General features: G+C 45.9%; 1 protein-coding gene and 1 pseudogene across 2 annotated transcripts; both read left to right on the forward strand.

Annotated features, from left to right (window-relative positions):
- Positions 1-56,211: 56,211 nt before the first annotated feature.
- On the forward strand, positions 56,212-226,954 carry LOC144138732 (uncharacterized). Of its 2 annotated transcripts, XM_077671150.1 has the most exons (17): positions 56,213-56,368; positions 57,522-57,629; positions 65,684-65,841; positions 72,388-72,574; positions 81,503-81,660; positions 85,582-85,768; positions 196,702-196,830; positions 200,433-200,738; positions 202,771-203,103; positions 204,331-204,416; positions 206,578-206,652; positions 211,604-211,811; positions 213,835-214,128; positions 219,234-219,334; positions 221,781-221,991; positions 222,553-222,729; positions 226,612-226,954. In XM_077671150.1, exons 1-17 carry the CDS (start codon positions 56,260-56,262, stop codon positions 226,770-226,772), a joined length of 2,988 nt encoding a protein of 995 aa, XP_077527276.1. In that variant the 5' UTR covers positions 56,213-56,259; the 3' UTR covers positions 226,773-226,954. The 2 variants fall into 2 exon arrangements, with proteins under 2 accessions (XP_077527278.1, XP_077527276.1); XM_077671152.1 differs by lacking the exons at positions 219,234-219,334; positions 221,781-221,991 and having other exon boundaries at positions 56,212-56,368.
- On the forward strand, positions 173,453-174,042 carry LOC144138956 (uncharacterized; annotated as a pseudogene).
- Positions 226,955-240,002: the final 13,048 nt, after the last annotated feature.

The following is a 240,002-nucleotide window of genomic DNA, read 5'->3' on the forward strand; positions in this document are numbered from 1 at the left end:
GAAACGGCCTTCCCGATTAAGCACCGCTGTGGCTACAAACATGGCCGCCGCCTGATCTGCCTGCTACTGCCTACTTCACGCGCTCACTGCGCATCGCCGATATTTTCCCTGGTTTATTTTACGCTATCAGCTGGGTTCCAGTCTATTCATTCTATCAATTGTGGCTCTGAACAGTGACGTTAGTTGAGATTGGTGCGAGATTACGAGCAGTTGCGCGGCTCGTAAAAAAAGTTTTGAAATGTCGGGTTTACGACTTCGGCGTGCTTTGTCCTTGAGTGCGAAACGCGGTGCGTGCATCTATAATCGGGTTCGTGAATTTAACTTTTTGGCTCGTTGTGGTGTTATAAAATGCTGAGGTGTTGCTATGCTTCGAAGCACGATCGCGAGCCTCGGCCCGGGAGGGAACGGTCGGCACTAAAGTTGCGGGCTGCGCTGCGGCGCCGCGACCTGTCCAGGCAGCGCCCAATAGCTGCAGGAATGCATGGTTGCCATAGCACGCGACTAATAACACTTGATGTATGCGAAGTGAAATTTAATGCCCAAAACTAGGTGGCTAAACAGTAACGCTACTCAAATGATCACCGGGTGGACGTGCGCCCCACGGACTGCAACGGGTAGGCTGGTTGGGCTATGCGACCGTTAGCTCGAAGTTGCTCAACTGTTGCCGTGACTACACTCGTTCGTACAACGCACCCTGGGATTACAAAAATAATAATTTTAGCATTGAAACGGTAAAAAAACACGCCACAATTGCAGAGCCCTTAAATTTGATAATGTTAACGGCAGTTTTGTTGTCAGTGTTGCGTACAGCCACAACACAATCTCACCAGTTAGGAAAAAGGTAGTGCAGTTAGAACTTTGTGATACTCTTTAAAAATTTTTTCGCGTAAGGCTGTTTCAGTGTTCTGTGTCAAAACTGATTTGAATGTGTACTTGACCCTTCAAATTGCTGAAATTGTGATTTTTTAAGCTCATAAGGCGATGTATTAAATGTCCCTACCTGCTCCAAATCAAGCTTCTTCTGCTCCAAAATCGAAATTTTGCTGCTCCGAAAACTGCTCCCAAATCTCTTTGGGCTGTCTCACCCCTGTTAATTTAATTTTTTTATTTCAGGTAAAAAAGGAGTTTTCTGTTTTGTCTAAAGGCTTCAGCTACCTGAGGATGCAGGAAAGAAATATAGCTGGTAGTGCAAGCTGGTACGTATCTGACAAACCGCGATTTCAGTTTCTTTACCCGCCCTGTCGCCATACCCTGTGTCCACTGTAGCTTTTTCTTTTTCATATCCAGCCGCACAAAAAAGCAACAACGGTGATGTCTATTGCAAAAGGCATCCTAAATAACCCTTGCCCAGAAAACGAAGTTTTAATTTTGTTCTAAAGTCGCTAGAGGACATTTTGTGTGGTGTCGTCGAATGATGACACCAGAGTTTAAAGGGTTAAATTGTTTAATTTCTGCTGAGTAAAGCATCATCTGCGGCCGTAAAATTTCGAAAGGCGTTGTAAAATGAAATTTTTTGAATAAAACAAACTTGTGTTCTGTCTTATGGCCCTTATAGCTGGTGACGAAGAAAATATTGTAGACAGGCTAAATGACTTCCTGAGAATAGTAATCAGTCAGCAGCAGCTGTAGGAGGAGCAGCATTTAAGAAAGAACTGGCAAACACTCAGAAAACGAAGGAACGTCTTGCAAAACATAGTCCCGAAATTGTTGAGTACGGTTGATGAAATTGAATATCCGGAGTTGTCCAGGTTGATTACCAGAAGTACAGCGGATAGCATTCGTGCACACTACATTATTAATGATCAAGGAAACGCTGAAGGATGGATGACGCTTAAAAGCAACTGCGAAGAAACTAGTTGTTGGGGAAGACAGAATGTATGCGCTTAGAGTCACACAGGCCAAAATTGCCCACAGCATGGACGGGATACTACAGCAGATGTGCCAAGTTTTGCGATTTCGTCGTAAAGTGCCTGATTTTCAGCTCATTTTTACGAGTATCGTAATGACAAGTATGTTTTTACGATTTTTTGAGTTTCGTGCCGAAAACGTGGCAAAGTTGGTCCATACAATCCAATCTACTAGCTGCATCTCGCCGTTTCACGCATTCATGCTGGGCTGGCAACACTGTATCGGCTTGTATCCAGAGCCAAAGTCGAAGACTATTCGAAATGTGCTTGCTTTTCTTTGTTTCGCCGTGTGCTTCGTGTGGTGCGTTGTGTGAGTTTTTTTTTGCTGTGCTGACCAACGTTGAGTACAAGTATTCAACCACTCAGAGAGATGATAATTGGTAGAACTATTTGTTAAATTGAAATCGTGTTTTATTTTTGTTTTTTTGTTACTTATGATTACATCTGTGTTACGTGGTCCGTCCTCCATGCCTTGTAACGGCTTCCTGCGCCTTTGTCAAGCTGCTCGAGCAGCTTTTAGCCATGAAGTCGTCCAGATGCTTCTGGGAAATAAACTGAACTGAACTGAGCCTAGTAATTGGCAGCCAGACAACGCAGAGCTTGTAAAGCCTGAAGAAAGAAGCGGGGGAGGAGTTTTTTACTTCGTGACGGCAACAGAGTAGGTACATGATCTTGCAATTTCCTCTGAGGTGTGACCTGTTGAAGACTGAAGTGGCAAGGCTTGCTTCCATTGAACATGCCAGGTTTGCTGATATCAAGTATCTAGTGAACCGCTTCCCAGTGCTTGTACCAGTTCAAGAGGGGCAAGGTATCAATTCTGCTCTAGACGACAATCGGGCAGAGTGCAGTGGCGTGCGGTCTCCGATCTGCCAAAAGTGGATGGCACTTTGAAGTATGCTAAACTTGCGAAAGTTATGTTGGGGGTCTTGACACTCCCGCATAGCAATGCGGAGTGTGAAAAAAACTTTCAGCAAAGTCAGAAAGGCGCACACAGTTCCGTGCCTGCATGTCCGTAAAGACAGTTGAGCATCTTATTGTTGCAAGATGTGCCAAGGCAGCAACGCCCTCCACTTCCAAGATTTAATTTGAACATTTGGTCTGTATTTTGTGATATTTATTTTATCCTATGTCATATGTATCATATGTCCTTTCATTATATCATTATCCTATGTCCTATGTATTTATTCAAGCGAGTTTCTGAGGAATAAATAGGCATTTTAGTATTTTTGTATGCAATTTTAGTATTTCTTGGCATCTTCTGTATTACGTGGAGCAGTGTGAGGTTGGCAGGTCTGCTACAGCAAGCTCTTCAGAGCAAATCTGCTTACAACGTATTCGTATACAACACCGATTTCTAATGCTCGATTGGTCTTCGCATCTGTGCCATTGAATAAACTTTTTAATAATGCTCGGTTGGTCTTCCCATGTGGGCCATTGAATAAACTTCCTGTACTGCGGATTCTGTTGCAACATACATTCGGATATAACAGACCAATTTAAAATTGTTAGCAAGTCCATCTTTGCAACTGAACTGGACATTTCAAGTGCAGACAACCTTCCATATAATACGTTCCCGGTGTTTCTGTTTTTACTTTACGGTAGTTATCAAACAAAAAACAATTCGGAACAAATTAAAATAACGGAAGTAATAGAAGGGAATTTTTTCGCCTCCGCTTGCTGTATGCGCAAGTGTAATTTCCTGGCAGATAATTTATAGGATATAAAATTTAACAATGTTTAGTGGAAAAAATTGGACGTTTATATATGAAAGCTACCACCATTGAAAGAAAAATGTATGCCCCCATACAATATAGGTGGCTAAATCTCCAAGCTTAGCAAACGACCTTAATTACCACTTTACTTATATTCACTTTGAGAAATGGATATGAAAGTGTAGGTTGAAGAAGTGAAAGAGTAATAAAAAATGAATGAATGAAAAGATTAAGGGGTTGCCATACAACAGGAGCACAGGAAATGTAACAAGACTCATGCATGTCATTCTGTGGCATCATAGTGTCGCAACAGGACGAAACTGCTAAAAAACCCTAAGTCCTCCCGAAGAGTACAAGTAGCAACCTGTTTCACTTGTAACTGAATCTTGAGACATGACCATTATACTTTTTGTCATGATTTAGCCCCGCGTTCGTGAACCTGGGAGGGTAGGGTACCCTCCAGCCGAGTGGCGACATGCAGAGTTCTGGTGATGACTGACTGACCGCGAGCAGCCGTGCTCGGCGGTGTTTATTCTTTGGCCACAAACAAGGTTGCCCACCGAGCCTGGTGGGGCCACTGAACCTAGCGGCCAACGAATATCAGTGTTAGGGGGCGCCACACACTTGTCACACCCCTCACCCCCAAGTGTGATTGTCCACACAAACACCTAAACTCCACCTGTCACCCCGGCGAGTAGCGATCCGGCGGTCTCTGCATGCAGTCTCTGACTCCGCCTGAGCACAGGTGTCGAAGCAGTTGTGGCAGCATTGGGTGCCGCCTGTGTCACTCTCGCACCAGCTGTCAGCCTTGCATGTGTCACCGGACTTGCACGTGGCGCCACAGTGGCGCGAGTAGCACCAGCCCCTGGTACTGTGCTGGCAGCAGTCGGTGTAGTTGGATCCCCTGCCTGCTGGCTTCCTGGAGGGGCAGCTGAGGTTGCCAGGCGAGGCCTCACATGGTCAGCATGCCGGTGCCACGTGGTCCTGTCCGACGTGGGGACGAGCAGCGACGACGCACTGGCAGGAAAGACCACGTGCCCAACAGACAGGGTGGACCAGGCCGGAAGTTCCTGGCAAAGATCGGAGCCCCTGACTCCGGCAAAGGCCCAGCACGGCAACCTCTGTCAGTCGCCAGCTTCTGCTTGAGCTGCTTCAGGAGCGGTGTGGACCAGAGGTCTGGGTGCAACACATCCAATGGTGCCTTCACCATCTGGCCCAACAGGAGCTCGCAGGGTGCACGGCCCGTGACGTCGTGGGGTGTGGTCCGGTACTGGAACAGGACTCGGGCAACCTGCGTCCAGAAATCCCCAGCCTTGCTCTTCTTGAGCTTGTCTTTCACTGTTTGCACCACCCGCTCGGCAGCACCATTCGACGCAGTGTGGTACGGCGGAACCATCATTCGACGGATTCCGTTCTTCGTCAGCCAGGCCAGGTACTCCTCACTGGCGAAAGCGGGTCAGTTGTCGGACACGATGGCGTCTGGCAACCCCTGGGCTGCGAAGACTTGTCGCAACGCTGAAATGGTTGCTCCTTCCGAGGGAGGGTGACCGGCAGCACCTATACCCACTTGGAGAAGCCGTCCACCACCACCAGGAAGTAGTGGCCCTTAAAGGGTCCCCAGAAATCCACGTGCAGGCGGGACCAGGGTCTCTCCCCAAGTAACACAGAACATTAGAATAATGTTATCTGGAAGTTGCGAAGGTTTAAATAACGTTAAATGTTACGTGGCAATGTTTATGTAATGTTTAAAAAACATTCAATGTTTATGTTAAGTTAGAAACAATATTTTTACGTTGAAAACAAACATGCATGTTAACGTTTTGTTCCCAACATTTATTTAACGTTTAGGAAACAACTTAAAACCAATGTTAGAAATGCTAACGTTATTACAATGCTTATGACTCAACATTAAAGTAATGTAATAACGTTTAGAGCATGTTCACGGCAGAACATTAATGGGATGTAAAAATGTAAACATTATTATAATGTCAGGAAGCAACCGCGCAGCAACGTCATAGGTAACACCTTTATTGCAACATTATTACAATGTTGAAGGCATAACGTTGAAGTAACTTTAGAAATTTAACGTTATTAAAATTCTCGAGGTACTACTGTCAGGTAACATAATAAATCTGAACATAAGCATAACATTTAAGTTATAACGGCATAGTAATGTTATGCTTGAAGCATTAAATAAATGTTCAAACTAATTGCACAATACGACAACTGGCTTTTACCAAAGTCCTCAGGGGTACAGGGGGTCAAAACACGCCCTCCCCCCGAAATTTCTCGTGAGGGAGGTGGGGTGGGGAGGGGGGGGGGTCATCTAGGACGGGTATTTCGTGTAAACGTGAATCGCACGCGCCAGATAACGCTTCCAGGCTCCAGCGCGTACCGCTCTGTTCTTCTGGCTCCCTCTTCACCATTTTGACATACTAAAAGGATGAGGATATTTTAGGTTATATCTTATTTCACATATATGGACCTTTGCATCTCGTGCCGTCGGCGTGTCGCCACCGATTCTGCTATCTCTGCCGTGTCCTAAGCGGCCAACTTCCGGCTCGTTTGAGCAGCTCTGGCAGCTTGGGCCAATAATTCCTAATAGCATAATACCAGTCTTAAGCTGACAGACCACTGGAAGCCACATGCTCGTTCAGCCAGTCACGTATATATTTTTTGTACCAAAGAGGCCACCTTTTTATGTTCCTTTCTGCGATCGACGCGTGCCTCTCTCTATATGTTATAACCTGAAATAAGGTCCCCGCGTGTTACATTGTTAAATTGGTTGAAAGAGTATACACAATCACCTAGCTATCTCGAATTAGGCTTGAAATAAAGAAAAAGGACGCTCTAGGCGAATGAAACCAACTGTCTGTTCTTAGCAGACATCGTGACGAAGAGACAGAAAGGCAGTTTAGTGGGTAAGCTTTACGGGTGAGGGCGGGAAGGGAGGCTAACGAACACCTCCCCCCCTCCACCCCAACCCCCCCCCCCCCCCCCCCCCCGATATAAAATCCTCTCTACGCCAATGCTTTTAAAAGTCGCAGCCACATTATTTCAGTGCTTGACTGCAGTTTGACGCCGGAGATGTGCTGAGACAACGGTTGTAAGTGTGTATGCGCGCGTGTTTATTTTGTGTTATGAGCCGAGCTGCCAGCATGTTGAGGAGGATAAATTACAGCCCCATGCGGGCACCACTTGCGGTTTCTGGCCGCTGCGAGTCCGCGCTAAACATCTCCCAGTCTAGGCGATTTTCCCCTCAGTTGCCTTTGTTCCCATTTTAAAACCTTCCTTACCTTACCCCATTTCCTCACCTTACTGAAGGAGCCCTTCATGCTCCCTTACAGTGAGGCGACCTTGCAGCTCCGATCCTCATTTTTAAAGCCTCCCTCAATCTTCCTTACCAAAGGGCGCCCTTACTCCCGTCAAGGAAGCCATTCGTGCACATGGGTGCGAGGGTAGGCGCAATTTGTTCTTAAAATGTGCCTTCATTAGCCGTGATAGGCATGCAATTTGTCGTATTTATACGGGCATATATATTTAATGTTTGCCTATTGCGCAGTTCTTGAAACAAGTTGTACCGGTCGGTTACTACAGTTGCTTGTAAGCCAAATGTAGTCTGGCAACAGTCTCACGTTGATTTTTGTCAACATTGCATTTAGCGTCGAAACGTGCGAGCCAACGTTTTGTGCGAGCGTAGCGCCAGTATAACCATGCCCGGGAAAGTGGATTACACAGAAGAAAAAAAAAAGAACTTCTCCAAGAACTGGTACGCAAATACAAAAACTTTGCAGAGTGCAACAAGAGCAACGCCATGTCGCTGCAAGCGAAACCTAAGGTGTGGAAGCGACTTTGCGTCGAATACAACAGCATGCCCAACATGTGCCCGCGTGATGTAAAACAACTCCGCGTCATAAGCGTTTCCTCTTTGTTGCGTTTGGTAGCCGACGTACTTTGGGAACAGGCGCAAGCACACCGCCTGCGTAACTTCCCAGAGCCCATTGCTGACCGTGGGCTGCAAAAACGTTGACGAGGTCGCCGACCACCGTCAACCGTCAAAAGAAGTTCCAAGTGCGATATAGTAGGTGTTAGTGCGATGAAAAATTGTGCTAGGGATCGTTATCAGCGCTTATTTAAAGGCGGCGATCAGATATCTGCCTCGATGCTAACTACGCTGACCGGCCGGCGCGCAGGTTCGCTGGTCCGACCGGTCATCGCGGCGCGCGGTGCGCCGAGCGGCCGAAAGATGGCGGTACCTGCACGGAAGCATCGAAACATGCTACGGCAGATGTCTCGATCACCGATCGCTGAAACGTAAATTATACGCCTCGAGCTTCGCGATCGCTGCGCCGCCTGCCGCCGCTTCTCCGCGGCGTTGACGGGATTTGCGCTGCGTGACTGATAGGGGCTCGTGCAGTGTTTTGGTTCTGTTTCGCTTCTTATCGCCTTTCCGCGCCCTAAAAAAACCTTGTTACGATGACGTCTATAATCAAAGAGTACGTTTAGGTCACTTAAAAAGCAGCTGCGTCTTCGTAGAGTACGCAATCGCCTGCAAGAGCTACCCGGGGACGCGGTTCTGCGCGCTTCGTCGCCGCTCTTCCGGGCGTCGGCGACGGCAACAACATATCACCCATGTCACCTCCAAAACATCAGGCACAAATGAATTCTACTGACGCCTCGTTTAGACCTGATACTGGCACAATGAGAGGTTGGCTTTATTTTGCAGCGTGGACAACGAATGCGGCTTCGTTTCGCATATATACGCCGCAGAAAAATATGTTTCGGGGATGTGATTACCCAATCCCGGCCAATAACTTATGGCTTTTATAAGAATATAAACCATGCGAAAATGTAAAGTATATTCCAAGCCTGTGCGTCGTTAAATATGTGCCCACACACGCCATATGGCAAGAACCAATGAAATGAAACCACAGAAAAATAGATGCTGTGCCAATGCGGAATTTAGAAACATAACAGCTCTAACGGAAATGAAAAAAAAACAAAACAGTGCAGCTTCTGGCATGCTAAAGACGTTCGTCTAAACTTAAGCCAGGTAAGTTTCACTAGACCAACTATACGCGAAATGCACTGCTATTTCGCGAGAAATCGGTGGGGGGGGGGGGGGGGGCCGGGGAGGGGGACCCCGTGTACAAATGCGGAGCGGAATCAAGCAATGAACGTTTTAGTAATCCCACACATAAATCTCGCGTTCACTTTCCTTTTGTTTTTCTACTCCAACGAAGAGCTGATCGTACTGCGGACGCATTTTTGGAAGTATACAGGGTAGGCTGTTCAACAAGCGATGAAATGTGTCGTTGGAAGAGTGTGGTATGTGATAAGGCCCTCTGATTTCAGTTTCTGGTTTATTCAGCAGGCTCCCTGTGCCATATGACGATATTTCGAAGAAGCATTTAGTCGCGGATGCGGATTATATTGTAAGCCCGTCTCCGCGCTGCTCGCTGAGGATATATGTAGCAGACGAAGGTCTGCGGGCGCGCACCTCACGACAAGACGACTCTGTCGTGGGCTGATCCCCGAGTATAATTATGCATTGTCCATCGTACTTTTGTTGAATATTCCAGAAATTAACACAGACTGGCTTGTAAATGGTGGTGATCAATATCTGAGGTATAATATTGGCAAACGTGACTGGTGTGCTGTCACATATGAGTGCTCCGCTGATTATGTAAGCGCACAAAACCGATTTAAATCGTAGTGTATAGCCGTAGCATGAACATCTGAGGAACCGGTGGTTACGGAGACACGGCTAGTAAATTCAGGTCAGTGTAACTACAATCGGCTCCATCATACGCCGGTTCCGCGACGCTGGCCTGTGACACACACCTGGCGCTTATACACACCGAAAATACCACACTAAGATCGCGTCGGAAACATTTACACTCTCGTAAACACACCCCATTTGCGAACAGAGTGACTGCTCCACACAAACCTGAATTTCGAACGCCCACAAACGGTAAATCTCAGTCGTGAACGTGCCGCAAAAGCAGCGGCGGCACTGGGGAGCGGGGCGCGGACTCCCGCGCCTGCTTTCGAAACGGGCCGCTAGGAGGATTTCAGTGGCGCCCCTACAGGCCGCGCTCGAGGCGTATAGCTGAAATAGACGTTCACATGCGAGAAAGGGGAGGATAGTGTGGTGAAAAGTTGTGTTAGATATTGTCATTCGCAGTTGCAAAGATAGCGGCGATCAAATATCCGCCCCGATGCTAGCGGTAGCGGAATGAAAACTCGTCGTCTCTGTACAGCTCCATTGGGTAGAGGCGGTCTCGCGGCTGCCTCATCGTGAGCGACGGATATCTGTACACGTCGCCGCACATGAAGTCGTCCACCCGCAGGCAAAACAGTGCAAAGTCCGCCCAGCTGTCGTACGAAGCAATAAACTCGGACGCCATAGCCGGCGCGTTCCTCCCGCAGCACCGCCGGACGGAGCTCCCAGCGTCCCGCGCGGCCTAACGAGGCGTGTGCCGAGTGCTGCGGAGAAGTGAGCGTCCAGTTGAAAGAGCGGGGTAAGCAGGGTAAGGTCGCATCAAGGTAGCCCGCGAGCGACCTTGCAGTAAGGAGACATCAAGGGAGCGCTTCGTAAGGAAGCCTCAGTAGGGAACGTTCCAAAATTGAACTAAGGCCTCCTTGCGAGTTCTAAGGCGACCTTAGTAAGGTAAGGAAGGTTTTAAAATTTGGGCCTCAGAGTCATTGAAGGACCCTGGTTCAATTGAAGGAATAGCTCCGTCAACAACCGGTCACCATGCCCCTCCCCTCGTTTTGCAAGGCGTGTTTCATGCGGGTGCGCGCGATGGGTGGGGGCTTACTCCCCCTCTCACGACCCGCAGGGGAAGTGCGTCAAAAGCCTGTTCTAGAGTCACTAAATAAGGTTCTTGTCTGTCATCTGCACCGAGCGCAAGAAAGAGCGACAACACAGAGCAGCAGAAGGTGCTTTGCGTCATCGAGAAACACACTTGTTGCCGGGAAACAACGATTTGCAAGTAAAATGCAGGTTACTTCAAATATACACGAAAACACGCTTTTAACTATTTTCAGTAAGCATCATAAAGCTAAATTTATTTTAAAAAACAGTAATACTGGAAAAATGAATAGGAATTGATAGTTTTATGTGTAATTTTTACATCCCTGTCACGTTTGCACCGTAAAGTCTGCGATATTGAACCAGAAAACAAAAATGTGAGACCTACTTCTTATCAATGCGGTGATCGAATTAACACCCATTGGATGATCTGGTAGATTTGCAACGAACTCACACCGACAGTGAAAGCCAGAGTTGCCCTGCGCATGCAACGCGAAACTGCGACACCGCAGTTTCGCGTTATTTTGTTTCGTATTAGCCATATAAAGTACAACAGTATTGTTATGGTGCGTCAGCCATAGAGGAAGGAGACACAAACGCCTGTGCCTAGCCTGCTCGGGCATGTGCTTAATTGTAGCCAAAACAAGACGCTGGGCGCGCTCAGATCGACTCTGAGGTGTGCATGTATTGAACAGGAAGTAGACGAATTAAGCTCTGGCGTTCTTGGTCTGCGCGGGGCCTTCTGTTCTGTAAATACGCCTTGTTGGTTGATGGACTGTAGGGTTTAACGCGGCGCTGCAACGCAGGCGATGAGGCGCGCCGTAGCGGAGGGCTCCGGATTAAATTTGACCACCTCGGGATCTTTCACGTGCGCCAAAATCTCGTACGGACGGGCGTTTTTGCTTTTCGCCTCCATCAGAAAAGCGGCCGCAGCGGCCGGGAATCGAACCAGCATCCTCGTACCCAGCAGCACAACGCCTTAGCCACTGAGCCACCACAGCGGGTGGGAATACGCCTTGTAAATACATCTTCGTTTCACGTCTTCCTCTCCGTAACATGTTGTTGGCGGTTGCTAACCATACATCCGTGCTCCTGCCTCGAGCCTATACGAGCGCGTAAATGCTCACAAATGATGATACCCTACCCTCACGCTCGCGCTATAAACGGCTAGCCTCCTGGTTATAAGTTTAGTCGGGACTGCATGATGTCGATGGGCGCTGGACCCAAGGTGAAGTCAAGCACCGGAACCCGTGCGAAGAATTTTTATTCCCTTGCGAAGTATCTAACCAAGCTGTACAGCCTTCCTTTGTAGCCGCATAACTGTATTTCTAAAGTGGATTTCAACTTTTAACGTATACGTATATAAACTGCACTCCGCTGTCGCTCCAATTCCTCCCCATAGCGCTGCGCTGGCGGGCACAATTGCTGCCTAAATATTTTGATGACTGCTGCTGCGGTCTTGTTAATTTACTGCAAAAGCTATAATGTTTGACAACTGCATTACCTTTGATGAAACTTCATCAAAATATTTAGGAGACGAAATTGAAACTTTGAAAACTTTCCTTTCCGGCAGGCGTAATGAATTCGTCAATTTTGATGCAAGTCTAGGTTTATCCGCCATGTAAAAGCGCGCACCACGTTGAAATACAGAGTTACGCGCTATTTACGGGCCCATGGGCTTCGAAAATTTTCGCATATTAAAGAGTAATCATCATCATTAGGGCGCCAAGGACGCAGCAGCCCTGGGCCCCAAAGTTTTCTAATCCGGCACTGTTGGCGGCTTCTGCTTTCCCACGAAGTTTTTCAGTACATGGCAGTCCAAAGAATCAAGGTCATTTACGACTGTATTCGCAAGTGTAACTTAAGTATCAATTTTGCCTTTTGACATTCTTCGCTGCCTTAACCAAGGCAGCGAAGAAGGCAGCAGTTTCAAGGAGCAAACGTATGCTGAAAGGGCGCCTTTTCGCGAACTTGATGCTATTTAATTGCTGCACTCAAACTTTTTGAGAAGGTGCTAGCTGGGATACTGTACCGGACGACAACGTTGATCCTACTTGCCGGCGGAGACGGCACCTGAAATTGCGAGCTTGTCTTGAAAAGACAAAGCTATTCGTTTTCTAGTAGCAGAACTCATCACCAACGAACCTACACCTCAGAAAGCAGTGAAGACGCGCGACTATACACACCGACAGCTGGGCCTAGCACCTAGCCGACACCACACTCACATTGGAAACGCACGGTATAGTTTGCAGTGCGGGCAATGTTCTCTAATTTAGTGCATATCTCCAGCCAATTTTTCAGAAAAAGTGAAAAAAAGAAGGGTAAGTCTCGTGCCCCGCGCGGGGTACGAGATCTAGCCCCCTCGCGGTGGCTCCTGCCCCGCAGAAGTGACGTCAAACTAAACTAGTCACGTGACTTTCTGTGACGTCACTAATTTTTTTTGGCACATTTGAAGACATTGTTTGACGGCGTGTGTGCGCCATGTGGGATTCCGGCCATGGCTCCAACCGCAAGCCTGCGCAACGTTACGTCCTTATCGCCTTGCACAGCGGCTGCCTCGCGGCGCTTTTTTCTTGTTGGGAGGATTGTTTGTAATTATTTATGGAGTATTTTTGTGAACTTGCTGCTGCTAGACTTGGTAAGCCTAACGCAAGCTGCTTGGCCCCGCTTTTTTCCGTGCTCCTTTGTTGCCGTAAAATATGTTGCTAGCTTCATATTGTCTTGCAGTTCGCGTGCCATCGGCTTTATGCTCCTGCATTCGTTGTCTACTTGTTCCGATCGTTACTTGCATTCCAAGCCTTGTATTTTGATTCTGGCCTAAAACGTGCGGATCAGTTTTCCAGCGCTTTGCGCCGCGGCTAAGGAGGTAGCTGACTTTGATGACGTGATAATGGTGATAACGCGTGCGACGCAGTGTCAGCGGCGTCAGTGTGTGCACGAATCAAGTATCGTCAGGTAGCGCAGGGCATCGTCGAACGCAATCCGTCCTCGCATGTACACTGTTCTGCAATTTTTCTCGCGGGCACTGCAAGAAACCTTACTACCCCGCGGAAATGATCCGTGCACGCTGCATGCAGAGAGCGCAGCTCCAATTTTGTGGGTGGCCTGGTGAATGGGAGAGCCCAGCAGCCGCCCTTCCACGGGCAGCATAGGTACTCAAGCTATCGCTAAAACCAGCCGCTCACTGGCTCGCTTTCTGTGCAAGGAGGCTCAAGCTCCAAATTTGCAAGTTCGGGAAAAGTCAAGCCGATAAGATCGCCGTTTGTGCCAAGCTTGACACTTGTGTTAAATAGTGCTTTCAAGTTTGGTGTGCTCAAGTTAAACAAGTGACTCTTGTTCATCTATGTTTTTCGAATTTGTTGCTTTGAATAATTCTATTGTGCTTTCATGATATGCAAGACTTCAAATGAGCTGCCAATTCTAAGCAATCTATAGGCAGCGATTATTGAATGCACAGGAGACCTTTTGCCTACCTTGAAATTTTCTACATAGGGTACGTGGAACTGCCAGCTAGCAAGTTTAATGAAAGGTTGTTGTCTGCTCAATTATAGTAAAGAGGTAGCAAGGGATAGATAGGATAGCCCTCCCTCCTCACCAGCTGATCGTCTGGCAGTATCTCATAACTTCGTTCACAATTACCGCAGGGATTTTATTTCCCTAACCTTTGCCCCAGTGCCTTCTGCCTTCTTCAACTAGGTTAGTCAACAAAACTTCATCCTGCATCTGTTCTAATTATGTATTTTGGTACGCTAGTTTTTTGTTTACTCGTGTTTGGCTTGGAAGTCAACATAACCAACAACAATACTTTCATGCCCACTCAGTTGGATGGCCAGTAATGGTGAGAGCTTCTCTCGAAGGCTTACAGTGGATTCACGAATTCTGATTGACTGTGACATCAATGTACCCATCCGGAGCACCCCGTGGAATTCCACTTGACATTAATACTTGTGTTCACAGCTGGTAATTGTCTGCTCTGTGTTTGGGGGAGGTGGGGTGAACAGTAAAAGTTTCTAATTGCAAGGAGATATTTCCTGTTCTTTTGCTTTTTAACTCTGTGCTGTGTAAAAAACTGTTTCGGCTAATTGCTTAAGTGACTATGCTTAGTCGTAAGGGCCACAATACAGTGTCCAATATCTTGTTTGCAACGATGCATACCCAGCAGAGCCCAACTACTAGAAAGCACATTCTCGGGTGGTGGTAAATTGCTTGAAAAAAACAGGGCACTGAAACTATTTTTTAAGCTAGCAAGCCTAAAAAACAGTTAATGGAGCGCATCTACGAGGGAATGGTTCTTGTACAGCTTGGAGCCAAGGACACCTATGTGGACGTGAATGTCTTTATTGGTGTTTGTGAATATTGCAGTACAGCTGAAAGCTGTATGTATCCTGTAAGGCTTCAACAATAAAATGACTCCAATGAACGTACTTCTGCTTTGGTGTCAATGGGCAGCATGTGAGCATTGATTAGAGCTTCGCTGTTGACATTTAGGTTACACAAAAACAGGCTTGATCAGGCACTGTAGCAAGTCTTCATGAAAAAAACACGGGAAAGAAACTGGACAAAAAAGCTGCGAACACATGGACACTGTTCATCACAGCACCTTTCCTTGTACTTCAGTACTGTTATTGTCGCTGTATTTTCCCACAAAATATAAACCAACTCTCCCAGATTCACACCTTCAGACAGAAAGCAAACATGGTGTTTGTCAATGACAAGTGATTCTACCAAACTTCCGTGGCTGTGAAAAAAGTCAGTGAGTAGCTCTACTTTCTCTGCACAGTCTGTGGTGTGAAGTTCCTTTTCCTAACAAAACGCAAGGGTTTCTTGGCACAATACACAAAAAATGCCAAATAAGCAAGTGATGCCTTCTAGCACTACAGTACAGTCCTGCAGGAAAAACAAACAACCAAGTGATCTTTTTGCTTGAGTGCAAAGCTCTGCAGAGAAGCCAAGAAAGATTCATTTTTTGTTGACACCAAAGCTCTGCTGGAAAGCCAAAACATGTGGCTTCTGTCACTGCTGATTTGCTGTAAGACGGGCATGTGAATGTATTGTAGTAAGGCATTTGTTGTGTACATGTCCTTCATACCTAGATAAATATGAACCAGGCTGGCTGTGTAACAAAAACGTCAAGTGAAGTAACAACCAAATGTTTTATGTAAAATGTTAGAATACTGTTTGTTATAAACAGCAATTAATGGTTTTGACAGTAGTTAAGTGGCCTGTTGGAAATCATAGGCTAAAACTAAACGAAAGCAATGTTTCATACAGCTGCAATCGTGTGAAATAGTGAAAGAATGGTTTGGGCCCTAAATTCAGCAGGCATGTTCCAGCTGGGAATGTGTTTGTAGAGCACAACAATGATAAAGGCATGGGAAAAAAGGTTGAGCTTAGTTGAGTTACCCCCAAAGTATTGGTAGACAGTTAGAATGCTTACAAAGATTTATAAATATTTTGGACACACTGAAACAATAGGGGAAACTTCACTTGCCCTAGTTTTAGGTTTATTAGTACTGAGCTTAATGCACCCCACACAACACCATTGAAGAATGTTACACCTGCATTAACACAGCAGCATTTAAGGTATAACAAAGTTTCATTTGAGCAGAGGTAAATAAGAGAATATTCCATAATCCATTTATGCGTAAATCAGAAAAAGCAGGGTTTTTAAAGTGAAGCTCGGAAGCATGCTAAGTGAAAGGGACAAATGACGAGTTGTTACTAATCACGAATTTCAACTCAACCACCTTGCCGGAAACAAACCCCTTGCATGGGGTAGTGTGTGTAATCGCAAGATTTTTTAGAGAAAAGTTTGTGAATGCACTGTACACGTAGGCCAGAAGGTATTTTGACACCCCAGCCGAGGACTCAGAGTCGTCAGCGCTCTTTTCTGCTGTTTTGATGATCAAGGGCTGTTTGTTCAGGAATCACCCTCTCTTCTCCCTTTGGCCACCATCTTTCTCGGTCACTGCATTCATGTGCTTGCTGTAGGGGCTAGCAAACATGAGGACCACCTGTAGGCAGGGTTACCTCAGGCTCGCACAATTGCTGGACGCTAAACCATGTTTTCAAGATACCCAACTGTGAGCTTGCACTTTTTTTTTTGCGAAAAAAAAACAATGACATCTAGATAGGCCTTTGAGAGCTGTCTGAAATCACAAAAGTGAGTATTTTGTGCCCAAACTGGCCAGCTAGACCTCACTAGTTGACCCACACGTTGAACGCCTCACATAAAAATCAATGAAATCCTACGCTCTTAATAGTTACTAGAGACTGACTGCATTGGCTTATTGCATGGCATTGTCTGGGTGGGCTTCTGGTTTCCACCTATGAAGCCTGTTCGTTGTGTTACAGTGTCCAGTCCTGCTGTTAAACGTATTTTGAGACTTGCACTGCCCTGGAGTGTACCACCGTGGATTCCTTGGAATTTATGTTGGCCATGAAAAATCCTAGTAAATTGTTACAAGCCCCTGAAGCTGGCTGGCAAGTGGGCATTTGTTTAGAGACCACTGTTTAGGGGCACAGTAGGCAGGCTGTTACAGAGGCTACGGAGAAAAAATACAAGGTTCGTTCATTAAAACGACTTCTTCGCCAAAAAAAAAAAACAAATGACATCAATTTTATTGTAAACTTCAAACAAATAAGATAGTACAGAAAATGTGTAGAGCAGTGGAAGTTCCATACACACTTTCCAGCTATTTCTCTATGACATCACAGAATTTTGTTTGTGCAATTCACAGCCACCAACCTAACGCACTGCAAAAAAAGCATAACTGGGAAATTTCAGTGGGGCCTCCATTCCGTTTGATCGTATCACTTGAGTGCTAACGTACAGTTAACACAGATAACTGCATCTACAGTGCACGTCCATATGACGTCACTAGTGCCCATATTACATCAATGCAGTTTGAAATTGGGGTGTTTTTCACCATTTCTTTCGGTTTTACTTGCACCATTACAGCCTTGACCTTTGCCTATCAATTACATTTGCAGTGCGCTCGCTGCTTATACCTATGGACACAAACAATCCGCTGAGGCTCTCACGTTCCAGGCACATCTTAAGATTCTCTTTGACGTTGACTATTGAGCCTGCGTAGAACCCATGGGTTTTCATATGCTGGAGACATTATGGTCGGCCAAGTGTATACCCTTCCTGTTACCGTCTGTACAGCTTCTTCTGTGACCCTATCGGCTGGGTGTCCTGAATTAAGTCCCTTTGCATGAGGGGACTCGGTAAAATCTGGCCAACATAGCATATACCGCCACATATACAGAGACGTGAAGGTTATGCCAATGCAGCAGCTATGGCATGAAGCGCCTAGCTAGTGTACATTTTGGAGGACCCAGGTTCTAATTTATCGTAGCATCATGTCTGTGCCAATGTGAGGAGCTGAATGCATGACGGAAACTACGCAGCCACAATCTGGGCCACGGGATACGAGACTGCCAATGTTCTCACTCTTTCACAGCCTTTGAATCTGAGACGTATTTCTGCCACATTTTACTGTAGTGAAATGGCTCACCACTACAGCTGCAATAATTTCTTCTGAAAAATCTTTTCAAGCGCTGAATACCATGCATTTATGATGCAAGAAGCTCATGATCACCAGACTTTTCCGCGCACAAAACGTATTTCGGGTGAACAATTCTAAGCCACAATTCAGTCCCCTCGAAAATATATACAAAAAGCGCGACAAACTGCCGATTTCCGGGTCTTCTTTGCTAATCTCCTTAAAGGGGAAACTACTGTGCTGGGTTGTACGCGGTACATGTGTGGGGACACCAATGATTACCTTTTCTTGCTATCCGTGGTTTGCACTTGTAATGCGCACATGCGACCAGTAAAATATCAGTGGCCGCGTCTAGCCTACGTCCTGAGCACTGTACGTTCCGCGCTGCTGTCATTTTGAAAACACACCGCGATTTCAGGCCACCCATTTAGCATTCTGAACTTGCCGTGGTGCAAACTGTTGATAGCAGATGCCGCCGCGCAAACATGCCACAGCAGGCTCACATAATCACGCTCGGACGGTGTCTTTTCTTGCGTGGGACATGGGTTGTTCGAACGGGGCCACTCGGCTACGCGATGTCGTCAGGTACAGTACCATCGGCATACAGCAGGCGGTCACAGGTCAGCACTACTCGAGAGCGGATTTCGCTACCGTGTGGAAAGGCTGGCTTGGTCCCCGCATACGGCAACGTTCTCGCACTTTCTGATAGTGCTTCTAACTCTGTTAACTCTACTTTGTCTACGTTGTCGACCCAAGAAATTCCGGGCTTTCGGATACGCCATACCGCCAGCGCACATACGGCGGCAGCATCGGCGGCTTCCGCAAAAACGAACAAAAAAATTCTTTTATAAAACTTCTAGCAAATGAGTGGCTTTCTAGTTTTTTTATTAAAATGTAAAAAATGTGCTTTTTGTATTCTACTACGCAATATAATAACAATTGCTGTTAATATGACGTCACTATGACGTATTTATGACGTCACGCGGGGCAGGAGCCGTTGCGAGGGGGCTCAATCTTGTGCCCCGCGCGGGGTTCCAGACGCTGCCAAAAAAGAAATGGCTCGTCAGCGTAGCAAATTCACTACATCAAGGTGTAACTGTTGCCATGCCTTCGTTATATAAAGATCAGGTCGAAAACGCATCGTTTTCAATGGGGTTGCAATGGGGATTTGAAAAACGTTGTTAAATCCAGGAATGCGTCACATGGAAGTTCGTTACATCCTGGTTCAAATGTAATTGAAATTACTCCTTTTCTCCCATTTTGTGCCTTGGAGACATTGTGCTAACTCAAAGCCAGAATTCTTCACACAGGCCAGGACAAGACGATTAGGAAGTATTCGTTTCTGATAATCAGCCGAAGGGCAATATTTAGCCTCGAATTACGCGAACTTCGTTAAAAGTTGCATACCCATATTTTTCCCATTCTCGTGTGCGGCCCAAAGACACGAAGCCCTCGAAAAATGGGGAGGGTGGAGGAAAGAAGGCGGGAAGGTCGAGCCTTTCAGCCCCCACTTGGTTGGCGCCTATCCCATCAAGCTAATATGAAACGAATCATCCGATCACAGTGTCTCCCTGTTACTGCTGTGACCGGGTCTGGGACATTTCGGTGAAGCACGTTTCGGCGCACGGGCTTTCCGATGCACGGACTTCTCGGTTCACAGGCATTTCGAAGCGAAAACATTTTGAAGAATAGATATGGTTACTCGTAGTGTGCTCTTAACGTGCCACGATGGAAGAAGACAACGACGGTAGAAAACCACGACGAAGCGTTTGAGTACGCAAGCAGTGCACGTGCAGTTTTCTGGAAACAACGGTAATAAGACAACGCCAGCGGTGCGCTGTCTCGAGCAGGTCATGTAAAATATATTTGTTGGTACCAGCCACCGACTTCTGTCTGGTTCTTGTATGCCTTATTTGCTTTGAACGTATTGTTGTATTTTGATTTTGGTAGACTATTTACTGCACTTACTGAATTTTTTTTATTATAGCCGCGTTTCAAAAGTTTATCTTACGATTTGTGTCCATTATTATGTTTTTCTTTAATACACTTCATGCAACACCTATTATAAAGCCGATTGATTTTACTCATTGTGGCTTATTTCCTTAAGTTGTGGTTCTTTGGGAAGGGTAGAGATTGCTCTAGATTCACTCAGAAAACTTTTTAGAAAACATTAGAGAAAGAGCAGTTTCTAGCCGTGTTACGTAATATCCAGTGATTTACTGTGAAATGATATCCAATTATTTCTAGTCGTGAGACTGTAATTTCCGGAGCCATTTAACAGGGGAGGGGGGGGGGGGGGGCGGGGAAGGACTCCATGTGCGAAGGCGTTCCTGGCGAAGGCAGGATTTATCGGCGATCAGGTGAGAAATTACGTAATCGTGTTCGCTAACAGTGCTCAAGGCTGCAGGGGTAACTCGCTTGTTTAAAGCATACATGTACGAAAAAAAAACCTTTTTTGTAGTTATGTGACCACACAGCAGTAGTTATTCGGTACGCACCAGCCGGACTGGTTAAGTTGCCCAGAATTCTTTTTTCATCGAAGCATCATATTTCTGACTAGTGAATCAAAACGTTTAAGTTCTAGTTTACAAAAAAAAATGTCACTGGTGTTTTTGACAAATTTTCTCCCTACATCCCGGACTACTGTAAAACTGGACGTGCCGCCACTCGTATTTCAGGCTTGGTTATGAAGCGTTCCTTGATTCGTGCATTACGATCGATCAGTTTCGTTCAAAGTCATGCCTTATGAAATAATGTTAAATCTTGCTCGCGAGTCCTCCTCATTCTGTTCGTCGAGACGAGCAGGTAAGGCTGTCTTCACTTTGGAATGTAAAAGGCGAACCCCGTGGCGCTGTCCCCAAGGGCGGGTTGATAAGTGTCCCGTCGCATTGTGCGACGTTTCTTTGTTTAGCATCCCCAACGGCTTTTTGTTTATTCAGACAGGTTTCAGCCGCAGACAGCGGCTGCGGAAAGTTGCTTGGAGATCCACTGCCTTCTCGCCCCATATGAGAGGGAAAGAAAAAAGGGCAAGGACTCAAGGGGTCTTTTCTCGCCACTGCCGAGAGGACCCCGTGCGCACCTGCAGCTCCAGTCGTTGCACCGGATCGTTAAATAGCAGCTGGTAAAGAGTCGAAGTCACTTTCATTGCAGGCTATGGTTTTCAAGATACCCTCAAACCGGGAAAGTCGCGGAGTTCACCGACGATGAGTGCCAATCCCGAAACCGTAGAAATCGGTAAGTAAATATTGCTCAATTGTGTAAATTGCTAGCGGGTTAGCAAATCAAAATGGAAAAGCGAAATAAATCGATAACGCACAGCACAACAGGAGCTGGAATGACCAGGGCAGGTGCCACTTTCAACTAAGCCGATAAAGATCCGAAGGGGGTAATTGGGGGTAGGAGGTGTGGGAGGTACTAGGTCATGCTAGCGATCACCCACTCCCTCTAAAAGGGAGCCGTTCCGTCCAAAAGAGGTCACTCTGGATACAGAATTTTGTCTACTGCACGTACTTTATCAGAAGTTTGGAACCAACACGCTTTCATTGCGGCCGCATTGAGCATGCACAGCCGTCGTTCGCCGAAATGAAACCGACATGCTTCGGGCAAGAAGGCTAGGTCTAGTAGTAGGCTTTTACTTCCGTGGTTCCAGGCGCACTTCCCAACTTTTGAAAAATGCTGTAAATGCTCAGCAGTGATGAATAACAGGGTGCGTTTCATATGGCGAAGTAACTACGAGTGTGAAAAAACAAAAACCATGGTTAAAGTGAACGCTAACAAATTTAGTGGCTGCAGTGATGCGCATGGCTTTGACCGAAAAACTGAACCTTCCTGCATTCGTGCAAAAAAAAAGATTGCTCCGGTTGTTGTAAAATGCTCAAATTCTTCCTCAATTCTTCCCCTAGCCTGCTCCAAGCATGTATTAAAACATGCGAAACAACTTTTTTCAGTGCTGAGAAAGACTAGGATCGAAGTTGTTCGTTTATGAGTTCCCACTTCGGTTCCCTTTATTATGTAAGTAAACTTGGACCATTATACACATTCGTGTTTATTGGGTGTGTTATTTTGTGTGACCCATCTGTAATACCTGTTAGTACTTTGTGTTCTTTTTTAGGTGAAATATCTGCCGGACTGGAGGAGCAAACGTCGCATCTACAACCGAGGGAATTTTCAGATTTGTTGTTTCGATTCAGGTAGCTGTCATCTATATACAGTTGGACAGGAAGAAAAGAATAAAAAGGTCCGAGAGGCTTATAGTCCGTCCCCTAGAAGTATGTGGTGAGTGTATAAAATTTCTGAGAGCGTATTTTGATTTGTTTTAGTAGTTCAATTTATGAACTGCTATGCAGCCCATAACTAGTCGCGCCCTATGTTTCCAGCTGCTGCGGGTGTGACCCAGGCCACAGTCGATAGCGGGCCACATTTTTGGTGACTGGCTCCGCTTTGCAAATGTCGGGCTTACAGGAACCCACAAGGTAAGCAATAAACTGATATTCTCAAAATTTAATAGTGCATTTATATTTAGATGATTTTCATCCTAATCTCTGCCTCATAAAAATATATGGACCATGCAGAAGACATAAAACTCCGCAAGCAAGCAACAGTGAACTCGGGGGATTCAAGTTGGGAGTCAGGTGACCGAAAATTTTGTGCGCTTTTTTTCTTCTGGTCATATGATTAGCACGAATTGCTGAGTAGCTGCTTGTTCGTTTACTCTCCATTTAGTGTGTGCGTGTGTGCGCTCTCGTTAACTAAACAAATCCTTAGGCGGCAATTACTTTTTCGCGCAAAAACAGCCTACTGCTGCAGCGTACTGCAGTAGAAATTGTTTGGTTTTTCCACACAGACGCAGCCAGCCCCTGGATGGAGCCTCTTCCTAAGTGTGCTATCCATAGCCTCTCCTGCACAGCAGCATCAATGGAATGTAAATAAAAAAAATATATGTAACCATGCAAAATGAAATAAAATTTTATTTGAAATTTCACTTTTTCTTGTTATTTTGAAAATGTTTTAAAGGGGCCCTAAATAGGTTTCTGAAGGTCGCCATTTCAATCGCGCAATCGCTAGAGTACCCCTTCACGACAATGTATACCAAATATTACACCTCTGCGTAAAGTAGGGGCCGCGCAAACACGCAACAAAGATGCTTTCTTTCTTCCTTGCTCACCTACCGCTTCCTTGCCGCCACACTTGCGCGCTCTGACGTGCAACAGAGCGGTTGTGACGCACCCGTGTGACGCACGAAGCTCTCAACAGTACAGCTGCGCTATTGGTGGGCCCCGTTAAGTGCTGTAGCCAGTCAGCGTTCCCGGCTCTGGGAGAAACGCGGTTGCGTGCAGCGCTCCTGCACCGGCGGCACGGCGTATTCGTCCTGCACGGGTGGCATGGACGAATGTTTATCGTCGCCATCCGTTACACGAGCGTAGCTGAGTTTGTAGTCGTTTACAAGGTATTAATAACGCTGAAAAACACAGAAAATCTTTGCGGGCACAAACGGCCGCTACACGCGCAACCGCGGCAAGCATCTGCCTGCTCGGTCGGCAAGCAGCCCACTGTGCGGTGTACGCACGATAACGCATACACCGCAGCAGCTAAAACTTGTCACCGCCCGCCACTACGGTACTATTGCTGAAAATCAGTTTGCAAATACGCGAAAGGGGGTGATAGTGCAGTGAAAGATTGCGCGGGGGGTCGTCGTCGTCGCGGCCTCGCAAAGCAGTGTCTGGATGACTGCGGCGAGGCTACGCCTTTTCACCGACCTCGGTGGGACGAGTTCACCGCGAAACGCCAACGAGCCGCAAGCGAGCCGCTATAGTCGTCGGTGGCAATCTTCAATTATTGTCGTTAGCGAGCATGTTGAGTTAGGAAGCCCTCTATCTTGCCTTCAAACGCTCGTTTGCGCTCGTTTCCGCCGACGCGAGCACGGCCGCCGCGAGGAGCCGTTCGATGCGGGCCCGCCACCAACCGACCCCGCTGAGCGGTAGTAGGCGGAGCTTGGCCGTCGTCTGCTACAAGCGTGACGTACCACCGAGCGGAGCCAATGGCTGCGCGCTTCTTGACGCAACCCCGTTTCTCTAGGTGTCACCGATCAGGTCTTGCGCCTGGTCGGTGGCGTCTCCGCTTCCACAGTGCTTTGGATGAGCGGTTAAAGAGGGAGTGCGCCAGGCCTTGTTGCGGGCCCTTTTTAATGAACGATAGCTCGGCTAATACTGGACGCTTTTAAATCATTTTTGCGACAGGATGTTCTTTGGATAGTACTCCAATAATTGCGCACGTAAAATCTCAACCTTTGGAACCCTGTTTAGGGCCCCTTTAAAATATATCGTATCCGGTATACGGAGATAACAGAAACAATGCTCAACGATATACGTTCCACACTTCTGGCACAACATCACTGTAACGTTCCTGGCCCGCATTCTGAAAAGGTTTTCAAATGTTAAAATATCGTTTCAAGCGTGTTTCCTGCAACGTTAGGTAAATGTAAATCCAACAAAATTAATATGTTGTCGAAATGCTTCCTCAAGTTCCAATAATGTTTGACGAAACGTTACTGTAACGTTTTTAGTTCTTAAAATGTTTTCTAGCTTGTTTCTGCAACGTTAGGTAAACGTAACTCCAAAAGTATTTATTTGTTGTAGAAATGCTTTCTTACTGTTCGCATGACGTTTGGCGAACATTGATGTAACGTTTTCCATTGTTTTTAAACGTTTTTGAACGTTATTAGATTGTTCGCTGCAACGTTAGGGAAATGTAACGCTAACATTAATAAGATGTTGTAAAAATGTTTGTAGACGTTTAATAATGTTTTCCAAAACGTTATTGTAACGTTTTTGACAACATTAGTTAAACATTAAAAAAGATGACATTAAGAACATTGCTCTAACGTTAACACCAAACAAAAAAATTACGTTCTTCTAATGTTTTGGTGCTACTTGGGATCCGGGAACGGCCAGGGGGTGATCTCCACATGGCGGGAGGCTCGCTGGTTCTCCTGGCAGACTTGGCAGCTCTGCACTATGCGAGCAATGTCCTGGTCCAGGCCAGGCCACCAAACGTGGGACCGAGCCACCATCGTGGTCTTCTCCACGCCTGGATGACCCGCGTGCAGCAACTGCAGGACCCTGGACTGCAGGCTCTGTGGGATCACCACCCTGGAACCCCACAGCAGGCAGTCCTGCTGTGAGGCTCAGCCCGGCGGCCTTGTGGCTGTATGTACGCTCCGCCAAATCCTCCCCTCGAGACACCGCCTTGACCACCTGCGACAGGACTGGGTCCCGGCTGGTCGCCTGCAACACTGCCGATCTGGACAGCACCTCCGGGTAAGCCTGCTCCAGCATGAACACTTCGGCAGGTTCAGGAACAGCAGCAGGCACCTGCGGCAGGGGCAGTCGGCTCAGGGCGTCAGCAGGTGCAAGGTCCTTTCCCGGACGGTAGACCTGCCGGTAGTTGTAGGCCGCGAGCTTCAATGCCCAGCGCACCACTCGAGGCGATGCCTGCACTGGGACCGCCTTGTCAGGCCCCAGCAGTCCCAACAGCGGCTTGTGGTCCGTGACCGCCTCGAACTTCCGGCCCCACAGGTACTGGTGGAAGCTCTCGACACCGAACATGAGGCCAAGCCTTCCTTGTCCAGCTGGCTGTACCGTTGCTCTGCCGCATAAATCCGATGGAACGCAAGCGATACAGGGCGTTCCTGGCAATTCTCCCGGTGTGCCAGGACGGCTCCCACGCCGTATGGCGACGCATCTACGGGAGGACGACAGGCACCTCGTCGACCGTCTCCCATCCTTGTCGCCATCCTTGTGACCAGTGTCACGATTTAGCCCCGCGTTCGTGAACCTGGGAGGGTAGGGGTACCCTCCAGCCGAGTGGTGACTGTGACTGACCGCGAGCAGCTGTGCTCGGCGGTGTTTATTCTCCGGCCACATACAAGGTTGCCCACCGAGCCTGCTGGGGCCACTGAACCTAGCGGCCAACGAATATCAGGGTTAGGGGTCGCCACACACTTGTAACACTTTTATTGTTTGATTTGTATTAAAGTCGAAACGGTCAAACTCAGACTACTTATAACAGTCTTTATTCATCGTTCCATAAAAGCGTATTTGTAATATTTGGATTGTCCATAGGGAGCATTCACAAGCGGTTCAGCCGCGATGCCGCAAGGCCTTATGGGAAGGGCGACTCGGCGATCCGCCATAACGTTGGCGGTAGTTTTCTGGTGTGCTTGTTGGTTAGCAGCCTCTGGGTGGCGGTTAATAGTACTTCACTACTACGCACACTGCTGCAACACGTCGATGCGATCGAGGTGGATGTGGAAACGGTTCAGCTGGTGAGCTTCCCTTTGGAGTTTGACGCTGTGCGCAAGACGAAAGAGATGTCGAGAAAGCGTCGCGCCGAGTGCACTCGGGGTGGTTTCGTCCTGTCAACGGCGGTGGCATCAACAGGCAAGATACACACTAAAGTTTACTGCGATCATTTAGTTTCTGGTAAGTATATTTACAGCTACGCATGTGCATGCGCTGTTTTCGAGCGTGCCGAGCGAGCGCGCTGGCACTGTATCGAGCTTCTCACTTTGCTTCTCAAGGGTGATCTCGCTGGGCCTGAAAACAACATAAAAATGTAATGAACGATGCCGTCTGGTCCTAATGTTGCGTGTGCGGTAATAGGTTTCAAATGCGTCTCAGAAGGGCAGAAAGTGCCTCCGCATACTCGTTACTGCCAACGACACGCACAAACAATGCGCAGCGACAATCGTCGAGCTTAGGTGCTCGCAGTCGTGTAATCAACCGCAAATTCATCTGCCAGTACGTGTCCCCCTGACCGTAATCACCTGCCTTATCATCCGGGTTTTTCACGCGGAAAGTGCGAAGTGATGGCAGCTAGAATGTTCTATGAAAAAGCTTGAAACGTACGCTATTATGTTACCACATGCACAGTACGCGTACAGCTCGGCGCTGATTATTAAATAAAACCCCACGATGTCCTGATTGTTTCCTCTTATCGCCCCTAACAATTCTGCGTCTGCTTGCATTTTGCGGGGAAACTACCTGATAGATGACACTACCTCAGTCGAATAGCTTTGACGTACTTAGAGCCGCGTTGAGTTAGTTGCTGACTCTTTGTAGCACACGTAGGACACATGGTGTCCTGATTGTCTGCCTAGTGGTTATGAGACAAGTGCAGTACATAGTGAGGTGGATCTTCTTCCTTGTGTTTTGTTACATCCACCAGTTTATTTGCAAAAGCAGTACTGACAGCAGAAAGGCGATGTTGTGCCCTAATTACACTGTGAGGCATTGTTCTGAATGCTGCCATATTATGTTTTTGTGCATGGAAATGTGTGCTGTTGTTCCTTGGATATTTTCATTACCACTGCGTAAGATGCAGGGTGAAGAATTCTCGTACAATTGTTGCAGGCATAAATGACGGTCCATGAGAGCCGGAAAACAGAAGCACCATGGAGTTGCAGGCCCTAGCTCAGTACTGCAACCTTCCAGCACAAATCGTCCAAATAATGGCAGTGTGAATGGATGTGTCGACATCGGTGACACAGCTAGAAGTCGTAATTTATTGCAATGAAGTTTTCATGTTTGTTTTTTTCTTTCTGGCTGCCCTTTTGTTTGCAGGGTCAGAACTATGATTGCGAAAGATGTACACACATAAGAGGACGTTCAAAACAAAATGGTTTAGATTGTAGTTGCATTTGAGCACAAGACATGCAACTATGCCACTATTTACACATCCCCTCCCCTTTTCTGCAGGTCAGTCAAGCGACTCGACAAGGATTGTGGAGCGCTGGGGGCTCAATGTTTATGTACACCTGCTTACATTGCAAAGGGACCAGAACAGGGATACCTACGGCACACTGTGCCCACGTGGTTCATACGGGCATTTCAACTTTGGTGGCAGTGGCAGCATGGGTTTCGAAGTGTTTATTGACAGGCCACCTTTAGTGCAAAGACATGGTCTAGCTACAAGAATCACAATACTGCCAGGTTTCTATTTGGGATTGCCCGATAGCGAGTCATGACTTTTATTTGTGAAGGCTGGAGAGGCAAGACAAGCAACAGGAAGGTGACAGAGTACAGCATACTCGACAGCTTGCCTTGCCACCAGGTGATAACATATTATTAGCAGCTGTGGGTGGTTAAAATGAAACATGAACTCGACTGCTTTAGGAATCAGAGATCTGACAATCTCGTCTCTCTGAGACGTGTGCATACATTTGCTATTGTGTACATAGAAATTCACGTGTGTAATAAACGTCTCCCCTTTCTCATAGACCATTCTGTGGCTAAGTGGTTCTTAAAAATATTCAAATAATCACATTTTACACAAGTAAAAAGACACACTGAAGGGCTGCTTCAGTGTGCAAAACAAGATGGCAATGGAGATTTAAAACGAAATGAACACTTGCACACCCACATTTGCAAACATGAAGCGATGATAGGGAACAAAGAACGACGAGACACATTTGGGGTCCAACTTTCATGTTAACCTCTCCAGCGGCAACTCTGGGAGAAATACTGCGACTGCCTCCATACAAGAAAAGATCCTAAGCAATGTGCTCACAACATGGTGCTTCCACTAAGCAACTACTAATTGATACATCGTTACATACAGACGTCAACAAAGAATAAGCATTGAAGTGACTCGGACACATTCAGCCTCTACATCCATTCATCTGCAGCCATGGTCCCAGTGGCTCTGTCGACAGGGCCTAGGAGTTGTTCACCTGTGTATGCAAACAGCGTGGTTAAAGGGTGATGAATTATGTATTGCACACAGTGCAAACAAATGTCAACACGGTCACTGCCATCAATAACAAAGCCTGTGTGAAGGTTACTGCAGTCAATCGTTATGACATGGACTGTTGAACGTAAAAGTAGGTGGATAAGCGTCCGTGAGCAAATGAGGAAAACTATGAGCAAAATAATGCTTACGAGGGGCTCAACAAAAACTAGGGAAGGGCAAACAACTGATCTACCTGGCTGCCCTCTCCGCGCAGTTTCTTTCGCAGCGTGGTTGCAATTGTCCACAAAAAGCATTGCCCTTTCGGGGACCGAGTTGTGAGCGTTCCTGTTTCATTGCTGCTCTCGAGCTCTGCCGCGATCTGCCGAGCACGAAATGCGCCGTGCTAACACCGGCTTCGCGATAGCGCTCAATCGAGCATTTTTAGCTGCTAGCTGGAGGGCGCCCGAGTGTGAGCTTATTAGTACACCCGCCCAATTTTTTGCCAATATCACGGGACCGTCGACCGTTCGGTCGAGCAGCGCCGTACGATGGGGTGATACGACAAACTCGGCGAGAGTAACCGCATGCGCACTAAGAGAAGGCCGCTGCTGCCGTCGTCTGCTAGGCTGTTCCAACAGTCGACAGCCACCCTATACTGCTGTTACCACTCACTTTCACTTGCCCTCTTCGCCCCGTTAACGGCGGGTTGGAGGGCAGTGTGATAAGCGAATAAAAAAATCGGGGTGGTTGTCTGCTTTGGGAACAGCCCAGCAGAAGACAACAGCAGCGGCCTTTGCATAAAGGGACCCAGAAAAGCCTTTTCTTAAAGTTACAAAAGGCCTTTATTGTGGCGTAGTACCAATATAGCGATGCAATGCCGTTGGAATTATTGATCTACATTTAGTATTAGCTGCGCCAGAAGCACTTGAATGCACCTCTCCCCCCTTGCCGATCGATTCCTCCTCCCTCTCTGCCTCTTTCAAAGCAGCTGGAAACACTCGGAATAGCCATGTGACATCGCGACGCACGACTTCCGTTCTCCGCTAGCTACATTCCTGCGCCTAGGCACGCGTCAATCGCTGCAGACCCGCCTTTGCCTCGGGATCGCGCAAGAAGGAGAAAGAGGAACCGGAAGCCAATGGCAGTGACGTTGCCGGCGACCGACGATCGGCCGAATCAGGGGGGCGCCTCACCGTTGCGTCAGCCGCGGTCGTCTCGCTGCTGCGTCGCGCTCATCGCCTGAGAAAGGCGATCTTCAAAAATCGTTTACAAATTATTCATACAACGTATGGGGCTCACACTTGGCTCAAAAATCCCCGGTTATGTGTTCTACCAGCTGAATGCATTTTATTGCCACCTTCACAAAGCTTTTCTGTGTCCCTTTAATGCGTATGCGGTTACTCTCACCAGGTTTGTCGTATCTCCATCATACGGCACTGATCGACGGAACGGTCGACGCTCCCGTAATATTGGTAAAAAATTGGGCGGGTGTACGTGACATAAAGTATGATACAGAGCCAGAAAGTAGCGAAACAAACGATAATGACTAGCGCTCCGTTGTTTCTTGCTTCCTCGTCTGGCCCCGTCCTTGCGCTGTCTCGCAAGTTGCCGCAAGTGCGATCGCCAGCTTCCAACAGCGGTGTTTCTGTCGTACGAAATTATAAACACGGTCACTGCCGCTAATGCAAAGTGATACGGGCAAGGTCTTTTTAAAACGTAGCGAAAAGTGCTTACCTTCCCGCACAAAACGACGCCGCCGCCAACTTGCTTCAGCTGTGGCCGCTGAACGATCAGCCACTAGTCTAACGGTTGTGGTCACCTTGTGACTTAATGGCTTTAAAGGGTTGATGCGTCATGGAACTAATCGTGTGAACAAGGTAATAATCAATGTCCGAGCCTTCCACTGTAGGCAGAAGCACAGAGTCGGTTCTCGTGGTTCCCGAGCAGCGACGGATTGACGCACCACCTCCGCTGCCTTTTCTTCATTGTAATTTTAAGCGCCTGCACCCAAATTGAAGCGTAAGCGTTCAAACACAACCAAACAACCACCACTTGTCTGAACACTGTCAAGGCCGTGCACGATTACAACATTAACGTAACAACACCGCCTCCCAGTTCGCCCAAGCGAGTTTGATCGCCGCCACCGTTATGGCCGCCGCCTGCACGGCCAAGGTTGCCAGCATACTCTTGCGCTGCGGAGACGTCATGTGAATACTCCTTATAGTTGGTATAGTGAACCCTACCTGGCTTAAGTTTCGACGAACGTACTTAGCATGTCAGAAACTGCGCTGTTTTTTTTTTCATTTCCGTTAGAGCTATTATGTTTCTTAATTCCGCACTGGCACAGCATGTATTTTTCCGTGGTTTCGTTAACTTGCCTTGGTTCTCGCTATATTTCGTGTGTGGGCACATATTTAACGACGCACAGGCTTGGTATATACCTAACAATTTCGCATGATTTATATTCTTATAAACGGCATACGTTATTGTCGAAGATTGGGTAATCACATCCCCGAAACATATTTTTCTGCGACGTATATATTCTAAACGAAGCCGCATTCGTTGTCCACTCTGCAAAATGAAGCCAACCTCTCATTGTGCTAGCATCAGGTCTAAACGAGTCGACAGTAGAATTCATTTGTGCCTGATGTTTTGGAGGTGACATGGGTGATATTTGTCTGCGGTCGCCGATGGACGGAAGAGCGGCGACGAAGCGCGCAGAACTGCGTCCCCGGGTAGCTCTTGGAGGGGATCGCCAACTCTACGTAGACGCAGCTGCTTTTTAAGTGACCTAACTTACTGTTTGCCTATAGACGTCACCATAACGAGTTTGTTTTAGGGCGCGGAAAGGCGAAAAGAAGCGAAACAGAGCCCAAACACTGCACGAGCCCCTATCAGCCACGCAGCGCAAATCCCGTCAACGCCGCGGAGAAGCGGCGGCAGGCGGCGCAGCGATCGCGAAGCTCGAGGCGTATACTAGAAGGAAATCTGGCGCTGCAATCGCAAGCCGCCGTGGGTGGCGCCATTAGAAATAGTGACGTTCCTCGCCTACTTTGTAGCAGTAGTATAAACTCTATGCTTTATAGTGCCTAGAATATACTGTGTATTCTAGGCACTATACCTACTTGGCTTAACTAGCCATATGGCTTCTTTTTTTGTCTCGAAGCCAGAAAGGTGGCCTTTTTGGCTATGTCTCGTGCCACGCGCGTGGTACGAGACGCGCCCCTCTCGCAGTGGCTGCTGCCACGCAGAAGTGACGTCAGGCTGAAATAATCACGTTACTTCCTGTAAAGTCACAAAATAAACGTCATATTACGTCATTTGATCATGCCGCTTTTTTTGTGCTAACGACGACGGCAGCACCGTGTTCACGTCTTGTGTCCCGATGTTTTCCGCCCGTGGTTCGAATGGCAGGCCTGACGCATCGTTACGTCCTTATCTTCCTGTACAGCGGCTGCCTCGTGGCGCTTTTTTCTTGTTGGGAGGTGTGCTTGTAATCATTTAGATTGGGTATTTTTCGCGAACTTGCTGTTGCACGCCTTGGTAAGCCTAACGCATCCTTTTCTGCACGCTGCTTCGCACCGCTTTTTGCATGCTCCTAGAACTGTCGTGTTGTTTATATTTTGTAAGATTCACGTTGTCTTGCAACTCGCATGCCATCGGCTTTACGCGCCTGCATTCGTTGTCTACTTGCACCTCGCTTCTTCCATGCCAAGCCTTGTGTTCTGATTCTTGTGTGGGGGCTCAATGACAAAACGTGGGGACCAGTATTTGCCATCGCTTCGCGCCGTGGCTAACGAGGTAGCTGTCTTTGGTGACATGAAAACCCGAGCGACGCAGTGTCAGCGTGTGCACGAATCGAGTGTCGTCAGGTAGCGCATGGCATCATCGAACACAATCCGACCTCGCATGTAGCTTCTGCAATTTTTCCCGCGGGGCAGTACTGCTATCGCCGAGATGTGTATTCTGACTACTCCGCGGAAACGATCTGTGCACGCGGCGCTGCAGAATCCGGGCAGGGAGCGCAGCTTCACTACCGTGTGTGGAGCCCAACTGCCCGTACATGGACGTCTACTCAAGATACTAGTGAAACCATTCGCTGACTGGCTGGCTTCTTGTGCAAGGAGGCTCAAGCTCCGACTGTGCAAGCATGGGAGAAGGGTAGTTGATAAGATCGCCATGTGGGCCAAGTTTGGCACTTGTGGTAGTCTGGTGTGCATAAGGTTAGTGTGCATAAGTTTAACAAGTGACAGGGCAGTTATTGTTCATCTGTGTTCGAATTTGTTGCTTTGTTGCTTCGAGTACCATTGTGCTTTGAACTCGGAATGATAGGCAAGACTTAAAGTAGCTGCGAATTTTAAGCAACCTGTAATCACTCAATATTGAAAGCACACAAAACAGATTTGTAACGTTTTGTCTACCTTGAAATTATCCACAAAGGGTACGCGGAACTGCCAGCTAGCAAGTTTGATGAAAAGTTCTTATCTGCTCAAATGGATGCAAAGAAGTGGCAAAGGATGGATTGGATAGCCCTTCACCCTCGCCAGATGATTGTCTGCTAGCACCACAGGATTTTGTTCACAATTACTGCTTGGCTTTTATTTCCCTTTCCTTTGCTGCAGTGCCTTTTGCCTCCTCTAACCTGGTTAGGCAACAGAACTCCCTCCTGAATCTGCTTTGAGTATGTATTTTGATAGGCTCGTTCCTTCTTTACTCTTGTGTTTGGCTTGGTTGGAATTGAACATAACCAGCTACAATACTTTCATTCACTCTCAGCAGGATGGGCTAATGATGATGAGAGCTCATTCAGAGGCTTGCAGTCTATCCACAAATTCGAAGTGGCTGCGACATCTACATGCCCATCCCAAGCACTCTGGGGAATTCAACTTGACACTAATGCTTGTATTCGTAACTGGTGAAGCGTGCTTAAGCGTCTACTGTCCAAGCATTTGGGGTAGTGAACAGGAAGAGTTTCCAATTGTTTCACATTCTATTGCTTTTTAACTCCGCACTGTGTAAACTGTTTTGGAAAATTGCTCAAGTGAATTTACTTAGTGGTAAGGGGCATAACAAAATGTCCCACATTTCGTTCACAATGGTGCAAGTCTCGTCAGAAACCAGCTGATACAAAACAGATTCACGGGTTGTGTTGTGTGGCCATTAGCTGTTTTTTCTTCTTCAACAAAACGGGCATTTAAACAGGCTTAAAAATAGTTTATCAAGTACAACTACGGGGTAATGGTTGGTGTCGAGCTTGACTTTGCCTGCTCTCGAGAGTACTTCTTAATACCTTGTGCAAGAACTGGGGCCAAGGCCACGTGTGTGGATGTGAATGTCTGTCGGTGTTTGTTAAAGTTGCATTACAACTGGAAGGTGTATGGATCATGGGTGGCTTTAACAGTAAAATGACTGCTGAACATACTTTTGCTCTGGTATCAATGAGCATCATGTGACATTGATAAGTGCTTCACTGTTGATATTTTTGTTACACAAAAACAGGCCATGTTAAGGCCCCCTGGCAAATATTCATGAAGAACACTGGACAAAAAAGCTGCCAACACATGGAAACCATATTGATCACGGCACCTTTCCTAGTACTTCAGTACCATTTATGAGCGGTGTGTTTCTCCCCCAAATAGTAAACTATCACAGCGTTTTTACTACATTGAGTTATGTATATTTTTGTTTGCTCTCGAGAACTGTCGAGAGCAAATACACAATTGTTTTATAAATACATTAGGGTGCACGGACCCCGTGAAACCGCTTCTGTTGGCTTTTTGTCCGCGCTCCTGACATCTGAATTTATGGTCCGTACTAATATCTGTATTTCGATGTCAAATAAACTTGACTTGACTTGACTTGACTTGCACCTTAATCCAGAAATCAAACACTTGCTTGTCAATGACAAGTGATCTGCCAAACTTCCGTGGCTGTGCATAAAGTGAGTGAGTAGCTCTACTTTCTCTGCACAGTCTGTGGAGTGAAGCCCCATTTCCAAACAAAATGCCAGGGTTTTTTTGGAAGATACACAGCATTAAAATAACAAAAAAGAAATAAGCAAGTGATACTTTCTTGCACTACACTTGAGTCCTGCGGCAAAGCCAAACCAGCAAGTGCTCTTTTTGCTTCACTACAAAGCGCTGCAGAGGAGCCAAGAAAAAGATTCCCTCTTGCTGACACCAAAGCTATGCTGGAAACCAAAACGTGTGGTGTCTGTCACTGCAGATTTGCTGCAAGACGGGCATGTGAATGTATTGCAATAAGGCATTTACGTTCACGCAAGATTTATAAACCAGGGTGTTGGGGTTAAAAAAATCATTGAGTGAGGTTACAACAAAATGTGTTATGAAAAATGATAGAATGCTGTTTGCTATAAATAGCGAATAAAGTTATAAAATGGTTTCGACACTAGTTAAGTGGTCTGTTGGAAATCATTGGCAAAACCTAAACAGCAGCATTTCAGACAACTGGAATTGTGAATTAGCAAAGCATGGTTGGGGCCTGAATTCAGCAGGCATGCTCCAGCTGAGAAAGTATAATTTCAGAGCAAAACAATAATAAAGGCCTAGGGAAAAGTTGAGCTTAGTTGAGTTACCACGAAGGTATTTGGTAGAGAGAATAGTTACAGAAATGAAGAAGCAATATGGGAAGCTTTATTTTCCCTGATTTAAGTTTATCAGAACTGAGCTTCATGTTCCGCATGTCCCATTGAAGAATGTTACACCTGCATGAACTTGGCGCATCAAATTTTATGGTATAACACAGTTTACTTCGAACATAGGCAAATAAGAGAATATTGCATAAGCAGTTCATTTGTACGTGAAATAGAAACAGCAGGGGTTTTAAAAGGAAGCTCGTAAGCTTGCTGAATGAAAGCGGCAAATGATGAGTTTATGTTGTTACTAATAAGAAATTTCAACCACCTTGTCAGAAACAAACCCCTTTCATGGAGGGACTGTGTGTAATAAGATTTTTGGATAAAAGTTTGTAAATGCCTTGTACATGTATGTCAAAAGGTATTTTAACGCCCCAGCCATGGACTGCGAGTCATCGGCGCTCTTTTCTGCTGTTTAGATGATCAAGGGCTTTTTTACAGGATCCACATTCTCTTCTCACTTTGGCCACCATCGTTCTTAGTCACTGCATTCATGTGCTTGCTCAGGGAGCTAGCAAGCGAGGACGAGAGTCGGCACCAACTATCAGCCGAGTTCCTTCAGGCTTGGACAATTCTTGGAGAGGCTAAACAATGTTTTTGAGATCCCTAACTGAGCTTTCACCTTTTTTTGTAAAAGAACACCTAGGCAACCCTTTGAGAACTGTATGAAATAACAAAAATGAATATTGTGCCCTCTAAATAGTTAATCCACGCACAGTGAATGTTTTGCATGAAAATCTCCATTGGCTGTTTTATGGCACTGTGTATGTGGGCTACTGGTTTCCACCTATGGAGCCTGTGGGCCGCGCTAGCCTCCACTCCTGTCAAATGTTTTCGGGGACTAGCACTACTCTGCAGTGTATGAGCCATGGATTCCTTGCGTTGGCCAGGGGAAATTCTAGAATCGTTACAAGCCACCAAAGCAAGTGAGCATTTGTTTATCAACCACTGTTTTGTGGCCACGAAAAGTTTTGTTCAATAAAAATTAACAACTGACATTATTTTATTGCAAACTTCAAACAAATAATTGGTATTACAGAAAATGTGTAAAGCAGTCGGAGCTCCATAGCCACTTTCCAGCTATTTCCCTATATCATCACAGAACCTTGTTTGTGCGACTTACAGATACCGACCTATTCCACTGCAAAGAAACATAACTGGGCGATTGCAGTGGGGCCTGTAGTCCCGTTTGATCATATCACTTGAGTGTTTACGTACAGTTAACATACTGATGACTGTGATTATAGTGCATGTCTATATGACGTCCCTCCTGCCCATTACACATCTATGTAGTTTGAAATGGGGATGTTTTCCACCATTTCTTTTCATTAAACTCGCCCCATGACAGCCTTGACGTTTGCCTATCAATTACATTTGCAGCGTGCTCGCTGCGTATACCTGTGTACACAAACAATCTGTAGATGCTTTCACGTTCCAGGCTCATTTTAAGATTCTCTTTGACGTTGCTTTTTGAACCTGTGCAGAACCCATGGGTTTTCATATGCTGGAGTGCATGTATCTGTTATTAGACATGATGGTTGGCCTATTTTTGGTGCAATTGTTTGTAATTGTAATGCGCACATGTGCCTAGTTAAAACAGTTGGCGCCACTACCCTTTGTTCTCAGCACTGTACATTCTGATTATGTTTGGCGCTGCTAAGTTTTCTTCATTCCGAGAACACACACCGCGATTTCAGGTCGCCCCATTTAAGCATTCTGAACTTGCCATGGTGCAAAGTTTTGATAGCAGATGACGCCGCGCCGACATGCGTCGGAAGGTTCACAGAATTACGCTCGGACAGTGTCTTTTCTTGCGTGGAACGTAGCTTCTTCGAACGGGGCCAGGCGGCTGTGCGAGGTCGTCTCACGTACGTTGAAACTGTACGCAGGTACCATCGGCGTACACCAAGCATAACCAAGCGGTCACAGGTCAACATTACTCAAGAGCGGCTGTTTTGTTGCCGTCTGGAAAGGCTGGCTGGGTCCCCGCGCAATACTTAATCACAAGCAACTGTCTCACGTTTTCAGGTAGGGTTCTAACAATATGAACTCCGGTTTATCTACGTTAAAATTAAAGCTTCGTCCCGCTTTCGGATACGCGATTCCATGTATGCGATACGGCTGCAGCAGCAGCAGCAGTGCCGGCTGCTCCCGCAAGAGCAAAAATTGTTTCTTAAAAAAAAGTTGAGCAGTTGAATGGCGCGTTAATTTGTACTACAAATAAGGAAATGTGTATTTCGTACTACACCACACAAAAGAATGACAATTATTATTGTTATGACGTCAGAATGACGTCACGCGTTGCAGCAGCCACCGCGAGGGGGTGTGTCTTCTTTCAAGCGCCACCCCCTAGTTGTCAAACCACAGTTATTTAATCGTATGCGACTCCGCAATTTTATATCAGTAACATCTAAGTTTGCAAGCCTTGACTCTGCGCTGGTTGCAAAGTCGTGGTGCTGAAGTGCGATGTGTGCGGCAGCTCAGTTATGGTTTTATTTTGACGTGCTGCACGTGCACTACCGGTGCCTCTCCAACGTTAAAGCGGGATTCACACGACGGAGAAACCATCTCACGGAGGCGGAGGGATATGTGACGTCAACAGCATGTGACCGGATTATCCGGCCTGGCGGTGCATCCACACGTGCGGAACTACGCGGAGTGACTAGCAGACGACAGCGCCGAGGAACAGGTTCCATTTCCCGCCGAGGGCCACCGCCGTCGAGCGAAAACATCCGGAGGCATTTTCTTTCGCGCCACCGCGGGCGGAGCCTAAAACCGGTCACGTAAGCGGGTCCCGCGGGCCAAAAAGAGAGGGTTTCTCCGTCGTGTGAATCCCGCTTAAGGCACCTACTGTGGGACTGCCCCGGCTTTTCACCGCTGATGAACAGGCACAAGGGCGCCGGCGTACATCATTCGAAGAAAGGACAACCCTGCCCCCTCACTTGGACGCCGCGAGCACGATCCTTTCCTTGTGGGAGTTCGTGCGAGCGGCAGACATTACCGGACGACTCTGACGGCCAACCCACTCCCTTTCCCTTCTTTCCTCTTCCCCAACTAGGCTACCAAGCCTCCCGTATCGTTAATAAAGTTTCATTCATTCATTTAAGGTAACGTTCATTACTTGAGTGGCTTTCTTATCGTGCCGGTGTTGCTGTGACGCTTGGGTTGTTCCATTACGAGAGAGGAGGGGGTGACACTGCGAGACTACCTCGCGCTACGCCGCGCCAAGTTTCAGGTTTTACGGGGCTACCGTGATAAACTCCCTGCGTGATGATTTCCCTTGCTTACCCTCTTCCTAACGAGGCGCCTGGAAAGGCGTCCGGATGGCGTCGCCCCTTTCTTCTCTCTCTCCAGCATTGGTGCCAGGTGTGGTAGCGTGGTGCTAGGAAAGGAGGTGACAGCAACCGGCAATTGGCTGCCTCTCATAAGTCGGGGCCGTGGGTTAAACCAGGGCGAAAAAAAGGTATTCTCGGCGCATTGTGCCGTCGGTTGCCCTACGCTTTCTTTTTGCCTTCACGCTTGCGTTCCCGGCGACGGCGCTGCAGCGAGGCGGCGCAGCGAGAGAGAGGGAGAGTGGTGATGTTGCCGAGAGGCGGCCACAAGCAGCACTACCACGGGCAATCCCCAAAGGGGTGTGTGCCGGAGTGCCCGACTGAGAGGAAACAGTCGGATGTGTGGATCTGGAGGAAGGTCTGCGGTGGAATGTCGGTCGCTGTGAACTATCCCGGCAGGGAAGTCGCCAGAGCCGGGCGAGACGACGGGTTTCGGGACGCAGCACAACAGGCTCGGCGTCCCGATCGGCGTCCGGTGTGGGCGGGACCCTCCATTTGAGTTTGCCGACGAGGGCGACAACGGGTCCACGCAACGAACTTCGAGGCGACGCTGCTGTGCCGACAGCCCCGCTGCACTGCAAGTCCAACGTAGGACGTTTAATTTCTCCCCGTGTGTGTCTGTGTGTGCGCGCACCGTCCCGTACCCTACCGCAAATCGTCCCTTCTGTAGTATCCATGTTCGTTCGTTTGGCTTCCAAATATAGTCCCCTGCGTGTGCCTACGCCCGACTCCCTGTCTCAACACCTCTGAAAGAAACCTAACGTGGCCCACCCCTTCACAAATATTGGCGAGCCTTCCAGGATTCGTTAGGTTTCGCGAAGAGAGATTTGAGTGTCGCGGTCGTAGGCGCAAGGGTGGATCGGCATGGATTTAGACAAACTGATAGCGTCCGGAACCCAATTAGGCCTGTCAGGCGGGGAGCTCCGCGCGTGGGTAGAGAGCGAGAGAGCTTTCAGAGAGAGTTCAGGGCAGAGCGCGCAGCCGAACGTGAATCAAAGCGGGAAGCGGGCGAAAGGGAGAGACATATCCTAGAGCTCAGACTTCGTCTCCAGGAAGGGGTGTAAAATCAAGCATAGTGACAGATCCCGGTGCGGCTGCTGCTCCGGCGACACCCACAGTTAATCCCCAGACGACCTGCATGCCTACAAGCAGCGTTTTGAACGGGTGCCGCCTGGACAGGGCTGGCCGCCGGAAAATTAGCTACCACCGTGAGCATCGGCCCCACCGGAGAGGCGCTGACAGTGATTGGTCGGATAACCGCCGACGTGGCACTACACTACCATAACGTCAAAAAGGCCGTGCTACAGCGCTTCCGATTCCAGGCGCAAGGCTATCAGGAAAAGTTTAGGACGGCACGGGCTCAAGACGGCGAGATCGGAAAGCAGCTGGCCGCTTGGCTCTGGTTATTTCGACCACTGGGTGGAGATGGCCGAAGTTCTGAAGACGTACGACGGTGTCCGGGAGCATGTGATCTCCGAGCAGTTCTTACGTTGCTGCAGCTCGAAGCTCGGCGCTTCCTTAAAGGAGTGGGAGTGCAAGTCTCTCTCTACGCTAGCAACGTATACGGGTGGCTTTTTGGAAGCCTATTGTTTACCCAACCTAGGAGAAGGTGCTGATGGTGCGCGAGATCCAAGACAAGAGCCACTTGACGTACCGAAGAGATCGCCTGCAAGGTGCTTCTTGTGCGACCGAGTCGGACACCGTGCTGCGGACTGTCGGAACCCACTTACGGACTTTCCGAAATGCAAGACATGCTGAAAGTTGGGTCATGAGGCATAGAAGTGCAAGTGGGGCGATGAGAAGAACGTTGCTTGCGCGATGGCCAAACGTTTTACCGCTCCTCATAGCTGCTCAAAACCCCAGCGTTCCCGGAATTCCAGCACCCGGGCCGAGAACAAAGGCCATCATGCGAGGTGGCGCCCTCCGAGCCACCTCAAACATCTTCCCTGTATATATCAGCAATAACGTTTTTCAGACAGACAGACAGACATACGAGGCATGAAAATCTCACCTTTCCAATCGAAGGCATGCCCGTTGTCGAAGGACGGGTACCAGGGAAAAAGACAACCGTGCTAAGGTACTCGGGAAGTAATACGGCGATCGTATGATAAGCCTTGGTTTCAGGCGACTGCCTGAGCGGCATTAGTTTTGCACGACAAAACTTTCAAAAGGTGGGGATTATTGCGATGATGTGGCCGAAAGGCGAAGAGTGCAATCCCCAAGCAGCAAGACCCCTGGGCAATCCCCAACGGGGTATATGCCGGAGTACCCGAGCGAGAAAGAAGTAGGGTGTGCGGCTGGCGAAAGGACTGCTGGAACGGGTGTAGAAACAGTCTCATCAGCGAAGACGCCATGCCGGGCGAGACGACCGGTTTTGGGACAAGCACAACAGGCTCGGCATCCCGATCGGCGTCCGGTGTGGGTGTGACCCTCCATTGTGCACCGTCCCGTGCCGTATCCAAATCGTCACTTCTGTAGTATGCATGTCCGTTCGTTTGGCTTCCTAATATAATGGCCTGCGTGAGCCTATGCCCGACCCCCTGTCTCAAAACCTCTGAAATAAACCTAACGTGGCCTACCCCTGCAAACACCACCAACAAAACCAGGCTCATTTTCTATTCTTTTCAAAAGGGCTGTTGCCTTTGTTCCTGATTGGTACACTTTTCACGACGCCCAGTCCAACACCTACTGCGACTGAACTGCACAAAAGTTCCCGAAATCGTCTACGCTTAAGTTCCGGAATTTCCGAAGATCAACTGTGCGGAGCAGCGCTGCCGGCTAGCGACATGCCAAAAAGTGGCCTAACAAAAGGGCTTGACGTGCAGTTGATCGTCCGCGAAGGCACATAGTTCAGCAAACGTTGTGCCTGAAAAGAACAGTCAGAAGGTATGTATTTTTTCTGCATGTCAGTGTAAATGCGGCGATTTTGCTTCAAATTCGGCATAGTATAATGCAGTGTTTCTCAACCATGAGTGTGGCGGGGAGCCCTTTCGCGCTTGCAGAAGTGAGGGGGAACCCCACAATAAACTCTGTTGATCTGCCCCGTAATGTCAAACGATTTATTTGCACTCACAGCCCAACTACCCCAGATACTTATTCAATGTCTGCCTTTTATGTCCGACTTTTATGCTTACGCCAGTAACATTGCCAAACAATTTGGTCGTGAGGCTAAGAGTGGCCCAGCTTTTAGTGTGTCTGGCTTTTGCGCATAGCGGACATGTGCAGAAAGCCAACATTAAAACATGGACTACTCGGAGGAATTAATCGTAGAGATCGTGTAGCGCAGTCACCTTTTTGCACTTCCAGCAAGATTAATCAGAAATCAGGAATGAATGGAAGAACTTCGGGAGGAGAGGGGTAGGGAACGGGAGGGGGGGGGGGGCTTCGCAGCCCTCTAAAACTCTCTCGTGGACCACCTGCAGGCTCTGCGGACCCACATGGAAGAACTACTGGTATGATGTATATGAAAATATTTTAATAACCTGAAGCTATGTTAATTTCTTTGCTTTACCTTGCAAGACGTGCACGTGTCTCATGCCGTTACATGCGGAAGGCCCCGGTGACACGGCGCTCAAGATTGAAGCGTTCCATCAGCAAAAATATGTTGTGTACAGCACAGAAGCTGCGTTCAGCACGGCAGAAAAACCGGCGGCTGCCATCACGAGTTTGTGGCCTGAAAGATCAGCTGAAGAAGATGCAAGAGGAGAATGCCTCTCAGCCGGAGGAAGTACTTGAGGACGAGATCTCAGCCCTCGACCCTGAGCAACAAGAATGTGTGCGACAGTGTTTCTCGGCAGCGAAAAATAAGCGCTAATTGGATTTTGGAGTGCATCCTGATGAAGATGAAGAGAGAGTGCAAAATTTTATGAGCATCTTCGAAAGCGCAACATTATTTTCCTGCCTAGCAAGAGCACACTAAAACGCTACTTGCGGACTTACCGAAGTAGATTTGGCTTCAGCCACAAAGTACTTAGCCAACTGAAGAAGACACGGCACATGAGCACCTTCACGTTACGTGGCGGCCTCTTGGTGGACGAGATAAAATAATTGGAGCATCTTAATGTCTCATCCTCTAGCCGCATTGAGGGATTTGTGGATATGGGCCCCTTTGCAACTGAAGGACAGAACATCCCTTATGACCATGGGATGGTTGTGATGTTCGTGCCATTTACTGGCAAATGGACCCGAGCCATCGGCGCTTTTCCTACGCATGGAAACACCAAAGCCGAAATTCTGGAAAAATACTCGTGGAAGCCCCAATTCTTGCCCAGGCCAGTGGACTTCTAGTTGACTTTATTACGTGCGACGGTGCTTCGTGGAATCGTCGTATTTGGAACATTTTGAAGATTGGCGTCAAGACAGACAAAATCACGTGGAGCCTCGAGCACCCTGTGGACCCATCCCGACGACTCTACTTTCTGTCAGATTTCCCCTATTTATTGAAATGCCCAAGGAACACGCTTCTCAAGGTACCGCTAGAAACTCCAGATGGCGAGGTAGGTTCCTTAACATGAGAAGGGGAACTTGGGACATGGAATCTAATAACATTTGCAATGTGACACATTGAATTTGTTTCAACCAAAGTTTTCCTTTTAAACTTAATATGTTATGTATTGTTACCACTGTTTACGAATTACATCCAACTTGTAAGGCAGGCCTTCGACTTCGACTCCAGCAACCTCACTCTGAAGGCGATGCCTGGCTTGACGTCAAATCACCTGGATGCAAATGGCTTTGAAAAGATGAGGTTGACATGGGGCTTTAAACCTTTTGGAAACCGTGCAATCAAGGGCATTCATTTTTTCAGAGACAGGTTAAAATCCTCTAAGGGCGACGTAGATGCAACAATTTCATTCTTAAGGTAAAAAAAGTCTCTTGAAGCATTGCTTACGGCCTCACATGTGAGTAGTGGGGCTAACTAGCACATTGCAATATTGATTTGATTGATTGATTGATTGTTTGATTGTGGGTTTAACACGCTACACAGGTGATGAAGCGCACCGTAGTGGAGGGCTCTAGATTAATTTTAACCACCCGGGATCTTCAACGTGCGACGAAATCTCCAACACATGGGCGTTTTCGCTTTTCGCCTCTATCGAAAAAGCAGGTGGGAATCGAACGCGCGTCACATTGCAGCACTGCGACAACAGAATTCAAAGAGGGCTACTTAACATATTTGTTTTCTGTGTTTTTTTTTTCATTTTTGGTAAAGATCATGTTACTCTCTGTTTAATCTTTGATGCTGCACCGCAACAAAGGCGGAACATTGCTATTGTCGTGCACGTGCGATAAGTTCATTTTTCTTGTTTCAGGATGGTCAATTTCCTCATAAAAGACAATGACGTCCCGCTTCACAGCGCGAGCATTGCGGCCAGAGCTCGCCTAGCCCTTTCAGGTTTTTCGCTCCTAGCGGGCTCCTCGGACCGGACTCGTGCCACGAAGCTGACGTGTCTTCGGTTCCTGGCTTCGATTTTCTGCTTTCCCTTTCGGGGTTTGGCCAAGGGTGTTGTATTTCGGGTTAATTTTTACTGTGCTTTAAGTGAAATTGTCTAACGTGAAGCTTCCCCTAAATTGCAGGCTCGGGAAGCAGGCGAGCTGATGTCGTTCAGCTCTCCCGGCCAGGGGCCATCGCCCTGGTCGGCTTCCCTTTCAGAGCAGGAGCTGCCTCTTAATTTCTTCTCGAGTGGTGGCGTGAACAGTATCCCCGTGGCTCTGGTGCCAACCAATGGAGCGTCAATTCGGCTCAACCATCCCGAGGCAGTCCAGTCGGCGCTGCAGGGTGCCACGCAGTACTACCAGTCGGTGACTGAGGTCCGGCAATGTGGCAAGGGTGGCCTAGTGTGTAGATCTTCAGACCTGTCCTGCATTTCTGACCTGCTAAACTGTCGCATGTTCGGCTCCATTCCGGTGAGTGCGTTCATCCCTCATCATCTTGCGTGCTCAAAGGGCATCATTCGTGGTGTTAGCGCAGATTTGAGTGCTTCGGACGTGCTCCGCAAATTTGCAGAGGCTGGTGTTATTGCGGTGTACCGCTGTAGTCGAGAGGCTAATAACACCAAAGTCCCCACTGAGTCAGTTATTGCGACGTTTGCTGGTCTCTCTTGCCCTTCTGAAATTATGGTCTGGCCGCTGGTTTTCAGAGTTGACCGTTTAAACCCGCGTCCTCTTCAGTGCACAAGGTGTTGGCGGTTTGGTCACTCCTTGAGGGGTTGCAAATCGACTCTTCGATGTTGCTCATGCGGGGGCGCGCACACAGCTTCTGACTGCAATGGAGACGAGGTGAAGTGCTGTCTCTGTCAGCAGGGCCATCTAGCAAACTATTCTAACTGCCCCGCACGAGCTCAGGAAGTGAGTGTGCTTGAGGTCCTGGATAAGCGTCGCTGTTCACGGGCAGAAGCCACGGCCATCGTTAAAGAAAGGGCTTTTGGATACGCCGGTGTCGCCTCTCGTCAGGTCACTGCTGTGGACTCTTCCTTGCCGTCACTTGTGGATGCTGCTGTCGCGAAAGCCATACCAGCTGTGGTTGACCGCCTTTCAGGTATATTTTCAGAAGGTTTTCAGCAAATGGAAGCTCAAATTCAAGTGATGTCGTCGCAGTTCTCTCAGTTGCTCCACGCCTTTCAGGGCATGCTTGCTTTTATGCAGCAGGCAATTCCAAACTTACCTCATCCCCCATTAAGCATTCCTCAGGCCACCACTGCTCCTTTTCAGAGCTTCCCAGTTCCCCAGCCAATAAGAGCTTCTTTGGTACAGCCACCCCTTACAAACACCACGGCTAATGACACGACAGTGCTAGCGCCAGAGCCATCGCAGAATGCAGTAACGGCGCCAGCTGTGATTCCCTCCACTAGTCAGATCACCCCGAACACCCCATCTACTGAGAAGCAACTGTTGTCGAACGCTCCCCAGGATGCCTGCCAGCCACCTATTGATTGTTCCTCAGTCCCGTTTCCTCCAGATCCGTGCGATGAAACATCGACGGGGGACATGATTGTGACCTTTTGCAACAAAAGAGGCACGTCACCTCCCCCAGGCCCTTCGGCGAAGTCGAAAAACAGGAAAGCCCAGTTATGCGACAATACATACGAGGACATCCTTACCAGAGCAGTGACAGAGGCTAATATCAACTAATCATGGCTTCTATCAAGGTGTTACAATGGAATTGCCGCTCGATTCGTCTTCTTCTCCGGACCTTTATACTTTAACTGCTAAATTTTCACCTGAAATAATTCTTCTACAGGAAACATGGTTAGACTCCGGCACAATTTTTACGTTCCCTACATACAGAACCTTCCGCCTGGACCGTCAAGGTCGCGGTGGCGGCTTACTGATATTTGTATCCATTACCTTCTGCCGTAATGCGTTCAAAACTTTCGACTTTTTGTCCTCAGATTGGGAGATTCTTGGCATTGATTTACTTCTGCCGGGTTGCCGCCCTGTGTCGTTGATAAATGTGTATTTTCCCCACGGAGTTAGCGAAGTTAGAGCTTTAGATGCGGCCCTTTCGGTTAGCCAAAAAGCTGTGGTTGTGGCGGGGGACTTCAACGCGCACCACGTATCTTGGGGATATAGGACTGACACCTCAGGGAGACGTCTTTGGGAATGGGCAGGGGATAATAACCTGCACTCCCGAAATGTAGGCAATGCCACATTTATAAGTGGTCAATCTCGTTCTGTCCTAGACCTCACTTTTGCGACCTCAGGGCTTGTATCCTCGTGGTCCACAATTGACTGCGAGACTAACAGTGACCACACCCCGGTACTGTTTGACATCGTTTGCGCTGCAAAAATACCAAACCACAAAGTACATTCGTTTGTCAATGTTAATAAGTTCTCCTCGGAGCTGTGCAAAGCCATCTCAGCTTTTTCACCTATGGAGCAGACAATCAGGGCTGAAAGCGTTGTCTCTGCTATTAAGGATTCCATCCTTCGAGCAAAATTTACGGTATCCTCAGTCCATAGCACCGCTTGTAGCCCTTGGTGGAATGAGGAATGTACTAGAGACTTTCGGCGTAGAAAAGCCGCCTGGCAGCAGCTTCTCCGCAATCAAAGTCCGGCTAACTGGGTTAATTTTAAATTTCACCGCGCAAATTTTAAGCGAACTGTATCACGTGCGAAGGATACATTTAATATTGGCCGATTTTCCGCCCTATCACAACCGAATCGTAGACAAGCTTTATTCAAGTTTCTCAGGTCTAGGAAATCATCTCCCGTCTCTCCGAACACACCCTCCCTGGTTCGTACGCCAGAAGAATCCGTTGAATTCTTAGAGACCATAGCGAGTGATCTACAGCTGCGGTTTGCGACAAGGATTCCGTCGACAGGCTCTCGAAATTTTGGCACGGCTGACTTTGAAGAGGTCGCTATAGGCGAGCTAGATAGCGTAATTTCCCGTCTTCCAGCGTCTGCGCCTGGTCCAGACGGTATCACCGCAGCGATGATTAAACTGTTGTACAATGAAGCCCCGGCAGACCTGTTGAATGTGGTTAATATTTCTCTTAAAAACGCGTGGATACTTCCTGAATGGCGCTTGGCCAAGATTTTACTTTTTTTAAAGAAACCGGAGCTTGGATTTACAATTGATAATATTAGGCCAATAGCACTAACATCCACCCTTGTAAAAGTAATTGAGCGCGTTTTGCTTCTCCGTATTAATAAGTTTTTGCGTACAAGGAACATACTCAACTGCAGACAAATTGGTTTTAGGGAAGGATGCTCTATCTGGTGGGTGCATATAGACTTGGAAAGTCGCATCCACTGGGCCCGACGAAATAAGCAGATCGCAGCATTGGTCACCTTGGACATTTCGAAAGCGTACGACAGTGTGGAATATGGCATCCTTCTAGATCTCCTAGCTCGCTATTCGTTTCCGGAGTACATTACTGCGTGGGTAGCGGCTTTTCTGGAAAACAGAGAGTTTTTCTGTTCCCAAAATGGTTACGCGTCTTCCCGGTATAAGCAGACACGTGGAGTACCCCAGGGGTCTGTTATCTCCCCAGTGTTATTCAATGTGCTTTTGAGCTCCATACCCATTCACCGAGATGTGCATACATATGTCTATGCAGATGACATCGCCTTTTTCTCTTCATCGCAAGACATCCATTCCTTATTTCATTCCCTTCAATCATATTTAAATGCCCTGGAAGCGTGGTTGGATACTTTGAAATTTTCTTTAAACATTGATAAGTGTGCCATCCTCGTGTTCCCTCTTACGGACCAAATATCGATTTCGTTATCGTATCACCAACAAACCATTCGTCAGGTTGATTCGCTAAAATATCTTGGGGTCATATATGACAGAAAATTGAATTGGCGCCTACACATTGAACATATACCTGCGAAAGGCTCCCGTGCTGTGGCTCTACTGAGGGGTCTTAGCCACAAAAGAACAGGTCTGAGGGCAGATACGCTCTTGATGATTTACAGCATGTATGTTCGACCAATCTTAGAATTTGGGTGTGTTGTATTCTCTGGCGCTGCGACATATAAGCTCATGCCTTTGGTGAAGCTGGAACGACAAGCTTTGCGTTGCTGCTTAGGCCTACCCGGTTACGTCCCGATTCGGGTATTATACTTGGAGGCCGGAGTCCCAACGCTGAATTCCAGGTTTAAATATCTCACCATCAATGCATTTGCAAAGTTCCTAGAGTCACCGCTGGCCAGATCACAGGCTGTGTTTGTCCAACACGCATTTGCGTTTTTCGGCACTAATTGGTCTCGTATCCGGCGCCCGCAGGTCATTTTTGCCAATTCTTTACTTCATCCATTAAACTCCACGCTCCTATCAGTCCCCCTCTTGCAGTCTCAACACACAGTAGTGGAGGTTTCTTTTGATAAAATTTTCCCAAAACATGCTAAGTTGCTTCCAACCAACTTAATTAAAAACATTCTCCTGGCTCACCAATCCGAATACCCATCGCACGTGGTTATTGCAACCGACGCCTCTGGAAAAAATGAGAAAGTTGGGGTGGGTATCTTCTCTCCGGCATTGAATTGGTCTTTTTCATTGCGTCTACCAAATTATATTCCAATATTTTATGCAGAATTTCTGGCTATTCTTCTTGCTGTTCGGAAACTCGATTCGGCGCAATCTTTAGTGATGATACTGACGGACTCCCTCTCCGTGTGCATGGTCCTTTCTTCAGAAACTGTCAGTCCCATGCTTAAAACGTTTTACTCCTTCGTTCCCACGTATGTGCGGGAAATTAGGCTTGTCTGGCTGCCTGGCCACTGTGGATTAGCCCTTAATTGAGCCGCGGATACACTAGCGAAAATGGCATTGTCGTTATCTATTGTGGATGTGCTTCCCCCGTTTGCTTGTGTGTTGTTAGCCCGTTATCGACAATACCTGTTGGCCCAGGACGTGTCCGATCACGGGCTGCACACCTCTCCGGAACTCGAACACCTCAGGTTTCGGTGGAAAAGAAGCCTCTGCCAAACTCGCTCGTGCAAAGTTTCGCTGACTTCGTTTCGGTGTGGTGTTCCCCCACTTAACAGGTATCTTTACCGGGCAGATCTAGCAACCTCACCCTTGTGCAACTTCTGCCATGAAATTGAATCAGATGAGCATTTCTTCCTTTTTTGCCGCCGATTCTCGCATCACCGGAGAAGACTGCTGGAGGCTCCCCTGTGGCGTCTTGGAATGCCACTAACCTTGCCAGTGCTTTTGTCGTTTGGAGGCACACAGCTAGGTCACTGCCATGGGGATGTCTGTCAAGCCATTCATTCCTTCATTTCAGAGACAGCTCGTCTGCCTTGTTAAAATGATTCGGATCAGGCTCTCTCACTCCTCTTTCTCCTTCTATTTCTGTCTTCAACCTATAGTCTAAATTCTTTCTTCGACTGCACCTTTTTGCCTATCTGGTTTTTTAGTTAAAAAAATACACTCTTCTTGGCCAAACCCCCTGAGTGGATATGCGCCACTTTATGGGCCACCACCACCACCACCAGAGTCCAAGAGCGCAACAAGCATTAAGGACTTTCTACAGTTCATGTCTAACTGAGAATCGCATGCTGAAGAAGGGGAATTCTTGAGTGAATCATCCACAGCTGATGCCCTAAGGGTCACACTTTCTTGCATTTTGGCGCTATTGGAGTAACTCAGAACGCAAGGCTTCAAGTATTAAATGACGTCGCGCTTAAGCCAGGATCCATTAGAAATGTTTTTGACATTGTAAGACAGTTTTGCAGGTGCAGTGATCACCCAACAACGAGATAATTTTATATTGTTGTAGAGTGCCTGTCATTTTACAACCGGGCAAACACAGTGCGCTCAGGCAATGCCGAAAATGATGAACTGGTCAGTTTTTTGCTGGAGGCAGGTGATGGTCAAAGCTCTGAGCTTGACATCAACAAGTTCATTGAGTCGGGAAACCTGGCGTTGGCAGAGCTTAAACTACCGGGCATTCTCACCAAGCTTGGTGATTATGTCATCGAAAAGAGTGATGACCGTCCGATCCAATATATGTCAAGCCAGGTAGCGCAAGTTTGTTACACGTCGTCACTGTGTAATGTGGAAAACTGCGCTTCTGCAAGCCCCGAATAAGGAAAGACAGGACAGCGAGTTTACCGAGATTTGCGACAGAGAAGGGTGTTGGTACCCGTCCCGTGAACTGTGTTTGGTGGTACGAAAGTTGGAAAAATTCTTCACCGCTTTCTTCAGCACGCAAAAGCTGTGCAGTAACAGCATAGTCGATGTTAGGGTACTGGCTAAAGCGCAGTTTCCTGTGGGATCAGGTGCAGCCAGCACTCGGGTGAGTTAACAGCTGGCATTGTGAAGTTTTATGTTTTAACCAGGCTCCATTTCTATGTCATAGACATGAGCGAGAAGAGAGAAGGACGCAGAAAAAAGAAGCTTCATGCCAAAATAAGCCGGTGCTCCTAGTCGCTCCTGCATCGTGTACAACCACTGCGTGAAAATGTAATCTTGTACTAGTGAAATGTACTTGTAAATGAAAAGGTTGTATTGAACTTCAGCCTGACGAATGAGCTCAAACCAGCATGCCATATTCGAATAAAGCGTTTCGCCTTTTTCGCTTGATGTGCATTCAGTCATGGTCGAAGATATATTAGTAATAAGAAACTTCTAGTTTGAAGGCCTGCATAATGGCAAACAAACTATCACATAGTTGCCCCTTTTACTATGATTACCTCTTATTAAATAACTCGTGTTAAAATTTTGACAAATGGTGATCGTGGAATCATTTGTAACGTGTTGCTCGTGACTGCACCCTTAAGGTCTGCCCTAGAGGACTTGGTAAAGACGCCGGCGAACCCAGTTGTTTGTTGCGTTCACGTACGCTTCCGCTTTCTCAATGTCATATTAAGTGGATGTTACATCAGTTTAGGTGATCAGCGCATCTTCCTCACTGTCCGACCGTCTTGGTGTCCACGGCTGCAACAATTACGTGCATGCCGGCACGGTGCCTAGTCGAGACGATTCCGCAAAATCATACCATTCGCACCGCCGCACTGCTGCACGTTGTAGGTGAATACCTAGCATGTTTAAGTACATGCGCGTACCAATAGCAAAACGAAGCTGCGATATTTAAAGCACGTTCGCTCAACTGGTTTCGCTTATTACATCTCGCTGCCTCCTCGGCCTGAACGCCCGGCACCCTACAGCGCATGATTCGGTGGCGCCATCTCACGTCTTCGACATGAGGCGTATCGTCGGGCGGCGCTTCCTCAACTCACTTCCCCTTGTACACTGTATCCTGGGCAAGGCGCGGTGCGGCCCGCGTCGCTGCGTCGCAGCCGTAGGGGCCTGATAAGGTGTCGGCATCCCACGCCAGACAGTCTCGACCTCTTTTCGCCCTCCCCCCGCTCCACTAAAAACCTTATCGCATCGCATCGCGCAGCCGTAGCAGGGGCTTCTCTACACGGCTGGTATAACCGGAGTGACGTCATCACGGCGGCGCGTGGAAAAGGGTCGCGCAACTCCTAGCTCCCTGCGGAACCTAGGCTACGCTTAAGAGTACGGCCACTTCATGCACCCTAGGGGCCATTTTGTTTCTGGCTTGCAGTGTTACCATCTCTCCCAACGAAACCGCCGCCGGTTGTGAAGGGCAGAGTGTGACCGGCCGCTCTTGCGTCCGCGCAGCAGAGAGAGGAGAGAGAGAGAGAGGAGAGGCGCCCCGAAACAGAATAGGTGCGCCTAGGGTACTAAATAAAGGCTTTTAGAGTATCGGCACCGTTTTCTCTCATTGTTATGTGCCGCTAGGATTTTCGTTGGTCGGTCGGCACCACGTGATATTTGTTTACATATGGGCGCAGCCTATTTCTTTCTGTGCGCCTGTACTCTCTCTCTTTCTCTCTCTCTCTCTCTCTCTCTCTCTTTGTCTCTCTGCTGCGCGGACGCTAGAGCGGCCAGTCGCACTCTGCCCGTCACAACCGGCGGCGGTTTCGTTGTGAGAGATGGCAACACTGTGAGCCAGAAACAAAATGGCCCCCAGACGCTTCCAGGTGCACGAAGTGGCGGTACTCTTAAGCGTAGCTTATTTAGTGACGCTAGGTGTGCCCATATGTAACAAAAAAATATCACGTGGTGCCGACCGCGCCAATGAAAATCCTCGCGGAACATAACAATGAGAGCAAAGAGTGCGGATACTCTAAAAGCCTTTGTTTAGTGACGCTAGTGGGAGCTATATAGAGGAATTCTAATCTGGCCGCTAGAGAAACGCCACCTTTTGAGCACTGCTTGTCACGAGTGGGACTGCGTTTTCTGAATTGCTGAATACCAATTCGGTTGTGCTTCACCAGGTATTACAAAAGATGAATGGAGCAACTGGTTATGAAAAATAGCGATTGTAAAAGTTCCGTCAGCTTTCTCTCAATTCTCGAACTTACGAAACTATTTATTTTAAATCTGTGTAAATGGGAATCACTAAGCTCACATGCCGGGTTGTTTCGGTGTCTGCGCTTGTGTCGCGCGGTGGTGTAGCTCCGAGCTAGTACATCACGATGGCTAGGTTCCGTTGTCTCGCCCTTCGAAACACGCTCCTCTCTGTTTTCTTTCTTCCGACGCACGGCCGGGCTACAGCGGCGGCGTCCGCTGCTCGAGCCCGGCCGTGGCCGACGCTGCTGCGTTCGGGACGGCGACACCGCGAATCCCAGGTAACGACTGGCAAAATCTCTGGTTTCACTCTTTCTAGATCCACGTGTGTGAATTGAAGCGACCTGGCATGTGGAATTGTTGGGGGGTCGTTCACAGCTTTGCTTCCCACACCACTTTCACAGCGTGAATTGGAGGCAATTTTTTTGTTACACTAGTTTTAAGCCAATGTATAAGATTTTATTGCTCGTCGCAGCGTATTTGCGCTGGTCTTTAATAATAAGGCCTGGGTCTTTCTGTAATGTCAGCAGCCTAAGGTTACACTGTTTGGCCAATTTTCGGAGCAGGGATTCATAACACAGCAATGGCAAAACATGGCTGACACAGCGTAAAGTATAAGTAGAGTCAGTGTAATAAAAAAAGAAATAATTAGGGTCTGCATGGAAATGAAGTCGGGGTGAAGGGTTTTTGCAACACGAGTCAGCCATCCTCCCGCAGTACCATTAGGGTTTGAATATTTTAACGAACCAAAAGTGGACTTTCAGGAACGTGTGGTAGAGGAATACACTCAAAATTGCCTAGTAATGTCACCTTGCTTTACTCAAGAAAAGTACGTAGACGGGAGAAAAATTACCAGGCGGTTGCATTTTACTAAGGTTACGTTTACCCGTTGGTGAGAAAAGCTAAGCGCCGCTAAAAGAATCAATGGCACTCGGTTTACCATTGTTTAAAACTCCTAGAGAGCATTTAAGATGGTAGATAAATTCGTGCCATCAATATGCCATGTTCTAAAGGAGGCATAATTCCTAAGTGGGATTTAGCAAACAATTGGCTCCATGGGGAGCGGGTGCGACACGTTGGGGAATCCAATTTTATGCCCAAAATTATGTCATGCTTGCTCTAAAAACACGCGGAAAGATGTTTTGTCAGTGGATTGCGTAGATTTATGCCCCTGCATATAACAGTGGGTGAGGTGAAAATTTTAAATATGATCGTTTTAGGGGTGAAGGTTGTGCAGTCTCCATCTTTAAAAAATGAAGGAAGCTCGCAATAACGCGTAAAGCGTTTAGGTAGCGAAGCTGTACGCAACGTTCCCGACTATCACGACAGTTTAAGTCTACGATTGCAGACTATTTGCGTCTTCTTCGCTCCTGCAACCACCTTTACTATATCATTGTTCCTATAAGTGTGAGCGTCCTTTATTTTTCGTGAAGTGATGATCATTGGACATCGCTTTGGATGGGCGAACTCTATGACGTCTCTTTCGCGTCCCGGTCAAGTGTTGCCACGATTGCTGTGAATGCTGGAGTCATTCTTGTCCCGGGAAAGTGTTGCCACGATTACGGCAAATGATGAGAATTCCTTGTTTGTTTTTGTCTAATCTTGGCCAATCTCCCTTAGTGGGTATGCTTCGCTAGACAAGCGTACGCTGGCGGTCGCCGCGACGCACACCACACACGCGAGCAGTCAGCATTTTCTCAGTTTTGTTTATCACCGGGCGATCGCCGCGAGACCCGTGATCACGTGTGCGTGCTCGGAAATTTCTTTGTATTTTTAAACGCGGACACGAAAATTTACGATTCGCGAAACAGGTTTTCTGTTAAAACATATATTTGACCATACACACAAAACACTTCACTACTAATAGAATATACGAACATTTATGTACTATTACCTGTAGTTATATACGGATATTCGGTAATGGTCTGTCATTTGATTCAACCACTCTATGAAAACGTGACAAAATGTTTGGATAAGAGGTTTATATTGTAGGGCCATTTAAATTACCAGATTCAATGGCATGGGAAATACATGTTTCCTTTATTCAGCACCAAAAAGATCTTAACAGGGCTTTCGACAAGGGATGAAACACAAAACCCACAGGAAAAGTCATTTTCTGATATAAAATTAGCAATAGACGTAGATTCGTTTCAACAATCGAAAATAGAAGGCAACCTAGTGTTAGAAATGAAATGCAAGTCGCGGACATGCTAATCACATTGAGACCGAGCGGTGCAAGCACGGGAAGATTGAGCTGAACTTTTCAAACCGACATGGTGGTACGGGAAGAGCTGAAGGGGAAGGCAAGAATCTGAGTGACGAACAGCACAAAAAATACGTTTACTTCGATGTATTACAATCTATGACAATGTCGTGACAGGAGAAGAAAAGAGCCTTTCCACCACTTTTTTTGCCAACAGGATTTTGGGGTTATCGCCTTAAATGGCTCCGACTCGCCGAAGCTTTGGACTATCAGTCATTGAGCTATGATTTTGACACGGATAAAATTTGAAATTTCGGTGGCAGCGGCTTCTACTCTGTCCGTTCGAATTTGATTCCACAAGACGAGAGCTTCGCGCTTAAAAACTGTCGTTCATAGGCGATGGTGCATGGTTCTGTTTATTTGACGCGGCCATGCAACGCTCTGCAAATTCAATCTGCTTCAATGTGGTCGGAATGGCGCAATTTCATACACCTTGGCTTTATAATGCGGGTGACCAAGGTTCGATTACGACCCCCGGAATGTTTTTTTCTTTCCGTTCACCCACACTCATACGCACGTTAACGAAAGTGTTTCGATGCGACATCATATCCAGGGCTCTTGTGAATCTAAACGACGGCTGCTGCAGTCACTACAGAATAAAATCGTTGTCATCTGGATGTCGCTCCTTCTGGTACGTGTCAGCGTTAGGTAACCGCTAATACTCCGTAATTCCGTGGGTCCTGCGAGAGCTTTCGTCACTTTTTCTTCTCTTTTTAGTAAAAGACTGGACAAGTCGGGCAAAGATATGAAGAGATAAATAGCGTCACTTGGGATATCTTGCATCTCCATTCCTCCCCGGCCGGCAAGCTGACACCGAATAGATAGCGCTCACTGCGACGAACCCCGACGTGCAATGTTTCCGCCCTACACAAGGAACTAGACGGATCTATGGTGGCTTTTTACTCCTGCGCCGCTTATATTGCAAAAAAAACGGCTGTCGTTAATGTACAATTTGAAAAAAATACTGTTTATGTTTGTAAGCCGAAATATGCAGGGCGGCATTGTTGCTCATGGAATGTGTTGTTTCTACTTTATTATTTAATTACCCATAAGAAAAGGCTTTGTCCAGTGATAGTATGCAAGCGATTCCATAGAGAATGTGCGGCGAGTTATAACCAGGTTATAAAACATAACCATGTTATATGTGTACACGGTTAGGTTTTTCTAGTTGGCGTTTTTTAATGATCTGGAAGAATAAATTCAGGGCAACTGTGTCTCTTTCCTCAGGTAAAGATGTTTTGAGAATATTTTAACTTCGCAAGTTGCCACTCCATGCGCAAGAACGCATATCAGAGGGCGCCTCAAGGAGACGCTTCATGTTACTCCCTAAGATTTCCGCTTTCAGTAAGAGCAACGTCCGTGTCCTTTCAGCTTGTCCCGATTGCAGATTACGGACAAGGAACCAACTTTCTTGGAGGCGACAAAGAAGGGGACAGACTTCACTGGGCCAGGAGGCGAGCGCAGCCCAGAAGACCTTGACCATCAGATATAAAAAGGGTGATGCATTTGCTAGACGGTCGGAAGATGACCAGCAAGTTGCGAGAGCTTCAGAGCACATCGGTTAAAATGAACATTTGGTTTTTCATGACGACCGCCCTGTTCCTAATAGGTGAGCTTTTATTTTTCTCTTTAAATGATTAAGGCTGCTAACCGTCTTTTTCAATTACCCTCAGAAGTTTACTGAACGCTTGTCCTTCTATGACCTCTTCGTAATAGGTTACAAAAAGTCCAGCGCATATAGTTACAAATTTCTAAGGCGCTTCATGCATGTAACCACATACTATAGTAACGCAATATTTCCAGTGATCAGCTGAGTTGTGCTTAGCTCGGAGGGTAAAGCAATGGTAAGAATTGGGTTGTAGCGCAATATTTACTTCGACCCGAAAATCTATTTTTTGTCAATATTGCTGTACGCTTTTTGTTTTTGTCGAAGCAAACTAAAATCCGACACAGTGCGCCCAGAAGAAATTTAGGATAACGGCCGCTACTCCTACGGATGGCGCTAATTTATAGGCCTGCTTACGGACACGACCAAAACTTCATTAGAAAATCTTACTCAACTACTTTTTTTTCGGGAGTGGGATTGCAGCGCAAATGTATAAAGTATATTAATTACTGTGTGTTACAGCTTCATTAGTATAACGGGAAACGTTTGAAATAGCATGTGAGATTTCCCACCATCGCACCAGTGGCGCCAAACCCCGCTGCCTAATTTGTTTAGTAGCTTGCCATGTTAAACATGATCGTAACAGTGACTTCTCAGCAGAGTGCTCATAGACAACACGCCTGGCGTATTTCCCAGCATGCTCAGCCCGATCTTTTATGATACAAACGCCTTCGTTTGTTGTGATCTTGTACGCTATTTTTTCCATCTACTGCATCGATTAAATTTTTGTACCGGTGTACAGCACCACCATAAACTGGGTTTTCAGAGTTTATTTATTGCATTATTGGAATGTATCGTCTTTTTGACATCCTAAAGAACGAAAGATTGTAGTCACAAGGAAGAAAAAAACGCTTGCGGAAACAAACATTTTTCTAGCATCTTTGTGTATTTATGATCTGCCTTTGCGCTGTAGAAATGAAGTAGATATTTTACTTTTGTCAAGGTAACTTCGTCTGACATTTGGTACAAACGTGTAGCATACGTTCACGTTTGTACACAATTACCAAGACCATTGTATACTCTAACCAAAGTAGTTAACTGTGATCATGCATTAGTTTATTTTTTGTCACTGCTTCTGCTGTGTTCGCTTAAATAGCCACGAACGTCAGTGGACACAACGACCTACCATATCCGGAAGAAAATTCTGTAACTACTGTTATAAAGGTCGACGCTGATGAGCACCGCACGAGTCGAGTAAAGAGAGGCAAGTTATCACTGATTTTGTTCTTCGAATTGCGTGTCTTGTGGGAGATTATAACTCATGTATTTGTTTCAGCGGGAAGCTTGCCATCGATGGAAACAATCTTGAGCGCGGTTAAATACATACACGTGATGCAATCAGTTGCTGTGTTTTCACAAATAAATTGTCGGCAATTCATATTAAATCAATTCGTTCTGTTTGAACCAGATGAAATTGCTAACAAAGTAGAAGAACTGAACGCAAACGTTTGTATTAGGAGGGCTGTTGGGAGCAAACCACAATTAGAATTGTGTTTGTGTTAATGCTGTACCGCCCACGGACTGGCCCAGCCAGCACAAGATTCTAGAAGCAGTATTTTAACTGGTAAGCTTGTTTGGCAGTCCACAACCAGTAATTAGTACTGGTTGACTAAAGCTGTGTGATAGCCAGTGACGTTTACCCCGTTGTGAAAGCAGAAGGACAGCGATAACAACACCATGTTAAAACGAGTGCTCGTTTGAACCGGATGCGTTACCTTACCCTCTCGTTGTGTAATGTCAGCGTGAATGCAGCGCCTTTTAGCAATATCTTTGTTTGAATTGATTTTATCTGCGGCTAGCTTGACCAGTGGCAGGCTTAGTTCATTCGAATATATGAGACGCTAAATATTTTGTTTATTTTAATGTAGTCTGAGATCTTCAGGTGAATACCTGCGTTGTCTCAAATAGTTGCTCTACGAAACATAAAAACACAAAGTATTTCAAAACAATGATGATTGTCGAATAGAGCCAACAATGTGAGTTAATAGAAACAAATATATAACGAATTAAAGCTCAGCAGAAGGCGAACTCAAAAGAAACTTACGAATAAACAAATCTTGACTTGAAACGTGGCGAACACTTACCTTGGCCTTGATCCTCGATGCCAAAAGCAAGAAATCTGTCAAAAAGGTACCTAAAAGAGTGTTTCACAAAAAAATAAATTATGCAAACAAATAGCGCCCACCTTTTCTTTCACCCTTTTTTGGTGAATTTGTAAATGGAGGTGATGTTGTGAATGTTGGTTTTAAGGTCCATATTAAAAGCAAAGTGTTAGGCGTATGTCGTTCACATAATAGAATGAATTAGCTGCATTTTCTGATTCTTCGCGTGTTCATTAATGTAGAATAACTGTACGTACTGTATTTATTCAATTTAAATTGGCATGTAAAAGGTTTTGCACAACCTGCAAAGACGTCGTGTTTAGTGTACAATCGGCGATGATTTACACGCGAACACTGTATCATAAACTGAAACAAAAACTTTATCATATTCTTTAACGGGCGGCTATTGGTGGAATTTGTTTATACTTCGGCGGTGCTATATCTGAGCTTATTGTAGTTGCGAACCTGGTTTATAGTATATTTCCATTGCGTGGAACTACACCCCGCGAATTGGGTGTTCGTGCTCGTATTGCGTTGTGCCTTTATTTTTGCCGCTTTAATGATATGTTTAGCTTCTTGTATTTGTGAAAGAAGCATAATATTTGTTACCGCACCTAACTGCAATGCCTTCAAACGTTTTATATGATACGTTTCACGTATCAGCTGGGGAAAATTTGCGGCCACAAGTAATTAAAAATTAGGCGGCGGATTTCACCAATACTAGGATGATAAGGTTGGATTTGGCTCATAGTAAACTCAAACTCAATTTGATGCGGCACACTTATGGAATTTTTATTGACTCTAGAGAATGGTATGATGGAGTTTTGTCAGTAAAGGCGTTAAACATTTGCAAAAGGGCTTCAAGAACAGTATAAATATGCATGAAGAATAAGCGAGTCCTCTTGGCAGCATACGCTCCGCTCTTTGCATTTTTCTGCAGGATCAATTTCTTTGTCACGCCTCACGATCCTCACGAAGCCAGGAAGCTGGTTATGGTTTTCCCATGAACTTCTCAAACGCTTCACCAAAAGGCTGATGATGACGATGATGATTGTGGTGACGACCATTATGGTGATGATGATGATGGCTCAATGTTTTGGCACCTACCCACCAGGAGGATTGATTGACCAGGGCCATATCACTAATTGTAATTTGTAAGGACGTTAACATAATTTATTTTCGGAAAGAAAGAAGCTGTGAAATAAAACATCGGTATGATTAAAACTCTACATACCTAATTATCAAAATGCTGGTCATACCTTGTCCTTATTATTCACCTTATTAAAATGCCTTGTACACCCAGAGGGGGCATCAGCCAGTGCTTGTTAGGGCGGCCATTTAGTTAAAAATAAAACGGTAAACATGACACTGAAAAAACAAAAATAACAAGATCGACAAGATAGACGCCCCACCTATCATAGACAATTATGTCTGGGAAGGTTGCAACAGGACCAAAGGAATGAAGAAAGGGGGAGGTGTTGGCATGCTCATTAAACAAGGGACCGACTGGCAGAGAGTGCATGAAAGCTGTGAAGAGCATCTATGGGTTAAAGGCACCATAGAGGGGAAAAATACATGGTTAGGAGTGGTGTATCTGTGGACCGGAAGTAGTTCTAGGGAGGAAAATGAGGAAATGATAAACTGTTTGAGAATATATATAAACGAGTTCAAAGATTCGGGCGAAATAATCATAGATGGAGATAAGTGTGACGGACAAGTAACGTGGGAAAGCGGTAACAGACAGTCAAGCATAGACTACAGTTTAGTATCCGAGACAGTATACGGAAGGCTGCGGGAAATGAAAATAGATGAAAATGGAACAGATAGCTTCGGAAGCGACCACAAGCGGTTTAGCTTGCATTTTGGAGGCGCAACCCGGAGAAATGTAGAAATAGGTACACTAGGGGGAACTAATTTGAATAATGAGCAGTTAAAGATCATCGCTGATAGATAGGAAGATGAAATCAATAAATACCGAGGCAAAAATTGGGATTACGACGAAATGATTGCGTTCATAAAGGGTAAGATGAATGAAGCAAAGCAACGAAACCGATGGAAAGGGAAGAGGAAGCCGAGAAGCTGGTAGAAAAAGGAAATAAAAGAGGCGATTGACCAGCGAAGAAAGGCGTCGAGAGAACATAGAGAAGCCAAAAGAACTGGTATTGAACCGGAGGTAGTGAAGGAGAAATGGGATATCTACCGTGGAAAAAAACTAGAAGTGCAGAAAATGGTGCGAGCAAAGATCAAGCAGAAAAGCGAGGAATGAATGGCAAAAATACGGAAGAAGGACAAAAGCGCATCCAAGAAGTTTTGGAACCATGCAAAATCACTAAGCTCAAAAAACGATAACCATCAAAAATTCCTGATTGATGAGGAGGGGGAACAATTAGAAGGAGAGCACGCGTTGGCGCATATTCATCGAGTGATTAGTGAGAAGTTTAGGACAATACTGGTAGGGTAACCTGCACCGATAACATCAGCGCCACAAAAGACTGCGGAAAGGGAAATAAGTTTGAGCAACCTTGATTGGAAAAAAGCAGAGCAAAAGGTTTCCCCCCAGACAGCGGTGGGCCCGGACGGAATACCAATGCAACTGATAAACCTGCTTGGACCTAAAAGTAAGGAATCGTTTATGAGGGCAATAGATAAGGGGATAGAAACCAAACAAATACCAGAGGACTGGTTAGAAAGTAGGATGAACTTAATATATAAAGGCAGAGGAGACAAATTCAGTATTGATTCATACAGACCACTCACAGTAACGTCAGTGGTGTATAGATTCGTAATGCAGGCGATAAAATCAGAAATTCAAGCATGGATGAAAGAAAACGAAATACTTGGGGAACTGCAGAATGGATTTAGACAAGACAAGCGACTGGATGACAATCTGTTCATGATAACGCAATGCATTGAAATTGCGAAAGCACAGAATAGACCACTATGGATTACGTTCTAGGACATTAAAGGGGCATATGACAACGTAAACAGAGAACGGCTGTGGAGAATGCTGAAACTCCAGGGATTAGATGACGAGTTAGTACAGTTTCTTATAGCAATCTATAAAGGCAATAGAGTGCACCTTACTTGGGAAGGACAGAAGTGCGCCCAACAGGTCAACATCCATCGGGGACTGAAACAGGGAATCCCCTTGAGCCCAATACTGCTCATGCTTTACATGGCAGGGTTAGAAAAGAAACTGGAAGAAAGTCAAGTAGGGTTTAGCCTAATCCATATGCTGCAAGGCAAAGTGGTAAAACAACATATTCCGGGAATGTTATACGTAGATGACATTGTTCTTTTAGCTGATAACCAAACCGATATGCAGCGGCTAATAAATATTAGCGGCCAGGAAGCCACCGACCTCGGGTTAAATTTCAGTGTAGAAAAATCAGGAATAATGGTTTTCAATGATGCTACCACTCACGTAGTGTCTATCCAGCAAGGCGAATAACCTAGAGTGAAGGAATATAAATATTTGGGAGTGTGGATAAACGAAGAGGATAACTACTTAAGAACTCACGAGGAGCAACTTAAGGTTAAGGGAAACCAAAACGCAGCTATAATAAATCATAGAGCTCTGTGGGGGTATAACAAATATGAAGTAGTAAGAGGAATGTGGAAAGGATTAATGGTTCCGAGTCTCACGTTTGCGAATGCTGTACTGTGCTTAAAATCAGACGTTCTATCAGGCCTTGAAGTAAACCAGAGAACGGTAGGATGTTTGGCCTTAAGCGCGCATGGAAAAACATCTAACGAAGCAGTTCAGGGAGGTATGGGCTGGGCGTTGTTTGAAGTTAGAGAAGCGCAGAGATGAGGTTGAGGGCAATGGATCAACGAAGGTGGGCAGCTAAGGTTTTTAGGTACCTATACTTGAAAAGCGTGGACACGCAATGGTTAAGAAAGACTAGAAGGCTAACGATGAAATACGGAAAGAACAATGGAGAATCCAAAACAGCCAAGGTAACCAAAAAAGAGGCAAAGCTGATTGAAACGAATAAATGGAGGGAAAAAATGGAAGCTAAAACGTCGTTAGAGATGTACAGGGCTGAGAAATTGAACATCAAAAAGGAAAATTTCTACGATAATTCCCAGGGCAGTACTTTGCTTTTTGAGGCTAGAGCAGGTTGCCTGCGAACTAAGAGTTTTCTGTGGAAGTATTCACAAAATGATGGGGTATGCGTGGTCTGCGGAAAAGAAACAGAAACTATGCGGTACAAAGCGTTAGAATGTGAGGGTACCCATCCAAATCTACATGAAGGGAATATTGGGCTTCCAGAAGCCCTAGTATTTAAGGGTACCAGAGAGGAAGTTAACTTCAAGGCTGTCGAGGGGACTTAAAGAAGATTAGAATGCTGGTGGACGAAAAGCAGAGAGGGGAATATTGCCTAGGACAGTTACCACCTGTAACAGGGGAAAAAAAGGTATTTCGGGCCTAATAAGCTTTAGTGCCTGCCCTAAGCAGCGCTAGTATTAAACCAAAAGAGTAAGACATGGTTATATTAGTCGTTTTTGGTAAGATGACATGTCATTACCCCGCTTGAAAGGGGAAACCAATAGCAATCATCATCAGGAGCGGGAAAGACGGGATTAAAAGATGATGATGTCCTCAAATATGTTGGCAGGTACGCGCAAGGGGCAATTGGCCAGGGCTGAATCGGTTGCTGAAATACGTGGGGACCTCAAAATACTAAGTGAGTTCCGGAAAGAGGACGTAAAAGGAAACTTATTTATGAATGAAACCCGAATGAACCATTATTAGCACCCTTCAGCAATTCCAACGATCTGAATGAGTAAGAAAATTTTGAATATATATACCTTTTTGCAAACCACTATTTTGATGCACCAACAGATAATATTAGTTGAATCGACTAAGTCAACCACAAACGCTCAATTAGGTCCTTCAAAAGTAGTTGTGTAGCTGTTGAGAAACCGCGGCAGACGAGAAAAAAATGTTCGATTGTTTCAGGGACCTGGCACCGCACCCATAGTTTCGTTGGTGAATGTCCTGATCTGAACAGATAGAAATTAGGCCTTGGAATCCTGCAGCGCAGCTCGGCGAAGGTCACTTCGCATTGCCGAGCACCACAAAAATGAACATTCCACCCTAACTTTAAATGTTGATACTCTTCAAATGATAAAAGTGAGCCTGAACGAGTAGCGTCTAAATGTCAATACCGTCTTATCTTTAAGATGCCAAAAGAACCAGATTAGGTATGCCGAATTGAACGGGAGCTGACACAGCGAGATTAGCTAAATGGTCCGCTAGCTCGTTGCCCCTGATATCCGTATGGCCAGGGACCAAAGAAAAGCGTACCTCCTTCACGTGCCTTGGAACAAACAATAATAGCGTGCGGTACAATGGAGAGCCGGACGAGGAAGTTAATGTCGATATAACTGCCATCGAATCGGATAATACGATGATTTTTGAGTATTCCAAATTTCATAGTTTCATTTCTTTCACTTCTTTTTTTCACAATGTCGTCGACGTCTGGGGACCGATCTTTCGCCCATCTCTCAATTGCTGCCAGAATTTATATTTAGCCAGCTTCAAAAAGCAAAAGAACTTCCGAAAACATGCACGAAACCATCCAAACAGTCACGGCAAAAGCAAACTTCCATTGGGCAAAGGAATTGGGCTCATTCTGATCCCGTGCCCCAGCGGGATCTTGCTCATTGTCGAGGCGAAATATGATCTGCGTACACTTTTGATGGGCATTATCTAACCTATTCTGTGGCAATATATCTTCTCGGAGAAATCTGGCGAGTTTTTGTTGCAACTGAAGTTTTATCTGACTAACTAGTTCCGGTTTGTTGTTATTGCTAATTTTGAAAAAAGAACTCGTGTTGTTAACAAAAACGAGAGAATTTTTTTTAAAACCTATGTCTGGCCGTGTTCTGTGGAGTGTTAAAAATACTGTGGAGTGTTCAGAGGGTACTTCAATGTTCAAAGTGTTTAATGAAGCAAACTCTTGTGGATTGGTGAAAAGAAATAGGTTCATGTGCTACCGGAAAGATTTTATCGGGTAAAGCTTAGACGCGACTAAGCCTCTAGAAAGCGAAAATTATTACACGTGGGTGGCCCTTTTGCAAATAATTGCCATTAATAGTTTCTCTAAATAGTTATGTAGCAGAAACCTATTTGTTTGAACGCAAAATACATGGTAGGTGGCAGATTTACTGCACTCAGCTTATTTGTTAGAAATGTTCACACAAATCCACGCATTTGTTTTTCTAGCAATGACGTCAGCAAACCTTAGAAAGCGAGTTAATACATTTCCGTCGTCTGGATAAGATGGATGCTGCGCCAACTTGAAATGTAATTTTTCATTATCGTCTTCGGAATGAGGTCAGCATGCATTGCCCATTTTCTTTTGCACTCTTCATAAAATGCTACGTTTTCGTCATTCGCTCATTTGAGAAGAGCTGTTGAAAATTCTATCCTTACTCATGGCGCAGGGGAAAAAGTAGCTTTCAGGGCATATTTTATATCCTATAGTAACCTTATCTTTTCTAACTGAAAAATTTCTTTCCACTGCTACATGACATATAACAAAGGATCACGACATTTTTAATAATACACACCACACATTGTTGAATTGTACAATATTACAATAAAAACCCCAGCCGAATAAATGTTAGTAAAAATGACATTCGGATCCCACACGGCTGGTTAAAGATTTGTACACTTTTGTTATACCCCTAGCGGTAAAATAAACCTGTACGTTTTCACAAAAGTGCAACCCTTGAGGAAAGTGCTTTTTCGAACGTTCGCTCGAACCGGGGTTACGGCGTCCTGCCTGAAAGTATCCTGACATTGGCTTTGTTACTGAAACATTTCCCACTGTCCTTCACCTTTCACAATATGCGGCATTGTGGAGCACCGTGTGGCTTTAATTTTTTTTAGTAACACTGCGCTTGCTTCGTAAATACCGCGATTTTTCCCAATACCGGGGTGTGCAGGGTAATTCAGGTGCGTATCTCTACGTTTCGTTGTGTCGTCCTTAACTGTAGAGTTGTTGAGGGCGCTAAAGTTAAGGCTTAGCCACATTTTTTCTTTTCCAGGTATACAACACTGTTAGTGAATTTTTGGAATGTTTTATTTCTCTTAGCAGCGTGCTCTGTTTTGATGCAAATTTTCATTTTTTGCCTTGTGCAGGTGTTTGTGGAGGTAATATGCACTCGACAACTGGAGTGATAACAAGTCCATCGTTTCCAGAAAAGTACAAAGCCAACACCCTCTGCCGCTGGAATATATCTGTTGCTGAAACGGAGCAAATTGAGGTGTCCTTCAGCAGCTTAGACCTCGAAAGTTGTGTACGTAAAAAAATTACACGATCTTCCCGTGGGGAACCATTATGAGGATGTGAAGCATCATGGGGGTTCCATGAAGGTTTTATTGTGTTACCGTTATGTGTGTTTCATTTATCGGAGCAGGAATTGGAACGTAGTGTGAACACCCATGTAGAGACAGAGAAATGTAGAGAAATGAAGATACAGCGAAGAGACCGACACCCACGTTACCTGATGGAACACCTCCTGGTTCTCGTCTTTCTTTATTGCGTGGTCATGCTCCTACCCCGCTGCCCGCCCTCTTCGTCCTCTTCTCTTGTTGAGCTGGAAAACGCGTGGCGCTCCCCGCCACAGCTTTCCCGCTGGAAATTCCACACCCTCCTCTAAAGTTTTCAGTTCGTCGTTTCCGTTGACGTTCAGCTTCGCGTGCCTTCGTTGTATTAGTAGCTTCTTCACGTAGTTTTAATGAGTGAAGGACATAAGGCGCGTTCGTAGCACATGCTCCCGTCTCGCTTTGTAACGCAGTGGGAAGAGCGCCACGTACCTCCCGTTTAGGGCAGAGAGCCGTGGGATCGAAACCGGGCGCCGCCTAACTATTTCTTTTTATAGTGGACAGCGCTCACGTCAGCCCAAACGCTAACAGGACTAAAGATACGCGCATGCGCAGTAGAGTGCGGACGGCAGACAACAACGACAACAAGGAAGGGACGGACACAGCCCCGATCATGAGATGCTTCGCATCTAAGAGGAATCACTGATACCCCAATGAGAAATAATAGCATATTTTAAAGTTCGAAAAGCGTAATGAGATAAAAACTATTCTCATATTTTGTTACTTCATGCCAACAAGTTAAAACCATTTCTAACGTTTTCTCAGTTCAAGTTATGACTTTTCTCCGCGTGTGCGTTCAAAGTCCACACGTTTTATGAAAGGTTTGGATAATTGAACTACTGTTTCTTAAAGCAAGGGGCATCCACAACCGCGCTGAGAACACCTCAAGCGACAATGGCGGCCAGGTGCGGTGGCGGTGCTGGCCAAGCAGCCTCCATGTGGTAATCGTGAACAGCGGCCGCAGGCTGCGCTTCACTGTTTATCCGTGTGTGCGGAGGGCATGGGCCTGGATTTTAACATTATGATATATTTAGCTACACATTGTTGCCAAAAAGGTAGGAAAACTTGCGAACTGAATATACACACCCACTGGACTTTATGCAGACAAGGAAATCCACTACCTTCCAGTGTCTCAAATAAACGTTGGCTAGGGAATGCCCTTTTAGAGCTGCCGAACGTGCCGGACTCGGCTGTGTGGTCTTCTACGGTGTCTTTTTTGATATGCAATCCCTGGCCACAAAGCTTTCTCCCAATCATCCCCATCGATTTGTTATCCCAGGAATTCACGAGAAGCGACCGCGCAAGACAGATTTTGTTTTGATTGTACTGACCGTCGAAATTGGGTCTACTGATGACCAATCAACTCAAGATTTGTATAGAATTGGTGAAACATTTTAGTCAAATTTTGGTCTTGAAAGTTGTATCCATTGGTAACTAATATACTCTAAATTCATATTAGAGAAATGCGATTTGTTTCTTTAAGGCTTAAATCACTCTTTCAATGGCTAATGACTTGCGGTGACCACTTTCTAACAGCACATACACCACGCTTTGCCTTAACAACGCGCCTTATTAGGCACGCGGCACGTGCCACACTGCGTCATACATGGGCAGATACAGACAGCTCCGAAATGAGCAGCTTATTTGTTTGATTTTGTGGTTGGGTCTTTGGCTATCAGTTTTCAGTAAAGAGTTCTCGCCCCAGCGTAATTGGCGATATGTATTTGCTTGTTCCAAAGGCTTGGCATCCTCAATATGGTTTGGGAGATTGCGTTGTTCTTCCAGCACATGCCCTACAATCACAGACCCTAGGTAGACAAGCACCGCGCAGAAGTAAACATGTGCACCGTGCCTTTTTTTTCGGGGTCGTCTAAATCGCGCCAGCTGCTCCGCACGTCACGAGCACTTTGATATAAAGATATAAAGTGAAGGTATAAAATTTTGGTAGCAAACCGGCGCTCACGGTCCTGTTCATCAGCTCGAGCCAGCCCGTTTACAGAAGAAAAATTTATTGCACTGTCCCTCAAATCGATTTTGTTAATCAGCACACAGTGTTTTGCTATATATATATATATATTGTAGTGAACGCGATTAGATATGTTCTCCAAAAGCACTGGAGTCGTCCTTACCCGCAATAGGTCGTGTTGTCCAGTGTGAGCAGCGGCATCATCAGTATAAAGTCAGTCAGGAATCCACATCGCCATCGTCTAGAGCTACGGGGTTCGCTCAGACTTTTTCGGTCTGCTCATGGCTGCTTCACTAACCGCGTAGAGCAGTGTTGGAGAGCATATGTGGCACTGCACACGAGACCAGAAACTACCTACAACGAAATTACTCAGGCCTATCGACTTACCCGACGCACGCTCCCGCCGCCCTGCAAAAGATTGAGCAGGGAGCAAGCGGTCATGTATAGGCAACTACAAACAAAGACGGTCCCGACCCCCTACCTTAAGCCCAAGATGTAGCCGGAGACATACCCTGATTCCACCTGTCGGGTGTGTCGCAAAGCCCCAGCAAGACTCGAGCATATCGTCTGGGATTGCCTCGCATACCCGGACGAATCAAACACAAGAAGCTTGCCGCCTGCCTTCCAGGAGGCGGTGCGGACCAAAATCTGCGGACCAGTGCGGATCAAAATCTTCAACTCCAGGCTGTCCAGCGAGTTATCGTGGCGCTGGCCAGGCAGGGTGACCCCTGTGACTCACCGGAGGGCGGAGGGCCCCTAGCCGGTTTGGGTACGTCTGCGGTGACGACTCCGGCCAAATCATGAAGATCTAGCAAAATGATCTTATTCGCAGACCCCAATGCAGTTTTCGCAATCCAATTCCTCATCCGCAATGTTTAACCTCTCGCCTGCAGGAAGACCTTTGGGCAATAAATCATCGTTCAAGTGGTTGAGGAGCCGGGGTCACGCCTTAATCCTGGAACACCGTAGCCGGAAGTTACCCTTGGCCATGAACAACCAACCGAACCAGAGTGCTACGCCCTCATCGGCGACGGTGATGCGCTACGGTGCCATGCAGCCAGATTCTCCATTCTTCAACGGAACTCATAATAACGACGCCGAGGATTGGCTCTCCGTGAAAGAACGCGTGAGCACGCCTAACCGATGTGACGGCGCCATCAAACTGAATAACTACGGCTTCTCACTGAATGGTGTCGCCGTGTTCGCTGATATTGAAACCACCAGCGTGACTGCCGGACGCGCTCTGAGTTCAAGGTAAAATTCGTTGTGGTCTTTGCCCGACCAGTGGTTCGCAAGCTTCGAGTGGAGCAGCGCCTGCGCGTCTGCTTGTCCGAGCACAGCAGGCTGGTGAAAGCTTAACTAGCTTTATTGAAGACATCGTCCACATATGTAAGTCCGTTGACCCATTGGCGGAAGCTCACAAAGTCAAGCACATTTTAAAAGGCATAGATGATGACGCCTCCCAAATGCTTTTGCCCAAGAACTTACGCACGGTTGCCAATGTTGTCAACTTGTGCTTAAGCTTTGATGAGCTTCGGAAGCAACTGGCCCTCACTCGAGGATCTCCTGCACGAGGTGACTGTGGGTTGAGCTTGGCGGCAATTCCTAGAGATTCCGCGTTACTGACGCAAATTAAAGAATTCATGCGTGAGGAAATGGCTCGACAGTTGTCCCTCCTACCCCCCACGACGCAGTCTGTGTCCACGCTAGAGCCTGCCCTCAGAAAGTTCATCCGGGGTCAAACAGCTGAAGTACTCTTGCCGCCGTCCCCGCTGTACGTGCACGTAGCTTCGCCAGTAACTTACGCCGAAGTCACCCCCAGATCATTGCCGCAGTCTGCCGTGACGTTCCAGCCGGCGTTTCTTCGACCTCGGGATATGCCGTCGGTCGTTCCCTAATCTCAGTTTGCGCCGAACACACGAAGCTCATGGCGTACCCCGGACAACCGTCCTATCTGCTTTGCGTGTAGGATGTCTGGGCAGGTTGCTCGCTATGGCCGCCGTTATCTGCCGTCAACGTGGGACTCTGCGCCTGCAGACTTTCATCCATCGCCTCAACTCCATGTTCCGCCACGTTCGCCGTTCCCACCTCGCTCTTCGGATCGCGCCATCTATACTGACGACCGTTCGCCGTCACAACGCCGTCGCTTGCTCTACCGGATACGGTGCCGTCCCGATTCCACAGATATGGCAAACTAGCCGCCACAGTTCCTGAGGCGCGAACTGTGTCCATGTAGAAAGGTCCAAGGCTTCATCTCCTTCCATCTTCTACCAATGTCATCGAAGTAAATGTTCAAGGCGTTCACACATTGGCTCTGGTGGACACAGGAGCCGCTGTTTGCGTTATTCACGCTGATCTCATGCGTTCTCTACGCAAAGTAAAGGCGCCCATGGATGGACTATCGCTCCGAACCGCACGTGCACAAGCCGTCGAGGCAATGGCAGTATGCATGGCTCGAGTCGTTATTCAGCACGTCGTGTACCATATTGAGTTCAAAGCGCTTCCAGCTTGCTGCCACGAAGTAATTTTAGGAAATAATACCCTTGACAAGGTAGCGGCCTCAGATGTCTTCTATCTGGTGACCATCATCATAGCCCCATTCTTTCCTATATATATATATATATATATATATATATATATATATATATATATATATATATATATATATATATATATATATATATATATATATATAAATATATATATATATATCAAAGTTGCAGTCCTCATTGCCAGTGCTGTTTGGCGTTTTTAGCAGTGTTTTATAGTGCCGAATGAGGTATGATTGCCTTTTTTTTATGCAGAAATAAATAATTGAAAATTCAAGTCGAGAAAAAATGCGCCGTTTTTTCCGGAAGCGGGAATCGAACCCACAACCTCCGCATAACGCGTGCGGTGCTCTACCATTGAGCTAGTTCCGCTAGTTGACCGGGCTCTGAGCAGTCGTAAATACAAAACCCCGCGGTATAGTCGAGAGAGGAGTCGCCGCGGAACTAGCTCAATGGTAGAGCACCGCACGCGTTATGCGGAGGTTGTGGGTTCGATTCCCGCTTCCGGAAAAAACGGCGCATTTTTTCTCGACTTGAATTTTCAATTATTTATTCCTGCATAAAAAAAAAGGCAATCATACCTCATTCGGCACTATAAAACACTGCTAAAAACGCCAAACAGCACTGGCAATGAGGACTGCAACTTTCATATTAGTCCTTACGGAATACCTCGTCCCGTACGTCTCTGTTCTACAATATATATATATATATATATATATATATATATATATATATATATATATATATATATATATATAGGCTGTGCAGTCAAGAAAACCTCGGAAAGCAATAGGGAGGTTGTGTTCGGTCATAGAAATAGATGAATAATTTTTTGATTCAGAAGGAAAGTGGTGAAAAAATGCTCGCCGGGTGGGATCCGAACCCACGACCTCCAGAATACCGGTCTGGTGCGATAACCACTACGCTACCGGCGGGGCTGTTTCCCCACCACTTTCTCGGGTATTTATGTTAAGGTATTTTTGTTTCCTGCACTTTGGGGTGGTAGCCAGCGCCACTCGGACTACTGGGGGTGAAGGGGACCTTCTTTTTAACCCCCGGGCCTTGACTCGAGTGTCTACGACATGTCGAGAGTGGTCGACCAGCGTTGAACCCTCTTATGCTACCTTTGGCAGACTGCCAGTACAGAGTCCCTCGCTAAGCATGTAGCGAATCAGAAATGGGAAATGAGGGGCTCGGTGAAATAAGGGTTGGCAGTCAAGAAAACCTCGGAAAGCAAAGGGGAGGTTGTGTTGGGTCATAGAAATAGATGAAGAATTTTTTGAGTCAGGAATAAAGCGCTGAAAAATCGCACCAGACCGGTATTCTTTAGGTCCTGGGTTTGGATCCCACCCGGAGGGCATTTTCCACCACTTTCTTTGTGACTCAAAAAATTCTTCATCTATTTCTATGACCCAAGACAACCTCCCCTTTGCTTTCCGAGGTTTTCTTGACTGCCAACCCTTATTTTCTGTCTTATTTCACCGAGCCCCTCATTTCCCTTTTCTGATTCGCTATATATATATATATATATATATATATATATATTGTGTGTGGTTAGCAAAATAAATGGCAAGGAAGGAACGCCGGCAGTCAGCAACGCTGAGGGAGGCATTGAACCAGGATCGTTACCCCCTTTTTTACTGTGATTTGTAAGGTTCACTGTCCAACCTTATGTAGGCGAAAAAGTGAAGATCAACAGGCGTCCTCAGTGCAGGCTAAACCCCCGTGTTCGAAATAGATCTCGGATGCCTTTCCAAGATGAAATTCTTATCAGTAGCAGGCATTCAAACAGGAAGTCCTGGTGCTAAAGAAAAGTGCGCACGCGAAGCTCCTGCAGATATCGTATTTCCAATTACGACCATAAATTGTTACTAGCAAAAAGTTTTCTACCTCTGCTTTCGGGACAGTGGAGAGTTCCAAAGCGTTTATTCTTTTTGTTGCAGACAAACTGCTCTTGCGACTACGTCCGGACATACGCCAGATATACCGATGACCTGATATGGTATAATGGGCTATTCTGCGGTAAAGCTCCGCCCAGTGCCTACACTTCGTATGAGAACCACCTTGTACTGGAATTTAAAACAGACAGCGGTTTACAGGGCTCGGGATTCTCCGCCGCCTACACAAAAAGTGAGTTGAATTATTCTTTCCCGCTTGATGGCAGAGCGGTTTTTGTAGAAGTACTTATTGTCCACTCACAAAGAAAAAAAAGCACACGTACTTGCGTATGTACCCCATACGCATGTACCCCATACGTACTTGCGTATGTACTTGTGTATGTACCCCAAGACGTCGCTGATTGTCACCCTGGCGAAAACAAAAACGTCGAACTTCGTTTACATCCCGCGTTAATTGGTGTATTTTCCCACAATTTGCCTCTAATAAGGGTAAAGACAGAACTGCAGGGACCTCCCAATTTCAATGCCTACAGCCCTGGAATCCCAATTACAGCATATATCTGAATATTGCATCAGATTACGTTTGACGCAGAAATACAGCGTACGCGCAGAAACTAGAACACGGTAGGTGAGTGAGTGAGTGAGTGAGTGAGTGAGTGAGTGAGTGAGTGAGTGAGTGAGTGAGTGAGTGAGTGAGTGAGTGAGTGAGTGAATAAACTTTATTTAGACGGGTTTCAGGCGCTTATGGTTGGGCGCCCGCCCGGTTTAGGGCCTCCTCTAGTCCGAGAAGCCCTGGTCGGCGCTAGCTGCCCTGGCACTCTTCACCAGGCTACCATGGAGCTGCAGAAGCACGGTGGTATGTGACGCTGAAAAAAACCGGTTTATTCCAACCAGCCGCGTTTCTTGTCATTTAGGGAGCAGTGGAATATTTTGGGGAAAACGAAAAGCAATGGAAAAACACCAAGAGGAGCACAGCAACGCGAGAAAGGTGTTGAAAACCAGTGAATAACTCTAGAACACGGCCCCTGCAGTCTGATCTCTAGAAATGCTTGCGGGAGGGCACACGTCCTCAACATAGCCCACACTCATGACAATTGTCCTGCACTTCACCAAAACGTCATGGTCGTTCGCAGTATTGCAGCGACGTGATCGACGCAGATGCTGGAAAATATTACTCTTTAAAGGGACGATTTGTATGCCTCGGTTATGGTGTTCAGTGTCACGCCAAAACGCCCTGCTGGAAAAGCCAATTTACACGATGAGTTTCATAAAACTATGGTAACGGCAATTGAAGGTACATCAAGCAACTGTCCGGTTACGCTTTTCCGACACAGTCGAAGCAGCTTCGTGTTTTGCCATTTTTTCTTGAGAAAGGGTCTTTGATTTCGATGCGGCATGGATAGAATATTACGAATAGCTGCCCACGAGTGAAGACGATATTAGAGAGTTTTAGCTGACCGTTTTTGACGCTCCGCTATGCTCTCGACGTCCCGCTCAGCACAACCGAAGCGTCAGCAGCGGAAAGGCTTTTAGCTAAGCGATAACCGTATCTTCCTCAACCGGGAATGATTCGCGTGACTGGTCGTTTCGCGTGCGCTTGTAAACCAGAACTTCATCCTCAAGGAAACATAAGAATTGGTATTTGACAGCCCAAACAAAGAAAAATACCGTGTTTGTTGGCCTCATTTAACCTTTGTTTTATAATGTTCTCGCTGACGTAGTATGATTTTTATTAAATTACAATAAAGAAGCCGATAAACCTTGGAATAGCCAAGCCAAGGCTGCATTTCTCGGCGCTGCATAGAAGCAGCTCCGCGCTTCGGTCGCCGTTTTTCGCTTCCGTTCTAAAGATCTTTGAGGTGTGTGGCACCATCGCCTATTCGGAAGCGCTTTCGCGGCTTCGTCGCTCGTGTTTCAAATGAAGAAACGAAGTTCGCTGTAGCGTGCTCGCACCGCGGGGGCAGCCATGTTAAAATTCCGCACGGTAGCGTAAGCTGCCGCGACGGTCCGCTAAGAGGCCCCGGTTAGCGGAGCGGGGCCACGCTCCGGTATCTCCAGTAGCGCGCTAGCGCGCCACGCATGCGCAATGGCGGTCCCGCTTGCTATCGGAGCGGAGCGGACCGTCAGAAACGGTCAGCTAAAACTCTCTATTGTCACGAAGCAAGGACGACGCAGTTGTCTTGAAGGAGAAACAAGTTTATTGGAGCGAACTTGTGCTCCCCTAACAACTCAAAAGAATACAGAGGCGGCGAAGCAGCGGTCAACAAAGTGACTTGCGTCGGCGAGCGTCGCAAAATCGAATGCCGCGGCGTATGCTGTGCAGGCTTTTATCTTTTGGCACGAGAGTTTCTGGAACCGTCGATTCCCATCCAGAACATTGTAGATCACAGAAGATTATTCTGGGCTAGCGGCGTTAGGGCGAAACACTCTGCTTATCTGGATGACATAGCCCGTGCGGCATAAAAATAAAGAATGGAACACGCGCTTCGCATGGGACACAGATAACAGAGCCGGGCGCGGCCGCGCAATAAAAACAAACAATAAATAAACAAACCCGTACATGGTTCGCGGTAATATTGTTTATATGTAATGCAAGTGACTGTCCTAAAGCAAGTTCATCGTGACCAAGAATTTAACATTTAGAACACTACTTAGCACCGGCCACGTTGTATGTGAAGTCATCAGCTAATCAAAACGAGTCCATATTATAATTTCACCAATTTTTGGGTGTGTTAGGGTATTTTAGTGTCAATATGTTGTACCTCTGATAAAGCTACATCTGCATCCATCCAAAACCAGATCCAGATACAGTGGAACCCCGGTGATACGTCCCCCGGACTTACGACGACCCGCTTTTTACGACGGATCACCGCAGTTCTTGGAAACTCCCATTGAAACAATGCATTAAAATCCCGATGATATGACGCTCGGGTGCACCCGTTCCGCGTCATACGACGGACCCTCGTGCTGATAAACCGGTGCTTTTCCCGTATTTTACACCGCTTCGCCGCCTCGTCCCGACCTTCTGTATTCTTAACCGCCATTTGACGCTGCTTTATGTGTAAAGTTCCGCAGGCGGGCCAGACCATTTACTGAACATACGCAAGCAATCAGGCGGGTAGTCGTCAGCGGGATTTAACTTGCGACGGCCCCCGGGGCTGCAGTACGCCAACGCGCCAACCGCTACAAGTCGAGGTTAACGTGGCTGGGGGACGGTGTATTTGAAACTACCGCCAAGCCGCCGACGAACGCGAAAACACATAGGACGCAACCCCACGGCGATGACCGAACAGCCGCTTTCCCCGCCCAGTCGATCCAAGTTTCTTCCTTTGACGATGGTCTTTCTCACTCTATCTCTGCTCGTTGCTTATCAGAGTGTTTGAAACCCGCGTTGTGATTCCGATTTTTTCTTTGCTAGAGCGCCTAAATTCACTCGCGTCCGCCGTAAGGGTGTAGACACGCACCCGTTGGCCCCGCCATTGAGGGTCACTCGTTGGCCACCGCAGCAAGTAACTGTAGCAAAGCCGCGTCGTAATTTTTGGCCGCAACACGGTTTACTCGTTAAGTTTGAATCACCTTACCTATTTCACGCGTCTGGGTCTTGTGAGAAACAAAAGAACTGCAGTCAAACCCGATTATAATCAACCCAGATAGAGCGAATTATGCTATATATCGAACAAAAAAAGATCAGTTACGAGAATACACGAGGAACATATTCCTTATAACGAAGTTCACATCTGATATATCGAACTTGGCGCGCCTAGAATTGCCGCCAAAATGCATGGTCTCGGAGCGGCGATCGAGGGGTGGATTGGCTGCAACGAAGATTTTGAACCTCCTATAGAGCGACGTGACTCCCGGCACTTTCCCTAACTGTTGAAGACGCGACTCACTCACGATTAAACCCTCCCAGTCAGTGAGTCCGGACCTTGATAGAAGCATTGGATAACTGTAAGAAGAGGCCGCCAAAAGTGTCCTTCGAGGATTGACTCAGTGTCTACGACGACGTTGCCCTCAATGAGCCCCTCGGACGCCGACATCGTCGCCGATGTCATGGCTGCTGGCGCTGCTGGAAGCACCGAAGGGGCGAGGGATGTCGCGAGCGGAAGCAGTCCGATGCTTAATGAAGCGGTTTCGGCAGTCAATGTGCTCCACCAGTAATGCTTCGGTATTGAAGGACACGAACTGCAACTGATAGAAATGATGTCTTATATAGAGAATGCTGTGCTAGTTGACGCCACCAAAACGAAAGTGAAAACAAGAATCACCCCTTTTGGGGAAAGTAGGCAGTTACAGTGGAAAGTAGCTTTATTGCTTGCAACAAAGATAATTTTCTGTATGGTAATGAGACATTTTATTATGTTCGTTTCTACATGCGGGGATGGCAGAGGGAGGGGGGTGGGGGTAAGGTGGTTTCGCGTACTGTGAACTAGTAACGAAAAAAAATTCCCCCGCACCTCCCCGAGGGGGATTGTGAGGATGCAGAAATGCGAAGGTCGAACGCAGCGTCCTCGGGTACCATGCGAGGAAGGCACCGCACAACCTTCGATACGTCGATGGCCACGTTCACCGCCTGTCCCTTGATTCCAAACTGCCCGTTGCCTCGAGTCAGCCGCCTAATGCTCTTGAAAGGGAGTCGAGGCGCGATGAGGCGCTCTTCGACCGGGTTCAAATCGGGAAGATGCGCCGGCCGAGGAGGATAACGGTAGCCGAAACTCACGCAGCCCTCCTCTTCTCAGCTTTGTCTTCTTCTCCTTCTTCTTCTTCAGCGGTTCCCCTACGGGAAGATGACGATGGTGGTTGAACGCGAAGCTATCTCGTGATGGATTGTTTGGTTGGCCAATCCCTAGAGGCATCATGCCACAATCATCATCAGACGCGCTGCGCCGCTCTTCGACCGGGTTCAGATCGGGAAGATGCGCTGGCCGAGGAGGATAACCGTAGCCAAAACTCACGCAGCCCTCCTCTTCGCAGTTTTGTCTTCTTCTCCTTCTTCTTCTTCAGCGGTTCCCCTACGGGAAGATGACGATGGTGGTTGAACGCGAAGCTATCTCGTGATGGATTGTTTGGTTGGCCAATCCCTAGGGGCATCATGCGACAATCATCATCAGACGCGCTGCGCACGCGTGCCAAGGGACGCCCGACAACCCCCGACTATAATGCATTTCTGAATAAAACTCGTTATTGGCGGTTTTGGATATTTCGAACTATTGGATATACCGAACTAATCGTGACGCATATTGCTGTTCGCTGTAACCGGGTTTCACTGTATGTGTTAAGAGCTATGACTCAATACCGACGCCACGGGACCGTTTAAAGGGCTATCCACCATGTACGGCAATGCCATTTTGTTCATTTCCGCCTTCTACGATCGTTCGTTTCGCTTGGCCTTGGCATTTTCACACTCGGCTTTTCCCCTGTCAATTTTCTCGACCATGTCGGCCTTATCTTGTGCGCGCAAGCGGCGCTGATAGCGGCATTGGCGGGCTATAATAGCGCCGAACGGCACGTGTGTCGCGTAGCGCGTGGCGCTTGGCTTGCGGGGCAGCTGGACGCCATGAGGGGAGGGGGCGCAACATATGCGTTGTTATTTTTTTACTTTGGCTTTCAGCTAAAGGTTCACAAACCACACGAGAACGCGCCAAATATAGTAGTTTAATTAAGTTATTTGCCCACCCGCCGCGTGAGACCGTCTGCTAGGCCGGCCTTTGCCCGCACACCCGTCGTACGACACCCCGGTCATACGACAGTTTCTCCCGGTCCCTTGAAAGTCGAATTATCGGGGTCCCACTGTAGTAAATGCTTTTTAATAAACACATTTGAAGGGGCTTCAAGCCTGCTCCCGCAAAAAATCATGGAAAGAGAATCAGCAAACAAGGGAAGCCCGGTAGGAAAGAACGCGAGTAAGTATCCAGCACAACGGGCCTTTTTAACACGCCCCGTAGTTAGTGCTTTGGACATATTGGCATGTATGCTTGAGATTCCTTGAGAGCCCCTTATCCTCGTGCTGCGTTGTGTTTTTTGTTTTCGAGTGGGAAACGCTTTTTTTACGCGAATCATCTTTACACTTAAGTGAAATTACTCAAAACAGGTCTATAAAACCAGTTCACCTGTTTCACGTAAATGTTCAGGAAGAAAATAAAGGGTGACATGGAATCTACTGTGCCACCCAGCTCTGCCAAACAAATAATGAGAAGACAAACCAAACCATGCCAGAAGAAAGTTTTGCATGTCACCGACACTACCAAAACCTCTCGGGCGAGAGCAATCGGGGGAACCCCAGACTAGAACGGCGGAGGGGTTGTAAGGCAAGCGTTGCTCATCGGCAAGGAAACACTTCGTCTCCTCCTGCTCTCGGTCAAAATATGATGGTGGGAGTGTGGCTTGGGTACACCTCACAAGTGTACGGTGCTTACGTTACAGAAAGAAGTTGGGTGGACCTTATTGGCAAATACCTGGATCATGTACCTCCGGGAGATGTCTGCAGCTGAATCTGAAGTTGCAGAAGCTAGGATAAGTCCAATAAAGGGGCCCAGATTCTAAGCTTTTCACAACGGGCAATCTAGCGACGACAGCCTTTGTGTTCCGAATGTTTCCAGTTAGATGCCAGTGAACTAAACATGGGGTTGATCTCGCAGTAAGCGTGATTTGGATCAGCTTGATGGGCTTCAACATCACGCAACGGCTCTTGGTTTCCTGCGCACGTTTTGTGCATGCGAAGTCTTCAAAATTCCGTTGCGCAATGGAGACACGCCCTTACTCACCACACGCTTTTATGCCTTACCAACAAAGGAAGTCCCCAGCTAAGAATTGATTTTGCATATCACTTCTCACGTTGTGCTTTAAAAAATGGCTGAAGGAGTGTCCGTTCAATTCCGTGTATATTATCCTAAGAAAGACAAAAAAAAAACAATTTTCGAACGATTAGTATCAATCGTCCTTTAAATACTTTTTTATCCAGAAACAACAAATGCGGTTTGATGACCCAATAAAATTTCAATGACGGTGTGCAACGACGTAAAACCTACAGCCAGCAGTGCGAAATTAGCTGAATAGCGTCCAAATATTTCCAGGTACATTTTGTAGCGCTAGTTGCTTTCCCGTAAAGAAAAGGAGTTAATGTTTTCTGTTTACTGCTATAAAGGTGGATAATTCTATCGCTACAAAAACCTGCCACAAGCATTGCCCAGCCTGCCCCTAGAGACAGCGTGATTTTCAGCGTGTTCCAGATTTACGTTCTAGCGCATCGCACACCAAGAGAACATCGAATTCTAACACTGGCTTGATACCAATGCTTCTGCGCACGGCTTGTTTTGGTTTTCGGAGCACTGCTCGTTCTATTCCGCGTTCGATGTAACCGGTTTGCCGTCCGGCGTCTGTCAGGGTCCACTTTTAGCTGGGATAATAATCAGACAAGCACTAATCGCGGGACTCCTGCGCCGCTCCGTTTTCCGCAATGGGGGGACATGCTGTCTCCAGGGTAAATTTGAAAATGTGCGCCACTAATTGCACACTTTCAAACAGGTAGCATTCCAATCTTCGACAGCCTCTCCACCTTTTGCTTCTCGTTCGGTATAGTCTATGGCAAGTGTTTTCTTAACAAAATAAAATAATTGCGCAAAAAATGGGGAAACACGGACGAAGTGGGGACAGACACACACGCGCAAACTTCCAACTAGATATAATTGTGCTACTGTGCCAACCTTGAAAACTTTACAAAGGAGGATCGCGCCTGCGTAAGCATAAAGAGGGATTAAACGCCCGTCGATGCGGCCACCAAGAAAACCAATCCTTTTTCGGTGAGAGCAAGCGACGGTGTGCTGTCACATCTATCTCCGAGCCTTGCTATCGCCTAAGCTTCCGTGATTTCTCGCAAACTTTGCGTCCTGAGGTCGCTTAGTTGCTGTTATCTTCCTTTGGGAATTTCCTACAGGAAACTAGTTCTTCTGTTTGTTTGCAGCCCTTCGGAGTACCGTAATTACCCTATTCTAACGCGCACCTTTTTTCCGGAAAAATTGGTCGAAAAATCGCATACGCCTTAGAATCGGATACGAAACCGAAACTGCCGAAACAACGGAAATTTCGTCTCGCCCATCGCCATCACAAGATGGCGCCAAAGCTTTCAGCAACAATGTTTCGGACGCAGGAAGCATAAGCGCCCAGTCTTTTCTATCGGCGTTCACACAAATCGTCAAATCGTTCCACTTGCGCGCTTGATAATAGCAATGGCAGCAGCGGCTCTCGCGCGTTCAAAACGAGTGGTCGGCTGAAGCGTGCGCCTCTGGAGAAGTTCGCAGGGTGGGCGTGCGAGGCGTGGGCCACGATCCAATCGACCATGGTTGAACGTTAGTTCAGAAGTGTGGCATCGCGAACGCGCTTGACGGCACCAAGGACGAGATGTTGTGGTCAGCGAAGAGCGACGAAGAGGGAGATGGGTGAGATTACTTCGAGAAATAGCTCGCCCGCTTATCTCGCATTCGTTTTTCTTGCTCACAAAGTTTCGTGCGCGTTACAACCGGAAGTGCAAGTTTTTTCGGTTTTTTTTTGCCAGGAAAATAAAGTTCGCGTTAGAATTGGGGGCGCGTTAGAATCGGGTAATTACGGTAATATATCTTTAGTAGTGTTTCTTCGTGTACCAGCAAAAGTTTCACTTGGATGCTAAAATTTTGTTACCTTTGATCACTTCACTGAAAAAAACGTATCTACTGTGCTTTTTTTATGTTGAATACAAAGTACATTAGTATAAACCTGAAATCGGTTCACAAAGCTGCCGGAGGTTCCTAAAAATGTTTTCCTAAGCAAGAAAATGAACGCCGCGAAATACACAAAACTCTCGTCACATATCTTCCTTGAAAATAAAGCATACCGTCGGACCTTCGCGACTTCCACATGATCGGTTGTGACAAGAGCGAATACAAGTGGATCATCCGGGTAACACAAAAGGTACCGCAAAATTATTCGGTTTTCTGTTTGGGTAACATCGTCCTTGACGGAAAGCGGTAAATTTTCCCGGCCTTTCTATTGTACACGGATGATGCAGCAACAGTGCAGTTTAGTTTATCAAAGCGGCTTTTGTTTTCCAGACAAAGGAAATAGGAAGAGCATGTGGACATGAATGTATACTGACCACGTTTTTATTCCTGTGCTTGGAATTCTGCAGAACCCTGTGGAGGCGTATTCTCGGATATGAAAGGAACCGTCAAAAGCCCGCGTCACCCTAACTATTATCCACGGAACAAGAGGTGCACCTACGAAATTGTTGCTGCTCCCCGACACTGCATCATTCTCAACTTCACACGTTTCGAACTCAAGTATAAGGTATGTTCATGATACAAAAAAACACCGCTTTAAGAACATCACAAGTGTGGCTTTTCGTTTGCTGCATTCATTGCCTGTAATTATGAAACCAGACCTCGGTTTTCGGCACACATATTAGGTATAGGGCGTTCAGCGTTTTTTAACCAGAATTCCAGTCCCTTGGCAGGTGGTTTCCGAGAGGTGAAATTAAATTAAGCCATCTATGTAGGTTCTTGCATAGCTTGCGTCGGACGCAGATGTGACATAAGAGAATTTCGTTCAACGTCTTACGTTTACGCCAAAGTAGATATACAGCCTGTCCTCAATAACCTTGATCAGGCGTTTGATTAGTGCGTTCATTGAGAGGTACAAAGTTTTTCTACCGTAATCCGTGCTGCGGTCACCTATGACTTCTTGCCCATGTTTTGCAGTGATGTCCGTTCGCGTTCCGCGATTGGGACTAGGTAACTTGGACCAACATAACTTGGTGGACAAACAATTTTGCTAGTTCTAGTCCACTTGTGTTGTCTTGTATAGTTCTTGTCCATTATTATACACTTCTTTGATTGCTACTTATGGCACGGGCTTCCAAACTTCATTCTGGCCTGTTGTAACGCTTTGAATGGTATGGCGAAGAGGTGCCAAGGGGGGCGGGGTACGTTTCACTAGCGGTGTCCTCTGCAACTTGTAAAGAAGGGGCTAGTTGTATTTTTATATTACCTAGTGTGCATGTTGCGTCGAAATATCATGAACAATGGTCGTGGTCGTCATGAGCGGGTTCTAAAATGTCTTCGCTTTTGCTAGCGCGAACGACCGTAAGGTAAATTTTTGTCGTTCCGTTGTTTAACTTTTTTACCAGTGCACAGTTTCTCAGGCTAAGGCAGGCAAGTTTTGCTGAGAGTGTCCTGAAAGGGGGAGGTTGCGTCTTAGAATGAGCCAATCGTGAAGCTCAAAAAGGCATCGACGGGCTCCTGTGTCGCAACCCGCTTTCTGGAATGATTGAAAAACAAAGCGCTATTTTCACCACCGTCTTGAGGAGGTGGGTCCATGGATGCGCTTGTTATGTAGTCAGCATGTGAATGTTGACTTGGGGATTGCAGCGCACTTTTATCCCCTAACACGTGGCGTTGCAGACTCGATCTCTCGATACAGACATCGGGCTCCTAAAATTGGCAAGCCAACAAACTTCATGATGCAGAGTGGTACCCTTCAACATTTTGTTAAGCATATATTTGTCGGATTTAAATACGACCATTGTGAGTAATTTCTTAGACAGTTTTCAGGTCAACAACCCCCAAGCCTGTATAACAGGTGTGTGTGTGTGGGCGGGTGTTTGTGTGTGTGTGTGTGTTTGTGTGTTTGTGTGTATGTGTGTGTGTGTGTGTGTGTGTGTGTGTGTGTGTGTGTGTGTGTGTGTGTGTGTGTGTGTGTGTGTGTGTGTGTGTGTGTGTGCGTGTGTGTGTGTGTGCGTGTACAGTTTTGTTTAGGCGTTTTCGTGAAATGATGGAGCACAGGTTGTTTTTGCATGCGCTGGGGTAACTCGAGAAATGGTTCTTATTTGGCTTGTACCACCAGAAAAGCATGGTGTCTTCCATAAAGCGCCGGAGTATGTATGCTTTTCGGGCGAAGTTGGCTAGGCAGCGCCAGTAGTACGTGCACAGACCGAGTAATCAGCGCACACCCTTCCCGTCCTTTGGCCGAGGAATACTTCTAGGGCTGAAGTTTCCAGTGCGCCAGAAGGAAGCCCTCCTGCATTACCGAGGGGCCTCCGAAATGTCAGGTCCTCGTATGCGAGGTGGTGTATTTCAAGCTTAAGCGATAGCCCTGAGAAACGACTCCCTTAAGTACAAGCTCTCAGCATGTAAGGTACTTGCCTGAATTCCTTGAGAATACAATAATTTACGAGAGACAGGTGAGACAGGTGTATGACTTCAAGCCGGCGAGCGTATTGTTCATGATTAAACGTTTCTGCTGCAATGCGCAGCAAAAACGTAATGATTAACCCGAACATTCCACAGGGGGTAAATAACAGTGTTCTCTCGGTGTCTCTTGTCGACAAAAACTTCCAAGGTTGTCTTTAGATCCATCAAACAAAAAATGAATGAATGAATGTATGAATGAATGATACAATCTTAAAAAAAAGGTGCTGTTGTGTGGCACCCGAGGGGGTATTGAGTTGGGCATGCTATGGCTTTTGCCGGCCCGCAGGTCCTGTTCCACAGGTCCTGAATGGCCATCGGCCTTTCCATCTGATGGCTGGAGATTATAAAGATGAGTTGTAGATGGGCGTTTACTGGCAGTACCTCATAGTGTAAAGTGTCGAGTGAGGGACTGTAGGTACAGGTGACTTGATACCCCATTGGATATGTAGTCAGGAGGAGAGAGCGGTTGTATAGGGTGATGCTTCCCAGTAGTCTGAAGTGGGTAACTTCACCTCTTGTTGGTGGCGCGTGTTAATCCGCCCATTCTGCCGTTTGAGCTGATAATCCTCTAAAATGCCAGTGTTTCGTAGGCGAGGTTTTTCATTAACTTCGACGGGCCCTTCCTCAAGAGAAACAACCTGGTTCGTATAATCGCTGTTACTGGCGTGCTCCACCCGAAGGATTCGTGAACGAGAACACTTTCTATTGCGGCTTGTTAGGCGGTATCAATCTCTGCGCTCTTGACTGTGCTTGATGGGATTACCTGTCGTTGTCTCTTACCTGGCAAAGGCGACAGGGGCGGGATGGTGTGGATAGGAAGGTTATTTCACATGTACGGTATTTCGCTCGTCCTTGTATTTTGTGGACATTGCTCTAGCTCGATAAATTCTTCATGCCTGGTTTTAAGCGGGTGAATATTCCGCGGAATATAACCCACGCCTATTGAGTAGTGCATTTTGAGAGGTATACTTTTCTAATAATGTTTAAACGCTTGTAAAATATAAAATACTACACTATAATGTCAGATATTAAGGCTGTGTGAGCAAGCTTGAATACGACAAAGAGGTTTACTGCATGAATGATCGCCCCCAGAGAGCACGCGATCTTAGCTTGTCCAAAGGAAGCATGCTGTCAGCCCACCGGGCCTCTAGCGGCTGCACCTTCACTCCAGTGAAGTTGCCACCCTCACTGCCTGCCCTGACTGATGAGAGAGGGGTATCTTGGTAGCTTTCGTAACCAACCAACCTCACTTGACAATTTTTCAATTAATCGTCACGTCCCGAATGAAACGTTGTCGGGGACTTTCAGATGTTTTTATAAAATTTTCTGTAACATTTTACTTTGCATTTTATGTATGCTTTTTGTGCCATTAAATGTGCAATATGTTTGTGGCGTTGGAGATTGCTTCAATTAAATTCGGATTGTGATAGTATTACTCAAGAGAATTTCGCTGATCTTCGTGGAATCGTATGTATGTGTGTAACAGGCCATATTAAGTACGCGAGAGCATAGAGATGTCGATAGGTCGGGGTATGAATAAAGTACCGTCTACTAGTCCTGAGTTCCAGTGCATTGTCACAGAGTTCCGCTTGCTGTCACATTTTCGCATTCGAAGACTTAATAGTCAACGGTGTGGTGTAGACAAGCATTTATTTCAGCATGAGTTGTCATGTCTACACCCAGGGACAATGCACCTAAGGTAGAAGCGAGCGAGGAAGACTAGCGGCTGCGCACCTTAATCGAATTTTCCGACAGAAAATGCCGCACCATAGTCGTCCCCTCCCACCTGATGAGGCTCGACAGTGAACACTCCCATCTCGTAGTTCGCCCTTCAGGAACGCTTCAGTGTTAGTGGAGGCGTCGTTAGTTCCTGGCTGCTAGCATTTTTGGAGGTCTTGAACGGTGGAAACTCTGGAATAGTGGAAAGGCACAGACGCAAAATTGAACTTTTGGACAACAAGTGCCGACATATTTCTCGATACGAATAATCGATTCTTTCGTGCTCTCTTTTTTTTCGCAGTTTGACTGCTCTGATGACAGCCTCCAGGTCTACAGCACCACGTTCAGTGGCACCGTGAATAATTATGGACGAAGTTGCGGTACCAGAGCCCCAAGCAACATCACTTGCGAAGGAACCAAAGTTCGTATGGAGCTTAAATCGGGAAGCCAGGGAGAGCATACCGGTTTCTTCCTCGACTATCAACAGGGTAAGCTATTTGTTATGCATTTATCCGTTCAAGTTGAGTGCTATTTTTATCGCCATCTAGACCTTGAAAACGTTTCCAGTATGGCGAGTGACAAAATTGTCACGAGATGACCAGGGGAATATTATGCTCTGGTGTTGACTCATGAAGTCATGAAGAAGTTATGCAGATGTCATATTTTTATAAAGAGTAAAGTGTAAATATTAAGTACAGGGATGAATCATTGCGCACTAACTTTTGTTAATTAATGCATTGATAAATACCAAAGCTGCAAACTTCTTTATTGTGGCAGGAAAGTCATGTCTTTTTCCATCAGAAAAATCGGCCGATGTTTCAAATACAAAACCGTAGTTTTATATATCTGAATGTGTGCCAACAAGCATACACAGACTAACATTAACTTACGTTGTTTATTTTAAATAGTTGGGCACATTGATATTCGTACTGTAACTGAACCTGGGTCACCAAAGTACTAGGCGGGTTATTTTCACCACCCATCATCAGCATGTCGACAGCGGCACAAGAGGTAGCGTAGTGCGTGCAGCGATGACTTTGCAACGGGTGATATGTCACCATTACGCATGTGAGTAGAACAGCATAACCCAGCCAGACAAAACATGGTTCTTTGGTAGCTGACACTTCCACTTTCGTCAGTTTTCTTTCTGAACTTTTTCCCATCGAAAAACAAAACAATCAGACAAAGGAAAGAAAGCAAAGACTGATTTATAAGTAAAGAAATCTTGGCTTAGTACCACCAAGCAAGGTATATTTAAGAAAACAATAACCTGGCGTTAAGCAGACGTGGATGAAGAAAACAAGAAACGTCAGGTAGAGGAGTCAACATCCAATTTTCAAGTTTTGTAAAAGATATATTGATTTTGTCTTCTGAGAACGCAAGCAGTACTTAACCTTCTGAAGATTTGATAAAAAAATGAGATTACGCAATGAGCTAAACCAACCGCAAGAATCTAAAGAGGTCTTAAGAAGTGTAGGCCCGCATAAAACAAAAATTGAGGCATCGAAAAAGTATGGGCCAGGATTCTGACAGCGTCACCAGACGTGTGAGAACATCATGTTAAGAGTAATGAAAATTACGTCAAAGAATTGGCTGATGATTTCTATACTTCCTAATGCAGAATTTGTGCGCAGCGTGAACTGTAGTGTTTTCGGTGACGGCCAATAGCTTCTGCGTCTCAGAAATTCATCGCGTGATCAACAAGGGCATGGCTAGTCTTCCACTATCCCGCAGCTCATTGCTGCCGCCGAGCACGTTGTTGTAAATAGTGCTTTAACCTCTCTCACAAATGTCACAGGGTTGGAATGAGCTACGCAACGAGGGGGACTCCAAAGGACCGATATGCGTACAGCACGCAGCGTGTTCTGGGCTTTTGTGGCGCGGTCTCGGCAGTGCTCTCCCCCTTACACTTTCGGCAGATTTTCACCCTCCGCTTTTTTGAGAGCTTCTGATAAGATCAGATAACAGCAGACCTCTTAAAGGATGGCGGGAAAATTGTACAAGCAAACCTGGCAAACCTGTACACGCAATGCCTAATGACCGCGAGTGTACCGTAATCTTGCAAGAGCGGGAACATCGTCTAAATCCATAAGAAAGACGACATGAAGGACTTGAAAATTGCAGGCCGATCAGCTTACTTTCAGTCGTGTACAAGGTACTTACCAAGGCAATCGCTAACAGAATTTCGGCCCGTTAGATTTCAGTCAACCGAAAGAACCATCAGGGTTTCGTAAAGGCTAGTCAAGAATGAACCATAGTCATACGATGAATCAGGTGATGGAGGCGTGCGCGGAGTATACTAGACCCGTATATATATATATATATATATATATATATATATATATATATATATATATATATATATATATATATATATATATATATATATATATATATATATATATATATATATATATATATATCTAGAGAAAGATCAAACTCACAAAGCGCGCAGAAATAGTATAAGTAAAGAGTAACAGAGTAGATCTCTAGAGAAGGCAAGCGTGGAAGCGGGCGGCAGAAAGTTAGATGGCCAGACGACATCAAGAAGTTTGCGAGGATAAATTGGTCGCAATTAGCGCAGGACCGGGATAATTGGGGAATAATGGGAGGGGCCTTTCCCTGTAGTGGGTGTAGATAGGCTGATGATGAGGATGTTTAATCTGGTGTTAATTTTTTTGTGCTTCTTTTTCTGCAGTATATACCGAGTGCGCGGTTAACAACGGTGGCTGCAAGCACGTATGCGAACCAAATATACCAGGAAACCATACTTGCACCTGCCGCACAGGATATTTGCTTCACCCAGATGATCGCGATTGTAAGCCTGGTAAGTTAAAATAAACAATATTTATAAACAACATGGCTATCGTTGCGTTAAGTAAGCGATAATTTATCTTTGTATTTCTGTCGAACAGTATGTTTCAGTCCAACAGTATTCTTGCTGACTCACTGGTAGTTTGTGGACTGCTAGTGGTCCATCTACATGACGATTTAGTCACCCTGGCCTGAAAACGCATGGGTGTGTTTTATATCACCCACTGGCGGCTCTTCTAGTAATAACACGGGACTTTCTAGCAAAAAGACTCACGGGAGTACTAGTTGTCACAAGCCAGTTTTTCACTCCCCGATCGGGTGACCTATAGTTGGGTCATGATTTATTTATGAAGAAGAAAGGGGTTACGGCATAGGAGAAGAGAGAGAAACAAACTTTTAATGGTGGATAAGCCAAAGGTGAAGATTTCATCGGAGAGTAGAAAGAAATGAACGTGAGGAAACCAACCATGTTCTCAGCTGGATGCCAGTGACACGAATTGTGTAAAATGGGAAAGAAGGTTTTATGAACAGAAAAAAAGTGGCAGAGGAGGGCAAGAATAAAAACGGAGAAAAGAGGCAGAAATGGGCTTAGCAAGGGTGGTATGTCAGTAAAAAGAAAGGAGAATGAGAGAAAGGTAAAGGGGAGGGGAGAAGATGAAAAGAAGAAGAAAATTGGAGGGATTAGAGCGATGGAAGAAGTTTAAAAAGACTTAGGGGGAATAGAAGAAGGAAAATCAGGGCAACAGGTCAGAAAAAATCGGGTCGGATCATTTGAGGGGTGGCAGAATGGTAAAGAAGCGGCGGGTACAGAACAACACTTTCATCTTTCGGGCTTATTTGTTGTGTCGCACATGTACGAGTTAAAATTGTAATTTCGCGCGCTAGCGCACAATCAGAAGAAATCAAAACAGCGCTGAGAAAGGGCAAAAGGAAAGAAAACACAACGTATGGGGTGCCTTTTTCCGAGCCCGGCGACAAAATACTAAAGCAAGACAAGAAAATCGTGCACCCCTCCGTCTAACGCCACGATGGTTGAACGCGAAGCTTTCTTGTGAGCAATTTCTTGATTGTCGTCTGAGCTTGGACTGAGTTCCAATAACGTCGAAATGCAGCAATAGGGTGGACGCGGGCAATATAACGTGAGGGACCAGGGTTCGATACCGGACTACGAGGGCGTTTCTTAACTTTACGTTGCCCACGATCATTCATCATCATCTTCAGAGAGAGACGGCTTTTAGCAGGCTGTTTCCGCGTTACAGACGCCGTCAGCGAGAACACATAAGCCTCGCTTTAAAAGGAAGATGAAAAGAGACCACGATAAGCAAAAGTAATTACGAAATACAAACATAAAGGAACAATACAAGTGGTAATGAACACGCAGTAAGCACTTTACATACAACAAAACTGCCAAACACGTAGAAAATATACCAGTAGGGAAGCAAGGCCAGTAACGGCTTCTACAGCTTCGTTTTCAAGAATCCAGAGAAAGCACCTGTTCGCTTACTAAGGTTAAAGACACATGCTTACGCAAGCATTTTGTGCCTTAGAAATTACCTACGGAAATGAAGCAAAAAACAATTTTTATATACGATTAGTGAATTTCAGGCTCACGCTGCCTCTGATTAGTGTTTGCAAACCTACCAGCTCATGACAGCCCTGGAATACTTTAGCCGCGGTGGAGCCGCACGGAAGCTGCAGCGTACGGTAGCTCCGAAATTTTTCATACCAGCCGTTTTAAATGCAGAGCATTTCAGTAACTCACGATGTCACCCGCGTTGACGTCCGTAGTCGTAGTCCGCATCGCTGCCACTACACTATATAAAAAAATAATACTCACCGGCGCCAGGTTTCGACCCCACGACTCTGCGGGCGGAACGCAAGGTACATGGTGCTCTACCCACTGGGCCACAAAGCCGACACATAACGGAAGGTTACGAACGCGCCTTATATCCTTGACTGATTCAACCGTCGGCCACAGGTGCGCCCTCTCCCCCGCGTCCTCCTCACCTTCTCTCCGCTCGCAACACCCTCTCTCGCCACGTTCGGTTCAGGCGCACAACAGTGGGGACGTGCGCTACACCCTCTCTCGCCGCGTTGGGTTCGCGCTGAGCAACAGTCGGTTCGCGCGCAAGAACAGGTGGGGGCGCTGGCATCGCGCTTAAACCACATATGTCGTTCGCGCGCGCTCCGGTTGCTAACATCTGTGGCGTGATCAATTCACGTCAACATCACGCGTTCGTGTGGTGGTGCGATTTCGGCGCTATAACACTCTCTCGCGAGGGGCATTGGATTGGATTCGATTGGATTGGCTTGGATTGGCTTGGTTTGGCTTGGATTGGATTGGTTTGGATTTGGATTGGATTGGATTAAAGTGGATATTGTTGGATTGTTTTGCGTCACAGCCGCGACACGTTGCGTCATAGCAACGGCAGGGGGTTCACGTCACGTTTCACCATCGACTTCATCGACAATGTCTACGCTGGAAGACAACAATTACAACAACAACAACCAATACGTAATCCATACGACTTGCAGGCGCGCCCCCCCCCCCCCCCCCGCGGAAATGCTCTGCATTTGATCGTGCCCCTCGCGAGGGGGATGTTTCTTTTTGTTTAATTTTTCAGAGAATGGCGTAAGCCTTTTCCCCTGTTGGTCTTTGGTTACACAGTGTTGGTGCTGGAATCAATTCCTGTGGGAAAAACGCGGCGGTGGCTCAGTGGGCAAGGCACTGTGCTGCTGTGCCGTAGCAGCACTCGGGTTCGATTCCCAGTCGTGGCGGCTGCTTTCCTTATGTAAGAAAAAATAACCGGCCATGTGTAGAGATTTTGGCACACGTTAAAGGTACCCAGGTGTCGAAATTATTCCTCAGCCCTTCACTGCTGCGCGCTTCATAGCCTACGGCGGCGACGGCAATTTGTTCATTGAAAATTCGAACTTTTTTCTACGTGGTAATTGTCTTTTGTTTAAATGGTTACAATAACAAGTGTTTCTTCTCGGCCTTCGAACAAGGTCCCGCAAGCTGTTGGCAAGGGCTAGCTATGGTGTAGAGGTCTTGAAATATGTCCTCAAACTCGCTGTTTGTACGCACTAAAGGTACAACGGCTTCACCCCCCTTGGATCCTTTGGTTCTCAAATAAGGTATGCATAAAACATGATATACATCAGCGAAAAGTAGCTCTCAGCGATATAGGGTAAATACTGAAGTTGCATCATAAAATGATATACAGCCTTCATAATGTTGTAAATCCGATAATAGCAGACTAAAATGGCACCGGTGTAGTTTGCCTTTGCAAACACAGTCGTGTAGCTGCCCAGTGCTAGTTGGGCGTCATGTACACCTGGTGCGTATTACGACCAAGACATTTTCATAGGTCTTGGTCGGTTTCTTTGCTTACAGCTGTGTATTCAAGGAGGGACTCTTGGTTAGGTTCTTGGCAAGAGTGCTTTGTTCAAAGGTGAACAGGCGGGCTTGCGTTCCTTCGTGGTTGGGGGCCACATAGTTTGCTCCTCAGGAAGCATAACTCGCAGCCCACAGTACAAATAGCTATATCCGTTCAAACCCGCCGCTGTGGCTCAGTGGAAAAGGTGTTGCACTGCTTAGCCCTAGGATGCCGGTACGACTCACGGCCGTGGCGCCTGCTTTTCAGAACGAAGCGAAAAGCGAAAACGTCCGTGTGTTCCAGATTTAAGACCCACATAAAGATCCCTAGGTAGTCAAAATAACTCGGAGCCGTACATTACAACGCGCCTCATCGCCTCTGTCGCGTCGGCCCGTTAAACCTCGTAATCAATCAATCTTTCTGTTTAGTTCTGTTGTGGGAAAGACGGTGGTTTCTTTGTGATCGTTATGAGGTCGGCAGAATTAGTGGACGTGGTGTTGTTTCCCACACACAATAGACAGCGCCATTATCGGGGTGCGCGGAATGTTGCGAAAGACGGTGGTTTCTTTGTGATCGTTATGAGGTCGGCAGAATTAGTGGACGTGGTGTTGTTTCCCACACACAATAGACAGCGTCATTATCGGGGTGCGCGGAATAATGCAAGCCTTCACCCACAATGCACAAGCCCGGGTACCGAAATTTGGTTCACCCTAAACAAATGTACAAAGCTGCAACTTTTCGCTAACAAACCACTATATAAAAGAACCTCTCCATGTTAGGGCCAACTAACGTAATAATGTAAAGGCGAAAACACACTAGGTTTTCACCTTTACATTTTTAGAACGTTCTAGGCATCATCATCAATTTGTTGAACTTACGGGGCTTTGAATGAAACGTTATGGTATTTTATGGTATAATACGTATTTTACGCAAGGCAATAGTATTTGTTAAAGTTTAGAATTAATACCACATTAACCCTCGTGTGTGTGGAAACAAATAGTCCACCAAACAGACTGAACGAACACTAAGGCAATCAAGTATTCTCAGTTGGAAGGCGTACACTAATAGTGTTCAAAGTTTGATCGATTGATACTAGAGTTTAACGCGCCGACGCTACACAGACGATGAGGCGTGCCGTAGTAGACAGCTCCGGATTAATTTTGACCACCTGGGGATCTCCAACGGGCGCGGAAATCTCGAACACACGGGCGTTTTTCATTTTCGCCTCCATCAGAACGCCCCCACCCCGGCCGGGAATCTAACCCACGTCCTTGTGCTCAGCAGTACAACGGCATAGCCACTAAGCCACCGCTGCGGGAATATGGTTCAAAGAGTTGAAAAAAGTTATGAAAAAGTTATGAAAAGTTGAAAAGACAAAACTCTACACTATCTGTTGAACAACCTTTCGTTTCTAGTAATGCTTTTTATCTTTTTTTGGAATTATACCCGCCATTCTTAAAACTGCGCATTCGGACGGGACAAGGAAAAGAAGACACTGGACGTGCGCAGTCCTCTCCTGTGTCTTCTTTTCCTTGTCCCGTTCACATGCGCAGTTTTAAGTATAAGTTTGAACCAACTAGCCCAACAATATGCTTTGCTGAATAACCGGCCAACGTGTCATAGAAACGTCACATAATTGCTATTGCACATTTAACATGAAGTTTTTTTCTTCCTGTGCCAGAGAACCTTCAAGGGAAGATTGTACAGCTGACGAGTGTGACCCAACAGAACACGTTGCTGGTCTTTTCTTGGAAATGGCGTGATGGCGTGGTGCCCAGCAAACTCTCGGGATATTATTTCAAGGCAGTCTCCTCTGGCCATATCTTCCAAACCACGCTACCGTCTACACTGTGCAACTACACGGCTCACGAACTTTATTTTTATACAGAGTACGAGGTCACTCTGTGGCCATACTACGGAAAAAAGGGTCAATCTTGTGAAAGGCTGGGCAAGCCTATCTCGCTTAGCGTACGGACTCCTGCTTCAGGTAAGGATATGATGAACTGAGCAATATATTGTTCAAAGAGTCCTGTCGTGTCATCTTGTGCAGCAAAGGTGTCTGGCCCACCCATGGCATGAATTTCTTGCTGTAATAGTAAAAGAGCCTCCCAATAATCCTTTACGCGCGTAAACATAATTATTTGTCTTGTAGAAAAGGGATGCGCTGATCTGTAAAGCATGTAACTGGCATTGCTACTACTATCGCTCGATAATGATGATAATGATGTTGGGATTTTAATGGCCCAAGGCCAACTAAGGGCAAAGAGCGCTTTACACAAGTCGCTTCATGAGAGGGACATAAAAAAAAAGTCAAGAATTTCAGTAAAAATAAACAAAATAAACCACAGCGTAATGAAGATGACTGGTGTAAAGGGCCAGGTTGTCAAGATTCATGATAAGAAATGAGATGTAAAATTTTTACGTCGGTATGAACCACGAAAACGCGTTTGATTGAAAACATGGGCTTGTCTCCAAAAAAGTATGGCGGGTGTTGTGGAACATGTCGTCTGTACAGTTAGGGGAAGTGTTTGCATCATGTTAGGTCTAGTGCCTTGCATTGAATGAGTATGTGGATTACGGATAGGCCCTCTTCACACCCGCTGCACATGTGTCTTCGAGACCCAGTGAGCAGGTGGGAGTGTGTTACATGTGTGTGGCCTACCCGTAACGTAGCCCGTCAACTTCTGTGTGTCTGTTGTGTGAATCGGCTGTGTATCGTCCAAAGTGTGGTTTTACAATGTGCAGTTTGTTTTCTGTCTGTTCACTCCATTGTTTTTGCCATGTTTTCCGTGGTTGTTGTTTTATGTGTTAATTGTTTTCGGTGTAGGGTAGTGTTGTTATGTGCACTGTGTTTGTGAGTGCAGCCGGGGCCATTTCATCGGCCGTCTTGTTTCCCGCTATTCCTGAGTGGCATGGGACACCACAAAAAGTCGCCTCAAGGTGTTAGCCATATGTTAACATAATCGTCCTAAGTACAATATTGATGAAGTAATTATTGGAATTCTTTCGGGATGATAACGCCCGTACAACGCTTAGTGAATCAGTGTAAATGACACATTTTGGAATATTACATTGACAATGTGATTCACAGCAAGATAGATTCCCTAAGCCCCTGCTTTGACAAACATGCTACAAGTTACACTCACGGTCCCAGAAACATTAAAATCGGTAGCGACACATTGCGGAGGCAGTTTTGGAGGCGTCGCTGGGAAATTCTGTAGACTGGTACTTTTCCTGCAGTGAGAGAAAGTGCTGCAGAATGGCATTTTTTGGTATCCCATTTTTGTCGAGTTGGATGAAAGACAAGTCACACAACACAGTGCGAAGGGTCCTAGGCGTGTTTGTTATCATTAGAGTGGTAATACTCCAGCTGAGCAACTATACCCCATACACGATGTTAATGAATTATTTTCTGCTCTCTGCATTTCAAGCATATGAATATTTTGCCAAAGTGCGGCGAACCTCCTGTAATACGTACCTGAAGCCTGCTAATAAAGGGTTGAAATATTCAAACTTTTGCTGGCAGCGTGCCGGCACAGAGGGTACTTTTGACCACTCCGTGCTTTTGACTAATGACCGAGTTTTATAAGTTCGATAATATCACTTCTCTGTAAAGTTTGCTGGAAGGGTGAAAGTACTCAAGGTAAATATTTCCAACTGGCAACAAAACCAGAAAATTGACAGAAACCAGAATGCAGCTCACGTTTTGCTCGAATGCTAGTCTATTAAAGAAAAGTCGTTGCTAAGAAACAGGACACGGCAGATATGCGCACAGGTGTAGCGCTTACTTTAGTAAAAGTGACGCGACGCGACGTGTTGCGCACAAAAAAAGAATATAGTTTTAACTTTTAATTTCGGTCCTCGCAAATTTACGAAGCGAGTTACCATGAGTGCTTCATGTTGTTTTATGTCGAGGGACAACTACTGGGTAGGAACTCATTTGGGTTGGTTGTATGCCTGTAAATATAACAAATGCTTTTCTGTGCATCAGGTAGTGTGGTTTCAAGTAGAACGATAACTTCGTCAACTGTCTCGCAGCCCCCTCAGCCCCGACTGCCGTCAAACCGTGGCCTCAGACCTCTAGCCATCTAGCCTCTCTAGCCATCTTCGGACCCAAGGCATGGAATTCGAAGCCAGACAGCTTCCGCGTGCAGTGGAAGCCGACTGACGCCGATGAAGCCATGGTGCGCATCGTAAAACTTACTGCGTCTATGGCCAGCGAACTGCGAAACAAGAACTACGTCAACATCACCTTGTCGGTTGAACCTGGACGCACGTACAACGCCTCCGTCAGCGCATGCGGTGTTGGAGACCTAAAGGAAACTCTCGTAGGACCTGAAACTGCGTCCACGTTTATAACCACTCCTTTGGGTAAGAGGTAGTTGTTAACATCGCATTGGATCTCTCACGAGATATCGTACAGTGCAACACCGGGAAAAATGTCATTGTAAAAAAAGACAACACGAAATTAAGCAAGTAAGCAAGCAAGGCGTTGCTTCTAGGCTACTTAGCACAGGTAACAAAAAATTTGCGTTATGGATAGGAACGCCGCGACTACGGTTCATTTCAGGTGATTTTGAGCACGAAGGCTCTTACATATGCTTAGCCACAAATATGTTAACTGCTGTTACAGGAAAACGAAACAACGGTAGCTCTCACGCATGGTCTTGCTAACGTTGCTAACATTATAAATCGGCTGTTACAAAGAGAAGGTTTTATTGCGAACACGTAACAGACTCAGACGACAGTTTTTGTCACAAGTACTATGACGTTCAGTAAAGCTTGATGTCGGGCTAGTTGGTGTAGCATTCTTTTGAGGGTAAGTTGCACATGTTAAGAAGACTGAGACGGACACGGGAAAAAAACGTACACTTTCACGAAAAGACGGCGCAAGTCGTGAAAGTCTACGTGAAAGTCTACGTTTTTTTCCCGTGTCCGTCTCAGGGTTCTTAACAAGCGCAACTTACCCTCAAATGAGTACTATGACGATTCGCTAAAGCAAGCACCGAGCGGAGAAGAATTGATTCAGAGCGAAGGAGAAAGATAATGCGAGATGTGAGCTCGGCACTTCGCGTTCACGCTTAGATAAACTTCTTTGGCCATATTGCGTGGCTTGGGTTAACAAACAGGCCACTGGAGTAAAAAAGATGCAAGAAAAAAAAAATCAAGTAGAAGAATAAAGGTTATAGGCGCAGCAAGAAAGGTGTGGACAAGAACAGCAAGCGAACCGGGGAAAGTGGTACTGCCCTGTGTATGAGCGGGTGTCCGGCGTCATTTCGGGATGGATAACACACGTCACACGGTTAAAAGGGTGGCACTGTTAATTTCTTGCTGAAAGTATCTGGTACTAATTGTTTCTAAACTTCAACTCTATTTTCAACATCATAACTTAGGTGGCCATCAGTTTCAGGATATAAAGCTGAGTTACGTTTATTCAATGGTGCACAGGCTTGTCAGTCTAGAGACATAGTTAAATACTACGATTGAAATAGGACTCTCAGTCTCGTCAGTCTAGAACATAGATAAATAATACGCTTGAAATAGGACTCTAAAGGCTTTCGTCTGCGTTAACATTCATTGTTCTTGCGTAGGCTCAACCCACGCTTCATTAACAAATAGAACTCATATCATATCTATTACATTACTGTGACCCAACTCAAACAATTTTGTTGTGGACGATTTCTGAGTAGAATCCGTCACTTCATTTGTAAACGCAAACGGTTGGTATACAATTTTCTCTCTAGAATGGACACACATTTTTTGCAATAACCAACTTTACTCGTGATGTATCACTGAGAATGATGTATTACTTTTCTATTACAGCACCGGTACTCCTGTCAACAAACATTATCGACCCGAACAGTGCAGTCGTGTCGTGGCAATCTACTAGCCCATCTGAAAGATATGAGGTGCGTAGTCGAAGCTGCCATCAGAGATGCCAAGATATACAACCGTGTGCCTATATTTTATTCACACTAATATGTCTAGCGCCTGTTCGTAAAAGAAATGTTTTTACAGATTTCTACAACACTGGGTCAGCTCATAACTGAGCATCTTTTAATGCACATCAAGGTGAAACACATTCCGTCCTAGCGGAAAGAGACTGCACATTTGAAATAGTCTTTTTGTTCGTATTTGTTGTTCCACAAGATGTTGCAGTCTTTAAATGCCGTAGAACCTTGCAAAAATGTTTTAGACTACAAGAAAGTATGTACTCCCGCTGAAATAACCCGAGTCTCGAGATTAACATCGGATTGTCGGGTGTTTCATGGTTAAATCTACTCATTTGTAGGTCCGTGGAGCGCGTCACAGTAAATAAGCGGAGCTCACTGCTTTATTGCTGCAGCTTGTCTGTTACAAACCATACAACAAAATTTGGCAGAAAGAGTTCTGCAATGAACGCCCCTGGACCATCTGGCATAGCAATGGCTTGTGACAGCGGCTCCTATATTGCCAATAGACACCGCGAAAACTTCAGAGAAGGCACAAAGTACAAAAGTATTGAAAATACGTCCTCTTCTGTAGAAAAAACTAAATATATAAATACCATGTTACTGGAGCCTCTATATGACTGGGAGCCACCGTCTGTGACCCTAAATCATTGCGTGTATTCCATGTATCGCAACAGATTACCTAATTGTCATGTAATAATTTTTATTGCTTGACCACGTAATTACGCGACTGATGTTTCAATTAAGTGGGCGGACGATGATCTACCGTAATCCACGGAGAACTCATCATGCTTTAGTTGAATCTCAATATATACCTCGCCTACTTATATAAGTGATTGATAACCAAGAATAACCCAGCTCGAACGAGATCTACTACTCGCATTCCTCGTACCGCAATACATTGAATTTTTTTTACTCCTAGAAAATGAGCTTGTTCACTTGATGTGTTACTAGAACACTTCCTCATCATGTTTTGCAAGCCTTTGGTCTTTAATTCTCTTAATTGATCATCGGACCAAATTTTGGCTTAGCTATGTCCTAAAAACTGAGGCAATTTGTGCGGAAACGTTTTACTGAACACACGCCCCTTTCATCACCATTAAGTTATGCTCAAGTGTCTGTTATACCAACCGGTTTTTTCCTTAGGGTGAATCCGCGTGGTTGGCGTTTATTTGCAAATATTCATGCATATATCAAGCTGGTTGTCCTAACTAGTTCACAGTAAAGGTACGACTGGTATTGCTATGTATTTAATATTGAAGATTACTACGTATTTAAGATGCAACATTCTATTGAAACCAAGTTTGGCTGATAGGTTACCGTAACCTTAAGGGAGTTGTGGTCTCCGCCGCTTTCCCCACTTCCTCGTTTTTGCAGCCTTCCCATGCCACAATAGCGATGAAACCGTGTTGTTGGTTACGATGGAGCTACCGGGGTTGTACAAAGTTGAAGTTTCGTAACTATGCCAGCGAGCTCAGTTTGCGGTTTTTTTAAATTTTTCATTCCATCTAATCGCTACGATACGATGGTTTCTATTGAGCTGAACAGATTTGCTTTCCACAGCAGGGCTTGGTACTGAAATTTTCTAGTTTCTCGGATGCTGGTGTCGATGAGGTTAAAAGTATTATGAACTGCACGGTTTAAAATTACTACACCTTAATGGTTGCCTAGATGCTTCATTCTTAATTGTTCGCCTGAACGAACACATTTTTCCGCTACCTTCTTTTTCGGTTATATCTAGCGTATTAGCCGTCACCTGAATTATAATTCGCTGTCATTCTATAGCACATATGTCTTGAAACATTCCGAACGTGACGCAATAGATTACACACATTTTTGTTACGTACAGCAATAATAGATCAATCCTATTTGACCTGCTTTTTAGAAAGGTGGACCATGCGAGGCTAAAAGAAAGAGTGCGCATCATTTTTAAGAACTGATTACCAGAAAATACAAACTATCGCCCATTGCGGAAATAAATCTTTTCTGAAGTGGAGTAGAACCATTAATTGCTTTTTTAGCGCGCATCTAAATATAACCAGCCTGGTAATAGTATATTTCCCTATGAAGTGCAATGCCATATCATGTGTCACCATAGCTGGAACAAAAATGTTTCAGGTAACCTTGACCTCTCAAAACATCGGCCGAACAGAAGATCCAAAAGACACGTTCTCACACCTTTCACTTCGTCAGGTAAGCCGAGCATGTATACGTTTTAAACATTTATTACCGTCTCTTTGGGTATGTGAGTTTTTCGGCTAGCTTAGAACTGACATGTCAAGCAGACGTAAGACAACACATACGGCATTGCGAAGGGACCACTTGCCGAGCAAACAAATTTTTCGTTTGGTTTATGCGAAGCGACTGCAGTGCAAGTAAAACAAAAAAAAGAATTCCGCGGATTTCATTCAAGCTGGGTATTCTATGTTGAGACGAAGACTTTGTGACCACACCATACCGGTTATACATTTACTGTACGTACCGCATCAGATGTTCGATTTCCACAGCGGCTTGCTATAGCCATGCCATTCAGTAGTGCATTGTGCAGCTCGAGATATATTACACGCTCCACCCACTCGTACAGGGAATAGAGATTCCGGCGTTTCAATGCCATCTCGTCTCCAACCTCAGTAGTGACTGGGGCCAAAATGCAGAGGCGTCTCATAGCCTTTCAGCGGGGCTCGTCTCTCACAATGGCGTACGCCTTGGAGCCAGAGCGTGCGGGTATGCAGACGAGAGGGTTCCAAGCGAGCAATGGAGGCTTTGAGAAGTTTGCTGAATGTGCTACAGCTCAAGTAAAGTCTCTTGCTCGAGTTTGCTTTATATTAGAGGATGCCACTTCCGGCTACATGAAATTTGTGGTCGACCGCCTCGCACTGCCCGGCGCCGCAGCTGGGCTCTCTGTTCTCTTTGCGGAGGTCATTTTTCAGATGCCTAATCCTTTTAGGTAGATTTTTAGTTACACCAATATCTGAAGAGGTGCACTGAGCGCTCGGAATTCAGTAAACCACACCGCGTGCTGTGCAATCGTCTGTAGTTTTCGAAGCCTTGTGCACGATGTGGACGCCTTCACTTTTATATACACAGCTCTTGCGTCGCTATCTCCTGGGGCATCAGGGGCCGGTAATACCTTTATAGGTACGGCAATCGGCTTTTCCAAGATAGACGCGGGGTCGGTACTTAATCGTTCTAAAACACAGTGCGGCAATTTTTTCTCTCTAAGAGTCTGTTGGCAGCTGGCGGCGTATTTAAAACCCCTCACACTCGGCTGTTCATTTCTTTAACATTTCTTTAAGGACTATGCACATGACGTTTTGGTGTGTCATGGTGTTATTGCTTTAATTTATGGTGTTATTATTTCCCGGTATCCGCATCGCAGAGAAAAATAAAGAGACAAATCCCTCTTAGGCATCGACCACCGGAACTTTGAAACATTGTGGGGGTTCGTTACGTCCTAAAATTCTGCAAAACGTCGGGCCCAGTCTTCCGCAAAGAAAGCTTGCCCATCGTCCATCAGCCTGCCACGGCTGTAGGTCACCTACTCTCCCGCCATAAAGACAGCGCGACAAGACCAAACAACCCGAGTGGTTTATCGAATTCTCTAAACCTACCTGAAAGAATGACCCAGAACAAGAACGACGTGGGCAAATCGGACATATAGGGCAAGCCTATCCCTGAGACTGAAAGGCGCTCGACGACCAAAGCTGATTTAACTGTAACGGCCATCCTGGAAAATAATGGCAGCATATCCACTCCGTGGATGTTGCGAGGGTGCGGAGTACGGCGACTCGAAATGAAATCCAAGTTGCGCCCCGAGTGACATCAGACTTGGGCTACGATCGTCATTCGATTTGAGCCGTGAGTTGCACCTTGATTATTCCCTAAATGAAACTGCAACTAACGGCTCAAATGGAATTTCGCTTGATTTTTGCTTGTTGGTGGTGTGCGCGCGGATAGACGCCGACGGACATTGGAAGGTCTTAAGGTACTCCGCACCGTACAGGTGAGGGGTAAGCCGTTGGACTCCCTGGTACTAAGTCACAGTCGTAGCCCAATGTGTAAGACGACTGACACTAATTTTCTGGTCTACCAGGAACAGTCTCGAATTCTGTCGGTGCGTGTGTGATTTTTTGCGATTGCAAATGCTATGCGCGTGGACTCAGACGGACATTGTGTGGTCCTATGGTACTCCGCACATAAAACCCAAGCTGGACGAAGAGGGTTTTGCTTGACTATGGGCACATCCAGTGATCTTAAGAAAGTCCTCTTTACTCGCTTGGCACCCTGCCGTCTGTGTCCACGCACGGACAGTGCTACGAGGTGAAGGAATTTTGAGAGAGCAGCCACACTGAATGGTTAAGGGCCGCCGCTGTAGCGTAGCCTCAGTCACCGCTCCGGAAGGAGGGGAGACGGCTTCGAGACGTCCGATTCTCCTTCTTCTGTGTGATTATATTTCTTGCTTCTAAGTTGTCAATGTGACAGATTTCTTGCAAATGCTTACTTTCGTGTTGCAGTTTGCTAGGAATATTTGGAACAACTTCTCATTCATTGCTCGGTGCATCGCTGCTTCGCACAATGTTAATTGTCTTTTTAAATATAGGCTATAAATACTATGGGCAAAGGTTGAGACATGGTAAAAGCGAGAACGAAGAAATACAAATAATCAAGGGTGAAGAATGCGCTGAGAACACATGTTTCGGATCTTGGCACTTACCATTTCGCATTTTCTACTTAATACAATGCGTTGGCGTCTCTTTGTAGCGCATCTGTTTGGAGAGGATTTGGCCCTGCGTGTAAGAATAAGAGTCAGAAATGACAAATCACTAAAAAGAGAACCCTAATATTTGATCAGCAATATGTGGGATGAGAGATGATTTTGAACAATGCCTTTTGTTTTTGAAATCGCCTTTTGCTTTTCACTACGTTTTGTTTTTTGTTCGCCTAAGAAGACTTCTTGTTTGTTCTGTGTCTCTCTTGGCTGCACTGGCACTGAAAGGACGTGGACAAAAAAATTAATTCAACAGGTTTTTTTACTTGTACGATGGGTTTCCTCCTTTTTATTTTCGTTCCTTTTGTTTTTGGGAGGACACATACACATTGCCAGCACTTGGAGTCCGGCGGTATGATTCTGTATCATTGTTGTTTTCACACCACGCCTACTGACTGTCGCACGTGACGACCCACACACAGCAGCAATGAGCGCACCAGGTTTTTGGATATTTTTTTGCTAGCTTCCTTTCCTCTAGGAGCCAGGACACACAAAATATAAACAGGAAGCCTGACTTACCGCAAGCGTGTCGAAAAGAGGTTTTCTCTTCCCGGCAGATCTTAACGGCGGTGCAAAAGTTTGGCCAAAAGTTTCCAGCCAGCAGGGTCACCCGCTGCTGCTCTTTCGCTCATCCGTACTGCTCGGCTCATCGCGCTGTTCTATCACGGCAGTTCCATCAACGGACGTGCTGGCGGTGTGTTGAAATGAGGGGGAAATTAATATTGTTATTGAATGAATGGTAGTGACAACACGGGAACAATAGCTTTAGGCTCTCTTCTATAACCCCTTAACCGACTTGCGTCGAGGAGCGCCATTGATGGACGCGTCATGATAGAGGACAGTGACTGTTCCGGGCAGGGTCTCTGCGACCTTGGAAATTTTTCTCGGCATACTCAAGGTACTTAGAAGAATAACACAAACAAAACACTGGAGAATCGCTGCTTCGCACTTTCTACAGCTGTCACGTTGATTGGGACTGTTTCGATAGTTTTTTTTTCTCGTTATGGCTGAGTGATGCTGTCACAAGTGCGAAGTGACCTTATAATTTAACAAGTGCAAAAGTATTTTTGAAAACTTTTATTTGCATACCTATTCCCTGTTCCCACTATCCCCCATCCCCCCAAGGGCTTATGACCTCATTAAATAAACAGGCGATCAATAAATCTCCTCGATATTCCCGCTCCGATGCACGTCGCACTTAGAGGAAATATTTCGATTCGCACGTAAATGAAAGCATCCAGCAGTATAGAATATTCTTAAAACTAAGGAAAAGCCGCCACTCAAAAATTTTCCCAACTTGGCTTTTAAATCCAAAATGCGATTGTACATGAATTCTGCAGGAATACTTGAGTGCGAACGATCACATGCAAGGAGAAATTGTGAAGAGAAAAAAAAACGTGTACATAAAAGTATACAAGGATCAGCAGAAGGAGAAACGATAATTTTTATATCCCGTACTGATGGTAAAAGTCGTACAATGGTTTTACTTTCAAAATTTTTATTGCGGCTGTCGGCCTATGAGAGTCAGTTAATCGCGAAACCATATTCCAGGACAAGTTATGGGGAGCAGCGATTGTCTTCTCAAATACCTGGGTTACTGAATCAGTACCCTGAGATCTTAGATCTCTTACATACCCATGTTTCAAAACAGTTTTAACTCTTTCGCTACCGCAGAAAATTGACCAATTTTGGGGGGTCCAAGAAAACATTTTTTTTTCTGCTAAAAAATTATTTAGGCACTAATTGCAGGAGCACAAAATGCAGATTACTTAACGGCCTTTCCAATAACACCAGTTTTTTAAAGGTTTTCATATATCATAGTTGTGAAAAAAAAATATCAAAATCAAAAGTTTTGTCAAGTTCTCGAAAAAAATGATAAAAAAGGAGTTGTGTATATCAAACCACCGGTAGTAGAAAAAAATTACAATATACATTTTGCAGGGAAACATTTCAAAAACACACCCTAAAAAAATGTCGACTTGCGCGGAACAGTTTTTCAGATATAAAAAAAAAAATGTTAGCACGCACGGTTCTCGTGTCATGCGGTGAAGCCCAACCTCTAATTCAAACTGTGCAATTTTGGGTGGTTCCTTGGAATAAATCTGGCGGTTTGACGTTATCAGAGGCACCAATTTGCCCCCACATAACGTAAAAACATCTTGTCAATGGCTGACTTTGCATTAACAGCGAGCACAATATTTGGGACAAGCACGCGATGCAGAAAAAAACATGCATGAAGTTGAAAACGGAACGCCGTGGCTGATGTTTGTTGTCGTTCACGGTCAGTTATCTCTCAAAACATAAAGCTGAGCTTTATTATCATCTTCTTACTTGCAATTGTAGCCTTGCTCGCAAAAATGAGGTACGATGAGCTAGAATCGTCCCCTGCGATCTTTGGCCGAGTAGCAGTGGCGCGCTAAAAAAGATCAGCACAACGAGCCTCCTCTATTGCAGCGCCACCTAACATTTTTCAAATGAAACAGTACAAAAACTTATCAGAGACTCCGTCCCAATAGACAGTTCAACTAAGCAGCAACATTAGACACCCGGATATACCCTCGCATGAAAACGAAACTGGAAGGCGAACAGCTGGCAGTGTAAGGCCAGTTTGAAGCGCTGTCCTCGGCGGAACAGATATCTGGCGACTGGGTGTGACCTTTTGACTTGCATCTGAAGTTCTTATCGCAGAAATCGGGTTAGGGTGGGGGGAAATGAGGAGCGGCGTGCTTTGTTCGAGGATCAGTCGCGGACGCTTCAGGCGCCATGGCAGTTGGCCTTGAAGTTGGGTAACTGCGTAGTTGCGCTAAATATGAATTTCGCGATGCAGAAACGAAACCGAAACTGTTGTAAACTGTTTGGGAATGGTCCTGGGGTAAGTAGAACTACCAGAGTACATAGGACAACTTGCGCAAAGGCAATAAAACTGCCTAAAATCATAAAGTAGCTTTGCAACCAGGCACTGCTTGACATTTTCAGCCGATTTCTGGGATTATTACTGTCAGAGCGTGAACCTGACGATTGAAAATCGTTTGCTAGTTCCCCATTCACGCCCTGATAGCAAAAAACAAGCGCTGGTGCAGAGTAATTACGAGTTGCACGCATTCTTCGTTGGTAGCCTTGAGGCGCGATGACCACGCCCCTTTTCCACAACCAGGTGATTCAAAAGCGTGTCAAAAATCACGTTTCCGTTGCAAAAATGAAAACAAAACTGATTTTGAAAGGTCATTTTTTGATCTAACTCCGAACAGCTTTACTTGTTCGAGAAACGCCTGGAACGCTATGAAAAGGCGCTCCCAAAAGTATCGATCAAATTGATCGATTTTGATAGGCGCGGTAGCGAAAGAGTTAAATAACTATGATAGCATTATTCATTGCGGAAAATTAATTTCGCACTGTACTGTTTTGTCTGGTTTTATAGCGAATGGAAACCTCCCAACTGTGTGGTCATCTTATGGTCCTTTGTGATTTCTGTTCTGGTTGACTGTTTAGTTTTTGACTTGTTGGTGTAAGTTACTTTGCTTTTTCTGAAAAAGAATCACTATTATGGTATATTATTTCCACGGTCCGAAAAATGAACTCTTTATCGCGTGTATCATTTTAGAGGGATTTCTCGGTGTGGTACAGTGTATTGACTTGTGTTGTGCGTAGTTGAGCAATTTGCTTTCGTTTGTCAATATTTTTATGCTCACAGTTAGTGCACTTTGTCTCCAGTTGTTGAATGGGCGTCGTGGCCCCCTCAGGGGTTAATTATGACTATAGCCCCGCCACCCAAGACAAACTTGTAATGACGATTGTCTTGAATAAACGAAAATGAAAAAAAAATAAAAACGTTTGTCAGTTGGTTTTACTACCGAGCCATGCATGGTTTGAACCTATAGATTACAAAGTGTTATTGAGAAGAATTGCTTATCTTTTGTGGTTTTAAGGCGATTTGCACATGCAGTAAAGCACCCCACAAAATATGTTGTTTTACCTATAACGACACGCGTGTTTGAATGACGTCACTGAAATGGCACTCCTTAAAATGCAGAGCCCCTCGTCGATGGTCTTGTGGAGAAAAACCAGAGACAATCGGAACGCAAGTGTTTGGGTTGACGGCAGCCACATGACATTGTCCTCTCACAGTCTTCCGGTGTGCGAACTGCTCCCATGCGGGACCTACGCAGTGCACATCCGTTCGTGTCTTGCCGACTCGTGCAGCGACGCTACGACCACAGTTTTCAAAACATCGCCAACAAGTAAGAACAGTTCTTGAAAACACTGAAGGACAGGTGTTGGGGACGGTTTTATATAATTTTTTATCGACGCCCTGTATACAGGGGACACCCAAAAATCTGGTGGTACTGTAACGAAGAAAATAAAAGTTGAGGCCCTGTGCGGTAGCAAAAGGGCTATTCATACGGCTAACCTGCACCCGCAACTACCTACCACCGCTAACACCAGCGTTCCGTCCACTCTTTTAGCATCACCCTGCTCGCTAGCTCATCACTCCAACTCCTTTTTGCTTCCATACCTCACAGCTGACACCAGCTGGACGTAATGGTATAACGGCGTGGCATTACTATTTCCTCTCGAAAGGGCGTCTACTCGATGCTGAAAAGAAAACTGGGATGTACAGTGCTCTTTCATCCCAAAAAAAACTGAACACACGTATAGCTGAAAACCTCATCCTGGGTATAACATCGTAGGCGGAAGAGAGAGAGAATAAACTTTATTTAATGAGAGGAGTCAAGCGGGCGGTTTCCTCAGTTCAGGACCCCGTTGGAGCGTCCAGCCGCCTCAGCTCGGTGGATCAGCCGAAGCTGCTCTTCGAGGCTAGAGCTGGCCAGCACTTCCTCCCACTGCTCAATCGAGGGATTAGATATCGGGGAAAGTGAGGGGTTAAGCTGGCACTCCCACACCATGTGATACAAGGTGCAGGGCGCGTTGCAGAATTGGCACTGTGAGTAGTATATTGTTGGCCAGAATAAGTGGAGTTTGGTCGGGTGGAAGAGCTTCAAGCAGTCCTAACGCCAACATTTAGGGTTACATTTTTCTTGCTGCTATGCGTCCCAACCATCCCAGTTATAGTAGAATGGCGCCCTAAATTGTCGACCTCCGTGTAAATATATATTTACAGCCGGGTTTATTTGTTTCGAGTTCAGTTAAAATTGAAATCCCAATTATAATAGAGAGTTTTAGCTGACCGTTTTCGACGGTCCGCTCCCGTATCGGCGGCACGGTCAGCGCAACCGGAGCCAATGCCGTTCGCGGCCAAGCGCGCCACGCATGCGCAATGGCGCTCCCGCTTGCTATCGGAGCGGAGCGGACCGTGAAAAACGGTCAGCTAAAACTCTCCAATATTTGTTTCAACCGAGTCGGCCACCATGACAAGACGGTACTTTTGACATCACTGTTCTCGTCGCACCACGGCCCGTTCGGACGATCACGCTAGATCGAGCGAGCGCTGGTGTTCCGAGTTGTATGGGACTTTATTTAAATTGTGGTGCGGAAACGGCATGCATATATAAATGAAATTATTCGTGCTATGCGGTTTGCTTTGTGCAATTCCCTAGCCAAATACATTCTTTGCCGGCTGCATATTCCTTGTGATGCCTTTCCGGTTATAGAAAGCGTTTGTTTGTTAACGATAAATTGGCACCTGCACCGTTAACACTAACAAATTATTTATTTCATCTCTAAAAGACAGGGAGCTTCAAACCATGAAGATAAATTAAGACTGAGAGAGTAAACCAAAAACTTCAGAAGTCTTTCATAGAGGCTTTGCTATTGCTTCTCAGCTATAGCAGTGCTCACCAAAAGACTACAATTTCTAAGTGAACATTTATTATGACTCACAAAGGGAGTTCAAAGCGAATTTTGGCGGGTTAGCAGTCACGCGGTTTTGCGACTTTTTACCGTAAGTTTTTCAGCTATATTAAGGATAATAAATTTTGACTTTTTTCTCCCGTTTTTTGTCATTCTTTTTTTCTTGGCTTCGGTGGTAATTAAAAATTGCAAGCTTAAAAAAACGTAAACCCAATATTTAATACGATCGCCTAGTGGCATTGAAGATGTTAATGAGAAATGCGCCCCAATACTACACTGTACTATAAGAGAGAGGTGTGTCGTTCGGTGTCAATTAGGGGGGTCCGTTTTGGGACGAAAATTTCTGCTGAGGAGCTGGTGTTGTAAGCAGCGCCCCAATCGGCCGCTGCTCAACAGCTGATTTCAGAAGTTTTGTTTTATTGAATTATTCCTTTTTTTTTCTAAAAAATAATCGTACCAGTTTATTTCAAGATACAAAATTTTGCGAAACCCGTCAAATAACTATTTAGTTCGATTTCAAAACTTATAGGTGGCGCTGGCTGCAACAGGAATTCATCGCAAAAGGAACCTGCGCTCTCCATTGGTCTTCCCCCGCACGAGACACCTCTACCTTCTAGTACACTGTACTTTACACAACCACCACAAAGTCAAGCATAGGTAACCCAACAATCTAGCACAAACACGTATCTGCTGTCAGATGGCCTCATTGTATGCTATCAGCAGCCTAAACTTCCTTCAAAAACATTACCAATCCCGTAAACAATCTAAAAAACGCAATAAATATTACACAATCACATTGGGCGTAGCGACACGATCCATCGGTCACTTTTGATGTCCACGGACAGTGTGTGCCTGTAGCACCATTTTCGCCTTGTAACATTTTTTCGCCCTTTTTATTTCAGGCATCCCCACACCATTCATCACTACAATCTTCTCAAATGACACGAGCTCTATTCATGTGGAGTGGAGCTTCCGCCGCTTCATAAAAAGGCCGGACCTTGATCCGCAGTTTGAAGTTCGGGTGGGCACGAACGGCATTTTTGAAATCATCAAAACCACGGGGATGGCACTCACAGTCACCGACCTAAGTGCCGGCACGGAATACGAAGTTGAGGTGCGGCAATCCTTAAAGGTGGCACCGGAACTGCGAAAATACGGCAACCCGGCCCGAGCGGTCGTAAGAACCTGGCCAAAAGGTAAGCGTCAGAGTGGATAATATGGCGCACGCTCGGTTCTTTTGTAAGGCAGTGCTTTCATTTTGGCGCCACTTGTGGGCCACGCTACAAAACTTACTTTCAAACACTTACTCTACAAACATTCGTGTCTTAAAGACGACAGTCTTTCTTGGGTTACCTAAACGCAGACGTTTCGGTCTGTCTGTCTGTCTGTCTGTCTGTCTATCTGTCTGTGACTCGATTAAGCAACCTGGTCAAAGTGAAATTGAATCTGCGAAATAGTCTTATATACGCAAAGCCAAATCATAACGTCTAAGTCCGGTGGCAATCTTCATACTTGCCAACATCGTTGAACAAGAACATGACATTACACAAACGGGAGGCAGAAAGAAGTGATACATGCAGTGTTTCATTATTAATAATTTTTGGAGGCTTGGTTCTTTTGATAAAAAGTGAAAAAAATTGACCGCGTATCTGCTCCTTTTGTTGCAAATACCGTCATAAGACGATAGTCATTGTCGACATTTGCAAAGAAATTTCCCCCTTTTGCTTTCCCTCTCACCTCTCATGCTGTTCCTTTACCGTCGCGCTCATTCCAAGGTAAACACACCAAGGTCTTGCTCAAGGCTATTTGGATTTACCGCGTTCCACTGCTACAGGCCGGGTTCCTAGATGCCAGCGCTGCAGTACGGCGGTCACGCGCTAGAATCCAGGCGGCCGACTTCAAAGTTTATAGAACCGCGTGGCCGTTCTCCAAGTGCGTTCCAAGCAGAACGTGGAACCTAGCTGGTGGAACAACCGATTAAGCCCTGACCAATCCCCCCTTGTGGGTGCATCCCAAAATCTTTATGGACATCATCTTCATCATCTTTCGTCGCTGTTGTCGCGTGATTTTTCATATGTCGCCTGAAAGTGGCGCAGGCAACAGCAGGCGGCATTTTCTGCAGTAGATGTAGAAGATCATTTGCTATCGAAAAACGAAGCATTCATAAATTTTTAATAAAGGAACACTGTAAATATCCCTTGTGTACTAATTCGCTGTCTTATATTTGCGTAATGTCTTGTTCTTGTTCAACAACGTTGACAAGTATGAACATATAAACGGGGCTTAGACGTATAACTTTGGCTGTGAGCACATATGACTATTGCGCAATATATACTTTGCTTTGGCCGGGAGGCTGAATCGAGTCACATACAGAAAGACCAGAATATCTGGGTTTAAGTAGCCCAAGAAAGACTATCGTCTTTATTACTACATCCGCTGCAGAAAATCGTCGCCTGCTGGTGCCCGCCCCACTATGGCTCCTGGCAGAAATTTAAGAAATCAAACGGCAACAGTAACTCAAGGTTCCACAAGATAGCTTCCACGTTGCGCTTGGAGTGCACGTGGAGCAGGGCAACGTGCTGCTATAAACATTGTAGTAGGGTGCCTTGAATCAAGGGCGTGTCCGCCGTATGGGAGCGCTTGCGTCGTGGCACCCGGCCTGGGAGCCTCTAGCGTGTTATCTTGGCAGGAACGAGACAGGGTGAGGAACAGCATGAGAGGTGAGCGGGAAAGAGAAGGGAGGCGCTTACGTGGCAGGGGCGCCAGGCAACTATCGTCTTTCGTCAAAATTTCCTACAAAAGGAGTAGATACGCGGCCATTTTTCAAATGAGTCCTTCGTGCAGTAGCTATTACACGACCTAACGTGGCTCCATATGCAATACAGACCGTAAAATTTGTGGGCCCCACGCTTAGCTCGGAATGAGCGCAAAGGGAAGCAGTGCCGATTGCGTGGATAAATGCGAGACGTAACATGACACCATCGGAGTGTTTATCGCTTTGGCGAAAACACGGTGAATCCAGCCACCACTTTTTGATGTAGCAGGGATGATGTCGAAGGAAGAGGGCTAAGACGCATGCCGTTGACCTTTTAAATGCGAATGCATTTATTAGCCGGGGGTTGTCATGCTCCGTTGGCCGGCGTGCGCCTGCATTCCTCCAGCGCGAGCGCACGTGAGCGCGCGCATCATAGTTCTGCCTTCGTCGTCGTCGTCGTCGTAAATGCGAATGTGCGCCTGCATTCCACCAGCGCGAGTGCACGTGAGCGCGCGCCTCGTAGTTCTGCCTTCGTCGTCGTCGTCGTCGTAAATGCGAATGCATTTCTTAGTCGGGGGCTCGAGACGCCGTTGCCGCGCAGCTGGACGCGGCTATTGAAAGTGTGCGCGTGCGCTCCAAACCCTCTGACCCCATAGTCTTGGTTGGCGACTTCAACGTTGACGTGCGCAAGAAGAGCTGCCGGCTTCGACACGTGCCCCACTACCATTCACAGGAGTTGCATTGATCTGGTCTTTACGCGAAACTGTGACGCGCGTATGCTTCTCAAAGACCCTTTGACCGTGCACTTTAGCGATCACAAGGCAGTGATTGTGGCCGTCAGGTACAACGATAACACAATCAGGTGCTGATGAATAAATGATTACGTTAACACTCTCGTCATTAATTACGCCATTACTCGCAACACACTCATCGGTGCACCCAATGCATTCGCATTTCTGCACGATTCCCTTCGGGGAGGTGCGGGAGAATTTTTTGTGAAGGTCACTGACCCATAGTTTGGCGATTGTTGTGTGTTGTGTTACAGCAAATTTTAGCTGGCCGTGTTTGACGGTCCGCTTCACTCCAGTAGCGAGCGGGAGCGCCGTCGTGCATGATGCATGGCGTGCTTGGCGGCGAACGGCATTGGCTCCGTTTGCGCTGTGAGCCGCTGGTGCTGAAGCAGACCGTCGAAACAGGTCAGCTAAAGCTCTTTAACTTATCTAGCGAAAACCATCAGAAGTATTGTCGGTGCTTTAGTCGAAACAGGATTTTCATCCCCTGGTGTGTCTTATGCGCGCAGTTTTCAAGCATATTTCGCACAGTGGCGATTCTACCAGGTCCATATCCGTAAAAACATGCTGGTTTTTGCAACATTCAGTCGCACCTTGTGCAGCACGCTAACTACTGTAGGGTGGACGACGAAAAGCCGAAAATGGTGTTTCAAGTCTATGTCGTGAAGAGGCCCGTACATATACAGAATATCCCGCCAAGCCGTCAGCGGGAGCTTTCATCCCTATTGAGTTTCGGCTGGTTGATATCCTTATCAAAGTACGAGAACCCTGAAGTTCATATAGGTCGTGTGATTTTCTAGGCACCTCAACAGAGACAACGTGGCCCGCGATACCGGGATGGCACGGTAGCCACTGAAGGAAAAATTTGTGCCCATCACGCACCACAGTTGGGTGTGTTTAGATGGAGTCGCACAGAGATTGGTTGTGGCAGTCAGGCTACAATTTACGCACTTACAAGACCAGCCGGAAATTCGAGAGAAATAAACGCTGCCAAACCCTGTTAAGCCTAAGCAAGGGAATGCCGCTCTGACAGGTGGTACCTCAGAGGCGGTGAAAGATGTTTTGTGAATGAGCTTCTCTTTTGTAAGTCATAGTACAGACGAACCCGTATGCAGATTGAATGAGAAACCGAAAACCATAACGTTTTTGTGTGCAATAGTGTTTCATACCGAGAACGGGTGTGAACAAGATACAGGACACAATATGGGCTATTACTTTGAAATAAATAGTGAGTGTGACTGGTTTATTATGTGTAGCTGTAGCAACCTGTTTTGTATGTTGTGTTTTTGCCGCCTGAGCATTTTCGTATGCGCAAGGAGGTTTTATTCCACTTTGTGGAAAAGTGGAGGAGCCTGATGCCGACCAATTATAAACGCAGTGCGATAACACAAATGCGACTCGGCCAGCGTATGGTTGCTATCGTAGAGGGAGCATTTTGGAAGTGTTTGTGCTGTCTTCTTCTTGTGTTACGCCTGTTTCCGCTTTTAATACTAGTCAAACCCACCCAGCTCAATTTTCTGTTCTACTGATTTCCCCTCGGTGAGTTGGGTATGCGGTGTCGTGGAGTAAACGGACCTCTCCCGGTTTTGAGTTCAATCCGAGATGTCCACAACCATTCATCAGCACGAAGTATGAGCAAGGGCTCTTTTGTTTTTGTGAACACTGCAGAAAAAGTCTAATGTAGACTACCATTAAATTTGAAAAAATTTTGTGTGAACAAAGAAATCATCTAAACACAATTGTGCTCTGGACACCGGCATGTTATAGTACAAACGGAGAACCCCCTACATAAAATTGCGTTTTGAGGTATGAAAGAAATAGTTTGGGGTTGCAACATGGATACGCCTGTTTTCTTGCACATTCAAAAACATGCTGTGTGTTCCTTTCTTCAGGAGAAGCGTATATTTCTTGCTCGCAACCGCTTTTACTGTGACTAGGCCTTACCCCAGAAAGGTCTGTTTTCACGGTCCCTGTGTTTCTCTGAACAGTTCCCCTGGCCCCAACCTTATCAACCAAGGGCTTTGAAAATGCGCCAGACGTCGTTTCTGTCTCCTGGGTTTTTGTGAACAGCTCCGTCACTGATGTTGAGGTACCGTAGACAGTTTTATGTCGTAGGCCGTTTGAGAGTGTTTGGGGCTTTTATTTGAGGGGTAAGTCCTGCTGCCCATAAAATTGGTTTAGGGGTTACAGGACATTAATTCCCACTGCTCTTGTTTATCCACGCTGAGATGTAGAGAAAGATTGTTGTTGAATTTTATGTGACTATTAATGTTTTCGCCACAGAAAAACAGCTGTCTTCTTTTCCGATTGCACTGGATGCTCTACTCAGTGTATTTCAACATTTTGCTTAAGGGTTGCTTATGTTTTTTCGTGAAAACTTGGTTATGACTACAAAGACTGCTCGCTAAGCAACGTATTATTTTGTTGAGTAACCAGAGACTCTCAGTGCAGCATTCAGTATATATTATAATGCTTCTTCGTAATTACGTAGCTTACAAAGTTGTTCCTAAATTAGCCCTTTGCGCACATACCGTCTGCAAAGAACGTAAAATAAATATCCCAGTTTCTTCTAAAGATTTGGTGCCTGGTACGAACTAGGTTCCCTTGAGCTGTTTGCAACATAATGTCTCACGTGTGAATGAAGAATTATTACAATCACAACCATTCTGATATTTCTCTGAAAAGATATCTTCCTTGCCTCAGGTTTTTATGTATTAGGCGGATATAAAACCTACTGGAACACTTAAATATTGCGAAAAGAATTCCCCAATCGAAATAAATGTAACAATAATATCGGTTTTATGTAAATAGAATTCCTGTTTTTTTTTTGCACGTCCAAGCTCTTTGTCTTCAAGGTTACTAGTACCCTGTCATATTGTAAAAAGACTATCTTTAGGCGCTTTTTGTGAATGTTGTTGACGAGTGGATGAGGGTTCGGCTGTTCGGAAATAGACTGGACAGGCCTCAACCAGAAGCGCTTCATCTCAGGCGTTGACAATGGCCCCGCGTCATAAGTCAGGGATTTAAAACATGGTTATTTTGCAATTTCCCTCTACACCTCTTTTCGACTGAAAATGCGAAGATGTTCGCCCCAAGTTCCTACATATTCGGTTTTGCTCTAGACGGCACTGTAATCTGGATCTGTTGTCGGTTATCATCTATTCCATTTCAAACCGGTAGTAAATTCTCCGCCGACACATCTGGTGTGAATTTACGGCTGAAGGTCTTTGTCGAATAATTTCAGCATGTATATAGGTTCTTGGTATTGACAGAGAAACATTACGAGTGCTACATTATTTGGTGGTAGGCAGTTTACGGCAGAATCGGCTGTTCAAAACTTTTGCGTTAATATAAAAGTGCCTTTTCTTTAATCGTTGTAACTTTATTAGCACGCATGTTTCCGGCATGGCGCTCTTTTTTGGTCATCGAATTTATTTCTGCGCAGTGGAGGTGGGGCTATGAGAGCATCAGTAAGATTCCGCCAAGAACTTTCGTATCGCTAAAATGTCTCAAGATTCTTTCAGTAGGGGGGTAGTTCATCAGCTCTGCTTGGTTCCGACCCAGGTTTATATTGAATTCAACGTAGGAGACTTCCGAGTCGCTTGTGGCAGTGCTGTTTTGTTTCTGTACCAATTTGGTAAAAAAGATAAAACTGAGGACTAGCAGAGGGAACCATAAATTAGGTCAACGTAATAATGAAGATAATAATAACATGCGCGAGAATCCGGAATCTTGTTTATAACAGTTATAGGGTGCGCAAACCCACAAAGCGACGTTCAAAATTATGATTTATGCACTTCGCATTGCTTTTTACTGGATACTCATTCCCATGTTAAAATGCTCCCATGGGGTTAAACAAGAAAAACGGTCAGGAAAATACATTATTTTGAACCTTAAGTTCGGGTCACTTGAGGGAGGTAGAGACAGCACTGAAAATTTTTTACGGTGTTTTTAAGTTACCTAGTTTTTCTTGCAAGTACCACAAGAAACTGCCGAGATTGAAAAAAAGAAAATTACCGCCACCTTATTACTACGTTCAGTCTATTTGTTCGTTTCGGATATGCCAGAAACAGACAAGATTAGAATATTTCTGCTTGGAATAGCGGGAGTTTCTGAAGAAAATAGCAGCAACGGAGGCTGAATACATGTACTGTCATGCAGCTTATATGGTTATTATCTCCGGTATTTACAAAAAAAAATATAAGAAGCTTTGTGCTACGCTGGTTAGGCGCAAAAGGATAATTGAGGGATTTGACGAAGATCTACAAAAATGGTGAAGTAAAAGGAATTAAGCTTCTTTAGGATTTGACAGCTTTCAAAAAGTCCCAAAATATTTAGGTTTGTAGACTACGATGTGTTAGCAAAAACTTTGGTTTCGATTTGCCTAACCTCGTGTGACTAGTACGTCCGTGTTAACACTGATCACTTTATTTGCATGCCTACTTACCCTAATTGTACATATACTTCCATACCGAAGCTCTCTGGAAAACTCTCAGATGCCGCCCCTACTTTGCAACGGCTAACGACGTCGATTATGTTGTGTTTTCAGGTAGGCGTGAACAGCAGCGAATTTGTCAGCTGCAAAACCATGCCGGACTGTGACATTGACGTGCTGCACGGCTCGAATTCATCGTTTAAAGCTGGCTTCATCCAACTCTCTGGGCTACGACCTTATGAAACCTACAATATTGTTTTGCGAGGTTGCAACGACCACGGGTGTGGTGACGCAACCGACGTTATCGTCACCACAACCATCTCAGGTACCATTTGATTATATCCACACAAAGCAGAGTGCTGCATCAGCCCAAACATAGCTCTTTGTTAACCTTCCTCACGAGATTCTGCTTCATAAAGTCGTCCGCTGTGTAGGAAAGGCACATGTATGCCTGGAAATTTGAAAATACAAAAGAGGGCTGGGACGAATACGAATACCAAAATCCCTGATAAGACATGCAGCACTGTGGGTGCTACATAGTTTTCAAAAAAATCACCAGGAACGTGGGTGTAGCAGACGGTGACGTGCTTGGGGCACAGATGACAAAAAAGAAAAGTAGGCTTTTGGAGTACTGAAGATAAAATTTTATCCGCACACTTCGCACATGTATACAACACCAACAAAGCTGCCTACGTGAATTGGACTTGGAACGGTATTTATGGTATGTTGACGTCACACGATTAAGAATGCGACCTTCGGCTTTCAGCCTTTATCAAAGCATTCATCGTCACTCACCAATTCTCCAGAATTGGCGCATGAGTGACTCGGCTTGAAATAAATCGCGCCAACAACGCAATGTGCAAATCAGCCGTGAGCTTCTGACAGCGACCGTGAAGTTCTAAAGCAGCTTATAGCGTGATTCGAGATAGCTTTTGGTCGTTGTTTTCAGACTGTGGTACAGTATGTTTATGTCGCAGCCAACTGAAAAACGACGATTGCCACTGTCATCGTCACTAGCTTAACTGCCCTAGGGGGCATAGTGTTAGGCTTGTATCTTAGGTCAATGGAAGGTGACCATAATGTTGTCCCAAACGGCAAGAAAACCATTACGAATCCTATTCTACATAAATAGAAGGGTCCTCATTGACAATCATGTTGTCTCAAATGACAAAAAAACACTATGAATCTTATTCTACCTAAATAGAAGGGTCCTCATTGACGATCATGTTGTCCCAAACGACAAGAAAAACATGTATTTTATTCTACATAAATATAAGGGTCCTCATTGATAACGTTATACCTCCATGCACACTCTCGTCCCTAGGGAAATATTAATTATTATAGTAATTTAGGAGTGCTGTGAGAAATTGTGGTGGGACTTTCTTCAAGGTACATATGCAATTTTTTTATTGACGGGCAGACGGTCATGTATAGCCTTCTTGCAATTTTTACTTGCAGATAAAAGCAGCACTCGTCCTTGCGAATAAATTCTTTCAGTCTCCCTGGTACAAAAATAAGGCTATACAGTCAATGGTTCTTTTAGGCCAGGAGTTTTATATAGTTGTTTTCAACATCAGCTGATATACATCGTTTATACAACGCCCAACCTAAAAAAGTAAGGTAAACGTCTAGCATAATAATGCCGGGCGAGTTTACTTTGTGAGGGACACCCGACGGTCCTTGGCGGTGTTTTAGGTAAAGAAACCAACACTTTCTCTAGAATACTTGACTAGGCATATATTTTGTTCAATCAGTTGGATTGAAGATTGAAGGGGTACAGTTTTGTTCTGCTGGGAAATAATAGACGGCCCGTTGACTTTCTGTAGAAACTATATTTTGGCAGCAGGCGAGAATTCTGTAACATTTGGAACTACACTGCTAAATGAATAATTAAGAGAAATGAAGAAATTTTAAACGTGATGTTAGAATGGTCGTAGTGGAAAATTTCATTAGTTTTTGAAGATGCTATACATTATACTATACCTCAGAATATATCAGCAACCTGAACTCCTTCACTAGAAAGCCGGCGTTGTCGCAAGTGTCACTTTATTGACGCCACATTTTTCTACATGACCTATCCCACCCGCCGTTTTCATACAAACCTAAGCTGTTGTCAACAGCTCCACAGTTATCTGCTTTTCCACATCACACTTGTTCATCACACCTTTTTTTTCGCTTTCCTATTCGTTCAAGCAGTACGATAGTCGATAAAATTCCATATAAGGCAAGCGTGGAGAATTATTTGCCAGAATAAATATCTTTCGCATTTCAGCTCGTGGTCAAACGTGGTTTTCTTCACTCTTCGTTTACTACTTCTTTTATAGTCCCAACTGAGCCCCTCAACCTCCACGTCAGCACTGTGGACAATGTGACAGCTGACCTCGACTGGGAGCCACCGGAGGAGCCAGCAGGACCGCTCACGGGCTATCTGGTTTCTTGGGAGTGTGACATTGGCCGTCCTATGGCTGCAACTACAACTGAGGGTTTTTTCGCAGTTCCGGGTGAGAACACTTATGGCATCTTGTCTTCGTGCTCAATTCCCAAAATTTGGCCACATGAAAACGGTCACCATAAAAGTGAAAGCATCGCCCAGGCTGCGTTCCTCTTCGTGGGCCTCTTGGTAGACAGCTTAGGAAGCAGTATAACACGTCCAAAGGAAAAAAAATTGCAACTGCGGAGCCGTCACCAACGCAGGACGACAACCTCATAGCAGACATGTTTACAAACTCAAGCCAAAGGTTTCGTAAATAATGTGATCGTTAATGAGATACACATTATGTAATTAAAAATAAACAAAAGTATCATTACCGCTATAAAATATACAAACTATTTCAATAAGGAACAAGTTGATTTGTAACAACATAATTTAAGCAATAATGCGGCGCTGGCGCCACTTATTATTTTAGGGAGGAAATTAAACTGCATTTGTTGCAGACTTCAATGCTGTCTCCACACACTAGTCTTCGTTGACGGAATGGTATGAATATAAATGGTGCTTAACATGTCGTACTGCCCGCGTAGGCGGCAAGGAAACCGTCTAAGGGGTGAATGAATTAGAACGCCTTCCCTCAGCCCCCCCTCCCCTAGTCTTGAGTGACCTCGATGCGATTGTCTCAAAGTCGGCATGTGCCATGGTTGTGTGAGACTGTGCGAGCACTAGCCAGACGCTAAAAAAGATGAAGATGCACCGGCAGACTGCCGAATGCACTATCCAAACGAACTTGCAGCTTCTGCCAGCAAATACCAATTAAATCATTTGTAACGCTGTGTCTAGATTGCCGGACGACAGTACGATAAGCATTCCGCTACGGTGACCTCCAATGGCGTTAGGACAAAAAAAAAGTCTCTTGCACTATCGCTCTTCCTGAAATAATGTAACGTAACTTCACCTTACAACCTAAAAAATTGAAAAACATAATTTGAAACAAAAAATTACCCTAAGATCTGCAAATATAATTTGAAATTAAAAACATAAAGATACAGAAGGCAGCAGCCGAACTCGAAAAACCGCCCTTGGTTTCAGAATACTGAAATATATTCTGTATACCACAAGGCGAGACGTTGTGCGTCGCACAGGCCTAGTAATACAAATTCCAACCTTGTCAGACGGGACTCAGGCCATGGCTCAAGCGCCGAGCAGGAGCGCCGTCAGACAGCACTCTACAAACTTAGAGTTTAAAATTAGTTTATGCTCGCTGTATACTTGTAAATAGGTTGTTTTCCAAATCAGCAACATTAATATTTGATTTGTGACCAATTAGGTTGCAAACGCCTTGAATTGAGGCCTGTCACTCTAGTGTAAGGCTGTTTATTGGGAGTGTTTAAAACCCACATCTAAAATAGCCCGTTTCTCAGTGAATATACCACATAGTGTGAGATAATTTGCTGATGTGTGGTCGTTTCGGATAGAAATTACATTCCAGTGATAATTGATCAACCCTTCCATTCTCAAAAAAAGAATGAACAGGGAAGCACGGGCATGCTTTACTTCAAACGACACGTTTCCGCATGCAATAAAACACGTTTGCTTGTAACTGAGATTAGTCAGACGTCCTAGTTATTCACGCCAATAATGATTGGAAAGAAGATTTTATTTTAGGGGACAGAAGACGGGCAGTCTGTTTGCCTCCCATGGAAGCCGACTTATTGACACCACACGCTATATTCGAAATTTCAATTGCTTCAAAGTGGACTTGAAATTTCTAAATAGTAGAGGACACTAGGTGCAAGGTTAGAGAGGTATTAGTGAATGATTCTCATATAATCTATTTCTGAAAGTTTTCAAAAACCCCAAACACAACCGTTTTCTGTAACCATACTTCCTACGTAGATCTTTACGTATTGGTACCTGACAAGAATTCTCTAACATTTTCAACTTCACTATGAACGAAATAATCATGAAAGGTAAATAAACTCGTCCCAAAGGGGGGAGTATTTTACGGGCCACTTTGGGAATATTATCTTCAATTTACCTACATTACACTCAGAGCTACTGAGTGTAATTTCGGGAATTTGATTTGTGCCGACGTTGCGCTTGGACGGACGGACATCTACCGTGTTCGGGCGGCAGCAGTACACGGCTTTATGTACCGATCCGAGTTTAATGAAAACAGGGTATACAATTGTACTCCTTTTTCAGAACCGACGTTAGTATTCCCTCATGTTGAACCGTTGCATTTCCGCAATTTTTAAGTAACCGTTTCGACACTATGGACTCTTTGTTTGATTAAGCGCCGTGTCACCCGTGCGTCCAGAGATGTCTTCAGAGCTTTTAGGTCGACCAACTGATCTGTGAAAATGGGTCAGTTTTTTTACAGGGCACCATTGGTTCCACTAAGAAAGGTATTTTTTTAAAAAAATCGCTGGTGCATATGGCTTCTACTCATAAAGTCGACAGCAAAAATTTTATTCTCCATGGAAAGCCGCTTTATGGTTCGAACTCTCGCTCACTCTTTTTGTATGCCGATAATATGCGAAAGGAAGAATTTCAACTGCCCTCAGTGTTGATACTTCCGGCATTTATTTCTCTGCTGAATGTTCGAGTCCTGTCAATAAAAAAAATGCAGTTCAAGCATAGGCGGGCTTACTAACTGCAATATCAACAACCACACGATGCACTTCAGGGGGCTACAGGACTTTTGGATCTCTCTGCTAATAAAACTTAAACCTTTTTTCTTACGCCTTTTTTCCTGTTAGGCGATTTAACGTCTCCTCATGCATACTTATGCGCCAGCGCAGCTTGGCATTTTCCTGCAGCTGATCATGTCTATGTCTTAGTCCCACTCATTTATTCGTAGGGTTGAAGCTAAGACGTTTGGGCGACGTAAAGATAACTGTTCACTGGCGCGGACAACATGTAGCCTTAAAGTGTGAAACGTTTTTTAGTGCTATGGAAACTGTTTTAGTTAAAAAGGGGTTGTTTTACTCCGGGGAAAAAAGAATACATTATCATCCACTGTCTAAACACATCTTCAGAAAAGGTGCAGCAAGAACAGTTGCCTCTCTACGCTTCCGAATCAGAATAGTTTAGCTAAGAAATAATAAATTATATGGAAGGTGTTACGAAAAACGCAAAAACCCTGTATCGAAAAGTTTTACGCTTCTCTATTTAGAATACATTTCCATCGAGAGAAGGGTACGTAGTGTTCTTCTTATTGCAGACTACCGAAGCGAGTACACTTTAAAGCCACCATACAAAGTATCTTCGTTGTCAATAGGAATAAGTTTTAGCAGGGCCAAAGGCTCTTGCGGAGATTAAAGCAAGTAAAAGTCCAGTAGTGCACGATTGTTATAGTCTTTAGCGTGGCGAATTATTACCGCTGACGAGAAGCGCTCCCTCTAGCATAGAAATGCAAGAGCCGAGCATGCTTTGCTTTTTGCAGCGCTTTAACACGTCTAGCGTGTATTTAAATATAGCAAAAACACTTTTGCTGAGCGAGGTGTTTGCAAATGTCTCAAAAACGTTTGCCAATGAAGCCCTGACAAACAGAATAGCCGAAATTGAAGCAATTGAAGCAATTAGCACGCTCCACTACACTTAGGCGGTTCGATGTTGGCTATTTAAAAAATGTGACAATTGGAGTAAAACAGTTGGTTTGCTTGTCTCTTACAAGTATGACATTTTAGGCTGAATTGCTTCAAGTGCGGATTCACATTTGTTGTTTACCCCTTTTACAGGCCTTACAACCACTCCCCAGAACTGCTCTTTCTCCGTATCTGCATACAATGTGGCTGACGACGGTGAACAGTTGTATGGAAAATCAGCAACGCTGACCGCGGAGTGGCCGCTCCGTCCGACAACCTCACCGGACTCACTTCATGGGTTAAACATCGTATGAAAAAAAAAAACTTAAAAACACGTGATAAAACCCCTTAAGAGTATTGAGCCTGCAATTTACTGGGAAAGTGTGTGAAATAAAGCATTCCTGCCACAGCCCATTCACATGCCCCACATTGGGGCACTGATATGCTCCATGCACCATGATGAAAATAAATGTTTTTGAGTAGTGTGTTCAGCCTAAACTGAATTGTGTTTGTAAAATGCCTGCAGATTGTCACGCCTCATTTGGACGCGTTGTGGGAGCTTTTCAATATAAAATGGAACAATGCCGCACTCGTTGACCTTGTTTGTACGGTCTACCGGGAAAATCCTCTTACACGCAAATGCCGTCACAGTACTAACAGATACACAATTAAACTACTCAAATGTCCGACTGTAGTCCGAAAGAGGGGAACCTAAATAAAAATTCACAATTTCCTGAGGATATTTTTTGTTCATTGAAGAAGGCGCTTGTATTTAAACAAAGCTTTGAGGAGAAACTCTTCTGCATATCGCCATATGTGTTGTATAGTTCCCAAATACGCAAAGACAATGGGAATCGTGTTTGGTGTAAACACTGTATAAAAATTTGCATCTCTTTTTGTCTACCCGAGGGAGGCGTAAAGCATGTGGTGCTTGAAAAATCACCAAGTGGCGCTAGATATAAAACTGTTCAATTGAGCTCATATTTCATACCCAAGAGTGGTCTTCAATGGCCCTTGAAGGAATAGTAATTTTTTTGTAACAAAGGGTTTCATCGCATATGGGAGTATCAACATTTTCACAAATTCTGCCGGTAATGCTACACGAATGGTCGTACGATGGTCGTACGATGCCTACAAGTACAGTTTTAACACCCAGGCTTTTTAATTACCAGCTTGGTCAGTTCGCGTTGGAAATAAATACGAAGATTATAACTGCGCTGCCTGTAAATGGTGCACCACCGAGGACAGGCTATTGTAACAGTGAAATAAGCTCAGTGAAATCAATATTGCACGCTGCTATGAAGATGTGGAATCGGCAATGGCTAAAGTAAAAAGACAGTATAACGTAGTTAGGGGAGACCTAAATGCTAAAGTAGGCAAAAATCAGGCTAGAGACAAGGAAGTTCGGAACTATGTTCTAGGCTGTAGAAATTGCAGGAGGGACCTACAAGTTTACTTCGCAGAACAGAATAGCCTACGCATCATGAATACCTTCTTCTGCAAACGGGAGAGCCGGAAGTGGACCTGGAGGAGCCCGAATGGGGAGCACAAAAATGAAATAGACTTCATATTATGCGATTACCCTGGCGTCGTGCAGGATGTGGAAGCGCTCGGAAGGGTAAGCAGTAGTGACCACCGTATGGTAAGATCTCGAATTAGCTAGATTTGAGGAGGGACCGTAACAAGCTAGTACGAAGGAAGCCGATCTATGAGCTAACAGTAAGACGTTAAGTAGAAGAATTCAGGATGGCGCTTTAGAACCGATATTCAGCTCTTACCGAAGAAGCAGAGTTTACGACACAGGAAGCCAGCGACAAATTTACACGCATTATAACGGAGTGTGCAGTAGAAGTCGGGGGCACGATGGCTAGACAGGATACTGGTAAACTTTTCCAGAAGACGAAAGATCTAATTAGAAAACGGCAAACCACGACAATCTCCACCCCAGCTGACAGAATAGAACTGGCCGAGCTTCCGAAGTTAATCAATAAGCGTAAGACCGCTGACAAATAGAAGTATAATATGGAGAGGGTCCAATACGCTGTAAAGAACGGAGGTAGCCTGAAAGCAGTGAACAGGCGTCTTGGCGTGGGGAAAAATCATATGTATGCACTTAAAAACAACCAAGGCAATGTCATCACAAATAGGGATAAAATAGTCACAGTAGCCGAGGAGCTCTATAGGGATCTGCACAGTAGCCAGGACATCCAGGATAATGCCGAAGGAGAAAATAGTTCAGAGGAGATGAACATCCAACCAGTAACGACAGAAGAAGTAAGGCAGGCTTTGAGAGAAACGAAAGGGGGCAAACCACCTGGTGAGGATCAGATAACAGCAGACCTCTTGAAGGATGGCGGATGAATTGTACTTCAAAAACTGGCAAACGTGTATACACAATGCCTAATGACCGCAAATGTACTGGAATCTTGGAAGAACACGGACATCATCATGATGATTATGATGGTTGTTATTGGTTTTGCCTTTGTAGCGGGGTGATGACATGTCATCTTACCAAGAAGGACTAATATACCTACGTTTTATACTCTTCGTTTAATACTAGCGCTGCTTAGGACAGGCACAAAAAGCTTATTAGGCACAAAATACCTTTTTTCTGTTACAGGTGGTAACTGTCCCAGGCAATATTCCCGTCTCTGTTTTTCGTCCACCAGCATTCTAATCTTCTTTTCGTCCCCTCGACAGCCTTGAAGTTAACTTCCTCTCTGCTACCCTTAAATCCTAGGGCTTCTGGAAGCCGAATATTTCCCTCATGTAGATTTTGATGGATACCCGCACATCCTGACACAATGTGCCACATAGTTTCTGCCTATTTTCCACAGACCGCGCATACCCCATTATTTTGTAAATACTTGCCAACAAAGCTCTTGATTCCCAAGCAACCTGCTCTAGCCTCAATAAGCAAATCACTGCCCTTGGAATTATCATAAAAAGTTCCCTTTCTGATGCGCAATTTCTCAGCCATGTACATGTCTGACGACGTTTTAGCTTCCATTTTTTTCTCCATTAATTCGATTCAATCTGCCTTGCCTCTTTTTTGGTTACCTTGGCTGTTTCCGATTGTCCACTGTTGTATCCTAATCCATAAGAAAGGTGACATGAACGACTTGAAAAATTCAAGGCCGATCACCTTACTGTGAGTTGCTGACAAGGTACTTACCAAAGTAATCACCAACCTAATTTCTGCAACCTTAGATTTCAGTCAACATAAAGACCTAGCAGGGTTCCGTAAAGGCTACTCAACAATGGACCATATTCAAACGATCAGTCAGGTGATAGAGACGTGCGCTGAGTATACTGAACCCGTATATATAGCCTTCATAGATTATGAGAAGGCATTTGACTCGGTCGAAATCTCAGCAGTCATTCAGGCATTACGGAACTAGGGTGTACATGAGCATTATGTAAGAATACAAGAGAATATCTGCAAAGGGTCTACACCTACCATCATCCTCCGTAAGGAGAGCAATAAAATACCTGTAAGGAAGCGCGTCAGAGAAGGAGACACAATCTCTCCAATGTTATTCACAGCATGTTTACAAGAAGTATTCAGAACGTTGGATTGGGAACAGGTGGGACTAAGGGTTAATAGAGAATACTTCAGTAACCTCAGATTTGCTAATGACGTTGCCTTGCTAATAAACATGGGGGACGCATTGCAAAGCATGCTGACCTCACTGGACAAACACTGGAGCGCCGTGGGCCTGAAAATTAATATGCAGCAAACCAAATTAATGGTCAATTACCTAGAGAGAGCACAGCGGTTTGAGATAGGTGGCGAGGCAGTGGAAGTGGTAAGCGAATATATCTACTTAGGCCAAGTTATGACCCCGGATCCCAACCATGAGGCAGAGACAATTAGAGGGATAAGAATGGGGTGGAGTGCATACGGCAGATATTCAAAGATAATGAATAGCAGCCTACTATTGTCCCTGAAGAAGAAAGTGTATGACAGCTGCATCTTACCCGTAATCACCTACGGGGCAGAAACTTGGGGGGTCACTAAGAGGGTTCAACTTAAATTAAGGACGACTCTGCCAGCAATGGAACCGAATACGAGAAGTGTAAGTGTGGGTCAGGAAACAAACGCGTGTTAAGGACATATTAGTAGAAATTAAGAGGAAGAAATGGACGTGGGCAGGGCATGAATTCGAAGGCAAGATAACCGTTGGTCATTAAGGGTAGCAGAGTGGATCCCTAGAGAAGGCAAGCGTAGTTGGTGATCATGATGATGATGATGGTAATGCATATATTCATTTTATAGAAGTGAGAATGGTGGGGTAAGCATGGAAGCTATGAAAGTACACGTAAACACTGAAGTACCAGAGCGTGCTGTTGTTGGAACTGCGCACACTTGGCTTGTCATAGCTGCAGAGCAACATGGCGCTTCTGGGTTGTCTGACACGACACAGGCCGATTAGCGTAAGCTACATTGTCTTACGTGACCCTGTTTGTCGAATATACCCTATGTTTCACAACACCAGTACTTTCTACCGTAATTAAAAGAACACAGGCGCAATAATGGTCAAAAACAAAGCAAAGGCGGGCAAACGTCAGCCGCGGTATGGTAGCGCCATCTTGGTGAACTGACTGTAAAGAAGGCTCTTTAGTCACGGCCGGACTCGACTCTCCTCCTGCTGGACTCGACTCTCCTCGTTCTGCGCTCCCCTTACCGCCTTTGCAATACCGTCTCGGCGCATGGGATTTTTTCTGACGCGTAGCTGCGGGGGCCGACAGCACGGTTGCAGCACCAGCTTACCGCAAGCTCCACGTCGCCACGTCTCGCGCGAGGCAAGAGCAAGGCAGCTTGTGCGTCGACAGCATAGCCAGCGAGTGTTCGCGGAAGCACTTCCGCATGAAACGGGGCAGTTGGTGTAACTGATATGGCCCAGATTTTTTCTCCAGGTATACAAACGGTATATACGCAAGGCAGTTGTTAACGCAATAAGATCAGATCAAAAGTTGATGGCGTTCGTACTATATTTGCTTGCAACATTCCTGACTTGAGGCGCACGGTGGCACAAAGTTTTATTTTATGCCCAATACAATTTTGGGAAAGAAGCATATCCCGAATGACTATCCAGGAATAAAAAGCAACCCAGCCCACAAGAACTGCCTAATTTAGACGTTTAAAACGCAAAAAATTACACCGAGGACGAATGAAGACGTCAGGGACAGTCGTCTAGTTGGAAGTATACTTCGAACTCGACTTTATTCGTATACTTCCAACTGGACTTTAGAAATTCGGGTTCGACTCCCGGCCACTGCGGCTGCTTTTCTGATGGAGCCGATCGAAACGCGCAAACGCCCGTGTGTTTGAGATTTCAGCGGTCGCTTAAAATACCCAGGTGGTCAAAAATTTATCGCGAGATTTCCACTAAGGTGCGCCTAATCACCTGTGCAGCGTCGGTGCATTAAATCCCATTATGAATCAATCAGCATTTATTCGTAAAAACGCTCATATATTACACAAAAAATGCGCACATCAGCGAAAATCTACATTCCGGAGCGTTTAGAGGCATGTTGCGCTAATGTTTGCCTCGCAAGCAGCAGCGCCGTTTTCTGTATCCCGGTGGTTCGGGGGGCCATTTCTTGTAGGAAAGATGTCACGCATATCGCGGGCTCGGTTCGTAGCATTCATATTACGTAAGTGTCGGCACCCTGTCCCAGACAGCAACAGCCGGGATTATCACGAGTCACGGACGGGTGCCCACACAAAGAAGGCGTCTAAGGTAACGTCATGATAACAAGGCCGAAAAGAACGAACAGTTTAAGTGGCGTAGACGAAAATACGTTAGCTGCTGGTATTGTAGCCGGCCAGTCAGATTGCAGATAATACAAATGGCAGGGAGGAACCGATGCGTTCATCACGGCCGTCTTTCTTTACACCGTGTCTCAGTGTCAACCCCATAGATCGTTGGCACGGCATGCTGCAGGCTGTGGGTGCTAACGGTTCGAGGAATCGCCACTTTTTTACCGATGCCCCAGCGTGCGCTATAGACAACTTTAGGAGGAAAAGTTCTGCGCTCACAGCGGCCTCTGTCCGTTGTAACGTGTCTTTGACCATCTGTCAGGCGACAAAATGGAAATATGTTTTGACACAGCCCGTGTTCTTAAGTGCAGTTAACAACTAGGCAACAACCCATAACTGTGTGACACGCTGTACCACACGCAGAAAAAAAATTCAGAGAAAGCAGGGTGCGGCGGTTTGGAATTATTCAGGGGCACAATACGCAAGTTATTTGGCCGGTAAACCTAATGACGGCATACGTATGCAAGTGTGAGCAAGGCGAGCCATCTAAAACTCCCCAATGGTTTCTCTTGCGAGCTGGTTTTTCTGCTTTGCTATCCCTAGAGAGGCGTGCATTCGCATTTCCGGCAATGTGCACAGAGTTGCAGTGTGCGCAGTCTTCACGTCCCGGAGATGCTCGCGCAAGCGCACGTTAAAGCATCGCGAGGTATGCCCTACGTATTTGTGACCGCGTGGTGAGTCTACGATACAATAAAAACTTTCCCAGAAGTCTGCCCTAATCTGCACAATGCATTCCATCAGGCAACTAAGTATGAGACCCCAGTCCTTAAAAAATAACCGCACAAAAAAATACAAACGCAGACTAGTACACCAGTCTGTTGCAACTATAATGATCCCATCTGTCGATTACAGAGTCAAAAAAAAATTCCCTCTGTGCTGTGTTCTATACCCCGCTGTCCGAGTTTTTTTCCGGTTGATTCCTCGGAAAAATTGGTGAGGCCTGGATATTTATATACAACTTAACAATCCTCCTTGACAAATAGGAAATCCGATTAATGGATATTAGTTCAACGATGACGCTTCGACGGACCAAATAATGCTAGCTTTTTGAAGGGAACAGCACTACTGTAGGTCTCTCGCTATGTGGATGTTGCGATTTTAGGTCCTTGAATTGAACCTGCAGAACACGAAGCCATTTCTCCACAATGCGGTCTATCTTCAGGACATCTTTACAAGGCGCCACCATTAGTTTTCGCCTTTATGAGTCCTGGCCAACGTGACAAGGTTAGATGTTGGCGGCTTACTAGACAATAGTGCATATTCATCGAAGAATGTGCAGCCATGCCCTTTCCGCGTCACAAATTGTCACACAAGGCTGTAATCGGCGCTGTCGCGCACACGCTGCGCTTTCGAACGCGCTTGGTGGCGGCGGAGCAACAGTGGGCTAGCAGCGCCACCCGCAATTTGCGGCGACAGGCAGCAATACGCCCCTATGCTAAGCCCGTAAGGGAAGCGCGGAAGAGGAGAGTCGAGTCCGGCCATGCTGTAGTTCACTAGATGCCTAGTGCCGCGTTCGCGTTCACTTCATTGCCTGCTTCTCTGACGTCATCGCGGACGACCTCAGGAAACACAGGATTTGGCGGAAGATAAAACATTTTATATAAATTGATTAATTTCTTATTGAATAAACTATCGTTTGCTGCCGGGCTAGCGCTGGGGGAATATAAAACACCAAATCTTTCGAATAAAACAAACTTGTCTTATAAATAAAAGAAATAAAACAAACTTTGTCTTAATGGCTCCTTTAACGATTGCTGTGCAGGGCGGGAAAACAAAATGTCGAGACCACTTACTGACATCTGGCAGCTAGAGAAACGCCATCTTTTGCGCACTGCTTGTCCCGAGTGGGGCTGCGTTTTCTGAATTGCTGAATACCAATTCGGCTGTGTTTTAACAGGTATTACAAAAGACGAATGGAGCAACTGGTTCTGATCAATAGCGATTGTAAAAGTTCCGTCAGCTTTCTCGCCATTCTCCAACTTATGAAACTAAAAGTAAAGTAAAAGCGCGTTAATTCGACTCTCGTTAATTCAAAAAATTGGTTAATTCCGAAACGTCATCTGGTCCCTGTAAATATACGCATCACTCTATGAGACAGGGCGCTCGTTATTTCGGACAGATTTGACCGCAAATCGGATAATTTGGCGACTTTCAGGCCGCTGGCGAGGCTCAAACACGAAAAAAGAACAATTCGGAACAAAAGTGAAGCTCAAACGCAGCATCGCCATGGACATCAATTATCGACTTGGCTTGAATTGAGACTGGTTGAACGTCTTTTCTTCGCGTGTAGGTTTGGCGGTGCCATCGGTGCAATTTTGTGGCTTTGTTCCCGTTGCTGAGCACCTTGAAGGGCTCAGAAAAATTGTGTCCTGGCGAATTTCTGCTCGAAAGCAGACAAGCATACGCGATTACTTCATAGAATAAAGGTATGTAGAAAAAAAACTTGCATTTATTGTGTTTATTTCGACCATTCGATAATACGGACATTCGGTTAATTCGGACATTTTTTCCGGTCCTTAGAAATCCGAAGTAACGAGCTTTTACTGTATTTAGTTTAAATCTGTGTAAATGGGAATAACTAAGCTCACATGCCGGATGATTTCGGTCTCTGCGCTTGTGTCGCGCGGTGGGTAGCCCTGAGCTAGCACATCAGGATGGCTAGGTTCCGCTGTCCCACCCTTCGAAACACGCTCCTCTCCTCTCCGGGCTACAGCGGCGGCGTCCGTTGCTCGAGTCCGGCCGTGGCCGACGCTGCTGCGTTCGGGACGGTGACCCCGCAAATCCCAGGTAACGACTTCTAGAATCTCCGGTTTCACTTTTAAGTGCGAATGCACTTTATAAGCGACCCCAAACCTTCCACCGCCGGCGGCGGCGGCGGCGGCGGCGGCGGCGTCTGCAGTCCTCCTCTCCCTAGCAACGGCGTGGAGCGGAGAGGAGCGTCGGTAGCAACGGCGCGGTGACGTCCCTTCACCACGTGACCGCGCTCGCTCCGCCTCCTCGCCGTGGCTGCGCGGGTGCGCGCCGCTCCCCGCACCGCTCATCGCGCCGTGACGTCATGGTATGACGTCACAGCGGGCCTCCTCTCCCCAGCAGCTGCCGCGCGCCTCTCTCTCCACCGTGACGTCACACTCTCTCCTCTCCCCCTCGCTCGTCTGCAGCTGCCGTGCGCCGCTGTCCCTCTCCACTTGCGCTCACCTCCTCTCTCAGCCACCTGGCTCGGCGCGCTCGGCGCGGCGTACCCCCCTATATATGCAGCGATAAACTGCCAGACCTCCGTGGGTCGGCTCGCGCGCGCTCACGGGCGAATGCCAACGGATTTTAACTTTACTCCCCCTCATAGCATCACCCCGTGCATTCGCACTTAACCATGTTCACCCTCGGGGAAATGCTTGGGAGTTTTTTTTCTAGAGCACGTGTGTGTATTGAACTCACGTCGCATGTGGAATTGTTTTGGGCGTTGTTCACAGCTTTGTTTCCGAACAACCTCCACAGTGTGGATCGGAGCCTGTTTTTTTGTATATCACTTGTTTTAAGCCCATGTATAACATTTTTTTACTCATCGTCGCAGCGTATTTCTGCCTGTTTGTATGGCATGGGTTTTTCTGTACAGTCGGTAGCCGAAGGGTACACTGTAAGTCTAATTTCTGGACTCGGGAGTCATAACAAAGCAATGGCAAAACATGGCGACACAGCGTAAAGTGTAAATAGAATCACTGTAATCAAAATAACAACAATTAGGGTCTGCATGCAAATGAAGTTGAGGTGAAGGTTTTTTGCAAAACGAGACAGCCATCCTCCCGCAGGGCCTATCGGGTTTGAATATTTTAACGGACCAAGAGGGGACCTTCAGGAATGTGTGCCAGACAAATACACTCAATATTTCCGAGTAATATGACCTTGAATTCCTCAAGATAAGTACCTAGACGAGAGAAAAATTCCCAGTTGATTGCATTTTACTGAGGTTACGTTAATGCGTCGGTGAAAAAAGCTAAGCGGCGCTAAAGCAATCAATTTCTCTCGGTTTTTCATTATTTAAAACTCCTGGAGAGCATTTAAGACGGTACATGAATTCGTGCCATGAATATGCAATGTTCTAAAGGCGGTGTAATTCGTAAGCGGAGTTTAGCACATATTAGCCTCCATAGGGGAGTGAAATGTTGGGGAATCCAATTTTACGCACAAAGTAATGTCATAGCTGGCTCTACAAAGAGGCGGAAAGATGTTTTGTCAGTGCGTTGAGACTATTTATGCCCCTGTATATAACACTGGGTGAGGTGAAAATTTTAAATTTGAGAGTTATCGGGGGCTACTATAACATGAGTTTTGTGCATTCTACGTCTTTAAAAAATGAATTAAGCTGACATTAACGCGTCAAACGTTAAGGTAGCGAAGCTGTACGCACCGTTCCCGACCATCATGGCAGTTTAGGTCCACAATCGCAGACTGGTTGCTTCTTCTTCACTCCCGCAAACACATTTACCCTATCATTGTTGCTATGAGTGTGAGCTCACTTTATTTTTCGGGAAATGATGATCATTGGACATCGCCTTGGATGGGCGTACTCTATGACGTGTCCTTCGCGTGCTGAGCAACTGTTGCCATGATTGCTGCGAATGCTGGAGTCCTTCTTGTCCCGGGAAAGTGTTGCCACGATTACGGCAAATGATGGAAATTCCTTGTTTGTGTTTGTGTAATCTTGGCCAATCTCCCTCAGTGGGTATGCTTGACTTGACAACGCACGCACGAGACACTTGGCGGTCGCCGCGAGGCACGCACACACGAGCACTCAGCATTTTCTTAGTTTTGTTAATCACCGGGTGGTCGCCGCGAGACCAGCGCTCACGTGTGCGTGCTCGGCAATTTCTTTGTATTTTTAACCGCGGACACGAAAATTTACGATTCCCGAAACAGCTTTGCTGTTAAAAAACATATATTTGACCATACACACAAAACACGTCACTACTGAAACAAGATAGAAAGATTTGTGTACTTTGCCTGCAGTTATATGCGGGCATTCGGTAATGGTCTATCATTCGATTCAACCACTCAGTGAAAACGTGACAAAATGTTTGTATAAGTGTTTTTAGGACGGTCGCAGGTGTACGCCGTAAGCAAGAGGCAGACCCGGGAGCTCCGCGTCACCAGTTTATTACCAGAGCGAACTGTTCTAGAAATCTCTCGCGCTGCCAGTTCACGCGCATTGCCCGCGATGTTGCTGCGGATGCCAATCGACATGGGAGGTTGACCATACAACATCTCCCTCCGAAATAAACGAGCGAGGGAGGTTCAGGCCGTATACTTCTTCGGCCGAATGACACAGCGTCCACAGCGGCTATGGCTATGTGATGTATCCTGGCATCTCGTTGCACCTTCCTCCCTAGTGGTTCCATCTTGTAGTGAAGTTCCTTGTGCTTCATGAGTTGACCCAGGGTCATCTTGAGGGAGAGGAACAAGGTGCGTTCGATTCCTACGCACAACTCCATCTTTCGTGTCGACGATGTACGATCGCGGCTCGGCTGCAGCCTGTACCACTGTCCCCTTTTTCTTAAGGTGTGCGATCCACACATCATCTCCGTCGAAAAGGTAGGGGAGGTCTCGTGTACCGTGGCGTCGATCGTACGCTTTACGCTGGCGTTCTTTATCCGCTTGTTCGAACTTTTGGACAGTTTGGACGTCGGGCAGCTCAGGAACCAGCAGCTTGGACGCCATGGGTAGCTTAGTACGCAAGCGGCGTCCCATCAGTAGTTGGGCCGGACTGTAGCCGTTTCTAAGCGGTGTTGTCCGGTAAGCCAGAAGAGTGGTGTAGACGTCTCTCGTCTTCGAAGTCGATGCCTTAATGATCTTCACGGCTGATTCTGCCATTCCATTACTCTGAGGGTAGTGAGGGCTTGAGGTGACGTGCTGAAACCCGTAGTCACGAGCAAAGGTGGCGAATTCTGACCTGGAAACTCTGGAGAACTGAGGTCCATTGTCTGTGACAACAACTTCGGGTATCCCATGGTGAGCGATGATTGACTTGCAGTGGGTTATCACCGTCGCTGCCGATAGCTGATCAAGACGTGCGATCTCCGGATATCTGGAGTAATAATCTGTGATGATCAGCCACCACTTGTTGTGTTGGAAGTAAAGATCCATTGCTATCCGCTGCCAGGGTCTTTCTGGAAATGGTGTTGGTTTGAGCGGCATTTTCCTGTTGAGGGTGGTTTCGGCGCATTTATGACAACGCTTAACGACGTCTTCGATGTCCCGTGAAATTCCAGGCCACCAGACCGTATCTGTTGCTTTTGCCAGCGTCTTCGTTATTCCGAAATGTCCCTCATGCAGTAGTCGCAGGATAGCTGGTCGGCATGAGTTAGGAACTACTACTCGGGTCCCATACCAAAGAATGTCATCTTCTTGAAACAGCTCGTGACGGAACTGGAAGAACTGCTTGGCCTCCGGACACAGGTCTCTTCTAGGTGGCCATTGTTTGCTACAAAACCTTCTTAGTTGTATGCACAAACTGTCTTCCTGTTGACACTCCTTAAGCCATTGCAGGCATGGCACTTTGATGGGCACGCTCGATGTCACGAAACGTACGAAGGTCTCGACTTCTTCCGCTAGATCCCAGGGATCTGTAGCCGTGAGCGGTGCACGTGACAATGCGTCTGCAGCAAGTTCTTTCCCTGGCACGTACGTTATGTCGTAGGAGTAGCGCATCATGCGCATTCGCAGACGCTGCAGCCTTGGCGTGAGGCCATGCAATGCTTTGGAGGTGAATATTGGAATGAGCGGCTTGTGATCGCTTTCCAAACGGAACTGTTTACCGACGAGGTAGTCTGCGAACTTCTCACAAGCCCAGACAAGCGCTAGAATTTCTTTCTCGATCTGCGCGTAGCGTCTTTCTGTGTCCGTCAACAGGCGAGAAGCGTAGGCAATAACTGCGTAGTTCCCTTTAGCCTGTCGTTGGCGAAGAACGGCTCCAACTCCAAATGAAGAAGCATCTGCTGTTACGATTGTTTCCTTGGCAGGGTCATAGACAGCGAGGACTGGGCTTGTTGTGAGAAGCTGCTTCCACATGTCAAAAGCGGTTTGTTGATATGAATCCCAGACAAACTCTTGTTTCTTGGACAGGAGCAGAGTGAGAGGTTGTAACACCTCCGCAAGGTTGGGAACAAACCGAGCTAGGTATGTTGCCATACCTAGTACTCTTTGCAACTCTGTTCTGTTCGTCGGGGCTTTCATCTCTGTGATTGCCTTGATTTTGGCTTCATCCGGTCGAATGCCTTCATGTTTTAAGGACGGTCGCAGGTGTACGCCGTAAGCAAGAGGCAGACCCGGGAGCTCCGCGTCACCAGTTTATTACCAGAGCGAACTGTTCTAGAAATCTCTCGCGCTGCCAGTTCACGCGCATTGCCCGCGATGTTGCTGCGGATGCCAATCGACATGGGAGGTTGACCATACAACATAAGGGGATTACATTGTACGGCCATATAAATCCAATGGCATAAGAAATACATGTTTCCTTTATGCAGCACCAAAAAGATCTTAATAGGGCTTTCGACAAGTTATGAAACACGAAACCCACAGGAAACGCCCTTTTGTGTTAGAAAATTAGGAATAGACATAAATTGGCTTCAACAATTGAAATTAAAAATCAACTCAGTGTTAGAAATGAAATGCAAGTCGCGGACATGCTAATCTCACTGAGGCCGAGCGGTGCGAGTACGGGAAGATTGAGCTGAACTTTTCAAACCGACATGGTGCTACGGGAAGAGCAGAAGGGGAAGACAAGAATCTGTGTGAGGAACAGGACAAAAAATACGTTTACTGCGATGTATTACAATGTATGCCAACGTAGTGGCAAGAGAACAAAATAGTCTTTTCACCGCTTTTATTTGTCAACAGGATTTTGGGGTTATCGTCTTAAATGGCTCCGACTCGCCGAAGTTTTGGACTATCACTCTTTGAGCTGTGAGCTTGACACGCATGAGATTTGAAATTTCGGTGGCAGCGGCTTCGACTTTCTCCGTTCGAATTTGATTCCACAAGGCGAGAGCTTCGCGTTTAACCACTGTCGTCCATAGATAATGGTGCATGGTTCTTCTGTGCAATTGGCGCGGCCATGCATCGATCTCCAAATTCAATCTGCTTGAATGTTGTCGGAATGGCACAATTTTATACACCTTGGCTTTATAGCGCGGGTGACCAAGGTTCGATTACGACCCCCGGAATGTTTTTTTAAATGAAGAGCATTTCTTAGGCTCGCCTGGTCCTCCGTCGTTGATGGCGGCGCCGTCCACACGCTCACTGCGCATGCGCAACTCTTCTCCTTACACCCACAGCTCCGCGATACTACACTATAAAAAAAGAAATAGTTAGCGGCGCCCGGTTTCGATCCCACTTCTCTCTGGCCGCAACGGGGGGTACGCGGTGCTCTTCCCACAACGCTACAAATCCGGGACAGGAGCAAGTGCTACGAACGCTCATTATGTCCTTGACTCATTCAAACTACGTAAAGAAGCTACTGATACAACGAAGGCACGCGAAGCTGAACGTCAACGGAAACGACGAACTGAAAACTTTAGAGGGGGATGCTGAATTTCCCGTGGGAAAGCTGTGGCGGGAAGCGCCACGCGCCTTGCAGCTCAACCAGCCCCGTCTGCAGCGCCTCTGATGCTGATCGTGGCAGGATGCCCCTAGGGATTGGCCAACCAAAGAATCCATCACGAGATAGGTTCGCGTTCAACCACCGTCGTCATCTTCCCCTAGGGGAACCGCCGAAGAAGAAGAAGAACGAGAAGACAAAGCTACGCCGGTTCTTTGTAATATCCTGTTAAGCTCGGTCCCTTTGGTTTGGTGTGTCAAGACTTATGTTTATGCCGACGATATCGCGTTTTTCGCGTCTGCTTCTGACATACACGAACTGTATGTATTAATACAGTCGTATCTGAATACTTTAGATTCCTGGCTAGACAGCATCTCTCTCACTATAAATGCCAGGAAATGCTCTGTGCTAGCTTTTCAGTCCACTTTTTCCTTTAATATCACTCTCTGTTACCCGTCAGCACATCATACCCCAGGATGATTCTTTAAAATACCTTTGGGTATTATACACCAGCCAGCTTGACTGGAGTTCACATATAGCTACGTTTAGTTTATATAGTTCACGTATAGCTACTAAAGGAGCACGTGATGTGGGCATGTTGAGGCGCCTCAGCCATAGAAAGAGGGGAATGAGCCGTGAATCTGTTTTGACGATATACCGTATGTACGTGCGGCCTATTTTAGAGTTCGGGTGTGGTCTATTCTCGGGTGCTGCTACGTATAAGATCCATCGCCTAGTTCTTCTGGAACGCCAGGCTCTTCGCTGCTGTTTAGGGCTGCCTAAAAACGCATCCAATGCGTTACTTTATTTGGAAGCCCGAGTTCCCCCTCTGATACACCGACTTCGAATACTCACTGTGGATACTTTCCTGAGAGCCTATGGCGCGGGGGTGAACAGGGCACAATTTATCTTTATAGCTGAGCCAGCTGTGTTTTTGGCGGCCCAGTGGCTAAGGTCCTATCGACCGCAAGTTACTCTAGCACAAAGCTTGGTGTCTCCATTAGGGGTTGCGCTCAATAACATACTTCCATCTCTTGATAGGGTCATACGATAATGGTCAACTTCCGGAACATCTTTCCCCAAAATGCTAAAATGCTACCTGCCCGATTGCTCAATAGTATCCTACAAGATCATTTGGCCTCAATTCAGCAAGGTACTATCATATATACAGATGCTTCTCAACGAGATGAAAAATCCGGAATAGGTATAGTTTCCCCGTCCCTAAATTGGTACTTTTCGATTCGGGTGGTGAATTATATCCCTATATTCTATGCGGAATTCTTGGCAATTGTCTTGGCACTACGTAAGCTTGACATATCGGTGTCTTCTCCACTTATAATTACAGATTCCCTATCCGTAGGCTTAGCCCTTTCTTCTCCTAAAGACTCACCTCTTCTAGGTTCATTTCGATCCCTTCTGCCGCCTCATATTACTGAAGTGGACCTTCTTTGGGTCCCTGGGCATGCAGGAATCACCTTTAATGAGACCGCAGATTCACTGGCAAGGGTAGCACTCTCCGGGCCTGTTGTCGATGTCATTGAGACAACGCCTTTATTAGCCGCCGTAAGATTCCGCAGATTGTTGAAGCTGCAAGGGCAGCACGAATCAGTCTTATTGTCAATGCGAGATTTTTCTCATCTAAAATTCTCCTGGAATCCGAATTGGTGCCCCTCACGCGACCTGGAGGCGATTGTAACGAGCCTTCGATGTCGTGTGCCCCAGTTGAATAGATACTTCCACAGGTCTCGCCTGGCGCAGTCTGCCATGTGCAGTTACTGTAATGAAGAAGAGTCTGTCGAGCATTTCCTTTTGTCATGTCGACGTTTTTCAAGCCTCAGACGTCAGCTCCTTGAAGTGCCGCTTCATCGCCTGGGGTTGGCATTATCAGTGCCGGCTCTCTTATCATTTGGGGCTTCAGAAACGGGATATTGCCGCCGGGATGTTTGTTCTGCTCTTCTGCGCTTCATAGAAAATTCCAAAAGATTTACAACCTAATTCGCATCTTATTCTGGCTCCTCACCTGAGCCCTCCAAAAGCATCCATTTCTGATTTTTTAAATTTATTTATTTATTATTATTCTCCTTCTCCTCTCCCTTTCTTCTTCTTCTTCTCCTTGTTCTTCTTATTTCTCTTTTATTTATTAATTTATTTATTTATTTATTGATTTCCTTTTTTTGTTTCAATATTGACCAAATTCCAAACTCAATTACTCCAACACAAGTAAAAAAAAAGCTTCCAAATTTTTCTAATTTTCTTTGAATCATCCACCTAAGCAGTAATCCCATTCGAATTAACGACTGATGTTTGGCCGATCCCCTGATTGGGTATCCGCCAATATCAAGGAACAACAACAACAAAGCTACGAAGAGGAGGGCGTGTACATTGCTCTCAGCCGGTGCACCAATGTCAACAACCTTTACCTCACCAAAGCTGACAGAGACTACCCATTCTACCACAGAGACAACATCGACAAGAACATGATGGACGAGTTTTGGCGCCTCGAGAACCACCGCCTTATCACCGTAACACAACAGCACTTGCGTGCCTTTGCCACCGGTGTGGACCCGGACGCGGAATTCCCTCTGGCGCTAGTAAAAACCTGATCACTCAACATAATGGCAACACAATGGAACCACACGGAACCGCCACGATGCTTCGTATCCTCATGAGGGTTCCCCACGGGAAGATGGTGTAATGGTTTCTTTCCGTTCACCCACACTCATACGCACGTTAGAGAAAGAGTTTCGAAGCGACATACTCCATCAGTGAAACATTCAAATCTTCGCTTTGCATGATCCCGCATGGTTAGAGTTTAAAAAAAACTTACTCTGCCCAGAGACTGTCTTCTTTCGGGAAAATTATGTAGAATATCCAGGGCTCTTGTGAATTTAAATGACGGCTGTTGCAGTGACTACAGAATAAAATCATCTTCATCAAGATGTGCTCCTTCTGGTACGCGTGAACTTAGGGTCACCGCTAATACTCCGTAATTTCGTAGGTCCTGGCAGAGCATTTCGTTAAGTTTTCTTCTCTTTTTAATGAAAGACTGGGCCAGTGGGGCAAAGTTATGGAGTGATGAATAGCGCCACTTGGGATATCTTGCGTCTCCGTTCCCCCCCGGCCGGCTAGCTGACACCGAACAGATAGCGCTCACTACGGTGAACCCCGACGTGCAATGTTTCCGCCTTACGCAAGGAACTAGCAGGATATATGGTGGCTTTTTACTCCTGTGTCTCTTATACTGCAAATAAATAAAATAAGTGGCTGTGGTTAATGTACAATTTGAAAAAAAAACTACAGTTTCAGTTTGTACTCGAGAATATGCAGGGCGACGTTGTTGCTCTTCGAATGTGTTGTTTCTACCTTAATATTTAATTACCCCTAATAAAAGGCTTTGCCCAGTGACAGTATGCAAGCGACACCATAGAAAATATGCTGCGAGGTATAAATAGGTTATAAAAATAAATATGTTATCGGTGTACACAGTTAGGTTCTTCTTTTTTGCGTTTTTTATGATCTGGAAGAATCAATTCAAGAAAACCGCGTATCTTTCCTAAGATAAAATTTTTCTAGAAAAATTCTAAATTCGCAAGTTGCCACTCCATGCGGCAAGAACTCATATCAGAGGGCGCCTCAAGGAGACGCTTCATGTTACACCCTAACATTTCCGCTTTCAGCAAGGGCAAGTTCTGTATCCTTTCAGCTTGTCTCGATTGTAGATTACGGACAAGGAACCAACTTTCTTGGAGGAGACAAAGAAGGGGACAGACGTCACTGGGGCGGGACGAGTGCGCAGCCCAGAAGACCTTGACCATCGGATATAAAAGGGTGATGCATTTGCTAGACGCTCGGAAGATGACGAGCAACTTGCGAGCGTTTCGGAGGACATCGTTTAAAATGAACGATTGGTTTCTCATGACGGCCCTCCTGTTCCTAATAGGTAAGTTTTCATTTTTCTCCTTAAATGATTAAGGATGTTAACCATCTTTGTGTAGTACCCTCGGAGGTTTATTCAACACTTGTCCCTCTATGACCACTTCGCAATAGGTTACGAAAAGTCCACCGTAGTTACAAGTTTCTAAGGCGCTTAATGCATTGTAAACATGTGCTATTGTAAAGCAGTATTTCCAGTGTTCAGCTGAGTTGAGCTTAGCTCAGAGGCTAAAGCAGTGGTAAGAATTCGGTTGTAGCGCAATATTTACTTCGACCGGAAAATCTATTCTCTGTCATTTTCTGTACGCTTTTTGTTTTTGTAGGAGCCAACTGAAACCCGACACAGTGCGTCGAGAAGAAATTTAGTATAACGGCCGCTACTCCTACGGATCGTTGTAATTTGTAGGCCTGCTTACGCACACAACTCCAACTTTATTACAAAATCTGACTCAACTGCTTTCTTTACGGAAATGGTATTGCAGTTCAAATGTATAAAATATAATATTTACAGTGTGTTACAACTTAATCATAATGAGAAACGTTTGAAATAACATGTTTGAAATAACCGGTCTACAGCAGCATCATAAACTGGGTTTTCAGATTGTTTAGTTAGTGCAATATTGGATGCATCGTTTTTTTGTGACGTCTTTATTTCTGCTTTGTACAGGTTATAAACCGTGCGACTGAAATGGGGGAATTCATGGTAGAGGGGGAGGGTGCCGCTGTCCACGTCTTCGAGGTGGGGTGGTCCCGGCGTCAGCTCTGCAAAGAAACGGCCGGGTCCTCTCTCGTCCTTAAAATATTGAAAAAAAGCCCTCCAGAGCCGGAGTGCATCTGGTGGTCCAACCTGCGATGGGGGATCTATCCACTTCTTGAGGGATTTTTGAAATACTAAACAGCAAAGAATTTAGTCATGAGGAAGACAAAAACGCTTGTGGAAATACACACTTTTCTAGAATTTTTTTCTATTTATATTATGCCTTCGCGTTGTAGAAAAAAGTACATATTTTACTTTTGTTAAGGTAACTTCGCTCGACAATTGGTAAATACATGTAGCACATGTTTGGGTTTGTATACTATTACTCAAAACAATTGTAAACTATAACCAAATTATTATATTGTAATGATTAGTGTTTTTGCCCTGCTTCTGGTGCGTTTGCTTGAACAGCCAGGAACGTCAGCGCACACAACGAACTACCATATCCGGAAGAAAACTCTGTAACTTCTGTTATGAAGGTCGACGCTGATCAGCACCGCACGAGCCGAGTAAAGAGAGGTAAGTTATCACTGATTTTGTTCTTTCAATTGCGTGTCTTGTGGGAGATTAGAACTAATGTCTTTGTTTCAGCGGGAAGTTTAGAATCGATGGTCACAAACTGGAACGTGGGTAAATAGATACACGCGATGCAATCAGTTGCTGCGTTTTCATGAATGAATGTCGGCTATTCTATAATAATTCACTTTGTTCTGTTTGAACCAAATGAAACTGCTTGCCGAGTAGAAGAACTGAACGCTTGTATTAAGAGGGCCGTTGAGAGCAAATTACAATTAGAAGTGTGTTTGTGTTAGTACTGTACCACCCACGGACTCACCCAGCCAGCACAAGATTCTAGAAGCAGTATTTTAACAGGTAAGCTTGTGTGGCATTCCGCAACCAGTACTGGTTGACCAAATCTGTATGATAGGCAATGAAGTTTGCCGCTTGAGAACGAAAAAGAAGGACAGTGATAACAACACTGTGTTTAAATGAGTGCTCGTTTAAAACCAGAGGCGTTACCTTACCCTCTCCTTGTTTAATGGTAGCGTGAAGGCGGCGCCTTTTAGCAATATCTTTGTTTGAATTGACTTTATCTGCGGTTGGCTTGACCAGTGAGAAGCGTAGTTCAATCGAATATCTAAGGTGCGAAGTATTTTGTTTGTTTTTATGTAGTCTTGTTTCTTCAGGTGAATACCTGTGTCGTCTCAAATACTTGCTGTACGCAACCTAAAAAACACAATTTTACTCGGCAATTCGGCAATCATGACAATGATGATTGCCGAATAGAGCCAACAATGTGAGTTCCTAGGAACAAATATATAGCAAATTAAAGCTCAGCATAAGGCAAGCTCAAAAGAAACTTACGGATTAACAAATCTTGACCTGAAACAGGGCGAACATTGACCTTGTTCTTGATCTTCGATGCAAAAAGCAAAAAATCTGTCGAAAAGGTACCTCAAAAGTATACCACAAAAATAAATTATGCAAAGGAATAGCGCCCACCTCTTTTTTCACCCTTTTTTGTTGAAGTTGTGCATAGACGTGCTGTTGGGAATGCTGGTTTTAAGGTCCACATTAAAAGCAAAGTGTCAGGCGAATATCGTTCACATAATAGAACAAATGAGCTGCGTTTTCGCGTTCTTCGCGTGTGCATTACGGCAGAATAACTGTACGTACTGTATTTAAATTAGCATGTAAAACGCCTTGTACAATCTGCAAAAACGTCGTTGCAAATGAAAATCTGCAAAAAACAATGTGCGTTGATTTACACGCGAACACTATATCATAAATTGAAACAAAAACTTTGTTATATTCTTTAACGGGCCGCTATTGGTGGAGTTTGTTTATACTTCGGCGGTGCTATATCTGAACTTATTGTAGTTGCAAAGCAAGTCTGTAGTTGCAAAGCTGGCCTGTAGTTCCAAAACTGTATCCCGCAAATTTGGTGTTCGTGCTCGTATTGCGTTTTGCCTTTATGTTTTGCACTTTAAGGGAATGTTTAGCTTCTTGCTCGTTTTGGCAATATTGCCGTATAAATCAGGGTGTCGAAGCGAAACCGGAACCGAACCCGAATTTTCGCCCGGAACCGGAACTGAACCGGAACCGTATTTTTTCCGCCATTTTGGAACTGAACCCGAACCGGAACGAATCGAAGGAACCGTTCCGAACCGGTTCCGGGGCCTCAAAAATGCGATTTCTAGTTTACCATTTCGGTACCCTACCTTGCGTCTGAAGATATTTTGCCACTCGCCAGACAGAACCATGAAATATTTTGCGCAGTCTGCAGTTCCCAAGGCCCATCATGTTCTCTTCTAATTACCGTAATTACCCGATTCTAACGCGCACTTTTTTTCCGGAAAAATAGGTGGAAAAATCGCATGCGCGTTAGAATCGGATACGAAACCGAAACTGCCGAAACAGCGGAAATTTTTTCCCACCTATCGCCATCGCCATATCAAGATGGCGCCAAAGCTACTTTTAGCAACAATTTTTCGGACGCAGGAAGGATAGGCGCCTAAGCTTTTTCTATCGGCGTTCACACAAATCGTCAAATCGTTCCACTTGCGCGCTTGGTAACAGCAATGGCAGAAGCGGCTCTCACGCGTTTAAAACGAGCGGTCGGCTGAAGCGTGCGCCTCTGGAGAAGCTCGCGGGATGGGCGTGCGAGGCGTGGGTCACGATCCCATCGACCATGGTTGAACGTTCGTTCAGAAGTCGCGAACGCGCTTGACGGCACCGAGGACAAGATGTTGTGGTCAACGGAGAGCGGCGAGGAGTGAGATGAGTGAGATTACTTCGGAAAATAAATCGCCCGTTTCTCTCGCATTCGTTTTTCTTGCTCACAAAGTTCCGTGCTCATTACAATCGGAGGTGCAAGTTTTTTAGTTGTTTTTTTTTGCCAGGAAAATCGGGTGCGCGTTAGAATCGGGTAATTACGGTATTGCCCTCAATTTAATGTAAAGTTGTCCGTATATACAATCACTTTGCGTTAGGTACTGCCCATCTCTCCCAATTATCTTTTACATTTAGCATAACTTAAGTTATAACGCATATTGCGAGGCAACATATCATGGAATATTCTTCATGGTTTCTATCTACATGGTGTTTAAAATCGTGTAAAGTTTTCAATGTGTTGTTAATTCGCAGGCATACCTGTCCGCTTGTGAAGGCCTTCAGGGACACCGTCAACAATAAATCCATATCTTCCACTTATTCTAGTTTGAATGGGCAGTTATATACAAACAGCACTGAGACACCAACACTCGCAGTTCTCAAAATTAACGTCACTTTTTCTTGTATACAGAGCCGTTGTGTCCTTTGGTTACTGCTCTAAGAGAACATGAGATATAAAAAAATGGGGAATCCTAATTTCCACTTTTAAAGTATATTTGATAGCATTTTCATGTTATCTTGAATCTGCTCAACCTTAAACTTACGAGGCGGATGGATTGAAGTCGATTAGTGTGGGTTAGCGGGTAGACTGGGGTGAATTAGGTGAGTGAATGAGCTAATGTGAATTAGTGGGACTGGTGTGTTGATTAATTTGGAATAAAGGAATTAGCGGGTCAGTTAAGGCGCATTCGACGGTCGGACCAAACATGATATCTTTGGGGTCCTTGGCATTTAGAAATTTTGCAGCGTTCTCCTTCTCGACAAATCAGGAAATTTTGTCACGCACAAAGCATCCGCAAAGTTATGTGACGACGCCTGAATGCTATAAAAGTCTTTCTTTATGCCCGTATTGCGCTATTAGGTTTTTGCTATATTAACATTGACATCTCGGAATAAAGTTACTAACTAATTGCTTAATGAATATTTTATATTCATTAAATGGTTTTCGAAACGTGTGTATATATGAGGGGAGACAGTTGGAAAGAAACTAAACTGCAAAAAAAAGGAAGGGACGATCTACTGGTTTGATGCAAAGACGCCCGATAGCATTCTTTAATACCTTCTCTTTGTGTTACCGTTCTGCAGCCTCCCACACGTGTAGCATCTCAACCCCCGAACACAGCCCCCTCTAAGCTGAGGAAGCGGCGATAGCACGTGCGCTTAGCCAAAGCGGCGCCAAAACTCTCATAACAGACTTTTAGCAGACATGGCCCAACTTTGCCAACGGTCGATTGCACGTTACAACACTTCCGATGATAAATGAGAGACCACCAACGTGACCAGTCACGACTGTATGAGCACCAGCTCATACTGGCATCCCCGGCAAACAAGATCACCAACCTCGTGGGTCGAGATTTAACTCGCTTAGCCAGCGCTGATGAAGCCCGACCCGAGTGCATGCATCCTGCAGTCATAAACCAGGAAGTTACTCAGCACTATGGCCTCTTCCATAGAACGTATTCCTCCCAGCACAAATTGCTACCGATTAACCAGGAAAGATTACTCCGCACCCTGTGGGCATACACCTTCCCACACAACACCAGACTTCACCTCTTTGACGGGACACAACTCTCTCCATTTTGTTGCTTCTGTGGAGAGCCTGGGAACATCATACACATAGTAGGCGGCTGCGACAAGTGTGCCGTAGATCCATCCAACCTCCACGTTTTCATAGAGAATTGGGAGAGAGCCATGGCCAGCTCCGGCCTGGAAGATCAGTTGCTCTTGATGGAAACGGCTGCCGATTCAGCCCCCTCGAATGAGGTCGCCTGTCTGAAACTTTGCCTCGATTGAATTAAACTTCATTCTCTCTCTCTCTCTCTCTCTCTCTACAAGTGATCATTACTGTTGCTTGTGACTTCACTTGGCTATCATCTTTCCTAGAGCCAAATTGCTGTCACCAGTCGCTGAAGGGCAATTAGCAAGTTCCTACCTCCGGTGCTTCCCTATCCAATGCCGTCCTATACACGCCGTCCAATGAGTCTTTGTATCCATTCTTTCTTTCTAACAGTTCTATTAGCAGATAAAAGAGGAGCAGAAGGAAATTTCTCTAAATGCCACCTCCCACGCTTGGCAGTCTGCGCCACATACTCGTCACACTACCATAGAAAACATTTTGCAGGTAAAGTTAAAGGAGCTCTTCAACACTTTAGATAAACTCGCCGCGGTGGCTCAGTGGCTAAGGCGTTGCTGCTGAGCACACAGACGCGATTTAGATTCCCGGCCGCGGCGGCCACTTTTCTGATGGAAGCAAAAAGCGAAAACGTTCGCGTGTCCGAAATTTCGGCGCACGTAAAGATCCCCAGGTGGTCAAAATTATTCCGGAGCCCTTCATTATGGCGCGCCTCGCCGTCGGTGTTGCGTGGGCGCGTTAAACCCAACAACAAATAAAAAAAAAATAAATAAATAAATAAATAAATAAATAAATAAATAAATAAAATGCAGTAAATAAATAAATCAACACTTTCCATAAACGCTTTCACTCTTCTTCGCATCTGGAAGCACTGTGAAAACTATAGCTATTGCCAGCACAGAGCAACAGTGCGTGATTTGCTCGTCGCTGCGGACACACCTTCCGTTTCTGCTTCGCTTTTGTGGCTTTTTTTTTAAGTGGCTATCAAATGCGCTCTGTTCTGCAACTTAAGGAAAGCCGGCAAACAGCCGCTACACCACTGTAATGACGTCATTCAGCGGTCGAAGAATGTGAAGACCGGGAAGGAGAGAAAAATATTTTGAGCAAGTTTCTAAGTTATCTGAAGAGGAGGTAGCAGTAATTTTTGGCTGAGGCACATTGCGACCCCATAATCTAATGTGTTGGCTACTTTCTGCAAGCACTCAAGATTTAGAAAAAAGTTGAAAAAAGTGTTGCAGGGTCGCATTAGTTTGGCGAAGACAAAACATTTGGACAAAAAAACCTTCATTGACTGTTTTTATGCCGACTATATAAGGAAACGAAAAACGAGCAAAAAAAAATTAACAGAAAAATCACGCCTGCTTTTTTTCTTCGAACCCGTTTGAACCCGTTTGAACCGGTTCGAACCGGTTCGAACCGGAACGGAATGGTGCTCTGGAACTGAACCCGAACCGAACCCGAAAGGCTTGAACCCGAACCCGAACCGAACCCGAAAAAAATCCGGTTCGACACCCTGGTATAAATAGAAGATAAGGAGGACGAAGCGGTGTGTGGGGTGCATAGCTTTGCTATGTGCAGTGATTATGGCTCACATACTTTAAATATATCGCTTCACCCCCACGCCACGGCTCGTCCCATTTGCGTTTCGCCACGTAACATCATATAAAACCACTTTGAACTACCTATACTTGCAATGCTTGTAGGAGCTTATAGGGGCGAAACCTACCTGCTGTGAAGAGGATTCCAGATTACCGGTAACGTAAATACAATTTACATACTTCAAGTCTTACGGCACTAATCCTGTCAGGTGTCTTGGTAAAATTAGACTATCGTTTCTTTTATTAAAGTACCTTAGTTAAGACCTTCAATATATTGCTTATAAATTTTGTGTTACCTGTTTGAGTCTTCATGCGGCGTGAAGTACGCTGAAAGGAAAATGGCAAGGGTCTGTGTACATACGACTTACATTACTCATCGGCGAGGATGCGAATTACGGAAGTTACTTCTAGGTGTTATGATATATTCAAACGCGATTGTTGTTATACATTCAACGGTATATGGGCATAGACGGGTACTTTAGTCGTCGCAATTTACCTCAGTGTTAAGCTCTGTGTATTGTTTTTCCAGCTACAAAAAAGTGATGTGGTTGCAGCAAAAGATACTTTAAAGTTAACATAGCTAAGCAATTGCAGAGACGGCATTTGGATGAGTATTCTACTTTCAATATGAGATAAAAGTCTAAGAGCTGGTCGGAAGCCGGTTTGTTTCAGGTACGTTCGTTACTTTGTCATCAGTAGTAACCATTTCCGCGAAACCGGTTTTGGCGTACCCGTCAATGTTGCCTCTGTGAACCCTGGGCGAGAAGTAGAGAGCTATAGTGTGGCACAAAGATGAAGAGAGTTGTATGTGGTATGTGTGAGGAATCATCGTCATCAATAACATCGTCAGCCTACTCAGGTCCACTTCAAGACGAAGGCCTCTCCTATTCACCTCCAACCGCTCCTTTTCGGCGCTGGTTCAGTCCACAGTAGGCCCCGAATTTCTTGATTTCATCCCTCCATAGGGTTAATGGTAAACTCGAATTCTTTCTCTGATCAAGGTAGCTCACGTCCTGTCCCTGAGTGTTATTCGTAACATTGTTTGTTCCATGGCCCGTTGAGCAGACATAAGTTTGCTTTGTAGTTGTTCATAAGGCGCCACTTTTCAGCTCTGTATGTCATCAGCGGCAGTATGCACTGCTTGTAGATTTTTCTTTTGAGTAACAGAAGTAGCTTACTTTTCTTTATTTGTGAGCGCGTGCCAAGTGCTCTTCAAGCCATAACCATTCTGCACAGGACTTATCTCTCGTGGTTGGTGGCAGCACTAACCATCTGTCCGAGGTAGTTTTATTCTTTTACTTCAAGCCTCTCGTTTCCTCAGTCAAAGGGGACGTTTTTGGAATGATTACACCTCATCACTTTAGATTTATTCATACTTACTTTTAGCCTTACGGCCGTCCTTTCTGATTGTAATTCCTCAAGCGTTGTTTGCATGTGTACTACAATCTCACTCAGCAAGACTACTTCGGCCGCAAACCCGAAATGGCTCATGTATTCCCTGTTTATCCTTAATCCTATGTTCTAGTCAAGCTTTCTAAATACCTCATGTAGACATGCTCTGAATAGTTTTGGAAAGATGGTGTCTCTCTTTCTTACTCCATTTCAGATAGTAAATTTGTCGCTTTGCTTTTGGAAGGTTACTCGGACGTGCCTTTTTTTATGTGCCTTCTGGAAGTCTTATGTAGGTTCCCTCTATTTCCTGGTCTTTTAGTGTTTCTACAACACCTGCAGTGAGTACGGAATGAATAGCTTTCTCGTAATCTATAAATGCCATGTAAATGGGTTTAGTGTTTTTTTGTGATTCTTCTATTACATGATTGACGACATGGATGTGCTCCATGGTTGAGCAACGTTTTCTAAATACAGCCTGCTGTCTGGGTTGTTGAAAACCCAGTCTTTCACCTGTCCGGAAATATATATCTCAGGTAAACCCCTTGTAAACAACTGAAAGTAGGCTAATGGGTGTGTAGGTCTTGAGGCCATTGGGATCTCCCTTCTTATGAAACAGAATAATACTGACGTTTTTACAGGATATGGGCACTTTTTGTATCTTCAAGCATTCCGAAAATAGTACAGGTAGCTGTACGAGTACAATCCCTCCTTCCTCCTTCAGAGGATTTACGGTTAGGTCACAGCCACCTGCAGTTTTTCCTATTTTGGTGTATTTGGGAGCTTTTCCAACTTCCTTTTTAGTTACTAGTGGGACATCCGCGAAAAAATGGCGGGAAGATTTGCGGGTACGCCAGCAAAATGCTACCCAAATTTCCCCCACCCGTTAAGAAAAACAAGAAATAAGCATCGCATACCCGACAACTTCTTCGCTGTGGATTATTTCCCAGCTATTGTCCTTAGACGCACGTGGGAAGCCAAAGACAGCTGGACAGTTTTTGTTGTAGCCACCAACGACGATACTGCGCCTCTAGAGTGTAGAAATATCGTGCAAATGAGCTATCTTGCCTTCCCAACTAGTTATTTTGCGTAGCATTGCCACTGTTAACCGAGAAGATATGCTCTGGAATTCAGTATCAGCGTGCGCTGCATAATAACGTGCGCTGCAACCCTCCTTAATTTCCTTGGAAGATATGCATTTTGAGGTAGAGGCAACTTTTTCCCCTGGTTCGTGGCATATGCTAATTGTTGGGTGCGAATGGTTGAGACATCGCCGCAAGTTCTGGAATGCGCTACGCTGCCCTGATGGGCACGCCTATTGATGTCCTGTGCTGTGATATCTATCTAACCCATGAACGCTTTTCTTTGATGAAGTTCATCACAGAAGTTGTGTTGTAAACTGGGATATCCCGATACGCGGTAAATTCTACGAGAATCACTTGATGTTTTTCTTTATTTTATGCAACATAAAAGTTCGAATTTGACGCTTTATGCGTTACTCCGCCCAAACCCGCACTATATGTAGGGATCACCACAGTGAAGTTTTCCGGACGACATTAGTTCCCTAAGAATCTTTTAGTCCCAAATATTTACCCAGACCAGGATATGTTTACTTGAATCTGTAGATTTCAAGCAAACTCACTGTATTTACGACCGCTCTTCGTATACAGCGTAGGCTTTAAAAAGCTGGATAATTCGCCTAAAAAAACTAACATATGGGACGCTGAGTCGGCTTTAGTGACCACGCCAAATATAAAGAAGATAACTGCAGAACCAAACTTTTGTTGTAACCACAGGAAACCAACTTAGATCAATACTAGACAATTTTGAAGCAGAAGTTGTAAATGCATGTTGGTGTACTCCAGACCAGTATTGCGAAACGCGCTGTCACTATATTTAAACATCTAGATTGAGACAAGTTGTCTTTAAGAAGCGGTCGTTTTGCAAAAACAGAATAACTGATAAACAAATAAAGAAGCCTTTAGGAAGCTTGACGTACGTTAATACCAGATCTACGAACCGGGACATCCTAAGGAATAGCTGGAGCCCTCGGTTTTGACTGAATATTGTTATAGCGGTTTCCCTTCAAACCCGTAATAGTTAGTGAAATCTCGAATCAAGAGTTCGTTGTATTCCCGCATTATGAACACTACTGAACTGCACATTGAAATTGCAATCGCGCTGAATCTGAGTTTTATTGACTTGAAAAAACAAGCGCATAAATACCACGCCACTATTTGTGGCGAACCACAGCGTTAGAACTAGCCGCAAAATATTAGCGATAGAAGGCATTGCGGTGACGAAGAGTTGTGAGGACAGAACGCTGGCAAGGGCTGCGGTGGTATTCAAGCTCAAATTTTATGTGTAACATTTTAACCAAATGCCCAGCACTCTAGTAATACAGCCCTGAGTTTATGTTATTTAACCCGCATTTAAGAGCTGTTTTTTTCTGTTGCCATTAACGGCGTTCTCGTGAGGGATTTGTTCGCTGTAGTCGGTATAGTCGAATTTTATTGCTGATGGAGCGGACTTTGCTTCGTTCGATACATTGATCTCGTCCGTCCATCAATGAAGCAAAGATTTCTTTTAAATGCAAACTGCTTTGACCGACTTGCAATGGCGCAATCATATAGACGTTAGGTTCATAACGGGAATGACCAAAGTTCGATTGCCACCGCGAGAGGAGTTTTTTTCTTGAGGCGATGATGTGCCTTCGTTTATCATCATCATCGCTTTGTAAAAGCAATGGTGTAAAGTTGCTTTTCATGCTTTGCGTTTTTATGCCGGGATGGTCCCCATCAGTAAGGCATCGAAAGCTTTGCTTTTAAACTGAGTTCACATATGGAAAATTGGAATCCCCAAATAAAGCTATGTTGTTAGCAGCGTTACATTGTCAATTCGTTAGGGAACACTAAAGGCGTGCTGTCCTAACGTGCATAGGATGATCCTCTGCTTGGCTCCTCCAATGGATCCTCCAAGAGTTTGGTTCGATGGCAACTGGTGGTGGTTTTTAACCTGCATCAGCGCGGTCTCGCTGGCTGCGCGTTTCCGTTTCGTTTTGTATTTGTCCCTCTTCGCGCGAGCACTATTCTCGAATATTGCCCATAATTCCTTCCTCCTCGGTGATGTCTGTAGCAACATCCGGTTGCGCGCGCCTCCTAGTGCCATAGTACAGTGTCACAAGCATTGCTTTGGGACGGGGCCTTTTTACTCACTAGCCTGCGTTTCGTGCGCGCCGTTTTTAAATTATCATTCTACTTAAGAATCCCAATCTCCGCTTACGACTGGATATTCGGACGGAAGGGGTGGGGCGGGATGTTTTCGCTCTCACACCACGCTGAAAGATCGCAAAAAAAAATTGGCCGCGTATCTGCAGCTTTCGTTACAAATGTCGACAAAAGACTTTTGCCAAGTAAATGCCTCCCTTCGATTTCCCGCTCACCTCTCATGTTGTTCCTCTTGCGTCGCGCTCCTCCCAAGGTAAAGAAGCCAAAGGTTTGCTTAATCATTTTAAATTTACGGCGTTCTATTGCTCCAGGCCTGTGTCTCGATGCCAACGCTGCCGTACTGCGGAGACACGCGTGAACCGAGGCGCCCTACTTCAACGTTGATACAATCACGTTGCTGTACTCCACGTGCGTTCCAAGCAGAGCATGGGACCTATCTAGTGGCACCTTTCGTAACTGTTGCCGGTTGATTTCTTAAAATGGCGCCAAAAGCTATAGTTGCGCGGGCGACAGCAAGCGACGGCTGAGTGAATTTGTTTTGTGCAGTTGATGAAGTATTTCATTTTGGAAAAATCAAGCATGTATGATCTTTTATAAATTATTACTGCAAAAAGCACTTCAGTATTAATTTGTTGTCTTATAATTGCGTAATGTCTTGTTCTTCGGTAACAATGTTGACATGTGTGAACATTATACCGGACTTAGACGGGTAGATTTTGCTGTGACTATATAAGACGGTGAAGGCCTTGTTTTACTTTTGTCGGGTGGCTGAATCGAGTCACACACTGGCATGGCGAATGGCAATCCACCCCCCGGCGCTTTTGCCAACGTAGGCTGGACAACAACCACAGTTGGGTATCTGGGAGCCCCCCTTCGGTTTTATAGGGATATCGAACCATATTGGCGAGAACAGACACAAGAAACTCGTGCGAAAGCGGACAAGTGGAAGGGGGCTTATTTGTCCATGTTTGCTAGGGCGATCGTGTGTAATTCGTTTTTAGTATGCAAACTGTGGTATGTGATGCAGGTGCTGCACTGCTCACGCACGAACGTAAAAAAGTTTCATCGAGTGTTCGCTGTTTTTGTCTGGGCCTCAAATTGGGAGAGGTGCAGTAGTAATAATCTTTTTAGGCGTGTGAAAGATGTAGAAGTGGGGCTAGCGCATTTATTTGTGTGACGGCTAGTAAATAGATTTTTTTAAAGAAGTAAGTGACCCTTTTCTTCGTACAGTGTGTCAATTAGGGCTAGGCAGGGTTCTCTCGATTTTGTTATTACGACTGAATACATGAAGGGGGGTATTTTTGGATATTTTAAGGAGCTTGTGGCCAGCGTGAAGTTTTAAAACGCGAGATTTTCAAAAGAGTATTTAAGTACGGTCACGCGTAAGAAATTTTACCATGATATTGTCGATGTTGTGTCCCCTGTTCCCATGTATAGGGCCATGTACTGTAGAAGGCCCGGTATCGATGTGCTTAAGAGGGTTAAAAGAATGCAGATTCAACTAGGGGTCAAGTCCTTTGTGTTTAAATTACATACAGGAAAATTATTAGTACGAACGTGTATGGAAGACAGGGGGTTATATGTACCGTCGGGGACAGACTGTTTTAGTTGTAAATCACCCGAAACGATAGAGCATGTATTTTTTCATTGTTGGGAGGGAGTATATTTTTAGGATGTGCTACAGAGGACATTACAGAAAAATTTTTTACTAGATCATCACGGTATACGTTTCCTTGCAATAGATAATGAGGATGGAGTGCCTTACGATTTATTCATGGCACTGGGTCTCCAAGTAAATGGCGATCACGTACAGCAAGGTTGTACAATGATGTTGATGCGCGATGTGAGAGGGAGTATTTCAAAGAGAGCATTGGTGAATTTCCTAAAGTCATTAGGTTCCACCAGGAACTACCTGATTGGCTGCCACAAATAGAGCAACTAATCGATATGAGGGCATTTTAAATTGACAAAGTCAGCACTGTAGTGGGCGGCAACTCCACCTCTTGTATGTGTACGTATTTACAATGTTGAGATGTAATCTATTGTAAATTGTCAATGGGAGGTAACAATAACAAAAAAGACAGACAGACGAACAGAGATACAGACATACCAAAATTTCTGGGTTTAAGTTGCCCAAGAAAGACTATCGTCTATAAAAAAACTACCGTGCCAGAGTCACAACTGGGACGCGGCGACATGCATTGCTACGCAAGGGTGGGTAAAATATGTGAGTGAGGGAGTGACGAATGAACTGCCTGGAAATTCGTTAGGGTGAGTGCGTACATGCTTTCCGAACCGATTTCTGTTTATATATTGCTTAATTTTATGCTCGTTCGCGCCAATGTCGGTTTTGGTCATGTTGTGGTAATGCCATATACCAGCGTACACAGGCAGTAGCATTATCCCGTTCCGTTATTAAAGACGATAGCCTTTCTTGGGCTACTTAAACGCAGAAATTTTGTGGCGTAAGCTACACTGGCCGAGGATCGGATCGAGTCGGATTGGATTGGATGGGATAAAATTGGCTTGGCTTGGTTTGGCTCTAGAGAATGGTACGATGGAGTTTTGGCGGAAAATGTGTTAAAAATATGCAACAGGGCTTCAACAAGAGTAGAATTATACATGGAGAAGAAGCGAGTCCTTTTGGCAGTATACGCTTTGCATTCTTCCGAAGGATCAATTTCTTGGTCACGCCTGATGATATTGATGAAGCAAGCAAGCTGTTTATGGTTTTCCCGTGAATTTCTAAAACGCTTCACAAAAGTGCTGATGATGGCGATGATGATAGCCATGATGGCTAGGATGATGATGATGGCATGATGATGATGATGGCCTAATGTTTGAACGTACCACAGGGAAGATAGCCAGGGCCATATAACTAATTGCAAGTTGTTAGGACGTTAACATAATTTATTTTCGGAAAGAAAGAGGCCGACAAAAGATCGCTATGACTAAAACCCTACTTAATCATTAATTCAAAAAGTCTGATCATACCTTGTCCTTATTATTCACCTTATTGAAGTGGCTTATACCCCCAGAATGGGGAGGAGACAGTGCTTGTTAGGGACAGCTATTTAGTTAAAAATAAAATGGTAAATATGAGAGTGAAAAAAGAGTAACATGATTTACTCTATAGGAGCGAAAAAGACGAGAATAAAAGATTTTTTCACATCTCGCAGTTTCATTTCTTTCACTTCTTTTATTCATTTTATCGTCGACGTCTGGGGACAGATCTTTGGCCCATCTTTCAATTGCCGCCAGAATCCATAATAAGCCAGCTTTAAAAATTTTTGCTCCGATACACCCTGTGAAGGTGGTTGGAAGCAAGGCTATAAATGACCCGCAGAACAACTCCACATGCGATATCACTTGAATTCACAGAGGCGGCTCTAGAAAGAGTGAAACCAGATATTCTGGCAGCCGTTATTTGGTATTCGCGGGGGCGCCGTACCGAACGCCGCAGCGTCGAGTACGGCCGGGCTCCAGCGGAGGATGCCGCCGCTGTAGTTCAGCCGTGCGTAGGGTGGAAGAAAAAAAGAGATCAGCGTAATTGTAAGGGCGAGATAGCGGAACCTAGCCACCCTGATGTGCTAGCTCGGGGCTACACCACCGCGCAACACAAGCGCAGACACCGAAACATCTGGTATGTGAGCTTACTGATTCCCATTTATACAGATCTTAACTAAATAGTTTCGTAAGTTTGATAATTTCGAGGAAGTTGACAGAACTTTTAAAATTGCTATTTATCAGAAACAATTGCTTAATTCGTCTTTTTTAATTCCTGCTAAACACAACCGAAATGGCATATTCAGCAATTCAGAAAACGCAGTCCCATTCGCGAGAAGCAGTGCGCAAAAGGTGGTGTCTCTCTAGCGGCCAGATGTCTGTAAGTTGTATTTACATATCTTTCCCGCCCTGCAAACCAATGCTTAACGTAGACGACTTTCTTCTGTCTGATCCGGGTTACCCAGGAGGTACTGTTGAACAAGTTAATGAAGCCGTTCGAAGTAAGCCCGCAATGGACGCGAAGCTGCACCAGAGCAGGCCCAGCACCGTCGGTAAAGCAGACGACAAAGCTGACGGAAGGTTCCCGCCGACGCGTCCGACGGGATGAGCATGGGAAACGCCGCTGGGTAATAGCGCCTTATCGCCGCACCAGCTACACTGTGCTCAATGAGTGAAAAGCACCCTCTGCCTCCCCAACCGCGTTGGGATTTTCTTGTCCCGCACGCCACGAAAGAACCGTTGGCTGGTAGAGCGAGAAAGCTTTGCTTTAAAAGCAAAAGAACTTCTGAAAACATCCACGAAACCATCCAAACAGTCACGTCAAAAGGAAACTCTTGTTGGGCAAATGGAGTGGGCTCATTTTGATCCGTGCCCCAGCGGGATCGTGCTTATTGTCGAGGCGAAATGTAATCTGCGTACATGTTTGCTTGGCATCATCTAACCTTTTTTGTGGCAACAATTTCTAAGAGAAATTTGGCGAGTTTTTTTTTCAAGTAAAGTTTTTTCTGGCCTGGTTCCGGATTATTGATATGGCTAATTTAGAAAAACACCTCTTCTCTTGCTAACAAAACGATAAAACAAAATTTAATACCTTTGGCTGGCAGTGTTCTGTGGAGTATTGAGAATACTGTTGAATTATTCGAAGGGATTTCAATGTTCAAAAAGTTTAATGAAGCAAAATTTTGTGTAGTGTTCAAAAGAAATAGGTTCATGTGCTACCGGAAAGATTTTATCCAGAAAAGCGTAGACTTCGACTAAACCTAAAGCGAACTTTATTTGCAAAAGATAAGCTGTTGCAAAAGATAACGATTGTTGAAGGTTACTTTTTATAAATAGTTGCGTAGCCAAAATCTATTAGTTTGAACGTGAAATACATGGTAGGTGGCAGATTTACTGCCCTCGGCTGTTTTGTTAAACATGTTCTCACAAAATCCACGCATTTTTATTTCTAGCAATCGGCTCAGCAAACCTTCAAAAGCGAGTTAATACATTTCCATGTGGATAAGATAGATGCTGCGCCAACCAAAAATGTATTTATTAAGTATCATCTTCCGGAATGATGTCAGCATGCATTGCGAATTTTCTTTTGCACGTCACCATAGAGATAATATACTGACTCTCTACGGAAAGCGCGCTGCTGAGCCAATGCATTGGAACCGTACGACACACAGTGGCAGACATGATACAACGATTGGAAGGTTGCCAGCTGAGCTTTTGCTTACTAAAAACGGCAAAAGCGATGGGTTGTAATCTGGCAACGTGCTATTGTGGCGTTTCCGCGTCCGGCTAGCGAAGCATGCGGGGATTAATTGTAACATGGCGGACCGCTGGCCAGGCGGATTTTGTCTAGGCGGCGTCGACAGAGTCGACATTTTATCTCCTGTGGGTAGGTAACCGACGTGTTTTCGGTTTAGCGTGTGAGTGATATGTACTGAGACTATTTGAGCAAGATGTGGCAACGATCACACAACACTTGCGCGCAAGCTGGAATGCGACTGATCGCATGCGTGAGGACGCCAAGGAATCAGCTGATGCGTACTGGGGCGCATAAAAAATGTATTTCCGTCATGATATCCCTGCATGTTTGTGCTTTGCCGCTTTATTTGCCATTCTGTTACAATTTGCGAGTCACTCAACGCTTTTCAAACGAAGTGAAGTGAACTGTTGCTTTAGCTGAAGGTAAAACCTTTATTGACAAAAAAAATGTTATCGCATGGGCCAACGCTGATATTGCCGGTGAGTCGCGGCCCTTTGAAACACATTAACGAAAGAGCACGGTCGATTGCAGGCCAACGGAGTGGCACAATGCATGCCACGGGAGTATGCGGGAGTATGCGAAATACAGTCAGCGGCGTGTCCCGTTTTTTGTCTGTCTGTATTCGTCAAGTTCTAGCAGCTTTCCACCAATTCAAAGGGAAAGCTTGCGGGACTGAATGGGCAGTATTGAATGGGCAGTAATTTGCCGCACAGAGCGCGCGAGGAGAGAACATTGACCTATTTACTTATTGTGACTGATTAAAAAACAAACCGCATTCCGTTACCTATTTTTTCGCCCTACCTTCACGAACGTTTGCGCGAAAGTTAGAAGCACGGAGAGCTGTAAAAAGTTCCATGAAGAAAACAAGTGGAACCGAACGGTTATAAAGTTTCTTTTATTTCTCTTCCAACGGGAACGATCGCTGGCTGCCACTCCGTAGCCTGAAGTGAACTTGCGGTAGTCAAGGTCAGATCGGAATCGCTGTTCCGGCGTCAGTTCAGGGGCAGTAGGTAAGGTGATTAACGGGAAGAAACGAATGACAGCCTCGCAGCCACCAGGGGAGGCGCTTGCTCAGCGCGTGCATCCGAGTTGTATCAGTTGTACACGTTTTGCACGCACGCAAATCTGAGCTGGAGACTGCACACACACACACACACACTGCGCAAGACAGGCGCAAGGGCTTGGCCGGCCACTTCCTAGCACACCTAAAGAAAATCGAAACCAAAACTGAACTACGCACTTACTCTTTCTTCGCTTAATTACACTAAACTACACTAGAGCTTAACTACACTAAAAGATTTTTATATAGCTAGTTCTAATTTCTGAGGCAATTATTTGTAACTATTTTGCTTCATTTCTTTGTTTTAGTTAAATAATTACGGACCAACTGTTTAGATGGCTGAATACATTTGATCTGGCAACCGTGGGAATTTTATCATGTCAGCGCCCACGATTCGTACGGTCTCAGAGCTCGCTTTACCCCCCTGCACGTAACGAAATCCTCCCTTTTCTTCATTCGGTAATTTGAGAATAGTTGTTTAAATCATATCATTACTCGTGGCGCACGGGGAAATGTAGCTTACCTTTTCTTACCTTATCTTTTCTAACGGAAATATTTCTTTCCACTGCTACATAACACACGCAACAAAAACAATCACGCCATTTTTAATAAGACGCAACAAACATCGTTGAATTGTACAACATTACAATAAAAACACCAGCCGAATGAACGTTAGTAAAAATGTCGTTCTGATCCGACACTGTTGGTTAAAAGATTTGCACACTTTTTACACCCCTAGCGGTAAAATGAACTTGTACGTCTTTACAAAAGTGCAACACTTGAAGAAAGTGCCCTTTTGAACGTTACGCCCAAACCGGCGTTACGGCGTCTTGCGTGACAGTATGCTGACATTGGCTTCATTACCGAAACATCTTCCCCTGTCCTTCACCCTTCACAATATGCGGCAATGCGGAGCACCATGTGACTTTAATTTTTATGAGTAACACTGTGCTTGCTTTGTAAATAGAGAGTTTTATCTTACCGTTTTTGACGCTCCCCTATACTTCCGACGTCCCGCTCAGCACAACCGGAGCGTCAGCAGCAAAAGGCTTCCAGCTAAGCGATAAGCGTATCTCCCTCGGCGGGGAATGATTCGCGTGCGTGACTGCTCGTTTCGCGTGCGCGTGTAAACCAAAATTGCCAAAACTTCATCCTGAAGGAAACTTAAGAATTTGTATTTGGTCCACCCAACAAAACAAAATACTGTGTTTCTTGACTTTATTTAACATTTTTTGTATAATGCAGTCGCTGATATGGTATAATTTTTCTGAAAAAAAAGAAGCCATTAAACATTGGAATAGCCAAGCCAAGGCGCGCATAGAAGCAGTCCCGCGCATCGGTCGACGTTTTTCGCTTCCGTTCTAAAGCTCGTTGAGGTGTGTTACAGCTTTGCCTATTCGGAATCGCTTTCGCGGTATCGTCACTCGTGTTTCAACTGAAGAAACGGAGTTCACCGTAGCGCGCTCGCATCGTGAGGGCAGCCATATTAAAATTCCGCTCACTCCGTAGCGTAAGCTGCCGCGACGGTCTGCTAAGAGGCCCCGGTTAGCGGAGCGGGGCCCCGCTGCGGTATCGGCGGTAGCGCGCTAGCGCGCCACGCATGCGGAATGGCCCTTCCGCGTGCAATCGGACAGGAGCGGACCGTCAGAAACGGTAAGAAAACTCTCTATTATACCGCTTTTTCACAATGAGTTCAGGGCAACTCAGGTGCAAATCTCTACGTTTCGTTGTGTCGTCTTTCACTGAAGAGTTGTTTATGGCGCTAAACGTAACGCTTAACCACTTTTTTGCTTTTCCCAGTATACAACACTATTAGTGCATTTTTGGAATGTTTGATTTCTCTTAGCAGCGTGCTCTGTTTTGATGCAAATTTTCCTTTTTTGCCTTGTGCAGGTGTTTGTGGAGGTGATATGCACTCGACAACTGGAGTGATAACAAGTCCATCGTATCCTCTAAAGTACAAAGACAACATCTTCTGCCTCTGGAATATATCTGTTGCTGAAACGGAGCAAATTGAGGTGTCCTACAGGAGCTTAGACCTACAAAGTTGTGTACGTAAAAAGGAAACTGATGGCTTTCGCGCATTCGGCTAGCGTAGGTTTTGATCTTGACCTCAGGAGAAAGAATAGCCCAATTTAGAGTTGAGAAAGCGTAATGAGATAAAAACATTTATCATGTTTTGTTCCTTCATGTCAATGAGTTAAAAACACTTCCCAAGTTTTTTCCCTTCATGTTATGACTTTTCTACACGTGTGCGTTCAAAGCCCACACGTTTTATGAAAGGTTTGCATAATTACGCTGCTGTTTCCTAAAAGCATGGGGCGTCCACAACCACGCAACGAACAGCTCAAGCAACAATGGCGGGCAGGCGAAGTGTCAGTGCTGGGCGAGCAGCGTCCACTTGGCAATCGCCAACAGCAGCCGCACACTGCCGCTTCACAGTTTATCCATGTGTGCGGAGGGCATCGGCCTGAATTTTACATTATGATATATTTCGCTAAAAATTGTTCCCCAAAAGGTAGGAAAGCGTACGAACGGAATATACACACCCACTGACTTTATGCAGACAGGGAAATGAAGACGGTGTCAACTACCTTCCAGTGTCTCAAATAAACGTTAGCTAAGTAGTGCGCTTATAGAGCTCCCGAACTTGCCGGACTCGGCTGTGTAGCCTTCTACCGTGTCCTTCATGATAAGTAGTCCTTGGCCATAAATCTTTCTCCCAATCATCTTCATCGAAACAACATTCGAAGAGTTCGCGACAAGCGACCCAGCTAAACAGGTTTTCGTTTTGAATGTACCGACCGTTGAAATTTGCGCTACTGATGAGTAATCAACTCAAGATTTGCATTCAATTGGCACAATATATAAGTAAAGTTTTGATCTTGAAAATAATGTCCATTGGTAACTAATATACTCCAAATCCATATCAGAGAAATGCGATTTGTTCCTTTAAGGCTCAAATCACCCTTTTGACGGCGTATGACTTCAGGTGACCGCTTTCTAACAGCACACACACCGGACTTAGCCTTAAAAACGCTGCGTGTTGTGTTGCCGTATCAGGCACGCGGTACATCCCGCACTGCGTCATACATGGGCATATACAGACAGCACCGAATTGAGCAGCGTATTCGTTTGCTTTTGTGGTTGGTTCTTTGGCTATCAGTTTTCAGCGGAGAGTTGTCGCCCTCGCGTCATTGGCGATATGTATTTTCTTGTGCTATAAGCTTGGCATCCTTAATATTGCTTGGGACATTACGTTGTTCTTCCAGCCCATGCCCTACAACCACGCATCCTAGGTAGAGAAGCATCGCGCGGAAGTAAACATGTCCTCCATGCCTTTCCTGGTTTGTCAGGGTGTTGCGAATCAGCATAGGAAATGGGGGCTCGCTGAAAATAACACAGAAATAAGAGTTGGCAGTCAATAAAACCACGGTAAGCAAAGGGGAGGATTTGGTAGGTCATTGAAGCAGATACAAAATTTGGAAAGAAAGAAAGAAAGTGGAGAAAAAATTCCCGCCAGGTGGGATCAGAACCCACAACCTCCAGAATACCGGTCTGGTGCGATAACCACTACGCTACCGGCGGGAGATTTTCTCCTCCACTTTCTGTGGTATTTATGTTTAGGTATTCTTGTTTCCTGTGCTTGGGGGTGGTAGCCAGCACCACTCGGACTACCCCGCACGGGGCACCTTGAGTAATCTTGGTGACGGTACTGGCGATACCGCGGACCCCGAGCCCCCCAACATAAGCTGTGTCCTACCGTGGTGATGTGTTTTGAAGGTGAAGGGTAGAAACCTCTAACGGTGGCCGTCGGAGCCCAGGTCAAGCTCCGGCGGATGGGCTCCCTGTCTGTTTACCAGGCAGGGAGCTCCGGGACCTCCTCAGCTATCAGGGTAAGGTTGTGGAAGAAAGTACCCCCGTCTCCCTGCTTTTCAATGTATCGTATGGCATTTTCTAAACCCCCCCCCCAGACGTGATCGGCCCCCGAAAAGGGGCCGCACCGAAGTTTCTTTTCCTCCTTTGCAATCGATCTCTCCCCAAAAGCCTGATAATTTCTCGCGGTTTCTGATCATGGAATCTGTTGACAAGACAAACCCCATCACTTCCCAATCTGTGTTTCTAATCTCCAAGTTTCTTGAAAGCCTTATCGGAAAGTCGTATAAGGCTAAGAAACTCACAACGGGAGAAGTTTTGATAGAAGTAGAAAGCAAGCAACAATCCTCTAACCTCCTCAAGCAAACGCGCATGGTAGATGTTGACATCAAGATCACGCCCCATCGCAGCCTCAATAGCTGCCAGGGCGTGATCTCTGATCGGGATCTAATGAATGAGACTGAAGCAGACCTGCTCGAGGGCCTCCGAGAGCAGGGCGTGACAGCAGTGAGGCGAATCACCATACGCCGAAATGATGAAATAATTCCAACCAAGCACATAATCTTGACACTTGACCGCTCTAACCTTCCTGAGTCGGTCAACGCAGGCTTCTTGAGATGTCCAATCCGACCCTACGTGCCGAACCCGCGCCGCTGTTTCAAGTGCCAGCGGTTTGGGCACGGCACAACGTCTTGTCGTGGTAAATTGACGTTGCAAAATGTGCAGCACATGATCATGAAACTGACAATTGTAAATCCGAGAACTTCACCTGTGCCAACTGCCAGGGACCACACGCTGCCTATTCTAGGAGCTGTGAAAAGTTCAAAGAAGAAAAACAGATCATTGCCTTGAAAGTCAACGAAAACATCACCTTCCCAGAGGCACGGAAGAGGTTCGCCTCCTTCCCTCTGGGCACGTACGCCGACGCAGCTCGCCGGGGGGCGGAGCGGCGTCTTGTTTCGGCGGGGACCCAGTACCTAGAGTCGGACTTGGTCCCGCCCCCGCCCCCCCCTGGGTTGCCTCTGGTAGCCCAACCCGCCACCACGCCGCTTGCTCAGGCAGCAGCGGTTGTGGTGGCAGCCTCTTCTGTCGGGGCCGGTGCCGCTCCCGTCCGTGCCTCCCCATCGTCCAGTGCGTTGGAGTGTGCCATGGACACCACGAGCCCCGCATCGGCTCCCACCGCCACCGCACCGCCCGTGCCACTTCTGGTGCCTCCGACACCACCGGCGGTGGCGGGTCAAACGAAGGGCCCCCGAAGGGGGGCCAAGTCCGGGGGGCCCGGTTCCACGGGAACACCCAGGACATCGGACGACGAGATGGACGTCGTGCCGTTCTTGCCTGCAACGCAGCGCAAGGAGCGGCCTCCGACGTCCAAGCCTACAGATAGGCCGCCCAAAAAGCCCAATCCAAGAGTCACAGCCCCGAAAGACGACACATAAACATACACACTCCAGTAGCTCTCACACTAAATAATGGGAAGAGAAAATATTGTTCAATGGAACTGCAGAGGCCTTCTGAATAATCTTGACGACGTGTATGAGATTCTGCATACCAATCAGCCAAGTGTAATGTGTGTTCAGGAAACACATTTGAATTCTAAACAATCAAATTTCTTGAATTGTTACCTGGTATACAGGAAAGACAGGGATGGCTGCACACACTCTTCTGGCGGTGTGGCCATAATCGTCCGGAAATCCTTAGCATGCCACCCTGTCACCTTGAACACTATCCTTGAGGCTGTAGCAATACGCTTAATAATATTTAATAGGTTGATAACGGTATGCTCCATATACATTCCTCCTGATGTTACACTTTTGAGTTCTGACTTCGAGGCGCTGGTTGACCAGCTGCCCGAACCATACATTCTAACAGGCGACCTTAATGCTCACAATTCTCTTTGGGGCTCTTCTCGTACGGATGCCCGAGGTCGCCTGATAGAGAGGTTTCTTACATCCTCTGGAGCATGCCTTTCAACAATAAACAGCCTACATACCATAACATAGGTCACAACACATACTCATGTCTTGACTTGGCTATTGGCTCCGCAGTTCTCTTTCCTCTTCTCGAGTGGGGTGTGGGCACGGACCCATATGGCAGTGACCATTTCCCCACTTCATTAACGTATATAGGTAAAGGCTCGAGCAGTCCATCTTCCCATAATAGGTTCAATGAAGCACGAGCTAACTGGAACACATTTACAGAGACATCCAAACTACACCACACATCCATAGGACACCTACACGTTGAAGAAGCTACCCAACTCCTCACGGCGCACATCCTCGACGCCACCGAAAAGTCCATTCCCCACGCCTCTGTTGCCCCGCGCAACCAGCGGAGGCCGTGGTGGAATGAGGACTGTAGGCGGGCGCGAGAGGCCCAGAACAAGGCGTGGGGTATCCTTCGCCGGTACCCCACGTCGAGTAACCTCCTCTTGTTCAAACGGGCCAAGGCGTTAGGGAAACGTGTGCGCCGTGAGGCAAAACGAGAGAGTTGGCGTACATTCATAACATCAATTAACTCCTACACAGACACACGGAAAGTATGGACACGAATACGGAAACTCAAGGGACATCAAACACACAGCCTGCCTCTGGTCAGTACAACAGGGGACACACTCGAAGACCAGGCTGACACACTCGCACAACACTTCCAACACGTTTCTAGTTCAGCACACTACACAAACACCTTCATGAAACACAAACTCGTGGCCGAAAAGAAACCTTTACATGACAATGACAGGTCAGCCACCTCTTATAACTCCGAATTTACGCTTCATGAGCTGAGGGGTGCTCTGAGCACGTGTAAACCCTCAGCTCCAGGCCCAGACAACATTACATATACAATGATACAGAACTTACACACAGACACTCTTGTAACACTTCTTCACCTTTTCAACAAGATATGGCTTTCGGGGCACATTCCAAAGTCTTGGAGGGATGCCATAGTTGTAGCATTCTTGAAAGAAGGGAAGGACCCTTCTTCTCCCGCTAGCTATCGACCCATTGCCCTGACCAGCTGCCTGTGCAAGCTTCTCGAGAAGATGATAAACCGGAGGCTCGTGTACTTTTTGGAGTATAACGGCCTTCTCGAGAGCTGCCAGGCAGGCTTCAGGGCGGGGCGATCCACGAATGATCAACTTGTGGCACTAGAGTCGTATATTAAGGATGCCTTCGTGCATAAACAGTTCTGTTTAACTGTCTTCTTAGACCTTGAAAAGGCATACGACACCGCTTGGCGTTATGGGATCCTTAGGGACCTCAAGTCATTCGGTATATCGGGTAACATGTTAAACACTCTTGTTAGTTACTTGTCAGACAGAACGTTTCGAGTAAGAGTTGGATGTGCACTCTCAAACGTTTACGTGCAAGAAAATGGCGTGCCACAGGGTGGCGTGTTGAGCTGCACTCTCTTCATAGTAAAAATGAACTCTCTTGGTAAGGCACTGCCACCTACAATCTCTTATTCCATGTATGTAGATGACGTGCAGATATCCTATAAATCATGCAATATGTCAATCTGCGAACGTCAAGTCCAGCTTGGTGTAAAGAAACTTGCCGGCTGGGCAGACAAGAATGGTTTTAAATTAAATTCTGTAAAAAGCTCCTGCGTTGTGTTCTCCAGGAAGCGCGGGGTCCATATGGACCCAGACATTACTCTTAATGGCGTGTCGCTTCCTGTGAACAAGGAGCACAAGTTCTTAGGTGTTGTGTTTGACCATAAACTCACATTCATTCCACACATCAAGGAACTTAAACATAAATGTCTTAAAACAATGAATATACTTAAGGTTCTCTCCCATCAATCTTATGGTTCCGACAAAGAACTCCTACTGCGGCTCTATACTGCTTTGGTTGGGTCTCGTTTAGACTATGGCAGTGTGGTATATGGGTCGGCGACTAAAACAGCGTTGCGAATGCTTGACCCAGTGCTACACTTGGGGCTTCGTCTCGCCTCGGGTGCTTTTCGCACTAGCCCTGTCGAGAGTCTGTATATCGAGTGTGATAAGTGGAGCCTTGAGAACCAACGAACGTACATGGACTTGCTATATGCTTTTAAAATTTCATCACTGAATAATCATCCTTTTTATCCTGTCTTTAACGATACATCAACATCTCTGCTCTTAGCAAATCGTCCATCCGTTCCTCTGCCCTTTTCACTTAGAGTGAGAGAGCGAGCCTCGGATCTCAGTGCTTCGTTTTTAGATGTGTACAGGTCATCCTTTTCTAACAGTTTACCGCCTTGGCAAGTTCGCCCTGTGTCGTGCGACCTTTCTTTTATGAGACTTGACAAAAATCGTGTACCACGAGCTGCAATACTGCAGCACTTTCTGTCTTTGCAGTTTAAATACACATGTGCAGAATTTTATAGTGACGCTTCTAAAACCTCCAGTATGGTGTCGTGCGCTGCTCATGGTCCTAATTTCAATGCAGCCAGAACCATGAGCATGTACACATCAATTTTTTCAGCAGAAGCGTATGGAATTTTACTGATTGTACGACACATCCTTGAAAATCACATTCCCAATTCCATCATATATACAGATTCTTTGAGTGTTGTTCGCGCACTGTCATCGCATACACCCGCCAGAAACCACATAGTTAATCTTGTATTCTGCACTATCATGTCCGTGTATGCACAAAAGCATGAGCTGGTCCTCTGCTGGGTCCCAGGACACGCAGGGATCTCTGGGAACGAGTTGGCAGACGAGAGGGCCGGTGCGGCTGCACTCAGGAACACTGTGGACATTACAACGGTACCCTACACAGACCACAAGCCACACATAAGACAACACCTGCGCAGAACATGGCAAACACACTGGGACGAACAGACAGACAACAAACTACATGTAATAAAGCCACACTTGGGACGGTACACAACTGACTCACACAACAGACACACGGAAGTCGCCTTGGGTAGGCTGCGGATAGGGCACACCCATGCGACGCACTCGTATCTGCTGACGGGATCATCTAGACCCCAGTGCAGCAGGTGCGGAGAGGCCCTATCTGTGATGCACATTCTCATACAATGTAAGGCACTCGACACTACACGACGCAAACACTTCCCTCAACTACACACACGACATATTCCACCACACCCGTCATACTTCTTAGGAGACGATGCCTTGTTTTCTGTTCAACGCACCTTTCAGTTCCTATCAGAAGTTCACTTTTTACAGCTCATCTCATACCACCCCTAGCTTTTACCCCCTGGTCCTATACACCAGCCACCTTATTTATTCTTAACCACTCTTGTTCTTCACCCTGGCCATTTACACCAGCCGTGCTCATAGCTTTTAACTGATTTTATTTGTTGTTCTCTCCTCATCAAATCACTTTGTGTTTGGCGCTCTTTGCCCATGTCGGCCTTGCGCCAATAAAATCAAACCATCATCATCACCACTCGGACTACTCGGGGTGAAAGGGACCTTCTTTTTAACCCCCGGGCCGTGACTCGAGTGTCTACGACATGTCGAGAGTGGTCGACTAGCGTTGAACCCTCTTAAGCTTCCTACGGCATCAAGACTGCCAGAACAGAGGCCCTCGCTATGCATGCAGCGAATCAGAATAGGAAATGGGGGGCTCGCTGAAAATAACACAGAAATAAGAGTTGGCAGTCAATAAAACCTCGGAAAGCAAAGAGGAGGATTTGGTATGTCATTGAAGCAGATAAAAAATTTGGAAAGAAAGTGGAGAAAAAATTCCCGCCAGGTGGGATCCGAACCCACGACCTCCAGAATACCGGTCTGGTGCGATAACCACTACCCTACCGGCGAGGCGATTTTCCCCTCCACTTTCTGTGGTATTTATGTTTAGGTATTTTTGTTTCCTGTGCTTGGGGGTGGTAGCCAGCGCCACTCGGACTACTCGGGGTGAAGGGCACCTTCTTTTAAACCCCCGGGCCGTGACTCGAGTGTCTACGACATGTCGAGAGTGGTCGACTAGCGTTGAACCGTCTTAAGCTTCCTACGGCATCAAGACTGCCAGAACAGAGGCCCTCGCTATGCATGTAGCGAATCAGAATAGGAAATGTGGGGCTCGCTGAAAATAACACAGAAATAAGAGTTGGCAGTCAATAAAACCTCGGAAAGCAAAGGGGAGGATTTGGTAGGTCATTGAAGCAGATAAAAAAATTTGGAAAGAAAGTGGAGAAAAAATTCCCGCCAGGTGGGATCAGAACCCACAACCTCCAGAATACCGGTCTGGTGCGATAACCACTACGCTACCGGCGGGAGATTTTCTCCTCCACTTTCTGTGGTATTTATGTTTAGGTATTCTTGTTTCCTGTGCTTGGGGGTGGTAGCCAGCACCACTCGGACTACTCGGGGTGAAAGGGACCTTCTTTTTAACCCCCGGGCCGTGACTCGAGTGTCTACGACATGTCGAGAGTGGTCGACTAGCGTTGAACCCTCTTAAGCTTCCTACGGCATCAAGACTGCCAGAACAGAGGCCCTCGCTATGCATGTAGCGAATCAGAATAGGAAATGGGGGGCTCGCTGAAAATAACACAGAAATAACAGTTGGCAGTCAATAAAACCTCGGAAAGCAAAGGGGAGGATTTGGTAGGTCATTGAAGCAGATAAAAAAATTTGGAAAGAAAGAAAGAAAGTGGAGAAAAAATGCCCGCCAGGTGGGATCCGAACCTACGACCTCCAGAATACCGGTCTGGTGCGATAACCACTATGCTACCGGCCGGACGATTTTCCCCTCCACTTTCTGTGGTATTTATGTTTAGGTATTTTTGTTTCCTGTGCTTGAGGGTGGTAGCCAGCACCACTCGGACAACTCGGGGGGAAGGGGACCTTCTCTTTAACCCCAGGGTCGTGACTCCAGTGTCTACGACATGTCTAGAGTGGTCGACTAGCGTTGAACCCTCTTAAGCTTCCTACGGCATCAAGACTGCCAGAACAGAAGCCCTCGCTATGCATGTAGCGAATCAGAATAGGAAATGGGGGGCTCGCTGAAAATAACACAGAAATAAGAGTTGGCAGTCAATAAAACCTCGGAAAGCAAAGGGCAGGATTTGGTATGTCATTGAAGCAGATAAAAAAATGGGAAAGAGTGTGGAGAAAAAATCCCCGCCAGGTGGAATCCGAACCCACGACCTCCAGAATACCGGTCTGGTGCGATAACCACTACGCTTCCGGCGGGGCGATCTTTCCCTCCACTTTCTGTGGTATTTAGGTTTAGGTATTTTCGTTTTTTGTGCTTGGGGGTGGTAGCCAGCGTCACTCGGACTACTCGGGGGGAAGGGGACATTCTTTTTAACCCCCGGGCCGTGACTCGGAGACTTGAATGACCTACCATGACAGGCCGTGACTACAATGACCTACCAAATCCTCTCCTTTGCTTTCCGAGGTTTTCTTGACTGCCAACTCTTATTTCTGTGTTAATTTCAGCGAGCCCCCCATTTACTATTCTGATTCGCTACATGCATAGCGAGGGCCTCTTTTGGCAGTCTTGGTGCTCTAGGAAGCTTAAGAGGGTTCAGTGCTAGTCGATCACTCTCGACAGGTCGTAGACACTCTAGTCACGGCCCGGGGATTAAAAAGAAGGTCCCCTTCACCCCGAGTAGTCCGAGTGGCGCTGGCTACCACCCCCAAGGACAGGAAACAAAAATACCTAAACATAAATACCCCAGAAAGTGGAGGGGAAAATCGCCCCACCGGTAGCGTAGTGGTTATCGCACCAGACAGGTATTCTTGAGGTTGTGGGTTCGGATCCCACCTGGCGGGCATTTTTCCTCCAGTTTCTTTTTTCTTGCCAAATTCTTTATCTGCTTCAATGACCTACCAAATCCTCCCCTTTGCTTTCCGAGGTTTTCTTGACTGCCAACTCTTATTTCTGTGTTATATATATATATATATATTTATAATGCTTGGTCGTAAAGAAAACCTCGCAAAGCAAAGGGGAGGTTGTGGTGGGTCATAGAAACAGATGAATTTTTTGAGTTAGAAAGAAAGTGGTGAAAAAATGCCCGCCGGTTGGAAACCAAACCCACGACCTCCAGAATACCGGTCTTCATCTTCATCAGTTTCTATGACCCACCACAACCTCCCCTTTGCTTTCCGAGGTTTTCTTTACTGCCAACCCTTATTTTCTCTCTTATTTTACCGAGCCCCTTATTTCCCATTTTCTGATTCGCTATATATATATATTTACATATATATATAAGCAGTAAAGGAAACGTCTTGAGGAGGAAAATGGTTGACTCACGATTATAAACAAAAACAGTGGTTTACTGACGTTTCGACTGGAGGGCCAGTCTTCAGTACTCAAGACTGGTCCTCGAGTCGAAACGTCAGTAAACCACTGTTTTAAATGCCGAGCATTTCTTAGGCTCGCGATGTCACTCGTCGATGTTGTTGGCGCTGTCCACACGCTCACTGCGCATGCGCGTCGCGTCGTGGCGCAGGTGCGCGTCTCTCCCCCGTACCCTCCTCGCTCTCAACAACAGGTGCGGCGGTGCGGGAGGTGCGCGTGTACCCCGTGCGCTCCGTGGCTCTCAACAACAGCTGCGGCGGTGCGGGGGGAGCGCGTCTGTGCGCGCATGCGTCGTAGCTACCCGTGCGCTGCGTCGCGCTCAACAGTAACGGCGGCAGGGCGTGTACACGTGATAACGGCGTGGTGGGTGCGTGGAAAGTTCGCGCGCTTGTGTACGGAAGTGTGCGCATGCGCGTCTCTCCCCCGTACTCCTCTCCCTCGAACGCGGGTGGTGTGTATATAAGCGGCGGAGCGCGTGTTCGGAATTCAGTCAAGGGCGTCTTTACTTGGCTGTCGCTTGACTTGACGCTTTGCTTGACGGCACCAAGCAATAAAGACAGACTTTAACTTTACACTCCTTGCCTTCGCTTCTCCTTCATTCAATAAATAAGAATAATAAAGGCGAAGTAACAATTAAGGATTCCCAAACCATACCCAATTACGCAACATTCACGCGATACCCCCACCACTCTGCGACGCATTTACTCGGCTTCCCCCCGTGGGAAGATGCGGGTGGGTTTTTTTGTTTTAATCGTGAGTCAACCATTTTTTCAACTATATATATAAATATTTATTGATATATTGTTATGCCATAATGAGACACATTATACCTAGAGAGGACAATTCCCCTAGTGTTGTGAGCTAGTTAGCTATATGGGCTTGAGAAGAGGAAGATGAAGACGAAGCGGGAAATCTCGGGACTGACTGGTACGGGACGGCTGTATAAACCTGTTACTGTGTTCCTGTGAACCGCTGTGTCCAGGGGAAGCGTTGCCCATAGCATTTTTGGTGGCAGCGGTTGGATGGACATGATGACCCGTAGTCAAGCTCGAGTCCTCGCCGAGATGCCGTCCCTTCTTGCCGCGCCTGCATCCGGCATCGAGGAGTTCCCTGAGTGACAAAACCAGGCGACTACAAACCAAGAGGGTGGCGTGTTCGTGCCACAAGGTGTAAGGCCGGCGAGTGACTCATCCGTATAGGTTCCCGTGGGTGGTTTCTTTGCCAGAAGTCCTGTCACAACCCAGTGTGCCAACCGTGTCGACGACGACGGGGGCCACGCTAGAGGTCAGAATCTGCGCGAGCCTCATGTTACACTAACGTCAAGCACCAATGTTATCTCGGAGTTTGCCGCGATGAATGAGGCGCACTCGGGCCAATTAGAAGAGCTCTTTGCCAACCTTGTCGGCCGCCTGGACCGCCATAACTGCGCCATCGACGAAAAGATGAGCTCAATTACTGAGAAGATGACTGCCTGGTTAGCGGATGCCAACAGTCGAGTAGCTGTCCTGTCCAATCGTATGGCGGTCATGGAATCGTCGCGTCGGCCGGTTGCCCCGCACCTGACTGCGCCCGTTGTACATTCCACGTTTTTTGTACCGACGTTGCCCAATCAGCACTAGTGTGTTCAACTTCGTCCACCCGTTTTTGATGGTTCTACCTCATGGGCAGCCTTCCATATTCAGTTTGAGTCAGTTGCTGTGGCCAGTAATTGGTCTCTGACTGACCAGGCTCATGTTCTGGTGGCACAGCTACGCCCTCCTGCCTCTGATGAGCTGGAATACCTGCCGGGGTACACGAGACTCGGATACCCCCGCCTAATTACGGCCATGGAAGACCCCGTTGGCGACGCCCGTTTCCAGCAGCTACATTTTGCCGAGCTGAAGCGTGTGCGACAGCAAGGTATGACTTAAGAAGACCTCGCGCATCGCGTTGAGCGACTAACCTACGAGGCACTCGCGGGTTCTCCGAACGCCACGGAAGTTGTTATTGACACCGGAGCATTTGTTGAGGCACTGGAGAAGTGCGTCTCGCTCTGGCAATGACTGTCCGTGCGGCTGTTGGATAGGCGCTCGAAGCTTCATCTGTAGAATACCCTGCTGCACAGCAAGTTGACTCCAGCGTGTCGACTTACAAGTGTCGGCTACCTTACGGCGGGGTTCGGCAGCGTCCTCCTAGCCTGGTCTGTTACCTGTGTGGTGCCGCTGGTCACTATGCGCGTGATTGTGAACGCCGAGCAGATTTTCTGTCTAGCCCACCGGTAAACACCAGAGCAGGTCGTCGAGAGCCGGAACCCGCGTAACTTACCAAGCCCTCGCCTGACGCCAGAGGTTAATTCAGGGCGTACGGGTTCGGATGTACCTGAAGTTCCCAAGGTCAGTGAAACAACTACACGCGAGGTAAACCCTGTAGTGTTGTCTGTGCCCCCTGTGGCTGTGGGAGTGCCGGAGAACACCACAGTCTGGGCGAAGGTTTCCCACGATTCATCCTAGGTGTGTCTCGACGTGGTCTTGCTGGGTCAATAACTAAAGGCTCTAGTGTACATGGGTGCTGCCGTCAACATTTTAGACCGTTCTGTCATCGCTCACGTGCCCCACTTAATAAAGTCCGCACCCGCCACACGGTTGCTTGCCTTCAACGGAGCTGAGATACAACCGATGGGATACGTGCTTCTGGACGTGAGTGTTCTCAGAAGACTCCACCGTGTCGAGTTCGTGGTAGCCGAAAGCCTAATTTGGCCTGGAATCGTCGGATGTGGCTGGTGTCAACAGGCTGGTGCCAAAATATCATTTTCGCCAAAGCCTAGCTGCATGCGGCGTGATGATATTCCTACTCGTGCAAAAGCTAATGGTTGGTCCTGCCTGCTCTTACTTATGCTTGCTTTCGTTCTACGTCCACTACTGTGTATCCGGGCTAAGTGGAAAGGTCTTCTTGATTGTGTCTTCGTGGGGTTTCCGACACAAGAGGCACATGGATATTACATCGGAGCAGCAGCAGCTGTTAGCACATGGTTACCGCCAATGGCAGGGACTAGGGTGGAAGCGGAAGCACAAGGCAACATGACTGAACACTTGTTGTTTGAGCCAGTGGTTTGCTCAGCCCCATTTATGCGAGTTGCCGGCAGACCAAGGCGGCGGCAGAGCATGACGACGACGCAGTGCTACCAGTGCCACAAGCTGGGACACTTTGCCCGCGAGTGCTTCCAGACGGAGGCGGCGGAGAAAGCTGGGGCAGTGACCTGGGCCCACACGGCGGGGTCTGCGGTGGGGGCGGCCTTGGTGGCCGCATGGACTACAAGCCGCCCATCAGGAAGAAGTGCTACAAATGCAACCTGACAGGCAACTTTCCCAGGGACTGCAAGGAGGCTGAGGACCGGTGTTACAGGTGCAACGGCACGGGTCACATCTCCAAGAACTGCCAGCACAAACCAGACGAGATGTCGTGCTACAACTCATGCAAGATGGGCCACATTGGCCTCGAGTGCAAGGGGCAAGAGGAGACGTGCTACGTCTGCAACCAGCTGTGCCACATCTCGCAGGACTGCCCCAACAGTGAGCGGAAGAACCGCGAGTGCGACAGCTGCAGTCACCTGCAGCATATCTGACGCGACTGCCCCGAGGCCGGTGGCAACGACCCTGTCACCGACGTCTTCTACCGCTGCAACGAGCGCGGGCACATAGCGTAAAACTGTCTTGCCGTGTGCGCTAGGCAGTTGCCGCGAACCTTGCCGTGAGCTGTGATCATAGGGGCAACTGTTATACAGGCCCTCTCTTCGGCCTTCTCATGCACCTCCGGGGGAGGGGGGGAAGTGTTATGGATTACTTAGACACATATTATACCTAGAGAGCAGGACAATCCCCCTAGGGCTGTGAGCTAGTTAGAGAGATGGGCTGAGGAAGAGGAAGATGAAGACGAAGAGGGAGATTGTGGGACTGACTGGTGCGGGACAGTTGATTAAACCTGTTACTGTGTTCCTGTGAGCCGCTGTGCCCTGGTGAAGAGTTGCCCGTCGCAATATATATATATATATATATATATATATACATATATATATGTATATATATATATATATATATATGTGATGGACTCGTTTCGCCTTGTGGGTGTACGACGCGTAAGAACGGAACTCGAGAGGGTAAGAGAAAAGAAAGTATATTAACAGCGCCACAAGAAAACGAGTCAGCGGAAAAGCGTTACAATCGCGAAGCACAACAGCAACAAGACACTAGTCCGATACCCCTAACCAGCGTTCAATAGAGGGAAAAAAACGTTCTCACAGCCGCCTCGACGGTGGATGTTCGGCGACGTCGATGGCGGGTCGTCGCCGGTCCGAGACACGGTCGGGCGCTGGCCGTCTGTCGCCACCTCTGCCCGAGCGAGACGGAAGAAGATGCACCACGTCCTACGTGGCGGGTGCAGCGCTGGTTCCGCCCTGGGCCATGATCCCGAGCCTCGGCCAGTCGCACGATCACGCCCCGGTCGTCTGCTCGTCCCACACGGGTTGGCGGGCCCCGACTCACACGCCTCGTACTACTCGAACGGGATCACAGGAACTGCGGGTCCGCCCCCGGTCCTTGCCCGCTCGTCAGAAGAATGCCTGAAGAATGTCTAGATGCTCCAGCCATGTTTCTGTCGTGATGAGCACGTCATCAAAGTAATGGTAGACGTTTGGGAGGCCGTCGACTAGTTTTCGCATTAGCCGTGTGAATACTGCAGGTGCTGTCTTAATGCCAAAGGGCATAAATCGAAACTGGTACAGACCAGAGGCGCAAGAGAACGCTGTCATTGGTTTTGAATCCTCGTCCATAGGCACCTGCCAATAACCTTTCGTAAAATCAAATTTAGAAAAGTATCTGCATTTGCCTAGTTTTGCGAACATCATGTCTACTCTTGGGATGGGCTCATTGTCATAGACGAGGACCGAATTGAGTTGACGGAAGTCGACACAAAGCCTTATGGTCCCATCCCTTTTTTTCACCGCCAAGATGGGGGACTGATAAGGGGACTCCGAAGGCTCGATGACGCCTAGCTGTAGCATCTGTTCCACCTCTTTGTTCACCGGTTCCTGAATGGCGAAAGGGATTGGGTACTGGCGCACCTGGATCGGTGTGTCCGACGTGAGACGCAACTTGCAACGGGTGCAGCGGTGGTTCCGCCCTGGGCCGTGATCTCCAGCCTCGGCCAGTCGCACGATCGCGCCCCGGTCGTCTGCGGGTCCCACACGCGTCGGCGAGCCCCGACTCACACGCCTCGTACTACTCGAACGGGATCACAGGAACTGCGGGTCCGCCCCCGGTCCTTGCCCGCTCGTCAGCTCCGAGTCTCCGCTGCTGCCGGAACCGCGTTCCACCACCAGCCCTCTTCTTTCTCCTCCACGTCTTCGTGCGCCAGCGCATGGTCCACTTTTCCCAACAATGATGGCCAATCCTCACAATCACCCCCCACTTCAAGAGGTTGTTGCGGTCAAACAACCTGCTCACACGGTTCGGATGTCGTCCGTGGGCCATGATGCGGAGCGTTCAGCGTCTTTGACAGCGCGCACACACACCAGCTCGATGATCAAAGTAACGGGTACAAAAAAAAACACACACCCGTGGATGAAGCAAAGGCAAAGATAAATTCCAAGCAAAAATCACACATCACTCTCACCACAGCAAAAAAAAATGCACTATGGTAATGTTGGGGAAAAACAAAGTCAAGGGCCGTCCACGCCACTAGAATATAAACCAACGTTGAGCAGTCTCATGCGGTGACCAGCGCCCGCTGGCATATGCAACGAGATGGGTAATTCTTTTCTGCCACTGCAGGAGTACCCTGCCGATCGGTGCGGTAAAAGGGCCAGTTCGTAGGATAGAAGCTTTGCCGGTTCACGACATACGTTCGGTGAAAAGAAGGTTCATGCGGCTGTTGCCATCCCGCATCCTCTGTTTGGAGTGCTATAGAAGCTTGCCGACGTGTTTGTTCAGCCGGAATTCGGGGTTCATACTTTTTCAGCATGTTTATGTGGAACAAGCTGGTTCGGATTCCCAAGTCGATGACGTAGTCGACATCATTTTTTCTTTCAAGCACAGTGAACGGCCCCTTCCATGTCAGGATGACCTTGTTCGTGTCGGACGGGAGAAGAAGCAATACTTGGTCTCCAGGGCTGAGTTGGCGCCTTTTCGCCCCTCTGTCGTAGTAGCGTTTCTGCACTACCTTGGCTTTGCTAAGCTGTTCGTGTGCAATGCGACAGGTGTCTTCCAGGCGCCTTCTCAGATCGACAACGTAACCGTACGATGTCTTCGTGTCCTGGTCGATTCCTTCTCCTGTCCATAACTCCTTCAAGATGGCCATAGGACCCCTGATGTAGCGGCCATAGATCAGGTCGAAGGGCGAGAAACCCAGGCTGGCTTGAGGCACTTCGCGGTAAGCGAATAGTAGCGGCGCCAGGTACCTATCCCAGTTTTTAGGGCTCTCCTGGCACATGCGGCGAACCATTTGCTTCAGCGTGCCGTTGAACCGCTCGACAAGCCCGTTGGCCATGGGATGATATGGGGTCGTGGGCAACTGTGCAAACGAGAGGAGCCTGCTCAGCTCCTTCATCAGGCCTGATGTAAATGACTTTCCTCGGTCGCTAACAATTTCTCGTGGAAAACCAACGCGGGAAAACATTTCCATCAACCCTTCGGCAACCTTCTCCGTCTCAATACTCGGTAGGGCAACTGCGTCTGGATAACGTGTTGCAAAGTCTACCATTGTGAGGACGTACCGATTCCCCTTCTGGGAGGTTGGGGAGAGAGGACCGATAATATCGATCGCCACTCGCTGAAACGGGGTCTCGATGACTGGCATACTTCCAAGAGGTACGCGCCCCACCAGATGTTTCGGTACCGTTCTCTGACACACGTCACACGATCTTACAAAGCGCGTGGTATCGGATCGCACGCCTGGCCAATAAAACTCCTCCAGCACCCTATCCGTTGTCCTTATGATGCCTTGGTGGCCGGAGAGAACCCCTTCATGGGCCATTTTTAGAACAAAGTCCCGGAGACCGCTAGGAACGACTAGTTGTTCCATCTCCTTCTTCGATGGGAGCCGACATCGGCGGAAAAGAATTCCGTGCACGAGGACGAAGACCGTTTCTGCTGTCTTCACGGTAATTTTCCTGCCAACCGAGTCGAAGCAGGACTGAAGCGTGCGGTCTTCGTTCTGCATCGGAGCGAGCTCCGTTGGGCTTATGTTGAGTGGGCTGATGGAAGCTACAGGTAGCTGGTGCACGCGTTTCGCCGCACTCGCGCATTCCTCCTCCTCCTTGACGGATGGTGGTGGCGCAAATTGGTTTGGCCTACGTGCACTGTCGTTGACCTTGCTGGACTTCGACTTCCTCTTGGAAGAGGGATGTCCTTTCGGACAGATGGAAGTGTGCTGCTGACCCCTCCAGTTGACGTCCGGCGCTGCGGCATCACGAACGCCAGCGACATTTCCCAAAATCACCTCGTAAAGAGGGTTGTCCATACAGGTCGCTGTTACGTGGCCTGTGAAGAATGGGCAGTCAACATACACTTCGGCTTCAGGTAGGCACAGAGCAGTGCGGTCAAGAAGGTGCACAGTGCTCATTCCTCCTGTAAGCTTCGAATCGGGAACCAAAGAACGGTTCACGATTACAGTGTTACAGCCGGAGTCGCGTAACACGGTTACTCGCCTTCCTTCCAGCCAACCGTTAGCGGTGGGCATCCGATCCTTGGAAGCCTGGGAGGTTTTGTGGCTGAGGGCCAAGTTCCTTTGTTCATAAAGGGTTGCCAGCTTGTCCTCATTACCATCGCGACACTCCGTTGGACGGCTCAGCGAACATGACGCTTTGTTCGCAGAGTCTACGTTAGGGCACGTTTCCGCTTTGTGTCCGGTCTTGCGGCACTTAAAACAGGAAACAGTTTTTTGGCTAGTGGAAGCCCTGGTCTTCGACCAACAGTCGGCTGGCTTGTGCCCTCGCTTGTTACAAAGGAAGCAGTGTGGCTTTCCTTCGACATCCTGGAGGTCAAGCATTCTTGGAGGCAATGGCGGCTTGCCAGACTCATTCTCCTCTCGGCGTTTCCCTAGGTTTGTAAGACCTTGGGCCTCGAGGTAGTTGTCAGCATTCTCGGCTAACTGGTCTAGCGTTTGACAGCCCCTTTCCTTCAAGAAAATGGCCAGCTTATCATGGCACTTACTTAGAAACTGCTCCGAGACTATTTTGTCACGGAGAGCTTCGTAGGTTCTGGTGGTCTTAGCCAGTTCCTGCCAGTTATCAAAATAGCCTAACAAGCGACCAGCGAATTGGCGGCCTGTCTCAGAGTTCTCTGGTTTGGCTCCACGAAACTTTGTGCGGTACCCCTCTTCAGTGTAGCGAAATCGCTGAAGCAGCGTCTGCTTCAGCTTAGCATAATTCAGCGCATCATCTGCAGCCATGCGTCCGACGACACTCAAAGCTTCACCAGTGAGGCACAGGTTCAATGAAAACGCCCACTTGTCCTGCGGCCAATTCTGGCTCGTCGCGACGCGTTCGAAACGCTGGATGTAAGCGTCAAGTTCATCGCGCTCTTCATTGAATGTCGGGATCAGCTTGTGGGGGCTGTCGTACCCATGGGCGACGCTTGTAGCTGCAGACGTGCCTGACTCTGCGCTAGCGTTGGGCTGCTGCTGTCGTACTTGTAACTGGAGTTCAAGGACCGACCGCTCCATTTCTAAGCGAGCTGCCGCTTCGCGATACGCTTCCCGTTCCGCTGCGCGTTCTTCCCTGAGTCTGCCACGCTCTCTGTCAACAAATTCTTTTAACTCAGTACCGGAGAGGCCAAATTTCTCCCCTAGGCTCACCAACTTCTCGAGCTCCATTTTTTTGTCCGTCACACACACGGTAACAAGGCAAGGCTCTTTAAGGTGGAATTAAGAGCAAAGTCCTGTCGCGGACGCCAGATTGTGATGGACTCGTTTGGCCTTGTGGGTGTACGACGCGTAAGAACGGTACTCGAGAGGGTAAGAGAAAAAAAAGTATATTAACAGCGCCACCAGAAAACGAGACTGCGGAAAAGTGGTACAATTGCGAAGCACAACAGCAACAAGACACTAGTCCGATACCCCTAACCAGCGTTCAATAGAGGGGGAAAAAACGTTCTCACAGACGCCTCGACGGTCGATGTTCGGCGAAGTCGATGGCGGGTCACCGCCAGTCCCGGTCGCGGTCGAGCGCTAGCCGTCTCTCGCCAGCTCTGCCCGAGCGAGACGGCAGAAGATGCACCACGTCCTACGTGGCGGGTGCAGCGGTGGTTCCGCCCTGGGCCGTGATCTCCAGCCTCGGCCAGTCGCACGATCGCGCCCCGGTCGTCTGCGGGTCCCACATGCGTCGGCGAGCCCCGACTCACACGCCTCGTACTACTCGAACGGGATCACAGGAACTGCGGGTCCGCCCCCGGTCCTTGCCCGCTCGTCAGCTCCGAGTCTCCGCTGCTGCCGGAACCGCGTTCCACCACCAGCCCTCTTCTTTCTCCTCCACGTCTTCGTGCGCCAGCGCATGGTCCACTTTTCCCAACAATGATGGCCAATCCTCACAATATATATTATATATATATGTATATATATTATAGTGTAAATGATTAGCTCTTATCCCAAAAAGCATCAGAGTCGTCATTACCCGCAATGGGTCGCGTTTGACCAGTGTGAGCAACGTCATCTTCAGCATAAAGGCAGTCGCGAACCCACATCGCCATCGTCTAGAGCTACGAGGTTCACTCGGACTTTTTCGGTCTAATCATGGCTGCTTCACTAACCGCGCCGAACAGTGTCGGAAAGCATGTGGCACAGCACACGAGACCGGATGACTACCTACAATGAAATTACTCAGGCCTATCGACTTGCCGGACGCACGCTTCCGCCACCCTGCAAAGAATTGAGCAGGGAGCAAGCGATTATCTATGGGCGACTCCAAACAAAGACGGTCCCGAGCCCCTACCTTAAGCAGAAGATGTACCCGAAGATATACCATGATGCCGCTTGTCGGGTGTGTCGCAAAGCCCCAGCAAGACTCGAGCCCATCGTCCGGGATGCCTCGCATACCCAGATGAATCAAACACAAGAAAGTTGCCGCCTGCCTTCAAGGAGGCGGTGCGGACTGAAGATCAAAATCCTCAACTTGGCAAGGCAGGGCGACCCTGGTTACCCTGTGACGGGGAGCTGAGGGCCTCTAGCCGAGTTAGCTAGATCTGCGGTGACGACTCCGGCCAAGTCATAAAGACCTAAGAATATTCCTGAAACTCCAAAGCCGGAAGTTACCCATTACCATGGTTAACCAATTCCGAAAAAGAGTGCTACGCCCTCATCGGTGACGGTGATGTGCTACGGTGCCATGCAGCGAGATTCCTCATTCTTCAACGGAACCGATAATAACGACGCCGAGGATTGGCTGTCCGCATATGAACGTGTGAGCACGCATAAAGGATGGGACAACGTCATTGAACTGAATAACGTCAGCTTCTCTTTGAATGGTTTCACCAAATATGCTATGGGGACCACCAGCACGACCGCCGGAAGTGCTCTGAATTCAAGGTAAAATTCGTTGCGTTATTTGGCCGACCAGTGGTGCGCAAGCTTCGAGCGGAGCAGCGTCTGTGCGTTCGAGCACAGCAGGCTGGCGAAAACTTCACTAGCTATATTGAAGACGCAGTTTACCTATGTAAGCGCTTCGACCTATCTATGGCAAGAGCTCACAAAGTCAAGCAGATTTTAAAAGGCATAGATGAGGATGCCTTCCAAATGCTTTTGGCCAATGACTTGTGCACGGTTGCCGATGTCAACTTGTGCTTAAGCTTTGATGAGCTTCGGAAGAAAGGGGGCTCACTCCAGGATCTCTTGCACGGGATGACTCTGGGTTCAGTTTGGCGGCAATGTCTGCCGATTCCGCGTTACTGACGCAAATTAAAGACTTTATGCGTGAGCAAATGGCTCGACAGTTGTCCTTCCTGCCCTTCACGACGAAGTCTGTGTGTACCCTAGAGCCTACCCTCACATATGTCTTCTGGGGTAAAATGGCCGAAGTACTCCCGCCGGCACCTACGCAGTACGTGCCAGTAGCTTCGCCCGTCACTTGCGTCGAAGTCGCCCCCAGATCATTGCCACACTCTGCCGTGACGTTCCAGCTGACGTTTCCAGTTCTACCTCGGGTTATGCCGTTGGTCCTTCCCCACCCTCAGTTCGCGCCGCAGACCCATAGTGCATGGTGTAAACCGGACAATCATCTTATGTGCTTTGCGTGCAGGATGCCTGGGCACGTTGCTCGCTATTGCCACCGTTATCCACCGTCAACGTGGGACTCTACTTCTGCAGACTTGGCACCGTCGCCTGAAGCCCAAGTGATGCCACGTTCGTCATTCCCAAGTCGCTCTTCGGAACGTGCCACCTATAATGACCACCGTTCGCCGTCACCATGCTGTCGCTTGCTCTTCCGGATACGGCGCCGTCCCGGTTCCAGAGATACGGAAAACTAGCCGCTACAGTTCCTGAGGCAAGAACTGCGTCGTTGTCGAAAAGTCCAACGCATCATTCCCTTCTCTCCACTACCAATGTCATCGATGCTAATGTCGAAGGCGTTCGCACGTTGGCTCTGTCGACACAAGAGCCGCCGTTTTCGTTATTCACGCTGATCTGGGCCGTTTCCTTCGCAAAATGAAGGCGCCCCTGGAAGGACTATCGCTCCGAACCGCAAGTGCACAACCCGTCCAGGCAATGGCAGCATGCACGACTCGAGTCGTTATTCAGGATGTCGTGTACCATATTGAGTTCATAGTGCTTCCAGCTTTCTTCCACGAAGGTATTTTATGACATAATACCTTGGAGAAGGTAGCGGCCTTAGAGATCTGGGCCGCCACCTTCTCCAAAGTAATATTTCTATCTCGTGACCATCTTCAAAGCCCAGTCGTTCTCCCTCTCTCTCTGTATATATTGTGGTTAGGAAAATAAATGCCAATAAACGCCGGCAGTCAACAATGCCGATGTAGGCATTGGAGGATACGTACCACTAATTTACTGCGATTAGTAAGGTTCACGGTGCAAACTTATGTAGGCGAGAGAGTGAAGATCAACAGGCTTCCTGAGTGCGGGCAGAAGCCAGCGTTCCAAATACATATCGGATGCCTTAACAAGACGAAATGTAGTATATCAGCAGCAGCCATTCAAACAGGAAATCCTGGTACTAAAGAAAAGTACGAATGCGAAGCTCCTGCCGATATCCTTGTATTTCCAATTAGGACCATAGCTTTCTTCTAATGAAAATGTTTTCGCCCTATCCTTTCGAGAGAGTGGAGGAGTTCAAAAGCGTTGATTCTTTTTGTTGCAGACAAACTGCTCTTGCGACCACGTCAGGACATTCTCCAGATGTACCGATGACCTGATATGGGTAAACGGACCTTTCTGCGGTACATCGCTGCCCCATGCCTACACTTCGTATGAGAACCACCTTGTATTCGAATTTAAAACAGACAACAATATACAGGGCCAGGGGTTTTCCGCCATCTACACAAAAAGTGAGTGGAAATATTTTTCACGCTTGATTGCAGCGCGTTGTTTTTAGAAGTGCTTATTATTCACCCACAAAGATAAAAGCATATGTACTTGTTTATGTAACCTAAGACGCAGGTGACTGTCACACTGGCGGAAAGAAAAACCTCAAACTTTGTTTATACACCGCGTTAATTGGTGTATTTGTCTACAACCTGCCTCTAATCATGGTAAAGACGGAAGTGCAGGCATCTCCCGAATGAAAGTCTACAGCTCTGGAATTCTAATTACAGCGGATATCTGCATATTAAACCAGATTACGCTGGATGCAGAAATACACCGTACGCGCAGAAGCTAGAACACAGTGGGTGAGTAAGAGAGTGAGGGAATAAACTCTATTTAGTCGATCTTCAGGCGCTGACGGTTGGGCGCCCGCCCGGTGGGGGGCCTCCTCTAGTCCGAGAAGCCCTGGTTCGCGCTGGATGCCCTGGCCTTCTTCATCAGCCTAAGCTGGAGCTGCACAAGGGCGGTGATACGTGAGGATGAAACCAACTGGTTGATTCGAACCGACCGCGTTTTTTGGCGTTTAGAGAACCATGAAATACGGTGAGGAAAACGGAAAACACTGAAAACACCTAGAGGAGCCCAGCAACGGTAAGAGGTAGATGAAAACAAGTAAATAACACAAGAACGTGGCCCCAGCGGTCTGCGCTCTACATATGCATGAGAGAGGGCACACGTACTCAATGTAGTCCAGACGCACGACAATTCTGCTGCACTTGACCACAACGTCGTTGTCGTTCGCACTATTGCAGCGGCGAGATCGACGCTGATGCTCCGATCAGAGCATTTCTGGATGCTTGCGGCCCGGGCACTGCTGGAAAATATTACTCTCTAAAAGCGACGCTTTCTACGACTCGGATATGGTGTTCAATGTCACGCCAAAACGCCCTGCTGGAAAGGCAAATTTACACAGTGGATTACACAGCGACGATAATGACAAGTGAAGGTGCATCAAGCAACTGTCCGGTTGCGCAATTCCGACAGAGTCGAAGCAGCTTTGATTCCGAAGTTGCAGGGATAGAATATTACAAATGGCTGCCCACCGGTGAAGATCATCTTGTTCAATTGCAATGCAAGTGGCTGTCTTCATGCAAGTTCACCGTGACCAAGAATGTAACATGGAGAACACTACTTAGCACCAGCCACGCTATATGTGAGGTCATCAGCTAATAAAAACTAGTCCATATTTTATTTTCACCAATTTTTGGTGTTTTCAGTGTATTTGAATTGCAATATGTTATACCTCTGATAAGGCTGCATCTGCATCCATCCAAAACCAGATAATAAACCTTTTTAATAAACACATTTGGAGGGGCTTCAAGCCTGGTGCTGCAGAAAATCATGGAAAGAGAATCAGGCAACAAGGGCAGCTCGCTAGGAAAGAACGCGAGTAAGAATCCAGCACTACGGGGTTTTTCACACGCCCCGTGGTGAGTGCTTTGGACATATTGGCATGTATTTATCAGATTCATCGAGACCCCTATTGCCTCGGTCTGAGTTCTGTTTTTTTGTTTTCTAACGGGGAACGCTTTTTAAAACCCGAATCATCTTTACACTCAAGTGCACTTACTGAAAACAGGTCTCTAAATCCAGTTATGTTGCAGCTACATGTGCAGCATGAAAATAAAGGGCGGCAGAGAATCTACTGTGCCACCCAGCTGTGCCAAAAATTTAGCAGTGGCTTAGCTCGGCTACGCCAGAGTTTACGTAGCGTGAGCTAAGGTTCAGCAATTCAATTCAATCCAATCCATTCCAATCCAATTCAGTCCAGCCCAGTCCTGTCCAATCGAGCCAGTCCGGTACAGTCCAGTCCACTCACTGCTCCTTACGCATGCTCAGCACGGCTCTCCAGGAGCCACCCGAAACGGCTATCAAGCGGCTCCCGCGCAGCGTCAGACTTCGCTACTGTGCAACGGAGGCGCACAGCCGGGTGCGCGACGGCGCCAGTGCGTCTGCCGCGGCTATGACGTCACTCCTCTGGAATGCGCAGACCGGCGCTCTGCAAATTCAATTCTCTACACACCCGTACTCCTAGTGGATTGAATTTTTCAATCCAATTCATTACAATCCACTATAATTCAATCCAATCTAATTGAATGCTCTTCGCGCTTGAGCAGTACGGCCCTTCAAGGTCCACGCGAAACTGCTGCAAAAACAAGAAAAAAGATCCAACCACGCCGCAAGAAACTTTTCGATGCCACCTACGCTACCAAAACCTGTCGGGCGACAGCAATCGGGTGAACCCCAGACTAGAACGGGGGAAGGGTGAGAAGACAACTGTTGATCATCCGCAAGAAAAACACTTCGTCTCCTCCCGCTCTCATTAAAAATATATGATGGTGGGAGTGTGGCTTGTCGACACCTCACACTTGTGCTATGCTTACTTTATACAAAGTAGTTGGGCGGACTGCATTGGCAAATACCAGGATCATGTCCCTCGGGGAGGTGCCTGCAGCGGCATGTGAAGTTGCAGAAGCTACGATAAAACCAATAAGTGGGCCCAGATTCCAAGCTATTCAAAACGGGGAATCTAGCGACGACAGTTCTTCGTCCCTGTAATTATTTTCACTTCGATGGTAGTGAACTCAACCTCGGGTTGATCTCCCAGTCAGCGTGGATGGGAGCAGCGTGTTGGGCTTCAACATCGCGGTGAATTCGCAACGGCTTTTGTTTTTCTTTGCACGTTCTCTGCATGCGAACTATTGAATTCAAAATTCCTGTGCAAACTGAGTCATGCCCTTTCTCGGTACACGCTTTTACGCCTTACCAGCAAAGGAAGTCTCCAGCAAACAATAGATTTTGCATTTCAATTCGCACGTTGTGCATTAAAAAAATAGGTTGAGGGAGTGTCCGTCCACTCCCGTTTTAAATATCCTAAGAAAGACAACAAACGAATTTTCGAATGACTAATATCAATCGTCTTTCCAATACTTTTCTATTGAGAAACAACAAATGCGGTTTGATGAACCAATACAATTTTATTTACGGTGTGCAACGACGTCAAAACTGCAGCCAGCAGTACGAAATTAGCTGAATAGCGTTCAAATATTTCCAGCTATATTTTGTAGCGCGGGTTACTTTCCCGTAAAGACAACGAGTTGATGTTTCCTGTTTACAGCTATAAGGATTCGTAATTGTATCGGTATAATAACCTGACACGAGCATTGCCCAGCCTGCCCCTGGAGACGGCGCGATTTCCAGCTTGTTCCAGATTTACGTTCTAGCGCGTCGAACTCCGATAGAACAGCGCATTCTAGCACTCGCTTGACACCAACGCTTCTGCACACGGCTTTTTGTGGCGTTCAGAGCACTGCTCCTTCCATCCCGCGTTCTTTGTAAGCGTTTTCGGGACCAGCGTCTTTCAGAATCCACTTTTAGCTGAGATAATAATCAGGCCAGCACTCAGCGCGGAACTCCTGCGCCGTTCTGTTTTCCGTAATGGGGGAACACGTTGTCTCCAGCGCAAATGTGAAAAAGTGCAACACTAATTGCACACTTGAAAACAGGTAGCATTCTAGTCTTGGACAGCCTGTCGACCTTTTGCTTCTTGTTCTGTGTAATCTATTGCAAGTGTTTTCTGTATTACTTTTTCTTCAACAGTGACCGTTTTAGTGAGCTTCAACTGGCGCGGGTATTATGATGGGTGGGTATTTGTCTTACACTATAGCACAACTGTTTGGCCTATAGCTTATGTAGAAAATTTTGCTGAGCGGCTATATTTTGCGAATGCGATCTCAACGGCTGGCTCTGGTGTGTGAAAACTCACAGAAATTGTAGAGAAGTCACGTTCAATAATTTATAAAGTCACCAATAACACTCTAAACACCATTCACCTTAGTCTGTTCTCTATGATTCTATGATGCGAGAAAAAAGACGCGGCTGTGTCCTTTATAATGCCTAAAACACAGTATAAGTAACGTGCACCATTCTATGCGAAACTACTCGCCATTCTTTGTAAGAACCTCTATATGTAAGCAAATAGTTTGCACAAAGCCCTTAGAGCCAAAATACGTATGTGATATTACAGTGCATTGTTCACACACAAAATTTACCTTGTGCGTTTTTGTTTCACGGGAAAGTATGTCGTTGAGGATTCCGTATAGTCACTACAGAGCGTCTTTACTTCGGTAATTTGTTCAGCAGCGCAAGAAATGTACAAAATGAATAAATATATTCTTCCAACGGCACAAAATATTGATGCGACGAAACAAGTGTACAAATGGTTATCCCGGCTTTTTTGGGTCTTCCCAATATGTTGCATTCAAATTCGGTAAGCTTATCATCCGTTCACAATCACATCAAGCAATTTCATAGGCTACCGATACACAGAACTATTGTTGTCGTTTTTCAGTTCGGATCACTCCTGTGTCCTCAGGAAAGAAGACGGATTTCTGTAACGTTGCTTGCCCAAATTGAGTTTCTGAACAGAGAGATTACCCCTCTCGAAGTTCTTTTGCTTCTCCTGTTTTTTTCCGACTCCAAGCTATCTTTGTCAACATTTTGTTTTCTGATCATTCATTAATGCAATATTGTGACGAATACTAGATTTTGCTTAAAAATTCCGATTCAATATTATAGCCTAAAGGGGTCTATACGGCGCACGTGTTGACACGACTAGACGACAGCTTGCTTTCTTTCTCCTCCTGCAGTGACTAATATATTAACAATATATATTGCATAGTTTTGGGGTCAATGTCCACGTTCTGATATGTAAGGCAGTGTGCAGGTGTTTTACACGAATAATGGCACCACATTTGTTAGCGTTAAGCATATCATTATTTGGCCGTTTAGTTTGGGGAGTTTGTGTAATTACCAGTGTTCTTCACTGCTTCAGGTTAGAGAGAAACCGCAAAATGGTCGCCTGAGTTCGTGTTATCTTCTTTGGGGAATTTTCTACAGTGAACTAGTTCTTTTGGTTGATTGCGGCCCTTAGGAGTAAGATATGTTTAGTAGTGCTGCTTTGTGTACAAGCAAAAGTTTCACTTGGGTGCCAAAACATTGTCACCTTTGATCACTTCACAGAAAAAAGTTATCTACAATGCTTTTTTTTATATTGAATACAAAGCACATCAGGACAAACCTGAAATCCGCTCAGGAGGCTGCCGAAACTTCTTCAAAAATGTTTTCTTAGGCAAGCAAAGGAACGCCAGGAAATACACAAAAATCTCGTGACATACCTTTCTAGCAAATACAATATACCCTCGGACATTCGGGACTTGCATATGCTCGGTTGTGACAAGAGCGGAAGACAAGTGGATCATCCTGGTGACACAATAGGTACCGCAAAATTATTCGGTTTTCTGTTTAGGCAACATCATCCTTGACGGAGAGCGGTTAATTTTCCCGGCCTTTCTATTGCATACGGGTAATGCAGCCACAGGGCAGTTTAGTTTATCAAAGCTTCCTTTGTCCTGCAGCCAAAGGAAATAGCAAAAGCATGTGGACATCACCGAATGGTGAACACGTTTTTAATGTTGTGCTTGCGATTTTGCAGAACCTTGTGAATTCGTAATCTCAGATATGAAAGGAACCGTCAGAAGCCCGCGTCACCCTTACAATTATCCACTGAACAAGAGGTGCACCTACGAGATTGTTGCTGCTCCCCGACACTGCATCATTCTCAACTTCACACATTTCGACCTCAAGTATAAGGTATGTTCATGATGCAAAAAACACCGCCCAAGAACATCTCAAATGTCGCTTTTCGTTTGCTGCATCCAATGCCTGAAATTGTAACTTAAATTTTTAAATACAGAACTTTTTTTTTGCCAGGCAAAAAAGTTATGTATAGGGCGTTTAGCGTTTTTTAACGAGAATTACAGTCTTTAAGTATTAGACATACCATGAAAAATGAAGCGTCGTAAGTATTAGCTGTTCCCCTAAAGTATGGGAAACTAAGAAAATTGTTTAAACAACTATTGCGACACTACCGTGGAAGATCGTAATTTCAAATTCTTGAGGGTAATATTATAATTACCGCGCAAAATAAATTATTCCACCAAAAGTGTGGTCGACTTGTGGTCAGGATTTCTGGTGCATGTTCAGTCTATTGTTAGCAATTACAACTCATACAATGTAGCCATGTAAAGGTTCTGCCTTTGTTACCTTCTGTATAAACACTCCCATAATCAATGCCAACAAGTAGTTTACGGCTACGTTATGCAATATTCATACAATGAATGAGCGGCATTCAATTTACAAGTGCGTTTTTCTTAAAATAAAAATCTAAACGAGGTTTCCTAAAGTTACAGAAACCTATGCGGGCCAACAAAATGACATTCAGGTGTTTTACACAATTGCTGAATAGGTTGCAACGTTGTCCGCCCATTTATCACGGCCGAAATCTATTTTAATTTAAGGCTGTGAATTTTGTGTAGCCAGTAGAAGCGAAAGAAAAGAGTAGTTGTGAAACAGTAAGTACGCTTTCTCTGCCATTGTTCATTAACCATTAAAAGTTCACTCAATAAATTGGTAACGTCAGGGAAAACTTCAAATATGTAAAGTGCTTTTTTGTGTTCGGTTTTTGTTTTACATTCAGGCTGTTTAAACATTGTGTAGCCACTGCTATTATCAGCTCTTTTTTTATAGTTCTGTTGAACCACTCCTAAACTCCCTGCAAAGCAGAACATTTATCGTGTTTGGGAAGTGGATATTTAACTACGGAAGACAATACATCGAGAAGTGAGGACAATGATTTCCACGACACAACGGACAAGCGCATCACTTGAGCTGCGTCATGACATCATTCACCTTAAAGGGCATCACGCGCGTTTATTTATTTTATTTATTTAGTACATACTGCAGGCCCAGTTTGGGCCCAAGCAGGAGGGGCGGTACAGCGCATACAACACACGCAAATAAACAGCACAAAAATGTAGCCGCACATTATGGCAAACAAAATATCAAACATGGAAACAATACATGAAAAACAATTCGCTACACAAATCTGTTATGGTTATGATTTTTTAAGTAATAGTACAGTTTTCAAGTAAAAAACCATAACAAAGCTGTTATGGTTTTTGAAGTAATAGTTTATATCTCATACAAAAAATTATATTCAAGGCGACATAGTTTATAAAAACAGCAGCAAACCACAGTGATGATTAGATTACAGAGAATACTAAAAGTGCGGTATCGTTCTGCAACAGATGTTCCTAAGGCAAATGAAGTACCTTTACTGCGGCGGTCATGTTCTTCCGGAGTAAATATTCTTACCTGGAAGTGTCAGTGAATGTAAACTTTACTATAACGAGCTTCAGGCGTCGATCGTTGGGCGCCCAACCGGCAGGTGGCCACCTCTAGTCCGGCAAGCCATGATCCGTGCTGGCTGCCCTGGCCCTATCCACCAGTCTACGCTGCATTGAGAGGTCGGCGCTGCAAGCTGGCCCGCCATCTGCTCGTACGTTGTGTGAGGATTGTGGGTAAGGGATGGGGTTTCTCACACTCCCATTCCTTGTGGTACAGGGTGGAAGTTTGGGGACACAGACTGGAGATAGCCTAGTGCACGACGGAGTAGATGGCATGAAGGAGAGTGGCGTGGCGATATGAATTTGTCTTATGTCGGCGGAGGGCAGTCACTTCGGCTCTGGATAAATGGAGATGTGGTGGCGGGAACTGTTATCGTTTATAGCTTTAATGGGTGAGGATGTCCATGTAAGAAGTCAGGGAAAAGAACATTTTTGTAGAAAAATACAAAAAGCAAATTTTAATTTCTTTCTAACACATGACCCTGTCGTTGAAGTTCTGTTGCAGTTTGTTTCCAAATGAAATCTTTTGACCAGTTCTCGTCATAATTTTCCAACATATCAGCTGAATGTTATCTTTCCGAAGATTTAGACTTTTTGAGCGACTGGTATATGAGCTTGGAGACACTTTTTTTTAATGTACAATGTTTATTCGTACGTGCTAACCTATCATCTCAAAGCGGGCAGTGAATGTAAAAGTGAAAAGTAAAACGAGTTTGCGGCAGGAAGGAGGATTGCCCTAGTGTGACGAGCGTTGCCGCTACAGTTGTCCGGAGCACTCGAAACCGCTCAAGGAGATAGCGACTGGCTACACGGTCTAATTTTTAAAACATCGAATATGAAGCCTGGCACGGCCAAACAAAGGTAATAAAACAAAAGTAAGGAAGTGATGAGGAATGGTTTGCGGCATCATATTCCCTCCAAGAGTTAATCGTCTCTGTGCTAAGATAAACACGTACTTCCAGATATAAAAAAATTACGCCCACCTCCCCTCGCGGGAACCCTGGTGTGATGCGACGCTGAAGGGGGTTCCGTTGGGTCGATTAGTCGAATTGCGGGAAACGCGTAGTGAACGTGAATTGCGTTTCAATCACATCGTTGGGTTCCACGCGAGGGGATGCGGCGCAAGCGCAAGCGCGGGCGACCGTCGACTGAGAGACCGGCCGGAGTGCGGCACTCCACTTCTATGCGCAGCGCACCCGAAGGAGAGGAGACCGCGGAGAGGGAGAGAGTACTGCACATGCGCACAGCGCGCAGCGCCGCCCACCGGCGGAGTGAGAGTGCGCTGCGCCACGCACCCGCAGATGTTGGGCGAGAGTGTTCACTATCGGAGAGAGGAGACAGGGTGAGCGGAGGAGAGACGCAGCTGTGCGGACGCGGACAACGACGACGCAGGAAGGACATGGCCGCCGGGAAGAGATGCTCCTCTCAGCGTCGCATCTAAAAGCTTATCACCAAAAAAGTAACGCTTACGGTGAACAAGGTGGACCAGCCCGGGGTGCGTGAGTCGCAGTAATATTTTAAAGTCACCGTCATGGACAAGCTTGTAGACAATTTGCTGAAGGCGCTAGAGAATTCCATATGTAGTCCCAGATACCATCGCATAGGCGTCTGACTGCGGGCGTGTTGTGGTATGTGCGCTCGGAGACACACAAATTGGTTGGGGTAATACTCACTGTCGGAGTTTGTAGCATCCGGAATCCGCCAGATGTAGGCCCGCTGTACGAAGTCCAGCAACCTGGCGGCCTTCTCTGCATGTATCCCTACACAGAGGCAATCAAGTAAGCAGCTAGGTATCAAGCATTTCTGTGGCTGGTTTCCCAAAGGTGAAATTAAACTACGCCATCTGCAGGTTCCTGCATAGCTGCGCCGTACGCAGACATGACATAGTACACTTTCGCTCAGTGTCTTATGTTTACGCTAAAGTAGATACATAGCCTATCCGCAATCACCTTGATCAGACGTTTGATTAGTCGTGTTCATGGAGTGGTACACAGTTTTTCTACCGTAATCTGTGACGCTGTCACCTATGTCTTTATGCCCAAGTTGTACAGTGATGTCCGTTCGTGTTTCGCGATTGCGACTATGGTAACGTGTACCAGCACAACTTGATGGATAAACAATTTTGCTTGGTCTACTAGTCCTGAGTTCCAGTGCATCAACCATTTGCTGTTGCATTTTCGCATTCAAAGTCCTAATAGGTAACGGTGTGGTGTGAACAAATATTTATTTGAGCATTAGTTGATTAGTTGTCATGCATACTCACAGGGACAATGCACCTAAGCTGAAAGCCAGCGAGGAAGAGCAGCGCCTGCGTAGCTTATTAGAATTTTCCTTCAAGGAAGGAATGCACACCATAGTCCACACCATAGTCCACACCACCACACCATAGAAGGAATGCACAACAACCTGGTGAGGCCCGACAATGCGCACTCCCATCTCGTAATTTGCCCTTGAGGAACGCTTCAGGGTTAGTGGAGGCGTCTTTAGTTCCTGGCTGCCAGCCAGTGTGGGGCTCTCGAACGGTACAAACTCTTCATAACGGTGGAAAGGCACAGATAAAAAATCAAACTAATGGACACCCTGTGTCGAGATAATTATTTCTATGGATAATAGATTGTTTTTTCCTCCGTTTTTCCGCAGTCTGACTGCTCTGATGACAGCCTCCATGTCTACAGCACCGCGTTCAGTGGCACCGTGAATAATTATGGACGAAGTTGCGGGAGCAGAGCCCCAAGCAACATCACTTGCGAAGGAACCAAAGTTCGCATGGAGCTTAAATCGGGAAGCCACGGCGAGCATACCGGTTTCCTCGTCAACTATCAACAGGGCAAGCTATTTCTTACGTATTTATCCGTTCAAAATGAGTGGTATTTTTTTATCGCCATCTAGTTAGACCTACATGAAAACGTTTCCAGTATGACGAAAACAAAATTGTCACAAGATGACCAGGAGATTATTAAGCTCAAGTCATGACGCATGAAGGCATGAAGAAATTATGCAGATTTCATATTTTTATGAAGTGTAAAGTGTAAATATTAAGTACTGGATAAATCACTGAATCAGTGCCCACTAACTTTTGTTTAATAATACATTGATAAAATACCAAAGCTGGAAACTTCTTTATTGTTGCCGAAAAGTCACGTCTTTTTTCATCAGAAAAATCGGCCGATGTTCGAAATAAAAATACCGTAGTTTCAAATATCTGAATGTGGGCCAACAGGCACACACATACTAACAACGATAACTTACGTTACTTATTTTAAATAGTTGGGCACATTGATATTCTTTCTGCAACCGAACCTGGGTCACCAAACTAGTTGGTGGGTTATTTGTCACCAACCAACATCAGCATGTCGACAGCGGCACAAGAGGTAGCGTAGTGCGTGGAGCGCTGACTTTATAGCGGGTGATATGTCACCGTCACGCACGTGAGTAGAATAGCGTAACCCAGCCAAACAGAACAAGACTCTGAAGTAGCTGACACTTCCACTTTCGTCAATTTTTTTTCTGAACCTCTACATGTCGAAAAACAAGACAATCAGACCAAGGAAAGAAAGTAACGACTGATTTATAAGTAAAGAAGTCTTTCCTTAGTACAGCTAAGCAAGGTATATTTAAGAAAACGAAAACGTGGTGTTAAGTTTGGACGAAGAAGACAAGAAACGGCAGGTAGAAGACAACTTACAACTTACAAGTTTTGTAAAATATATATTGATTTTGTCTTCTGAGAACGCACGCAGTCCTTAACCTTCCGAAGATCTGATAAAAAACGGAGATTACACAATGAGCTAAACAAACCGCAAGAAGCGAGGGGGTAATATTAAGTATAGGCCCGCGTAACACAAAAACGGAGGCATCGAAACAGTATGCGCCAGGCTTCTGACGTGCATACAGCGTCACCAGACTTGTGACAACATCATGTTATGAGAAAACAAAATTACGTCAAAGAATTGGCTTACGATTTCTATACTTCCTAATGGAGAATTTGTGCGCAGCGTGAACTGTAGTGTTTTCGGTCACGGGCAATGGCTTCTGCGTCTCAGAAAGTGACCGTGTGATCAACGAGCGCATGGCTAGTCTGCCGCTATCCCTCAGCTCGTTGCTACCGCCGAGCACGTTGTTAGAAACAGTGCTTTAACCTCCCTCAAAAATGTTACTGGGTTCGGATGAGCTACGCAACGAGGGGGCCGAGAGCACGCAGCGTGTTCTCGGATTCTGTGGCGCGGCCTCGGCAAAGTGCTCTCCCCCTTACACTTTCGGCATATTTTCACCCTCCGTTTTCTTGAGGGCTTCCGATAAGATCAGATAACAGCAGACCTCTTAAACGATGGCGGGCAAATTGTACTAGTAAAACTGCCAAACTTGTACACGCAATGCCCAATGACCGCGAGTGCACCGGAATCTTGGAAGAGCGGGAACATCGTCCTCACCCATAAGAAAGATGACATGAAGGACTTGAAAAATTACAGGCCGATCAGCTTACTGTCAGTCGTCTACAAGGTACGTACCAAGGTAATCGCTAACAGAATTTCTACAACCTTACATTTCAGTCAACCTAAAGGACAATCAGGGTTTCGTAAAGGTTATTCAACAATGAATCATATTCATACGATCAATCAGTTGGTAGAGAAGTGCGCGGAGTATACTCAACCCCAATATATAGTCTAGAGAGATTATGAGAAACCATTTGATTCGGTCGAAACCGTAGCAGCCATTCAGGCATTACGGAACCAGGGTGTAGAGGAGCATCATGTAAGAATACTAGAGGATATCTACAATGGGTCCACAGCTAGCATAGTCCTCCATAAGGACAGCACTAAAATACCTATAAGGAAGGGCGTCAGACAAGGAGACACAGTCTCTACAATGTTATTCACAGCATGTTAACAGTAAGTATTCAAAACATTGGACTGGGAACAGGTGAGAGTTAGGGCTAATGGAGAATACCTCAGTAACCTAAGATTTGCCGATGACGCTGCCTTGCTAAGTAACTAGGGGAAAGAATTCCAAAGAATACTGGCCGCACTAGAAAAGCAGAGCAGAACCGTGGGCCTGAAAATTAATATGCAGAAAACTAAAGTAATGATCAATAACCTCTGTAGAGCACAGCGATTTGAGATAGGTGGGAAGGCAGTGGAAGTAGTAAGCGAATATATCTACTTAGGCAAAGCGGTGCCCGCCGATCCCAAACATGAGGCAGAGATAATTAGAAGGATAAGAATTGGAAGGAGCGCATTGGGCAGGCACTCTCAGGTATTGAAGGGCAGCGTACCATTGTCCCTGAGGAAGAAAGGGTATAACAGTTCCATCTTACCGTTACTCACCTACGTGACAGGAACAATGCAGTCTCACTAAGAGGGTTTAACTTAAATTGAGGACGACTCAGTGAGCAATGGGATGGAAGATGATAGGTGTAAGATTAATGTACAAGAAGGGAGAGCAGTGGATGAGAGCAAACGCGTGCTGAGGCCGTATTAGTAGAAATTAAGAAGAATGGATGTGGACAGGGCATGGAAGGCGAAGGCAAAATACCCGTTGGTCATTAAAGGTAACAGAGTAGATCTCTATAGAAGGCAATCGTGGCAGGGGCGGGAGAAAGTTAGATGGGGAGATGAGATCAAGAAGTTTGTGGGGATAAATTGGTCCCAGTTGGCACCGAACCAGGACAACTTGGGAATAATGGGACAGGCCTTTGGATAGGCTGCTGGTGATAATGATGATGATGATGATGATTTCTTCAAATAGAGCTGCTTTGAAGTGCGTGCAACGTCGTGATTTGACAGTTTGCATGTCTGCACACAGGTATACTATAAAGGTACCTCATTATCACTTTTAGATATGAGCACTGGAGTATAACCACAAGTTTTTCATTGTAACGATATTTGAAAATAACCGACAATTTAGGTCGGTCGCGCGTAATTTGTAATATCGAGATTCGAATGTGTATAGGACGTGGAAATGGTCTATTTCAGCTAAAGTTAAATGTGGACCAGCGAACGTCACTATAAAAATGAACCCAGACACCAAAGCATCGTAGCTATGATGGCGAAGCAGAGGGTACCGGCATCTGACGGACGAAATAGCGGATACTTTTTATTTCGGGGCTGTGCACTTAATTGGGATTACGGCGGCTCCGCAGTTTCTTTTGCCTTCGACAGATGCCTCGGGCTAACCTTGGCAAAGCGCTTGTGACATTATGCGACCGCCTTATGAAGCTCGTTATGTCTTCCTGCCTTGTGGTTGCTATGTGCGGATGGGTGAGAGGGGCTTTCGAGAGCCGCCGGCGGCCAACCAGGAACCAATTCTCAGTGCCACGGATAGAGGGCTCAGTGGTCTTTCATGGGCGTATTCCTTTCTCTTCTTCAAGGAAAGAGAGAGGGAAAGGAGATTCTTGCCACATTGTTTAGCGAACTATCTGTTTGCGAGAACCGTTGAATGTACGCTGCGACGACGATGCCGTTTTTTTGGGACAGGGGCACATTTATCGAGCCGACACAATACTACCACTGCTCCGCTGCTTCAGCAGAATTTTCTCTAGGTCAAACTGGGGTTAATTTGTTTCTGTGCTTCTTTTTCTGCAGTATATACCGAGTGCGCGGTTAACAACGGCGGCTGCAAGCACATATGCAGACCAAATATACCAGGAAACCATACTTGCACCTGCCGCACAGGATTTTTGCTTCATCCAGACGACCGCGATTGCAAACCTGGTAAGCTACACTAAACAATATCTATGAGCACTACGGCACTGGTTGCGTTAAGTAAGCGATGATTTATTTTTATATTTCGGTCGAACAGTATGTTTCAGTCCAACAGTATTCTTACTGACTCAATGGTAGCTTTTGGACTGCTAGTGGCCCATCTACATGACGGTTTAGTCACCCTGGCCTGCAAACTCATTGGTGATTGCGTTTCGAACTCCCCAGTGGCGGCTGTTCGAGGAATCACACTGGGCTTTCTAGCAAAAAGACTCACGGGAGTACCAGTTGTCACCAACCAATTTTTCACTCACCGATCAGGTGACCTATAGTGCGGTCATGATTTATTTTTAAAGAGGAAAGGGGATACGGCAAAGGAGAAGAGAGAGAAACAAAATTTTGATGTTGGATAAGCCAAAGGTGAAGATTTCACCGGAGAGTAGAAAGAAATGAACGGGGGGAAGCGAACCCTGTTCTCAGCTGGATGCCAGCGACAGGTATTGTGCAGTATAGGAAAGAAGGTTTTATGAAGAGAAAAAAAGTGGCAGAGGAGGGTAAGAATAAAAAATGTAGGGAAGAGACAGAAAGTGGTTTAGCAAGGGTGGTATGTCAGGAAAAAGAAAGGAGAATGGAAGAAAGGGTAAGGGGAGAGGTGAAGACGAAAAGAAGACAATTGGAGAGATTAGAGCGATGGAAGGGGTATAAAAAGAGCTAGGGGTAACAGAAGAAGAAGGAAGAAGAGGGCATCAGCTCAGAAAAACTCGGGTCGGGTAATTTGAGGGGAATGGCAGAATAGTAAAGAAACGGCGGTGCTAGAACAATACTTATATCTTTCCGGCTTATTTATTGTGTCCCACATGTACGAGTAAAATGGTAATTTCGCATGTTGGTGCACACTCAGCAGAAATCAAAACAGCGCTGAGAAACGGGAAAAGGAAAGAAAACACAACGTATGGGGCGGCTTAGTCCGCCGCCCGCAACAAAGTACTACAACAAGACAAGAAAAACGTGCACCCCTCCGCCTAACGCCACGATGGTTGCACGCGAAGCTTTATTGTGACGAATGTCTTGGTTGTAGTCTGAGTTTGGGCTGCGTTCCAATCACGTCGAAATGCATCAATAGGGTAGACGCCGGTTCCACAGCGCGAGAGACCCGGGTTCGATACCGGACTACAAACATAAAGGAACGTACAAACATAAAGGAACAATACAAGTGATAATGAACACGCAGTGAGCACTATACATACAACGAAACTGCCAAAACGCATAAAAAATATACCAGTAGGGAATCAAGGCCAGCCAGAAGATGTGCAGCTTCGTTTTCAAGAATCCAGAGAAAGCGCCTGTTTGCTGACTAAGGTTCAAGACACATGCTTACGTAAGCATTTTGTGCCTTGGAAAGTACCTACGGAAATGAAGCAAGAAAGGATTATCATATACGATTAGTGAATTTCAGGCTCACACTGCCTCTGATAAGTGTTTGCAAACCTACCTGGTCATGACAGCTCTGGAAGACTTTAGCCGCAGTGGAGCCGCACAAAGCTGCAGCGTACGGTACCACTGAAAGTTTCCATACCAACCGTTTTTCTACGTGGTAATGGTCGTTTGTTCAAATGATTACAATAACAAGTGTTTTTGCTCGGCCTTCGAGGAAGGCCCCGCAAGCTGTTTGCAAGGCCTAGCTATGGCATTGAGGTCTTGAAATAGCTCTACAAACTCGCTGTTGCAACGCAGTAAAGGTGCAACGGCATGACCTCCCTTTGATCCTGTGGTTCTGAAATAACGTATGCATATAAACATGGTATACATCAGCGAAAAGTAGGTCGCAGCGATATAGTGTAAATACTGAACTTGCATCATAGGAATGATATACAGCCTTCATAATGTTGTAAATCCGATAATAGCAGACTGAAATGACACCGGTATTGTTTGCCTTTGTAAACACAGTCGTGTAGCTGCCCAGTGCTAGTTGGGCGTCAAGTACACCTCGTGCATTTTATGATCAAGACATTTTCATAGGTTTTGTCCGGTTTCTTTGCTTACAGCTGTGTATTCAAGGAGGGACTCTTGGTTAGGTTCTTGGCAAGAGCGCTTTGTTCCAAGGTGAACAGGCGGCTTTGCGTTCCTTCGTGATTGGAGGCCACATAGCTTGCTCCTCAGGAAGCAGAACTCGCAGCCCACAGTACAAAGAGCTATTTTTGTTCAAACCCGCCGCTGTTGGTGAGTGGAAAAGGCGATCCGCTGCTTAGCCGAAGGACGTGGGTACGACTCACGGCCGTGGCGCCTGCTTTTCTGAAGGTAGCGAAAAGCGGAAACGTCCGTGTTTTCCAGATTTAAGACCACAATAAAGATCCCTTGGCAGTCAAAATAATTCGGAGCCCTATATTACATCGCGCCTCATCGCCTCTGTCGCGTCGGCCCGTTAAATCTCGTAATCAATAAATCTTTATGTTCAGTTCTGTTGTGAGAAAGACGGCGGTTATTTGTGATCGTTATGCGGTCGGCAGAATATGAGGACATGGTGTTGTTCCCCACACACAATAGATAGCATCATTATCGGGGTGCGCGGACTGTTTAGCATATAACGCAAGCATTCAACCACAATGCACAAGCCCGGGTACCGAAATTTGGTTCACCCTGAACAATTGTACAAAGCTGCAATGTTTCCCTAACAAACCGCTATATAAACGAACCTTGCACTGTTAGTGCCAACTAACGTAATAATGTAAAGGCGAGAACAAACTAGGTTTTCACCTTAGGACGTTCTAGGACGTTCTAAGCATCCGCATCAATTTGTTGAACGTGCGGGGCTTCGAATGAAACGTGGTATTTTATGGTAGAATACGCATTTTACGGAAGGCAATAGTAGTTGTTAAAGTGTAGAATTACTACCATATTAACCCTCGTGTGTGTGTAAACAAAGAGTCCACCAAACAGACTGAACGAACACCAAGGCCATCAAGCATTCTCAGTTGGAAGGCGTACACTAATAGTGTTCAAAGTTTGATCGATTGATATTAGAGTTTAACGCGCCGGCGCTACACATACGATGAGGCGTGCCGTAGTAGACGGCTCCAGATTAATTTAGACCACCTGGGGATCTCCAACGGGCGCGGCAATCTCGAACACACGGGCGTTTTTCATTTTAGCCTCCATCAGAACGCCGCCACCACGGCCGGGAATCTAACCCACGTCCTTGTGCTTAGCAGTACAACGGCATAGCCACTAAGCCACCGCTGCGGGAATATGGTTCAAAGAGGTAAAAAAAAGTTATGAACAGTCATGTTTGTGTTGTTTTACGGCTATACAAAACTCTATACTATCTGTTGAACAACCTTTGGTTTCTAGTAATGCTTTTTATCTTTTTTTGGAATTATACCCGCCATTCTTAAAACTGCGCATTCGGACGGGACAAGGAAAAGAAGACACAGGACGGGCGCAGTACTCTCCTGTGTCTTCTTTTCCTTGTCCCGTTCATTTGCGCAGTTTTAAGTATGAGTTTGAACCAACTAGCCTAACAACATGCTTTGCTGAATAACCGGCCAACGTGTCATAGAAACGTCACATAATTACTATTGCACATTTAACATGAACTTTCTTTCCTCCTATGCCAGAGAACCTTGAAGGCAAGATTGTACAGCTGACGAGTGTGACCCAACAGAACACGTCGCTGGTCTTTTCTTGGAAATGGCGTGATGGCGTGCTGCCCAGCAAACTCTCGGGATATTATTTCAAGGCAGTCTCCTCTGGCCATACCTTTCAAACCACGCTACCGTCTACACTGTGCAACTACACGGCTCACGAACTCTATCTTTATACAGAGTACGAGGTCACTCTGTGGCCATACTACGGAAAAAAGGGTCAATCTTGTGAAAGGCTGGGCAAGCCTATCTCGCTTAGCGTACGGACTCCTGCTTCAGGTAAGGATATGATGAACTGAGCAATGCATTGTACAAAGAGTTCTGCCGTGTCATCCTGCGCAGCAAAGGTGTCTGGCCAACCCATGGCATGGCTTTCTTGCTTTAATAGTAAAAGAGCCTCCGAATAAACCTTTACGCGCGTGAAATATAATTATTTGTCTTGTTGAAAAGTGATGCGCCGATCTGTAAAGCATGTAACTGGCATTGCTGCTACTATCGCTCGATAATGATGATAATGATGTTCGCATTTTAATGGCGCAAGGCCAACTAAGGGCAAAGTGTGCCAAACAAAAGTCATTTCATCAGAGTGACATGAAAGAAAAAGTAAAGCATTTTAGTAAAAATCAACAAAGTAAACCACAGCGTAATGAAGATGACTGGTGTAAAGGGCCAGGTTGTCGAGATGCCTGATAGGAAATGAGATGTAAAATTTTTACGCCGGTATGAAACTCAAAAACGCGTTTGATTGAAACATGGGCTCGTCTCCAAAAAAGTATGGCGGGTGTTGAACATGTCGCCTGTACAGTTGTGGGAAGTGTTCGCATCATGTTAGGTCAAGTGCCTTGCATTGAATGAGTATGTGAATTACGGATAGGTCCTCTTCACACCCCCTGCACATGTGTCTTCGAGACCCAGTGAGCAGGTGGGAATGTGTTACATGTGTGTGGCCTACCCGTAACGTTGCCCATGCAACTTCTGTTTGTCTGTTGTGTGAATGGCCTGTGTATCGTCCAAAGTGTTCTTTTACAATGTGCAGTTTGTTTTCTGTCTGTTCACTCCAGTGTTTTTCCCATGTTTTACATGGTTGTGTCTTTGTGTTGATTTAGTTCGGTGTAGGGTAGTGTTGTTATGTGCACTGTGTTTGTGAGTGCAGCCGAGGCCATTTAATCGGCCGTCTCGTTTCCCGCTATTCCTGAGTGGCCTGGGACACAACAAAAAGTCGCCTCAAGGTGTGAGCCATATGCTAACATAATCGTCCTAAGAACAAGATTGATGAAGTAATTATTGGACTTCTTTCGGGATGATAACTCCCATACAACGCTTAGTGAATCAGTGTAAATTAGAGATTTTGGAATATAACATTGACAATGTGATTCACAGCATGAAAGATTCCCTAAGCCCCTGCTTTGACAAGCATGCTACATGTTGCACTCATGGTCCCAGAAACATTGAAATTGGGTGCGTGACAATGCGGAAGCAGTTTTGGAGGCGTCGCTGGGAAATTCTATAGACTGGTACTTTTCCTGCAGTGAGAGAAAGTGCTGCAGAATCTCATTTTTTGGTATCCCATTTTTGTCGAGTTGGATGAAAGACAAGTCACACAACACAGTGCGAAGGGTCCATGGCGTGTTTGTTATGATTAGGGTGGTAATAGTCCAGCTGAGCAAATATACCCCATACACGGTGTTAATGAATTATTTTCTGCTCTCTGCTTTTCAAGCATAGGAATATTTTGCCAAATTGCGGCGAACGGCCTGTAATACGTACCTGAAGTCTGCTAATAAAGGGTTGAAATATTCAAAATTTTGCTGGCAGCACGCCGGCACAGAGGGTACTTTTGACTAATGACTGAGTATTATAAGTTCGATAGTATCACTTCTCTGTAAAGCTCGCTGAGAGGAATAAAAGTACCCAAGGTAAATATTTCCAACTGGCAACAAAAACAGAAAGTTCACAGAAACCAAAATGCAGCACACGTTTTGCTCGAATGCTAGTTTGTAAACAAAAGTCGTTGCTAAGAAACAGAACCCGGCAGATATGCGCATAGGTGTAACGCTTAGCTTAGTAAGAGCGACGCGACGCGGCGTGTTGCGCGCAAAAAAAAGAATATAGTTTAAACTGGTAATTTCAGTCCTCGCAAATTTACGAAGCAAATTACCATGACAGCGTCATGTTGGTTTATGTCGAAGGACAACTACTGGGTAGGGATTCATTTGGGTTGGTTGTATGCCTTTAAATATGGCAGATGTGTTTCTGTGCATCAGGTAGTGTGGTTTCAAGTAGACCGATAACTTCGTCAACTTTCTCGCAGCCCCCTCAGCCCCGGCTACCGTCAAACCGTGGCCTCAGACCTCTAGCCATCTAGTCTCTCTAGCCATCTTCGGACCCAAGGCATGGAATTCGAAGCCAGACAGCTTCCACGTGCAGTGGAAGGCGACTGACGCCGATGAAGCCATGGTGCGCATCGTAAAACTTACTGCGTCTATGGCCAGCGCATTGCGAAGCAAGAACTACGTCAACATCACCTTGTCGGTTCAACCTGGACGCACGTACAACGCCTCCGTCAGCGCATGCGGTGTTGGAGACCTAAAGGAAACTCTCGTAGGACCTGAAACTGCGTCGACGTTTATAACCACTCCTTTGGGTAAGAGGTAGTTGTTAACATCGCATTGGATCTTTCACGAGATATCGTAGAGTGCAACACAGGGAAAAATGTCATTCAAGAACACACGAAATTAAGCAAGTAAGCAAGCAAGGCGTTGTTTCTAGGTTACTTAGCACAGGTAACAAAATATTTGTATTATGGATAGGAACGCCGCGACTGCGCTTTATTGCAGGTGATTTTGAGCACGAAGGCTCTTAATTAAGCTTAGCCGCAAATTTGTTAACTGATGCTACAGGAAAACCAAACAACGGCAGCTCTCATGCATGGTCTTGCTAACGTTGCTAGCATTAGAAATCGGCTAATGTTACAAACAGAAGGTTTTATGCGAACACGTAACAGACTCAGACAAAAGTTTTTGTCACAAGTACTATGACGATTCGCCAAAGCGAGCACTGAGCTGACAAGAATTGATTCAGAGCGAAGGAGAAAGAGAATGCGAGATGTGAGCTCGGCACTTCGCGTTCACGCTTAGATAAACTTCTTTGGCCATATTACGTGGCTTGGGTTACCAAACCGGGCACTGGAGTAAAAAAGATGCAAGAAAAAAATTAAACAGAAGAAGGAAAGTTATAGGCGCAGCAAGAAAGGTGTGGACAAGAACAGCAAGCGAACCGGGGAAAGTGGTACTGCCCTGTGTATGAGCGGGTGTCCTGCGCCATTTCATGATGGATAACACATGTCACACGGTTAAAAGGGTGGCACTGTTATTTTCTTGCTGAAAGTATCTGGCATTAATTGTTGCTAAACTTCAACTCCATTTTCAACATTAAAAGTTAGGTGGCCATCAGTTTCAGGGTATAAAGCTGAGTTACGTTTATTGTATGCTTCTCAGGCTTGTCAGTCTAGAGGCATAGTTAAATAATACGATTGAAATAGGACTCTCAGACTGCTCAATCTAGAACATAGCTAAAAAATACGCTTGAAATAGGACTCTAAAGGCTTTCGTCTGCGTTAACATTATTGTTCCTGCTTAGGCTCAACCCCCGCTTCATTCACGAATAGAACTGATATCGTATCTATTAAATTACTGTGACCAAACTCAAACAATTTTGATGTAGACGATTTCTGAGTGAAATCCGTCACTTCATTTGTAAACGCAAATGGTTGGTATACAATTTTCTCGATGGAATGGATAGACATTTTTTGCAATAACCAACTTTACTTGTGATTTATCACTGAGAATGATGTATAACTTTTCTACTACAGCACCGGTATTCCTGTCAACAAAAATTATCGACCCGAACAGTGCAGTCGTGTCGTGGCAATCTCCTAGCCCATCTGAAAGATATGAGGTGGGTAGTCGAACCTGCAATGATTCTAAAATATACAACCGTGTGAATATATTTTATTCACATAATATGTCTCGCACCTGTTCGTAAAGAGAGTGTTTTTACAGATTTCTGCAACAGTGGGTCAGCTCATAACTGAGCATTTTATAATGCACATCTAGGTGAAACACATTCCATCCTAGTGGAACGAGATGGCACATTTCAAAAAGTAGTCTTTTTTTGGATTTGTTGTTCCACAAGATGTTTCAGTCTTTAAATGCCATAGAACCTTGTAAAAAATTTTTACACTATAACAAAGTATTTACTCTTGCTGGAATAACCCGAAGTTCTACAGTCTCGAGATGAACATCAGATTGTCGGGTGTTCCAGGGTTAAGTCTACTCATTTGTGGGTCTGTGGAGCGCGTCACAGTGACTAAGCGGAGCTGACTGCTTCGTTGCTGCAGCTTGTCTGTTACAAACCATACAACAAAATTTGGCAGAAAGAGTTCTGCAATGAATGACCCTCGGCCATCTGGCATAGCAATGGCTTGTGACAGCGGCTCCTATATTGCCAATAGACACCGCGAAATCTTCAAAGAAGGCACAAAGTACAAAAGTATTGAAAATACGTCAACTTTTGTAGAAATTACGAAATATATAAATAACATGTTACTGAAGCCTCTATATGACTGGGAGCCACCGTCTGTGGCCCTAAATCATTGCGTGTATTCCATGTATCGAAACAGATTGCCTAATTGTAATGTAATAATTTTTATTGCTTGACCACGTAATTACGCGACTGATGTTTCAATTAAGTGGGCGGACGGTGATCTACCATAATCCACGAAGAACTCATCGTGCTTCAGTTGAATCTCAATATATCCCTCGCCTACATATACAAGTGATTGATAACCAAGAATAACCCAGCTCGAACGAGGTCTACTACTCGTATTCCTCGTACCGCAATTACCTTGAAATTTTTTTTACTCCTAGAACACGAGCTTGTTCACTTGATGTGTTACTAGAACACTTCCTCATCATGTTTTGCAAGCCTTTGGTCTTTATTTCTCTTAATTGATCATCGGACCAAATTTGGGCTTAGCTCTGTCCTAAAAACTGAGGCAATTTGTGCGGAAACGTTTTTCTGAACACAGGCCCCTTTCATCACCATTCCGTTACGCTCAAGTGTCGGTTATACCAACCGGTTTTTTCTTTAGTCTGAATCCGCGTGGTTGGCGTTTATTTGTAAATATTCATGCATATATCCAGCTGGTTGTCCTAACTAGTTCACAGTCAAGGTACGACTGGTATTGCTATGTATTTAGGATTGAAGATTACTACGTATTTAGGAGGCGAAATTCTGTAGAAACGAAGTTTGGCTGATAGGTTACCATAACCTTAAGGGAGTTGTGTTCTCTGCCGCTTTCCCCACTTGCTTGTTTTTCCAGCCTTCCCATGCAACATTAGCGACGAAACCGTGTTGGTGGTTACGACGGACCTACCGGGGTTGTACAACGTTGCAGTTTTGCTACTATACCAGCGAGTTCAGTTTGCGGATTTCTTAATTTTTCATTCCGTGTAATCGCTACGACACGATGGTTTCGATTGAGCTGAATACATTTGCTTTCCACAGCAGGGCTTGGTACTGAAATTTTCTAGTTTCTCGGATGCTTGCGTCGATGTGGTTAAAATTATTATGAATTGCACGGTTTATAATTACGAGACCTTAATGGTTGCCTAGATGCTTCATAATTGTTCACCTGAACGAACACATTTTTCCGCTACCTTCTCTTTCCGTTATATCTAGCGTATTAACCTTCAGCTGAATTATAATTCGCTGTCAATCTATAGCAGGTATGTCTTGAAACATTCCGAACGTGATGCAATACATTACACACATTGTTTTACGTACAGGAATACTAGATAAATCCTATTTGCCCTGCTTCTTGTAAGGGCGGACCGTGCGAGGCTAAAAGAAAGAGTGCGCATCATTCTTACGAACTGATTACCAGAAAATACAAACTATCGCCCATTGCGGAAATAATTCTTTTCTGAAGTGGAGTAGAACCATTATTTGTTTTTTTAGCGTGCATCTAAATATAACGAGCCTGGTAATAGTATAGTTCCCTATGAAGTGCAATGCCATATCATGTGTCACCATAGCTTGAACAAAAATGTTTCAGGTAACCTTGACCTCTCAAAACATCGGCCGAACAGAAGATCCAAAAGACACGTTCTCACACCTTTCACTTCGTCAGGTAAGCCGAGCATATATACGTTTTGACAATGTATTACCGTCAGTTTGGGTGTGTGAGTTCTTCGGCTAGCTTAGAACTGACATGTCAAGCAGACGTACGACAAACATACGGCATTGCGAAGGGAACAATTGCCGAGCAAACACATTTTTCGTTTGGTTTACGCGAAATGACTGCAGCGCTAGAAAAACCCGAAGAAAAGAATTCCGCAGATTTCATGAAAGCTGGTTATTCTATGTTGAGACGCAGAATTTGTGACCACACCATGCGGGTTTATACATTTACTGTAGGTACCGCATCAGATGTTCGATTTCCATAGCGGCTTGCTATAGCCATGCCATTCAGTAGTGCATTTTGCAGATCAAGATATATTAGATGGTCCACCCACTGGTACAGGAATGCAGATTCCGGCGTTTCAATGCCGTCTCGTCTCCTACTTTAGTAGTCACTGGGGCCAAAATGCAGAGACGTCTCATAGCCTTTCAGCGGGGCTCGTCTCTCACAATGGCGTACGCCTCTTAGCCAGCGCGTGCATGTATACAGACGAGAGGGTTCCAAGCGAGCAATGGAGGCTTTGAGAAGTTTGCTGAATGTGCTACAGCTCAAGTAAAGTGTCTTGCTCGAGTTTGCTTTATATTTGAGGATGCCCCTTCCGGCGACATGAAATTTGTGGTAGGCCGCTTCGCACTGCCCGGTGCCGCAGCTGGGCTCTCTCTTCTTTTTGCGGACGTCATTTTTCAGATGCCTAATCCTTTCATGTAAATTTTTAGTTACACCAAAATCTAAATAGGTGCACTGAGTGCACGCAATTCGGTAAACCACACCGCGTGCTGTGTACTCGTCTGTAGTCGTCGAAGCCTTGTGCACGATGTGGACCCTTTCACTTTTAAATGCACAGCTCTTGCGTCGCTATCTCCGGGGGCATCCGAGGCCGGTAATAATTTGAAAGGTACGGCAATCGCCTTTTCCAAGATAGACGCGGGGTCAGTTTTTAAATTGTTTTAAAACACAGTGCTGCCATTTTTTTCCTCTAAGAATGAGTTGGCAGCTTGCGGCGTATTGAAAACCCCTCGCACTCGGCGGTTCATTTCTATAACATTTTTTAAAGGATTATGCACATGACGTTTTGGTGCGTCATGGTATTATTGTTTTATTTTATGGTGTTATTATTTTCCGGTATCCGCGTCGCAGAGGAAAACAGAGTGACAAATCCCCCTTAGGCATCGACCACAGAAACTTTGAAACATCGTTCGGGTTCAGGACGTGCTAAATTCCGCAAAACGTCGGGCCCAGTGTTCAGCAAAGAAACCTTGCCCATCGTTCATCAGCCTGCGATGGCTGTAGGTCACCTACTCTCCCGTCATAAAGACAGTGCGACAAGACCAAAAACCCGGAGTGGTTTATCGAATTCTCTAAACCTACCTGAAAGGATGAGGCATAAGAAGAAAGACGTGGGCATATAGAACATATAGGGCAAGCCTATCCCTGAGACTGAAATGCGCTCGACGACCAAAACTAATTTAACTGTAACGGCCATTCTAGAAAAAATGGCAGCATCTCCACTCTGTGGATGATGGCGAAGGAGCGGACTACGGCGACTCGAAATGACATACAAGTTGCGCCCATACTGACATCCGACCTGGGCTACGACCGTCATTCGATTTGAGCCGTGAGTCGCACCTTGATTATTCTCTAAATAAAACTGCAACTAACGGCTCAAACGGAATTTCGCTTGATATTCGCTTGTTGGTGGTGTGAGCACGGATGGACGCCGACAGACATTGGAAGGTCTTAAGCTACTCCGCACCGTTACAGGCGAGGGAGTAAGCCGTTTGACACCCTGGTACCAACGCACAGTCGTACCCAAAGGGTATGACGACTGACACTAACTCTGTCTGGTCTACCAGACACCGTGTCGAATCCTGTCGGTGCGTGTGTGATTTTTTGCGATTGTAAATGCTATGCGCATGGACTCGGACGGACATTGTGTGGTCCTATAGTACTCCGCACCTAAAAACCAAACTGGAGGAAGAGGGTTTTGCTTGAGTAGGGGTACATCCAGTTATCTTAAGAAAGCCCTCTTCACTCGCTTGGGACCCTCCCGTCTGTGTACACGCACAGACGGTGTTACGTGGCGAAGAAATATTGAGAGAGCAGCCGCACTAAATAATTAAGGGCCGCCACGGCAGCGTAGCCTCAATCACCTCTCCGGAAGGAGGCGAGACGGCTTCGAGACGTCCGATTCTCCATTCTCTGTGTGATTACTTGGAAAGTGTAATTATATTTTTGCTTCTAAGTTTTCAATGCGACAGATTTCTTGCAAATGTTTACTTTCATGTTGCAGTTAGCGGGGAATATTTGGAACAACTTCATATTCATTGCTCGGTGCATCGCTGCTTCGCACAATGTTGTGTGGATAAATATAGGCTATAAATACTATCGGCAAAGGCTGAGTCGTAGTAACAGTGAGAACGAAGAAATACAAATGATCAAGGGTGAAGAATGCGCTGAGGAGATATGTTTGGGATCTTGGCACTTATGATATCGTATTTTCTACTTAATACAATGCGTTGGCGTCTCTTTGTAGTGCATCCGTTTGGAGAGGATTTGGCCGTGTGAGTAAGAATAAGAGTAAGAAATTAAAAATAACTAAAAAGACAACCCTAATATTTGTCCAGTAATATGTAGGGTAAGAGAAGATGTTGAGCAATGCCTTTTGTTTTTGAAATCTCCTTTTGCTTTTCACTACGTTTTGTTTTTTGTTCGCCTAAGAAGGCTTCTTATTTGTTCTGTGTCTCTCTTGGCTGCACTAGAACTGAAAGGACATGGACAAAAAAATTAATTGAACAAGTTTTTTTACTTTTTCGACTGGTTTGCGCCTGTTTATTTTCCTTCCTTTTGTTTTTGGGAGGACACACACACATTGGGAGCACTTGGAGTCCAGCGGTATGATTCTGTATAATTGTTGTTTTTACACCACGCCTACTGACTGTCACACCAGACGACCCACCCACAGCAGCGATGAGCGGAGCAGGTTTTTGGATATTTTTCCGCTGGCGTCCTTTCTTCTAGGAGGCAGGACACACAAAATATATACAGGCAAGCCTGAATTACCGCAAGCGTGTCGAAAAGAGGTTTTCTCTTCCCGGCGGTTTTTAACGGCGATTGAAAATTTTGGCAAAAAGTTTCCAGTTCGCAGGGTCACCCGTTGCTGCTCTTTCGCTCATCCGTATTGCTCGGCTCATCGCGCTGTTCTATCGCGGTGGTACCATCAACGGACTTGCTGGCGGCGTGTTGAAATGAGGGGGAAATGAATATTGTTATTGAATGAATGGCAGTGACAACACGGGAACAATAGCTTTAGGCTCTCTTCTATAACCCCTTAACCGACTTGCGTAGGGGAGCGCCATTGATGGAAGCGTCATGATAGAGGAGAGTGACTGTTCCGGGCAGGGTCTCTGCGACCTTGGAAATTTTGCCCGGCATTCTCAAGGTACTCAGAAGAATAACACAAAAACACTAAAGAAAATCTGTAGAAAAAAACTTTCTACAGGTGTAACGTTGATTGGGACTGCTTCGATATTTTTTTGTTCTCATTATGGCTGAGTAATTCTGTCACAACTGTGAACTCACCTTATAATGTGACCAGTGCAAAAGTATTTTGGAATACTTTTATTTGCATACTTATTCCCTTTTCCCACTATCCCCCATTTACCCCAAGGGCTTATGACCACATTAATTAAGCTGCCAATCAATCAATCTTCTCGAGATTCGCACTCCGCTGCACTTCGCACTGTAGAGGAAATATTTCGATTCGCACATAAATGAAAGCATCCAGCAGTATAGAATATTCTTAAAAATAAGGAAAAGCCGCCACTCAAAAACTTTGCCAACTTAGCTTTTAAATAAAAAATGTGCTTGTACTTAAATTCTGCAGGAACACTTGAGTGTGAACGATCACATGCAAGGAAAAATTGTGAAGAGAAAAGAAACGTGTGCATTAAGACTATAGGAGGAGCAGCAGAATGAGAAACAATAATTTTTATATCCCGTACTACTGGTAAAAGTCGGAAAATGGTTTTAGTTTCACGATTTTTTATGCCGGCGGTCGGCCTATGAGGGACCGTTAATGGCGAAAACATATTCAAGGACAGGTTATGGGGAGCAGCGATTGGCTTCTCAAATACCCGGGTTACTGAATTGGTACCCTGAGATCCTAGATCTCTTACATACTGATGTTTCAAAACACAGTTTTAGAAAACTATGAAAGCTCTCTACCTTGCGAAAAATTGATTTCGCACTGTACTGTTTTGTCTGGTTTTATATTGAATGAAACCTCCCAACTGTGTGGTCATCCTATGGTCCTTTGGGATTTCTGTTCTGGTTGACTGTTTAGTTTTCGACTTGTTGGTGTAAGTTACTTTGCTTTTGCTGTAAAACAATCACTATTATGGTATATTGTCACCACTGTCCAAAAAATGAACTCTTTATTGCGTGTATCTTTTTAAAGGAATTTCTCGGTGTGGTACTGTTGTAGTGTATTGACTTGTTTTGTGCGTAAATGAGCGATTTGCTTTCGTTCGTCAATATTTTTTATGCTCACAGTTAGTGCACTGCATGATGGGTTGTCTCCAGTTGTTGAATGGGCGTCGCGGCCCCCTCAGGCGTTAATTATGCCTATAGCCACGCCACCCAAGACAAACTTGTAATGACGATTGTCTTTAATAAATGAAAATGATAAAAAAATGAACACGTTTGCCAATTGGTTTTACTACCGAGCAAAGCATGGCTTGAACCTGTATATTACAAATTATTATTGAGAAGAATTGCATATCTATTGTGGTTTTTAGGCAATTTGTACGTGCAGAAAAGATCCCCACAAAATATGCTGTCTTACCTAGAACGACACGCGTGCTTGAATTACGTCACTAAAATGGCACTCCTTGAAATGCAGAGCCCCTCGTCGATGGTCTTGTGGAGAAAAACCAGAGACAATCGGAACGCAAGTGTTTGGGTGGACGGCAGCCACATGACATTGTCCTCTCACAGTCTTCTGGTGTGCGAACTGCTCCCATGCGGGACCTACGCACTGCACATCCGTTCGTGTCTTGCCGATGCGTGCAGCGACGCTACGACCACAGTTTTCAAAACATCGCCATCAAGTAAGAACAATTCTTGAAATATTGAAGGACTGGTGTCGGGGACGGTTTTATATAATTTTTTATCGACGCCCTGTATAAAGGGGACACCCAACAATCTCTGACGGTACTGCAATGAGGTAAATCAAAGTTGAGGTTCCGCGCGTTAACAAAAGGGTTATTCATACGGCTAACCTGCGCCCGCAACTACCTACCACTGCTAACACCAGCGTTTCGTCAACTCTTTTGGCTTCAGCCTGGTTGCTAGCTCTTCACTCCAACTCCTTTTTGTTTCCATGCCTCACAGCCGACGTCAGCTGGACGTAATGGTATCAGGGCGTGGCTTTACTACTTGGTCTCAAAAGGTCGTCTACTCGATGCCGAAAAGAAAATTGGGATGTCCAGTACTCTTTCATCGCAAAAAGACTGAACACATGTATAGCTGAAAACCTCATCCTGGGTACAACATCGTAGGCGTAAGAAGCTTCAAGCAGTCCTGACGCCAACATTTAGGGTTTCATTTTTCTTGCTGCTATGCGTGCCAACCATTCCAGTAATAGTAAAATGGCGCCCTAATTGTGAACCTACGTGTAAATATACATACAGCCGGGTTTATTTGTTTTAATTTCAGTTAAAATTGAAATGCTAATTATAATTGTCGTTTCAACCGAGTGGGCCACCATGACAAGACGGTACTTTTGACATCACTGTTCTCGTCGCACCATGGCCCGTTCGGACGATCACGCTAGATCGAGCGAGCGCTGGTGTTCCTAGTTGTACGGGACTGTATTTAAATTTTGGTGCGGAAACGGCATGCATATATAAATGAAATTATCCGTGCTATGCGATTTACTTTGTGCAATCCCCTAGCCAAATACGTTCTTTGCCAGTTACATATTCCTTGTGATGTCTTTCCGGTTGTACAAAACGATTGTTTGTTAACAATAATTTGGCACCTGCACCGTTAACACTATCAAATAATTTATTTCATCTCTTAAAGACAGAGAGCTTCAAACCATGAAGATAAATTAATCTGAGATAGCAAAGAAAAAACTTAAGAAGTTTTTCATAGAGGCTTTGCTATTGCTTCGCTGCTATAGCAGTGCTCACCAAGTGAACATTTAATATTTATATCTAAGTGAACATTTAATATGACTCGCAAAGACAGTTCAACACAGAATTTGGCGTGTAAGCAGTCACGTGGTTTTTCAACTTTTTACCGTATGTTTTTCAGCTTTTGCCGCAACAATGTCTAAAAAGACATTAAATTTTGGCTCTTTTCTCCCGTTTTTTGTCGTTCTTTTTTTTCTTGCCTTCGCTGGTAATTAAAAATTGCAAGCCTAAATAAACGTAAAGCCAATATTTAATAGAATCACCTAGGGGCATTGAAGATGTTATTGAGAAATGCGCCCCAATACTACAGTGTACTATAAGAGAGAGGTGTGTCGTTCGGGGTCGATTAGGGGAGGCCCTTTTGGGATGAAATTCCTGCTGAAGAACTCGTGTTGTAAGCAGCGCCTTAATAGGCCGTTGCTCAACAGGTGATTTCACAAGTTTTTTTTTTTTCAAATTATTCCTTATTTTTCGATATAAATTATCGTACCACTTTATTTCAAGATATACAGTTTTGCAAAACCCGTGAAATAACTGTTTAGTTCGATTTAAAAACTTATAGGGGGCGCTGACTGCAACAGAAATTCATCGCAAAAAAAAACTGCGCTCTCCATTGGTTTTCCCCCGTACGACACGCCTCTACCTTCTAGAACACTGTGCTTTATACGGCCACCACAAAGTCAAGCATAGCTAACCCAAACACCTAGCACAACCAAGTCTCCGCTGTCAGATGGCCTTATTGTATTCTATCAGGAGCCTAAACCCCCTGAAAAGCATTAGCCATGCCGTAAACAATAAAAAAACGCAATAAATATTATACAACCACATTGGGCTTAGAGAAGCGATCCATCGGTCACTTTCGATGTCCATAGACAGTGTAAACCTATACCACCGTTTTTCGCCTCGTAACATTTTTTTGCCCTTTTTATTGCAGGCATCCCCACACCATTCATCACTACAATCTTCTCAAATGACACGAGCTCTATTCATGTGGAGTGGAGCTTCCGGCACCCGATAGAAAGGCCGGACCTTGATCCGCAGTTTGAAGTACGCGTGGGCACTAACGGCATTTTTGAAGTCATCAAAACCACGGGGATGGCACTCACAGTCACCAACCTTAGTGACGGCACGGAATACGAAGTTGAGGTGCGGCAATCCTTGAAGGTGGCACCGGAAAGGCGAAAATACGGCAACCCCGCCCGAGCGGTCGTACGAACCTGGTCGAAAGGTAAGCGTCAGACTGGAGGATATGGCGAACGCTCCGTTAATTTTTAAGGCAGGGCTTTCATTTTGGCGCCACTTGTGGGCCAGGCTAGAAATCTTACTTTCGAGAACTTATCGGGCTTCCTCTCTAAGCATTCGTGTTTTTAAGACGATAGTCTTTATTGGGCTACCTAAACGAAAAGTTATGGTCTTTCTGTATGTCTGTTTGTCTGTGTGCCTGCCTGTGACTCGATTCAGCCACCCGGCCCAAGTGAAAAGGAATCTTCGTAGTGGTCTTATGTACCCACAACCAAATGAAAACGTTCAAGTCCGGTGGCAGTTTTCATGCTTGCAAACATTGTTGAACAAGAACAAGACATTACGCAAATGTGAGGGGCAGAATGTCAATTCATAAGTGATAATTGCAGGTTCCTTCATAAAAATTATAGATGCTTGGTTCTTACGATATCATATAAAAATCTACATCCACTGCAGAAAATGGTCGCCTGCTGGTGCCCACGCCACTATAGCTCTTGGCGGAATTGTAAGAAATCAAACGGGAACAGTAACGCAAGATTCCACCAGATAAGTTCCACGTTCCTCTTCGAATGAACCTGGAGCAGGGAAACCTGGTTTTTTAAAAATGTCAGTAGGGCGCCTGGAATCACGCGCGTCTCCGCCGTACGGCAGCGCTGGGTCGTGGCACCCGGCCTGGAGCAGTAGAAAGCGGTAAATTTAAATTGACCTCAGTAAACCTCTAGCGTGTTATCTTGGTAGTAGCGACATGGGAGAGGAACAGCATTTGAGGTGAGAGGGAACGAGAACACTGGCATTTACATGGCAGGTGCGCTAGGCGACTATCGTCTTTCGTTTCGTCGACGTTTTCAACAAAACGAGCGGATACGTGGCCGTTTGTTCAAATGAGTCCTTCGCGCAGTAACTGCCACACGACCTAACGTCGCTGCATATTCAATATAGACCAAAATATTTGTTGGTACTATGCTTAGCTCGGAATAAACGTAAAGGAACGCAGCGCCGAGTGCGTACAGAAATGCGAGACGTCACAAGAAACGGTCGGAGTTTCAATCGCTTTGGCAAAAACACGATCAATCCAGCCAACATTTCTTGAGGTAGCAGGAATGAGATCGAAAGACGAGAGCTAGTATGCTTGCCGTGGACATTTTGTAAAGGCCAGTAACCCCCAGTTTGCGATTGTTGCACGTTGTGTTAACAGCGAGTTTTAGCTGACCGTTTTTGACGGTTCGCTCCACTCCGGTAGTGAGCAGGAGCGCCATTGCGCATGCGTGGCGCGTTTGGTGGAGAACGGCATTGGCTCCGGTGCGCTGAGCGAGCCGCCGGTACCGGTACCGGAGCGGACCGTCGATAACGGTAAGCTAAACCTCTTAAATATATCTAGTTAAAACCATGGGTCGTGTTGTCTTGGCTTTAGTCGAAACAGGATTTTCATCTCCTGGTGTGTGTTTATAGTGTGCAGTTTTCAAACATATTGCGCACAGTTTCGATTCTACCCAGCTGATACTCAGCAAAAACATGCTGGTTTTCCCAACATTCAGTCGCAGCTGGTGCAGCACGCTTAACTATTGCAGGGTTAACGAAAAAAAGCCGAAAATGGTGCTTCATGTCTATAACAAGAAGAGGCCCGCACATTTACAGAATACCTTGCCAAGCCGTCAGCGGGAGCTTTCATTCCTGTGGAAATTCAGCTGGTTGCTATCCTCATTAAGTACGAGAGTCCTGAGGTTTAGTATAGGGTATGCGATTTTCCAGTCACCTCAACAGAGACAGAGTGGTCCGGACTACCGGGATGGTACGGTAGCCACTGAAGGCGAAATTTATGCCCATCGCGCACCACACTTGGGTATGTTTAGATGTAGTCGCACACAGATTGGTTGCGGCAGTCAGGCGACAAATTCCGCACGGACAAGACCAGCCGGAAATACAAGAAAAATAAACACTGCCAAACCTTATTCAGCCTAAGCAAGGAAGTGCTGCTCTGACAGGTGGTAGCTGAGTGGTGGTGGAAGATGTTTTGTGAATGAGCTTCTCTCTTGTAAGACATAGTGCAGACGAAACCCGTATGCCGATTGCCAAAGAAACCGAAGACACTAATCGTTTTGTGTGCAGTTAAGGTTTATATCGACAACGGGTGTGAACAAGCTCCAGGACAGAATATGGGCTAGTACTTTAAAAGAAATGTTAAGTGCGACAGGTTCATTGCGTGTAGCGCGTAGTATCCTGTTTTGTATTGTGTATTTTTGGTTCCTGAGCGTTTTTGTATGCGCAAATATGTTTTTATTCAACTTTGTGACACAGAAACCGCGCAGCAGAATGTGAGCTTGGTCGGAGTGATGGTACTGTCGTAGCGAACCGTAACAGCTATATTCCTTCGAATGTTGAAACCATGTTGAAACCGCCGTGTAGTTCTTTCTTCTATTTGCGTGATTGCATTCTTTTGTTTTGAGCTGTAAGAGGCTGTACTTAATTTTTGTAACGGCATCTGTAATGCCAAATAAACAAAAAAATATTGTCAAGTTCAACGCGGGCAAAGGCGACGTTTCGCCTATTCAATGTACTGTTTCGCAAACAACCACTGGTTTGTACAACCAAGGCGCAGAAGGTAGCACCTTGAAACAAAGGTGATGGGATCAACAAGAAAGTAGGGCGGATGTTCATCACACAAGATGCAAAATTGGCCTCCACGAGGAAAGCAGAGCTTAAAGACATGCGGAGGAGGCTGGTACCGACGAATTATGAACGCAGTGCGATAAGAGAAATGCGACTCGCCCAGCGTATGGTTGCCACCCTAGAGGGCACTTTGGAAGCGTTCGAGCTGTCTACTTCTTGTGTTACATATGCTTCCTTTTTTAATAGAAATCAAACCCAAGCAGCTCAATTTCCTGTTCTACTGATTTCCCCTCGGCGCGTTGGGTATGCGGGGTCATGGAGTAAACAGACCCCTTCTAGTTTTTAGCTTAACCTGAGATGTCCACAACCGTTCATCAGCGCGAATTATAAACCAGGGCTCTTTTGCTTATTGTGAACACTGGAGAAAAATTGTAATTAGACTACCATAAAATTTGCAATTTTTTTGCGTTAACCAAGAAATCAACTAAACACAATTGTGCTCTGTATACCGGCGTGTTATAGTATAGACGGAGAACCACCTAAATAAACCTGAGATTCGAGAGATGAAAGAAATAGTGTGGGTTCGCAACACACATATACCAGTTTTCTCGCTGATTCAAAAACATGCTGTATGTTCCTGCTTTCAGAAGTAGCGTATACGCCTCGAGCTTCGCGATTGCTGCGCCGCCTGCCGCCGCTACTCCGCGGCGCTTACGGGATGTCAGCAGCGCAGCTGATAACGGCCCATGCAGTGTTTTGGTGCTCTTTCGCTTCTTTTTGCCTTTCCGGGCCGTAAACATCATGTTATTCTGATGTCTGTACGCAAATAGTACGCTTAGGGCACTTTAAAAAACAGCTGTGTCCTGATTAGTGTTGTTAGAGTGCTCAAACGCCGACAAGAGCTAACGGGGGACGCGGTACTGCGCGCTTCTTCGCCGCTCTTACGGGCGTCGGCGACGGCAGCGGCATATCACCACTGTCACCTCCGAATATCTTAGCCGCAAGTGAATTCTATTGACGCCCTGTTTAAACCTGATATTGACACAGAGATAGGTATGTTTCGTTTTGCAGCGCGGACAATGAATTCGGCCTTGTTTTGAATGTATACGTCGTCCAAAAATATCATTCGAGGAGGTGATTACCTAATATACCTGGCAATAACTTGTGCGTTTTATAAAAATAGAGAACACGCGAACATGTTAAGTATATTCCAAGTCTATGGGTCGCTAAATATGGGCCCACTCCCGCCTGATAGAACGGATCAAGGGGAGTTAATGAAACCACGGAAAAATAAATGGTCTGCAAAGTCCGGAAGCAATGTAATAGCTCGTGCAAGAATGAAAAAAAAACAGTGCAGCTTCGCAAATCCTAGAGACGTTAGACTTAGTTTATAAGGTTGCACTCATTAGACCAACTAGCCGCGAAATGTACTGATGTTTTCCAAGACAGGGGAGGAGAACGAGGGGCGCTTAACTATCGTTGTGTACAAATGCGGAGCGAACTCAAGGAAAGGCCGTTTTAGAAAAGCACACACAAGCTGAGCGTTCACCTTTATTTTGTTTTTCGACTTTAACGAACAGCGGATCACTCGGCGGACACATTTTTTGAAGTACAGTAAGGAAGTTCACAAGCGATAAAAGGTGTCGTTGGATTGAGTGGGGTCCCCTGATTTCACTTTTGGGCTAAATTCGGCAGTATCCCCGTCTCATATGATGATGTTTCGAAAAAACGTATAGTCACGGCCGCGGATGTGAGCGGATGATTATGTAACCGATGACTGTTTGGGGAAGCTCACCTAGCGACAAGACGATCCAGCCGTAAATTCTGCTGACTCCCACGTGTAAATTTGCATTATCAATATTACCCATTGCGTAGAATGACCATGATATTTATGTCACATTGGCTTGTTCAGGGTAGTGATCAATATCCGAGATATTAGGCATAACTGGCGGGCTGTAAGGTATGAGTTCTTAGCTAGAATATGAAACCACACGAAACCGATTTACAGCCGTAGAATAAGCATCTGAACGAACACTGCTTACGGAGTTACTGTTAGTAAATTTCAGGGCAGTTTAATTACAATCAGATTCATGGATATGTGCCGGTTTCGTGACGCCAGCTTGTGACACACACCTGGCGCTTATGCGGACCGAATGTACCACAGTAAGATTGCGTCAGAAGCATTTACACTCTCGTAAATGCACCACGTTTGCGAACAGAGTGACTGCTCAACATAAATATGTATTTCCAACGCATACAAACGGAAAATATCAGTCGCGAACGTGCCTCAAAAGCAACGGCGACAGTGGTGAGCGGGCATGCAACTCCCGCGACTGCTTTAGAAAAGGGCCGCTAGGGCGATTTCAGTGGCGCCCCTACAGGCAGCGCTCGAGGCGTATATGTCTTGCTCGCAACCGTTTTTTATTTGACTGGGCCTAACACTTAACGTGTTTTCTTTCACGTTCTCTATGTTTCTTTGAACAGTTCCCCTGGCCCCAACCTTATCAACCAAGGGCTTTGAAAATGCGCCGGACGTCATTTCAGTTTCCTGGGTTTTTGCCAACAGTTCTATCACTGATGTTGAGGTACCGTAAAAACGTTTATCCTATAGGCAGTTTGAGGGTGCTTGGGGCTTTTATAGGAGGGGTAACTCCTCTATCCATAAAAGGGGTTATTTTAGGGGTTACAGGACATTATTCCTACTGATCTTGTTTATCCACAGTGAGATATTGAGAAAGAAGGTTTTTGAATATTTATATGAGTATTATTGTTTTCCCCACAAAAAAGCGACCTTTTTTCCGATTGCAGGGGATGCTCTTGCCAGTGCACGTGAACATTTTGCTAAAGTTGCTTGTGAGAACTTGGTTATGGGTAAAAAGAATACTCGCAAAACAACATAGTTTGTTTAGTAACCAGACACTCCCAGTCTGTATTGAAAATATATTACATGGCTTCTTCGTAATTACGTAGCTCAAAAAGTTGTTTCTAAATATGCCCTTTGTACATATTCCTCAATGTAAAGTCCATAAAATAGGTATCCTAGTTTGTTCGAAGGATTTGGTGCCTGGCACAAACTCAATTCCCTTCAGCTGTTTGCCACATAATGTCTCACTGGGGAATAAAGAAATATTAAAATCACAGCCATTCTGCTACTTCTCTGAAAGGATCTCCCTTGTCTAAAATTTGTATGTATAAGGCGTAACTAAAATGTACTGGAACGCTTAGATGTCGTGAAACGAAGTCTCCAGTCACAATAAATGCAACAATAATATCGATGTTATGTAAACAGAATTCCTGGTTGCCTCTTTTTGCATGTCCAAGCTCTTTGTCTTCAAGTTTTCTAGTACCCTTCATTATTCTAAAAGTACTGTCGTTATGCGTCTTCTCTGAATGTTGCTGATGAGGGGATAAGGGATTCGGTGTTCGGAAATGCACTGGTGAGGCCTTACCCCGAAGTGCTTCATCGAAGGGGTTGACGATGCCACCGCGTCAGAAGCAAGGAATTTAGAACCTGAATAGGTTGCAATTTACCACTACACTTCTTTTTTCGACTGAAGATGAGAAGATGTTCGTGAATATGCCACAAGTGCCTACATATTATGCTTTGCTCTAGACGCCACTGTAATCTGTATCAGGTTTCGTTTACCATCTATTACAATTCAAAGCGCTAGTAAATTCTTCGTTGACATATCAGGTGTTAATTTACGACTTAAGGTCCTTGTCCAATAATTTAGGCTCCTCTTTGATTCCTTGGTGTTGTTAAAGAAAGATAGCGGATACTACATCATTCGGCGGTAGGCAGTTTACGGCAGAACTGGCTTCTCAAAACTTTTGCGTTAGCATAAGAGTGCCTTTTCTTTTTTCGTAGTAACTTGATTGGTACGAATGCTTCCTTCATGGTGCTATTTTCCGGTTATCAGGTTTATTTTTGCGCAATAGAGATGATAGGGCTCTCAAAGCAATCACCAAGATTCCACCAACAGCTTTCGTCTCGTTAAAATACCTCATGACCCTTTCAGTCTGTCGGTAATTCATCGGCATTGCTGTGGTCTGACCGAGATTGATCTCAACGTTGCACACTCCTGAGTCGCTGGTGGGGTTTTGTTTTGCGTTTCTGTACCAGTTTGGTAAAAAAGAGAAAACTCGGGACAAGCAGAGGGAATCATAAATATGTCAACGCAACAATGAGGATAATGCTAGGAAAGCGCGGTAATCTAGAATCTTGTTTACAACAGTTATAGGTTACGCAAACCCACAAAGCGACGATCAACATTATGATTTATGCATTCCGAATTGCTTTTTACTTGATAATCAATTCCTTATTAAAAATCTCTCATAGGGTAAAATTTAAAAATACTGCCAGAAAAATACAATATTTTGAACCGTAAGGTCCGGTCACATGAGAGAGGTAGAGGCAGCACTGAAAATTTCTCAGTCTTTTTAAGTTAACTACGTTATTCTTGCATGTACCACAACAAACCTCCGAGTTTGACAAAAGAAAATTATCGCCTCGTAACTACTACATTTACTCTACTTATTCGTTTAGCATAAGCCAGAAACTGAGCGGATAAGTATATTTCTGCATAGAATATTGGGAGCTTCTGATTGAAATAGCAACAACGGAGGCTGAGTACATAGTCACACAGCTTGTATTGCTATGATCTCCACTATTTACAAGAAAATGTAAGGAGCTTTGTGTTAAGGTCGTTAAGGGCAAAAGGATAATTGAGGGACTCGACGAATATCTACAATGATGGTCAAGTAAAAAGGATAAAGCTTGTTTAAGCTTTGATAGCTTTCAAAAATACCAAAAGATTTCTGTTTGCAGACTACGATGTGTTAGCAGAAACGTTTGGTTTCGATTGGCCTAACCTTGTGTGAATAGTACTTGAAGTTCTCACGGATCACTTTACTTGCATACCTGCTTACCCTATTTCTGCATATACTAACATACCAAAGCTCTCTGGAAAACTCTGAAATGCCGCCCCTACTTTGCAACAGCTAACGACGTCGATTATGTTGTAATTTCAGGTAAACGTGAACAGCAGCGAATTTGTGAGCTGCAAAACCATGTCGGACTGTGACATAGACGTGCTGCACGGCTCGAATTCATCGTTTAAAGCTGGCTTCGTCCAACTCTCTGGGCTACGACCTTATGAAACCTACAGTATTGTTTTACGAGGTTGCAACGACCACGGGTGCGGTGATGCAACCAATGTTATTGTCACCACAAGCATCTCAGGTACCATTTGATTCTATCCACACAAAGCAGCGCACTGTATGAGCCCAAACATAGCTTTTTGCAAAACCTTCCTCACGAGCTTCTGCTTCAAAACGTCGTCCGCCGTGTATGAAAGCCACATGTATGCCTGGAAATTTGAATATACACAAGAGGGGCGGGAAGAAAACGAATAGCCAAATCCCTGACAAGACATGCAGCATTGTGGTTGCTACATATTTTTCAACAAAATCACTAGGAATGTGGGTGTAGCAAGTGTCGCTGCGTGTGTCGCAAGTGTCGCTTTATTGACGCCCGATTTTTGTACATGACCTAACTCACACGCCGTTTTCATACAAACCTAAGCTGTTGTCAACAGATCCACAGTAATCTGCTTTTTCACATCACACTTGTTCATGACACCTTTTTTTCTTCGCTTTCCTATTCTTTCAAGCCGTACGATCGTCGATAAAACTCCATGTAAGGCCCGAGTGGAGAAATATTTGCCAGAATAAATATCTTTCGCATCTCTGTTCATGGTCAAACATGGTTTTCTTCACTCTTCGTTTACTGCTTCTGTTATAGTCCCAAGTGAGCCCCTCAACCTCCACGTCAGCACTGTGGACAATGTGACAGCTGACCTCGACTGGGAGCCACCGGAGGAGCCAGCAGGACCGCTCACCGGCTATCTGGTTTCTTGGAAGTGTGACATTGGCCGTCCCAAGGCTGCAACTACAACTGAGGGTTTTTTCGCAGTTCCTGGTGAGAACACTTATGGCATCTTGTCTTCATTGTAAATTCACAAAATTTTGCCACATGAAAACCTTCTACCATAAAAGTGAGAGCATCGCCCAGGCTGCGTTCCTGTTCGTGGGCCTCTTGGTAGCCAGCTTAGGAAGCCGTCTAAGACGTCCAAAGGAAAAAAAACTTGCAACTGCGGAGCCGTCAGCATCGCAGGACGAAAACCTCATAGCAGACATGTTTACAAACTCAAGCTGCAGGTTTCGTAAATAATATCATCGTTAGTAAGATAAACATTATGTAAATAAAAATTAAACAAAAGTATCATCACCACTATAAAATATACGAAATATTTCAATAAAGAACAAGTTTGTTTGTAACAACAAAATTTAAGCAATAATGCGGCGCTGGCGTAACTTATTAGTTTAGGGAGGAAGTTAGACTGCAGTGTTGCAGACTTCAATGTTTTCTCCGCAAACTCGTCTTCGTTGACGGACTGGCTCGAATTTAAATGGTGCGTAACAAGTCGTACTGCCCGCGTAGGCGGCAAGGAACCCGTCTACGGGGTAAATTAAAACGCCCCCCCCCCCCCCCCCGCCAGTCTCGAATGACCTCGGTGCGATTCTCTCAAAGTCGGCATGTGCAATGGTTGTGACACTGTGCCAGCACTAGCCAGCCACTAAAGAAGATGTACGTGCACCACCCGACTGGAGAATGCACTATACAAACTACCCTGCTGCTTCTGCCTGCAAATACCATTTAAATCATTTGTAACGCTGTGTCTAGATTGCCCGACGATGTTACGATACGCATTCCGCTACGGGGACCTCCAATGGCGTTAGGACAAAAAAACCGTCTCTTGCACTCTCGCTCTCCCTTAAATAATGTAACGTAACTTCACGTCACAACCTAAGAAATTGAAATAAAAATTATATGAACCAAAAAATTACCCGAAGCTCTGCAAATATAACTTGAAACTAAAGACATAAAGATACAGAAGGCAGCAGCCGAACTCGAACAACTGCCCTTGGTTTCAGAATGCTGAAACGTATCGTGTATACCGCAAGGCGAGACGATGTGCGTCGCACAGGCCTAGTAATACAAATTCGAACCTTGTCAGACGGGACTCAGGCCATGGCTCAAGTGACGAGCAGGAGCGCCGTCAGACAGCACTCTACACACTGAGAATTTAAAATTAGTTTATTCTCGCGGTATACCTTGTAAATAGATTGTTTTTTTATTCAGCAACATTATTATTTGATTTGTGTCCAATTAGGTCGCAAACCCCTTGCATTGAGGCCTGTCACTCTAGTGTAAGGCTGTTTATTGGGAGTCTTGAAAACGCACATCTAAAATAGCCCGTTTCTCAGTCAATATACCAAATAGTGTGAGATAATTTGCTAATGTGTGGTCATTTCGGATAGAAATTACATTCCAATGACAATTGATCAACTCTTCCATTCACAAAAAAAAAAGAATCAACAGGGAAGCACGGGCATGCTTTACTTCAACCGGCACGTTTCCGCGTGCTAGAAAACACGTTTGCTTGTAATTGAGATTAGTCAGACTTCCTAGTTATTTACGCCAATAATGATTTGAAAGAAGATTTTATTTTAGGGGACAGAAGAGGGGCAGTCTGCTTTCCTCCCATGGAAGCCGACGTATTGAAACCACACGCTATATTCGAAATTGCAATTGCTTCAAAGTGAACTTGAAAGTTATAAATAGTCGAGGACACTAGGTGCTAGGTTAGAGAGGTATTAGTGAATGATTCTCATATAATATATTTCTGAAAGTTTTCAAAAACCACAAACACAGCCATTTTCTGTAACCACACTTCCTACGTAGATCTTTACGTATTGTTACCTGACAGAAATTCTGTAATACTTTCAACTTTAATAGGAACGAAATATTCGTGAAAGGTAAATAACCTCGCCCCAAAGGGGGGAGTATTTTATGGGTCACTTTGGGAATATTATCTGCAATTTACCTACATTACACTCAGAGCTACGGAGTGTAATGTCGGGAAATTAGAGAGTTTTAGCAGTCCGTCCGTTCCGTTCATTACGTTGTTACCGGGAAGCCGGGACCGGTCTGCGCCTGCGCGCGTGGAAGGGCGGGGAGGAAGGACGAGGAGACGCGGACATGGCCAAGGCAGGCCTGCGGAAGTATTCCCCCTACCGTGACGAATGCCCAAGTGCCCAGATGGGTCCCGGTCAACACGCTAGCTACGTTTGCGATGGAACGGACGGACGGCTAAACTCTCTATTGATTTCTGCCGACGTTGCGCTTGGACGGACGGACGTCAACCGCGTTCGGACGGCAGTAGTACACGGCTTTATATACCGACCCGAGTTTTATGAAAAAAGGGTATACCATTGTACTCCTTTTTCAAAATCAACGTTTGTATTCCCTCATCTGGAACGGTTGCTTTTCTGCAATTTTTAAGTAACCGTTTCGACACTATGGACGCTCTGTTTGACTAAGCGCCGTGTCACCCGTGCGTCCAGAGATGTCTTAAGAGCTCGACCAACCAATCTATCTGAAAACGGGTCAGTTTTTTTACAGGGCGCCATTGGCCCCACTAAGAAAGATTTATTTAAAAAAAATCGCTTGTGGATATGGCTTCTACTCATAAATTCGACAGCAAAAATTTTATTCTCCATGGAAAGCCGCTATATGCTTCGAACTCTCACTCACTCTCGTTTTGTATGGCGATAACATGCGAAAGGAAGAATTTAAATTGCCGTGAGTGTTGATACTTCCGGCCTTATTTCTCTGCTGAATGTTCGAGTCCTGTCCATGAAAAGAAATGCAGTTCAAGCATAGGCGCGCTTACTAACTGATATACCAAAAACCATGCGATGCACTTCAGGGGGCGACAGGACTTGCGGATCTGCCCGTTAATCAAACTGAAACCATTGTTGTTACGCTTTTTTCCTCTTAGGCGATTTGAAAGTATCTTCATAAATACCTATGCGCCAGCGCAGCTTGGCATTTTGCTGCAGCTGATCATGTCTATGTCTTAGTCCCACTCATTTATTGGTAGGGTTGAAGGTACGACGAAGGTACGGACACCATGTAGCCCTGAAGTTTGAAACGTTGTTTAGTGCCATGGAAATTGTTTTACTGAAAAAGAGGTTGCTTTACTCTGGGGAAATAAGAATACTTTATCATCCAATATCTAAACACATCTTCAGAAAAGGTGCAGGACTAACAGTTGCCTCTCTACGGTGCCGAATCGGAATAATTTAGCAAGAAAAATAATAAAATGTATGGAAGGTGTTACAAAAAACGCAAAACCCCTGCAGTGAAAAGTTTTAAGCTTCTCTATATCTAGTACATTTCCACCGAGAGTAGGGTACGTAGTGTTCTCCTTATTGCACATTACCGGAGCGAGTACACTTTAAAGCCACCACACAAAGTATCTTTGTTGTCAATATGAATAATTTTCAGCAGGGCCAAAGGCTCTTGTGGAGATTAAAGCAAGTAAAAGTCCAGTAGTGCACGATTTTTATAGTCTTTAGGGTGGCGGATTATTACCGCTGACGAGAAGCGTTCCTTCTAGCATGGAAATGCAAGAGCCGAGCATGCTTTGCTTTTTGCAGCGCTTTAACACGTCCAGCGTGTAGTTAAATATAGCAGAAACACTTTTGCTGAGCGAGGTGTTTGCAAATGTCTCAAAAACGTTTTCCTATGAAGCCCTCACAAACAGAATAGCCGAGATTAAAGCAAATGAAGCAATTAGCACGCTCCACTGCACTTAAGCGGTTGTATGTTGGCTATTTGGAAAATGTGACAATCGGGGTAAAACAGTTGGTTTGCTTGTCTACTACAAGTATGACATTTTAGGCTGAATTGCTTCAACTGCCGATTCACATTTGTTGTTTACTTCTTTTACAGGCCTGACAACCACTCCCCAAAACTGCTCTTTCTCAGTATCTGCATACAATGTGGCTGACGACGGTGAACAGTTGTATGGAAAAGCAGCAACGCTAACCGCGGAGTGGCCGCTCCGCCCGAAGACCTCACCAGACCAGCTGTCGGGGTTAAACATCGTTTGAAAAAAAAAAAAAACCCTTCACAACACGTGATAAAACCCCTTAAGGGGATTGAGCCTGCACTTTGCTGTGAAAGTGTGTGAAATAAAGCATTCCTGCCACAACCCATTCACATGCCCCACATTGGGGCACTGATATGCTCCATGCACCGTGATCGAAATCAATGTTTTTGAGTTGTGTGTTCAGCCTAAACTGAATGGTGTTTGTAAAATGCCTGCAGATTGTCACGCCTCATTTGGACGCGTTCTGGGAGCTTTTCAATATATAACGGAACAATGCCGCACTCGTTGACCTTGTTTGTACGGTCTACCGGGAAAATCCTCTTACACGCAAGCGCCGTAAGATTACTAACAGATACACAATTAAACTACTCAAACGTCCGACTGTAGTCCGAAAGAGAGGAACTTAAATAAAAATTCGCGATTTCCTGAGGATATTTTTCGTTCTGTGAAGAAGGCGCTTGTATTTAAACAAAGCTTTGAGGAGAAACTCCTCTGCCTATCGCCATCTCTGTTGTATAGTTCGCAAATACGCAAAAACAATGGGAATCGTGTTTGGTGTAAACATTGTATAAAAATTTGCATCTCTTTTTGTCTACCCGGGAGAGGCGTAAAGCATGTGGTGCTTGAAAAATCACTGAGTGGCGCTAGATATAAAACTCTTCAATTGAGCTCATATTTCATACCCAAGAGTGGCCTTCAATGGCCCTTGGCGGAATGGTAATTTTTTTGTAACAAAGGGTTTCATCGCATATGGGAGTATCAACATTTTCACAAATTCTGGCTGTAATGCTACACAAATGTTCGTACGATGGTCGTACGATGCCTACAAGTACAGTTTCAACCGCCAGTCTTTCTAATTACCAAGTTGCTCAGTTCGCATTGGAAATAAATATGAAGATTAAAACTGCGCCGCCTGTAAACGTTGCACCACCGAAGACTCACTATTATAACAGTGAAATCGGCTTAGTGAAATCAATAGTGCAACGCTGCTATGAAGATGTGGAATCGGCAATGGCTAAAGTAAAAAGACAGTATACCGTAGTTAGGCGAGACTTAAATGCTAAAGTACGCAAGAATCAGGCTAGAGTCAAGGCAGTTCGGAACTATGTTCTAGGCTGTAGAAATTGCAGGGGGGACCTACTAGTCGACTTTGGAGAACAGAATAACCTACGCATCATGAATACCTTCTTCTGTAAACGGGAGAGCCGGAAGTGGACATGGAGGAGCCTGAATGGGGAGCATAAAAATGAAATAGACTTCGTATTATGCGATAACTCTGGCGTGCAGGATGTGGAAGTGCTCGGAAGGGTAAGGTGTAGGGACCATCGTATGGCAAGATCTCGAATTAAGCTAGATTTGAGGAGGGACCGTAAGAAGCTAGTACGAACGAAGCCGGTTAATGATCTAAAAGTAAGGCGTAAAGTAGAAAAATTCAGGATCGCGCTGCAGAACCAAAACTCAGCTCTTACTGAGGAAGCCGAGCTTACTACACAGGAAGCCAGCAACAACCTTACACGCATTATCACGGAGTGTGCAGAAGAAGTCGGGGGCACAATGGCTGGACAGGATACTGGTAAACTTTCCCAGGAGACGTAAGATCTAAATAGAAAACGGCAAACCACGACAATCTCCACTCCAGCTGACAGAATAAAACTAGCAGACCTTTCGAAGTTAATCAATAAGCGTAAGACCGCTGACATATGGAAGTATAATATGGAGAGGGTCGAATACGCTGTAAAGAACGGAGGTAGCCTGAAAGCAGTGAAGAGGCGTCTTGATGTGGGGAAAAATCAGATGTATGCACTTAAAGAGAACCAAGGCAATGTCATCACAAATAGCGATGAAATAGACACAGTAGCCGAGGAGGTCTATTAGGATCTGCACAGTAGCAGGAACATCCAGGATAAAGCCGGAGGAGAAAATAGTTCAGAGGAGATGGACATCCCACCAGTAAGGATAGAAGTAAGGAAGGCTTTGAGAGAAATGAAAGGGGGCAAAGCACCTGGTGAGGATCAGATAACAGCGGACCTCTTGAAGGATGGCGGATAAATTGTACTTGAAAAACTGGCAAACGTGTATACGCAATGCCTAATGACCGCAAATGTACCGGAATCTTGAAAGAACGCGATCATCATCCTGATGATGATGATGATGATTGCTATTTGTTTCCCCTTTGTAGCGGGGTGATAACATGTCATCTTACCAAAAAGGACTAATATACCTACGTTTTATACTCTTAGTTTAATACTAGCGCTGCTTAGGGCAGGCACAAAAAGCTTATTAGGCACAAAATACTTTTTTTCGGTTACAGGTGGTAACTGTCCCAGGCAATATTCCCCCCTCTGTTTTTCGTCCACCAGCATTCTAATCTTCTTTTCGTCCCCTCGACAGCCTTGAAGTTAACTTCCTCTCTGCTACCCTTAAATCCTAGGGCTTCTGGAAGCCGAATATTTCCCTCATGTAGATTTTGATGGATACCCTCACATCCTGACACAATGTGCCGCAGAGTTTCTGCCTATTTTCGGCAGACCACGCATACGCCATTATTTTGTGAATACTTGCCCACAAAGCTCTTGATTCCCAAGCAACCTGCTCTAGCCTCAAAAAGCAAAGCACTGCCCTTGGAATTATCATAAAAAGTTTCCTTTCTGATGGGCAATTTCTTCGCCCTGTACGTATCTGACGACGTTTAAGCTTCCATTTTTTTCTCCATTTATTCGATTCAATCTGCCTTGCCTCTTTTTTGGTTACCTTGGCTGTTTTGGATTGTCCACTGTTGGATCCTAATCCATAAGAAAGGTGACATGAAGGACTTTAAAAATTACAGGCCGATAAGCTTACTATGGGTTGTCTACATGGTACTTACAAAGGTAATCGCCAACAGAATTTCTGCAACCCTAGACTTCAGTCAACATAAAGAACAAGCAGGGTTCCGTAAAGGCTGTTCAACATTCACACGATTAATCAGGTGATAGAGACGTGTGCTGAGTATACTGAACCCCTATATATAGCCTGCATAGATTATGAGAAGGCATTTGACTCGGTCAAAATCTCAGCAGTCATTCAGGCATTACGGAACCAAGGTATAAATGAGCATTATGTAAGAATACTTGAGGATACATACAAAGGGTCTACAGCTACCATCATCTTCCGTAAGGAGAGCAGTAAAATACCTGTAAGGAAGGGCGTCAGAGAAGGAGACAGAATCTCTCCAATGTTAATCACAGCATGTTTACAAGAAGTATTCAGAACGTTGGATTGGGAACAGGTGGGACTAAGGGTTAATAGAGAATACCTCAGTAACCTCAGATTTGCTAATGACGTTGCCTTGCTAAGTAACATGGCGGACGCATTCCAAAGCATGCTGACCTCACTGGACAAACACAGGAGAGCCGTGGGCCTGAAAATAATATGCAGCAAACCAAAGTAATGGTCAATTACCTCGGGGGAGCAGACCGGTTTGAGATAGGTGGCGAGGCAGTGGAAGTGGTAAGCGAATATATCTACTTAGGCCAAGCTTTGACCCCGGATCCCAACCATCAGGCAGAGACAATTAGAGGGATAAGAAAGGGGTGGAGTGCATACAGCAGATATTCAAAGATAATGAATGGCAGCCTACTATTGTCCCTGAAGAAGAAAGTGTATGACAGCTGCATCTTACCCGTACTCAACTACACGGCAGAAACTTGGGGGGTCACTAAGAGGGTTCAACTTAAATTAAGGACGACTCTGCGAGACGTGGGCAGGGAATGTAATTCGAAGGCAAGATAACCGTTGGTCATTGAGTGTAACAGAGTGGATCCCTAGAGAAGGCAAGCGTAGTTGGTGATCATGATGATGATGATGGTAATGCATATATTCATTTTATAGAAGTGAGAATGGTGGGGTAAGCATGGAAGCTATGAAAGTACACGTAAACCCTGAAGTACCAGAGCGTGCTGTTGTTGGAACTGCGCACACTTGGCTTGTCATAGCTGCAGAGCAGCATGGCGCTTCTGGGTTGTCTGACACGACACAGGCCAATTAGCGTAAGCTACATTGTCTTACGTGACCCTGTTTGTCGAATATACCCTATGTTTCACAACACGAGTACTTTCTACCGTAATTAAAAGAACACAGGCGCAATAATGGTAAAAAACAAAGCAAAGCCGGGCAAACGTAAAACACGGTATGGTAGCGCCATCTTGGTGGACTGATTGTAAACAAGGCTCTTTAGTCACGGCCGGACTCGACTCTCCTCCTCCTGGACTCGACTCTCCTCGTTCTGCGCTCCCCTTACCGCCTTCGCAATACCGTCTCGGCGCATGGGATTTTTTCTGACGCGTAGCTGCGGTGGCTGACAGCGCGGGTGCAGCACCAGCGTACCGCAAGCTCCTCGTCGCCACGTCTCGCGCGAGGCAAAAGCAAGGCAGCTTGAGCGTCGAGAGCATAGCCAGTGAGTGTTCGCGGTAGCACTTCCGCATGAAACGGGGCAGTTGGTGTAACTGATATGGCCCAGATTTTTTCTCAAGGTATACAAACGGTATATACGCAAGGCGGTTGTTAACGCAATAAGATCAGAGCAAAAGTTGATGGCGTTCGTACTATATTTGCTTGCAACATTCCTGACTTGAGGCGCACGGTGGCACGAAGTTTTATTTTATGCCCAATACAATTTTGGGAAAGAAGCATATCCCGTATGACTATCCAGGAATAAAAAGCAACCCAGCCCACAAGAACTGCCTAAGTTAGGCGTTTAAAACGCAAAAAATTACACCGAGGACGAATGAAGACGTCAGAGAAAGTCGTCTAGTTGGAAGTATACTTCCAACTCGACTTTATGCGTATACTTCCAACTGGACTTTAGAAATGCGGGTTCGACTCCCGGCAACTGCGGCTGCTTTTCTGATGGAGCCGATTGAAACGCGCAAACGCCCGTGTGTTTGAGATTTCAGCGGGCGTTTAAAATACCCAGGTGGTCAAAAATTAATCGCGAGATTTCCACTAAGGTGCGCCTAATCGCCTGTGCAGCGTCGGTGCATTAAACCCCATTATGAATCAATCAGCATTTATTCGTGAAAACGCTCATATATTACACAAAAAATGCGCACATCAGCGAAAAATTGCATTCCCCAGCGTTTAGAGGCACGCTGCGCTAATGTTTGTCTCGCAAGCAGCAGCGCCATTTTCTGTATCCCGGTGGTTCGGGGAGCCATTTCTTGTAGGAAAGATGTCACGCATATCGCGGGCTCGGTTCGTAGCATTCATATTACGTAAGCGTCGGCACCCTGTCCCAGACAGTAACAGCCGGGATTATCACGAGGCACAGGTAACGTCATGATAACAAGGCCGAGAAGAACGAACAGTTTAAGTGGCGTAGACGAAAATACGTTAGCTGCTGGTATTGTAGCCGACCAGCCATATTGCAGATAATACAAATGGCAGGGAGGAACCGATGCGTTCATCACGGCCGTCTTTCTTTACACCATGTCTCAGTGTCAACCCCATAGATCGTTGGCACGGTATGCTGCAGGCAGTGGGTGCGAACGGTTCGAGGAATCGCCACTTTTTTACCGACGCCCTAGCATGCGCTACAGACAACTTTAGGAGGAAAAGTGCTGTGCTCACAGCGGCCTCTGTCCGGTGTAACGTGCCTTTGACCATCTGTCAGGCGACAAAATGGCAATATGTTTTGACGCAGCTCGTGTTCTTAAGTGCAGTTAACAACTAGGCAACAACCGAGAACTGTGTGACACGCTGTACCACACGCAGAAAAAAAATTCAGAGAAAGCAGGGTGCGGCCGTTTGGAATTATTCAGGGGCACAATACGCAAGTTATTTGGCCGGTAAACCTAATGACGGCATACGTATGCAAGTGTGACCAAGGCGAGCCATCTAAAATGTCCCAATGGCTTCTCTTGCGAGCTGGTTTTTCTGTTTCGCTATCCCTAGAGAGGCGTGCATTCGCATTTCCGGCAATGTGCACTGAGTTGCGGTGTGCGCATTCTTCACGTCCCGGAGATGCTCGTGCAAGCGCACCTTAAAGCATCGCGATGTATGCCCTACGTATTTGTGACCGCATGGTGAGTGTACGATACAATAAAAACTTTCCCAGAAGTTTGCCCTAATCTGAACAATACAGTCCATCAGGCAACTAAGTATGGCACGCCAGTCCTTAAAAAATAACAGGGCAAAAAAAATACAAAGACAGACTAGTACTCCAGTCTGTTGAAACTATAATGATCCTATCTGTCGATTACAAATTCAAAAAAGAATTTCTTCTGTACTGTGTTCTATACCCCGCTGTGCGTGTTTTTTCCGGTTGATTCCTCGGAAAAATTGGCGAGGCCTGGATATTTATATACATGACAATCCTCCTTGACCAATAGTAAATCCGATTAATGGATATTAGTTCAACAATGAGGCTTCAACGGACCAAATATTGCTAGCTTGTTTGAAGGGAACAGCACTATCATAAGTCGGTCGCTATGTGAATGCAGCGATTTTAGGTCCTTGCTTTGAACCTGCAGAACACAAAGCCATTTCTCCAGAGTGCGGTTGATCTTCAGGACATCTTTTCAGGCGCCACCATTAGTTTTCGCCTTTATGAGTCCTGGCCAACATTACAAGGTTATATGTTGGCAGCTTACTAGACAATAGTGCATATTCATCGGAGAATGTGCAACCATGCCCTTTCCGCGTCCCAAATTGTCACACACAGCTGTAACCAGCGCTGCGGCACTCACGCTGCGCCTGCGAACGCGATTGGCGGCGGCAGAGCAACAGAGGGCTAGCAGCGCCACCCCCAACTTGCGGCGACCGGCAGCAATACGCCCCTATGCGAAGGCCGTAAGGGAAGCGCGGAAAGAGGAGAGTCGATTCCGGCCGTGCTGTAGTTCGCTAGATGCCTAGTGACACGTTCGCGTTAACTTCATGGCCTGCTTCCCTGAAGTCAACGCGGACGACCTCACGAAACACAGGATTTGGCGGGAGAATAAACATTTTAATAAAAATTGATTATTTCTTAGGGAATAAACTATCGTTTGCCGCCGAACTAACGCTGGGGGCAATTTAAAACACCAAATCTTTCGAATAAAACAAACTTGATCTCTGTCTTAATGGTTCCTTTAAGGATTGCTTTGCAGGGTGGGAAAACAAAATGTCGAGACCACTTACTGACATCTGGCCGCTACAGAAACGCCACCTTTTGCACACTGCTTGTCACGAGTGGGGCTGCGTTTTCTGAATTGCTGAATACCAATTCGGCTGTGTTATAACAGGTATTACAAAAGACGAATGGAGCAACTGGTTCTGATAAATAGCGATTGTAAATGTTCCGTCAGCTTTCTCGCCATTCTCCAACTTATGAAACTAAAAGTAAAGTAAAAGCGCGTTAATTCGACTCTCGTTAATTCGGAAAATTGGTTAATTCGGACACGTCATCTGGTCCCTGTAAATATACGCATCACTCTATGAGACAGGGCGCTCGTTATTTCGGACAGATTTTACCGCAAATCGGATAATTCGGCGACTTTCAGGCCGCTGGCGAGGCTCAAACAAGAAAAAAGAACAATTCGGAACAAAAGTGAAGCTCAAACGCAGCATCGCCATGGACATCAATTATCGACTTTGCTTGACTTGAGACTGGTTGAACGTCTTTTCTTCGCGTGTAGGTTTGGCGGTGACATCGCTGCCATTTTGTGGCTTTGTTCCCGTTGCTTGACACCTTGAAGGGCTCAGAAAAATTGTGTCCGCGCGAATTTCTGCTCGAAAGCAGACAAGCATACGCGATTACTTCGTAAAATAAAGGTATGTAGAAAAAAAACTTGCATTTAGTGTGTTTATTTCGACCATTCGATAATACGGACATTCGGTTAATTCGGACATTTTTTCCGGTCCTTAGAAATCCGAATTAACGAGCTTTTACTGTATTTAGTTTAAATCTGTGTAAATGGGAATAACTAAGCTCACATGCCGGATGGTTTCGGTGTCTGCGCTTGTGTCGCGCGGTGGGTAGCCCCGAGCTAGCACATCAGGATGGCTAGGTTCCGCTGTCACACCCTTCGAAACACGCTCCTCTCAGTTTTATTTCTTCCGACGCATGGCCGGGCTACAGCGGCGGCGTCCGTTGCTCGAGTCCGGCCGTGGCCGACGCTGCTGCGTTCGGGACGGTGACCCCGCGAATCCCAGGTAACGACTTCTAGAATCTCCGGTTTCCCTTTTTCTAGAGCCACGTGTGTGTATTGAACTCACGTCGCATGTGGAATTGTTGTGGGCGTCGTTCACAGCTTTGTTTCCGAACAACCTCCACAGTGTGGATCGGAGCCTGTTTTTTTGTATATCACTTGTTTTAAGCCCATGTATAACATTTTTTTATTCATCGTCGCAGCGTATTTCTGCCTGTTTGTATGGCATGGGTTTTTCTGTACAGTCGGTAGCCGAAGGGTACACTGTAAGTCTAATTTCTGGAGTCGGAAGTCATAACACTGCAACGGCAAAACATGGCGACACAGTGTAAAGTGTAAATAGAATCACTGTAACGAAAATAACAATAATTAGGGTCTGCATGCAAATGAAGTCGAGGTGAAGGTTTTTTGCAAAACGAGACAGCCATCCTCCCCCAGGGCCATTCGGGTTTGAATATTTTAACGGACGAAAAGGGGACCTTCAGGAATGTGTGCTAGACGAATACACTCAATATTTCCGAGTAATGTGACCTTAAATTCCTCAAGATAAGTACCTAGACGAGAGAAAAATTCCCAGTTGATTGCATTTTACTGAGGTTACGTTAACGCGTCGGTGAAAAAAGCTAAGCGGCGCTAAAACAATCAATTTCTCTCGGTTTTTCATTATTTAAAACTCCTGGAGAGCATTTAGGATGGTACATGAATTAGTGCCATGAATATGCCATGTTCTAAAGGAGGTGTAATTCGCAAGCGGAGTGTAGCACACAATAGCCTCCATAGGGGAGTGAAATGTTGGGGAATCCAATTTTATGCACAAAATAATGTCATAGCTGGCTCTAAAAAGAGGCGGAAAGATGTTTTGTCAGTGCGTTGAGACTATTTATGCCATGTATATAACACTGGGTGAGGTGAAAATTTTAAATTTGAGAGTTATCGGGGGCTACTAGAACATGAATTTTGTGCGTTCTACGTCTTTAAAAAATGAATTAAGCTGACATTAACGCGTCAAATGTTAAGGTAGCGAAGCTGTACGCAACGTTCCCGACCATAATGGCAGTTTAGGTCCCCAATCGCAGACTGCTTGCTTCTTCTTCACTCCCGCAAACACATTTACCCTATCATTGTTGCTATGATTGTGATCTTCCTTTATTTTTCGGGAAATGATGATCATTGGACATCGCCTTGGATGGGCGTACTCTATGACGTGTCCTTCGCGTGCTGAGCAAGTGCTGCCATGATTGCTGCGAATGCTGGAGTCGTTCTTGTCCTGGGAAAGTAATGCCATGATTACGGCAAATGATGGAAATTCCTTGTTTGTGTTTGTGTAATCTTGGCCAATCTCCCTCAGTGTGTATGCTTGACTTGGCAAGGCCCGCAGGAGACACTTGGCGGTCGCCTCGAGGCACGCACACACGAGCACTCAGCATTTTAAGTGCGAATGCACTTTATAAGCGACCCCGAACCTCCCGCCGTCCGCATAGCAACAGCTGCGGGTGCGCGCGCTTTTCGTCTTCCTTAGCAACGGGGGGAGATGGGCGCGCGCTGCCTGGCCGCTGACATGGCACATACCCACGTGGGAGATTGGCCAGGAATAAGTGAGCCGGAATCGTCGCGCTCGCATAGCGCCTTCTCTCCCCCCTCGCCTATTCTCCTAAAGCCCCTTTACTACTCTCCAGCTCGCAACACCCTCTCTCGGCGCGCCAGCCAGGCCACTACACTATATAACAAAAAAACAGCATCCGGCGCCAGGTTTCGATCTGCGGACTTTGCGGCCGCAGCGCGACGCTCTACCGACTAAGCCACGGACGCGACGTTCATATCAGTGTTCGTAACGCGCCTTATATCTTTAACGCATTCAAACTACGTCGTCAGCGGCGTGCGTTGGCGACTCAGCGGCGTTATAGCGGCTTGATAACTGCGTGGTGTACACGTGATACTACAAACCCGCTAGTTCTGCATTCTCTCACGTGACTGCGCCTCCTCTCCCTTCACTCCGGTCGGCGCTTCGCAGCTGCGGCGCGCTGCGGTGCGGTGCGCTCCTCCTCTCGAACATACACGTTAATTCACCAAGATTTCCGCAGAGGGACAAACGAGGCGTGTTAAGCCGAACGTGATCACGAGGGGGTGTTAATGTAACTAACGGGCAAAATGCCACCAAACTTCAACAAACTCCCCCTCATAGCATCACCCCGTGCTTCGCACTTCGTCATACTCCCCTTCGGGGAAATGCGGGGGGATTTTTTTTCTTTGTTTTGTTAATCACCGGATGATCGCCGCGAGACCCGCGCTCACGTGTGCGTGCTGGGCAATTTCTTTGTATTTTTAACCGCGGACACGAAAATTTACGATTCGCTAAACAGCTTTGCTGTTAAAAACATATATTTGACCATACACACAAAACACGTCACTACTGAAACAAGATAGAAACATTTGTGTACTATGCCTGCAGTTATATGCGGGCATTCGGTAATGGTCTATCATTCCATTCAACCACTCTGTGAAAACGTGACAAAATGTTTGTATAAGGGGATTACATTGTATGGCCATATAAATCCAATGGCATGAGTAATACATCTTTCCTTTATGCAGCACCAAAAAGATCTTAATAGGGCTTCCGACAAGTTATGAAACACGAAACCCACAGGAAACGCCCTTTTGTGTTAGAAAATTAGGAATAGACATAAATTGGTTTCAACAATTGAAATTAAAAAGCAACTTAGTGTTAGAAATGAAATGCAAGTCGCGGACATGCTAATCTCACTGAGGCCGAGCGGTGCGAGCACGGGAAGATTGAGCTGTACTTTTCAAACCGACACGGTTCTAGGGGAAGAGCAGAAGGGGAAGACAAGAATCTGAGTGAGGAACAGGACAAAAATACGTTTACTGCGATGTATTACAATGATTGACAATGTAGTGGCAGGAGAAGAAAATAGTCTTTTCACCGCTTTTATTTGTCAACAGGATTTTGGGGTTATCGTCTTAAATGGCTCCGACTCGCCGAAGCTATGACCTCGACACGCATGAGATTTGAAATTTCGGTGGCAGCGGCTTCGACTTTCTCAGTTCGAATTTGATTCCACATTGCGAGAGCTTCGCGTTTAACCACTGTCGTCCATAGACGATGGTGCATGTTTCTTCTGTCCAATTGGCGCGGCCATGCATCGATCTGCAAATTCAATCTGCTTCAATGTTGTCGGAATGGCACAATTTTATACACCTTGGCTTTATAGCGCGGGTGACCAAGGTTCGATTACGACCCCCTGAATGTTTTTTTAAATGAAGAGCATTTCTTAGACTCGCCTGGTCCTCCGTCGTTGATGGCGGCGCCGTCCACACGCTGCCTGCGCATGCGCAACTCTCATCCTTACACCCACAGCTCCGCGATACTACACTATAAAAAAAGAAATAGTTAGCGGCGCCAGGTTTCGACCCCACGACTCTCTGCCGCAACGGGAGGTACGCGGTGCCCTTCCCACTACGCTACAAATCCGGGACACGAGCAAGTGCTACGAACGCGCCTTATATCCTTGACTCATTCAAACTACGTCAAGAAGCTACTGATACAACGAAGGCTCGCGAAGCTGAACGTCAACGGAAACGACGAACTGAAAACTTTACAAGGGGATGCTGAATTTCCCGTGGGAAAGCTGTGGCGGGAAGCGCCACGTGCCTTGCAGCTCAACCAGCCCCGTCCGCAGCGCCTCTGATGCTGATTGTGACAGGATGCCCCTAGGGATTGGCCAAACAAAGAATCCACCACGAGATAGGTTCGCGTTCAACCACCGTCGTCATCTTCCCGTAGGGGAACCGCCGAAGAAGAAGAAGAACGAGAAGACAAAGCTGCGAAGAGGAGGGCGTGTACATTGCTCTCAGCCGGTGCACCAATGTCAACAACCTTTACCTCACCAAAGCTGACGGAGACTACCCATTCTACCACAGAGACAACATCGACAAGAACATGATGGACGAGTTTCGGCGCCTCGAGAACCACCGCCTACTCACCATAGCACAACAGCACTTGCGTGCCTTTGCCACCGGTGTGGACCCGGACGCGGAATTCCCTCTGGCGCTAGTATAAACCAGATCACTCAATATAATGGCAACACAATGGAACCACACGGAACCGCAACGATGCTTCGCATCCTCATCAGGGTTCCCCACGGGAAGATGGTGTAATTTTTTCTTTCCGTTCACACACACATATACGCACGTTAGAGAAAGAGTTTCGAAGCGACATACTCCATCAGTGAAACATTCAAATCTTCGCTTTGCATGCTCCCGCATGGTTAGAGTTCTAAAAAAAACTTACTCTGCCCAGAGCCTGTCTTCTGTCGGGAAAATTATGTAGAATATCCAGGGCTCTTGTGTATTTAAATGACGGCTGTTGCAGTGACTACAGAACAAAATCATCTTCATCAAGATGTGCTCCTTGTGGTTCGCGTGAACTTAGGGTCACCGCTAATACTTCGTAATTTCGTAGGTCCTGGCAGATCATTTCGTTATGTTTTCTTCTCTTTTTAATGAAAGACTGGACCAGTGGGGCAAAGATATAGAGTGAGACATAGCGCCACTTGGGATATCTTGTGTCTCCGTTCCCCCCGGCCGGCTAGCTGACACCGAACAGATAGCGCTCACTACGGTGAACCCCGACGTGCAATGTTTCCACCCTACACAAGGAACCAGCAGTATATATGGTGGCTTTTTACTCCTGTGTCTCTTATACTGCAAATAAATAAAATAAGCGGCTGTGGTTAATGTATAATTTGAAAAAATACAGTTTCAGTTTGTACTCAAGAATATGCAGGGCGACGTTGTTGCTCTTCGAATGTGTTGTTTCTACCTTAATATTTAATTACCCCTAATAAAAGGCTTCGCCCAGTGACAGTATGCAAGCGACACCATAGAAAATATGCTGCGAGTTATAAATAGGTTATAAAAATAAATATGTTATCGGTGTACACAGTTAGGTTCTTCTTTTTGGCGTTTTTTATGACCTGGAAGAATCGATTCAAGAGAAACGTGTATATTTCCTAAGATAAAGTTTGTTTGGGAACGTTTTATATTCG

The sequence above is a fragment of the Haemaphysalis longicornis genome, unplaced genomic scaffold, assembly GCF_048455015.1.
Source record: "Haemaphysalis longicornis isolate Haplotype H1 unplaced genomic scaffold, Haemaphysalis longicornis Haplotype H1 scaffold_5, whole genome shotgun sequence".
NCBI classification, from domain to species: Eukaryota; Metazoa; Arthropoda; class Arachnida; order Ixodida; family Ixodidae; genus Haemaphysalis; species Haemaphysalis longicornis.

Excerpts from the sequence above, each read along its gene's own strand:
- LOC144138732 (XM_077671150.1), top strand. The coding sequence starts at position 56,260 with ATGCATTTGCTAGACGGTCGGAAGATGACCAGCAAGTTGCGAGAGCTT. Across the intron at positions 72,575-81,502 it reads CTCCGCCGCCTACACAAAAA|AACCCTGTGGAGGCGTATTC; the intron begins GTGAGTTGAATT and ends GGAATTCTGCAG. Across the intron at positions 219,335-221,780 it reads GTTCTATCACTGATGTTGAG|GTAAACGTGAACAGCAGCGA; the intron begins GTACCGTAAAAA and ends TTGTAATTTCAG.